Here is a 288,358-nt window from a genome sequence, read left to right as displayed (position 1 = left end):
CAGTGAGACCCAGCATGCTTTCATTCTGTGTAATATGTTACATTGGTTGTAGCTGAAATGATTCAAGCCTCCATCCAGTTAAAGCGTCATTGCTTATTCAAATGGACGTTCCAGTCACAGTTCTTTAGAAATACTGCATCCAGGGACTGTTTGGATAAATACTAGCTTTGGCAAACATCAGTGGCTGAATAAAGAATGCTTTTTGTATGTGTGAATGGCAAAACGGACAATGTGTCTTTTTATAATGCTCTCTAGATATCCACATTAACAGGACTCTTCAAAAAAGAAAAGATTCTTTATGTTTGCGTACTGTGTGTGTTTGCGTTCTCTAGTGGCTCAGATGGTTGCGTGACACTCACAATGACAAGGTCATGGGTTCACATCTCCAGAATCTCACATTCCGTGAGACATGAACTGAGGTTATCGTGGCAACATAATCGACATTGCAATAGCATAAAAATATGAACACAAAGGCATGGGTCGCTCGTAATACTCCTGCAGGGAATTGGTCGTTTGGTGAATTAGGTTGACCAGCAGCACATTTCACACAGCATGAGGCCTAATTTTCAACCTTGACAAACGCCTTTTATTTGAACATTTATGGTAGGCATGACCATTACCAGTAGCATGCGGCTAATGATGTGGAACAGGCGGAAGATATAACATCTTATTGTCGGCCATCAATGATGTCACCTAAGAATGTTTGGGTGTCATGCCAGGCATGAACTGATGACAGCGTACAATGCTGTAACACTTTACAGTGAGGTAGTTTTTATTAACATAAGTAAATGCATTCACTAACAATGACCAATATAGTTTTTTTCATCTTTGTTAATATTAGTTGCCGCCAAAACTGATCATGTTAGTTCATTGTGTAGTAACTTATGTCAACATACACATTTGAAATCAACATTTGATTTTAAAAATGTAATATTAAATGCTGAAATTAACATTTTATTACAACAAATGAATGCTGTTGAAGAATCTCTATTGATAGGTTTTGGTTAGCCAATTAAACTTTCTTGTAAAGTGTTTCCAGTTTTTTGTACCTAAAAGAAAAATTAGGCTACAACTGGTTAGTACTAGATGACCTTAAAGGGATAGTTCACCCAAACATGTATGTTATTTCAACATGTATTCATTCTAATGTCATTTCAAACCTGTATGATGTATGATTTAATTCTGCAGAACACAAAAGAAGATATTTTGAAGAATGTATGGACACAAATCCATTGCTATTGGTACCGCTGTTGTTCGGGTTACCAACATTCTTTAAAATGTCTTGTTTTGTGTTCTGCGGAAGATACAGGTTTGGAATAACAACCGCGTGAGTAAAGGTGACAGACGTTTCATTTTTGGGTGAACTATCCCTTTAAAAGTAGCAGCCTTATTTTTATTTTATTTATAGATCATGTATGTCTGTGCTTAGATGGTGTGATTGACATTTTCTCCAAACAGGCCTGAACACTTCAGGGTTTTAAAACGGCACACTATTAAGTGAAAACCGAAGGCCCCAGCTTTGGCACAACACCACCAAATTCTTAAAGGCTCAGTTTGGTGCTCCTAACAAGAACCAGCAAGGCACTTGTGTTGCAACAACCATAAAGGTAACCGATCCAAATCCAAGCTTGTTTAGAACCGGGTGAAAATGAGAACATAGCATCGTTTTGATTAATCTGTGAAGTCACTGTGAATGGCACAGAGGGGTCTTGGGGAATGGTGCACCGCAGGGAGAGCAGGATTCGGGGAGTGAGGTTTGGCTAGCGAGCGAGAGAAGAGACTGTTGACAGTCCCTCTCCTCATTAGAGGGGCAGTGGCAAGGCTTGGCGGTGCATTCTGCTGGAATGTGTCTCTTCTGCAACCCTTGAAGCTCTCAGAAGCCTGCTGGAGCTCTGTGACCATGTCATGCTGCAGTATTAAACCACAGCCGCCCCTTACCACTGTACTGTTTTGACATTAATTATCCACACGGCCCAGCGCTGCCAAAAAGTTTGTGACATTGTTATTTTGTTTTTTTTTAACTGCGCATCGCTCTATCATTTTCTTGCTTCCCTCTAGAGTTTTAGTTTATCGACTGCTGCGAGGACAAGGAGATAAAAAAGCGAGTTTTGGGAGCCGTTGCGGGCCGCGAAGACAGGAACCGTTGGATCAGGGGTGACACATCAGAGAAGATTTGCTTTAGTCAGAAAAACAAACGAAAACAGTGCCAAACTAAAAAAGTGTCCAAGAGGCTGCAGATGTCCGTGGAGGTCTAAACAAAAAGGCCTTGTGGTGTTATTTTGTTGCTGTTGTGTGACCCTACATGCTAGAGAGAAGTTTGAGAGGAGTGTGAATGGGTGTTTACAATTCCTTCCCTGTGGGAGCTGGGTGGCCACTTATGCAGTGGATTGTGGGAGCTAGATAGCTGAGAAAGAATGTAAAAAAATGATATAATAAACTTTATGCAGACGAAAAAGAATACTGAACATGCAGAACAAAAATAGACATTTCTCAATTATTGGGTGTTTACCGGATTGGCAAAAACTCCTTTCTCCCATTGGCCGGTTGAAAATGCCCATTCCATTTGGGGACACCCAATAATGGAGAAACATCCATTCCGTGTTTTCGTCACGGTTTGGGCATTAGCAAATAAAGTTAGTATTTCTTACCTAAACCTAAATTGTTATTTACCTTATACTGTACAGATACTTGTAGTTATATGTTTTGTTATTAAAGAAAATATTAAGTAAAATATTGTATTTCGTTTCCAAATTTGTCCCACAGAGCATTTGAACTGCTGAGTTATTGTTGAGACTGTTGAAGGTGCAATGAGTAGGATTTAGAGGATCTATTGACAGATATGGAATATAATACACATAACCATGTCATCAGAGGTGTATAAAATACCTTACATAATGAAGCATTATACTTTTATTACCTTATGAGGTATTTCAATCTACATACACCGCGGGTCCACTTGCATGGAATTCGCCATGTTGTTTCTACAGATGCTTTAACATACAGCATTATTTTTTTTACTCATTTTTGACTTAGTTAACCAAAAAGGCATTATTTTTTCATGTTAACAGTTATAACCTCAGAGACTACAGATTTTGGTAAGAGTTGTTCTGTCTGGCAGTGTTAGTCCTGTGTGGTCCGTGCACACACTTGGGGGGCTGATTCTGATTTATTTATGACACCAGTGACGCAGAAAGCCCTAGGTGCACCTCATAACACGCTGCCAACCACACTCCATCTTCCCACCACAAGCTCTTACCTGGACGCGTAAGAGCCCTGATGGCCCTGATGATGATTGGAAGGAACTCAAATCCTCTGTCACAGAAGATGCTGCATAAATGGAAAGATGGAACAAAAGTGATACCAGTCTGTCATGATTCTCGTGGTGAGACACGGAGAGAGGACCCAGGTGCAGACAGCGGGTAAGGGGTTAACAAATAATTTAATAAATAATAAAACAAAGACCCACGAGGGGGTAACAGAACAAAACATGGATACAATAACATGACTAAGACTAACTACACAAATACTTAACATAAACTCAAAACAAGAACTACAAATACACTGAACTAGACTTGACAAGACACATGGACTCACCACACAATCACAATGAACCAGCACAAGACAGAAGACACAAGGGCATTAAATAAGGGAGCAAATCAAGAGGGAAACAGGTGAAGGGCATTAATCAATAACGAGGGTAACGAGAGGATGGGAACAAAGACGAGACAGGAGAGAGAGTATGGAAGGCCATAAGAACAATAATTGCCTCTCTCCACACAAAACATGATTCTGTCATGATCCTGCCACTAAACCAAGAGAAACATGACATGATGCGGCAGAATCATGACACAGTCCTGGAAGAAAAGTAAGACATGATGTACTGCATAGATGAAGGATAAAAAATAACAGGTGTGATATTAAGTCATATTAAATCCTGCAAGTGCATGTAATGTACTTGTTAATGTGTTTTGACTTCCATAACCTTTTATGTTTTACTTATAGTCAATGTTTTCTTGTACAGCTGCTTTGTAACAATGAAAATTGTAAAAAGCGCTATATAAATAAAGCTGACTTGACTTGACTTGTAATGTGGCCCATTAAAATCCATTAGTAAGCAATATACTAGTATTATGTTTCGATAGTTGTCATAGTTGTAATTCAAACATTTACTCCCCCTTTCAATAATTTCAAACCATGACTTTCTTTCCTCCACAAAATACAAAAGATCATATTTTCAAGAAAGTTGGTAATCGAACAGCGCCAAATAACTTCTATTGTACGGACACAAAACCAATGCAAGTCAATGGATGCCGGTTCAAAAGAATCTCCAAAAAAATATCTTCTTTTGTTTTCTGCGGAAGAAAGTCACACATGTTAAAAATGACGAGAGGGTGATTAAATAATGACGTCATTTTCATCTTTAGGTAAACTTTAACCAATGTTTTGTAAAAAACGTACAAACGTATAAAGTAAAACAAAAAATATCAGATCATGGCTAGTTTCCTATTTCCAGAATATGAGATAAAAAGAGTTCTACAGCAACTCATCATCAACCAGCACCATTCTCACTTTCAGTCTTATTTTTCAATACGGAAAATCTTTAATCACCAGCATTCAAACGTAATGTCCCTGTATTAAAACTGATGACTACTTGAGAAACATCTGCTATGAGCACAGCTTGCGTGGATCTGTATGAGTGACTCTTAGTTGAATCTTTTCTTTTTCAGTAATAGTCCATACTGCAGCGTCGCACCCCAGATCTGTGAGCTGGCACCAGTCTCTTCTCTCGGCTCTAAGGAAGAACGTCAGGCTATTTAACGCTTTCATCCAGCCAGTGAAGCACCCTTCAAACCGGCAGTTTTGCCTGTAACAGGACACAGGTGCTGTAGGAGCGCGTTGCGAAAGCTAATTAACAGTGTAGTCGGTCTCAAGAGACTGTTAAAATGTTACAATTACGGCAGATTTGGATGATCACAACAAAAAATGGCCGGATTTGACTCAGAGGCCATCTGCCAAAACTATCCCATTGATTCTTTCAAGATGAAATTTTGACATGTAGGGAAAAATTGCAGTGATGTAAAAATTTTCAAATGAACTTGACTTTTAGATTTTTCACAGAATATGTTATTTCTATGAAGAGGATTTTGTTAAAGGACCCATGAGAAAAATTTCAAAGCGCTCAGTTCTCTGACTATGTAAATGACAAGGAATAGAGAATGTCATGTTCCTATGAGTGGGGTGATACATTATTCATTGCGATCTTACAATTGTCTTTGTATTGTTTGATGTCAAAGCAAGGCTAAATCAAATCCATTACCACAATGCAGTACAATGGCAAAACAGCTGCAAAACATCTTTCCTCCAAACACGATGTATACGTTCTTCTAAAACTCGATTGTTTATTAATATATTCATACGTGATTCCATCTGGATCTCGTGGGAATTCATAAGTAATTTACGAGGTGGCTATTTCGTTTCAATTCATGATGCAAATCACACCAAGCGTACGATTATTAGAAAAACGCCATACTGTAGCCCCTCCTCTAGCCCCACCCCTAATCCAAACGACACTTGCGTGATTCTCTCCATTGTGCGTATTGCAGTACTGCTTGTGAATCACAGTTGGTATGATAATGAGAATGTGAGTAGTGATTGTTTCCCACAAGCCTTCTTTTTATAGTCTCGCCTCCAAACTCGCACCATTGGTAAAGCCAACTACGCTGTTTGTGTTGGTCCGCAAAAACAAACAGTGCAATGTTGTGATAGCACAAGTTTCACAAGTACAAATGACTTAAGTTATCTCTGCATATCAAGCATTTCCCCGTGAAAGTGACAAACCTGCATTTTGCATTGAACAACTGTGCTTCCTTTTCAGCAAGACTAGTGGAAAAAGAATGCGAACTAGACAAAATGTGACTTCACGCCTTTTGTTTTTTAATCTTTCGTCCATATGATATTTTATTCCCCAATACCTGCAGTACAGTTGCCTTAGGTAACTTGAAACAAAATAAAAGAGTTGTATCCAGATGTTATCTGGCTGTTATAAGTCAAAGTGACTGTACTTTTTTCCCAGTGCATTTGTCTTCCAGAAGAAATTAGAACACAAAGACAAAATATTACCTCAGATATTATTTATACCGCACTGAACTGCTATATTATATCCCTATTGTGTGTCACAACGGTGCATAACTCACAGTTATTGTGCTTTAATCTCTCCAATTTCCCACAAGCGGTATCAATAAAGTATCTATCTATTCAATTGGAGGTTTAATGCGACACAGATTGGATCTCGGCAGGTGTAGGCAGGCGTTTGGTTTTGCAGATCTACTGATATATATGTCCAAGGCGGAATCTGTGGCTGCGCTACACTGTTAAAAATGAACAGTTGGATCAACTCAAAAAAATTACTTTAATTGGTAACACCTGAAAAAACGGATATGGTATTGAAATAAGTGATACAATTGCAAGAATTTCTCCTTTGCAATGTACATTGACTTACGACACTACATCTAACCTGGTGTGAATTAAGTCACAAGAATTACAGGCATGAAAAGCATCGTAGCCAACTTCCAGCATTGGAAAACAATTCTGAAAAGGAAATTTGATAACTGAATAAGAATCTCTTAAAACGCTGTATGTCTCCGCAACCTCTGAGCAATACAATGTCTAAATAGATAAACTAAATAGATGGAAAAGATTTAGAGCTTGGCATAGACACGCACAGAAAAAAACGATTCCAATATTTTTGTATCCATCTTATCTGTAATGTTGAAGGCATCGCATCTCCAAGTTCTTAAAGTAGAGTTTCTGTTGCAGTTGTTTTATGGTGTTTGGAGACAGGTGTAAGCTTTACTCACTTATACATTTCTTTCCTCAGCCTGGCACGCCGAAGAATTTGGCAGCTGTTTGCCCACTTCAGCAGAGAATAATAACAGTTTGCCATCAACAAACGAAAAATTATTTCACATGAACAAGCTTGTGAGAGGAAAAACATTGCTGTGATTTAAAGAGACCAAATGGAGCTGCCTGGAAAGATGGATTGCCGGCACGTAATGTTTCTTTTTGCTTTTGTAACAGATCAAACCGCCATCGGTGCTCCATCGCTTTTCATAAATGTGGATTTGAGAGCTGGCGTACGACCGAACACGTGCCGTAATAATTACCTTCAGGACACATATTTTTCGCTACTCTATACGAACCTGTCGAGAACGTTGCTGGAATTAAAATAAAATATGTCATTCAACAAGTCATGAGAAGGTGAGGCTCTGCATAATGGTATTTGAACAGACCATACCGTAAACCGCATGCACGCTCACAAATACACACAAACTCAGTCACCCAGCTGGCTATTTCCCATGATGAATTGCAGGGTTATTTTCAGCTTTTTCTCTTGGCAGGAACACCTGGCGCTGATGGAGGATCGGGTCACATTGGCACCCTAGATCAACTCGTGAAGCAGTAGTCTGGGTAAAAGTGGCCTCTCTGAGCACTGGAAGGACCACTAAGCGTGCTTGTTTAGGGTACTAGATGGAGGGTTGTAGATTTCTGTCTGGAAACTAAGAGTGAACCAAGAGGACAGTTGGACAGATCTCGTAACAACTTTTAATAACAAAACAAACACCCACGATGGGGGAAACACTAACCAAACTAAATACCAAAGCAGAAAACAAATACTTCCCACAAGGGGGGCAAAAATAAACAACTAGGAATAACAAACAAAGAATTTGAAAATATACATTAACGTGACAGGACCATAAACGTGACAGGAACATGAACGAGGGAACGAGGGAACTTTGAACAATGAACAACGAACAAGCACATGAACAAGAGGGCATTAAATAGGGAAGCTGGGGAATGAGACACAAACTAGTAACGAGAGGGGCGGGGCCAATGATGAGACTGGAGAGAATGCATATTATGTCCTGATTGACAAAAATACGTCTCTCTCCACATAAAACAGGTGGGTCTGGCATGATTCTGCCACTAGACCAGAAAAATCAAGACGAGAGAAGGCAGAATCACGACAGTAAACATGTTAAATGACGTTATTTTAATTTACACAAAAATGTATGGTATTCTGTTTTATTTACAGTATAAACAAAGGGTAACTCCAAATTCCAAAGATTCCAAACGTGTTTTTGCTACTGTTTTAAAGACTACTTTATTATGTACTTTGGCCTATTATGTGTGTCACTTCATTTAGAAAAAAAGTGACCCTAAACATCAAGAATAGGATGCAAAACTGCTCATTACGAATACGAACACCACATGCACACGCATGTATTCTCAATTTCACACTTTCCCAATCCGCCAACCCCTAAAAGGTCTGCCACTGGCTTATTTGTAGGGAATGTTTCTAACACCTACTAAAGTGTGTGAGCGTGGCCTTGTTTGTATATCCCGGTGGGGACCTAAACATGTACGCACACCAACACATGGGGACTCGTGTCACCGTGGGGACCAAAATTGAGGTCCCCATGGGCAAGAATCAAACAGAACAATCTTTTTTTTAATCTAAAAATGCTAATAGTTTTCTACGATCTTTAGGTTTAGGGTTAGGGCATAAAATATACAGTTTGTAGTATAAAAATCATTCCGCCTATGGACTGTCCCCACAGAAATACTCAACCAAAAATGTGTGTGCAAATGTGAGAGAAGTGTTCCTGACAGCGTGCCCACATTTAATGAGAAACACCTGGCCATCATTCATAATAGAGCGTGGATTTCATATTAATTTGGTGGCGCTTCTGTCTGTCCTGTGTGATGTTCAACATCTGTACAACTCCACTCTCAACTGCATAATGAATCTCGCTGCCCCCTTGTTAGAACCCATAAACGGGCTTCTCGTTGTTCACTCCTTTGGATTTTGAAGTCTGCCATCTTTCAAACACTTTCAAAACTTGGACTTCAATTGTTATGGCGATGTTTTCACAGTTGTTGCGCCCTCCTTGTAACATGACTCACATGCAATGGTTCAAAAAGGGATAATTACATAAATGTGGCAAAGTGCTTCTTTTGGAGATCTTATACAGTTTAACCTTTGACCTCAGAGCTGTTTTTCAGGACCATAACAACAACAACATGTACACTATGAAGTCCAATGCAAGAGAAACAAAGGTTGGTCTTGCCTTTGTGTCCTTGTTCTTCACTATAGAGGTCTTTGAGTTCTTTATTTTAAAACTGCACATATTCATGCCTTAGTACTGTTGTCTTATTTCCCAGTACAAATATCTCAAAATACCAATACTTAAGTAAAAGGACCTATATTAAGTTTATTTAATAAACAAATTACTTCTAGAGCAACCCAGAAATGTTGGCTTAAAAGCCACATGTCTAAGGTCTCAAGACAGAAATCCTGATTCAAACAAAATGCTTTTGTTCCAATAATTGACACATTAATAAATACTGTATCTATATACTGTACCTACATCAACAATATTTTGCTAATAGCACTAAGTGAAGGATCACGACAGAAAGACAGTACTGTACTGTATTTGAGTAGCGTGCAGAGGAAACCAGAGGAAATTATTTATTATTTATCGGTTATAATATGTAGGCCTTAATTATTTTATTAACATTAAAAATGGCAATTTATCGGCCGTTACCGATATAACTGATAATTTATCGGTCATATTAATACAAAAGTGCTTCGTCTCTTCTTGCTCATTTTTAATCTCTAAAGTCAAAGCGTTTTAATTTTGGTTAAAGGAAAGTTGAACTTAAATAAATGAGTTTAAAAGATCTAAATAAAAGACATTTGAGAAAAATAATATATTTTTAAATATAACAGTGTAACACCCACACTGTTCAATTTGTTAAAATTATAAAAACTGTTTCAAAATCTTATGAATTTTGAAAAAAATGTATCATATTAAAAACATTTAGAAATACAGAAGTTTCCACTTTTAATTATACTTCTGTTTTTTAAATCAACTTTATTTTCTAAGCTGACTGATGAAATCATGAGGCAGATTTGCTCATTTACTTGAATGCACAGTGCACAGTTTTTTTAATGTCCTGACTATAGAAGCCTTTGGGACACACCAGATGTTAAACTGAAATATCTTGAAACCTGTTACCTGAAATTGTTAAACTTTGCATAGTTCGGCATGTATGTCTGTGTGAGCAGTGTTTATGGTAGTTGTTCAAAGTTTTTGATCAAATTATAAACCGCTGTGAAAACGGTTGTGAATACATAGAGATTAGTGAAATATTGTTCTTCTTGGGCATCATGTGTTTGTGTGTGTGTGTGTGTGTGTGTGTGCGTGTGTGTGCGCGTGTGTGTCTGTCTGCTACATTTCTGAACATGCCAGATTTTCTAATAGTTTAGTTTTGTTGTTTGTGGAACCAATGTAATCGCAGATGGCCATAGAACATACAGTGTGTGTGAACACAAATCTTTTCATGAGAGCAGTGCCATCTGCACAATGCATTTTTACAACAGGCGAAACTGTTTGGAGGCTCTCTGTTTCCAATTTTGTCTTGTTAAGAGTCAGAACTAGTTTATAAAATACGGTTTTTAATTTACAGCATTAAATTAGTTGACGTTTTCATTATAGTACCCTCAGAACCAGCTGCTGATCAAGAAATATACAAAATAATATTTTTGTAGTTTTTACGTAATTCAGCCAAGTCCTCAGCCTCATGCAGGTCACGTAGATTTTACCCAGTGCTTCTGCTGTGTTGGGTTTTTGTCAGTAAAAGTTATGTTATCAGTTTCGAGATGTCACACATTATCTTGCTATTGCAGACACAAATCTGCTGTGGATTTGTTTACAGGCAGGCAGCGCAGAATCAGATCTTACATGTTTTACCGTTTGGAGCTCAAACTAACTGTGCATCAGAATATCTTTATTTGCAAAGTAACTTATGTTTGCAAGGAATGTGTCTCTATGGTTTGTTCCAACAACAAGTAAATCAGACATATCATGTACTTTGGTATGAAATTATACAGAATTCATAATATGTATACAGTATATATATATATATATATATATATATATATATATATCATTTGTACGTATATCATTTTTGGAGGGTCTATGTCTTCTGAGGTGAGGTGTATAAAGAATAATGAAGCGTTATGTTTTTATTATCTTAGAATGAGCTATTTCTATCTACATACACCACTGGTCCCACTGCATGGATTTCACCAAAGATAAATGAACACAGTCTTTATCGTTAATGAAAATACATAAAATGACACTAAATTTCGAAATTTACTGCCTGAATGCAGTGTTACGCATGCTGGGAAATGGAAATCCCCCTCAACCAGTTGTGTTGAATTAACTTGTTTAAATTATGCAAATTGAACAATTCATATCTGAGATTTGCATAGCTTAAACAGATATAGTTCTGCTTAATGAAATAACAAAACTTTTTTTATGAAGTGAACATTTTTTTATAATAAGTAATATGACTGTTTTGAGGTGGCGGGAGGATAGCTGGGATACGAGGCCTCACATCCCGGCTCTCGTCCCGCCACCTTACTACAATGACTTTATTTGCATTTAGTGACTTTCACTATTAGGTTCTGCAGATGCCACTGAAATTCATACACTTGACCTTTAAATATGAAAAACAGTACCAAACAACTAAACACTCTTATAGTTAAGTAATGCAATTGGTTTATGTTTAAGGAGATGGAGAGTATAGTGGGGTTGAATGTGATGGCTGAAGATACGTTCATATTTTGCTTCACTCAAATCTGTGACATTTTTTCAGGCATCATTGAAACATTCTTGAGGGAATTTTCTTAACCAAAGTAAGAACGTCAGCAAGTTTTAACAGTGCAGACAGGGCTACCAGGCTAAACAATCATCAGGTACGTGTAGATTTTTGTAGATTTGTATCACTGACTCTTTATCTGAGCAAAACGAGTGTGAAGGTCATAGCTACATTTATGGTGTTATTACGCAGGTTGTAGATTGTATACACTGTGTGTGACTTTCCTTCAGTTCACATTGCTGAAAGCAAAAGCAGTTCTTCCCGCTCACAATGTTTATTTATCAAGAGAGATCTCAACAATTTACTGACTAACACCAGTCATTACAAAATCTCAACCTGTTGGCGAGAAAGCTTTGTTGCTTTGTTGTTATTTTAGATAGCGGACACAATAATCCTCAACGCTACTCAGAAAAGCTATAATGGCAGCAAAAGCCATCCATGAGCTCCTCAAATCCTGGTTTTGTGCCGATATTACTTGGTCAAAGCACTTACAAGAAGCTTACGCCAAGCTAGGCATCAGTGAAGGACTCTGGACAACCTCTTTGTCTCTATAAAGGATTTCATAAGCCAGCGAGTCCAGTCCAGAATGTTTCTGCGATGCTTGAGGGGACTCTGGTTACTAAGACTACTTTACTGTGTCTTAACCAGAGTTAAGTTATGTTCACATTTCACATATACTTGTGGTTTGAAAAATGGGGTTGGTAAATGTGTTCTAGACGATGGACTATTGTTAACTTCTATTCGCTGTCATATGTTTTGATTGAAGTTCCAATTTGAAAGGAGTTAGTTTTACACTTTGCGTTTTAATATCTGATGTTGATCCTTTGCGGTTGTGTTTTCTAAAGGAAGAAGATCTTTCTGTCAGGAACGTTAGGAGAGAGAACCCAAGTGCAGTCAGCGATACAATAACTCAAACATTTTTATTAATAAAATAAAGACCCATGATGGGGGGGCAAAACCGAAACAGAAGACAAACTTCAACAAATGCAAAACAAAGACTAACCACGAGGAGGCAAAAACAACTAAGTAACAGGAAGGAACAAGACAAGCTAAACAGCCGATTATTAACACAAGGCAAGCCAACAATGCAAAGTTGCCAAAACGAAACCGCACAGGACAGCAAACACAAGGGCATTACATAGGGGAACTAGCAAGGGATAATTATACTAGGCAGGTGTGGGAAATGAAACACTGGCAGGAAGCTAAACGAGGAGACAAGGGGGCGGGGTCAGGAGACAAGACAGGAGAGCACATGGCCGTCATTAACAAACAATGACCATGCGCTTCCACACAAAACACGTCATGATCCTGCCACAAGACACAAGAAGCATGACAAGGTGAGGCAGGATCATGACACTTTCAGACTTAGTGTCTGGCATAAGATGCCTCAAGGTCATGTATGAAAATATTCACTTTTATTTTCCCCTTCCTCCTTTTTTGAACCATCAAAATATAAGGTGTACGGTACAAACTGGAGAAAACACTTAATCTGTTTGAGATTTATTTGAAAAAACTACAATGGAAATTATACCGGTTTAATTCTGATAAAAGGCATAAAAAAGGAAATATAAAGCACAAGAAAAAATCATGAATTCACTTCAATTTTATTAGTTATTAAGCTGATTCTCGAATGCTTTTATTTAAAAACATTCTCCCGGGCCGTGAGTCAGTAAGCTTTGAAATGTGTTTTATGTATTTATTTTAGCAGTTTTTAATTTTGAAAAAACAAAGTTCTCATTCTTTGTCTGAGCAAATTAGATTGAGAAATTAAATTGCAATGAATTGTGTCACAGGGATTAAACCCCCTATTCTCGCTGGGCGCCTGGGCGATGATGATTTTTATTTTCTGATTAACACAGTTCTTGTAGAACATACTGTACAATGGATGATCTCTCAGCCGTTACACACTTTATTGTTAAGACCATTTTGTTTCGTTCTTTAGGGTGTATTGACGTTTTTGCTCACCGCCTGGAGCGATCAGTAAAGAAATGCTTGCAGCTAATTACAGTGTTCCTGTTGTTTTCAACTGGCACCTTGGCTTTGACTAAAAGGAAATCTATTGGTAACACTTAACAATACTGTGCTATTTGTTAACAATTAGAGTATGCATTAACTTACATAAACTAACAACGGAGCATTTATTCATATGAATTCATGTTCATTTCAGCATTTACTAATACATAATTAAAATCAAATCCTATCACTGTTAACATTTGTTATTGCAACATGAACTAACATGAATAACTGTATTGAAATAAACTAACATTAACATGTAATAAATGCTGAAAACCTAAATTGTTCATTGCTAGCTAATGCATTTAATAATGTTAACTAATAACACCTTATTGTTAAGTGTTTCCACTGTATTATTATACTATTAAAGAACAGCACAGAACAATTCTAGGATGATTTTCTTACCCTCATGTTGTTCCAAACTGTTGTTGTTGTTTTGCATTCCAAGGAATAAAGTGTGCTGGTTTGGACAACACAATCTCAACTTTCATAAGGTGCGTCGTTTGTTTGAATTTTACCACAATATGTTGTGCACCAGTGATATTACTGTGGGTTTGGAGATTGGGCTTAAATAGATACTCACCCCACAAAAAAATACAGAAAACAGAACAAAATAAATGATACAATAATTTTTCCTACTATGGTAGTCAATGCTGTCCCAGAAATGTCAGTTGTTAACTTCTTTCCTAATATCTTTCTCCGAGTTCATCATAACAAAGAAATGTTTGAGTAACTTGAGTAATTTATGACAGAATTAAAATGTTTGGGTGAAGTATCTCTTTAATAGTTTTTCTCTAACAGTCGTACATTTTTCAGTAAAAATGTATACAAAATGGCCATCTCATAAAGTACTTAAGTTCCTGTGCTTATGTTTCCCTTGAGATCAGGTTAGTCTGAAACAACAAGTTGCATAATGACAGAATTCATTTCAGCTGAACTTCTCCCTTAATGTATGCTGGATTTAAAGCTTGACGCTGCATTATGACAAGCTCATCATAATGCAGTCTGTTGCATTAAGCAGACATTTTAATCATAATCATCACAGCAGTTTATGGATTTTTTTCTGCGGCTGAGCGTTCAGCAACAAAACACCCGCATTATTTTTCGGTGATCAGTTTTGATCGTTCGTTTTGGAAACGCTTCCTGTTTGTTTTAAAGTTGGAAGTTCTGAAGTTTTGTCACATAACGCCTCTCATTTACCTCAGCTGAAAAGATTCTTTTGTTTTTAAGGTGAGTAGGTGTTAAGCTGAGGATGCGTAACATGTTTTAGGAGAAACTTTTAGTCCCTCAGGTCTTATTCAACCCAGAAAGAAATTTCATACTTTTCCGAGACTGTCATGCACGCATCAAAAGCTGTGATGTGAAGAACTGGCCTAGGTGATGTTAGACTCACAAAAAACAACAGACAATTAGGAATTCTAGACTTTAGAGACGTCTGAGGCGGGGGAGGCTTTTGAGCTCACAGCCTGGTTCGAAAAATTAATGTTTCTTTTTGAATATTTGAATACTACAATATTGATTTTATACCTATTTTTGTAAGTTTTGTATTTTTTTTTAAACATCACAAGACAAGTGTTTTTGCTACACAAGTGATGAGTTTCATGGTTAAAGTGATACTACAAAATACGATAAGTTACATTATACAGTAAAAGAAAAAACGATAGAGTGTTTTAATTGAGAGAATACGGACGACCACCTGAAATATTTTATTTATTAATGCATTAGCTAACATAGAAAACAATTTAGCATTATAAAGCCGATTAAATCCAAAAAATAACTGTTTACATTACATTAATGCAGAATGAACTAACATGAACAATTGTTTTGCCATTAACATTAACAAAGGTTATTAAACACTGAAAGCTATGGAAATCATTTTCAGTTCATGTTAGCTTATGCATTTGCAAATGTTAACAAACACAAGTTTATTGTAAAGTGTTTCCGATTTGTCCTTACATTTTTTATTTAAAACATATTTCATGCATATATGGCAAAAATGACAACTCACTTAAAACCAAATATGTAAATTATGTAAAATATATGTAAATTACTGGAATTTTAAATTAAGGTCATATCGCCACCTTGGAATTAAAAGGTTCCATCTGCATTCTGAGCAGTTCTAGACATATTAAGTTTTTGCATCGTGAAAAAAACTTTTTGTTTGAAAGAACGTCCCAAAATATCCACAATGTAAAGCAAAACATCAAATCATGTCAATAAGTTGTCACAAGAATAAGTAAAAAACTCTTTTGTGTAGAACAAAAAATGTCAGATGAAACTTTGGTGATAATATTGAGATGTATAAGAGTGGAATGACCATAATGTTAAACTGAAAATAACATTTACGAATCAGTACTGCTAGGTATTGCATTTGGAGCCACAAAAATATTGGCAACACTGCAACCCCAGCAGACTCATTTTATTAGAATATATATTTCAAATTATAAAACAACTCCCACGCTTTACTATTTATCTTTTCCTTGTTCTATAATAGAAAGTGTCACTTCAGTATGGCACATTGCACAAACAAAAAAAAAGAAACAGTCACCATGGAGATTGGAGGGTGTACAAAACTAAGCAAGACGTGATCTTGAGCCATTCAAGAAAAAGGATAGTGTAAGGAAAAAAAGAAGACACATTCTCTGTGATCATAAAGTTTCACGGTCAACACTGTAATGAAGTCCCCTCGCTCCGTGCTGTGGGGACGGATTGTGTCTTTCTCAACAAATGTGAGTCTATATGATCTTCTAAGCTTATTCAAACAAAATTCCAATTCCTCTCTGCGGCAGTCCGTTCCTCAATTCCATGTGCCCTTGTGTATGTGTGAGTGTAACCCTAGACCTCAGATTTCTGCATTGCCTCCAGTCCTCATGTTGTAGTTATCTATGCAGTGTTGTATCTTTTGTAGCCTTTGTATATACAAAAGCCTTCACCCTTCCCTGGCTCAGCATTTCACAGCTGTGATGTGGATAAAGCCCTCCTCCGTGTTTCTCTCTGGAGCCCGTGGGCTGCATAATGAGCAAAATACAGTGACTGATTTCTGTTAGCGTGCCAGGGGCTATGTGGCTAACCGTGAGTCTTTCCAGTGTGAAAACAACGTGGATATGTTAACATCTTGGATCTTGCTCACCGGGAGGAAGCCAGTAAAGGTGCTTAATTTAGTGCACACCTGCCTGGATGATCGTTTTCTGCTATCTACGCTCCGTTTGGTCATTGTTCTGTACTGTAGCACGCTACAAACATTCATTTTAAATTTCTTAATAAGATGCCACAACATTTTTAAAAGCAGAGAATGTTACACATGTGTTTGGAACTTTAGTTCTTATTTAAATGCAAACCTTACAACACAAGCTTGGATAAAAGGATTTGGAAGTCCGTTGTCTAGGAGCTTAATTTTTACCATTTTGTTCAAAATACTGTTATACTATTTGATGTTATCATATTTTTATATTTAAATTAATATTTTGAATTAGCTTGTATATATACATTATATATATATATATATATATATTAGTTATGTGTTATGTGCCTTGGTCATTCTATTATTACTATTAAATTATTTGTTTTAGTTTAGTTTTATTAATTTTCAGTATTTCATTTCATTTTTATAGTGCCTCAACTTTCTTCATTTTTTTGCTGAGGCAACATTTCGGTTTGTTCATAATATTTATACGAATAATATTTATATAATATTTTCTTTGATTTGAATGAACAGAAATGGTTTAATAGTTCTATATCTAGTAAAAATATTTAAGTAACATCGTGTACAGTAGTTGTGTCTTGTATGGTTGTTGCTAGCTGTCTCTGGAGGTTGAGGTAAATCTCTAGTTTGCAAACAAGGTGAAGCCCAGAACCCAGCCTGCAGCCTTTGTGATCTGACCCGACCTAACCTGTACCGTGCTGTCAAAGCATAAAGTGAAACCTTGAAAAGACTCTTTTCATTTCCTCTCTGAGCGAGCAGACCCAGAAGCCCAGAATCTCACAGCTTTGACTCAAAGGTGTACAACATGAGGTTATGAAACTCATAGTTCTGAAACTCATACAGGTTTAGATGATCTTTGAACCAACTCTGCATCAAAACTTTCCTTTGAGAAGGTTGCTGTTAAAATGGCCATTAAGTTCAAGTACCTCACTTATCTCGACCAATGCATTAGCCGCTTCATCTTCTAAAATATGATTAGACCCGCGGGTGTCTGTGGACAATGCTATCAGACGCCACCTTTCAGCGAGCACTGTACGTTTTGTACAAACAAGAGCAACCTGCGGCGTATCATTCAATCTCAATCGCCTTTTACCATGAAGCATAATGATGTGCTTCCCGTGAAGATGCAGAAGAAATTGTGAGAGCAGTTGTGGGCTCGAGTGAGAAGCGTGTATGACCTGATTGATTGTGTTGTTATTGTTAAGGACTCTGTTCCGTCTGCCTGCGGGACTCTATCTCGCCATTCATCCACTCGTCTGTTTGCTCTGGCTCTCATAAATTTCACAGGCAGAGCTGAGCCCAACTGGGACCTTAAACAATTGCCTTATTGATGGATGCCCACGTATGAGCGGAAGCGAGGCTTTACAAGAGCTGCTACTTTACTTTACTCCTGCTGCCTGATTTCACTGCTTATGTCTCCTTAACGTATGTTTTTATTTAAATGAGCCATACAAAGATTAGTCCTATATTAGTCCATTATATACTTCATAGTGAATTTATGTTGTATGCTTAATATTTTTTATTCTAATGCATAATAATGAGAATTCCAATTCTCTTTAGATCCTAAGTGGCAGTTGTTGTTGTTGATTGGTCACAACCCAATAATGGATAGAAGGCCTGTTCTGATAGGGTCATAAATGCAAACGCCCACATGAAACCTCTGAATTTCAAGAGAACGTATTTTAATCAATTTGAAAAAATAGTTTGTGCGCTCTTTCAATTCATGTCATGTTTATAATTTTGCTCATTGCTGGGCCTTAATAGTTTGTGATGTACTTTTTTTATTTAAACTAAAATTAACTACTTTGCGAGAAGTAAACCCTGGTCCAGAAGCACATCCGATTTATTTTATCAAAAAAAAAAACTCACATAGATAATAAAATCTTTAAATATCTGTTTAACATTTAAATTTAGCTATATAGGCCTAAATGTTCTGTTGGTTTGACCAGCATTGTTTACGTCTTCTGTAGCGTTTTTCACCATTTTGTATTGTTGCAGAGCAGTATAAAAAATACATTGTAGAACAAAAAGTATGAACATTAAAACAGTAAAGAACAAGGCTTCCCGAACTGTGGGACGCGGCCCCTGGTGGGTCACAGCAGAGGGCATGAGTAAATCATAATTTTTCATGTTTTGTATTATACAGTATAGCACTGTATTCTTCAAATCGATATTATACAAATCATTGTCAATTTAATAAAAAACCTCCTTATAATTCACTCTCAAAAGTGATCATCTTTTTGTGTTATTATAAACCAGGAGGATCCTGGTTTTTATATTAAATTAACACTTGTTTTACAATATTACTCAAATGATTTGTGAACTTACCAACTTCTCAAATTTAATTTGCATTTTGAAATAGTATGTAGTATATTTACGTAATATATTTACGTAATATATTTATTATAGGGCTGTCAACGTTAAGGAATTCGTTCAGCGTTAAAAATATTTTACGCCATTAACGCAACTTCTGTTTTTCTGTCATCGCTGTCTAGCGTTACATTTAAATCACGCTCTTCTTCATATAAAGGACTTTAAACTATTCAGGCGCGATGGTTTCGGTATAGATTGGTCCAGTATAGATTGACAGCTTCTGGCTGCGCAACACGTGGTGTACACGTGGGCTAAATGCTACATCAGAATCTCAGACAGCACCAGTATTAATTTCTCTTTCGTGCTTGAATGAACAAAAACACACAAGATTACGCCAGTAAGCACGTTTTGTCTAGTTTTTTTCGCAAGCACAGTCTTAAAGCACAGTTAAATAAGTCTTAAATAATTGCAAAGAGTAGTGAAAAGAAGAATCGACCTGCTGAGAGCCGCAGGTACTGTAGCTCTTTGAGGGTCCGCGTTCTTAAATGTGTTGCTGTGACTACTGTCATTAATGTTAACCAGAGAACAAAAGAGAAGAAGAAATCAACGTGATTTTGTAGCTTTAATGAGGATTCTTCAGTATTTTATGTATTTAGCAGTAAAGCAGTAAAGACTCTAAAAAGTTGTTTCTAAATGTATTTTTTCTTCATTCAATTGGAGATAAAATGTGAAATTATTATCTATATATGAAAGTGTGTATAAAAACATAAATGCTGTGTTGTGAAATTTTTTTTAATCGATTGACAGCACTAAAAACACGTTAAACTAAATGAGTAGTGTCTGAAAAGGTGCGATTAATCGTGATTAAAAATGGTAATCGACAGCCTTAAATTATTATCATCTTTCATTTAGCAAATTGTGTGGTCCACATAGAAAAACCGTAGTATTTTTATAGTTTTTACCATAGTAAACTATATTAAATTCAGGTATAGGATAGTATAATAGCCTTGGTATAGTAGTATAGTAATTGATAAATTGTAGTATACTTAAATATTTATTATAATAAAGTTTGCAAACACTACAATATCCAGAAGTTTCAGTACAGTTTTCTATAATAAATACTACAGTAATTTTTCACTAGGCAGTGCACATAATTTTACATGAAACCATTAAAAAAGATATACATTTATCTGATTTCTGTTTGGGGGCCTTGGAGCTTGTGGTGTTTGGGGCTGAGGCCTACCTCTCGAAAGTTTGGGAAGCTCTGATTTAGAATAGGGAAAAAATAAACAACAGAAAGAAGATGATTAAATACTGTATGTAGATGTATGTCCATGATATTTTAGGCCACTATCAATGTCGATTCTGGGTAACAGGGGAAATATTGGCTGCGAGCCTCTTTCCTCCTTCAAGAATCGTGATTATATCCAGTGAGGTGCCGTAATGGGCACACAAGATGATGTGGATGACAGCAAGGCCTGAGTTAAATGCATTGATTTTCAGCAGGAGTGTGCACGTCATGCGCTTGTTTATACAGTAATTGCTTCACGACAATAAAGCAATATCAATCCCAAACGCTCATCCACCAATCGCCTGACCTCAGCAATGCCCTGCTTGTTTCTTCTTTGTCCTAAGGACAAATACGGCACATATAACATATTTAATTCTAGCATGCATCAGCTCGAGGCACTCAGTGAGACGGTGAGGGTGCTGGCAAAATGGAGTCTTGAAATATTTATTAAGGCGATGCATATTCAGCCTGAGGTCCTTTGTGAGTGCTCTTGTGATCTTCCGCAACACGTTCGCAAATTAAATATTGATGGCGTTTAAATAAATAGGCGAATGGCACGCCCCGGCTTGAGAGGATGCCGGCTGAATAACTGAAGATATCAGGAGGTGGCTGGAAAGTGTCTCTCTCAAGAGACGCAAGACTGATGGGGCCTACAACGTTTATAGGGGACATTTGTTACTGTATCTCACCCTCATTGGCTTCTTTCATAGCCTACTATGCAATGACTAATCTGAAATCCATTCAGAGACGATGTGCACCAGGTTGCTTTTGGAAGACGCTTTTATCCAAACAACTCTAAGATATTCAAGAAACATTTGATCAGTTTGCAAATCTTCCCGTGGAATTGAACTCATGATTTTGACACTGTGACTTAGGCCTACAGTGCATTCAAGAAAAGGCATAGATTTTTTTTCAATATGTATGTTCTCTGAGAATCAAACCTCTGCCATTTATGTCACATCGGCTTTTAGTGCCAATACATTGTATTTTATTGCAAACCTCAAATGTAAATCACTCCAAAATGAATATATCAAAGATTAGCTGCGAGGCGCTTAATTGAGACAAACTGTTTCCACACAAAAGCAGTGTGTTCAGTATACTGAAGCATTTCCTCATCTTCCATTCAGAACAGCCTCTGGTCTTCCTGTTGGGATCCCTCTGCATTTCTGAGGTTGTACGTTCCCCTCAAGGAGTTTCTCTGTTCCAAATACTCCCTCCCGCCAGCAATGTTTGTACAAACATGAAGTCCCATCTCAAACCCATACCAATAGAACAGAGCTGCCTCCAAGTTTTTTAAATAACCTTACACACACACACACACACACACACACACACAGTGAGATGTGTTTAAAAGTTTAAAGAGTTTATAAATTCACCTAAAACACATCATTTGTTGCATTCTATTCTAAAGATAATTTTGAATCAATTTAGCAATGGAACGATTGACGGCTGATATGTTCCTCCACAATCAGACCTTTAGGATATGTAACAGACTCCTTAAAAAGGTGAAATAAAAGTTTCCATATTCATATTTACATTAATATTATTGACATGAATGTTAGCTTTAATTTTCCCTTTTTTATTTTAATAAGCCATTTTTATGTTTTAAGTTAAAAAATGTTACTGTAGATCTATTAATTTGCAGTATTGAGTATCAATATTGAGACCCATGTTTTATTTTATTTAAATGATAAGACATTTTTTTACAGTAGTTTTAGTAAAGTAAAATAACCATGGTTTTTAGCAGCAATGCCACAAAAGAAACATTTTTGGGTTTCCCGAAAAACCATTTACTCAAATGTTCTTATCAGAGCCATTTCATTCCTTACTTTTTCATAATCTTCTTTGGATGTTAAAGGATCTTTATGGGACCATTCATCCAAAAATGGTCCTTCTGTGTCTTTGTAAAGCTGCTTTTTTATGGTGTACTGTATGTTACCATAACGTATGCGCATGCATAGAAAACTACAGATAAAGTACCTTAAATTTACCCTAGAAATTGCAATGAGTCGTGATATTAATTCACATGGATAAGTATCAAATCTCTCATTAGAATTTGCAGCTCTGAAAGATCAAGAGAGAGGAAAATGCAATGTGGAGTTAAATCCTGTATGCTGTTTCTCCCATCTTGGAAGGTGGCCAGACGTCTACCACTTGCATACATTTATTCATACAATATATAAAGTACTGTACATTATACGGTATACTGACAAAAAGGCTGCTTTAGTGCCTCCATATTCCAATTTCCTTTCAAAGGCATACGCAACTTAAAGTGACAACCCAAAATGTAATAGCATGTGTATTTGCTTAGAAACGTTATGTAGAGTTGCACGCACGGCTGGGGCCGCACTTTTCGTCTAACCTACATTGAGAGAGTGAAGGAAACGTCAGAAGATCATTCACTTCCCGCTCTTTCCACCTAAGGATAGAACAGCCCCATGGGAATTCAGCAGGGCTTCTAACACTGGGTATTACAAACATCAGGATAATGAGATGAATTCAAATGCTAGTTTGCATTAAGGCCTCGTCTTTCTGCCCTGTGTATATGATTTGTTGTTGAATGTATAAATAGTGATCTTTTAGCTGTCAGACGGAGCCTGCTAGAGGTCTCCTGGGATATGATCCAGTTTTAAAGATTCCCTTAGGAAATATGGAATCCCTTGTGATGATACACATGCTGCAAATTCAAGCGGATATGGTGAATACTGTACATTTATATTTCACAGTGACCCCATAAAGCCCCGGAATGACAGACTGGAAGCTCCAAACTGTTTGGACAGTGTTTTGCAAATATTTAACAGGACAGATATTTAAAGATTAAGAAGGGATTATGCTCAATTATTAAAAGAAAACTACTCTGCTTAGAATTACAAATGCTGTTGCAATGAAAACTATAACATAAGAGTTTTGTCACAAGACCCAAGAAAATATTTCCATTGGCTCTCCTTTTAGTGTCATTGATGTCAAGACGAAATATATGGAACAAATGTCAGTAATGTTTCTTTATTACACGTATCTCTTAAGTTTTAGCAATAATAATAATGTTTACCTCAGCAAGCTCCATTATTATGCAATGTTTCATATTTTAGATCTTCTGCAATGGAGCCAAAAGTTTAGTTTTATCTCGAGATGACGTTGGACACAATCGATTGAACGGCTGTGCTGGCTTTTTGAGTGACTGTTTCGAACATGTTCTGTCAAGGAAAGATTTTCCTGTCTGCCAAAAGAGCCATGCAGCCCAAACAAAACAAAACCCAACTGTTCAGAGATACAGTAGGATTGAAATCGACATTTGCAACACTTAAAAAAAGCATAATGGATTTCAACTTGATCTCAGGAATATGTAACTATTTCAGGCTTTTTCGTAAAACTTGTATGTTGTGAATTGTACAAAAACGTACAATAACAAGGAAAAAAAGCAATCCTGAAGACCCAACCCTTACATCACCGGCGCAAAAGCAAATCTTACAGAAATGTACGAATGATTTTGTACGAATTTATACGAATAAGCCGAAATTAGCTAAATCCTAAAATGAGACTGTGTTGTGGATTTGGACATTTTGTATCTAATAGGTTCAACAAAGACATTTTCTTATTGAGTGTATGAACCTATTTTTTCAGTTTATGAGTTACAGAGAAATATTTACTTGGTGTCTATTTGAAACCTCGTGTCTCCATTTTTCATAAACAAATTGCCATGCATCATTATTATTAGTAACCCCTGTTTATCACTTGGTTTTGCAAATATCGAACCAATAAAAAGTATTAAGGCAACACTTTGTAGTTATTCGACCTTAAAATAATGTCTCTAAAATGAGAACAACTCTTAACCGGAAGAATTCTTCTGCCGCTGCTACCTGAGCAGCCTTAAAGCGGCCACACTGTAAGTTCTGTGTTCGGGTCGGTATGAACAGCCCCGCCCATCCCCTGCCTGTGAAAAAGTGCCACATGGTTTCCTTGCGCTGCCCACTGGGAAGCTTATACAGCGACAATTGCGCTTATCAACCACATGTGGGAACCGCAAAAAAAAGTTCTATAGTGTTGAAAAAAGTACTTGTCAACTTTGACAATATAGTATTTATTCATTTGAAAAGTACAGTGTTTTTTCCCTTTCCTTAAAACAGTAAATTTGGATATCCGATATTTCGAAAGGACAGCAACGATTTATTCACAAACGTTACAAACAACATAGTGAATATTTAAGCTGTGGCAGCCTTGCGATCTAAAAGCACCCTAAAAAATTCCTATGCAACTTTTGCAGGCATTCAGTCAAAACATTGACATTTCAATTGTTGTTATTATTATTGCATGAAAGAATGACTAGCATAGTCTCGATTACTTCTAGATTTGAGATCCAAAAAAGAGACAAAGTCATTCGGGTTTGAATCAAAATTTTTGTGTGAACTGTTCCTTTTACAATGACATCAGCTTTCCTCCACCATGCCAGCTCACAGACAAATCTGCAAGTTAAAAAGGTTTAACAACATACAGTAATTCTAACTCAGTCTGACTTTATTGGGGTAGAGCGTGAAACGAGATCCACAGCCCTGACTCAAATTAGAGATACACCAGACCCAGCAGCGCTATCATTTACAACCTCACATCATCACTCAAACAATCACATTGCCAAATATCCTCAGTGAGAGAGACTTCGGAGGGAACCTAATTGGGAGCAGGGCCTGTCCCGGGTCAGATCTGTGTGGTATAAACTCTCTTTCATTTTTATTAATACCAGTGGGCTGTCACAGTCTCTAAGTGTGAAGTCAACCATGCAGCCATTTGAAAACATGACAGTGTTGTAATTGATGCCTCATTTTCAGTCTTTTTTACCTCTTCTGTGGGTGAAGGTATTTGTTTCATAGGTCTGATCTGCACAGGCATGTGTCGCTTTTCTTGTAACTTTGATCGATTAATTTCGCTTAGAAATGACAAAACAGACATCAAATGGATTTGGACTGATGTTAAAATGCTGATGTGATTGCATTAAATCGTAGCAATTTAAACTGTTGAGTTCAACTATCTGTGAAGTTTTGAATGATGCTGCACATTTTTGACCTGAATTAAAACTTGATTAAAATTGAAGGTGGTTGTGAACACAGCGGTGTTCGACCTACAGTATGCGATCGACATGAAAAGGTGCAAAAATCTTTTCAAATGAATTTGAATGACCCAGGTAGCAATCTCTGACACCCCAATGAATCATTCTTTCATTCTACACGATTAATACTTTGATTTCCACAAGATAAAGAGTACTTGGATGTAAAATGGGATGAACACATAAAAGATTATAAATTGCTAAACTAACATCAGACTATATGCATTAATAAAGTCTACTAATGATATTCGCCATTAAATTACATTTATAATTATTTTTCACAAAGCTTTGTTGTGTTAGCCTTGTATCATGAGTGAAAAGGTCTGGAGGTCGATTCACAAGGAGCGCAAATACAGCACTGATAAAATGACTTGCTTTGGATGAAAGGATCCAAATGCATGAAAATATATCATCAGAAAATCTGAAAAAACGATTCCTGACTTGCGTGTCAAAGGTATATATAAATTAAATGAATTCTAGTTTGATTAAAAGTTTCCTCAAGATTCTGACAATGATTGATGATGATTCATTAAAAGTTTCTTTATTCATTTAGTCATGATTAACGGTGAGTCACAACTGACACGTTACTCAAAGTTCCATTACTGAATGCATTTCTAAACAGAAGTATGTTTTGAAGTATAGGGATTACAAAAAGGCATTGAACAATAAATATAGATTAGCTGAAAATCTATGTTGTATGCGTTTAGATGTGTGAGATCTACGTATATTTAATCAACATCACGGGTATTTAAACACAATTGAATTAAGCAGTACCTTTAAGGCCAGATCAGTTTACTGGAATGCCTCTTTTGGCATTAAAAAATACGGTCAAGATGGACTAAAATCACGCAGTGAAAAATAAGCGCTGAAAAGGCACAGTTGTTTTGCGGGCCGACCTTATTGCATATGCATTTGTAGGAGTTTGTCTTTCAGACATTTAGGGGAGGAAAATATTCAAATGAATCATGCAACGTGATTAACAAACTTTTACTGATTTTGCGTCATTATTTAACGCCCCAAAAACCATGGGTTAAACCCTGCGCTCTTTTGCGCTGCTCTTGATGGATTGCGTTGATCACTATGGAAATTAGATAACATTTGTCAGTAAATCACCTGCAGAAATTTTCACTCTTTTGAAATTGCTCTCAATTTCTCTTTGCCTTGTTTAGTAAATCTGGCCTTTAGTCTCTATTAATAAATCTCTATTAATCAAAAAGATCACGAAAATCTATATAAGCTTATTTGTGTCTCAAAAATGTTCTGGTTTTACCGTCTAGAAAATACTGCAAAAAGAAAATCCATGTTGAATGAGGAGCGGGGTGCCCTTGATTTACTCAAAGCCTCTAGGGGAACCATATGGATCTTCGTCACCTGCCCAGCTTTGAAGTTCCCAACCTCAGCAGGACGTCCACCAAATGAGGGATCATATTCTATTTGATTCCATTTTTTCCCTCTGCATTGAGAGATAAAACAACACGTGGAGATTTGTCTTTATTACGTGTACCCTGTGTAAGATCCTGAAGTCTGGCTAGTGAAATCCGAGGTTCTTAATATTGTTTGCTTAGTGAGTGAGTGCTGAGTGAAGAAATGAAAGGGACGTGTCTGTTAGACACACACTATATTTATATCAGCTGTATACGTAACCACTAAAAAGAATTTGGATGTAATATCTTCCCTCTCCAAACCTGTCTTTATTTACACACCCTCAAGTTGTTGGATATCTGTATACATTTCTCTGTTTTGATGAACACGGAGAAAGATATTTGGAATAATGCTTCATGTCAAACAGTTCTTGGCCAACATTGAGTTCTGTTGAACACAAAATTATAACGCATATTTTGGGTGAGCTTCTCTTTTAAATGTTAACGTATCTGTAATATACCGTGAGCTAAATGTCACAAGTGGCACTGGCCAGCGCAGTCAAGCGCTGAGCGACTGTTTCACAAAGTAGCAGGTCGTGCAGTTGTCAGTTGATGATGTTTTCTTTCATAGCTCTGCAGGGTCCAGTGCACAGTTAAATGAAAAGAGTGCCATTATTTACCAGACACTTTTCAAGGACCTCTGACTCCATCTCCCATCAGCGTCTCATCTATCTTTCTGTGATTCTTAGAAAACACACAGTTTTTTGACACCGGGTCAAAGAAAAATCTCCATTCCCGGGCGGCAACACCATCCCATGAATCCAGTCTTCAAACACTTTAGATGAGGGCTTCATCGACTGATGCCGGTGAGGGTTTGCTTTACATTTTAAAATCCTGACTACTCTTTAAAGGGAAAATTCACCCATAAATGGAAATGCTGTTATCATTTACGCATCCTCTTGTAATTTCAAACCTGTATGACTTTCTCTCTTCTGAAAAGCACACAAGATAGTTTGAAGATTGTTGGTAACTGAACAACGGCGGTACTTCCTTCTTCAAAAGATCTTCTTTTGGTGTTTTGCAGAAGAAAGAAAGTCATACAGGTTTGACAAGGAGGTGAGTAAATTTAGATTATTAAATTATTAATTTTAATTATGAAAGTGAATGCATGGCTTGGTTTAATTTTTTGAAATGGCCATTGTGTCTTTTTTGACTGACTGTCTTTGTTTTCTGTTCCTAGTTGGTTCACGGAGGTTTAGCTGGTCCCCCATTTACTACCAGTCTGACCAGCCGATAAGTGTCCAAAACCTGACCTATAAAAATCAGCTTGGTGCCTACTAAGGAAAAGCTTTCTTGCAACATTGTATAATGGGCAAAGGTTGGGAAGTGTTCAGCAAAGGGACATGAACTATGTCGTGGATGCATTCAGCAGTAGGTTGTGCTGTTTCGTAGAGGAATTTCACATGACCTGGAATGGGGGGGTTATATGAAATTCACAAGTTTCCTTGTCAACTCTGTGAAAATTGTAATAACTTTTTGGTTTGATATGATAACTCTGAAGGAAGACTTTTGTATAGTAAATTAATCTTCTTTATTATTAAATAAGCAGGCCTTGTCTTAACAGTTAACATTTCAGTTTTTTTTGCTTTTTTCTAAATCAGCTGCAGTGTGTTTTGAGATACATCAGTATCAGTTTATTAGTTCTTGTGACTCAAACCCACAACATTGGTGTTTCTATAGCACCGTACTTTAACAATTGAGAGACAATAATTTTTTATTTACCTCTGTATTGCAAAGTAAATAAAAGGGGTATAAACAGTACAGCATGTATCGAAGTAAACTGGTTCATTCATATGGTAATCATCTGCAATATATGCAATTGCCATTATATAATTTATATAACTTAAAAATGCCGTCTCCAAACTGTGAATGACAATTTTCTTTTGGACGCGGCAGTCTATTGATGGCCAAGTCAAGATCTACAGCTGTGTTAAGTCTCTTCCAAAATATTTGTATGCAACTGAGACACTTAAAATCAAAAGGTCCAGTTCTTGACCGTCCATAGGCTATTAATGGAGACAGAACGGCTTATGAAGAACGCGCAGGCAATACACGTGATGCAAATAATCACTATCCAATAATCAAGTCACCAAGCTGTGACACTCGCTGCATTTAGGGCGTGCTTACATTCTCTCAACTAGAGGTGTAGCCACATGAACACCATTATCAGGGCGCCTTGAGGTGCCACAACTGCGCACTGCATCCACTCTGCGCGTCTGCTGGAGGAGATGCGCATCGCATATTTCTAACCAACCGCGTCTGCCCCTGTCCACTAGTATTTTGGACCACTCTGTTGGAGGAAACGGGGCCCGTGTGTGCAGTGGATACGCCAGAGCTCTGTGATTCGTGAAGTAATCGTCGGGCTCTTTCAGGAATACGCGGAACATCTCCGCGCACCGTGAGGGAATAAGCCTCATTTTCACACACTCGTCCTTTCGAGGGGCATTTATTTATTACTTAAAGTGAGTGGCCGATATTGGAAAGATGTTGCCGACGAAACTAGGGGGGTATATGTGCTGAGGTTTATCCTATCACTGAATATGGAGTAAAATCCCACGTCTTTTCTTATTTTAAGTGGGAATACAGTGAAGAGCATCGCATCACGGTGAGTTGATACACTGTAACAGTTACATATTTATAATATAAGTTGAACCTGCACGCGTATTAATTTTCTGCAAGTTGCATTAGCGTCATTGTAATTTTTGCATTAGTATTAAATTATTAAATTCACTATCATTATAAATTCTGCATTTCGCTAATATAGCCTACGACTAAGCATAAAACAAAAGGCTGAAATACTGGACAAAGCTATTACAATAGATTTTTTAGTTTACGCATAAAAATCAGTCCACGTCCCCAATGGTTTTCTACTCTTATGCAACGCACGGATAGGCTAATACACGCTGTTTGGATGTCCGTTGAAAGGGGGGCGTTCACACAAGACGCATTCTGTTGTTTCTTACGTGCTGTTTTTCTTAACAGTCTGTCTATACACATGTGTCACGGACGTTATTTGCCATGGCGTCTCCAGCATTGCGTTTTCATGACGGCGCGTCAAGTTAGAAGCAGTTAAACTTTTAAAAACGACGGCTCTTCTATTCTGGTGCCCTCCTTCTTGCTTGATTCAGGGGGGAAATGTGTAGGCTACTGTGTAGACCCCCTTTTAGGAGCTTTAGACGCGGTTGTGGTAATGGTGTATGTGTGATTTATTTGCCGAGTTGCACCCTGATCTCAGTCGTCAATAGAGTACAATTGCATGCAGGGGGCACAAATCTCTTTCTGCAGATAACTTAGTATTCCATCTGAATGAGGGTCTGAATTGACTGTGAGCTGCTGTGTGTCTTCATCTCCATTAGTGGTGTTAAGTCATCCGTTGCAAAAATCCCCTTAGCCTTAGTATATACATATTCCATTATCTCCTACTGTATGGAAGGTATGGGACGGAAAGAAAATGGGACGAAATGAAATGACACAAAAATAATTTTGAATATCAGTTCACAGAAGCTATGGAAAGCCTGGAAATACCTGGGAATGGGAATTTGGGTTTTCGTGGTCTGAAAATAAGGAAGAAATAATAAAGTCAGAAATATTTATTCAGTAAACGGAAACATACATTTACCTGCTATAGTAAACCAGATATTGCTTTGTGTGATTGCTGTTTGTTTAAATCGATGAATTGCTATAACGGACGTACCTATAGAAAATGGAAATCTGCTCCTGCATTGTCCAAAATTATTGATCAAAAATTATTCAATGAACATATCACACATACATTGATTATCTTTCGTTATCTGACGTGAGCTAGTGTCTTCTTAAGTAAACCTCCAAACAAGATCAATATAGTCATCAGCCAACACTGCCTCTCTAGCTTGGTTTATAATCTCTCAAAGGTGTGATTTAGCTCTCGAAACTTTGATGCCATTACAGTATCTGTTGCAGGAGAGAGAGCGGGAATGAGGTGCGGAGGGAGATAGAGATAGAATAAGAAGCACATCCGGATCTATCCACCCCACATCTGCTATTCAAATAGCAACGGGATCCTTCTCTCGTGTGTTCATGTTTATTTATGGATGCATGGCTCATCTCATTTTGTTGCTAACAAGCACAGCCAAATTAGAGGTGAGAACATTGAGAAACAACGGTGAGTTGAACCTCTCCATGGCACTGCCTGGCTTCCTCTGGGACTATTTACATCTCTCATTGTGCTGCATAAAGTTTATGTAAAAATAAATGTAAAAATAAGGGTGGATGAATGCATTGTTAGCTTATATAATAGGGAATTTTTCCAACCCTGTCACTCTTAATATCCACCTCGCTTCATTGTGGTACCTACGGCCTGTTTTGTAAACTTTAGTTTTTGTCTGTATTTCCTTTGTCTTATTTTTGTTTTTTTGTCCATCTCTGGCTGTCGAGGCTTAAGGCAAGAATGTGCTGCAATGGTTGAATTGTGACATCTTCCTCTTTGTTAAGTGCACTTCAGCTACTCCTCTGGTTCCGCAACATTTCTGTGAAACACACTTCTGCATTCAATAGACAGCGAAAGAGAGAATGCGTGTCTAGGAATGTTGTTCCATGTTGTGCCGCTTTGTGCTCCTTTTCTCGAATGCTGAAGCAGAATATCTACTGTGATGGAAGAGAGCAGATTTGTGCTTTGGTCGAACACTGTAGATATTTTTGTGTCTCTATTAATTCATTGTTGACCACTTGCACTCAACCCAAGGATCTTTATGAGTATTAAAACCTCTATACAATGATGTATATTCTCTCTGTACAATGACATGGGTCATGACAATGACATAACACATGGGTCAGGATCCAAACTGGACCAAAAAGCACCATGTAAGCACCCCTTTATGATTAATGAGCTACATTCCAAGTCTTCAGAGGACATCATGTAACTTGATGACCAGACCAAAATGTATTCAATGTATTAAACATAATCTTTTCCTTTACATATTATTAGTTCATAAAATAGTACTGTTGTCAACAAAGAATGACACAATTCTCTTACACGGACGTGTCTGACTATTCGTGGCATCTAGCATCATCACAGTTCTCTTCTCACTTGAATTTAACGGTCTGATGGTCAAGCCTGGAACATGATTTATCATCGTTTGCTCAAACACATAATATACATCAGCTTCACACAATGACGGATGATTTATAGCAGTGGTGTGAAACCAACTCCCAATCCCAACATTTAACACCAAGCAACTCATATACAGTGTGATGTACAGTAACGCTTATAAACAGCGTGTGAGACAATTCAGAGCTGTAGAGTTAGTAGTCACTGACACATTTATCCAAAGTGACCTACGAAACATGTAATGTGTGCAATCTGCCTGGAGTTTGACACGGTTGACTGCATTGATCAAGACTAAAATAGTGATGGTTTAAGGATGTGTTCTTGTGGGAATTGAACTAGCAACAATTCAGTTACATGCCCACCACCCAGCCATTTAGTATGGACAGGCCACATTACCCGCAACTTTAGTCTGTCTGTAAGGGGGTGACCAAGAGAAGGAATCAGCCAGAATCAGCATCAGTTGTTGGTTTTCGTTCTTGTCAAACAAACATATTCAGAACTCTATTCATAACCTCAAATTTCCTCTAAATTCAGAGATAAATGATAGGTTCATAAGAATGTGGTTCCAGAACCAACCCTCAGGCTCAGACTCACCCTAATGCAAAATCTGTGGTTCCGGTTTTGCATCAGAATCCAGATTTTATGATCAAGTGTAAACTCAACACAGTACAAAACAACAAAAATCTAAAGCATTTAAACTTTAAACCAAATAATTATTTGAACTGCAGGAGCCCAACAAGCAAACTTAAGACGAGGTACAATTTAAATGTTGTAAATGCATAAACAGCAGAATAAGGATGATTGAACAGATTTATTCCAACTAAATGATTGACTTTCAATGTCAACAACAAAATACATTTTTTTTTAAATATGCACAGAAATATGTTTAGTTGCTATTATTTGTATTCAGGACCCATTTTGAATACTTTATTGTTTCATAAAAAGGTAATTCATGTGTTGCAGATCTGCTCTGATTTGGGTTACTATCCACCAGTTAAGAATTGCAGCTCTAAACCTAACCTTAAAATCTGATTGGTTGTTCCAGGATCAAGACAGATGGAGACACAGGAACACATTTTACTTGTCAAATTCATTGTCACTTAATAATGTTATCAATGTTAGATTTACAGTTAAAGCACAAATCTAAGATCTATTGCCTAAGCAGCTTTGAGAGGAAGTATTACTGGATGATTGGCTGGAAATGCAGTTTTCATCATCAGCGAGTGGGATGTTGGCATGTAATGCGTTATATTCACGGGCACTACGCCCCCTTGCCATGTTCACGTTGTAATCACATGTGGATGGTTGTGCATGCCCTCAGTGTGTTTTTACACGTTTGAAATGAGCCCCCAGGCCCACCAGATCCTTTGCAATTACACTGGGCTTTTGGGAGAAACAGACGCCTTTGACAAACTCTCCCATCAATTATATTTACAAAACAATGTCGTGCTAACCAAAAAGGCTTCTCATTTACTAGGAAAATAGAAGCATTAGATGCTTTACATTGCATATCACTAATACAGAGGTGCCTCATAAAATTTGCCAGCACAATCTAGTACTCATGCCTCTCGTTGAAAGATAAAAAAAGCCAAGATCTTTTTGGCACATGAGGTTGCATGCGCAGGTCATAATTGAAAACAACAATGACTGTAGCGTTTGGTGAACTGTGGCCACGGTTCCCCCATTCAGTGTCACAAGCCGAGCTGTGAAATCAAATCTGACAGACTTTCCCTGAGGCGTAATACGTCCACGAACCTCAAAAGACACCAAGCAAATCCACCCAGAGACCCCCTATTTCTACAATTACAACCGGTCGCCCAACAGTTATCTACATAAGAATACAGCAGAAAACAAGTTTCTTTGGAGATCATGCAGTTATAAGAAAATGACATCAGATTGCCCTTCCTCTAAATTATATGACTTTTCATTTTTCCATTTAAAGGGCCAGCGTGGTAAAAGATAAGCTGTTCCGAACTGTGTGTACACAAATGATTTTAAACCTCAGGGTCGATGTTGTTACGATCTCCGCGACAATTCATTATGTGCTCAGTGAAGACTGACTAACTGCAGATAGAATGGAAAAATAAATATAAAATAAATGATATGGCCTCAGGCTAGAGAGCTGGAACAGTGACAGTTTGGGATTTTCAAAGGGAAATAAAGCAAGCAAAGACATGTCTTCAGTGCTCGCTGGTGGAATCTCCTCGTGAAATGCGGTTAAAATCCCAAAGTGCATGCCAGTCAAGATAAGTTTTACGAGTATTAAAAATAGAACAAAAGCCTTTTGATGCAGAAGTTCACAAGATAGCGGATAAGGACCTACGTATGAATCATCCCTTCATTTTCATGAAGTTCATTCATTTTCTCAAGTGAAGCAATGAGTGAAAAAGTGAAACACCGGCTATTGTGCAAACACTTTCCTGATAATACACCAAACAGATCATCTTAATGTGGGCTATGTGGGCAAAATGTAGTGAGCTGGCTCACTGCCTGCTGCCTACAGCTGCCTCCTAAAGAAAAAAGTTTCTTTAGGTTGCTTATTTAGTTGGAACAACCTTCGTGTCAGGAAAGTGTCTATTATGCCGTAAAATGCTGTCTCTCTAGGCAGCCCACTAGATCTTGGAAAAGAGAAAAGATAGATTGTATATACAGTAAGTATGACACATTTTTCTGCTACATATACATAAAACTGAGGTAATCACAACGAAAAATGATCAGTGAAGTTGTTGCCTGCAGATGCCGCTAAATTTCATACAGTGAACCTTTAAAATTATGATAATAATAGAATTATAGGAGACAACGGTTAGCACGTACAGCTGATACATGTACAAAGTACTGTAGACAGAACATTTTGTCTTGGAAGAATCTGATTAGAAATTGCAAACGTCTCCATTTGCTATTCAGTTGATGTGCCTGTTGTAGAAGAAATAATGGAGATATTATCCAGTTCTCCTGTGTAATTATTTTGTTTGGGAAATTATTCTGTCGGAATCAACCCCACGCAGAGCATCCAAGGATGTGATTTAGCCTAAACAGTATATGTAGGTGGAATCCTATGTATTACTGAAAGTAGCGCTAGTTTGAAGCTAACAGTATTTAGGTTGGCTGCTAGCTCCTATTAATAGTCAAGAGAAAGTAGCTTTTGAGGTCAACAAATTCCAACCCCCGATTTCTTTGATGTTGCAGGTTTCTGTTTGTTTCTTTGGTTTCGCATGTAGTGCATAATCTAGACCGCTTTAATCTTCAAAAGTTTACTAATAGGAAAGTGAAAAAACACTGTATAAATATGCTGGTTTGGATTTCACTTGACTGTTTACATTTGCATACATGTTGTTAGATTCTTTTTAGTTCAGAAATAGCAATCCCATTGATTTCTGTCACATTTCCACCTTTGTTCCAACAACATTTATCCCCGCAGCTAAGGTGATCATTTCAAGAGGGGTCTAATCCGTCAGATCAGTCTATAAAAGCGAAGCGTCTGTCAGATTTGGACCAAAATGTCTCATTTTAATTATTTCTGTAATTACTTTCCCCACAGATTATACGTCTCGCATTCAAGGGAAAATCATTCCATTCACAAGCAATTGGATGAGAGTCATACTTGCCCTTGGCAACTAAAGATGACGTTACTATGGAAACGACTTGTGGTGCTATCAATCATTGGCTGCCTAGCAGGTAAATTATTGTGCTGCTGAATTCATTCAGACTGAATGTTTTGCATGTTGTTTTTGTATATATGTAATAGACTGTCACATTTATGGCATTTGAAAGAGCATATTAAATTATAATCTTAAATTTTGGATTAATTCAATCCTGTGGAGAAAATGTATCCTATTTAAGAGGAAAGTTTTATCATTTTAACTTAAATCACAAGTTGGTCTTGTTACGAGAAAAAAAATTACATTGAGAAGGCATAGTTGACCAAAGTGCTTATCGTTTTATTTTCAGATCTTGTATTCTTTTGTCATGTCACTCATTTTGTCTAGAAAGTGAATTATACAAAATGTACATCCCTAAACTTTAAAATCATCCAATACAGTTTTACTACGCAAATTGTGAAGAATCAGTTTATTCTAAAAGATCATATATGTGATCCAAAACAGTCCAAAATAAACCTAGCACCCACCCAAACACCATAGCAACCACATACATATGCTCTGGCAAACACCCAAAACACCCTAGCGTTATAATCATGTGTGGTCACTTACATTTTCCTCAGAAATCCATTCCCCAAAACAACTTTTAATTATTATCTTTTAGGCAGATGGGAGTTTTTAATTGATTTGCAAGGCAGTTTTTTATTACCTCCCTTCATCCAGTCCTCCTATTTGCGTTTACATCCGTACTCCCCGAAGGCTGTAGTGAGATCGTGGCCTAATACTGTGTTAGTCAAAGATGATTATCGGGATCCTTGGAATGGAGGCACGTCTGCATCTCTGCAGCAGTCACTTCCTCTCTCTGCCTCTCTGGACCCAACAGATTACAAATGAAACCCGGAATTCAAAGGCATCTTTTTTCATCAACTTATTTTGGTTCTTTGATGACAGGAGTTCAGTTACTGCAACAGAAGGTTTGATTAATGAAGGAACAGATGTTATTGTTTGGAAAATATAGACTAAATTATTTCCTCTTCGTCTTGTATTCAAGAAATCGAGAACACTGAACAATTACAATCGGTACATACATCAAATACCTATTATTTCACGGACAACTGTAGTTATGCTTTGATATTTTAACAATAGTAGCTGAAACATGAGTTCACATAAGATGCTTGTTTAAGCATGCTTGCTGAATTCACTGGATGTTTTATAAAGGTGGCTGCGGAGTGTTACTTAGTCATGTTAATTAATACAGAGGAATTAATGGCTGAGAGTCTCTGGCATCTATTTAGACATTACATAACACTCAACAATAGGGACTAGATGTCTTGTGTAAGGAATGCAAAAGATGTGAATAATCGTGTTTACTGTACATGCGTTCTTTAGTCTTTCTAGTGCAAATATAGTAAAATGCAGTTATTAGCTGTGGAAAGATATGTTTGATCTGTAGAGGTTAATATTGGAACATTTATGTCTTATTTTAAATATTACAGTAATCCACTAATCCAGATAAGAAATGCATCTTTTCTATGTACTATATTATCTTTTGCTGAATCTCCTGAATTTGGAGCGTTTTTTAATCACTTTGACATGTTTTAGTTAAAACACAACCGAATGCATTTAATGAAAACATTAGCCAGATTTCAAGCTTAACTGCGACTGTGAGAGTCATTTTTGTGATTTATTATTTTATGTATAAAACTACCCTAAATACTGTACGTGATGTACTGTAAAGGACATTCTGTGAAAATATAGCATTGGTACCTTTAAAGTTAACCTTGTCAAAGATTGGCCATGTCATTAAAACATAAATGTCTGTTGTCAGTCAAATCATTCATTTCGGTATCATTATAAATGAAAGATGTGTATTATATCTTAAAATATAGGTTGACAAATATACTGTCCATGTGTCCCATGGTGTGACATGGCAAAAATGCACAAAATAAACAAATAATAATAAATTATATTACATTTATTAGATAAAATAAGAGATTTATCTTCATTCATGTCAACTTTACATATCCTATTCAGTCAACAAGCCATATCTAGATGTCTCAACGCACATTACCTATTTTGTCATTTTTATGGCTATGATTTCTTTGATGCTCCTTATCTCATAATACGATTTATTCCATAAAAATATTTGAATGCTACTTTAGGCTCATAAATATGCTATATTGAGCGGTTTAGATGAAGCATGTCAGCTTTATTGTTTAGTTTTGTTCCAAAAATGAGAAAAGATTTTGAACTCTACATAGTGAACACACAAGCAAAGTGATGTGAGAGAAACATTATACTGTATAGAAAGAGCACTCCCCCGTATGCTTGTCATCCAATCAAATTAGTGGACCGCATCTGTTTTCCGAAAAACAATTATTGGCTATTGGTATTTGCCTAAATCAATGCATCCTTAGAATCTTTAATGTACATTGAGTGGATGCATCCAACCCTGTGAGGAGCTTGTAATGCAATAATGGAAAGAAGTTGGCCACCGGAGTCTGTTATTTTTTCTAAGTGGAACTAAAAATGTCTCATCAGCTCAAGCAGAAGATGGCGAGTTTTTCGGTCCAAGCTGGAAAACCGAGCCAGAGAACCTGATACTTCCCATCCATTCTACTGAACAAGAGGCGGTTTTAACCTGTGAGGCATCTGGCGTCCCGTCTCCTCAACACAGGTAAGAATGACCCTGATCTAGCGCTCCGTGAGCAATTCATGCACCCATTTATTGCCGTTACAAACCATTTAAGCTGCTGGTTTTGGCATATCGGCAGCATTTTCCCCTTGGGATTCAACTTGAAAAGTAATGGAACTGATTGCTATTGATTTTCCAGGTGAGAGGCAATTTATTTGTCCGTCTAGTTAACCATTACAGAAAACTAGTAAACTGCTGTATCGCCAGCAGACTATTACAGTGCCATCTTAAACTGTGACCCATTTTCCATCTGCTTTCCAGAGTTTCACTGGTGTCAACGATTTTGCATCCTGTGAAGACTGATCTAAAAGAAAAACAAAATTGACAATTCAGCCTACTTTGGTAAACATGGCAGAGGAAGTTACGGACTCATTATTTCTTGCTGTCTGCACTTGCCAGCGAGCGCTTTAGAAATTAGCTTTTCAAATTCATCTTTTTGAGAGAGTAATATGCTGTAAAGACAAAATTGGCCTTGAAAATGGGAGGGGTCTAAATGACTAATTTGTGCTTGAGATTCTAAGACACTGTCCCACGTACTCCCTCGTGGGGCGTCTGGTCTTGAAATAGCAGCGTGCTCTAGCTCTGTGGTATATTGTGTTTCCAAGCTAGGGTCAGCAACATGTAAATGCTCAGGCAAGCACAAGGGAGGGAAGCAATAACCTTGCGAGTGACATTCCATTTAAATGCTTACATCTCCCTTTAGAGTATCTCTGTCGAAGACGCAGGCCTAGATTAAACGTAGGAAAGTATCAATGCACATTTGCAAGAAGAGCATTTAAAGGGATAGTTACCCCCAAATTCCAAATTTGTGTGTTTCTACGTTGTTTTTTTTCCTTAATACAAAATGAGAAAAATAGGACTTTAGTGAATATTGCTTTTTTTGTTCTGTGGTGACGAATAATGACGGACAATTATATTTTTGGCTAAACTATTCTAATTTAACTTTTGCACAAACTATAAACTGATAGTCTCCAAAGTCAAATGAGTTTGACTTTTGACCCAGCTCTTCGCTTATTTATGCAGAAATGCAACCATAAACTTTCCTGTTGGAAAGGTACAGGGTAACTTATGCATATATTCAGCAACATGCAAAATAGCCATTTTAAACTCTGTCAAAGCAAAAATACACAGCACTCTATTCAATTCATTCAACACAAGTGTTGTGTATATTTAATTTTAGACTGTCAAGGCCATGGTTTTTACAAAGCTACAGACCGTGTGATTGTTTTAAAAATCTCACATTTATAATACTTTTTTCCCATTAAAAAACAGAAAACGGTTTACCGGGAAACAGTGTATTGACTGGCTTTAAAGACCACCTAGAAGTAATCTGCAGCTAGTGATTCTGGGGTCACTTTCTCTTTGTGTGTTCAACCCTGACTCGCCCCCGTCCGTCAATACACCTCACCACTATACATCCAGACACTGATAAGACTGGTGACGTTTTAAAGATCCTTGCTTGGGTTAAAAAAGAAAGACGTGTGATAAGACATCTCTAACAGTATTAGCTCAAAAGGTGAGGTCTAGCACAGCGAGTCATTTCAGGTGTGTTAGCAAAGGAACAGTGCAGGCAGTTAGTGTTGAAAGGTATAGCCAATTCAAGTAAAACAATAATGGAAATTGACAAAGTTCCAGCTGAATCTGGTGGTATTTGAGAGTCTGGAGAGACCAGTGTTAACTTTGAGAACACAACATGGCAGGCTACTTTGCGTCTTGGTTTCAGATTCCACAGTAAAGTAACTCACAGCTGAGTCAGAGGAGAGAACTTGGCTGCCTTTTGCTTTTCTCTCACCAGAGAAATATGGCTTTCTGTATCTTTTACAGTAATAGAGTCAGGTTTATAGACACCATAATACAGCTTTATGAACCATTAGCGAGATCTCATGAAGAAATGTTTTGGGGGCGTGTTTTCATCCCCCCAAAAAATCGGCTAATGAAAATGAGGTATTTTGGACAATTAAGCACACTTTCCCTAAAACGTCTCATCACGGTAATGTGGATAAAATGTATTCTCATTAGTATAAAATCAAAACATTTTTGTTAAATAAATAATGCAGCATCAATAAAAATCAGGACAACAAAGTGATACAGATTATAGTTTTACTGGGGTTTCACATTATTATGCATATACAGCCCTGGAAAATAGAGACTATTTGGGAAATTCTTTTCAGTTTCTCAATTTACTATTTATAGGTATGTGCTTAGGTAAAAATATCATTTTAGTTTTATTCTGTGAACAACTAACAATATTTCTCCCACAGTTCAAATAAAAATATTGGTAGTATTGGCAGAATATGAAAACTGGATAAACCGGTCAAAATAACAGAAAAGATGCTCTGTATTTTTCAGACATCAAATACTGCAACGAAAACAAGTTCATAGTCACTCTTAAGCAGTACCACAGTAAAATGTGTACATGTAAAAGTTCAAACAATATAAATGTAAATATACTATAAAAATAAATATAAATAACTATTTCTCAATACTCTTACAGTAGTATTCGTTTTAATAAACTGTATGCGTTTTATTTGGAGGTTAGTGATAAATGACCCAGACATGTTCTTCACAAGTCTCATAAGATTAACCACTATTCCTGTATTTTGTGGTTTGTGTTTGTTCTCTTTGGTCTTGAGAAAGGGATGTTAAAGCCGAGTTATGTTGCATTGACGTGGTTCTGCAGTTCTGCATAGCCCCTAAAGTAAAGTTCTGTTTCAACCACTTCAAGTTCTCCAAGTTCTCACACTTCAAATGTTTGAAAAAACCCCAATGAACTTTAGATTGCATCTTCCCGATCTACATTTAACCTGACAAGATTTGTAACCTGTCAGGTGTCCTCGCGAGAATGTGAGGATTTGAACCCTGGTCCGCAGAGCAGACAGACATCAGAGACGGGTGTGTTAGGAGGAGCTGGTTAAAATGCAGCGATTACAGAGAAAGTCGGAGGTGCGCTGGTGTCTGCTCTCATTAATTCGGCTTCGGTGTGATCTACAAGAACGCGGGTTGCTTTCTAAGTACAGAGATTCATCTTTTCGAACCGTTCTTTTGGAAAGATAATTGGAATAAAGTCACACTGTTGTTTTTTTCTTTTCGAGTTACTGTCCTAATGAGCAGGTGTAGGTTGCGCCTGTGGGCATTCTGTTAATGTAGCCTGATAAAATAAAGGATGGAGGTTTTTGATCGTGATGCTATAAATGACGTCTCTGACAATTATGATGATGGTGATTGTGGTGGTTCTGACAATAATGAAGATCATAATGACAGTAGCGTGGATGGAAATAGTGAGTCTCAGTATGATGCGAGAGGGAAGTAATTGCCCACTAAAAGTGTCAGAAAAACCTTGGCCGTTTGAAAACTACCAGGAGCCTTAGGCTTGCTACTCATTATCTGAAAATATTGTGGCTCCCCGTCATCACTAAGCCTTTTTGATACCTGTAAAGGGGCTCCTTGGAGACGGGATTGTTTACAATTCTTCGTCAAGCTTTTATAAATGATCATTCATGCACCAATTATTGACGGAATTCAGTTTCCTAAACTACCACTGTGATTCAGACCGAGGTAAAATGTTTCCTTTAAAAACTACAAAGGGAATTATTTGCAAAGAAAGTAAATAATCTTTTAAACTATAGTTGATGGTTTTCATCTTTTCTGAGTCTCCGTATAGGTATCATTATATATTCTAGTGAACATGCTGGTACACAGCTGGTAAAACCAATATTTGGACAGCAGGGTGGACCTATGGTAGAATGCAGTAAGTGACAATTATTTATTTTTTTACATAAATATGCTAAAGTAAACTCTAATATACTCTAGCTGTGTGGTAGACTCTAAATTATATCATTAAATTACCTTATAAATAAACTATGCTTATATGTTAACTTGACACATTAGACGTTTTGCTACGTAGTGTCCCAGTTCTCCTTCATTTACGCGCTGTCACTTTAAATTCTCGTGAGAAACGGAGCAAAACAAAACTGAAACTGTTTCGATTCCCGACCCTGACTCTTCTGCTGCACTACCGATATGCGAAGCTGCGCCGCCTCGGTATTGCTTATGTCAATGATGTGGATTTTTTAACCTTACCGTGGGCACAGACAAACACGCTTTGTTTACGTTTTCGGTTTTAACGGGCCCAGGGAAAATGGAAAGTCGACCGGAAGGGAATGTGTACACAGTGCCGATCCTAGATGTCTAGGGGCCCTTAGCAAACCTTGTGGGGCCATGGTCATAGTTAAATTTAGATAAACATAACTTAAAAGTATAAGACATAAAAATCATAACTATAGTGTAGTAAATCCAACCTACCCATTAACCAACTAGCCACATTTTGAGGTCTTTAAACAATCAGATACTAGAATTCTTGACTATTGTTTTGCTTGTTTTCATCAGTTATTAGTCAGACTGAACCGCAGAAGAACAAAGAAAAAAAACAAATGTCAGCAGCAAGCTTTGTTTCGTTGCTGAATCTGGCTGTATAATGAAGCTGGCTTAATCAGATCGATGCATGTGATGAGTGTTGGTGAGTTAGCTTCTCTGGAGACCACAGTCCTGATTGTGTTTGCGTCTCTCCAGATGGTCTCTAAACGGAACGCTCATTGATCTTCGTGGTGACGAGAGGCGTCGCCTGTCTGGAGGTAACCTGATCATTACTGGCCTGGATCGAGACCAAGACACTGGCATCTACCAGTGCGCTGCCTTCAATGCCCGGGGAACCGTTCTCAGCCAGAAAGCCACACTACAATTTGCATGTGAGTTATATGCTGATTTATGTCAACGCTGCTGTGTGAAATGTTAAAAGAATAATTCACCCCAAAAGTCAATTTCTTTAATTAATTATTTTGGATTAACACTTCGTTTCTTTGGATTAACACTTGTGTGTGTAAAATGTATATGAATCAATCAATTAATTCAAATTTGGCAACACATCAATAACCTTTCATCTAATTGGTGATCTAATCGGTTCATCATGTGTCTCGTGTTGAAATAACTGGTCATGTGACCCAATGAGACCAAAAGTTGCAGATGAAGTGCCCACCTGAGTTTATTTTGATTTCATTTAAGCGTAATTTGCATAAATCATTAATAGTTTTATCTTACACACCTTATCTTATTATATGCAGACAACTACAAATAAGTCATTTGTTTACAACCTAATATAATCAATTTATGGCCATTATGTGTCATGATTCTGCTGCATCATGTTATGTTTCTCTTAGTGTAGTGGCAGGATCATGACAGAACCTCATGTTTAATGTGGAGAGAGGCAATTATTATGGTCTTACAGACACTCTCTCTAGTCTCGTCTTTGTTCCCATCCTCTCGTTACCCTCGTTATTGATTAATGCCCTACACCTGTTTCCCTCTTGATTTGCGCCCTTACTTAATGCCCTTGTGTCTTCTGTCTTGTGCTGGTTCATTGTGATTTGGTTGGTGGGTTCATGTCTTGTCAGTTTAGTTATTTGTAGTTCATGTCAAAAGTTAATTTAAGTCTTGTTTAAGTGTAGTTAGTTTTAGTCCTGTCATGTTATTGTATCCCTGTTTTGTTCTGTTACCCCCACGTGGGTCTATGTTTTATAATTTATTATTAAAATATGTTAACCCCTTACCCGCTGTCTGCACCTGGGTCCTCTCTCCGTGTCTCACCACGAGAATCATGACATTATGTTGTATAATTTATACACTTGTGGTGTGGTCATGGCTAAATATTGTAAAAGCTCCTGCATTGATGTTTGATATTCAGATTGAAATTGCAGATGAAACCCATCAAAAGAGCTGTCAAATGCAACAATTTCACAGTGCGAAACACCATTTTATCGACTTCAAACTCCATCAGTCATTCGTATTAGTCATCAGGTTGATGGCTTCAACAGCGTCTTTGTGCTCCGCGTATTAATTGCTGTGCCGTCTGTTCCACAAAGTAAACCACCTTGTACTGTATGTGAATAACAATCTAGACACCTGGCTGCCGCACAGATGATTTGAAACGCCATCCTTGGGCTGGCTAAGAGAAATCAGATGTTCGAAACAGCTCTACTCAATGAAAGGAGACGGATCTTCTGAGATGAAAACACGCCTCTTTTTGTCCGAGAGCAAAGGCTCTCCACAATCTATTGATCCAACCGCTGGAATAAAGAGAGCATCCTACATTTCCACTAGGAGGCACGCTGTAACTTGGGTGGGATCATGAATCTCAGTTCAGGGGATTGCTTAATAGGACGCCTCTTGACATTTATTTCCCTTATTGATCATTTGCGAGTCAAAGGGGAATCATCGTTTTAATAGGCCGATAATGCTGCTTGGTTTCATAATGTCAATGTGCAAGAGCTGGATGCATGTTTGATTCTTTTCCAGTCCGCTAACAGCATTCCTTCATTTATTATCCGCTGACAGCTGCCTTGACAGTAAACTGACTGAATGGTGTTGGGTTCGCAATCCAAAAAAAAACACGTTTGTCATTTGGAGATTTATGGCACAGTGGTTTTCCATTGACTGTATTTTGGGGTAATCCTTTCCTGGGGCAAGATTGGTTCATGCACCTTTCTCAAGGGTGCAACGGCAGCAGAGCGGATCTGTGACCTAACAGACCCCTCGGGTTCTGGTCGATGAAAATGTCCAGGAATTCAAAGCCAAGTTACAGATGTTTGGGCAGTGCCAAGCATAGCAATGGATATAAACAATTTTGTGATGAGGTGTTCCTTATAAATGTTTCAATTGTGCATCGGTATGTCATCACCCCCTGTGATATACCCCCGACGAAAACAGCAGGAGGGAGATGTGAGCTCAAGATGAAATGAGACAATTTCAAGTGTGGTGTGGCAGAATAGGATATTGTTCATTAAATCGGGTGAGCATAACGCAATACTTTTGCGAGGGCAGAATAAAACGAAAATCCTCTAATTTTGAGCTTGGTTTGACTAAAAGTGTTCTTGGAAGATATTGACGTTATATGAAAAGCCAAGTGCTACATTGTTTTATTGATGGATAAACCCAGCGCATTTCTCAAGATTCAAGATGGCAAGTTTATGATGAATTTTATTTCAAAATTAAGCTTCACGTCAAATTAAGTTTTGACAAACCGTGTGGAGATACGTATGAATGTAACCTGAAATTGTATGTTGTTAATAGAGATTCAAATGAATGCCCCCACATGTGGTTTAAACTATGATTGGTTACCAAGGTTCTTCAAAACATCTTCTTTTGTATTAAAGAAATAGAGCCAAATTTGCAACGACATTAGTGTGAGTAAATGAAGATATTTTTTTTTGGGATAACCTATCCCATTAGCTGAAGCATCATCTTTCTGTGCTGTTACCTGCACTTCGAGATGTGAAGCCCACATCTCAAACGATTTTTTAAGTACGTCATTAACAACTTCTTTGTTCAGTCTGGCTCTCCGCACAGTTTGTTTACTGAATGTAAATGTCCTCCTCATTACCTTAATTTTTCAGGAGTGAGTGCAGTAGCCACTCCAATAAATAAACAAAACTCTGTGTCTACAATACAGGATAAATCTGTAAGACTCTGACAACTCTGTGTAATTACAGTATGTGCATGGCAAAGAGTTATGCAAATAAAACCATACAGGTTTTATGACCCTCGGCTCTTCCAACTCACCATCCAGACTGATATTAATGTCTTTCATTTAAGAAACAACGCACTTCACTGTGAAGATGTCTGGCCTGCCCCGTGGTCTGCATCCTTCACGTGAGTCGAGCCTTATAGATTTGAACACAAGAGACCATTAATCAGAGGCATTGGCTCTCCAGCACAGAGACATTCATCCTGTTACAGCGAGCCGGGCAAGTCCCGCTCTCTCAACTTCCTCTATGGCTTAGTGTGTCTCTGCGGTGTGGGACTTCTTTTTCGGTCATCAGGGATGGCTCATTTATCTTTCCCACTGTTCTTAAGCACCTCTCCCTAATCCTGATGTTTTCTTCTTTTGTTTTTCAGGGGGGTTTTTCTCGCCTCTGCAATTTGTCTTATCGGTCACATTGACTTTGTGTTAGAGGCCATGACTCTTGGCTGTTTGCTTAAGGGCTGACCAGTTGCCAACTTTAAAACCCAATTTCTTTGTCACAGAGCAAGAAGAAGGTTTTAATCACGATTGGAAGACGACTTGGCCGCCAACTTTCTTTTTTGCTGTTAATTTGATGGATTATTTTGACACGTATTGACAGGGAGGCTACTGGGATATTAGTGTTTGTGCGGTAATGATGCAGCGTGCCGCTATTGTAGGTGGAGATGATGTGAGCATCCCGTTCTTATATTCCATAATGTTGTCTACACCTCCGTTGACTGCATTGTTAAACGCCCCGCAGTTGTTTTTTACATCGTTGATTTGCTTTTCCTCAGTTTTTGCTTTCTCAAGAATCGAGTGACTCAAGTGGTTAAGTGATTACAACAAACATCAAGTCTCTATGTGTGTTGCTATTATATAAAGTGCTGTTTTTTAATGAGAGTGTTTGCATGTCACAACAAAGGGTGCCGTTTGAAGAAAAAGAAAGTGTTAAAAAGAATCACGTTGGTTTGATATGGCAAGTCAGTTTCATGCTCTTTAAAGGTGTTGTGTGTAATTGTTGGAGGATCTGTTGACATAAATGCAATATAATATACATATGTCTATGAGGTATATAAAGACCCCACATAATGAAGCGTTACGTTTTTATTATCTTAGAATGAGCTTTTTCTATCTACAAACACCACCAACATGGAAATTTGCCATGTTGTTTCTACAGTGGCCCTAAAAGGACAAACTGCTCTACAGAGCGCATTTCGTAAATATGATATCTCCTTCGGCAAAAAGCAAACGTCAGCTGCCGTAGTGCTTTGAAGGGGAGGAGTGGAGTGAGCCATTGGTTGTAATTCACGACCTTACCGCTAGGGTGAAATATTTTCAGTTTCATCAGAATGCACAGCTTCTTTTTAAAACGCTTTGAATAGAGAAGATTGCTTCTCTTTCCCATAATTTGATTAAGGTATGTGTCAGCAGGTGCAACAACAGGTCTAAAATATTAACATATATGCATTCATCTTTTACAGATCTGGAAAACTTCAAAACGCAGACGAGAAGTGCTGTGAATGTGAGGGAAGGTCAAGGTGTCGTTTTGTTATGTGGCACGCCTTTGCATTCTGGAGGTAAGTCTGTGATGTGCTGTATTGTGTTGCCTTAAATAACATAATATCTTTGTTTTTGTAATATCTTTCATTGGTACAGAAGAAGCGAAAATAGTTTTCTGCAAATGTTGGGTTTTGTTGAGGCATGTTCACACTGCTGGAACCAGAAGTGGCGTCAATGCAAAATCATGGCATATTGAAGGTCATTGATGTCGCTGCCACATATGGACTTGCAGCCTATTCAAGCTCAAAACCGAGGCGATAACTCAACCAGCCATAATTGGACAGAAGTCATTAGACTCCAAGTGCAAACAGGAGTGATGCAGCAAGAGACATCAATATCAATTAGAGGTCGCAACAATTACTGCGACAAATGAGATGTCTGAAATTAGTTGTGAATTCTTTTCATAGGCTGGCAGTTATAGTTTGCTGAGATAAATCTGTAATTAAGCATTAGTTTAATTAGAGAACCCAGAAGAGAAACACTTCGTACAATGATACCCATGCGTTTGGCCTTTATGTCACCAGCAATTGAAAACGTGCTTCCGGTGGGGTCACTGACTACAAAGACATAAATAAATCAAAAGTGCTTAAAAAGCGAGAAATGTAATCATTACAGTTTGTTGTGCGCAAACATGTTTCTGAATAGCTAATGGTCGTTTTACTCTGTGTGAGCATACCGGTTAGCTACAGAGCTTCTAAAGAACTCATTTACTATGGATTGCAGATCCAGTCTTTATTTGTTTGGCTTCAATTTGCGTTCTCATTTGAATCACTTTCTTTTCAATCAGACCGGAATCTAGATGCAAATAAAATAAGCAGCTGAAATCTCAACCCAATTAGTGGGAAATACGTTTTTAGAAGACTGTATTTTCTGCTCGGCAGAGGTAATCAATTGTTTATCGTTGCGGATTCAGAAGAGAATGCTAAGCTTTGCACATTTCAAAGCCAATTTTGAAGTGGTTGTGTTTTTTGTTTTTTACTATAAAAAGTTTTAGAAAAAGAGCTAATGCTGCACATTACTTTAAGTATAAAGTTGTTTTTTATCTTTTTAAATATTGAACTCCAATGACAAATTTGCGATTATTACCAACCTGTTTTATCGTATTGAAGAGAACTTTATTGTTTAACGCTGGTCATATTTAAAAGTACTTTTTATTTCCTAGGGCAATACTCATTATGTTCTAATTGTGGATCAAACCTTTTGAAAAGGAAATTTCTCGCTCCACGTTTGAAGTTTTTTTGCTAGATCAAGCTATCATGTCAAACCAGCCACTGTGTCTGTTTAGTTTGCTGAACTCAAAACAGGTTGGTAACAATAACCAATTTATTTTTATCATCATAGTGGAAGCTATATTTTTGACACGTGTAATATTTGAACCGTCTAAGCTACGTTTTTCCCACGGCGATGCTGAATATGCTCTTTGTTGTATAGTAGATAGCAGATGTTCAGCCTTTTGAAAAGCAAGTTTTTTGCTTGATCCAATTGACATGATATCAAAACCAACCATGATGTAGATGTGTATTCCTATTGCTGACTCGAACACAAATTGGTTATTATTACCAACCTGTTTTGTCATTATGCAGGAAGCTATGGTATATTGTTTTACACTTGTAATATTGGAAGCATCAAGCCGTATTATTTTTCCCAGGGCAATGCTGAATAAGCTCTATGTTGCAAAATCGAAAGTAGGTGATCAAACTTTTTGAAAAGCAATATTTCTCTGTCGCTCATTATAAATCTGTCAGATCAAAATGTCGTGATGTCAAACCACCCATGATCTACATTATTTCTGTGACACTATTGGTTTATTTGGATTGGCTAATGAGGGCTCTGGAAAAAATTGACAAGTACCTGTCTGTGTTGTACCATGCCTGTCTAAAAGGTTTCAGACAATCATGACTTTCACAGCCACTCTTGCTTTAGTCTGTTGAATGCTGTAAAATTTCAGAGTACATTTGAATCTTTGCGTTTTCAGAAAGAATTGAATGACGCCCTGCTCATCAAATCTTCTTTTGTTGCAAATACATCATTTTTTGAATGAGTGGTACCCGTCTCAAGCATTCAGAGCCAGACATGTCCTAATAACTTTGATCTTGTCCAGGATTATTTTCAAGCTGTGGGCTTTTTGTTCAGAATTTTTAGTGCTCTTCACTTTGTGAAAACGTCATGGATAGCAAGTGTGTTGCGTATCACAAGTGACGGGGTATGGCATGCACCCTGCCGTGTTGGAAAAAATGATTGGCTCATTTTGCTTCTGTGAAGAGCACAATTGTTAGACATCCTCATAAAAATGTAGATATCAATATGGGCAACAAGAAATCATCCCTTTTTTAGTTATGTGTGCCAGTTTTTGGAAACATAATTTCAAATGTAACTTTCTCTCTTGGGATTTTTTGTTTTTAAGCAAACCAAACCCTGATTCTGAAATTCCCATCCAATCTCTTTGCACTTTTGGTGGGCAACTGGCCTGCCACAGTGTTCCCAAAGCTTTTGGACTGAACACCCGGCCTCTGAAAACACCCCACATCTGCAGTTGCATCATCTGCACAAGCATGTTTTTTTCTTTTATCCTGACTGGCCCCCCACCCTGTTTACTACGGATGACAGGCTAATGCACAATGGCAGAGCCTTTGGTTGTCCCTGGTTCAGCCCTTTTCAGTAAGGGGTAGCCAGGCATGAATGACGCTAGCGGAGAAGCCCTCGTTTCCAGCTACGGTGAGCCGACAGGGCATGTGTCATAAGAGCTCCAGCGAGGCACTTTAATCTAGTTTGTTTCGCTCTCTTTCCTGCCGCCTCTCAAAGAAAGAGATGCTGTGTTAGTAAGCCGTACCTAACCTAAGGAGGTCAGCCCCAGGGGATGAGAGTGGTGTTACACGGACACATCACCCTCGCTTGCAGTTTGAGGTCACAGTTTACTGAACAAAGTGACTCAACACCTTTTTAAAAGCATAAGCATAAGTGTCCGGAGATAATGGTCTGTTTGTGATGTCTTCTCTAGAGCTAACCTTCACCTGGGTCTTCAACGAGTACCCTAACTTCGTCCAGCAGGACAGCCGGCGCTTTGTATCCCAAGAGACGGGGAATTTGTACATCGCTAAAGTGGAACCGTCGGACGTGGGGAATTACACCTGTGTGGTCAACAACACAATTACAAGGGAAAGAGTCTTTAGTTCACCGACGCCTTTAGTGCTGAGAAATGATGGTAAGAGTGGCATTCAGTCGTCAAGTTTGACACGCATACTGTATACTTATGTCTCTTCCAGAGAATGACAGATTCTTCCGCCATTTTTGTGACGCTTCCCTGGCAGTGATGTACATTTTTGGCAATCTTTGTTCTCTTTGGAGGCCCAAGATGCAAATACTCTGTTTATATAAAGATTCTGAATCCAATTTAGAAGTCTTTGACAATTTTTAAGCTTTTTGTTGGATTCTTTTTAAAGTACCCACAAAGCAGATGCTCTTTTCATATGTGTTCATATATTCAAAGAAAAATAACATTTTGTGAAAAGGACAAAAAACGCTGGTGCTGGCTGGCAACTTAAAAAAAAAACGCTGATGGGGAATTAATTTTCCAATACTAATGTACTTACTTTACCAGTTTAAGCAGCAGAAGCATCTTTAGCTACACTGTAAAAATTACTTCACCTTTACGTTAAAGACCCATATAGGAGAATAACTCTTATGGGTCAAAGGAGCAAGTGGCATTTTTATAAGAGGTCTTTATTCGCAAATGTCACGGATGGTTTTAATGCCATTCTGTTGGAAGCCAAAATAGCCTCTTTTAAAAAATGGTAACCTATACCCCTGACAGCGCCTCAAAAGAGTGCACATTTCCATTTGAGATGGATCCTGTTTTTATTATGTCTTCCATAAATCTTTAATAATGTGTCTGTTTTTTTCAGCTCCACCGTTTATTGACAGGTCTTTGTATTTCACCATTTGTTGTTTCGTTTGTGTTCTGGACTACAAAGCGTGTATATCATAAATCATAGATGACGAAGCTGGTTGCATCTGTGTATTGTCTGCCCACGGTAGGAGCAATGGGAGAGTACGAGCCCAAAATAGAGCTTCATTTTCCAGACACCATCCCAGCTGCTAAAGGATCGACACTGAAGCTGGAATGCTTTGCTTTGGGAAAGTAAGTTTGATGCAGGCAGGTAAAAATGACTTGCAACACCTCCCAGTTGAGACAAATTACTTATTATTATTCTTTCTTACCAGTCTATCATGAAACTGGGGTTTGAATTATTTTATTAACGGTAGATTTATTTTCGTGTCAATGTGAAATGATCTTGTTGTCAGTTCTCTTTTTATAAGTGAGAGACAGTAGCTGTCACTGTGCATAAGATTCAGAGTCAGTCTCTGTAAAACTGCACCTGTCACAAAATGTAAGGAAACGTTGGATATTGTTCTTAATTCTGGTTCCTATTTCTGCTTTAGTTTCTAAATGCATTGAATTTTCAACAAACCTGTCACCACATAGAGTTGTTTTTATTGAGTAAATGTTGATCGATGACTCAAGTTATGACAGATGTTTTCTTTACTACACGGTTGTTCAAAAACATTCATAGAGGAAACTGAAAAGTGATCAAATAAATTGTATATGCAATCTTAGTAATTATATGAGTTTGACAGGATCTATATCTTTTTTTCACTGTTCATTACGGTTAACTGTGAAAAGGTTTTTCTATCGTTTTGTTCCAACATTTAAAGAGATATGCTATCAAAAATATAGCTAGACAAATTATGTCATTATTTATAAACCCTCATGTCACTCAAAATCTATATGTGACTCTTTCTACTGTGCACCACGAAAGAAGATATTTTGAGAAATGTCTTGGTGGTTTTGTGTCCACATAACAGAAGTCAGTAGGTGTTAATGTTATCTTATTACCAGCGTTCTTCAAAATATCAAAATATATTTTTGATTCTGCAGAAGAAAGAAATACAGGTTTGAAATCACAAGAGGTAGGGTAAATGATGACAAAATTTTCACTTTTGGGTGAATCTCTCTGATGTATTGTATTAATGATGTATGTAAATAATTGTAGTATATTGTTTTTTGCATAATAGTTCATCCTCACTTAGTTATAACATGGTATATTAATACACATAAATTGCGCTCAGAACTTCAGGTTCGCTCTTGCTGCGGTGTACCGTCTGTCATGGAGGATTTTTAGCGAAGGCTTTTGACTATAATGTCCTGCTTTGCAGAGAGCAATGACCCAAAAGATTTACTCCTTAAATAGTGTGGAAATGGAGCTGGAAGCAGGGCAGAAGGCTCGTCGCTTAGAAAGAGGCAAAAAACAGATTTTCAAAGAGCTGGAGATGATAGCTTTTCAGATTATACAAGAAGCACATCACCCCAGATCCAAACATGAATCGGATCTATTCACACTCACATTTCCTTAATAGGGTGCAGCTATAAAGAAGTGGAGGGAAATTGATATCTTTTACTCTAGCCAAATGTTTCCTTTAGCTACAACTCTGGAATTTAGCTTTGAAATGTGTCACAGATGGATTTTTATTGGATAGGAAAGTGTGTTTCCAAGGAGATTCGTCTTTTGATGATAGTTTTGTGGTTTTGCAGTCCAGTTCCTAAGGTCAGCTGGAGAAAAACCAGCGATGCTCCGTTCCCAAGCAAAGTCAAACTAAAGAATTCCAACGCCATTCTGGAGATTCCAAATTTTCAGCAGGAGGACACTGGGACGTATGAGTGTATAGCAGAAAACAGTCGGGGCAAGAATGCGGCACGGGGTCGTGTGTCCTTCCATGGTAGGTTGTTTGTTTTTATTGAATTTTAATTGAATACTCCTTTCATTTCCACTCCTTTCAACAAACATCCTATGACTGGTGTGTCCTAGGGAGTCGTGACATTTGATCATTTACGTGATCACATGTTAATCGCACCAATGTCTGGAAGGTCAGGGTGACATTCTATGAAAGGTTATGCTTAACTTTTAGCGAACGATTTCTAAAACAACCACCATTGTCATATTCATAATTTAATACAGTTTTTACCCTTTATAAAACATTAAACCCACTCAAGTGTGTTAAATTAAGAGACCTTTTAAAGCTTACCTAACTGTAATAATTGTACAAATGCGACACAATATAAAGCAAAAATGATGTTTTGTAGAGTAATTTTAAAGTTCGCCATGTCAGAGTAGTATTTTCTGTTTCGCTCTTTGATTTGCAAAAGGCAGCAATGTGAAAAACACTCGAATAGTGTTTGCATTAAAGGATTCTGAGGATTTATTCTGTGCAATTATGTGATTTTGTTAATTGAACTCAAGATTCGGTACACAGGCCCTGGAGGGTCTGCCAGGCAACAGGATAATAAGCTTTTAGGAAGGAGGTCAGAGGATTTGTAGCATGGAACCGAACATGTGCCCTGAGTGTGATAGAATTGACATATTCACCGTGTGTCTCACTTCATTGGTTAAATTCATATTCATTTGGCTCTCGTGAAATGGGTCGGCTATTCTTTGTTTTTGTCTGAGCGGCAAGCATCTTGTCAACATTTTTCTGACTAGCGAGTGGGTGTGTGGCCAATTGGATGCGAGGCGGACACATTTTTGTCAAATGGTGCATTAGTGGTGGGTTGCCTGTGCACTATGAAGATAACTTGAACGATAACAATATTGGGGGTGTAACAGTACAGAGATATACTGTACATTCGAGGCATCGTTTCAATTTCTGACAATATGAGGCATCCATGCCACACATAAAATATACAGTATACAGGAGGGACCTTTGACACTGTACACGTATTCATTCCTCACGTTACCTATGTGTAAGTGTATTTTTTGTTCGTTTGTTGAATAACGTTCATTTGATATATGTTGGTTTCATTTGTGAGCTATTAAAATGTAACTGCTTCTGTAAACTAGGCAAGTAATATCAAAATATTGATAAATGAATCGTAATCAAATCGCTGAAATTTTCGAGGTATAATATCGAGGTCGAATATTGCATCACTGGTGGAGAAAATCGATATTGTATCGTGATGAACTGTCCGATTTGTGTTGGGACAACATTAATCATTTTCATTGACTAACTGAAACTGCACAGCGGATTGAGTTCCCAGCATGCTTTGCTCTTATGGCTGGCTTTAGATTTTAAAATCGTGCTATTTTATTTGTGTTTTGGGGCAGATAAGGAGACTTGTTAGGGTTTACTGTTCTGTAATGTTAAAATTCAGAAGATTTTCTGTTGTCTGTGACTGTTTGGGGTTACCATAGTGGTGAAGGGTAAATGTTTTACTTTGGTTGGGTGATTCCGTAAGTAAATCCTCTGCAAATGCAGTAAACCCTCTGGTGGTCCCTGCTAGCACCATACATTACATTTGGTATATAAATAATATATTACATTACATTACATTATTTATTATATATAACATGTGGTATAAATAAAGATAGCATTCACATTTAATTGGCCTGACACAAATGAATTGTTGATGAACTTAAGATTTACTTGTCTGTACAATAAAACTAGTTTAAGTTCAGATAAACAAATTCAATTGTGTGTAGATAGGTGTCATAATAAAATTAAGTTAACCCAACAACTTATTTTTTTGAGTGCATATAGCCAGGTTTGATGTAGTTGATGTTTCCACCAATATTGTCTGTGCATCCTGAATTCATTCATTCGTTTTAATCATGACACATTGGTCGGTATTGTGCACGCGGGACAGCGTCTAATGAATGGCTTGATGTTGATGTACGTAGTTGATGTAGAACCTGCTGTCATTCATCTTTAGGGATATTTGAATGTACGTCACACGAATGAGTTGAAAACTGCAGTGGATCGCTAAAGCTGTCATACAGCTTCAGAACATATGAGTCTTGGACTACTTTTATGGTGCTTCTTTGTCAAGTTTGGCACTAGACAGCCCTATTCTATTTAACTCTATGGAAAAAATTACCAGAGCATTCTAACAAGCATCTCCGTACAGAATTAGAATAAAAAGATATCATTCAGTGAGTGAATGATGATAGAATGGCGTGCTGTTCCTTTAATTTCGTCTGTCGCCACAATTGTATTCATTAGCCTTGGGTAATGTGAGTGGTTTTGAAATTCAATTGCAACATTCAATTTATGAGTATTCTTGAATCTGTCTATCATCCTTTGTTTAATATGACATACTTCTGCATCCGTTTCCTCAGCGACACCTCATTGGCTGCAGGCGATGACGGACATGGCATTGTCCATTGAGGAGAATCTGCTTTGGGAGTGCAAAGCCAATGGAAAACCAAAACCCTCCTACAGCTGGCTGAAGAATGGAGAGACTCTCATGTCTGAGGTACCTCAAGGCTACAGCAGGAACCTAATGAGACCGAAACATTATCTGCTTTGAGTTCAAGGTCAACACACAAACAGCCTGCCAGAGACCGGCGAAAACTGTCATGCATGAGATTAAAACGGCATTGCTTGAAAACAGTAAGACCAAAATGAGTTTTATCAGCCTTGAATGAGATCAGAGACAACAACTGTTAAAGAGAGGCTCCCATGCCATCGGTGTAGTAAAAAGGCTTTAGAGAGACTCCATTAGATGTGACCTGCATTAAGATAGAGCGAGCTACTACCTCCACCCCAACCTTCCATCCCACATCATGTCAATCTTTGCTTGTAACTCTTTGTGCTGAATTCAGCCCTTAAGAAAAGCAGATAATCTTAATGTCCACCATAGCATAAGCAGAACCATCAGCTGAACACCTCTCTACCTGTCTCGCACGCTTTTCCGACTGGGTGCCCGTGCCAAATGAACTGCCCATTAGTATTTCGCGGCAACATTTCTTTTCTGTTCAGTGAAGCGTTGGGTCAGCGTTTTACTTTTCCTCTCTAATAACCTTCACTCTCTTCTAAACTCTTTTTTAGCACGTTTATAGCAATTTTTGAGTGCGGCGGTATTACAACTAAAGGTGTGCAAGCACCCCCGGGCTGTGGATAGTTTGTGTATTGAAAGACTTGTGAGAGCCTTGTCTTCACAATTTGTGTACAGTTAAAAGTATTTTAACGGTTTAGGGTGCCACCTTTAATACTGTGTAAAATTACGATATTAAAGGGTGAGTACTTTTTTATTGAATAAGTGATATCGATAACTCATTAAATAATGTAATGCAATAATACGTTAAATAATATAATGCAATAAAACTTTAAATTAGTAAAATCAGTTTTAACTATAAACACAAAAATATGTTATTTATAGGTTTATATTTAATATAACATTTTTTAATGAAACTACTAAATTATAATTCAAGGTATTTCTAATGCGATATTCACTTTGGCATTAAACGGTTTCATCAGATGCACACGGCTGGCCCGAAGTTTACTTCCGGTCTGTGTTTGTATGTTGTATAACTAAAACCTTTTATATAAAATAAAATGTATATTTATTCTTCCAGCTACCGGAAGTTATGTTTGGGCCACATAACGTTTGTTTTATGTTCTCTATTTTTTGACAATTGTTCTATATTTTGCAGCCCTGACAAAGATTTAAGCAACGTTAAGAATAAAATAGCTGTTTTTAATATGGAACCACCCTAGCAACCACATAGCATCACACAAAAAAACACCCAGAACATTATGACAACAATTCTTGTAACTCAAGTGTACTTAAGTTTTTTGACGTGTTTATAGGGCCGAGTGCAGATAGAGAATGGCGCCCTCTCCATCTCATCGCTGAATCTTTCGGATCGTGGGATGTACCAGTGTGTGGCGGAGAACAAGCACGGGATCATTTATTCCAGCGCCGAACTGCTGGTACTCGGTAAGGCCGCTAATTTTTTTTTCTGTCCGCTCTCCATCCTTCATTTGAATGATAAAACTTTTATTGTCTAGTCAGAACCCAGGCTCACATTGCTGAGCCACATCGCTCAAAAGGTTACTCTGGGCGGCATTGAAAACGTCCCTCTGATTGAGTGCTTCATTCCAAACTCATTTTTCCGCCAATATTGATTCTGATACTTCAGGATGTCTGCGCGTCATGAATTCATTCATTCGTTTTAATCATGACACATTGGTCGGTATTGTGCACGCGGGCCAGCGTCTAATGAATGGCTTCTTTGGAAGATACAGAATGCTGTAAAATGTAAGTTTGGTTGAAGATAAATGGCCCGGAAGAAGCCACTGGAAGAGGGTAGCTCTATTTCTTAAGTCCTTTCGACTTCTCTAAAAGGCTTTTCTCGTCTTGTGCCAGAGGCTGTTTGAACGTCAGTCGCTGTTCATCACAGATTCCGTCGAGCCTTTGAGTGCGAGTCTAAGCGCAGCCAAATCTTTCTTTCGCCTACAGCCTCTCCTCCCAGTTTTTCCCAGAATCCTTTGAGCCGTCTGCTTAAGGCCCGCACGGGTAGTGATGTTACCTTAGACTGCAGGCCACGTGCGTCGCCCAGAGCCATTAGCCTGTGGAAGAGAGGGAGTGAGGTACTGCAAAGAAATGAAAGGTACTGTCACAACTACGACTTTTTCCATTCACCGCTTTGACCACGTGCTTCTTTTGTGATGTTGAACAATTTATTTTCATTTAAGGATTTCTCTCTTCGCCAATGGGACACTTAAGATTAACAACGTAACTAAGCGAGATGGGGGTGGTTACACATGCGTCGCGAAAAACCAGTTTGGCACCGCAAGCACAACCGGAAAACTGGTGATCACCGGTGAGTATTTGATCGTCAGAACCGAGGCTCAGCGGTTAGCTCGTGTGTCCCCCTTGTTGAGTTGTGGCGTTCAGGTGGGCAATAGGGTTTAGAATCTGTTGAATGTTATTGTCCAAACCACAATCATCATTTTCAGTTCCCAATTCACTGCTCTTGAATACAAATTTGGTAAAACAGATTCCTTGTAACTACGCAGTCAGACATTTTATGAATCTCTTTTAAAATACGTTGACCATTTTTTTAAATGGAATAATGGATTCTTAAGTATTATTTTGATCAAAACCAGCATCAGTTTGCAGGCCAGACACGAAACAATGCAGTTGGCTCTTTAAATACTGCATTCTTGATCATTTAACTATAAATAGTTTTGATAGACATGTCGCTTCTGTCTCTTATCGTGCCACATTACTTCAGCCACTTCACAAAATGCATTAGCCATCTGACAGCTCTGTTCTGTCAAATTTCCATTGTCGTTCTTTCAGCCTTTCAAGTGCAAACAATCACACGCTTTAAGATTTGTTTTATATAATCGAGCCACTGCTGAGGAGCGTTGCACAATACTTCGACACTACTTCAAGACGAATAGCTTTTGTTATCAATGTCGAGGAAAAAAAAGAGATCTCTTCTACTCGCATCATGAGAGCTGTCTGTATAACAGAGGAATTAGATTTTTTTCTCTAACGTTTTTTATAGCACGCTTGGCCTCTTGCTTCATTCCTACACACACATCCGTTTCTCGTATTACTCATAGTTAAGGTCATTCTTAATTGCCGTGGCCATTATCCATGCGGACTGTCATCTCATTACGCTACAGAACAATGTTTTCTCACTTTTCATTATATAGGCTAGCGGTTTAATCTGCAGTATTTTTTATGTAAATCAGTAGAAGCTCATTACCTTTGTAGTGTATCGTTGAAAATGTTCAGGAGCATACGTCGTTTTTCTTTCTTTTATTTTTCACTCATTACGTGTTTTTTTTCACGCACCGACAGTTGACCCCCTTAATTAAATTTAATTAGAATCTAAGACCTCTTTTACAAAGTGGCCCCACCCTCTCTGCTCCACCAATTCTCCATCTCACGTTATGTTCTCCCTCAATTTCCGGGCTTCCTATGGTATGGCAGAACCTTAAAATCCAAATGTATAGTACCCGTACCTTAAAATTCAGATAAATTAAAAGAGCAACCCATTCTGGTTTATTATAGCCAGACATTTGACTCCTGCAAAAGGTCTGGTGGTTTTCGCAGCTTACGCTGCCTACCTTGAAAGAAAGAGCCTTTTTGAGCGACATATTATTCGATCAAGCACAGTTTGTTTTAACCTCATTAGGGATATATTGTACCACAATAATGATTTACTAAGTGGTAATGTTTTAATTCAAACAGACAGTGGGGTGTTCACTGAGGTTCTGACTTCCCAGCTTCAAGCGACTCTTATAAAACACCAACAGCAGCGATTCAATTGATGATGATTTATATCTTATTCATTACAAGTTAAACCATTTCTTTGTTTTATAATATAATTCATTTAAATTGCACAACAAAATTAAGTAGTCCAATTATTTGCACGGTCACAGAGGGTCGTCTTTCCCTTTTAATTGTATCCCAGAGATTCATCCGACTGTGTTGTCATTGTAACAGAGCCCACGAGGATCAGCCAAGGTCCTAGCAGCACAGAGATCACTGTGGGCGAGAGCATCGTGTTGCCCTGTCAGGTGAACGCTGATCCAGCCCTGGACGTGGCCTTCTCCTGGGCCTTTAATGGTCAGCCTATTGATTTTAATCAAGACACGGACCATTTTGAAAGAGTTGGAGGGGTGAGTATTGAATTGTGTGTTTAGGCCGTTATTGCAACATCAGCACCCTCGTCACCACCAGTGCCAACCGTAAAATATATTAAGGGAAAATAATGGTGGAAATGTAACTCAAAAGAAGATATTTTGAAGAATGTCGGTAACTGAACAACACTGTGCCCCATTTCCTTCCATTGTATGGAAACAAAACATCTCATATGCAGGTTTCGAACCTCGTGAATTTGATTAAATGATGAAATTTCATATTTTGGGGCGAATTATCACTACTAAGGTAGAGTAGTGAAAAAAAACACACTGATGGTTGTGTGCTTGGGTTTGTAATCTACTTTTTGGTGTGCTGGACTAGAAGCTATTTAAACCAAATTGTCCCCCTTACCGAGATTTATACGGCTATTAAACAGTATTTTGAAACTCCTTTAATTTTGCTTTCTTGTTCTGGGTCATTTATTCATTTGACCTACATTGAATGTGAATGATTCAACATATATCCCAAACAGAATCTCTCAACAGAAAGAAGCAAGAAAACAGGCCACATCAATTAAAAGTCTTGTTCCCATTTCACCCTTACAGCTCCACAGGACATTGTTACATCTCGAGGGAGACAATTTCTTGTGCAGCACGACTCAAATAAATCGAAATCCTGCCTTGAAAAAGGCTTTGTGTTTTGCAGAACATGCATTACATTTTTCAGTTACGACTCTTTTGTTTTCTCAAGTGTTGACAAATAGTTGAAGCAAAATGTGTTGTTATAAGAACGGTGTTCATTAAAGGACCGTTTTGAGATGTAACACCTACATACTGGAGGTTGGAATGATGTCTCAGTAATGTCATGTGATGTTGGTCATGTAAAGTTCATACATTAGGATCTTTTCTCAAAGGCCATTACAAATGACATTGACATATGCAGATGGCGGTTATAATGAGATGGTTTTCACAGATCCACACTTCCTCTGCTCCTGAAGATTACCACCCTCTGTCTCAACCACCTCATTCATGGATTCATTACCATAATTAAACATCAACCCCCTGCAGTCTTTCCATAGAGTCCACAAATGCTCAATTTCAATGGCCGGTTGGCGCTCTTAAAGTGGGAGACTCCATATCAAATTCAGATTTTTTACGTACAGTTACAGGGATAATGTAGAAGGATTTCTTAAAGAATTAGTTCAGCAAAAATGTGATATTCTCCCATAATTTACTCACATTCATGACATCCATGCATAACTTTCTATCTTTAACTGATGACTAACAACAATTTTAAGTTCAATCATTTTTTAATAGTGCTCAAAGCTCCATTTAAACCCATTAAGTAATGCAAATAACTACAGTAGCGTAATACATGCTTGTGAGAGACATGATTGAGCTTATTTAGCTAAATGAACATTTAAACAGATCTGATAAATTCAGAAGCTGATAACTTCAAATCTCATCAGTTCTCTTCTTTTATATGACGAAAGACGCAACTGGTCGCAGGACTTGACAACCTACCAGATTCAAAATGATAGCTGTATTACAGTTCATTTGATACCCGCAAAGATCTGTTTGTTTACATTTTAAACAGTTTGGATAAAGTTATTTGGGTTACTTTAAGGATGTATGTGGGCAGTTGACAAATAAATCATAAAAATTACAATGAAGATACATTTATCTCGGGCAATTTTATTTTCTAAACGTTAACATTAATAATATAAGCAAATATATTTCAACAGTTTGTTTTCTACATGTTTGCTTCGTGGCACCATTCGTTATTTACGTTATTTTTGTCAACCCCCATGTGCTTTTTGGCGTTTTACCATCTTGAGCTTGTAAAGAACAGAACGTGATGGCATTTTAATATAAATGTATTAGCTTGTATTTAACTGAAGAAAGGAAGTCCTATACAATTGGAATGACACGAGGATAAGTGAATTATGATTATTTACTTATGACTATTATTAGAGACGCACCAATATATCCTTTCAATCGAAAGAGGACAGGAAAATGTTATAAATGTGTGCTCTATATATAGAAAATGTTAAAAAAAAACATCACTTGTTTGATGGGCAATATTAATATTCATTCGTTATCGGCAGATATTCGTTATCGGCAGATATCACCAAAGAATCGGTAGAATCGGTTTCGGTGGAGAAATGTAGTATCGGTGGTTCTCTTATTATTTAAAACCGAAGCACAGAGGATGATCTGATTAGTGTTTCTAGTTTTGGCAGATATAAAGTGAGTAGTACATGCAAATGTAAATTCCATGTAGGCCTATACTCAGTTTAGATATTAGTTTTCTCCCACTTGATTCCTGACAACACACTTTGGTATGAAATCTTGCAGTATATGTTGTATGGAAAAAAACATATTCTCTAAGGCTTGAGTGTGCTGTGTGTTTTATTTAGATCGATATTAGCACCCACTGACTTATGTAATTGTGGAATAATTAGCATCGTCTTGCCAATTAGCCGGTGTGTGTTACTGCGTTCCTGTGTGGCACAGAGAGTTGGATCCGAACGAATCCCAGAGGCTAGTTACTGAGAATGTTTATTTAGCTCTCAGATTTTTATCTCTCAGAGCACAGCCGCCATCTCCAGTATGTCAGAATAGGCAGAAATCAGCACAGGTTTTCAGCAAGAAACATCGGTATGGCAGCCTCAGCTTTATTTTCGTGCTTACAAAATATGCATCAAAATAATAAATACTAGAGTACTAGACACACATTGCTGGTGAAATCAGGCCTTGTGTCACTCTGCCTACATTCAATTGAATGGAACCCACATCTCATTTTATACAAATCAGTTATTTTGGATGACAGTGTGAACAATTCTGTGCAATTCTGACCTGGGCCACATTCATATGTGTAAATAAATCCGGTGTGTCTGATGTGTTTCCAAAGACTTCAGTATGAACCATCAGGTCAAATGTTTGTTTGAAATACATATTCATGTTTATCAATGTTACATACAATACAAGCAATACAAGTTTTAAAGCATGGCTTTTATAGGTTATTTTATTACATTAATGTGTTTATAATGAATGTATTTATACATTATACACACACATAAATGTATATGTGTGTAAAATGTAAATTGATTTGGTTGTCTTGTGGTATCACAAGTTTACTGCAGTTTGAACAATAAAATACATGTATTAACAAAATATACGTTGATCTTTGGATTTTTGCAACAGAGCTTTTCCGGTGACCTTATGATTCGAAACATCCAGCTTAACCACGGAGGGAAATACGTTTGCCTCATCGACACAGATGTCGAGAGTCTGTCCACTAATGCAATATTGGTTGTTAAAGGTAGGAACAAATTGTCTTTTGGTTTATATGTCCAAACGCACAAGATTTGCCTTCTGAGCCCCGCATTATATTTATTTATAACCGTCGCACTTACACACTAAACAGTGTCCCGCTAGGTGTGTATTTTAATGAAAGGGGGCGTCTAATGCAGCAAGAGTTCAGATAGTGCTAAATGTGTCATTTGGGATGGTTTATGGTGCCACGTCTTCTCTGCGGTGTTTAAGAGTGTCGCATTGGTATTCACAGCCAATACACAACACGGTTCTGTCCCAGGTGTTCGAATAGCAGCTTGTTTATCATAGAAGATGTCTTTAATTGGCTCATTTACACATCGGCTAAGCAGCACAACGCACCCCCTGAAATCCATTCAATTGAAGAAAAAACATTATTAGGAACAGAAATGTGAATCATTTAGTTTGTATGTGTGTGAACTGTTTACAAACGTACACACACATATTCTATTGCGATAGTTATAGCAACATCCGCATGCACAGACCAGTTGTCAAGTACTCCATAAAACACACAGGCGTCTTGGTCTGTACATCAACTTTAGAGCAGGTTGAACTTTAGAGCAGATGCAGAGACTGATCAAACATTCTTAATGAAATAATTAAGTTCATCACTGGATGTGATTGAGTCAGGTCCCCCCAGTCCACCAGATTTGGTCGTGGTAGAAGAAGTCACGGATAGCACGGCCCAGCTGTCATGGAGCCCAGGACAGGATAATGGAAGTCCCATTACAGGATACGTCATCCAGGGCAGGACTCCCTTTACTGTGGGCTGGCAAGCCGTTGACACGGGTACACTGTTTATCTGTTTATTTATTTATAATTTTTACTGTCAAAAATGAAAGCACTTTAATGCACTCAGTCTCCCTTTTAAGAAAACAAAATGTATGTTATAAATATTTATTTGAAGCCTTCCGACTGTTCCTGAAAGCCTTAACAAAATAGTTAATGTATTTATATAATTCAACGGTTTCGTTCTGTCTTAAACATATTTTATGGCATTTATGAATTTATTGCAAAAGTTTAAAGTATTGTTAACCTAAAAAAAACCTAATATTTTCGCAATTTACTTACCCTCCAAATCTGTTTGACTTTCTTCATCCAAACTCAAAAGAAGATATTATGAAGAATGTCGGAAACCAAACATGTTGATTGGACCTCATTGACGCCTATTCTATGGAACCACTCTGACAATTTTCAAAATATCTACTTTTGTGTTTCACAGAAAAGTCATACAGGTTTTGAACGAGTGAATAAATGATGAGAGAATTTTTATTTTGGGGTGAACTATCCCTTTAAATGGTTCATTTTCTTGGTCTTGCCCACAGTTCCTGAGGTGATCAATGGGAACACTCTTACCGCAACAGTAGTGGGTTTGAACGCCTGGGTGGAATACGAGTTCAGAGTTCTGGCCAGTAATGGTGTTGGGATGGGAGAACCAAGTCCACCATCCACCAAGATCAGAACTGAGGATGCGAGTGAGTTCTGCACTTATTTCCTTATTTTTTTTAAAGACACTACGGATATGCACTGAAACAGAACACACTTCCTCACTGGCATCTTTCATCTCTTTTAGTCCACGTGCAACATGCCCACAATAAAAAAAATTATCAAATATAAATCTGTGATACTTTTTAAACCGAAAGAACCCCAGTGAAGGTCCTTTCACAACATTAGCTCTAGCTTTAAGCGGCACTTTGACCTCCACCTTGCAAAAAGCTTCACGGGTAGAGGCACGGAAAACGTTGCTAGGTGACGAGAAAGTGAAAGTGATGTAATGATACAGTATTGGAACTGACGACAACCATTTGCTGTCACTTGAAAAGGTTCGCGACAAAACGGAAAAAAGAGAGCTCAACCATTGTGTAATGGAACGCTAGTGTTGTACTGCATAGAAAGTCAAGTGAAAGGACCATAAGAGTCTCTCTGGAAGCAAAATGTAAATCAACCTTTGATTCCCAAACAAAAAGGTTTAAGAAATCCACTAATCGGAATAGTCAAGTACTCCGATTCAATTTTGCAGTTTACATTCTCTCTCTGGGTTTCCGTCCGTAGTGCCTGACACAGCGCCCACTGAAGTTGGAGGTGGAGGAGGAACCAAGTCGGAATTAGTGATAACGTGGGAGGTAAGTCATTTGTCAGATTTTACCGCTCTCTCAGTCGGCCTGGTCTAAATGCCAACGCTTAATTGTGTCGAATGAAATGTAGCCATTTTATGATCAGTACTAAGACCCTCTCCGCGCCCGCCGGACTCCAGGCTTTATTTCCTCTCCTACGAATGAAAGTCAGCTCACAGCCAGTGTTGCTTTGAAGTTTATTTCAGCCACAAATAGGCTTCAGACTGACCGGGAGGAGAGTATGAGTTCATGGTGAAGTTTGCTTATTTTTTTTGCATAAAACAAGTTGAGGATGGCTCACTGATTTTTTGAAAAATCAGTTAAAATCAGGTTGTTAAACTTGAAAAGGCTCTATTTACATTTGAGGTAGTGGACTTACTATTTTCTTGATTACATGAAGTTGACCATTTTTAATCATTTTAACTGAAGTTGAACTGTGGTGTCTGCCCATTTTTGGAGTAACTGCAAATAATTTGAATTGATTTCTACTACAGCCCTGTTGGGTCAGTTGGTATGTTGGACTCAATGTGTTTTAATATCACTATAGTTTTGTGTTCCACTCTCAGCCTGTTCCAGAGGAGTTGCAGAACGGAGAGGGCTTCGGTTACATCATCGCCTTCCGTCCAGTGGACACGGTCACTTGGACCCGCGCCCTGATCTCGGCGCCTAGCCTCACCCGTTACGTTTTCCGCAATGACACCATCCCGCCTTTCTCACCCTTCAATGTCAAAGTGGGAGCGTTCAACAACCGAGGGGAAGGGCCATTCAGCTCCATAACAACCGTGTTCTCGGCAGAGGAAGGTACAGATGGATTTATCTACATCATTACACACAATAACAACCGCCTACATGCGGAATACAGGCTGCCAAATACAAAACCATCAGTGTATATAGACCATTTTACAAGTTGTAAATAACACTGGTCCTTTTTTAACAGAAAACTGTTATTTTGGACAACCATTGTTTGTCTTGCAAAATGATCATAAGATAATGGAGAGATAACCATAAACGAATCAGTTATGCCTAAGTGGTGTGGGAGTAAAAGTTTAATACTAGTAAGAAGACGTGAAAGAGTGCACTGATAGGAGGGGAGACAAAATGGAATGCCGCTGGATTGGATGTGTCGCTTGTGCAATATAACATTTCTGCACATAACATTTATAATGTACAAAAATTACAAATTGATCAGTTTGACATTCACACCGTTGAGACCATTAAGAAAAGTCGAACATTTGGTCGCACTGTAGAGACTTAAGCAACTTTTGTACTATCAACACCGCCGTCTGGAAGAGATTTCAGACGAAATATCCATGTAAGAGTTTGGTTCCATCCTCCATTCAGTTCTGGTGTCCCTGGCTCATGTGCACGATCAGCAGTCATAGGCCAACCCCAAATGCTCTCAGCGGTTGAGACGTGTGATGACGTCCATCCCAAGCCAGTACCGATCAACATCCCACCCCTTCTGTTTGTCTGTACGTTTCAGAGCCAGTGAGCAACAGACTTCAAAATAAAAAAATGTGTTAATGCATGATAAAATAATTGTCGGCATTAATTAATGCGTTAACGCATATAATAACGCGTAAACTTGCCCAATTTAATAAAAATAAAAAAATTAACATTTATGTCTTGTTATTTCAAACCTGTATGACTTACTTTTTTCCAGCAGAACACAATAGAAAATATTTTCAAAAGTTGGTAACCGAACAGCAGTGGCACCCATTCACTTCTATTGTATGGACACAAAAGCAAAGTGAATGTGTTCCAGTTAACAACGTTCTTGAAAATATCATCTTTTGTGCCCTGCGGAAAAAAGAAAGTCAAACAGGTTTGAAATGACAACAGTAAATGATGACAGTTTTCAGTTTTTGTGTGTACAATCACTTTAAGATCCATTCTAATATTTCCATAATAAGATACCAGATACCGTATGCATGCTTAATATTTTATCTCCACACAAACACACTCGAGCTCAGCAGTAGTCCCAGCACGCTCTCAAACACTCACTACCCTCCGATCTCACATACAGGTGTGACCTTGAATGAAAATGATGGAATAAGTTGATTGAGACAGCTTTTTGCTCCACCCCTCTCATTCACGCTGCAAATGACAACCTTATATTAGTTATTGCAGCTATAGGTTACTGCAAATCCTGCTAGACACTTACAGGCATGTTGATGTGCTGGTAGTGGTAATTGAATTTTCCAAACAGATTGTCTCCCTCACTGTCTGTCACGCTTCCTATTAATATGAAGTAGGGTCTCTCTCTCCGGTGAGACTGGCCCCTTTATTCTCAGCCTTAATCAAATTTCTTCTCATTGGCTGTGTAAAGCTTTTTGAACACCTTCCTGTTTCTGTGCAGTGCCGAGCGTAGCCCCTGAGAAAGTTTTAGCGAGAAGTCTGTCGGCGGCCGACATCGAGGTTTCCTGGGTGCCCATCCAGTCCACACCTGAAAGGGTTCTTGGATTTGAGGTTTGATATTATCTTGTTTTCTGTGGATGCATCCCATTGTAACTGTGCATATCTGAATGGCTTGTACTGTACATTTGCTGTATATTGACTATTGTTTTGTTTAAATGCCACATAAGTATCTCATTTGCACAGATATTGATTATAGATTTTTGTGAAATAAGTAGCTATAGAAAGGTGACGACGCATATTATTCAAATACCACGGAGAAATGGCATAGTACCAATTAAATTATTTGAAAAAACTCCCAAATAGTGTCACTTTGCGATATATTAAAACATGTTTATCACTGCTGGTGGGCGGGGCCTTGCCAAGGATGTCACACGGGCATGTTTTTTGGCACGTTCAAGGACCATACATGAAGGGTAGTCTACATGATTAGGTTTAGGATGTGGGTTCGGGTTAGGATATCGCAAGACTGGCAACATCAAGGATTTAGTCAAAACCAACAAGTCACGCCCACCGATCTGACTCGAAACACAAAGGATATAGTGAGAGGAACATCGCCATTCCCCGTAATTATGGTATACGGAACTAATAATAGCACTCCTCACCTCTCCGTGCTATCTGAAATATGTAGAATACCAGAGTTTAGATGGTTACACGTCGTAAGCCTTCAGAAGCTGGCCGAAAGCTCTCAGCTGGCCTTTCAAGAATGCAAAGAGAGTCTCGCTTTCTTACAAGCCACTCTCTCCATCTCTGTCACCCCTGCCCTGTGGCACAAAAACCGCCACGTTGCCATGGTAACGGCCATATTGTCTGGAAAGAATAGAGCTATCGTGTCACCGGATTTCTAGATGAGAAAAACATTTGGGTTGTTTATTTTTTGTACCAAAAGAGAGCATGTGTGGCTTTCCTGTGGCTCAGTGGTTAGAGCATGGCGCTAGCAACGACAAGGTCACGGGTTCGATCCCATAGTCAGAAACAAATGTATAGCACAAAGCAATGTAAGTCGCTTTGGATAAAAGCGTCTGCCAAATGCGTAAATGTAAATGTATGAATCAAAGGAGTGCGTCATGTGTTTGTGTGTATAAGGGAAGTCTTTATACACATACGTACAGTTAATTCCTTGTATTCACACAAACTTTTTAAAGCACATGCAATATTTAGTTTGGTCTTATTTAACCGTTAATGCATTACGTCTTGAAGAAAGTCACTTTTCAGTAAGTTTAAAAGACTTCCACAGAGTCAAATCTACACAATTACTCATTTAAAAATTTGACTCCCTTCGGGCAGATCCTTTTGTTTGATTCTTAAATTGACTTAATTTTCCGACACCTAGTATCTAAATATTGATATGACGCATGACCAGAGGTTAATAATGAATAATTTATTTTTACATTTGTTTCTCACCTAAACGTTAATTGAAATGTCACAAAATCAATTACATATCGCTTCACAAGAGTATCAAATTTTCACCCTGCCAGATATGTTTGCAAAAGGCGGTGAGACACATTTGACTCTATCATCATTTTGTTATATTCGGCTACGCAGTTCTTTCACTATTTTATCTCCACAGATCTCATTCACTTTCGTGCCTTTGATGTTTTTATCCATAGTCTGCTTTCAGGCTTTTCACGGTATTACATTTTACAATACAGTACATTACAAAAATGCATTTGGTAAATGCTTTTATCCAAAGCAACTTACAGTTATGATGACTTATGATGACTTAAAATGCACATTTGCAGTGATGTGATGAATTCATTCTATATCATGTCACCTTCTTTGGCAGCAATATAAAACACTGCTGGCATTTGCTCTTAATTTGATGTTATTAATTATAGAGATGCATAACGCAATATATTCTATTAAAAACACAAGTGTGTAATTCAGTTTCCAAAACGAACTCTTTATTCAGGTATCTGCTCACACTTTGACAATAATCAGCATATTGAGGGTCACCGCGGGTTACGAGGGTGTTTAATTATATTGGCGGAGAGCTGTTCACATCTAAATCATTGTCAAGGATATGAACAACGTCCTTGTTGTGTCTCCCGGCGAACAGGTGGTGTACTGGGAAGACGACACCAAGCCGGATACGGTGGGTAAAGTGAGGATAACTGGAAACTACACAGCGGTGAATGTTAGCGGACTGCAGGGGAACACTCAGTATTATGTAGCAGTGTGCGCTTTTAATACTGCCGGAACCGGCCCTCAGTCTGCTCCTGTCAACGTCACCACTAAAAAACCACGTGAGTACACTGAGTAGTTAAAGGAACAGTTTACCCAAAGATGAAAGTTCTGTTGTTCTGATGAACAAAGAGAAAGATATTTAGAAGAATGCTTGTAATCAAACAGTTCTTGGCCACCATTAGCTACCATAGTAGGGGATTTGGAACAATTTGAGGGTGAGAAAAGGAACAGTTCACCCAAAAAAATGTATTCTGTCATCATTTAAAGTTCTCTCGAAAGCACAGATTCATTGCTTCGACATCTAGTCTTTTTAAGGCCTGTTCAAAACAAGAATGACCCGTTTGATGATAAATATAATGAAAACGAATTGAATTCTAATGGATTTGGATTGGGTGTCATTTTTTAAGTGTTCACTACTTGGAAGAAAATTAGCTCTTAAAGGAATTTCAATTATTTTATCTCATTATCAATAATTGTTTTGATTAGTTTTCTATTATTCTACAATATTAATAAGGATAGAATAAGTGATCCTAAACTTTTAAATCTTGTGTAGTCAAAATATCTCCCTTTTTTCATGTTGTGTTTGTCTTTGTTCCTCAAACAAATCCACAGCACCTGGGCAGCCTCCTCAAAACGTAGAGTGGAATCTGATTGGTTCTCAGCTCATGCTGCAGTGGGATCCAGTCATAGCTCTCGAAACAGAATCGGAAGTCACTGGCTACATAGTAAGCGAAATCTGTCTTTCAGCATGCAGACTAGAAAATCTATTTCAAAAGCGCTTTCCATTTAGCTCAGAAACCCCTCCTTCGTTCGTTGAACGCTAATACCAAGAGCTACGTTTGCAGATGATACTCTTGATAAAAATGAGAGTTTTCGTGCTTTTGCTACAAATATATGGCTCTAACGTACCTAAAAATCAATAGTTGGTATGTTTTTATAGATAAGAGCACAACATATGCTATGTCATGTCATGTTGCACCTCTCTGTTAATTACACAGCACGCTACTAACAGCTCTCACAGTGCTCATTTCTTCACACTGGAAAAAAGTCATTGATCTCAGGGGAAAGGCACTAGCCATTATCATCAGTAAACACTTTCTCTTGTAACTTGTGTTTAGTTGCTTTAATGATGTCAAAGAGTCACATACGCAACCATTAATGATGTTTGCTTAGGAAAATGTCACTATTATTGAGGATTGAAGATGTAGGGATGAACATTTGAATAAATTATTTTACAGACATAAACGATAACTCGAAACCAGTTGTTTGTTGAGGAGAGATGGGCTATGCAGGTTTTCCTTGTGGATGATAAAAAGCTACACATATAGAAAAATTCTTTCCATTTGTCCACCCTAATGTTAGTTTAAAACCTGTATAAGACGCTTTCTTCTGTGGAACACCAAATCATATATTTTTAGAAATGTCTCTGTGGTTTTGTGTCCATAAAATGGATGCATGTGTTGTTTGGTCACCAACATTTATTTAAATATCGTCTTTTGCGTTCTGCGGGAGAAATAACTTGAAACATGTTGAAAGTTATTTTTGGAAAAACTGTCCCATAAAAAAATCTCAACCTTAAATGATATTGTTCCACCATCCACAGATACTGTACAGAAGACATCGAAATAACGACATGTACACCATCATCACCAACAAAACATCCGTGGAATTGACCCTCAACCCAAACGACAACTACGTCATACAGATCAAGACCCTCAGTGAAGGGGGACTAGGGGAAGGAAGTGAGCCAATCCACATCCACCAACTCAGTAAGTCTGTTGTCCTCCCTTTTATTTCGACTTCCGCAGACATTGATTAGCTCCTCATGGGGATTCAGTCAGTTTGGGCGCCAAAATATTTCAGTCTTTTCTCCTCAGCCTCGGTTCTTTTTTAGAGTCGCAGAACTCGACCTTTTAAGAAATGCACATTCATTCGCCATCTATCTCTGTCACTCGCTTATTCCTTGTTGACTGTGGCGCCCGAGTGGCATATAAAGTAGTGAAAATCACCCTCCCCACCACCCTCAAGCATCTTCCTCAAATGGGCGGCAATCAAACTCGACTTCCCTTCCTTTTCGTACAGAAGATGTGCTCTCAGATGTGACGGGAGCCCTTATCGTCATGAGATTCTTTCCCCTCTGAAGCTATTAATAATGTAGATAGCGGAGCAGACCCGATGCGTAATTCCTCTTTGATTTACAGCGAGCTGTCTGAGAATTAAGACATAAACAATGATTATTTTTCTCCCATCCGAGAGGTTAAATTGTGGTTCCTAACGTTTCTGTTTGACTTGGGTTGCAGGCATGGGTGCTCGGGGATCCAAAGCTGGAAGGCTGTGCGCTCTCTCTCTCTCTCCTCTGCTAATATGCGCTCTGTCAACGCTCAGTGCCTCATGATGTTTGAGCACCAGACACGGGCACAGTGACAAAACGCATACAAACATTCTGCTCATCACGCAACCGAGTCTTATCCGATGGGAGTCCCCCAACTCCAGAGATTCTGCGGGATATTGAAACGTCACAAGGGAACATGGGTGAATTCCTCATTCGTAAACATGGAACAGATTTATTGAGGTGTTTGGATTGGCACAGATGGGCTATAGTATTATAACAGCTTGTTTGGCACTTTAAACCCAGGAATAAGAAACGTTACAGCTTTGTTCACACTGCAGAAAAATCAGATCTGGTTTTCAGGTCTATGAGAGGGTTAGATCTAGCACATTTTTTTAAATTGCTTTTGCATCTTGAATTCCCCCCTAAAAAAAAACATTAATAACCATTCAGACACATGTGTACCAATATCAGATTTCATGTTTAGACTGCAAAAACGAATAGACTAGAATTTAATGCACCAAAAAATCTGATTCTTGCCTGTGTGAACAAAGCAACAACGCTCAACATTTCATGCGTCTGTTGATTTTTTTATGTACAGTGCCAATGCGTGCATCCTTCATCTTGCGCTCTGATCTTCAAGAAACAAACAATGCCTTAAATTCATGTACGTACCAAAGTAGTTGACAGTAGTCATTCAGTTAAGTTGCATTCAAAGAGGATAGGGACTGACAAACCTGCTAGAAAGATGCTCTTTTGTGCTGATTTTGGATCTGTTTGTGCTAAGTTCTAAGTTAACACAGTCAGGAATCCTCGGCCAGTAGTTAAGAAATAAACATTGCTGTTCCGCTTTTACTTCAGAGCCGTCAAATTCAAAAAGGCTATTTGCTGGGTATTAGCATTTTGTTTGACATGTCATGCCAGTTTAATTATAGATGTGTTAAGCGTTAAGGCTTTTCCTGAGAGTTTTTGCTCGGAATGTCAACCGATTGAAACGCCTTTTAGTATCCTTTCTGTTGCCATCACGCCGATCACAATTCATTCATGCTTTTTACATTGTATAAAATAGGCAAATTGCTAAAAAGCATAAAATTCATACAATACCATTGAATATGCTTCGAAAGCATTGAAAGTGTCAGCCACTTTGGAAAGCAAGCACTCGATCAGAATTATCGACGTCTCGCGCATCTCTATCAGTACGTAAATAAAGACGCAAGAAAGTTTGTCAGAAGTGGCGAAATGAGACTCGCATGAAAATTGTATAGCTCTATTTATAGCTCTAATGGCGTTGCGGATGTGAAAAGGTTAAAAGCCTTGCACTCAATGGTGTGGCGGAATAGAACAGGGCGGAAGGTTGTCGATTTGGTGTCCGTAAAGACCACTTTCTATACACCATGGCCATACATGAGCAAAGTATTGAAGCCAGCTCTAGACTTACTTGCTCAAGGATGATTGGCATTGTATATAGAGTATAGTGGCACAAAACCTGTGGTGGGATCCAGTATTACAATATACTGGGTTTAATGAAGATAGCTTACATGTCAAAATACATGAATAATTAGAAGTTCTTTACTATTGTAATTATTTGTATTTAGAAAAATGTGCATTAGTTTATTTTCCATGAACCAGCTTTTTGTTGAATTTAAACGTGTAGAATACGAGAGTGACTAAAGCATCACATATCATGGATTCTGTTATAGTAAAACATTGGTTAAATAATACTTTATACACCTTCATTTGGACTAAAACACGCCAGTCCAACATTAGTTGAACATTTTCCAATTATTTATTATTTTAATGTTTTACTCAAATTTGTTTTTATTATGTTCAGATTTTTTAAATGATGAAACTTGTTATTAAAAGTAAAACAGTTTTTCAACTTGAGTTTGTAACGATAGCAACATTGTGATAATACCGCATACCATGTTAAAAGGTTTTCCCGAAGCTGTATTTATCATGGTATGAAAATTTTATAACCTTCACATGCCTAGTCGTATTACATAATGTATTACATTACCAACATACGGTGATGCTCATTTCATCCACCTTCAATTCAATTGTCATTAAAAATATAACAATTACGTTTTTTAACTTGATTTTCTAACCATCGCAACCGCATTTATCTTAACATGAAAATGTTATACCCTCACATTCCTAGTCGGCGCCTACGTATTGCGTTATACCAGAATACGGTGATGCTCATTTCATTCACCTTTAATTCTGAATCTCGATTTGAGCCCCCAGTAAGACACCTTGATACTGACCTTTAACACGAGGTTGGCTGCCAGGCAGTAGTCCCTTCACCGGACAATATGTTTCTAGCTCTTTCATGACAGTATCAGGCTGCAGTGACTATAATTTGCACCCGTTCTGTTGAAAGTCAGAAGCAGACGCAAGTACGTGAACCAAGGTGACACAGCCTTCTCTCTAACTGTTCTGAACAGGTGCGGCACAGCTCATAAAAAAGCTAGCTAGAGGCTAAAAAAAGAGGCTTTGAGCATTCCTATCTGTTCTCCTTCGAGCGTTCATAAAGGTCTGGGAACCTTGATTAGGCTGCAGTGGCCCAGTCAATGGAATATCGATTTTTCTGCTCCATACTGCGGCTGTCACAATGCCGCCTCCTGATTGACTGATGCCGATGTTCCTGTTGGCCATCTTGGATGAGTTTGCGCTTTGAGTGTCAGAAATGACCTTGGCCTTTCTTCTTTAAGTGGTAACCGAGGGGAATGTTGGCAAAACAGTTCTTAGTAGATGAACTCACCTCCTATATACTTTTTCATTAAGAAATATCTTTACAGTAATGCATCACCCTACATAAGAGAAGTTTCAAGAAGTCAATTGGCAAACAGCATTTCATGTTGACTTTAAAGGGAGTGCCACAGACAGTTTTACTTTGTTTTGTATGGTCGAGTGTTTTCTATAGTTCTGTAGTTTGAGATGATTTATAAGCAGGACATAATTTGGGATACTGTTTTTTTATTTGACATGGTGAAATGACAATAGACATTGTAATTACAGAATAATACGGACAAAGCGAGCACTGCTTATTAATTGCACCCCTTGTCGCTAATAACATGCTACCAATTGGTGATTTCTTTTCCTGTTTGGTTCCTTTTATTCTAATGTGGACCGTCAGCCTTTCAGTACACTATTAGCTATTGATGCATACCAATGCTCGAACAATAATTGTTGTTTAATGTTTTTTTCGTACTCTTACAGTTGTGCATTCTAATTTCCCCAATTTTGTGTAAACAGTATAATCAGTGAGTTTCATTTCTTCCTATTATGGTTTTCCCTTTGGCAAAACTTTAATGATTTGTTGATAATCCGAGCTCTTAATGACATGAGAGATCTTATCAATACAATCCAATTACGTTTCTTAGTAACCTGAAATGAAAAATGACCATACCTTTGCCAGATGTAAATAGCGGCTATATATTTTTAGAGTCGGCCGGCATTGACAAGTCCTTTTCTACAGCACACGGCCCTGAGAATTTAATACTGATGTATTAATGAATAATCTCTGTGAGATGCCTTGCATAGAAATGACATTTTCATATTGAAAAGTAACCGTTTTGTCTTGTATACTAAAACTGTGCATGTGGCAAATTGTTTGGTGAATATGTGTTGAGTTTTATAATCCTGTTAAAAACTTAATAAAAATGTCAAAAGACTGACTCGCTGCCATATCTCATTACATCGCGGGGGGCATTGTAAACCAATTTGATCCTTTGAAATCAATTTAAAGGGTGATGTCATATCTCTTTTCCCATATTTCCAGTATAGCTAAGCGGATTAGTTCATGTAACTTCTTACTGTAGCTGTGATCGAATGCACGAGTGTTAAGTTCTGTATATCATTGCTGAGCCAGAATCAAAGGGTTTACATGAATAATATACCATCACTTTAATCTGTGGGATCTAAATGGGATCAAGCAAATCCACAGCCGCCTGTGGAACAAAGTACTGTAGCAGAATTCAATCACTTATATTCATTTAAAGTGTCAAGAGTTTAGCGGCTCCTTTGAGAACGGATAATAACACTGATGGTTTTTTAATTTGCTGGACATGATCAATATCTGAAGCAGAACGGGCATCTAATGATTGAACTTTAACCTTATGTGCATGTTAAGTCACATGATCTGCCGTTTCAATCTGTTATTGCTTGTTTGTTATGCATGCACCGGTGCTTATTTCACAGAAAGCCCTGACTTCGGATCAGTGTGGTTGGTGTGGGTCATATCTGAAGGCTGGATGAATGGTGCGTAATCAAAGGTTCAGCCGACTGGAGTGTTTTCCTAATTAAGAATAAATGTTAAGCCCGTCAGGATGAGGCTCGGGTTCTGTCTGAATGCCAGATAGAGATTTAAATAGTGAACAGCATGTTTCAAAGTGTTTAGTCTATTTTGTAGATGTGCCTGCTTTGTGTGAACAAAGAATAGGATTACGATTATGAGACCGTATGAGGTCAGGAAGGGCTGATGTAAAAATTGCTTTTATCCAATTGTACCTTCCGGACGTTAGCAACTGAGGCATCATTGACAACCATAGTCGAAATAAAATATTGTACAATTTTTTGTTCTCTTTTACAGCTAAATTGATATTTTATATTTTGAAGAATTTAGGACAACAAACTGTTCTGGGGCACTTTTGACTGTTGTATTTTTTTCTATTGACTTTGTCTAGTCAATGGTGCCTTCATTTAAGTTGCTGACATTTTCCTAAATATCTTTCTTTGTGTTTAACAGAACAAAAAAGATCTACTTGAGGTTGAGTAATTCATGACAGAATCTTCAATTTTCTATCCCTTTCACCTCTGTTTTCGAAGTCAAAGAGTTTGAGAATAGATTACTGTAGAGATGACATATTAAAGGTAAACCTGGAAGTAAGCACCACACTGGTTTGTGATCATCTTCATACACATTTTGTCTTAGATAATCTTCAAAAATGAGCACAAAATATATGAATTTTGAAGCTTAATGTACTGTAACTACAAGCAGCATAAAATGGATCCATATCAACATTTTAAGATTTTCTATTTATTTGTCTGGGACACTAAACGCATAAAAATCTCACAATGTATGTAGTGGCCTTTAGCCACTTGTTAGCAAACACAATTTTCAAGAATTGTAAAAGTTTTAAAAGCTCACGAGAGGAGTTGTGGATTTTCTGTCGCAGAATAAAATGTACAAATATTCACAAGCGTTATAATAAAATACTTTCCGTCAACCACTTTTTTCTTTGTAAAATAAGGAATTCATGTTGAGCGATAGCACCAGAAGTACAGAAAATGATTATTCGCTTATTTTGAGTACAAAAAAATTATTCATCCAGTATTATATAAAGTTTACCAGTATTATGGTACTGGTGTGTCTATGGTATTTTACTTGTAACCAAACGTATTTTACTGGAAATGTCATTTTGGTAATTTTACTGTAATGTACCAGGATTTCTGTATAAAAGAGGCTTATGACTGGGCAGGTGCATTTTTAAAATGTCAGTCGTCAGTTTATTAATGGTAAGCATATAACAAGCCAAGGTTGCTGTCAACATGAATTGGCCGTGTCGTTTTTATCTAGTACATGTCAGTCTTGTTTCACTTACTCATTATATTTTAAGGTTTTCCGTCTCGTCCTCTCCTCTCTATGAATCCAGTTTCATACAGCTTCTTCTCCAGTTTCTTTTGGAAAACACTTGACATGTTGACATGTGGAAAGCTGCTGTAGAGCGGTTCTAGAATAAGAAGCAATATTCTTAACTAACATGGTCTCGAGATACGGAAGTCTGTCCTTTTTAAAGCAGAATGAATGAAGACATGGGACATCGCTCCTCATTATCATGATATAATCGAATCTGGTGTGAAAGGTTCTTTATAGTGTTTGTGGGATTTGGGAACTAAACATCATAATCGCATAAGTCTTTGAGGGATCTGCTGCCTGTCCCGATGTGCATAAAACAAGCTGTTGTCATTTGCCATTGCAGTATTTTGATGCTTTAGTTGGAGCTTTAAAAGTGAAAACACGTTGATATGTGAAGAAATAATAAAGACTGTCTAAAGTGTCCTCACAAGCCTGTTTTTGACATGTCTTACTATATGTGCAGGGACCCTTCATCCTGATCTTATGGGAAAACGACTTTTTTACGAGGTGGAGATTTTGTATGAATTTGTTTATTGTGGATCGTACTGAAGTGAACGATTATTGGAACAAAGCAAGCTTGAAGCTCCACCGCAAACGCAACCGTCACTTGAGCGAAAGCTGGTCGTAAAAAAACGTATAACATGTAATTGTCCGAAAATATACGAATTAGAAACCCTGTTAAATAGTTAAGAATTTGCATTGGATTCAACTTTTTTTCGAGAATCCAAACAACTTCAGTAAAACAAACTAAACTTTTTGCAAATGGTTATGCTAATTTTGCTTAGTACTAATAAACCCTAAAACTAAAATGATTTTAAGAAAATAAATCCTTGTAGTATTCAGGGAAAAGTTACTGTAATGAGTCCATTTGTTTTCTTTTGATTATTTGTTTCGAGGTACGATAGACAGTCCCACATTGCATTTTAAAGCGATGCCTGCAAAAACAGCCTGCTAGAACAATAATTCAAAATCTCTCATGTTCAATATTTGGTTTTCAAGGCGATGAACACTCTCTAGGGACTTTTTGGGGTTAAATTTACATATCGATTCAGAGAAAGTCTCCTAAGTGTCACTTTGAGTTAAAATGCACATTCCGCCTTTGTTTTGGGCGAGCGTCTTCCCGTGACGCATCAAACCTCTTATTACCGATTTTCCATTAGGATTACCGTATCCGTTGCGGTTTGCTCCCGGTCTTTAATGCTTTAATGCTGATGGTAGGTTTTGCTTTGTGCCCTCAATAAATATCACACTGATTTTGCATTGTGCATCTGTTAGTGATTCTCGCATGAAGGATGCCATTTACCATATTGAGTGTTGTAAGACTCCCCACAAGGGTAATTATCTTGCAGATTGGTTCTCGCTAGACATCCTCATACCCTTTCTCGTCGACACGCTGACACTATTAAATCAAGAGGGAACAATTTTCTCACATGGATCCCATACTGACAAGGTTTAGAACTTGATCTTGTGGTGTAGTTTGAAATTTCTACATGGAACCTGAACTAGTTTTAGCTATTCAGGTCCCGGAAACTAATTTGAATTTAAACATAAATATTATAAGCAGAGTTTAAGTTGAGCTGTCAGGGACGATTTAGCTGTCAGTTAATGTAATTTAACGTCAACACATGTAAAGATAATTGTGTAAAGTAACCTGCAGTTTGATGTTTTAAACAAAGGTGACGGTAGAGAAAAAAACTTACATACTGCCGCTTTAATCTTGGCTATGATGTTTTAGTTTTCAAATAAAGGTTATGCATTTATGTGTATTATATATATATATATATATATATATATTTACATATAGAGTATCTCACAGACACTTGTACTCCTCACCTGGTTGCCGCCTCACACGCTTGACACCATCTGAACCAAATAAGTTTATCTTGGTCTCATCCGACCACAGGACATGGTTCCATTAATCCATGTCTTTAGTCTGATTGTCTTCAGCAAGCTGTTTGCTGTTCTTGTGCAGTCTCTTGAGAAGAAGCTTCCTTCTGGCACGACAGCCATGCAGACCAATGTGAAGATATAATTAAATATTTACAAAAATGTGAGGGGTGTACTTACTTCTTTGAGAGACTGTATATATATATGACCACTTTCTCCTATACAACTATGAATGACAAGACCGGAATTTAATTAGAAAAGTCTGTGCAGCTTGTCTCTTGTCGTTTGTGTTGAACATGATGCAACAGAAGTGATAACATTGAAGGGTCACAGAGTACCAATATGTCAAAATTATGTGACCCCGACAGAACATAAACAAACACTGGATCGATGTAAGGGAGGGATTCTTGCTGGAGGGAATACACGTCTCAATAAGACACAAATTGAATCGCCCTCATAAATTTAGTCCCTGTGGCACTGATCTCATTCATTGTTTATTCAATGAGTGAAAGTGCAAAATACCAACATATTTTTTTATATCCTGCTGCAGTAAAGAGTAGACGCCACAGCTCAAAGAATAGCGTAATACATTGAGAAGTGGAACCCATGACTTTGGTGTTGCGAGAACAAAGCTCAACAGTATGTATCTGTGAATTCCTTTCGATATTTTTAAATTGTTAATTTATTCTCCTGAACAGCAGACAGAGATTAAATAGAAAAAATAAGTATTTTGCGTAACAGCCTCTTCTCCAAATGATTTGGGCTTTGTTTTTCAAACTTTATAACCTTAAACTCTTTCACCTTGGCAACAACTGTTTCTTGTATTTCTACTTCTGTCCCACTTAAAAGTAAAGGTCATACATTCTTGGTTGACATTAATAGTAAATATTGGGTCTGTAAATAGCAGTTTCAATTCCGATTGCAATCATAGAGAATTTGCGTCACAACTGAAGTTGAATATGATTATGTAAATCATGGCAGAGAGCTTGAAATATTATTATAATAATCCATAAGAGGGATGAAAGGTTATCAACTGAATGAAATGGCAAGTTCTGACTTGTTTGTTTGTCTAAATGTATTTTTATCCGTTTTCACACCACCGAGTTATTTTCCATGAAATGTCAAGGTTTTTCTTCTCTCACGGCAGGTGGTATCCGTACATCTAGCCCTTTGAAGTCTGCATGTTTCGACAATGGGTAAACTAGCACTGAACATACTAAACGGTAATGACAACATTTCAAAAAACGCAATGACATTTGGAAAAACAACATATTGAGGCCCACCACAAGATCAAAGAACAGAGTAACTGTGTGGTGCACTTGTTCTGTTTAACAAAGCCCCCTTAACCTCGTTCTGACTGGGAAACGGCTGGATTTCTGCTGCGTAGGAACAAGTGGGTGGAGAGGTTTACAGGAACAGATTTGTTTATTTAATGCATTGTGTTCAGTGTGTTCCAGCTATTATTGAACAGAACTAAATGGTGATCTGGATATGATGGGAATGTCATTACGATGATGATGCTGATGGTTGGGATGAGGTTGATGATCAATTTTTAACCTCTTGCCTTTGCGTTTCACTTTCCGGATCTTAATCTCAACAGATCTTAACATTGTCTCAAGAGACTGGGTAATGATATGCACATTTATTACACAGCCCTATTTTGTCCAATTCACATTATTTTTATGACACAATACACAATTCAAAGCAGCTTGATAGAAAATGCATTCGTCTCGATTCATGCTGCATGTCGACAATAGTTTATTTGCATCTGTATTGCATATTTATTTTTTAAAGAATCCTATGAGACAAAGTTTATACTTGATACAGAGCCATTATGAAACACACAATGGACCTCCAACAAATCTGCCAAGACATAAATGAGCAACTTCTGAGAAATATCATTTTCTTCTCGGAATGCTGTGCAACACCATTAATTAACTTAACCCGGTCAGACAGATCAATGAGGACTTGCCGCTTTTTTAATTGGTCCACATCTTTTGGCACGTGTCCACCACACAACATGTTAATGGTTCTGGGCCGGATTTCATAGTGTGAGAAAACACCAGCTGTTCATGCTAATAAAGACCGAAAAGAAAAAAAGATGGAGAGAGAGAGAGGAGGAGGGGTGCACAAGGAGTAGCTGCCATTTTAAAAAGGCTATTTTCATATTTTGCGACAAGGCACAATTTAATAATAAGATGGCTTTCTGATGAATATTTTAACAGCCTTTCTTTCTGTGATACTGCAGTATAGGTGCTGAAGGGGATGTTGTTATCAAGCTGAAGAATTTGTGATGAAGGGCACCGTTTTACCACAATGTCATTCTTTTCTCATTCAGTGGCCCGACAAGGGCACTCCTTAGGGTTCAAATAAGCCCTTTGTGTCTGACAGGTATATGATGTAGTTATTATGTTCCCTATACTTTTGAATGATGAATGATTTTTGTGCCCACATCGTTAATTTTTTCGCTTCTTACACGAATTACCCACAGTGCAATGATTTCTAGACTCACTTCTGGATGTTTGAGCAACGTGACTCCATTACACATTAGCCTTAATCTAACTAGAAAGCCAGTTGCCTACTGTAGACAGCATCTTTAATCCCAGAATGCACTGCGACAAGCAGGGAAAAAGTTGGTTAAATGCCAACCAATTTACTAGTTACTAAAGAAAAAAGGTTAATTATACATATTCGTCATAAACGCGTCACTGAATATCTTAATACACATTTTTGTCTTGTTTCCTGTACAAATATGTAAGCATTTTAAAACTTAGACACTTAAGGTCCAGTGTATGAAATTAAGCAGCATCTAGTGGTGAGGTTGCGAATTTTAACCAACGGTTCACTCCACCCCTCCCTTTCGAAGCACTACGGCGTCTGACACATGACAAAGATGTTTTGCTTCATATTTTTAAAACAAGAAAACAGTCTGCCAGTGGTGTAAGAAAGATATTCCCGTTCTCTCCTTGAAGTTTATTTTGCCTCAGCCTATTGGCAGATTATTTTCTTAATATCTTGTATGACTTAATATCCTTTATTAGGGTAATGTATCTTAATTGTTTCAATTAAATTTGTGCTGGAAAACCAGACAAAAATACAGAGTGAAAATCATGTTTTGCAGATATGAAGAACACACGAGTTGGTGTTAAAAATCCACTTTAAAATGAACTAATAACCTAATATTTATATGTGAAATAGTCCAAGACGTCTATCGTGTGTAGAACTTGTAGAACTTAAGAACTCGTCTTCTACTCTTTAGAAGGTAGTTGTCTATGCAGTCAGTTGCCAGCGAGGCATTTCAGTTGCAGGTTTTGAAACCAAGCTACTCAGAAGCTTAAAGGTATTTTGTATGCGAGAGCCAGGACATTTTGATACATGGAGGACAGCTGGTTGTCAAGTTTGGTGGACACACTGATGGCCGGCATGGTGTGATTAGTTCCGTTGTGTTAATCATAGATCTCACAGCATCTGTCTGGTGACAGTCAAAAAAGAGTGACTAAAACATCAAGCCAGAAAAGAACAGGACCTGTCCAAACCTTGCTTAACATCATTTTCAAAACCAAGCATTTTATGGCTCAGCCCAGAACTTTTTCCAATGTAATGCATATCTTTTTATGAAGATCATCATTATATCTAAAACAAATGCATGTGTTCTTCACTAAGGTAATTCATAGGTAAACATATCGGTTGACAAATTATACTAAATGCAAATTTAATAACTGTTGAAGTTATGTTCACAGGCTACATAATTATATTGTTTGCTCATAAATGAAAAAAATATTTTAACATTTAGGGCCACTGGCAAAGGTTTGCATTAAAATGAATAGCGCAAACCAAGATCCTAAGGGGTGACATATGTTAATATGTTCTTTGGCTGCACTCTGATTTGCTGTTCTGCACACAAGCCTCGAGCGAGCAAAACTCGGACGTGAATAATACATGAATTATACATATTCAGAGCAAAAAAATGCTAAGTCATTGGCATTCAAGTCACAAACTCTGGATTCATATATTCCAGCATTTCAAAGACAAAAATGTCCGAGTGTACAACATGTTTTATTGGAGTGATGGCAAAAGGTCAGAAGTGTCCACTACAAAATATCATTCTGTCAGCATACTATAAATTTCATTAAGGCCTATTAGGAGGCGGTATTTAGTTGTCTCTGTGGTTAGCAGAAAAAACTGCAAAAAAATGCTCCTGTCATTTAATTTTAGGTAGGTATTCCTAATATTGCATAGACGATTTATTTTTGTGTGTTAAAAATGTTGCGTTGTAAAAACAAGTTTGGCTTGGGTCAATAACTAAAGCCTGATTCTCATCCATTATTTAAATCAGTATTTTGCCTTAAAATGTATTATAATTTACTATTGAAATCTTTAACATATTTCTTTATTGATTTATTGATATGCTGTAAACACTTTCAATTGTCATCTCGTGCCAAAAGCTGTAAACAAACTCTACTTATATGTTCCTCTGCAGCAGGTTAGACTGACATGATGCCAATTTACAGCTGAGCTGTTTTTTTACGGTACACGGGTTTCTATAGTGTAGTTCTGTCAGTGCAGTCTCTATAAATGTGACTGGATGACATGTGATGTCTGTTTGCTTGCAGAGTACTAAATACAGCACAACTTGAGTGAACTACAATAAACCCTCTGCTAGCAAAACGCTGTCATTTAAATCTCTTTGTCTACATCACTGCGCTTCGTTTTGCTCTAATTTGATTTGGCGTTTCAAAGTAGTTTAGGCTGGAATTCCGCAGCAGTTTGATGATAAAAGCAGACAGACGGGGGAAAATAATTCAAAGCATGCCGCGTAGCTGAACAGCACAACTGACAGTGCGTATCCTAAAAGAAAACAGGTAAAGCAATCCATTGAGAAGGCCATTATAATAACATCTCTCAGACGGAGTACAGTCATTGTTAGCTTCAAGTGGCATTACTTCCCGACGTCAGATACAAGAAAGCCTGAGATCAGATGTGTCTGTTATGATCCACAATCATACGGCCAAACTGTAGCACTGCAACCTGCTCGTATTAAACTAATGAACACGCTATGAGTGGACACGTACGCAAATGTCGATAGTGATGTTTTTCCAGTCAATGGCGACACATCATTATGGCCAATGTGCATGGTTACACTGTACAAAATGTTAGGAGATGAAGTTTTATAGTCAGATTTCATTAAGAAATGTGCTAGTGCCTCCGCTGTCATAGTCCGTCTGCAGTGTGTTGTGAATTGGATAATATTGAGATGCGTTAATGAGGATGTAGCGAGAATCTATCATTATGAGATTATCGAACCATGCTCTGAATTTAGCACTTGTTATTATGCGATGATAATATCGCATTAAAACCCGCCTTTAGCAATTGCTTCAGGCTGTGTTTTACAGCAGAGTTGTCAGTGTCCCTGTTTACGCCGTGTATTAACATCCATCTCTGGTGATCCCATCACAAGTGGTCAGCTGAGACTGATTGCATTTTTTCTTCTTGGCATCTATAAAGTGACAGTGCAGTCGGAAATGAGTCTCTTCTATAGAAAGAAGGAGGTGACCACAGCTACCCCTGGTCCCCATCCACTTTCCTTACATGCAGAACAGATGGGCAATAGGTTAGTAGGTCCTTCGATGGTGTTCGGGACACATCAGGTAATGTAAGCGTTTATGAGATGAGTGTATTGTTACACATCTATTAGATACAAACTCACACAACACAAAACTTGCTTTGAGGAAACCTCTGCCTTTCCTTAGGAGTCTTTAACCACATTAAAACCAGGTGTAAGCGCATCCAAAATGCATTAGCGGACTGAGGCGGATTTTTAACAGCGTGTAACGGAGATATAAATGTAAATGTGTTTGTATGTTACAATCCAGCTCAAGAATCCAGATCGTTTAAATTTCAGTAAGTGAACCTAAACGTTTGACTGGTAGTGTATTGTATGACAGCACATATCTCCAGTTCTTTTTATAACGGCACATCCTGCAGTTATATGTCCTGCTTTCAAGCATCCTCAATTTTCCCTCAGACGCTGATACATTTTGACATGTTTATGTGTGTGATTTGGGTTCAGGTCGGCAACTCTTATCTCCACCTGACAGTGTTACATCACTTGTCTTCCTGAAAAACTTCTGAGAAAAGTGCTTTGGGAAACACTGTTCCATCAAGAAATACATTTCAGGTGCTGTTAGACTTCTCTATGCAACAGTATACTGCTCATATTGCCGCTGAAAAGAAAATTGCTAGGAAAAATAAATTGCTTTTATATTTACAATGACAACCCCAATACAATGACAATATTTAAGGAAAGCTAACCATTCCATTTGTGAAAAATATAACATTTCTTTGGGAAAATGCGCTTTTATGATTGGTACTTTTTACTCTTACTGGAGTACAATTTGTAATATTGTAATACCCAGTGCTGTATTACTTATAGATTTTATTCGTGCAGTTCAGGTAGACTTTTGGTTTTATTTCTTATGCTTGGTGGAAAACTGGAATTGGTGTTTGCTGTACAGCTTTATCTCGAGATTCATTATAGAACAAAGATCTATCGTGCAATGAGCTATGCTCGATATTTCCATTAACATCAGAGGTTTGGATTAGTGGGGTAATAATGTTAATCTCAATGTTATATGGCAACTTTTGATCACTCACCTATTATTAAACAAACTCATTTTATTTATTTGCTTATGTTACACAGTGATTGAAAATCTTCTCTCGTCCTTGAATATTAATGTTTTTATCTAAATGCAAAAATTCAGACCCAAACAACAAAACACTTTCTGGCAAAAGTTTTTTTGTCCTAATTTGCACCCTTTTTTGTCTTTAAAAACAAGAAAGGCGAAACAGCCAGTTTAAATGCACGAACCACAGTTAAGTATAACTGACTTTTACTTGATTTTGCTCGATTCAAACTCTGAAGTGCAAATCTCGAATACAAAGAGGCTTTGTATTATCAAAACCCAAATTGATGATATTGCTCTTTACATGATCATTACATATCACATACTTGTGTAGTTAAAGGCATAGTTTTACCCAAAAATAAAATTCTGTCATCATTTATGTACCCTTATGTTATTCAAAACCTGTATATGACTGTGGAACACCAAAGAAGATATTTTGAGAAATGTCTCAGTGGTTCTTTAAGTCAATGTGGTCCAATATTGTTTGGATACCAACTTTCATTTTTGTTCAGCGGAAGAAAGAAAATCATGCCAGTTTGGATATTTTTATGAACTATCCCTTTAAGAATGCCAGTTAGGATGCATCCGGTGTTTAACCAAGGCTATCAAACAGTACAGAAGTATTTTGACGTATTTTGTATCTTGCAACCACACCGAGTTTCATCAGAAACAGACAACTTTGATTGTTGTATGTGGCCCTGTGTTATATCACAAGCCTTACGATTTAAAAACTTGCCTTATTTACTGACTGAAACATATTAAGATACAAGATGGATTTGGGTGCTTATTATTTCTATAAGATACAGTTTTCATCCCCTTTTTCTCACGGCCTAATGTTTTTTCATACCCAAACTCTTTGAGAGGCAGCAGACAGCTTGGATGAATGACCTCAACAAAGGCATCCATCCACAAATGGTACTGCCAAGCTTACATGCCAATGTACACACAGACACACCATGCCAGTACTCGAGTTCCTTAGGCCTCCAATTGCCTCCAAACCGAGGCCCTGAGGCACGACTTCAAGAGAGCAAGAGCTCACAGCACAAATGGGAAGAGCCCCCCCCCCCCCCCCCGGCAGACGGTAGACCATTTGCTGTCTTTTGCATGTAATCATCCCTGAGAAAATATTGCTTAAAAGATGCTCGAGAGATTTGATGGAGATCTCTGTTGTGTTGTCATTGAAGTATCCACTTTTGGGTTCTCATAATGGTCTTATTGGTGAAATACAAAAACATATAAATTACACGACTGTCGAAACAAGAAGAGCAGGGAGCAATAAAATTAATGTAGATTGTGAGAATAATTGAATGATTCGGGCAAGTCTATGTCAGTGAAATTAGTGACTATTGTATGAGGTACATTTTGGTATGATCTGCTTTCGCCCCATGATTCTAGATATAGAGTAGGCGTTACTTTCGTCTTTCAATCATGTTTTTGTACAATTTATACAAATTCGTAGTAAATCGCCTTGTCATGAAAATATTTCATTTTTACGTGACTTCAAGTTGGCTTTGAATTTGTATGTTATATTGCATTTCTGTCAATAAATGTAGGGATGTATCTATATATCGATATTGAAAAAAACCATGTCAGCACTTGTTTAAAGTCAAGTCAAGTCAACTTTTTTATAGCTTTTTACAGTTTTCATTGTTACAAAGCAGCTGTACAAGAAAACATATTTACTTTAAGCAAAACATATAAGCTTATGCAAGTCAAAACAAAAAAGGACACAGACACACACACACTCCAAAACACGCTAAAGTTTGGCCACAATGGCTACAAACTCTTTACACCTTACTACACTCACATTTTAATGTGATTCATTGAAAATATGAAAAGAACAAATACAAAACAAACTAAATTAAAGATAAATGTGATTAATAGTATCAGAAAAGGCATTAGATATCATGATTATATGAATTTCTTTGGCTACGATAACCATGTCATGGCACAAAACGTGCACTGTTAATTTATCGCCTAAAAATGTAACTCGCTGATAATTTTTGGTGTTTATTTTTATTCTACTATTCAACAAGCCAATGTGCTTTTATTAGTCTTTACAATAAATGCTTAAGAAAGAGAGAGCAAGATTTAACTACTGGAAGTAGCTAAATACAGAGCGTGACATGCATTTCTCAGGCTGATACGCTTTAATCTCATTAGTTAGAAAATGAAGTCTTGATTATTGGCATGTTGTCAAGCGTAACCACCCCATTACGGGAGGCAGGCAGCTTGTTCATCTGTGTTTTTGACAGATTCAGCATGTGCATCCAAACGGCTGTAGTTGCTAATAAATGTCAACATGAATATGCAATATAATCCATTTATCTCGCAGAAAGACCATTCTGCGAGATAAAACGGTAAAGTACTGTATTTTTACGTGAAGCGCGTAATATAGTAATATGTATGTAACAGGGTTTAAACTGGTACAGGATATACTTTGACCCCGCTTCAGTCATTCCTTCACACATTTATTTTTCCTAACTCACGGTTGCCATCAACTGTTAGTAGAAGCCGTCCGACACCTGGGACTTCGGAAAAATTTCACGGGAAGAGACGGGATTGCCTCCACTTGCGTCAGGATTTCAATAAAAACCTAATATCAGAACACCTGTAGGAAACCCCTCTTTATGATGAATTATCATCTTGTCGTACATCAATTGAAATAATTTGAACAGTTTCATGTAAAAGTCATTCAATATATCACATTTTACAAATTCTTCCTTAATGTCATCGCGCCTTGAGAGTTGTGCACATTCAGGCAGAGACGTCTCCAGAAGGATGATTCATGAGCTCAATGTGTTCGGCAGAATCTGGGCCAGAAGACGCCTCGCCCACAGCCACACCTGATCTTTGAATATCTCTTCGTCTACAACCAGCAGCGAACAAACTCGCCACACTCCTGCATTATTAACCACACCGGCGGGGAAAGACAGAGTTATTGTCAAGAATGCGAATTCCTTACCTAATAAACAACCTCCTCTGATTTCTGTTCGATATCAATTTGCGGGTGTGTTGTTTGGAATAAAAGAGTGCAATTGTTTCTTTTTCATTTCTTTGAGCAACATTTTGATAGCAGCTGTTTTTAAGGCCTACAGGAATTTATCCAAAGCTTTGAAATCATATCAGGAGATAGCCGTTGAACGCTGGATGAGGCATGGCCCAGTCTTCAATTATTCAAGCTACACGCTCTCTTCCATCAAAATGCTGGAATAGATACACGCAAAAAACAAGATAGAGCCTGGAATTGTCTCTCATATAACAGTTCCAGTCTGTGGGATTTAATTCTTTGGGAGTTTGAGCGGTGCAGTGTTAGACTTTAAATGTTCCTGGCACAATCTCAAGCCATCGCATTTATTTGTTCAGCCAGTTGATTGGTCTATTCTTTAAATGGTTGTTTCTGATTTCTAGTTTTTTTATGATGCGAAGAAAAAGATAATCATTAATCTGATGATGTGAAATCATTGAATCAGTTTCCTGGCCGTTCTTCAGGTTTCAATAAATAGGTCACCCGCTATCCCATCGCTGATGAAGGCAAACAGAAAGACACTAGTGTGCATTGAAGTATCAATATGTACATTGTTACGCACCGGCCAGCGTCTAGATCAACGTCATGAAACTGACACAATGGGGCTGAAGTGCTGCCATTCCTCTCCAAACACTTAATTAAAACAGAAACACTGGAGAAGACTGTGTCATTGTAACATGCCCATTATAGTCCCACTTCACCGTGTCCTCTATTCTGTGAGAAGAAACCAAACATATGTGAAGTCTTCAACATGGAAAATCTTCTGACACTGCCTGCTTCAGTGAGCTTGTACAGCATGTTGGAAGAAAATGGAAATGACATATAAACTATTATGAAAATCAAACTCAGAGAACTGCCATGAGGATAATACAGTACCATATTAAAAATGATGTAGCATTTAAATATCGTGGTATATGAATATGGCTACTAATAATCGAATATCAAAATACCATGGTATTGCCATCTCATACCGCCGCAACGCATCAACGCATTTGTATGAATAACACGAAAATTTTAAGTCTGCAATTAAAAGTCATTATTGAATATTTTAATATGAACTCAAACTCAATTTCTCATTAAAGGAGTAGTTTACCTTTAAAATGGAAATTCTGTCATCCTTTACTGTACATGCCCCCTTGTAATTTTAAACCTGTATGACTTTCTTTCTTCCGCAGAACACAAAAGAAGATATTTTGAAAAATGTTGGTAGTGAAGTGAGGCTATTTGGACGCAGCCTTAACCTCAATGGAGTGTAGGTTATTTTCATCCTTTGGGCATTTGTCACATTTTCCAACAAGAAGTGATTTAACCTAATGTCTTCATGGAAATTTGACCTATAGTGGTCTTAAAAGCTGCCTGGTCTTACTCTAACATATAATTTCATTCCGATGCCCTTTCACTGGAAGACCTTTAAAATTTGATTATCCTACCGGAATGTGAGTGGCGGAAACATATCCGGCCTGGGAAATACATTTTTTTACCATTGTATTAAGTGGCCTCCCTAACAAGCTAAATCCTCTCTTGCTTGTCCTCATCTCAAAATAAGTTAGTTTATGGGAAACTTCTGCTCAGTCACAGAAGTTTTGAAGCATGCCCTCTGCAAAAATATCACTGTCACACAGGGCTCCCAGATCCCCCCGGAGGCCTGCCCCGGGATGCAGCGTGTCCATAACGCTTAACTGGTCAGCAGTTCTTCCGACAGCATGGAGTCTTTCAGCATGCATAAACACACACAGCCTAATGACATTCTAGTTGAGTTCAAGAGATGTTCAGCACTTCAATAGGAAAAACTTCATCTCAAAACTTCAAGATCAAAGATTTCTAATGACAAAGAAAAACAGAATCGTGTAGGCCCGTTGTATTTGGTTTCGACTTTTTCACCATCATCACGACATCACGTAACAACAAGCCACAAGATAAGCAACCGGAGATTCGGACGGTTTGTCTGATAGCACGAGCGTAATACTTCAAAACAACAGGCTCTGTCAGCTCTCGGAATAGCTCTTTGAATTAAAGTCCAACTTCATCAGATGGAAATGAATGGCTGAATCAAAAAGGCATGAAATGCATGCAAAGCTTTTGTTACCAATTTCCCCCACCGCAGGGCACACGCGCTTAGTAGAGGTAGTCAAATTAGACAGCGTATTGCACGGTGAATTGACGCATACACCAATGCAACCTAGTGTGTAAACATACTTTCATCATTAAAGTTTCATGAAATCTTTCAAGCCCTAACTAGGCCTTATAACACACACCTCAGTCTGGTTTTTAAGATGTGACTGTAAAATAACGTTTAAATAGCATACTTGTGTGCTGGTGCGGGACTGGCATCTTGCCTCGAATGTCAATAGCAAAAACTATGACATTAAAAATAGGTTCGAATGATGCGCTAGTAAACATCATCCCTCACAATTATCCCGCATTGAATTTTTGCTAATAACACGCTGGGCACTATTTTGATTTGTGTCTTACTTAAAGGCACGCTAATGGGCTTCACTTGTCTGTGAAGTCCGGCTGAATCATCAACACCTTGCGCTTAAATCAATGCCTGCACTTTTCTTCCCTTTTCTTATTCACCTGCTGATTTCAGACGCCCTTTAATGCTGAAAGCTATTCGATTGATAAGGAATCATTGTCATTAGCCTTTAGCTCATTAACTCACAACTAATTAGTGGGCTGAAATGAGACGCAGGGCCGGCTTTAATTAATTGGCCGAGTGTGCTCATATCCCAACACCAGCACTGTGAGGCTTTCAACCCAAGATCCATAGATGTAATTACGGCCAAGATGAGCCTGTATTGGAACGGGGTAAGGAAAGCTGTTTTGTTTTGTGCCTGCCATTTTCGCTTTTCATCAAATTTGTTCTATAAGCATTTATTTTGTACAAATACACACAGTCACTCTTTAAAGCTGCAAATAGCCTAGGTATTTTTGGTAAACGGATGCAATCTGTGTTTAACTGTTTCCAATTCCGAAGCAATGGTATGCTTATAATATGATTTTTTCAGAAATATCAGTGTGACATCATTTGAACCAGAGCTGTTGAGAGAGAGAGTTGCATCAACTCCATTCACTTCCGTGGAACCGTTTTTTCACAGCAATGGTGCCTCTCAATAGTTCCTATAAGTTTCTAGCAATGCACGCAAAACGGGTCGATCAAGATTAATTTCTAACATTATTATCTTATAATGAATAAAATAATTAAAGAAATAAAGAATTAAAGGAATAATCTTACCTCCTGGAACTATCCCAAGGCTCAATGAATGACGTGATGCTCAAAGGTTTTGAATTTCTGTTCGGTTCTGTCTCTCATTTTTGGGAGTATCCCTTTAATTATTTTAGCTAATCAATACAATAATCAATTCGTACGATATGAAGCCTACAAAACTGTATGATTATTCGAAAACGCATACGAAAGCCCCACCCCTTACTGAAACATAGAAATGAGATTGTATACATTCATACAAATTGGCTACGACATAAAATAGTTATGAATTCTTGTGAGATGGTGTTGGGTTTTTACAAAGTAAGACCCCAAATAGAATGTTTTTTGTACAATCTGCATCTTTTAACAAACAGCGAAGGCAAAGAAACACATCTCCATGCCTTCAAGTCCAACACACAAATACACAACATATTTGTAGTGCCATTACAGTGCTGGAATGTCATATCTGGGTGCAGGTGTCTGGATTAAAAGCAGCCATTTTTTAAATATTAGTGCTGGTGCATATTTTCAGCATGACTGCTTCCATTCTTATTTGAGACAAACACAGACTGCAGGACTTGTTTGGAATGTGAAATATTATTTTTAAAACACGAACGCTATGCTGTAAGAAAACTGAAATAAAGGAATACATTTTGTGAAGCTGAAGCTAAAACAAGGGGGAAAATCTACTAATGCAACCCCTTTGTAAAATTAACTGAAACAAGATAAAGAATTAAAATAAAGCTATGTTCAGAGTTTTAGGCCTAATCAGCCGAAAAGATGACGAAAAGCAGAACATGATGATAAATGTTTGGCCTCTGCAATACAATCTCACGGCAAATACGTAACTAAGTGGCAAATTTTGGCGAATTCGCCAGTTTGTACGATCTCCGTTGTATATTATATTGCGATTTGCTTTCGCACCAGTGCTCATACGCTTTTTTTTCACAGCTTATGATATCTTACAAATAAGCCATCTTGTGAAATATTTACGAATTCCCATGAGATTGGGTTGGTTATTGTGATGTAGCATGCAATAGCCCTGTCCATAAGTCGATGAGACCGGAACATACACACAAACATTTAATTGCATCCAGACACTTCAACGTTTATAGCTACATGAAAATAGCTTTTTAATAAAGTATATTCTTATTTAAAACAGTGCAAATATATTGAGTGAGGATTTTTATTTGGAGTTTTTGGTTCATGCACAAAGTAACACAACTTCATGTGGTAAACAACTTCCAGTTGCCTATTTTAAAAGGCTGTTTCGGTAATTAAATAACAAGTGCTGCTTTTACGGTCAAAAAGTGATGCACTGAATCATTTCCAGTGAATTTGAGATGACACCGAGACCTTACAGCGACACTTCTACTCCTCTGTGTGTCTCTCTGCCGCGGGATTTTTCATCTCTCTCTCTGTTCTCCCCTTGTTCCCTAGAGGAAGTTTCGTTCTCAGTTAATCATCTCTTTTTTTTCTCCCCCTAAAAAAATTCATGAACAGATGTCTATTAGAAAAAAAAGTGTTGGAGAAGAGGAGAAAAGAAGAGAGAGAGAGAGAGAGAGAGGGGAATCAAGACAGAAATGAAAGTAGGAAACAAGGCCCTGCACTGTGGTTCCACGGACACCAGTGCCAGCGTGGCTATTTTTAGATGCTGGTATTGAGCCAGAGGACACGAGCCGTGGCAGCGAAGGTGGCGCGGACGGAGAGAAAGATGGAGATTGGGTATAAGACAGAAACAGAAGTCCTGAAGGCCATAGCTCTTATCAGACAGTCTGAGATTACTCCTTGTAATTTCGACTGCAGCCCGTCACCTCTGTAGCCCTACAGGCTACACTCATTTACAGAGTTCAGATGTGAAGGATGGCTGGTTGAGAGAGCAAACAAAACAGACTCGCTCTTCTCCTGACGGCGCTTCCTTTACCCACAGCAACAAATGCCCTTCTGTGTGCAGATAAACATCCACACTGCCTGGAGTCCGTCTGTGTGAAGGTCCCACTGTCACAGACTGTGTTTCTGTCACGTTGCCCATAGGTCAGGATGTGTTTTGAGTTTTAATAGAAATAAATACTTTAGCGATATAATAGTGTGTCACACATATATTACTTTAATATTAAATATAACGTGAAGGTATGTATATACTAAAATATATACTTTTTACTAAAATATTATTTAATATTAGTCAATATAATATTATTTTATTTAGTATAATATTATTATATGACTATATTATCAAATATAAAGTCACGTTATATATGCACTAAAACCTAATAGTGTTACTAAAATATTATTTAATATATTATTAAACATGATATTAAATATATGTTATTTTATTGAAATATAATTAAATATTTATATTATATATTTTGTTAATATTAATTATAAATAAACGCCAAGAACATAGAGATGTGGATTGTCATTTTTGTCTTACCCTTTTTTATAGTTATTGTCACATTAAAACTCCATAAATAAAATGAATTTAAAAACCTATTGCTAAAGTACAATATTGATATCACAAAATACCTATTAACTGCATAATTGTTCATTGTTGCCATAGGTTTCTGTCAGATATAAACATGCTGCTCATCTGATATTTCACTGTTCGGCCTTTACCACCATGTGAATCTTCATTTTTATGTGCTTTCATCCTCAACAGATTCTTATGCATTGCATGTGTTTATTTCTCTGCGGTTTTGGTCGACATTTCTACTCATCTCATTAAGATATGGGAAACTGACATTTTTACGGAAGACAGATAGGGATCCTTCTGGCGATTTCAGCACGAACAAGTAAACACACACGACACGCACAGATGCGCACCAGCATCCACACAAATCTTCAGCTCTCGAGAAAGAAGCAGATGTGTGTTTATTTGACAACGACACACTGGCCGTGTTTCAACACACCACTGAATTTTCGAAACCCCCTTGAGATGGGATTACATCTACAACACGGATGGAATTGTTGATATGTTGCGAAGACACCCAATTATCTCTGAAATAATGGCTTAATAAAACGGATAATGTTTAAATAACAAATGTGAGGTTAAGGTTTGGGTAAGGAGTTCAGAAAATGATCGACTTCACAAATCCAAATGCCAGAAATCTGCCAACATCGTGTGTGTCCAAGGACTTTGTATCACAGACGTCCATTTATTTTTGTTGTGGGTTCAAGCCTTGACAAGACACGTCAAATCATATTGTGTCTAATGAGACACCAAAAAGCACAGATCAGTTCTTTCCCCTCCACCAGTCAGCCATCCCATCAGCCCTCGTCGTGACAGTATGTCGATCCTTTGGGAAGACCTCCTGGTCATTAAAGTGTACGGGTGGATGGACTTATTCACAGCGCATTACACCATCCCAGCTTTCCAAGATAACATGGAGATTCTTGAAGGATGGCTCTCCCCGCGGGCCAGTTCTTGATCACTGACTTGCACTAATTGATCCTAACAAGTGATAATGTACAGTTTCATGTTATATATTGTAAATGACAGGCGTCATTAGTCAGTCTTGCTGGCACTGCGCCACTTCAAACCAGCTGTTATCTTTTAAATGATGCCCTTATCTTCTAACAAGAGAACTGACAAGAAAATATCATTGAGATCTTTCGCAGAAATGAGGATTGCTGAAATATAAGACAAATAAAAGCTTAAAGGAATGACTTCTAAGCAAAAATTCATCATTTAATGAAACTTCATAAACCTTCACGTCGTTCAAAACAACTCAATTCGTTTTTTGTGTGTGTGTTTTATAGAACAAATAACACAGTCATTTTCGTTTTGGGTGAATTTATCCCTTAAACATGTTCGTCATATAAAATATAGAGGACATGTGCGTCACTATAACAGGTCCTGAGGTAGAGGAATATAAACTTGAATCATTAGGCTTTTCAAAACACCTTTAATACTTTTAAGCGTTTGAACTAAAGAGCTAAAGGTTACGGTTCAAGCCATCTTTCTAAGAAAACTCCCCCTTAAAATGATCCAAAGGCATCTTCGCGAAAGATTGTCGTGTGAAATATAATAACATGGTTTTCAGAGTCTTAGGTTCAGGACTTTTTTTGTGAGTACTGCTCAACCCACATTCATACCACACAGTGACATTCATAGCGTTTGCTTTGGAAAATGGCGAGGCGGTATGAGATCCCTCTCAGTCTTGAGAAATACTGCTTTGACCCAAACCCACTCGACACCAAGTTTGAATGAATAAATCCTGCTCACTGTACTTTTCATAGCTGTAATTTGTGTCTATTTCTGAACATCATTTAAGAGTGTGTGAAGAAGAGTAAAACTACAGATGAACCTACCCCTACGGTGGCTGACACAGGACTAAGATACCGTCGTTTTTTTGCCCAAGGATGTAACTTATTTACTTAACGCGCTCTGTAGAGCAGCTTGTCCATTAGGTGTTACTAAGTGCTACTGTTGAAACAATGTGGTGAATTCCATTTAAGGGGACCCGTTGTGTATGTACAGTAGATGAAAATAGCTCATTCTAAGGAAATTATAAACAACGCTAGGGATGCATGTTAAATTATCGCCCATATCGATAATAAAATGTAGGCCGATAAATTATGAATCATTTTATCTGGTTTTAACAACTTCAGCTGCACACAGTTAAAATCCAGTAAAGCGCTGTCTTTCTGTCATGATCGTTTGATTGGTCATGGAAAGCCAGCCGGCTTAATTATCTGAAAGGTGAGATTGGTCATCCGTGCTCCTCTGGAAGAACTTCTAAAATTGGCTTATTAAGTAAACATACTACCAGAAAAGTTTAAAAGTTTAAGAATCTTTAAATAGTGTAAACTAGACTTGGCACATGATTTTCTGGGGGAACAAAGAGAATTAATGGTAACTTTGTTTTCTGCAGTAAATGTTTACGAATAAAACCAGTTGTCCACTTTTTGCCTTTTGTTACAGTCTAAGAAAATGCAATATTAATATTTAGAGACTGTATATAGGCCAAAATATCGGTTATCGCCTTCCAATGTTAAATAATTATCGTATCGACCAAAATGTACATACCGGTGCATTCCTTCATAATGCTTGATTATCTAAGGGCTTCATACATCATACATCTCTGTCAATAGATCCTCCAAAAAACAAGGAGTATTTAAATTAAGGCTTATAGTTAAATTACTTTTTACTCACCCTCGTGTGGGTCCAAACTTGTAGGTTCTACCCTTAAATTTGTTTTGTATTTTGAAGATATTTTAAAGAATGTTGGTAACAATGGCGTCACCCGTTGAGATGCATTGCTCACAATAAAAGCGAATGGGTACCGCTGTTGTTCGGTTACCAACATTCTTCAAAATATATGTTTTTGTGTTCGGCAGAAGAAACTATGTTTTACAGATTTGAAATGACATGAAGATGAGTAAATGATGACAACATTTTCATTTTTGGGTGATTTATCTCTCATTTCTGGAGATTGAATCAGAGTTTGGTGCAGTGCAGTAGACACACAAACTGGATGACATCATGACTTTTGAACCCCATAGAAGCTTAAACCCCAAAGATAGTGCTGATGTGCACTTCCTAGTGATATATAATTATTTATCCAAGGCGTTGTTCGCTTGGAACATGAAATCACTCTGCCGTGTTTTGAAACATTATTCGTCATTGATACGCTTGCAATATGATTAAGAGTGAGAAAGACATGGAGCGGGAAAAGAAAGGCAGAAAGAGTGTGAGTGTGTGGTGTGTATATCTTGCATGTGCTGGAGCTCTGGGCTTGGCACAGAGAAAAAGATCATACAGCATAGTGTATGATGTTTTTGGGAGTGATACAAAGGCTGGTGCATTTGAGGATGTCTCCTGAGCTCCAGCGTCAGTTTGGGGAAGAAGGATAAATATGAAATGATGGAAAGTGAGATCCCAGTTGCATCTGATATGTTTTATTCTGTTTATAGTGGAGGGGTGAAAGTAGTGGAGAACCATAGACCTTTTAGAGATCTGGCTTGGGGAGGTAGATCCCAGAAGGCTGAATACAAGCAAAGTCTATATTATTTTCTAGCGATATATGCTCAGACTGTATTGTATGTATAATAATAGTTCTGGATTTTAAGAAGGGCCAAGCTGTAAAACTTTTATAAAATTGGATGGAAATTCTTGAGGGTCACCAGAAGTGATACAAGCTTTAGCAGGAAAGTTTTAATAAACAGAGAATCTTGGCTTATTAGTCAAATCAAAGCTTTGGATTTATGGCAATATCTATAGCCGATGTCCTAAAGATTAATCTCGTGTCACACCAATCATGATAGATGTTAATATCAGGCAATTATCATTCATATAATTCAAGTAGAGCTCCTGAGAAATGCTGACTATGTGAATCAATCCCCTTGATGAATTGCAATGGCTTTTTTATTCTGCATAGCATCTGCCATTGTACTTTTTATGAGCTATGAGTTATAGATTGGCTGGGAATATTTTGTACACACGTAACAAATTTCTATTCGTTTTTTCGCCAAAATGCATCATGTCTCATTTGGACAAACCATAATGAGTGGAAGTGGCATTAAAATTCATACTTTCTATGACGTTTTTGTGAGCAGATCTCAATCTTCACTGTAAAAGCCAATTCTTTATTATTTTATGAAAAGGGCTGTCCCAGGGCAGCAGACATTATATCTCAATACTGACAGACTTTAATCATCCCAGGTTCATGTTTGGAAAATTAGTGCACTTAGTCGATTGGCTTTAGTTGTTCTCTGATACAGTCTCTTCTGCTGAAACTGATTATGTTTTTCAACCGTTCCTATTTTATCTCAAAATCTAAATGCATTGACTCCAATTTCCATGAGAAATAGTTTTTTAATGGATTTGGGCACTTGGCAGATTTGGGGCACTTTTAATACAAATGAATACTTAAATAGTAAATAACACCTGCGAAAGGGACTGGATGATTGTCGGATTACACATTAGCAATAACAGTAGTGTGTTGCATCACACAGATAAGTACCGATTAAGTATATATTACTGTTCTGTTGGATGTCTGATTGTGATGGAAGATAGATGGGAACTATTTAGCAGACCTATTTATATGAACATGACTATGTTTATTTATTAATGTGCTGAAAATTTCCCTTATAAAAACGATCTTCAAAGCTTTACCTATGACTTTGTGGAAAAACACTTTTGAAATATGTCACGTAATGAAAATACGTTCTCACAGAATAAGCATATGTGAATAATTCAATTTTGACAAAAAATGACAGAATGCCATAATTCTGTACCTAAAATCTAAGTTTTAATTATACAAGGGGGGTATAATTAATTTATATGGCATTTAAAGAATAAAATGGCACTATCGTGGGAGATAAAGAAGAAAAAGGACATTTCCATAGTATCCAATAAATAAATTAACTAATTAATTAATTAGACTACACCACTTCTTCAGAGGTCTATAAAGACCTTAAATAATGAAGCGTTATCTTTACAACATTAGAATGAGCTATTTCTATCTACATAGATACATAGAGATCTACGCCGGTCCCCTTACATGGAATTCAGCTTGTTGTTCCTACATTAACCCTAAACGGACCAACTGCTCTACAGAGCACGTTTAGTAAACACGCTGTCTCCTTCGGCAAAACGTGGCGTCATCTTAGTCCTGTGTCAGCCACCGTAGTGCTTCGAAAGGGTGGGGTGAAGTGAGCTGTTGGTTTGCAAATCGCATCCTCGTCGCTAGATGCCGCCAGAAATCACACAATGGTCCTTTAAATCATAAAGTTTATATGTGCCATATTAAATGTTTTTGACAAAGTTCTGTCTACTGATTAACACCTCTTTCCAGCTTTCGTGAAGACAGATGGAACAAAGCTACTGATCAGGAAAATGTTGATGACATTCACAGTAGGGAATCGGAAGAAAATCCCCCCAGGAAAATGAAATGTGTGTAGTGAGCAATCTGTTGCATGATGTACTCATATACAACAGTGGTGGCAGGAGGAATATGGTTGTGGAAATAGAAGTCTTGCACCATAGACGCCTGTTCGTAAACATTGGGATGCGTTTTTATCGGCGGAGCTTAGGTGGAGGTGGAAAGATCCTCCTGCCCGCATTACTAATGCTAGGTAAGGTCACTCACTGTCTAGGACCGCGAAGTTAACCTCAACGCAAGGAACCTAGCCGAGCTGTACCTGCTCACTCAATGGATCCAGGGACGAACTGACAGGATTACCTCCAGTTAGGTGGCGTGACATCTACACCTACCAGACAGAGAAACCAGTTTTGTATAGAAAAGATAAACTGAGAATACCTGCGTGTAACGGCACTAACAGTGGCAAACGTTAGCAAATGCGTTTACTTGAACACAAACCTGACACAAAACTCGTTTTCCTCTCCCTTATACTAATCCACTTTTGACAACTAAAGAAGAGATGACAAACAGTTTCCTATGTTTAGTTTCTGGACGATAGTTAACTGCTAGTTGTGTTACTAACAAAGTTAGCTAGCATACCCTATGCGTTCAAAGTTTAACGCTACGTGAAAAACAACCTTGTTCCCCATCTCCAGTTTCTGAATTGGGTACACTATCGTATTAAACCCAATAGCATCTGTAAGTACCCATGTCACTGGGTTGCATTACTTTTTACTTAATCCCAATGTGATTTTGCATGTACAGTATAAGATGTATATACAGTAAAAGCAGGGCAGGAAGGCTATAAGAGAGTAACATAAATTAAGCCTTACAATCATGCCACTCCTCATTATCTACAGGATTTATTCATGAGGACCGGCAAACGTCAAGAGCAGAGAAAACAAATGATGCCAGCGCATAAACATGACAAAAGTATTCTTAGGTTTTAAAATAAACCCCTTTTAAAAGTTCAACAACATAACAGTAGTTCAACAGACATCAATAGTTTGAACTAACATAGTCATTTTTGTATAGTGTCTATACAGTAGTAAAAGGGCCAAAGTAACAATTAAATTAGCATTTAAAATGAGAACAGTAATAACATTAAAATCCCATTTACTGCTATAGTAGGAAAAATAAATACTATGGCAGTCAATGGTGGATGAGATCTGTTTGGGTACTGACATTCTTCCAAATATCTTCCATTGTGTTTAGCAGAACAAATACAATTTAACAGGTTTAAAAGTATTTGTGAATGGGCGATCTATCACTTTAGGGCTGCTGTGTATCCCTAGTCTTTTTCTCAGAAGGACTGCAGAAAAACTGTGGCATGATCTTCTGTTCATGACATGAATAAAAACACATAACTAGACAGTGGGAGTCTGTGTTTATCGTTCAGAAACCTGACAGATGCTGACAAAAAGTATGCAAGATAAAGTAAGAAAAGGTAGGTGGACTTCTCATCTGTAAGATAACAACAGTAGGTGCATGTCTAGAGAGGCGGGGGGGCGAGCACTTTCAGGGTTGGTGTTGCTCCTGAAGCACCAGGTCAAGTGTGTTTGCCGGCCTTGCGTGGTGAGACCTTTCAGAGAGATCAAAGAGATGTGAAAGAACACTTGTAGAGCAAGAGGTTTGATTCTCCAGTCTTGTCTCTTGGAGGAATCTGTGTGGAGGGGTCATTGGGGACCGGCTGGGTCCTGTGAGTTCATCCAGATAATTGACTAGCAGACCTGAAGAACAGGACAAAAAACACAATATTTTAGTTTAGTAAGGTGGGCTGCTGAAAAGGTAGAATGAAGCGTTCAGATGGGTGTGAATTAAGTAAACACGCTCTCCGATGATTAGAGGAGTAATCTGTGGTTTCTGTTAGTGGCTGTGAAACTGTGTTTTGTGAACTTTGTAAAAACGAAGATATTCAGTGATGTGTACCATGGTGTGTTCATTAAGTTAACTAGGTCACAAGAAGTGGCAGTCTGTCTTTCTACCTGTCTCTCTGTCCCTCTCTCTGTCTGTCTCTCTCTCTCTGTCTCTATCTTTCTGTCTGACAAAAAAGGATATCTGTCTGTATCCATCTATCTGTCTGTCTGTCTCTGTCTCTGTCTCTGTCTGTCTGTCTGTCTGTCTGTCTGTCTGTCTGTCTGTCTGACAAAAAGTATGTCAGTCTGTATCAATCTGTCTATCTATCTGTATCTACCTGGCTGTCTGTCTGTATGTCTGTCTGTCTCTCTTTTTCTCTATCTCTGTCTGTCTGTATCTGTATGTCAGGCACCCCAAATCCTACATCTCCGGCAGATCCTTCAGGGTGTCATGGAGGGGCTCGCTGTCCACTGCTCACCACATAATCACTGGGGTCCCCCAGGGATCATTGCTTGGACCATCACCTCCAAAACAGACCATCTGCCAAAACAGACCTACTTGTATTTCCAACGCACCCCACGGTGCAACAGGATTTCACCATCCAACTTGGCAATATCACAATCACTCCTTCCAAAACAGCCAGGAACCTTGGAATCATTTTTAATGACCAGCTGACCTTCGAAGGATCACATCACATTGCAAAGACAACGCGGTCATGCTGATTTGCCGTATTAAGATTAGAAAGGTTAGACCCAATCTCACTGAGCATGCAGCACAACTCCTTGTCCAGGCCCTTGTAATCTCAAGGTTGGACTTCTGCAATGCTCTCCTTGTTGTTTTTCTTGCAAAGGCTATCAAACCACTTCAGCTGGTTCAGAATGCAGCAGCACACATCGTCCTCCAAGAGCACAAAAGGACTCATGTGACACCTCTTTTCAACTCTCCACTGGCTACCGGTTGAAGCCCGTATCAGATTTAAGTCACTGATGCTTGCCTACAGGACTATCACTGGATCTGCACCGGCATACTTTCACACCCTCCTACACTCCATCAAGAACCCTGCGTTCAGCAAACGAGCGGCGTCTTATATTGCCTTCTCAAAAGGGCAGTAAATCGCTATCCCGCTCATTCTCCTTCACACCTTTTTCCTGGTGGAACATTATTCAAAACTACAACCACATCTCTCACAACATTAAACAAATTACTTAAAAACCATCTCTTCTGTGAATACTTGAATGGCAAAGGAAAAGATCACTAACCCTCTCTCTCTTTCTCTCAACAGGAATTGTTCTGGCTTATTTGGAAACTAGCAACTTGGTATAAGCACATTTTGTATTATTGATCCTGTATGACATATCGCTTTATTGCTCCCTGAACTATCTGTAAATTGCTTTGGGCAAAAGTGTCTGCTAAATGACTAAACGTATGTATGTCTGTCAACTGTATCCGTCTATCTGTATCTATCTGTCTTCCACTCCTGTTTACATCTTTAATTGATATGAAAACACATTTTAATACAGCTGCACCACATGGTTTTATAACACGTTTTATCTACTGTGTCACAGAGTTTCCATCAAATTTTAATAGAGTCATGATATTTAGATTGGCCTCTAACTGATTCTTACGAGACCAAATGCAAGAGTGTTCAATTGGCCAATATCATAACTATGTGATAGACTTAGACAAACATGTATGATTGGAGGTAACAAGCACTTACGATTGCACTCAGAGCAGCGTGAAACATATGTGCGGCATTTGATCTCAATCTAGAGCGAGTCAATGTAATGCGAGTCGGGTTAATAGAGTTCACTGTAATGATACAGGAGAACATCAGTTCCAGCTGAAATGGCACCATGTCACAAATGGGCAATCTCGTGGAGTTTATCGAATAAAACCAAAGCAAGATCTCGATAAGACATGCTACATATTTAAAAGCACTAAGTTGGATGGTGTACAGCGCTGTAAATGCTAATGTTGTCAGTCAAGTTGTCTTTATTAAGCTTGAACTAAGTTGGAATGTTTCTACGTTTTTCAAACAAGTTTTAAGAGATGCCTTCATTGATTTTACTGAAAAATAAGTTGATTTTAAGTTTGTATTGAACCCTTTTTTACATTTGTGGAGATATTGCAGTTCATATAAATGCATGATTTGTTATTTCACTTTTATTCTATTCTCTGAACAGTAACTCTATTACCTTGAGTACTGGGAAACGTCTTGAGCTTACTTTCATTACATCAGTACTAACTTAAAATGACAAAAACACTGTCAGCCACTAAATTAACCCTTCAGGTGTCTACTAGTTAGCAATATCACAAGCAGGCAAAAAGAAAAAAATAGTTTGCTTAAGTAATGAGGTCACAAACTCAGTTGACAGAAACACCCGCTATGGAATTGGTCATGGAAATTAAGAAACATGAAGTGCCATTTGATTTCTCCAAAGCAAATCAGGTTGAAGAAATGAGGGCATTTAATATCTTGATTAAGTTCATTCCAATAGTCCGGGTGGGATGACAGCCATCAAATTGATTTTGCTGACACAGAACATTACACATAACAAGCAGCCGCTATGATTTGTTGCATTCGCATTTAATCACTTTTGATTAGAATGAACCCGAAAAATGGCGTTGAAATAAATAAATGCTTTATTTCTTGGGACGGTATGATTTTCCTATAAAGCACACGAAATGGTTGAGAAAGCCAGGTCTAACATGTAACTCTCTAATCCAGCAGTGTGTAAATGATGTAGCTGAAACGGTGTAAAATTTATCATCCCATCTGTGTGGTACCCTGAGGAATAGCACGTCTCCATCAACGCCCCTGACAGGCAGCGACTGATAAAATATGACGTGCGTGTGCGAGGAACGTTCCATATGGTGTGCGTTTTTTTGACAGAGCTGTGACCCTAAACAAATGTGTCAAGTCGGTGCGTACGGGTGCTGGGTGGGTGTCACACCTTTCTTCCATGACAACACCAAGAAGTTACATCTGCATATGACTTGCCTATCCACGTTTTAGCTCTATCTGAGGTAAGAGAAAGAAAAATCACAGATGAGATAGACATCAATGAGAGAAAATGGAGAGCGTATGGAATCTTTTGCTTGAGTCTTCTGTGTATCAGTTCTCTGAAAAAAGACAGAAATCTTACAGATGTCTCTACAAGAGTTCAGGAGAGAAATAATGTCACAAACTAAACTCATCTTTACCAAGTCTGCAGTTCAATAAGAAATCAGACATTTCTCATTTAAACCAAAATAGATTACTTTACAAAGTAATATTACTATTATTATATAAATAATAATTCAACAATTGAACTGTTTTTCCTCTTAGGCTTTTCCAGGAAAATCATCTGGGACTAAGTTTATATTCAAAGATTCAAAGTAAATGAAAGTCTGAGTTTTAATAGAGCAAAATAATGTTTTTGTAGTACAAAAACACAAGTGTAAGATATAGCACAGAGGGTTTATGGTTATGCTTACAATTTATGCGTCAATTTTGCATGTCGGTTCATGACTGCAGTATATTTTCCAGCAGATGGATGTTTTAAATGATGAAACCTGTCAGTTGTGATTTAATAAATGATCTCCCTCTCTATCACAAGCCTGTTAAAAATGAATAGGACAAACTCACCGTGTATGACATTTTATCGATATTATATCATAAACACGCTTAACAGTGTGCCTAATATGCTGGGTTTTTAAAGAGCCTGTCTTTGGCTAAATAATTGATGAGTCATTTTATTTCATTATTGCGTTGGGAACTTGCTGGTAGCCTGAAGAAGAAAACGGGAAGCGTGGCATACGGTTATACAGTATCGGGAGCATCCAGGAGGGCAGGATGCCATAAACGTACACCATTGTAAGACGGATTGAACCAACGGAATCTCATGACAATTTGTAATTATTTCACATTGTGGCTAATTTTTATGAATTTGTAATTTCATTTGTTTGTTTTGTAATTTGCTTTTACACCAGCCCTTACAATGAGTATACTTCGAGATGATTATATTAAGTATACTTAAAGTAAGAGTTCAACCGAAAATGAAAATGCTGTCATCCATTACTCACCCTAAAGCTGTTCCAAACCTGTACTCAATTCTTTGTTTGGTTGAACACAAAGAAATATATTTGGAAGAATGTTAGCAACTGAGAGGTCTGAGGCACCTTATAGTAAGAACAAATATTGTATAACTTTTTTGTCCTGTTGAACACAAAAGAGAATTTTGGAAAGCAAACTGTTCCGGGCACTTTTGCCAACCATTGTAATTTTTGCTATGGCAGACAATGATGTCCCAGAACTGTCAGTTTCTAACATTTTTCTAAATATCTTTGTGTTCAACCGAGGCAGTGGCTCTCATAAGCGTGAAATTGAGTTCTACATTTTTACATCACCTGTGGCTTCGCAGTGATTAGTCACATAGTATTTATAGCATCATAATCCTCTCATGTCATTTATTAAAGGTTCGAGTGGGGATAATACAATTTCCTCCCTAACACGCAGCCATACAGATAACCGTCCACGGCACACTGAAAATTTCAAGGATATAAAAGATTTTTTGAAGAAGCAGCCAGCCTCTGCCAACGCAGGTTTATAATCCATATCCATCTGAGGAATGTGGCATTTCACATTTAATGTAGGTGTGAAGACCTGCGAAGAACAATGATTGTCACTTTAGAGGTGCAGAACAGGATCTTTTAAAACCTATTGTGTGATGACTTTAAGGCACGCTTAAAACCAGCCTCACGGTCATTACATCCACCACCTGAAGTACCATCAGATTCAATGGATGCTCTTTCACATTGTGTATTCCGCACACAAGCACTGAGTGTTCTGAACAGCTGTAAAGTAGCCTACTTTGGGCTTCACTGCATAATTTGTCTCAATGACACATCTGTCATCCTCATCTTTTTATTGAGGTGTGTCCGTTAAACTTGAGAGCTCATCTGAGAGGTTTTAAAACCCGTAACGGAGAGAGTCTGGAGCAAGGTATGTGTGACGGAAACGTGGAATTGATCGATGGCCCGATGAGAAATGAAGAAAGAGAAAATCAAGGCAGCCGGTCACGTTGTGTTCAGGATTACAAGAACTTAAAAAAAAGGTTACTACATGCTTGTGGAAAAGGAAAACAGATTGAAATACGTTGAATTTATCATCAGCAGATGTTTCTGGCTGCTTTGACCCTTAAAAGGACTTTTCTTGCAAGAAACTTTAAGATGTGAATTTAAATGGAAAAATTCAAGTTGTGTCATCTTAGGAAATTAAGTAGAAGTATAACGTTTCACCTCATATACTGTACACGACTGTATTTCAATGCATCCCTGAATTTGTGAAGATGAGATGCCTTCCAGCACTTTCCATAGATGAGGGTTATTTTAAAATTGGTAATTAAAGTACAATTAGGTTCTGCTAATAAAACCTTGTCCGATTCCTTGATGATCGACGAAAGTCAATTACTTCGTATCTATGCATTTTATTTTCTCATTACAATTTTCAACGCTCCCCTATTTGGCTCTTTTAAATTAAAGCAGGCACTCGGCACATCAGCTCGGGTTTAATCAAGTGGAAACCACCAAAGCCCCTCTGACTCCATGGCATGCAATCAAATCCGGTCTCTCTGCCCATCACTGGGATCCCGAGCCTCATCAGGACCAGCGGGCTACATCTGCATTACAGCGGTCAGAAATATAGACCCTGCTTGTCACCGATGCCCAAAGTGTGCATCTTGCTTGACTTTCAAAGAGTAACGAAGTGGGAAGAGAAGACGATCTTGTGACATTGTTTGAAAGCCATATTAACTTAAATGATGGCAGGCTTAGGTCTCGTTGAATGATTTATGGCTGGCGAAATGTTGCATCTGTGGCGGGATATCAGCTGTCTACTGTCAGGAGATGAAAGCTTTCAGACGAGCCTTGCAGCTTTTGCCAATATGTCACACTATCCCACAACCCTGGACCAGGGCGAGTGGCACGTAGAGTCTCGAGCAGATGTCGCGGTTGAACGCAGACTCATTATGATCTCGAACAAGGGAGGAAAATGTTGAAGGACTTTTTATTGCCCGTGAGATTGTGGTGACTACTGTCTTGGGTGCTTGTAAGCGTTTTGTTGAAGGTATCGTGTTTCCCCAGGACGGGGTAATCCCATAACCGCATGTCACAAAATTGTGATTTATGCAGACTATAAAATACAACAATTCTCTGCATGCATTTGCGTTTGTATAAATGACCCACAGAGATGATGATTGTAACAAGATCCATAAAAGGAAGGAAGGATGCAAACTTTAATCAAATAATAACACAGAAGTAAAGCCACCTCATGGTCGACTGCCGGCCCCAAGAACATTAACACAAACTTAAGAAATGTCCGGGCCCGGTCCTCTCTCTCCTACCGCTCGTCCTGTTAAGCTCCCAATCTCCTCCATGAGATATGCGGGACCGGTGTGCGCACAGCTATCACTCACGCCACCGGCCCCACCTCACAGCTCTTGTCCCGCCTTCCTCACCACAATGATGTTCAAATAATTCAAAATTGAATAATTTAAAACTTTTTTTAAATCTAAAACACACCAGATCTCATGCGATAGGTTACCTGGCTGATAATACAATGCTAAAGGACAATCACAACACATGCAGGATTTAAGTGGAAAAAAGGGATTGTTCACCTGCATAAAAAATCAGCATATGCTCAGATGTAATGCAACAAAAATCAATGAAAAAGTTTCATTTTAATTATATTTACTTCTTCCAGGCTGAAGAGTTGGCCCACAAGCCTTAGAAATGATGCCCAAGGTTGTGTTTTGAATTGAATGCCAGTTTATCCAGCTTCAATGAAATGTATTTTTGTGGCTTATTTTACATCCTTATTCTACAAAAATGTTAATAGGAGAAGGACAACCACAACAAGACAGCTCAGATACAGAATAAAAGGCGCTTAAGAACTTACGAATGAACATCAGATCAATATGACTGGGGTGGCTCCAGACGTTCATTTCGCCTCATATTGGGAGTCACACGGACACAATGAAACAACATCAAAGCTTTAGCGCTCCTATATTGAAAACAAAATGATGAACAGAATAATGTATAGGCGCGATATGGCTGCTCACAATATTGTGCAGCGGGATTTATTTGTAAGTCATCCTTGCCCAAAGCAATTAAGCAAGTCAATCAGGTCGTGTGAAACATTACAGTAGTGGATTTCTGTTTATTTGGAAATAAATTAAATAGAGATTATCCAGCTGATAAGGAACTTAAAAGCTTATCGTAAAATCAAATGAGCTTTATGAGTCAATTCAACTCAAATTATATTGAACTGAGTTTTTACAACTCGTTTTTTTTTCAAGGCTTTCTTGATGTAAGCAGACATCCTGGTACATAATTCATGGGTCTAATGCAAAATGTCCAGCCGTTTCCCAATCAACAGTTTACTAGATGCACAGAGTATCAAAGCACAAATGTTTCAATGTCAACCAGCAGGTTTGGGATCAGTAAAACACAACTTACAAATGAAAAGAGACAAACTTCTTCACATCTTCTGAAGCGAATCTCTTCTGCAACACTATAATGGCACCAAACAGCATTTTCTGAATAATGACTATTGGCACGTTTCAAACACTTAACTCGTCTTCCATGGTTTGGACAAGCAGTCTTCCATGCCATTGGCCAATTGTATTGCCCACCCAAACAAACAGATTAGAAATCCATTTGGTGCTGTTAGTGGAGCAGAAATCAGAGACTTCGCCTTAAGGATTTGCAAAAACAAGTTCAGAGAACAGAGAAATTCTGCCTGACAGAAAATGGATTTAGCTGGGATTTGAAAATGAATCTTTGCTTCTCTTATTTTACAGGATGATCTGTATCCCATAGCTGGTGAATATTCTTCATGGGTAACATGAGCCCTCATATATTCTCCAGGCTTTGCTTTCCTTCTACTACCTCGCATGTGTCTGCTCGACAATGCGTGTTGTGTTTAGTAATTTACCTCAAAATATACATTATTACACATACAAAATCTATGCCCTCTTACAGAAAAGTAATTTTCTGGTCCCACATACACCTTTAAAAACCTCGGTTCGGACCAGACTGACCTGGAATCATTTTAAATCTACAGTACGTACACTTTGACAAATTCTGAGTTGTTTCAAGCCTCATGGGTTAAAAACTATTTCTACATGTGTTGTGTCCATTGCAGTCCAGTGTCGGTTGAATTTCAACTAAATCAAACCTAAGGAGTGACATAAAGTCATCCAACAGCAATGTCAAAGACTGACAGCATGACAAGATACACGAAAACTGTGATTAAAATCAAGGTAAAATCATGTTAAAAAAATTTGTTATTGTATTGCTTTAAAGTGAATATGAAATTCGCACTATTTGAGGTCTTAAAAAAAGACAGCATCTTTTCTGTTATTTCTGCAGAGAAATGCAGATAGAAACTATATTTATTTGAAAATTGGTATAAATATTGTTAAGGATAATTTTACCTAAACGCATACCTATAAATTGTAATGTCAGAAAAACTACAAAATTATTTAAAAATGGTCACTTGACAGTAGAAAGCCACACATGACAGATACAAGGTTTTGATGCCAGGGCGCCATGCATATAGATGAGACTAGAGTTTATGTACGCTTTCATAACCTTTCCCATCAAATCTCCACCATTAGTATGCACCAATAATCCCGACAGCATGACACTATGTCCCATTTACAGTGTAATCACTAACATTAGAAAATTGTGAAGCCATATTACCGAGTGCCAGCGTCATTATACTGATTAAAATGATGGTGCAATTTAGCCAAACTCAGAGTGTCCTCTTGAGCCCTGTTAAGTTGTATTACCGTGTTTTTACGATGATGAATTTACCCCGGCCTCGAATATAAAAGGTCCAGTACTGGGTATGTAAGCCTATCGATGATTGTCAAGATTCACATGATTAAATGTATCAAACACACAAATGAGTGAATTTCTGTCAGTTAGTATATCCAATAACCTTGTGGTTTTCCTCAACTTTCCGAATATTCAGATTGGATATACTTTGTTTTAGCCAGAGTTCTGCTGCACTTTTTGGGTCCAAGAAAGTACTAATCAATCAGACAAATCCATTTGGAGACCAAAGTGCTCGACAGAAACTAAATCTAATCTTACAGGATAAGAGTCAGGCGCGCAGATGGCACTAGGGACGGGGGACACATGACCCCCTCAGATTCATAGTGACCATAATAAGGTATGTGCTTCTCTGTGCTCTTTGTGTGCTGCTGCTAGCCTGCTACGACTCCTGACCCCGCCCCTGGGGTCCTATGAGGTGCTGTTAGCTGCCTCAATTGTGCCTGTAGAAGCGGTAACCATAGTGATGACATGCCATCGTCTTCTTCCTCTGCTTGTAGCATTTATTGACGGTGGGCAAGACAACTTTTTGGTGCATTACCGCCAAAGTGTCATTGGGGGAATATAAAAAATTTAATAAAACTAACTTATATAATAGACAGGAAATTTCATGATAATGTAACTTATTATCATTCTTCCGAATTTGTAGCTACCTTATAGTAGCTCTAAAGACATATTATCTGTGCCTTCTGTATGTAACTGTGTTTCCAGAATCTGTCTCTCTTTACTGCTCTACACTGTAATACAATTTTCAGTTTCACCACAAAATATACATAATCCGGAAGAATGTTTCCTGATATTATATAAATTTCCATTTATAGATGAGTGTCCTAATCTCGGTCTTGGTATTATAACTTCTTCTGTTCTTTTAAAGTCATTTTTGGTCTTATTATTACTTTCTTTTGAATTTTGTAGAAATGTCTATGCCATTTATGTTTGCCAAGGTTTAATATCAGCTTGTTTGATAATTGTCTTTGCCTCTGCTTTACTGATCTTTACATCAATTTCAATATCATTTTTATTCAATGATCTTTTAGCATGTTTATCTGGTACCCACAAAAATGAAACAACCTTGTGAATGAAGTCTATTAACCAGTTACAATGCCATCGTCTATCAGAGCTGTTGAATATGAGAGTTAGGACACTCTATCTCACCGCCGTGTGGCCACGTGGTCACTCAATAGTTCCAAACAAATCCGTGCTGTCAACCTATTTGAATGGATTTTACAACATCAACTGTATTTGCATAAATTTAGCGATTTGCTTCCACATTCCATTCTTACTATGGAGGTCTATGTGAGTGTTGTAACTCGTATATTCAACAGCTCTATCGTCTAAGACTGCGCTGGTGGGTCTTCTGGACTGAAAAAATGGCCTGAATAACTGCCACATAAAGGCAATGAAGAGACAAAAAACAATCACCTCGTTTTTCAAAAACCAAACAATGTTAGTGTCCCCCGATGCCTGTTGACTTTTCCCAGATGTGGAAGATTAGTTTTGTCATTTGTTTGTATAGCTAGTCTTTTGCAAACACAGCTAAACGTGGAGAGCATGACTTTGCAATTATGTGAGTGGACAGAGGCTAATAGCGAATGAACACAAAAAGAATGGTTGGACAAATAAAACAATTTATTGACAGGAAATACCGTTTTATCTGGACTTGCAAGACTAAATTAGGGTCCTGGCATAACATTAGCATCTAACCTGAAGTGCTGTATAAGTTGACTGAGGTCATTATATTGATTTATGTTTAAATGATATAAATATATTTTGCAGAAGGCATGAAGTTTTGGTGGGTGATCGGCATACTAGACAAATAGCAGTTTTATAAATGCATTGCTATTGTTGATAGGTAGGCCTTTGTTCATTGTTGTCTATCCGTGATTTCAAATAATAATCCTTTAGTGCAAACCATTAGCCCAAATTACGCAAAGTAACCACTTGAGCACTAGTTAAAGCCCAAATTACGCAAAAGAACTAACTGAGTTGAAATCATTTGCTGACAGCTTGGTCCCCCCAGTTAAAAAATCCCATCTTCGCCCCTGATAAGAGTGGCCAGCTTTCCAAAACAGAACCATGAGAATAATTCCCTGAGGAGAAAACAGAGTAGGAGAAACACTATTTGGATGAGTAAAAAGCGGAACTTCTAGATCAAGATGTGCTTTTCTTGGACAAAGATCTTAGTCTGTTAAGAGTAGGTGTGGGGAGACCGAGGCTATAAGTTGTCACACTGGCTATATGTCTCAGTGACTTTCGGTGTGTTTTCTCTATCGCCGATGCTGGACTGAAACCCTATATCTCCAAAATTGGAAATGAAAAAAACTGCTTTTTGAAATAATTAAACAATTTATTAAACACATTTTAGTGGTTAGATATTTGCATGAAAATATGAATCATATGAATGAAATGTGTCTCCCTGGCTCACCTCTTCAGAAATTTGGTTTGTTTTTTTAGGTTCGAATTTTTAGATAACAAATGCTGCCCTAATCTACACATCATACCAGAGTCAATATCCTTAATGATGCATATCAAATATCCATAATCTGAAAGCTTTTACAATAATGAAGAAGATTATGTTGTAAATAATAAATGAAATATTCATAATTGTGTCTGTTTAAGACACGTTTAAACTCACACATTTATTAGAATTCTCAATTTGATATAATTAATATAACGCACCAAAAATAGCCCATTGTATAAACAAAAGAAGATGCAGATTCCACATCATTGGTTTCTGGTGTATGCATGCCGGCAAACATCATTTCAACGAGTCTTTATTATCCATCTCAGCTTATACACTTTGCCCATGTATATGTTTAGCTTGGATTTGCGCTTTTTTGATGAGAAAAAGTTCAAAAGTTTAGCCAAGCCCCTGGTACAGCTCCACCTGATAGGGTTTAATCCCTTGCTGCAACCCATTCTCTCTTTTCACCCCTCAACTAGTCTTTCCTTTCGACACCTGACTCCCTGACACGAAATGGAATTTGGTCCCGTCAGCCTTGAATGTATAATATAAAGGGATACCTTTGTCCTCTCTGTAAGTGCAGTGTAATGAACTGTGTGGAATGCAATCTGGCACTAACTAAAAACCTCTTTTCAGGCCCGTTTTAGAAGGACGGCTCTTTATGCCGAAGAGGCCGAGCGGCTCCCAACCCCCTACCTTTTTAAAATCTTGCTCTTCTTCTTTAAATTGAGAAATTCTCACCAACATGAAGTTCAGTTTATGCACCCTTTTCAACATTGATGATTCTTTTTGCTCTCTGAAGAAAAAAGGACATTTGAAATCGAACAATGCAACGCATTTGCAGGCCTTGAGTCTAAAGGTTACCCTTTTCCAATTATGCCGTCTTCCCTATGAAAGGCAATTTTGGTAAATATGACACAACGGCTCGAACGAAGGAGAAATATTTATTTGCTGGTGCCTTTTCAAAGCGTGTTTTCCAATTATGAGCAATTTTGTAATTACTGAAAATCTTTCCTGTTTAGTTAATGGTCCATTTTAGAATTTCTAATTTTTCATGCCAAGCAAAGGACTTTTAAAATAAAGTAACTTTTCTTACATATGTGACGCATTTCAGTAACTGGATAATAAGAAAAACACGAAAGGTGGAAGTTGGTTTTCTCAGGAGTTGAGTAAAACGTGTCTGGCCAAAGTGGTTATTTCAGAAGAGTGAAGCAGAGTGAAGTAACATGGAGACGAATCATTTCTAAAACTAACATTCTTTATTTTTAATGTTGACTTTAAGCCAACCAAATATTTGAGGGGTGAGATGATTTGCCAAACAGTTGTCAACCAAACAGTTCTTGGCCACCATTGACTACCATAGGAAAATATTTCTTTATAAATGTCTTTGAAAACAAAAGAAGATATTTTAAAGAATGTAGGAAAGCATTACAGTTCTGAGGCACTTTTGACTACCATTGTCATTTTTCCTACTTGTCATTGGAGACCAAGTATTTTTCTAAATATTTTTCTCTGTGTCCATTCCTTGAATACACTGATCAATGATTTATAAAACATTTTAAGGCAAAGACACAGTGCTTGTTGAACACAAAGCACCATCGGCTGCAGGTAGAGAACTGTGGCCTGTATCACAAAGCCGGTTTTAATCCAGGTAAGTTCGCGTTTAGTTTGAGCATACTCCGAGTTTTCGGGCTCAAGAAGGTGGGTTGGTTTTGAACGCGCTTTTTCGTCACGGGAACTTAGGCTACACCCCAAACCTGCTCCGGAGAAGGTTTTATTCTGGGTTAAAGATCGCAAAGCAAAACAGGACCGATCAGCTCGGAGAAAAGTGACGTATATCCAACGCATTAAAGCCACACGCGCCTCACAAACTCTGGATCAAACCTGAGTTGACAGAGAACCTTTATGCCAAGCATTGTGCTACTGCTGAACCTGAGCTGAACCAGGTTGGGTTTGGTTTCGTCAACTCAAAACTTACTCTGCCCATCAGTGTTTGTTCACCTTGCTTCGTGATACAGGCCACTGGTGTTGAGGAGAAAAGGATGGAGGCAGCACTCCCTGATGAGTGATGCATAATTCTTATTTGACAATCTGCTGATTGTCCTCCCAGGGAACAAGAACACCAATCTAAAGAAACTGCCAGCAGCAACCCATAAATGTTCTTACATTGCCACCTTCTGGTGGAAATAACTCTCTACGTGCAAATCATGGTTGAAATTTGGGAATTTAACAACCCAGTTGCTGTTGTTCACAAGCACAAATCAACTAAACCCATTTGTTTTATTTTGATTTCCTCCATTACAACCTTAAAACACATTCATTCACAAATATGGAAATTGTGTATAATTCTAAAGCCCATGTGACACATAAACAGATCTAACCTTTACTAAAAATGTGTGAGCAAATGTAAAATTGGAAACTAAAATTGTCTTGGTAAACCAGACCAGATGCGATAACGTTGCTTCATCCAAACCAAACATTGATGGAACCCATAATGTAAAGGGTTGCACAAGGCTCTGTTCAGGGGGATTTTTAGATGTTGACAACGGTGGGCAAGAACAATCGAAATATGGTGAGCTCAAACAATTCTGTATAGTGTGTACAGGCACAGTTGAAAGTGCTTTGAACTGCGTCCCAGCAGGGGGCGATATGTTACCGTAAATGTTTGCGTCCCATTTATATGCTGGTCCACCATTCCATCACGCTGAAAAATATTGCCCTGCGTTAAGCCAGATAAAAGGGTTAGGATTTGGCATCATTCTTTATTGACAGCCATACATCAATAGATATGTATTCTGACAACATTTTGGCAAGAACATGCAAATTGCATAGATTTTATTACATTGTTGCAGTTGTTTTGTTATTGTGCAATGTTTGGAAAGCTATTTAAAGGCACAAAAACCCTTATTTTCTTTCGGTTGCCTTTTCTATCTCATTTCCGGGTAGCCAGTACAGGGTTTGGCACTGTGCACATTCTTGTAGTGTATTCCTGTATTTTCTAAATACTGAACCCCTGCGTTTGGTGTTGCCAGCACCATGTTTCACCAGCTGACCTATAGGAAATCATATCGGCCAATCAGAATCACATCATGCAACAAAACTTGTTTGAACTAAGTCCCTATGAGCACAGATGCCAGCAGGCAGGTGAGGTCACACACCTATTGATATTCAGATAATATGATATCAATGTGCCAACTCTGCCCAAGCCAATTAGAACGAGACTGGGCGGTATACCTCTGATCGCCTATATGGCATCTGAAGTTGTGCTTATTATACCATCACGCTTTATTTCCTCTCATGTTGCTTTCAAATTACACCAGCCGTGTACACAACAAATCTGCCCTGATGTTAAGCTTGGGAGATAAAAGATAAATGAGCTTACAGAGAAACGAAAGTCTCGGTCAGCTTCGCCGTATCCTCTACACGTACAAATTTAACTTTACATGTCATCCGGAGAGTGGTTTTATACACACAAACATGCGAAAGCACACAAAACTACAAATACACACAGTCAGAATCTTACAGCTAGCAATAACCACCTTATAAATCCCGCTTGGGTTCAGCTGACCGTGCCAAGGACAGAAAGCTCGGGTAGACATTCAGTTGCCTTCATGCTGATTAAAGCACTCAAACTCTCCAGTCTGGGCCGTCCCACCGATCTGTACACGCCAGCTCATTTTTATGAACTTCACAGTCCTATCATAACACATTTGTGGCCAATACATACTTACAGGAGGTGAATTAAATCATCCAGGGTTTTTTTCCGCAGCTTTTTTTCTTGTACTAAATTCAGTGAGTGATTTATCTTATTGGCACTTAAAAATGTCAGGAGCAACAGTGGAATCATCACCGTTTCTACCTTTTTTTTCTTTTCAAGTGCTTTTTTCTTTATTTTTATTTCTCTGGGTTCAGCAGGTGTTGTTGACCCAAAATCCATTACATTTCTTGATGTTGTGACTTTAACCACATATACACACACATAAAATTCATAGTTATTTGTGTATCTAAAGTTGTATCTGCAGCTTTTGGCACTAAGAAATCATCTTTGATGTTTCACTCTGTTATTTTGAGGCTGAATTTAAAAACACACTCGGTTAAATTAGGAATGCGTTAAAAAAGTCCAAATCCACTCTGGGTAACATTTCAGAAATGCAGTTTGATCTCAAAAGAGAACTGTTGTTGGATGCTTATTCAAACAAAAATGTTTGGGGGTTTTCAACCCAGCATTGGGTCAAAGAGAGAGCATTGCTGAGTTGCTGAGTTGTTTTAAAGGTCCGGTGTGAGAAATTTAGTGGCGTCTAGTGGTGAGGTTGCGACTCGCAACCAACAGCTCAGTCCACCCGTCCCCCCTCCTTTTCGAAGCACTACAGTGGCTGACACGGGACTAAGATGTCGTCATGGTTACGCTTCTTTGCACGAAGGAGATTACGTATTTATGATGTAGAGTCATTTGTCCATTTAGGGCTACTGTAGAAACAATATGGCTAATTCCATGTAAGGTGTTGATAAAAATATCTCATTCTAAGGGAATAAAATTTCATTCAATTTCTGTCAATTGATCCTCTTAAAATATACACATTGGACCTTTAACCTACTGTTGGGTCAAATATAAAAAAACTTCCGGGTTAATTTAACTAAGCAACTGGGTTTTGACCTAATGCTGTTTTTTAGTGCAAAATCACCCCATCCAAACCTAATCATGACCATTGCGTAAAAGCAGAATATTTGTTAAATGCCCATATTCAAGTTTGTGTGAATTCACATGAATTAGACGTCCAGAGACATTTGAACAAATCGTGCACTCATTTGAAAACCTAAAGATCTGATCAGGCATTTTCCGTTTCATAGGTCAACCTTAATCCTCACTCCATCTCTACACATACACACTCTCCTCCTGACAGATGAACCTGCACCTGGTCTCCATCACCCAAATCCAACACAAAAGGCCAGATGACGCGTATCCTTTTAAGGGGTCATGTTTTAAGATATCTTTCCGCCCTTTGCTTTTTTCTACGCCTGTACATGAGAAGCACTCTAACACTTATGAGAAAGTGACAGTTAAGCGTTTGAGGAGACAAAAGCATTGTCGCCTGTTCTGGGTAGGTCCTGTGAAAGGAGACCGAGAATGAGAAAGAGTTTAACCGGTAAATGGAGTGCCGGTTCAGTGAAGCATAACTGTTATCTCTTTGGAGCTGGTCATGCATGCATGTTGAGAGATGGTGAAGTGCGGAGACATGGCGTCAACTATTGAGCTGATTACAGAAGGCTTGAATAAGGATTGTCTGCACAAAATAATATGTTCCTTGTAAAGTTTATAATACATGGCCTCACAATGTCTTTTATTAACGGTGACACATTTTTTTTTAATTAGGGGCTTAACCAACTAAAGAGGAAATGTAGTTAAAATGTCATATGTCATTTTGACTCCAGTAAAGGAATTTTGCCTAAATCTGACTAAATGGTTTGATCCAATTTAATATAAACTGTTGCTTCCAAAACCGGCTTAAGTAAACAGCATGTATATCTAAAACATCACTCAGCGGCTAACCAGTAACCATGTGTTTTATTTTGCTTGTTAGTCTGTAATATTGAGCATATAAATTATATCATTATAGGGAAGACCCTGCAGCTATCAGGGAGTGACACCCAAACCATGTACTTACTGGCTGGATTCTTTTTCCTATTTCTGTTCTGACATGCATCAGTTTCCTACACAGATCTGAATCTGTGTCTCCAGCCACATTCTTTCACCTCAAAACCTGTGAAATTCCAGCATTCCGTAAAGATTTTTTTCCGTGTCTGTCTCACTCCTTGTCTGTTTGTCTTTCAGGATTTTCCACGCCAATTTTAACAACCATGTTGTCATCTATCTCCTGTGACAATTTAATATATGGTACTAAGAGGCTGAATGAAACTGGGGCAAGTTGTCAAGCTGATGTTGAGGTAATTTAATGTATTTAATTGTTGGAAAAAAATATTAGATACATCTGGTGACAAAAGTAGTACAGTTACTGTAGATACATGTAATTGCTTTTCATAAATGTGAGGAAATGGATGTGTTTTGAGAAAATTGTGAAACATGCCTGAAATTAAATGACACGCATGACACGTTTCTCTGACCTATCCATTTTATGTAAGTTATGCTTCTCAAAATTCAACAAAAACCTTTTAAAAATACATATTTGACAAACTGACATCTTAAAGAGAAGCTCAGCAAAAAATGAAACATTATGCTTTCATACATTCACCCTCACGTCGTTCCAAACCTGCATATGACTCTTTCTTGACTGGGACACATAAGAAGATATTTTGTGAAATGTCTCTTCAATGGAAGTCAATGTTGTTTGGTAACCGATAATCTTTAAAATATATTATTTTGTGTTCTGCAGAAGAAAGTAAGTCAAACAGGTTTGGAATGAAATGGGGTTTAGTAAAGTATGACAGAATCTTTGGGTGAACTGTCACTTTAAGATGACATTTTGTCATTGCACTTACAGTAAATGCATGTTGAGCATAAACAGTTAAAATCCAGGCAAAAAAGGTGATGTTGTTTAATAAATGACATCCACTGATCCGTGCACTTTCACAAGATCCTGTTTTATTCCAACTGTAATTACTATTACAACCCACATTTGATTCTAAATAAACATAGCAAACCCTCCATCTGTAATTCTGCAATTACGCTCTTAAATTTCCGCATGCATACAAAAAATTATATCAGTCATCAAGAATACTTAGGCTGTGATTCTGCGTTAAATCATTTCTGAGAGAGGAAAAGGTTTGACAGGGTAAACCCAGCTACCGCAAGCCACCTATAGGCAAATAAGACAACATCTTTCTACCAGATGTGCATTCGTTGTCCCATTTTGACATTATTGTTGTTTCATTTTCAGCCTAACTGACAGGTCTTGTTCATTCAGTCGAATCTTAACGTTCAATTATTTGGTGCCGGGATGTCTCATGCCTGCTTCTTTTTGCTGATTTTCACATTTAGTCATATTGAGCTGCCTGGCGGACAGAGTATTAGCTGTATAATTTTGTGGTCTGCGTACTGATGGATTACGCTATCTGATATCTCCAGATGAGGGAGGATTTTTCAGGTCAATAAATGTTTGTTTTGAGAGACATCCAGAGAGGAAGAGAATAGAGAGTGGTTTGGATGACTGCTGTCCGGGCAGCATCTCTGTGAACTATGACAAACCGCTCTACGTCGTTGAGAATGCTCTCTCTCCCTTCACGTCTTTCTGCTTTCTCCTACCCCGCGCCTCTCTTTAGCTTACCTTTTCCCCTCCCGTTGCCCATTCTGATGAATGTTTTATCCGATAAGTCATTTCACAGCCTTGTAAATCTTCCATGACTCTCGCCACGGGGCCAAAGTGCCCACCCTTAGAAGTGTACTCTTTGAACTTGGCCCGTATGCTTGTTCAGCGGTACGGCTGCCGACTTTACGAGACAAAAATATTTGCAGCAAAAGACAGTGAGAGACAGAGAGGCTCCTGTAGGTTATGATTTTGGTCACTCCATCAATACCTTCACAATAACATCATGTACGAAACCAGGAGATGGAAACGACACAGAGAAGAAACTGTTAAAAGCATTAACTATTAGAATCAAACCGTGTTGACCTCTGCGTGACCAATTTTGTCCAACCTAACCTCCATCTCCTCATTACTCTTGCTGTGTTCAAAAGGGAAAGTCCCTATAACGGCTCTTCGGTATGGCCTCAATGTTATCTAAAGGTTTTAATTAGTCTCAATGAAGCCGATCTCTCTTCCGCTGCCAGAGAAACATTGGTGTAGAAATGGAATGACTCTAAATGGCCTTTCAACATCAGAACACAAAAAAGCTACTTAAAGTAAGCTACTCTTTACACTAAAACCGTGACAAAGGTCCCTTAGACCTTTTTGAGTAGAATGTTAAGAATGTTGCTGGTCTTACCAAAGTTTATGCATCAAAATTCAATGAACAGTTGCAGAACCTTTTTCAGTGCAAAAGCCCATTCATGTCCCATTGTCAATCTTTCAGCATTAACTGAAGAAGGTCCCAAGAAGCATGAACATCTGTTCAGCTGATATGAAAGCGTTCACAAAATTCAAGTGTACAATTGTAAATAAACTCTAAACTGTTTCGCTCACGTTGGTATAAGTCACTGGGTACAACAGCTTTGTGGAAACTCAGAACAAACACCATGAGTCATTTAGAACAGCTTTACTTCAATCTTGTGATTCTCATGTTTTTTGATGTAGACTTAACAACTAAGAATGCAAATAATTTCATTGTGCCATGTTATTCAAGCAAAAATACCTTAAGCAGGATGCGTTAATGCCTATTTATACCAAAATCCACATTGTAATCTACAGGAGCTAGTTTATTTTAATCAAACAAGTTACCAGATACAGAGTCTGCTTCAGAGAATGACAACTATACATTGCACTCACAAAGAACTAAGTAGGAAAAACAGTTAAAAGAACAACGTGTGCACACTTGTTTAGAAACAACTCCCTGCTAGTGTTAATGTAAATAGTGGTGCAAACAAAACGTCACACCTGCAACGCACTTGCTGATTTCTGAAATGAGAGAATATTCCCCGATAGCATACAAACATCTGGCAGACGTCTACTGGATGTCTGCATTTACATCTGCAAGATGTCTGCTCATCTGCAATTCGTTTCCTGTCAGACGTCATAGAGACGTCTAGAAGATGTCTGTGAGATGTTTATGATTTAGAATGGATATAAAACTGCTCTTTTTAAGATGTTTGGCAGGTGTTTTTAACAGCGTTTTCCAGATCTTTAGCAGATGTCTTACAGACATACCTGTGCTACCTTATGAGGCAATCTTCCATTATAAAAGCGAACGGGGGGGCTACAGTTTTTCTGGATAAAAAAACAACAAAAACATGTACATTTCTTAACTGATTTTAATGGTCTGTGATATACGTGCAGTAGAAAAGCGTATGTATCGATTTCTTTTTGTGTTATAGGAAAGTCTTGCCCTTCCTAATATGGCGGCTCCATGCATATTAGTCATGGGCTTGCACGTAAATGTGGCATTTGTGTATTTCTATGGCGTTCCACGTCATTCCACTGTAAATATAACACAATATTTTAACTTTCCGACAGTCCAACTGCCACAGAAATGTACTGAAAATGTGAAAAAGGATTTGCCCAAACTCTCCAAAAAATAGATATATATCCCAAAGGAACTTCAAGCTCATCCTTCTTATTAACAAGTGAGTCTTTAATTCAGATTAATTTTATGTAGTGAAAAAAAAGGTTTTATAAGGGTGTTATTTGTACAAAGTCATGTTGAATAAGTTTAATATTAGTATATCTAATAGTAATAAATATACTATTACATCCATTTCATTTCTGCCACTCTAGTCTTTGTGTGTGTGAGAGAGAGGTTGCACACAGAAGGATGTTTATTATTTAAAGGTAAATGTAACTGTAAAACATTTAGAAAACACGGCTTAGAGCGAGAAGAGACGGACACTGATATTATATGGACCAATGTTTCTTGAAATAATCCAAGGATTAGTTTGACTGCGGTCAGATGCTCAAGGTTAGCTTATTAAAGTAGACAGCTGCTCAACTGTGCTTTCACTTTCTGTGCACCGGGAAGCAGATGTGTTTTGAGGTTAATATAAGGGAAAACAGGCCTTGGGTCCTCTCGACCAATACCTGAAACATTCCCATCTGTTCTTTCAGTTTGCTCTAGCATTGTTCTAACGTAACCCCTTCACGGTACAAAATAAAGAACTGTGTCCTGACCAAACTGACATGAGCACTGATCTGCATTGGGGTTGTCAGTATAACACGGTTTTACCAGGCATCTGTTAAGAATTACAGCCCGGCTGTTGATTATAAATGACACTTTTCACAAAATGAAGAGCGCGATCAAAAGGAACAGGAAAGTCCACGTGTTTACATTTAAAACACACAGTGCGTCTAGTGTGTCATTGGCCCCCTGTTTCTCAGAAGAACCACCCAGCTGTTTCAGATCAATCTGTATCGCTCATTCTTGTTTTGAAGGACACGTAGGTTTGCCTTCATGCTGAGAAGCTTTATTTTACTGCATTTGTGTTTTGGGTTGAGAGCTACGCTTTGTGAAAGCGATCTGAGGTTTACCGCTGGATAGTTGAGGAGGTGTCTTTGCTTATCTAACCCAGCTGTCATGCTGAAAATGAATGGTGACATAGGGCTTATGCATCACCGTGTTAATGGGGTTTTTGTTTAAGCTACCTTTGTACAAAAATGTTCAATTATTCACATGCAGAGGTTAAAAGTTAAAGTATAGCAGTTACTCATGAAAAATCTCGGCAAATACTTTGATTTATATTTTTTAAGGAGGGTATCTCGATAGTTGTTTCTTGATAGTCGAGGGAGGTTTTCATACTTAACAACAAACACAAGCATTTGGTCTGTTGGCCTCCAAGATCATGATTATAGACTTTTAAAACAGTTGTTCTGTAATTATTCGTATAAGATAAAAAAACACCATTTGCTATGAAGCCTGAAATACTGTATATATAGGCCTATATATATATATATATCAACGCTGCATGGCCATAAAAATGTGGATAACCACACCCATATATGCTTATAGAACATTTAATTTGAAGACCATAGGAATTAATGAGGTGTTAGCCCTCCCTTTGCTGCTATAAAAACAGTTTTCCCCCTCTGTAAAGGTTCTTCGCTTGATGTTGGAATATGGTTGTGAGGATTTGCTTTCATTTTGGACTCCACAGCATCATTGAGGCAAGGCGGTACCCATTCTACTTTCATGTATGGACACAAAACCAATGCAAGTCAATGGTTACCGCCGTTGTTTTTTTTGTGTCCTTCAGAAGAAAGAAAGTCAGACAGGTTTGAAATGACAAGAGGATGAGCAAATGATGAGAGAATTTCCATTTTTGAATCAAATACGAAAGAGTGTGGGTCGTGTTGACAAAATTGGTCATGGATGAGAGATCTATGCCACCTGTCTACATAAAACCATCTGCAGCTGACAGGCTTTAACCTGACAGACTTCTTGTCTTCGCTATCTCAGAGGTACAAGAGCGGACATGAGCGTGTCCTCGCTCCCCCGCATGCATCCCTGCATCTGTGTGCGTTTTAATGTGTGTGGCGTGCAGAATATGGAGATAGAGCGTTTGATTCCTGCACAAAGAACAAGAGATCACCAACGTTTCTCATAACTCGGGCTTGATGAGGACCGACGATAACGTCTTTTTTCTTCCTGGACGTCTTCCCAAAATTCACTCAGAATTCTTTCATATGTCTGCTGATCTGGTTTTTGGCTTGATGGAATTCTTATTTTCTTTGTTCCGTTTTTCAATGATAACATGTGTTCCCGCTTCGTTAGAAGAATGATAACATCACTGTGTTTTTTCTTAAAGTCGTATTATAGTCTCCTGACCAGAATTTGTTTTAGAGGTTGCCATGGAAATTTTTGAAACTGTGTGTTTGCATAATGTAGTTACAACATGCAACTAGACTTTTGCTTTAGAAAATGTCAGTGGCACCTGCCCCTGCAAAACTCGATGTCATAATGCTAAAGCAATCTGTATGTGGTGGCCAAAGTGTTTTTTGTGTTTGTTGCTAGGGTGTTGGTTGCTAGACGATTGCTTACTAGAGCCAATTAAAAGAGCCCACGCCCACAGATATTTTGTCCTTAAATATTATTCAAATCCCTCTATTACTGTACGTCATGTGATTTTAAAATTCTTTTTAAATTGCATTTATTGTTTAATGCCTAAAAAAGCAACTTTGAGATTGAAAAAATTAATTTCTTTTTAAATCCTTTCACAAAATGGTACACTTCTGCTCCACAGGCTGCATGATTTGAGGCTATCATTTAGGTCTGGAGAAGAAACAGTGCAGGAACAATTATGTGCCGAAGAGACAGTTCACTTCATGTCAATCAAAATCTGTAAATTGCACACATCCTGCTGGTTTTGTGTCCATAAAATCGACGTCAATGGGGGCAGATGCTTCGTTAACCAACTTTCTTCTAAAAAGGTTTTGCAGAAGAATAATATTTTGCAGAAGAAATAAAAAATTTTTTTTTATTTTTAATCAAGTCAGCAAGCTCTGTTTATTTAGTATGTGTTAGTCCAAGACAAGATAAAATTGGAAGGAATTCCTCCATAATTTCTCCTGTATGACTGAGCGCTCCATAAAAATACCACAGTTCAAGTTTACATTCCAACACGCATGCATGCACATTCTCTGCGACTCCTCCAGTTTACATGCTGGGTTTGTTCCAGATGTCACAGATAAATAAAAGTATGCATTCTGATAAACAGCTTCAAATACATCAGCATGCAAAGTTTTCATCGAAAACATGTATAATTACTGATGACGTCTGAACTGTGTCAACATCTCATAGTCATTCTCCCTGGGACATCGTAAACAGAAACAGCTCTCTGCCGGGGAAAGTTTCACAAACGCGGTTGCCTTCATTTGTTAGTAATTTTCTATCAAAACAGTGGCGTCATATCGCATTTATCCCGTGACCACAGTCGCTTGTCATGTTGAACATCGCCGTGTCTTATTTAATCTGTTTACATGTTATCACTGTAATTCCTAGCAGTTTGACCATCATGTCATAACACTGGCCAAGATAAAAATGTATTCATTTTTCAAAGTAGTAGTCCAGCACAAATGCTTAAAGGGATACCTCACCCAAAAATGAAGTTTCTTTCATCATTTACTCATCTTCGAGTGGTTCCAAATCTGTATACATTTCTTTGTTCTGATGAACACAGAGAAATATATTTGGAAGAATGCTTATAGCCAAACAGATTTATCCCCCCATTGACTAGTAAGAAACAATACAATGGTAGTCAAAAGTGCCCCAGAACCGTTTGCTGCCCTTCATTCTTCAAAATGTCTTCTTTGTGTTAAATATTTTCTACTATTGAAGTCAATGGGGTCAAGATCTGTTTGGCTTCCAAATATCTTACTCCGTGTTCATGAGAACAAAGAATTGTATACAAAATTGGAACAACTCGAAGGTGAGTAAATGATGGCAGATTTTTCATTTTTGGGTGTAGTATCCCTTTAATGGAAAGTGAAATTGTTGCGTGAAATGAAGAAGCTATCTCAGGACAAACAATACTCTGGGCGCTTTCATAGTGAGCCTTGCATCTGACACATATTAAAAGATTCTAGGCTTGTTTAAAACACAAATAATGGTAATCAGACCACCCGTAGGTTGGCGTGCTCTGTTTGTTGATACGTCTGATGCAGGGCAGACTAAAAGGCCTTTCTAGATTTGGAGAGCAGCCACTCTGGTGAAAATGTCCTGATATGTTTGTCTGCTGTTGAAATGTATGGCACAGATATGCTGCTGTTTCCAATGGGGGAGGAGAAGTGTGATAAAAGACATGTGAAATATTCAAATAAACATTCTCTTTGTGCTTCGAGGCATTTAACTTTAACATACAGTATGGAGTGTGACTTTGCATACTAAATTATATTATAAAATGCATTTTTTCTTTGTGAATATTTAACTATTTACATTGCACAGTAAGTATTGAGCGTATTCATTTAACCATGTTTTTTCATTCCCTGGAACACAAAAGGAGATGTTAGCCAGAATGTTGGGAACTGATATTCTCGGTCACTTTTCACTTTCATTGTACGGATGAGCAGCATCAATATTCTTTAGTTTTTCTCAGTAAAGTAAGAAAATCATATAATAAATTATAAAATCTTATCTGATTAAGTTGGTATGATTGAGAATCTGTTATTTTCATTTTTTGAGTGAGTGAACTGTCCCTTTAAAACTGTTCTTACTGCTTTGCAAACGCTGGTATTTCCAATGGGAAATGGAAATCCAGTTATTAATTTTTTTAACGTTTAGAGATTTATTAGCAAAATATTTAGAAATCTAAATTTACAGTGGGTGGCTAGAGTCATTCGAACAAAAATAGCTCAGCATCTTCTGGAATCGCTTTAAGATAGATGTGTAATCTTAAACCAGAATTAGACATTTCAGTGTTGGACTGGCTCTTTTGAAAACGTTCACTTTTGCGGTAAATGATAATGGCTCCCTATTTCTCTCTTCCGTTCCCTGACAACTTTGATGGTCTATTATATTTAATAAACAGTTTTAGTGCCGAAATAAATCAATTTCAGTAGTGCCTAATCCTCAACTCAAGCAGACTGTAAAGCCACAGGTTCTGGAGAAATGTTTGAGGTAACTAGTAATAGAACGCATATGTCACACAGACAGGGCCTTTGGGAACCCTGTATCTACCACTGCTTAACTTCAGATGGTGAGGTTTTGAAAGCCAAAAGTGTCTCAGATGTGAAGCAGTAGCCCTTCTTATTCAGTCATACCTTCTTAAAAAAACTGTGACGCACTGTAGTCACATTTAAATATATTTGGTCTCTTAAGGCACATTTAAAAATATAAGATCTTTGTTGCATTAGTTATAGTAAAGATATTAATAAGTTGCACTTCTTTAAAAATAACGAAGCGCAATTTTAACCCAAAATTCTATATATGACTTAGTCTTATATTACAGTTAAATACAGGTTTAAGAGCTTAATAGTTTTAGAGATAAAAAACTAGTTTTAATAGAAGATCTTCTGTTAAAGGCAGTTTACAAATGCCACTTGTTTTGTTTTTTTCTAATGCATTTTAATTGATTTACTTTAGGTGTTCTCTGTCAAACTTAGCTGTATTTTTGTAGCAGTTTTGCCAGTAACTTACTGTAGATTTAATTTACAAATTTTGTTTTTAACAAACTTACCTAGTTCTTTCATAAAACAAGACTCTTCTTGGGTTACTTTTCTTGTTATGTGAATGCCTCATCATTTAAAAAGGTTTTTTTTACTACGAGACAACAACAAAAAAATGCTTAGGAAGAATGTCATTTTTTGCAGTGTTGCTGTGCTAATGCAACGAGACCAGTCTTGCTCATTTTGAATCTCAAAAGTGTTTTCATTTTGATTAAAGTTGAACTCAAATCTACAGTAAGTCACTGGCAAACCTGCTGCAAAACTACAACAAAGTTTTACAGTGTAGCTTATGTGGACCCTTCATAAAATACAATGATTTACTTTTCATTACATTTAAAATATTAGATAAACAGTATCTGCAAGATATTGTTTGTAAATGCTCACGGTGATAGTTTGCTGTTTGTGTCAGGGAAATCAAACTGAATTTGGCCGGCTTCCGTTCCTGGACTGTGGTACATAAACTTTGGGCTTTCTGATTAACCAATCATCTTCTCATAGCCACCGTCATGTGTTCCAGCTGCATGTCTGAATTCATGTGGTGAAGATAGTTTACAAACTGTTGGGTCAGAGGTTTGCGCCTCAATGATGCACGGTTAAACTGGAAAAACTCAAAGCTTCCTCTGGCACCGGCTCAATCGACCTCTGAATTACTTTGAAGATAAAGTTGCTCAACATGAAATGTGGACTAGGATGCAACAGGGACTTTTTTATTTGAAAGCCCTGGTACCCATCCACTTTCATTATAGAGAGAGTTATTCTGCTCTCTTTTTGTGTTCCACAGACGAAAGTCATAGAGATTTGGAACAACATGAGAAGACAAAATTATTCATTTTGGCTTTTATCATCTCTTGTCGTTGGATACACTAAAGATACACTAGCAATACAGTTATCCAATAAAAAGCAATGCATTATGCTTACATATGCTCATTCTCCAAAGGCAATATCAATACAGTATCTTCTTAAATGTTTAAGTATCTGAAAATGAAGCCACTTCCTGAACAGGCCTTATTCTTTTCCAAAATGCTTTAATGATTTGACTGGTCTGTTTTGTAAGGTCGGTTTTGCATCCCTTAGCAACTATGGAAATGTTCAGTTATTGCTGGGGAGCATCCAGGAGGTTAATGAGAAAGGGGTTGACCACTGGGCTTTAAGATCTTTCCTGCTTATCCTCTGCGGTTTATTGTCAGATGTCTTTAGCATGCTAAAATGAGAGGGAAATGGTTAGAGAAGAAGAAGAAATAAGAAGATATTTCTGTTACCAGACAGCATGCACCAAAACATTTCTCCGCTGAAATTGTCCTGTAAACTGTTTTACAAACAGTAGACCAGAGACATGGACAATAATGAATAAATGTTTCTGAAAAAAAGTAGCACCAAAGAACAAAGCTGGACCGACTTCACTTTTTGGGTTTTTGGGAATAAAAAAGCCATCTCTTGAGAAGATCTTCAACATGTTTATCATGGCTATATGTACATAACACAATGAGGCCAAAAGCATCCTGATCCCTCTGGCGGGGAAATAACTCATTTTACAAGACACTAGGCTTTACAGGATACAGCTTTATGGATACAGTATATGTTTTTGAATAGTACTTCTTGGATAGTTTTTAACCCCTTCGGACCATTTTTTTGCCTTAAATGGTCCCATGTATGATATTTAGTGTGGTGAGGTTGCGAATTGTAACCAATGGCTCACGCCACCCCTCCCTTTCGAAACACTACGACGGCTAGCGCAGAATAAAGATTTTGTCATGCTTTCGCTTCTTTGCCGAGGGAGATAACATATTTACAAACCGTGCTCTGTAGAGCAGATGCATAATTTTTCCCACCATGGCATCATAGCTCATGAATACAACCGGCCTTATACAGTACTTGTTTAGACTCATTGACCACATGATCCCTGCTTTCAGCAACAGGCCAAGAATTTATTGTGGCCGACCATGTTAGCTGATTTGTGTAGCCTAAGTGTTTCATGCCTCAGATATCGTCCCCAACCCCTGACATACATGTTAATCTCATTAATCCCTCTTAAAAAGACAAAACAAATAGCATTAATGCATGGAATTTAAAGCCGCAGTCATAATTTTTGCACCTCTATCGCCATCTCTGTTTGAAAATGTTAATTACAGGGTTCCTTGAAATAATTTCAATTGATCAATTTATAAATCATAGATTACCGTTGTGAATTTTAAACAATGATTTCTGTTTACTTTAAAAAAGCTGTAAAACAGTTTTTTATTGTGTGTGAAAGAGAAAGACTTCAAATCTTATTCAACAGGGAACAGTCGGAAAAAACGGACTTTAACCCATTTTTATGGTTTATTGTGCTTTTTAATGCAGAATTGAAAAAGCCTTTAATCTCTTAATTAGTCTTATTTAATTACATCGGATGGTGTAGTGATTTTGATCTCTCACAGATTTAGTTATGCTTGAGTTACTTTACCATGTGTCTGAATGCCTTATATTAAACGCGTATGGGGCAGATTAGCAAACAGATTCGTGCAGTATGTAAAATGATGTCACCAATCAAACACACTTGTCTGTTTTTATTTTCGTGCCATAGTATTATTAGTTTGTATTGCTTTAACTTAGCGTTACGATCAACATTATATGGGTACTAACCTCATAGCATCTGGCAGGAGCGGAATTGTGCTACTCACTAAAATGAGTAAGTAAAAAGAGAAAATAAGATGTCAAGCAGAGAGGACATGCTTACACGCTGTTAATGTTTCCTGTTTTTGTGGGCTGGAAAGAATGAATTAGTTTCTATGAGCCCATATGTTCACCAGTGCAGCAGAAGGTGAGGAGATGACAACCACATTTGATGTGGAAATGAGAATTTTGGTGTGGGATTAGTTCTAAATGTCAGTCGGAGATGAACCAAGAACCTGTGACAGTGTTGATGGCACTAATGATGACCATGATCCTTTTTTTACATGTGTTGTCTAAGCTTAACTATATCATTGAACTAGCCATGATATACACTCTCTCTGCCATACATTTAGTAACTGAAGACTTTAAATGGTGTACTATATACTGTATATTGGGTGGAGGAGGAGAACTCAAGGGAAAAGCTCTCAGCTAGTTTGGATGACCTAGATAAATGGACAAACTTTTTCCGAACAGCAGTTTAAGGGAGTGGTCCTGGACAATGGTGATCGTCTTTCAGATGAGATGTTTCTCTTTTAAACATGTCATTGTTCAGTGTTTTCTAATCCAATTTTCTAATAGAATGGCGACATTCTCTGGAAAGATTTATTCGCATACAGAAAAAACTGGAAATGCCATCTAATTCACTAACTTCTAAATATTATATAAAGATAACATTGAAATAGAGAGAGGGAGAGCAGCAGAGAGCGGGAGACAGGATCGGAAAAGGACTGGGAATCATACTCGAATTGCCCTAGATGCAGTTCTATATAACGGAATTCTTTATTTATAAAATAATTCCCTCTCTATTTCAATGTTATATATTTATAAACTGATATGAAAAAAGCATCAAATAAAAGGCCAACAAATGTATAACTTTAAAAAGGAGAGAAACTCAAAACCTTCATTAACAAAGGGATAGCAAAGGGAATGTTTTTTATGTCTGTTGCAGTTGTTTGCGTTTTTGCTCTGTGCAGCATGCTGAGAAGTGAGTAACTATCTCTAGTCTAATCTGGGGCAGGAGTTTGGCAGGAGGCAAGCAGAAGATGGAGTCCTGGTATTTTCCTCTGAGGCATCTTCCTTTTCCCAGAATGCACAGCAGTGGTCACCACCTTGCAGCATACCGTAGTGCAGAAGCATACTGACCACGCCTAAAAGGGAAAAGGTGTGTAGGTTGAGATGAGAGGACTATAGATACAGGAGAAAAAAATGAGATGCTTGTGAAATATGTGGTTTTTAGTTATACAAAGAACATTTATAGTGTAAACTTCTAGGCACTTTTATACATTCTTTCAGACAAATAATTTAGAATTTTGTGGTTATAAAATACGTCAGATCGCTTACTAATTTTAAAGTAGCCTAATTTAAAAAGTTAATAGAAATTTTGAAACATTCAGTTAAAATGACTAACTTGATTGAATAAAAATAATTATACCGCACGAGACAAAATATGATAGCATTTATTTATTTCCATTTTACCATAAAAAGTGTATCTATATGCAGCAATATAACTATATAATGATGTATATATGATATTATATTTAATACAGCAACTGTACATTGGGAAGTTCTAGGGCCTAGAACAAAAACACAACTAAATACATTTGGTTGATTTGTTTGCAAACGGGTCAACAGAAAACCGAGTAAACATCAGCAACAGCTGCACTCATAGGTTCCCAAAAGATTCTTTGTCTTTGGTTTCGTACAGAACCTTAACATCCACAGAAACTGTCTGTTGGACAAAAGGTTCTCTGTAGTAGAAAAAGCTTTATTTAAAGGAAATAATGAAATGGTTCTTTGACCTGAGAACTAAAAGGTACTAATGTGAATGGTTCTTTTGACTAAAGGGACCCTAAATGGTTCCATTGTTCAGTGTAGCACCTTTATTTTAAAAAGTGTCTTTTTAAGAGTTGTTGAAATCATTATTTACACATTATGTTAATGAAGCACCCAAAAGGCACCCCTTTTGTTAAATCCCCTTCATCAGATTTGTAAATACTCCTTTTGGCTTTCTCCCCGTGCCGCCCTGGGCAGCTTTTAACAGCACATTTATGTCACGTTGCTTTCTACGAAATGGAGTCTGTTATTCTTCGCATAAACAAGCAGACACATATGGTTAAAATGCAGGTAGATTAATTTGTTCCTTGGGACAATTTATATTTAGACTTACCCGGCAGAGAATTTCCCGCAAGGGACGGTAACAATGGATGTGACTTAAGCTGGTTATTTTGTAATGGATAATTAGAGCGGGTTGTTTCCGATTAGCTCCTCATGTTACACGAGCGGACCGTTGCCTTGTTTCCGTGCTGATTCAATTACAGCTGTGAGCCATTGCTCATAGCCAATTGGGTTTTAGTAGAGTTCTTGAAAATTTGGACCAACCTTGGAGAACATATAAAAATTAAGTCAACTTGTTACAAGCAATTTTAATAGTTTCTCTCAAATAATATTTATGGCTTGGTTCAAATCAAACTTTATACATTTCAACAAACTACCATTATTGTGATCAGTGCTTGCTTAGTTGGGCTTTTGATCCCTGACTAAATTATATCTCTTTTCTCTTTAAGTGTCCACAATATTGTTTCAATAAGAACACTCATGCATTCATAAGGAAATAAGAGACGCTTTAAAGTTTAGTTTTTATGATGACTAGCTTTGCTAAAGATGAGGAGTGACACAAAATAATGCGAAAGCTGATCTTTTATGACTATTGAATATTTTAAGAGTTGAATGTCCTGGTTCACAAATCAAACGATACTGTGATCAAATAAATAGACAATCGTCTTGGCACACTTAGACATCAACACTCATCATACAAACCTCAACAATGGTGACAACCATCAAACTAATTCGGATAAACAGATCAACTGCAATGCAACTTACAATAACAACAAAATTAATGCATATATTAAGCCAGTAAGAACTTAAAACCTAGTGTTTAAAAGAAAAACAAATAAGAAACACAGAATTGAACATGCTGCAATGCATCTTCGGAGGTTTCAAACTCTTGTAATATTGTTTATTCAGAATACTTTGTTTTGTAAGTTTAGCAAAATTTCTGACGCATTTTGGCCAAACACTTGAGAATCTAAGTCCCGTCAACAAAATAATCTTTGTTAGAAACATGTTTAGACTAATTTTGTTTAGTATGTGCAAAACAATAATTTGACTCCTTATATAAATTATATAGATCTTTGTAGGGAGAACATTTTGCAAGTTGGATTTGTTTTACAGTGCAAGGAAAACAAAGACGTTGTTTGTGTTGTTTACAGATTGTTCACAAAAGTTCAGTGTCCTTTAGGCAGTGGTCCAAAACTCATTGTGGAGAACTGGTTCTACTCGACGCTGATCCTGTTCCTGACGCATCTCCCCACCCCATCAGACTTCAACGTTATACTGATATATGAATGAATGTACTATGAAAGATTGCTGTTAAATGTTTATCCCTTTTTCTTGCATACTTTAAGTCTGCTAAATTTATATGGTTTAATGTTTAATATCAAAACCACACATCCTATAAGTGTAAAAAAGGCCTTATTTAATATTTTGTTTCGTGCAAAAATATTCGTTTATGGAAAAAAGATATGCTGCCGCATCTGTTTAATACATTGTTGTGCATTGAGACTATCTGAAGAACATATGTTAAAACTATATTATTACAGATCTACTGTACTTCTTCATTAACCCTGCTGTGTTTTATACAGATGACGTGATCCCAAGGGAACAAAAAAGGCTGTTAAGGCATTATTTGATCTTTTCTAATAAATGCTTTATGATGGTATTGTTTCCCATCAGCACAATATAATGGTTTCCTCCAATTCAATTCAAATGTCCAACATCCAACTGAACTCAAAGCCTGAGCCTTCCTGTTGACTTACCAGCACTGCTATTCTCATTAGGTCAGAGATATGTGTAACTTTAGCTATGACAGCTTTTCCAGAACATTATCAAATGTCTTAAGCAGACGGATGGATGTTGAAGATGTATTGTGAGGTATTTAGAGACAGTTAGAGACCTTTATGTCCTCAATGTTGCAGTGGCTTCAGATGTTGAACATTCAGATTATATGGTTAGAAATTATCATTTGTGGAACAGGTAAATTTGTAGCAATAGTCAACAATACATGTATGGGTTTACAGAGATTAGATTTTTTATGCCAAAAATCATTAAGATTTTAAGTAAAGATCATGTTTCATGAAGATATTTTGAAATTTTCCTACCGTAAATGTACCAAAATCTTTTTTTTTTTGAGTGGATGCAGCAAAATCGCGAACAAAAATGGACGGAAACATGCCTACAAAAATCGCTCGCTGTTGCCCGCTCTTTTTGAATTACCCACTCATGTTTGTTATCTATGTAAGGCTTAGAATTTCAGCTTTCAGGTTCATCTGATCTTCACAACATCATTACAGTGGTAAGCCAATATACAGCGTTAAAACAAACCTGTTTCTTGTTAACAAAGGCCTGCTACAGCGCAACTTTAAAAGCGTTTTTCTCAATATTTTTTGCACCCTCTGATTCCAGATTTTGGGAAAGGGAAAAATCTGCTTTTGGGATAAGAAAACCCAGAAATTTTAAATTTTTAACCGAACAATGGGTTAAAACAACTCAGCATAATTCATTTACAACCCAATGGTTGGGTTTATCCATTTTTGACCAAACGCTGGGTTGAAAGGCTTTTAAGAGTTTAGATTTTGCAGGTTTGCAAGTGTTTTGAATAAACTTTTAAAATTAAACAGATGCAACGCCACACAATCAAAACACAGGTAAAAATCCTTTTTGTTTCCTGGATATACCAAAAACAAGGTACTTTAATGCAATTTTCTCCCTTTCTGTTAACATTCTGGTTGCCTACTCTGTTAATAGAGTGATCTGGTTCTAATATTCAACCCACATTGTATATTCAGTGTTCAGCACAGTTGCCAAAAGCATTTAATACTAGATCCAGGGCAGACCCACTCTACAGATGAAAGATATTGCAGAGGAGGTACAGTTCCAGGACCTATTGTATTCTGACATTACATCAACACTAAAGTAAAACTTATGTCATCCATGTGTCTGACTCGAAGCATCTTTGCCAAACTCACTACAGCGTTAAAGATGCTATTCATTGCATTTGTATCCCCCAAACACAGCTGTCTCATCAACAACATCTCCATATGGTAAGTTTTGGATCAACTTTGACTTTTCCCAGAAAGATTGCATTTTGTTTGTAGGTTCCCTATGGACTACAATTTGCACTTTTGGCAAAGTCTACTGTTCTGAACACATGTCGCAGGGGCTGCGGTGTATGAAGTTTTAGAAATATCATAGATTTACAGTTCTTTCTATACAACATGGCTATAAATCTAGACTTTCAGAAGCCTGGGGGTGTTATACTGTAGTTCTATATACTGTATATAAATGTTTAGTGTATGTTTCTATTGTATTAAAAGGTGTGTGATTGATTCTTTGTTTGTTGAGTTGACCACTTTTGAGTCAAATAGCTTTTAAATAGATTAATCTCTTATTATAAAAACGATTATGTTGTTTCAGAAGGACAAGCACGATATAATTGATTTGCCTAAGTGTTATGCCTTAAAACTCACACTTAATAACTGAAATGCAACTGTGTTGTTAGATAAGGGAGTGGATTCACGCCATATGCCATTCAAATCTTGCAGAAGATACGTGTAGCCTTATCTGTGCTCCATCAAGACCTGTCCCCAAATCAGTTCACGAGATCACAAGGTCTTTGACATGCTTTACTCCCATTGCAAAGCAAGTAGACTTCCAAAACCTGGAAAACTACTCTTTATGGCAGGATACTAATTCAAATGAAACCTCATTAGGAAATGACTTTTTGACGTAATAAATTCTAAGTATATTTACAACTGACATTTCTTTATCTAGTTCAGGAGCAGGGTTTTGAAACAGTGAGAAAATTATGTCACTAAAACAAATTACTTGTATTTGTGCAATACGTGGCAATAAAGCTCTTTCTGATTCTGATTCTGAAAAGGACCCATATGTCAATATAGATTCTAAGACGGTCTGCTCCAATGCTCATTCCTTTTAACCAGAATTCCAAGAAGACCTGCATAACTGAAAACATTCACAGACAATTGGCAGACATTTAAAACCTGAAACTGGTATGGGAATATGATGGAACGTCAAGAAAAGCAGCACATTATAGAAACCAGCTGTTTTAACCTCAGGTGGGGACAGCATAGTCTCACCGCTAACAGTCTTCGAGTGGGGTCAACGGCAGAGGGCCACAGACCTAATAAAATTAAACGAATGGATAACTAAGTACTGTTGCTTTAAACTGAATTTCACGTGATGCCTCATACATGTGGGCATGTGGAACGGTGCGCACACATGAGCAAACAAACATGCATAAGTCCACGCATGTATGCACATGACCATAGGCGAGCCGAAATATATGCAGGGTTTCCAACACATTTTGTGAGTGTGTGAACGTTCATGGTTTAGAAAACATACGTTGAAAGAGTCACAACCTTGATTGAAGTGGGTTCGTAGGTTAATGGTCCAAAAGTCTGAGATCCAATTGATCCAATCCAATTGGCATTTTTTATTTAAGCCATTCTCATGTAAAATAAGTTTTGTACAATCTTTTGGCGTCCATACAAACTTGAAATACAAAAGAGACTTTTGGTCCTCACTGTATATTATATTATAGCTGTCGTTCTGAAATCTTGGAACTCCTTTTTTCGTGATTAAAATGTTTTGCCCTAAATCGTCATTATTAGTCACATATAGCAAATTAGCAAATATCTAAACAATAAAAAAGTGTTTGTCTACTTTGGCAACACAGTATCTAATTGTTTAAAAAGTACAGTATTTTTATCCATTTCCTGAAAAACAGTGAATTTCGTATGAGGTTTCAAAAGGACAATATTGAACATCTGTGTTTACAATAAACAGAAAATATGAACATGATAATAAGTAAAAATACCTTAGGAAATAAGGAAAAGCTTTAACATCTCATTCTCTTGTTTCACTCATTGCCTGTTATAAAGCATCTGTCTCAATGTAGGATGAAAGTGTATCTCCAAAAAAGCAATTTGTCTTTACAAGATCCCACAATCCTGCATTGCCCTCATGGACTTGTCTTATTGTCACTATATCAGAGCGGTGCTGACTGCAGTTTGGCTATGCTCCAAAGCTCCAAATAAAGCCCTCATGTATTGAAAATGTAGATTTTCTGTCCCAGCATCAGTCAAACAAAGAACAGAGATTACAACCCTATAACTTTATAGACAGTGAATTTACTATACGGGATCCTTTCAAGAAGCTTTCTTTCAACTGATGGCGTCTTGAAAACTTTTTGGGGGGTGTTGAATTTGTTAAAGTGGGAGCTTTCCGCAGCTATTCATCATTTTAGCTAAGTGTTAAGAACAAAAATGACAAGTTGATCTAGAATATTAAAAGTGGTATTCATGTAAAACTTAAAATGCTTTAACCATGACATCATGTACTGACTTTAATGTCATTCAAAACCTGCTGATGTTTAGCAAAATGATGACAGAATCATTATTTTTTTAGGAATAATCATATTCATGACCCAGAACTCAGGATTTCAAGCTAACAACAAATTCATTGTATTTTGTTTAATTTACATTGAATGTCATTTAAACAATAATAAAAAGCACTCAAATATTTTCTGCTTTCAAGAAGGGGTCACCATACTGGCTAACTAAAAATGTTTTCTCAAGATTCATTTTATACTGTATTTTCATAATGAAAAAATGCAATAAATGTATTTTGATAAGGCATGCAAAATCCACTTGACATTCCAAGCTTTTGATATCTTATAATTTGTTTTAAACTGTCAAAACACCTAAAAAGTTTACTGAATCACTAATATTAAATAAGTGTCTCATTTGACATTAAACTGCATAAAAGGAGAAGTGCATTATGTATAAGGAGGGGGTGACATCTGGGCTAAGATGGAACAAATGTAGAGTGTGAGAAATGGTTCAGTAACCCCCAATACAGACTGAAGTCTGAGAGCCGGATCAAGTCTTAAATGGAACAGTTGATCTTTATTTTTAACATTGCATAGCTTGATGTAAGTCATTTGAGTCCTGTGCCACAGCCAACATATAAACACTTTCCTAATTTACAAAGATTATGTTAAATAAATGCACAATTGTTTACTTTGCACGCTTAATGTTATAACAATCTTTTTCAAGTAATGATGTGTATCTAAACTCTGCATTCGTAATGTAATTATCTGGTCGCATTACGTATTGGAAGACAAACTTTGAGTTGGTTAAATCAAGGTCAAGGCATAAATAATACTACATCAAGGTTAATGTTTTCCCGGCTTAATGTTACACTCTCTTTTCAAGGATGTTTTTGTTTCTCCATCTGTCAGATACTTGACAGTTTTCCAGTGAGAATGTGGGACAAATGAAGATTAATGAAGGAGGGCTGTAGTTCAAACAAAAATGATCATTCTGTCATTATTTACTCACCCTTGTGTCATTCTGAACACATTTGAATTATTTCCTTCCCACTCCCAGATGACAGAAAAGTGCACTATAATACACTAAAATGTGCACTCGGTTTGTACTTACAAGACATCGTTTTTAGTATTTCTGAAGATAAACTTGAGAAGATCTAACCGTGCTATTTTGAGACCACATGAATAAGTACAAAAAATATATATTTTAGTATATTAAGTAGTATATTAGGTGTATTAAACGTGTGCCAAAAGTGCATATTTGTACCTAAAAGGCACAAACTGTAGGGGTACTTCTTTGTACCCATTAATATGGTACAAGTTTGTTCCGCTTGGGGGTACTGCCCCAGCGACGAGCATTTGTACCTTTTTTTTAACTTTTCTGTACCTTTATTTCTGAGAGTGTATGGTATCGTACTTAAATAAAGTGACTGCACTTATTTTTACATGGGCTTCCATGAAAGTTTGTCAAGAAATGTAGCTAGTTCCTCCATACATTGAAATTGCATGGGGACCAGAGGTTGTCAGCTTCCAAAATTGTTTGTTTTCCTATTCAACATTTAAGCTCTTGAATTCTGGTACACGAACAACGTTTTTAATGTTCCAGACTAGACTTTTTCATTTTAAGGTGAGCGAATAGGAAAAACTTTGTTAAATTTGCCCATCCTGATTCGATATCTACGATCTCTTTGAAGTAACAATTAGATACTTAAATCTTCTGTCAGCACTAATATCAAATTTGATTTCTCTGAACAGCCGTTTTCTCCTATCAGATGACAAGGGAAAAGTTATGACTTTATGCCTGATTGCAAATAGCGTGTTCCATTTTTCTCTTTTCTTTAGTTTTCCCCGGAGTCTCTGATGAACTTTAAGGAACTGTTATTTAATTATGTACATGTGGTTCAGATTGTTCCAATTACAACTCAGTTTGATTTCTCAGAATATCGATGAAAGAATTCTCTATCTTCAGACTTCTAAAAAAGAAGAGAAATTCACACTGCTCACAAAACATAGTTAAGCCTCAAACCAAAGGCCTTCCACTGCACATAGCTGCCAGTGACCCTGTCTTTGGATCTCATCATTTACAATTCAAATGCTTTTATGACCGTGGTGCTTCCTACCGTGATGGAAAATGTCTTTATTTAAATGAGCTTTACAAAATACACTCAACAAATACACATTTTTAGGCAAATCATACGCTCACAGCTTCTATTTACTGAATTTAGAGAACTCTTCAGACAGACGATTATTTGCCCCCTAAACAGCATCATTGGCCACTCATGCAGACTGTAAGTATGTAAAGGATAATAAGCCCAAGGCTGTTAGGGTTTGAAATTTAAGCTTGTTTATCCGCTGTTCTGCGTAAGCACACACAGATATTTCTTTACTTACTTTTAGGTGTTTAGCAGATGCTTTCATCCGAAGTGAAGAGAAAAATTAAGCGATTCATCTTAGAGGCATGATAACGAAAAGTGTAACAAAGATTCAACAATTGTTAGCGAAATACATATCGAAAAGGGAGAGTTAATGAAATGTTTGTAAAATTGATTTCTAATGTTTTTATTATTAAAATAAAATAATATTTAAATATATAGCTATTATTAAGATCATCATCATAAAATACACACAAAAATATTATCTAGAAATTATTATCATTATTTCAGGGTCATTATTTTTGTGTGTTTATAAAGACAATGTAGTGATATACAGTTACTGATGATATTATCCAAAGAGTATTTACACATTTAAGCTAGTGTTTAAAATGTATGAATGTCATTAGCAAAATATTGAACCAAGTGGAAATTGTAGCTATTCTTTATTCTCCTACTTTAAATTTAAGACATAACAAAATTTGCTTTCAGGTGTTAAGTGTGCTTAAGGAACACTTTGACAAAGAAACGCATGTTTTTTTATTTAATGCGCCTTGAAATGTTTCAAAAGTTACCTTCGCGTGCGCAGCTCTTCAGATCGTTTCGGTACCCAAATGTGAAGCACTTCTCTCCCCCAAAGGAAGTCTGAGGCAATTAGACCAGTCAGTAGAAGTGCTCGTACTCTACTCAGTTGCTCCGAGCTCTTCTAATGACTTAAACCCCTGTTATTCTGCGGGTGCCCTGGTTCCGTTGGATTTACTTTCGCAAAAATGGGATTCGAGCTGGATCGTTTTAAGGGTGCCGTGGACCCGGACTTCAAATGCAACTTGTGCAATAAAGTTTTGGAGGATCCGCTCACTACCCCGTGCGGTCACGTCTTCTGCGCCGGTTGCGTGCTGCCGTGGGTCGTCCAGCAGAGCAGCTGCCCCGTCAAATGCCAAAGGATCTCCACCAAAGAGCTCAACCACGTCCTTCCCCTCAAAAACTTAATATTAAAGTTAGACATCAAATGTGACAATCAGTCGCGGGGCTGCGAGAAGATCGTCAAGCTGCAGCATCTGGCGGAGCACGCGGAGATGTGCGATTACTCCCCTGCCAAATGTAGGAATAAGGGATGCAGCGAGGTACTGAACCTTAAAGATATGGACGCACACATGCGCGAGTCGTGCGATTACAGAGCGGTCGGTATATGCGAGAGCGGATGCGGATTGATGCTCACGCACAAGGAGCAGAAGTTAAACAACCATTGCTGCTTGAAAGCTCTGAGAGTGCACAACGGTGCGCTGCAGGGGAAAGTGGTCAGCCTGGATAAGGAGCTGAAAAAACAAGCCCTCAAGTCGGGTAAAAGAGAGAAATCGCTTTTGGCTCAGCTGTCAGCGGTTCATAACGAGCTTCAGATGACCGCGCTGAAATATCAGAAGAAATTCACCGAATACAGCGCCAGGATCGACTCGCTATCCAAGAGTCTTTCTCCGCCGTGTAAGGTAAGACTTTTAATGATGGCGACATTATAGTTCCTCAGAAGATGGCTAACCGTATTATCTTAAAATGCGAAATTTCAACTTGGGCAACTTTGTGTCAGCCACTGACGTGATACGTCACATCGATTGAACTATATAAAGCGTCTTGAACTGTTTGAAGACGAACTGTTGTTTGTGTTTATATGTGTGTTAATAATCGTGGAAAGATGCTAGTGATGCACCGTTATCATGGCGAGACTTCGAAAACTTGAAGTTGACACAAAGATTAGTTGGCAATGTTGTTTTTGCCGTCTACTAGTTTAATGCTCATTTGATCATTATGGAACTCTATAGTCAATCCCTGTCAAGTTATTTACTTAGTTTTAGTGAGAAGTTTCGTTTAGATTAGAGCTTGTGGGAATTTCATAGCTAAACCCAACACCACCCAGTGATATTGATGGGAGCGCTTCGGTCGGTTCGCGTCAAGCGCAGACTTAAAGACGTTTGTGATTGGCCGCCTGCGTGTGACGTGGGATTCCGTCGACATCTGCGATGTAAGCAGGTTTGCTCTTGTAATAAATTCTATGGGCTGCTGTCGTGTAGTGCGTGTGTTCAGCGTTGTTTCAATTAGCATAGTAAAATAGTTCCGGCTTTGCAAAGTTTTGTCGAGTTACAAACTTACAATAATGTCCAACTTTGGTCAATTTGCACATTAGAATAGAAACACAATGAGTACATAGTCTAGTTTTGAGGTCTTAGTACCTAAGTTTTAGTTCGTCTAGTTCATAGAATATCATAAAGTTATCATGATGGCGATACCCGTGCTGAAAACACAATTGAAACCATCACCTAAGTTCTAGTGGATGTGATGGGATAATGGGAATAGGGTTTTAGGCCAGTGGAAACGACTCTTTGTGGGTCTCTACTGGTTATGTGTTGGTCCTGGGAGATGCACATCAATAGAACACATTGACATCTTACCGAAAAGGCCAAAAACACACCACAAAATTAATTTAGTTTCAGTTTAACGGTAAACAGCTGATGTTCATCATGTGTTTGTAATAAAGTTTATAGTTTTTTGTCCTACTATCATGATACTGCCATTATATTTGTTCAAAAACATCTGTTACACGTGGCATATACATGCGTAAAAACACTTTTGTTACTTCTAAACGTTCTTGCCTGTGTTAGCTGTAACTAGTTCTGTAGTTCTCACCTCATGACACGAGCATGGGAAATTTCAGTCTCTACAGAATGAGACAGATAACCTTACTCTACCGCTCTTTAGGGGAGCACACAATCTTAAATCTCCCACTGAGTGAACATGTTTACGGGCCCCAGATGATGTACCAGTGACTGCCTTCCTGTTGGGGAATGTAGTCTCTCTTGTTATTCTCATCACATGGTTCATCGGTCAAGTGAGTTAAGGCAGTGCAGAGCTGGAGAAAGGAGGGTGATGATGGGGAGCTGACAAATGCAGGATCGGACCTGTCTGCTGAGCGTTGGCCTGTTGATCCAGCTGCTCTCAAGGAAAAAGGGACACCACTTGGTATCAATTCTGCAGCATGTCGGCATCAAGCATTTGTTTTACTTTAGTTAGTTAGTTCCAGTCCTTGAATATGAATAACTATTTATTTTAAGTGGTGTCAATACCTTCTATGGACATTGTTCCTCGTGGAATTATGGGATTTGTTCCCATGACCTGCTTCTGTAGAGTGCATTCCTCACTTGGGAGACATCCGTTGCATACATGCAGCAAAGATAGTAAAGGGGACACTGTACATGCCACTGATGTCTGTATTATATTTAGACACTGTATGCTGTGGCCCACAGAAATGACAGCTGCGTTCGTCTTTTTCAACAGGAGATAAAAAGCTGACACCATTCGGGTCTAAACGTTCCGACGTTCATCTGTTGAGAGGGCTGTTTGTTGCAAATGTATTAATACATGCCACCAATGAACAGGGAACAAGGCCTTAACCCTTAAAGCCACCGGTCAATTGACAGCTCCTGTCCCAAGATGCTTTAAGAACTAAAGAATGATGTAGATAGCAGGACATGTTTAATGACTGTAACAGGTGCACCTCCCTACTTGTGCTTGCACACCGCTTTTGGTAACGGTTAAATGGAAAGCCTAATACCTGGGGATAATTTAAGAGCTCGGGCTTAAAACTACACACGTCCGAAAGGTTCAGTTATGAAATGCCTACAACTGAGCCTAGATGTTCAGATGTGTTCAATTTCTAGATGGAAATCCGGTGTTTGGTTCTTTAGGAATTTTTTTCTATTGTATGTTTCAAATTCAAGTCGGCTATGTGTATAATAAGGGGTCTTAAGAGGCTTTATTCCCAAAGGCAAAAAAAATGACATTTGTTTCTGATCCGTTCATTTTTTTTGTCTGAACAAAACCAGATAAAATCCTATGCTTTCAAACACGATGCAAACCGCATCCATATGTGATTTGAAATTAGATTTTCAGGTCTGAAATGACATGACAAATGAATATTGTGCAAAGTGTGCAATATTATAAGAGTTTCCAGACACAATAATCTTCAGTTACTATGCTCATATAGTAAACTCTGTTATGGTGACCATATGTAGTGAATAAATGAAATCGGTTTTGTATACGGTATATGCAGAAATGCTTAAAATGTTTTCTGAGTTGAAACCAAGTCAGTTTGTGTTCAATGTGAACACAACTTTTTAACTGTTGCCTCTTTTTTAGGGTGGAGAGACCAAAAACGTCACCGTTATACTCCATCGGGAGTCTGGATCTTTAGGATTCAATATAGTTGGAGGAAGACCATGCACAGTAAGTCTAGATCTGCATCTTCTTTGGCCTTCCTTTTCCTGTTTTTGCATCACACAATGCCTCGCGCAGTTTTTTAATTACCTCCTATAAAGTTACTGTATGACTTCGAGCAAAACTGAACACAAAGCACATGACAAACTGTTATTTTAGTACAGTATCGGTGTAGCATTTGACAAATGAATGATGTGTGGTTTGGCTTCCCAACTAAACATTTAAGAAAGTAGTATACAGAGGCCACTTTGCTCCACCTTAGTAGTTGTGGTGTCAATATCAGTGTGAATGAGGACTAAACCCTTTCTGATGTGGTTTGTCTAAAATAGAAATGTGACGCAGTTTAGAAACCTAAACCGGACCGTTGCAGCAAAACCTTCTGAGGAGGAAACTTTTAAAACAGCAGCGTTTCCGAGACATATTCGAAGAGCCAGATGTAGCCTGGACACACATTTTGCAAGTTTTAGTATATGGCGAGTTTCTGCTAACATGAGTAGAAGAGGTCAGTCACTAATAAGTGTAACACAAATGGCTATGTCTCCAAGCAACTGTACAACTACTTCAACCTGGCCATGACCCCTCTCTAGCAAATGGTTGACATGGCACCTGACCTGTCTGCTTGCAAGACCAAAGCTCTTTCAAAACCTATTAAGCTGCCTTCCTAGGCACCGTTTTAAGGTATTTAAGACATACTATTTATAAAGAGCCCTGCAAAACGCAGCAAAATTCTAAAGTTTTACAATGGCCAAAATTAATATTAGCATAGCATGTATCGTTTGTGGACAAGACGATAGCAGATTATGGTTAGGGTTTGGCTAAGTAGTTTGCGGCATACTGTATGTAGGCATCTAAGTACAGTAAGGTATGGAAAATATGTTATTTCTTCTACAGCATAACCAAGTGATTCTTGGGGATCTAATACTGTGGTAAACAAGGATGTTGTTGCTTTTGTGATACGGGAAGAAGAAAGCGGTTTTACAGTAATTAACTACAGAGTTCACAGTTGGACTTCCTGTGGTTTCCTAAGTATTTCATTAAAAATTAAAGCACAGGGTTAATGTGGTTTGATGTGGCTTTAAAAATTTGGCTGTAGGCTTTGCTGTAACCTTCCTGTCCTGGTCATATTGTTTATATAATGAATGCTGAATAGTTTTCCACATGGATCTTTTACTTTTCACTCACACGTTAGCAGGTAAAAACGTTTACGAACTCAATATTTGACAGTGTTTTTACAGTAGAGCTACATAACCTGCAAACCTTGTGCACCTGCAAACAATTAACTGTTGTTTTGAATGTTGTGTCTTAAAGGGAGTTTCTGTGTTAAATTAATGATCTTGCGTAATCTATGTGTCCCTGTATTATTCAAAAATTCAACTGTACATCTGCGTTTAGTAAAATGTCCTATTTTTGCCAGTTCTTTTATTTCAGTTTTCTCCATTTGGTCTGGATTTATTTTATTGGTCTGACATTTCTGACTTGTTGTTGGATTGCAGGATAAAAAAGATGGCACTTCAAATGAAGGAATCTTTGTGTCGAAGATTGTGGAGAACAGCCCGGCGGACAAGGAAGGGGGATTGCAGATCCATGACAGGATAATGGAGGTAAAAGCCTGTGTTTTAAGCCTTACACCGCGTCCTACAGCGTGACATGCAACGTTTTTTGGCAGAAGTATTTTTCCGGTGCATGGCGTTAGCAGAATTCTGTGACGCAATCACAGCCATTTGGATCTTATACCGTGTTTAAAATAAAGATGCAGAGCTGCATTGGAGCCTGTGAGGTTTTGCTGTGGATGGACTTTTATCATCACTGCTGTGGCTGGTTAGGATAAACTCAGATTTACATGGTGTAACAAACCTGAGCAGAAAATCTCCATTAGGTTGTTCAATGTAATATGGTAAATGTTGTTTACCGACTTGTGAAGGAATCCTTCCTGGCTGGCATTGGGTCAAACGTTCTCTCTTACCCCTGAACAACATCTGACTGTTTTAAAAAGGCCAAGCTTTCCCGGTGCTTACTTTTGAGGGTGCATAGAAACTCAGTCCTACAAAAGTTACTTGTATAGCTGCAGGAATGTGTAACAACGGATGCATTGAATTTGATGTAGAGTGTTATAAATAAGGCCTGGGGCTCTATGATTATTTAGCCAAGTTTATGTCAATATTTTCACTTCACATAGTCAAATCATCATTCATAGGAATGGCCGATTTCAACTCTTAAGCAAGATTTTTAATAGACAGCATTACTTTTAAGTCGTACAATTCATTTGTGCTTTGAAATGAATATGTGCAATATTTAGTGTTCAAAAGCGAAGAAAAAGTATACTAGCTTTTAAGAGCAGCCACATGTGGTGCACTAAACATAAGTGTCTTAAATCCTGCTGGTCGTACAGATTTGCTGTAGGCCCTTGAGACAATAGATGGATTGAACTTCCAAAGGCGACAGTAATGCAGTCGGTGCCTGGTGACTCAAGACCAGTAAACTGGCCCTGTTGGAGGACGTATGAGAACCAGATTGTGTAATGCGGGCGGCGGAAGTGTGCAAGTGTGACTTACTCGGGGGAAAAAAAAGTCCAAGTGTATTTAGCGTGCCAACTGCTGCTTTTCTGTGATATTTGAGCGATCCTTGCTGTTTTTGTAGATGTCATCTACATTTCTGCTTTTCTATCGGTATAACAATACATCGATATTCGAGAAGGGTTATCAGTAACAGTACTAGTTATTTTAACAAAAGAAAGATATGTTGCTCTAGGATGGCACAAGACCTAGAAAGTCGTTTTTGTCTTTTTCATGTGAATCATTAGGGTGAGTCAGCATGCGTGCCAGAGGATGGAAGTAAATAGGGAAGAACATGAGGTACTAAGCCCTAGGTCAATCTATTGAATAACCTTTATGTACGTGCGAATAACGTTTCTTTTAGGTGATTTATTGACACTTTGTAAAACTACGTTAATAATGTTTCCATCATATAAAAGGCTGTAATAATGCTTCATCTCTGGTTGACACCTGAGGTCATGTTGTGCTCTTTAAGACAGAAACATGAATTCTAGTTTTACGTTAGGGCCTTAGGTAGTATCACATATTTAATTATGTCGACTTGAGAAATGACTTTCTGTAGAAATATAATCATATGGGAAGACTTAATGCAAAATGGGTGGAGCAGTTTTGGTGCTATTGTGATCTCCATTGCACGCGGCTAAACCAACACCCTGTAGTCCCGTCCTTTACAGTCATGGTGGACTGGAGAGCCCTCTAAATCCAAACACTCCTGTTTCCGTTTTCCATCCATCATTTGGATTATCCTCGCATCTCCTCTATTGCAAAATGTTCCATATGTATTCTTTGGCAGTCGCAGATGAATGCTGTGATGTAGCTGTCATGTTGAGGTTTATCACCTTTAACCAATTAGATAGTTATCTCGTATGCTTTGATGTGTTATAATAATAATATAAATAGAATATAGACTTTGCAAGATGTTATCACTGGTCCAGAAGCACTTCTGTTTTACTTTATTATATATTTTATTTTTTATTTAAATCAAAGATTTTGAGACATTTAAATTTTTTTGATTTGGTTATAAATGTTCCATTGATTGTATTTTGTTCAAAGGAAGTTCTTTTGGCCGAGCGTTGGATCAGCATTGTTTACATTGTCAAAGTGGTCTGTATGTTAAAAGTATGTAAATAGTAGAAAAGAACACCTTAGTTACTTTTGAATGAGCGTGCACTTCTTACATCTTCTTTCAAAAACATACAAAATATTCTTCAGCAGACGCAGATGAGTCCATTTTATGCTGTTTACCATTTGCACGAGACCCACACGGTTGACTAACTGTCACAGAGTTGCGTCATCATCCCAGCAAGTGCGTGTCAAAGCGGAGCATGTGAATTTGTGTCATAGTGTGACCGGGGCCATCGCGGTAGTCAACATGCCTTACGCATATGTTTCTGACAGCAGCTGGGCTGAGTGAATCACTGACAGAACCGTAGAAATTTCTGCCAGCAACACGCTGCACGGATCATCTGGCCCTTATGAACGTGCTCGAATATATTTTACTGCCCGACTTTATAGGAAGAAAAATATTTAATTGCTCACATCTTACTGAATGTGAATCTGGAAAGTCAAAAAGCGTTTCACTACTCGCACTCACTCGGGCCGTGCTAGCCTTAAAGAGGTTTTATGCATCTCTGTCGCGCATCCATAAAGATCTATATTCTTTATGTAGATGTCTGAAGGAGACATGTCATGGCAGATGTTCCTGTTCAGCTCTAGAGAGGCAAGTTTGAATGATTCGGGAATGAATAGTGGCCTTGTTCAGCAGAGACATTTATTTAGTAATAAAAAAAGATGTAAAATGGTGCCATGTTAGCTCTTCGAACATTTTCGCACATAGCAAGCAGTCGTGATCGCCTGCAAAGGTTGGATTTATGGTGGATTCGGATTTAACACGAGGCTTGTGGTAAAGAAACATCTTTATGCCAGACGGCAGCCTTAAAAAGTGTTTACGGATTTACAGCTTTGGGATGCCTAGAACAAAATTGCTGTCTTGTATTTGAATTTTAACCAAAAAAAATGTAACGCTAATGTTGCTATAGTTCAGAGATTGGGACAAAGCTACAGTTATATTGACCTATAAATAGCTGATTAATAGATTATAGACAAAACAGTCTAAATGCTACAAGAGTTTACGTTTACTTCAAATCCAAGATTAGTCTGAACCTGGTGCCTGACAACCATTAAGTGATTTTTTTTAATGCATTTCTATTCGAAAACCAAGGAATAACCATGCCTCTTGGTGTCCAAGTGTAGATCGGGGCTGTTCAGAAGAGCATTGGAGGTGTTGGGGTAGGAAGAGGTCATGGATATAGACTGGGGTTGTAAATGTCACCTTGTAAAAGCCTGCAAACAGACAGAGGTCAGAGGTTGAACAACAACCAGACTTTAAAAAAAGCACCACTGTGTTTGCCACCTGAAAGAAAGATTTGTGAAGGAAGAGCACTGACATTAACAGAAGAGTGTTGTTCATATCCAAAATGTCAAATGTCTCTTAAGCAGTACATTGTTATGTAATATAGATAGTATTCGATTTTAGTATGTGTGTACCCTGGGAATCGAAGCCATTACAGGAACACCCTTTTATGTCAGGAGTTTTCAACTAACACTTTTGGTTCCTTATCTCCTCCTGCCTCTATAAAGCTGTGAGGTTACCCACAGTGCGCCACTTAACACCCAACGGTGCCTTCAGTTATTTCAGTGTGCACTCGCTATTAAATGTGGCGTTAAATGGCGTGAGGGGTGAGTGGCAACATCAATAGATTGGTAGCTTGAATAGATACGTTAAGAGTCTTGAGAGGATGGGACCCAATGCTCTAATGCGGATGAATCCTGAGTTCTTTTGAACCGGGGGTTGTTAGCATTCTTGTCTATTCGTTACTAAAGAGAACCTTGTAGATCAGACAGCCATAATGAAGGCCAGAGGTCCAAAACATGCATAAAATGTGCCATTGGTTTTATAAGGATGTCCTAAATGTTTAGAGTTTAAATGGTGTGCTTTTGGTGGTGTGAAAGATTTTTTTGCATTTGTTTGTTTTACGTGTGTTATACTAATTATTCGCATTGATTTTTCTTACATTCACAGTGCTGTAACACAGCATTTTATTTTTAATACTGTACATAACTTTACTGTAAGTTAACCAAGAACTGTAATACAATTGTATATTCTAATCTGAATTTTATGTAACAGCATACTACCACGATTAAATAATACCTGACCATTTAAATACTATTAAATAATATTGCATTACAGTTATGAGAATCTTGTGTGATTGTTTCATTTCATGAAAATAAATGTGTTCTTGATGGTTCAAAATATATATTTTATAACAAAGATTATGTTGATTTGTTATGTCCTGATTCCCTGAGGTGTAAGTCAGTAGATTAACAATGAAAATCAACTTTAATGCAGCCATTATGACCTCTATTAAAAAAGACATTAACCTTAATCCATCCCCCTCTGGACTTTATGGCCAACTTGGAAATTTTTGAAGCAGAAGGCCCCATTCTTATAAGGTTTCCCAAGGGAGACAATAGTCATGTCAAAGCAGCATGGGGCCCCAGCGTCCAGTCTCCACCCTCATCTCCTTACAACTAAGATGTCACAACTCTTCTCATCTGTAGTGAGGAATGTCACAAGCTTCTTGTGTTATATCTGACTAAGGACTCAGGGAGCCGTCACATGTTATTCGGCATCTTATTGCAAGAAGCAGGCATTTGTCGAGGACTTTATTAGATTTGTGCTTCTGTCTCTGTTCTGGACGCAGTTGAACAGACAACGTAGAGGAGATGAGCGAGACTGTCAATGCCAAAGAGAGTCTTTAAATTGCAGTAATGCACTTCTGGTCTCAGTTTCTGTTTTGTCGCATGTGAATGGACAGCCCTGTGGCGTGTGCGTGCTTGCGTGCCTGTGTTAGGGAAAAGAAGGCAATGCTGTGCAAGGTTTCCTTTAGGATTGTAATAACTAGTAACTTGTATTGTTTATCCAAAGGCAAATGCCAAAAGCAGGGTGGCCCAAATAATGCCAGAGTAATGCAACTTAATGATGCCTAATGAGGCGAAAACAACATTGCTAACAAATACTTTTCTACATTATTAACTCAAGTCATACAATTATTCATACAGTTTCTTTTAGGGGAGGGGAACAAGAGTCGGGAAAGGACTGCCAACTGGGACTGCGCATGTTGCGCATGTCAATATACAGCCTCCTTGGTTGTTGGCATTGACAAAATGTGCAATTTGTCGTTATGAAGGCAATGTTCTTTATCTGTTTACAAGGCAGTCGGAAGAACTAGTGAATGTGTTGACTGACCGAGTCAGATAGGTAATGGTCAGTTTAAAGGCATAGTTCACCTAACAATTACTCGTCATTTCAAACCTCAATGACTTTCTTCTGCGGCGATACCCATTGAGTTTAATTGGTTTTGTGTCCGTAGACTAAAAGGGAATGGGTACTACAGTTGTTCGGTTATCAACATTCTTCAAAATACCCATTTCAAAATGACGACACCGTTTTAATTTTTGGATGAATCATCCTTTTAAAACTGCCATTTTAGTAATTGTAAAAATTATCCAAAAAATGACTTTGAATCTGTCTTGGCCTACTTTAAATTTGTCTTGTGTTTTGTTCTGCAAGCTTTTCATTTTACGGATGTCAGTGGTATTATTTCTAGCCTTTAAAGGGGTTTAGACAGCGAAAGGGCAGGTGTCATAAAAGCTAATTGTCTTTCCAATCAATCAGCAGTCTTGTGTAAACACGTCAGTAAGAACAATCTCAGGTTGCCCTGCCAGCTGCTTTCACAGTCAGACCCTGTTAACCACGCAAGCCGCCCACCCTTAAAGCCTCCCTAATGAACTACCCTCAATTAAACGCTAATAGGCTGATTAGCAGAACTACAGTCGTGAGGTAATAGCCAGTCGTTTCCTTCTAGTTCCCCTCTGTAATGCAGGCCAGACCCTGGGTCTGTTAATCACGGCCCGCTTTCAGTGCCCCCAGCAGGACCCTGCAAAACGTCGCCTCTCCGTGTCAACCGTGGTAGATGTTGAAACAGAACAGTCTGCATTACGGCTCAGGATTTCTTCAGCCATCTGTAATGCAAAATGTGATCCAAGAGGAATCGTTGACTTGCAAGCCTTCAACTTGTGGCTTTGTCTCTGTAAATCAGTAGGAATGGGAGAATAATTATTACATTTTTATTCATATAAGGAGTTTTGCAATTTTATGGTGGCAGAGTATCTCAGTTTAGACTTTAAGAAACTGTTGTTTGTCTGTGATTTTCGCCAAGTATGGTATAAAGGAGTCAAGATTATTTATGAATCTGTCTTTTTTATGAGTACACATGAACGCCGTCTTCCTGTTTTAAAACTTAGCGTCGTAAACTTCTTATTGGCCGCTCCTGCCTTTTTTATGGACGCACTGCTGCAGTAATCTCGTAAATGTATTTATTGAACGCCTGTACTGTAATTGAATCTGTTATTTAAGAAGGCCTGAAATAAATCATAATCGTGATTATTTTGGCCAATATTGAGATCCCGATTATTTAATACGATTAAACATTAACCTTTAAAACAACATAAAAAATAAATAAAACTTGGCTTTTTAACTCTGAATTTAACTGAAAAATCAATGTAAAGATATAGCACTGCTGTACTACTGTAAAGGATAGATGTGTGCTGTGGATTTGTACTAAAAGAAAAGAGAGGATCCTTGCTAAATGATTTGGCCAAAATTTACGATTACAATACATTTTCGATTTATTGCACAGCCCTAAATTTAAATTTCACTGTATTTCAGCTGGTAATCCATTATTAAAGTCTTTCCGTAATAACCTTGCAGTTCAAGATGAGTGCTTAAGTCTTATTTACTGACATAAATCATAGAAATGTAGATTATCATTCAGCTCAGCAGATACGAAATTGCTTTACTAAACATGTGCTCTTTCAGGCCTGAAATTTCACTGTGGTAGCAACAGTATAATTTTGAAGAACAATTGAAGACTATTAACGTTAATGCTAGCTTTTGGAACTGACAATGAAACATATAGCATGCTAGCGATGCATAACAAAAGTGTTTCAAGAAATTAGAATTGTTATGATTTTTTTAAATGTGTGAACTTGAGTAAGCATTTGTATTAAAGAAGTTTTTCAACGTTAACACTAGTTGTTGGATCTGATAATGCAACATATAGCGTGCTATGCTAGCAATGCATTACAGAATGTTTCAAGGGGAAATAAATAGTTTTTGGGGACATGTTTAAAAATGTGTTTGCGCTCACCTTTGTTTTTATTAGAGACTATTGTAACAGTTAACACTGAATACTTTTACTTGTAGTACGCGTACTTAAACAATTTAGTAGACTACAGCTACAAATTTGCTCAGATTTTCAAGGCCTTTTGTTTCTGGCCTCATATTCTATCTCGGGGACAAGTGAGGTCAATATTAGTCCAGCAAAGTGATCTTTTACTCATTTGGCACATAGTTGGTCCAAGTTTGATGGTCTTTGTGTTGGCAAGCCTTGATAATCAAACTCCTGTTAAATCCAGATAACATGGGTCGGCATAGAATTCCTTCACTCCTATCCTGACAAGCTTTGCTTTTAAGAGACGTTTGAGACGTTTGTCTTTCACACGGTAAACAAAGTAGATCCAGCTACCACTGTGTGCCATTCTCATGCAAATGAGCGCAAGCAGAATACACTATTCCTGAAGAGTCACATTGTCCTGGTGGACCTACTGTGTGCTTCCCTTTTTTGAAAGAGATGTTTTACTTGCACATGTACCATCTCCATTCAGTTGTAGACTTCCTACATCGTTCAGTGTAGCGACAAATAAATCTGTTTGACTTGATGCGACAAAGAAGAATAGAAGCAGCGTAGAATATACATTTGTCATTTTTCTGTATGTGTATTGCAAAAAAAATACATTTTGACTTTTGGAGACGCTCCCCTGTGGTCAAGATTATATTTATTCGTTTTCCGAATGCAATTTGATCGTTAAATTTTTTTATTACATTTACATTTGGCAGACACTCTTATCCAAAGCGACTTACATTATATTATCCTATATATTTATACATAGGTATGCGCAATCCCCTGGGCCTGAACCCTCAACCTTGCATTGTTAACGCAATGCGCTTACCACTGAGCTACAGGAAAGCTGATCGTTTTACTTATATTCATTCTTTCCCATTTGTCTTCGACCTCACGTGTTGCTCTTACCATGTAAAAACAGTCATTGCGATGTTTGATTTGGCATCACTGCAGAATGACGTGGAAGTGAATAAAGCACTGAGGAACTTCTGGGTTTAAGGGTCAGCGGGAGGCAAATAAAAGAAGCTTCGGTCAAAGTCTGGTACACTCGGGACCAGGCTGTCTGGCTTCACATGGAGAAGGCAGACGGGCCCTCACGGTGAAGTTTGGCCCTGTGCAGCCGCAGCATAAGGGAGGTTATATTTAGTGCCAGACCTTGGAGAGGTGGAGTAAAGGAAGGGTCAGAAATTAAACAGATGGATAGAGTGTGGCCGTTGCTTGTCGTGGTGGGAGGTGGGTTTAGGGGCTGTGATTCGGGCGGAGCAGAATACAAATGGATATAGAGAGTTCTGTTGGGCTTTGTAGGTGGTGTTAAATAAACCCGACCACATCTGCAGAGAGGCATCAGGTTTCTCACACGCAGGCAGCCTGACAAACACTCTTTTGTAGATTCTCTTTCTCTCCCTTTCTCCGCACCACTATCCTTTTTATTCCTTTTTTCTCTAGACCTTTTTTTCTAGCTTGCTCTTCGCTTCTTTTCCTTCCTTTCTTCTTTTTTTCATCTCTCTTCCTCTCTCTGGCTCTCGATTTCTTTCAGTGTTGGTCGTTTTCTCTTATCACCATTTTCTTTCTGTGTTTTACACAGTTGTTTTTATTCAAAAGTATGTCAATTTAACCATTTATGGTTTTTAATGTATATAAAGTATAAATATTTTAATAATATGAAATACAAATTCAAACATTTTTGCTGTGCCACAATAGGACACATTTGCGGTGTATTTGTCAACTACCCGTATACACAAACATACATAAATAAATGGGTCTAGTCAGAATAACATGTGGGCCAGTAAGCAACTGTTTTGCAACCAATTAACAACACTCCAGTAACCATTTAGCAATGCCTTCACAAGGAACAACATACTCCCTTCATTTTTCATTGGTTCGAGTCTGTTTAATATGCTAGGGATGGACTGCTTTCGTCCCAGTCGATTATTATCAGAAATATGTTTTGTTTTAAGCAACAGAATAGCAGCGAAAGAGGCTCCCTCTGATCTCGATTTGAGAGATGCCCAGATGAAATGCAGTGCAACAAAGACCTCAAATGTCATTGACAGAAACGGATACAAAATCGCTTTTTTATGAAATGGCGTGAGTAGAAGAGACATGCCATGGTGTGTAAGATCTTGGCAGAGTGAAGGTGTGTACTGTTGTAGTGTTGATGTGTGGCTACAATACCAATAATGTCTTTTAACAATGCTGTCTTGAGTGAACTGTAGTTGCTTTTTTAAGTGATGGTATTTTCTTTCATTTGCTATGGTGATACTGTATTCTTTGAAGTACATTGTAAACGGCCTTGTCATATGCTTACAATAACTTTATAACTGTTAATGTGACAAATGCTTAATTTAATGCTTCCACTAATGATGTTAAGCTATCGCTGGTTACTACCTAAATAACATCTCTACAAAGAAATAAGGATGCGTCATTCACTTAACCCTCACGTATAATTCACTTAAATATCCTATTTATTTCAATGTGTTTGGAATCTATCACATTCATATTTTCTAACATTATCACTAATCTAAGCTTGGAAAAGGAGAAACACATGTTTGGCCACGATCTGAAGGTGAAAGGTATGCATGTTCAGAAAACAGGAGGAGAGCGAGACCCTGTCTCTTGTACCTTTCCTGCGTCGAGCAGATGTGCCTAACCGCAGTGTCCACATTCTTCTCTGAAGACCCTTTGCTTACTTTCTGGTGGGACGTTTTTAATGCGGGCGACCATGGAGCGAACGATAATCTGTTTTTCATCTGTGCTTTGATTTTCACATCTTAACGTGGAAAAATAGGTTAAAGCCACAGGGGCTGACCTCGGTTGAACGTCAGGACTTTGATTATTTTGGTGTGCGTGGTTCAAATAAACCCCGAGCGGGTTGTGGCCTTTTCAATCAAAGCCAAATGTGTGATGCTTTGGTCTGTGTGGAAGGTATTAGGGGATTGTTGAAGTCCCTCACTGAATGTCTGCTCGCGTTGTAAGGATGTTTATCTGATGTCTTGCAAAATCTGTCCATGCGTCTTTGTTTTGGCAGGTTGGAAAATGCGAATGACAATATTTTCAGAACACTGTCTGAAGTTTTGTTGGTATTCAGCGGGTATTTTCCATCCAATTGCAATTATTAAGATATTATTTTATTTCGTGACACTGTTTGCCAAAACGTTGTTTGTGCCAAAAAAAACTTTCTTTTTGAGCAGACATTGGTTTAGGCTACAAAGTAAAAATGTACTTGTGCCAAGTTGTATATCACAGCTAAAGCAACTCCAGTTTTGAAGCCAAACAGGATGATGCAGGTACTTTAACATTGCTGATGATAAGAAAGGCGTGTGCGGCCCGGCAAAGCTTGAGAAACAATTTTTTATTGAATGGTGCTGACATTTTATGATATCACTATTTGAAGTATCTACAGTAAACAGCAGTTTTGTAATGGATGAACATCACTTTAGAAGAATAGATGATGATTTCTTGGAAGCAGTCCAGCCATTCTGCTTGAGCCGATTGTCAACGCTTTCAAAGACCATGAATAACATCTAACATGTTCTGACTATCTACCTCTCCTCTCTTTTCGGGAATAAGTTGTATGGTCCTTGGAATGTTGGCCGAAGTGTTTGTGGTAGGAACGAGAAGATGTTTTTTGTGATCAAACGCTTCTTTCATGCCCTGATGATGCTGATGGTAATCAGTTGACAAGGTGGCAGATCGGCTTCTCGATCACTTCAGCTTCAAAACTCAATATTATATGATATGATGATGAAATATGATATTTTGAGAAATGTCTCAGCGGTTTTGTGTAGGCATGCATGATAAATTATCGGTCATATCGGTATCGACAGATACATTTATCGTACCGGCCGATAATACAATTTAGGCCGATATATTATTGTCGATAAATTATGAATCATTTCCTCTGGTTGAACCACTTCAGCTGCATGCTGTTCACAGTTAAAATTCAGCTGTCTTTCTGTCATGATCATTCACTTGTCAGTGACTTGTGGCTATTGGGAACACCTTTCTGGGTTGCTCTGGAAGAACATCTTTAATTTGTTTAGTAAATAAATATTACATTACACCATAAACGTTTAAAAGTTAAAGAATCTTTAATTAGTGTAAAGTAGGCTTGGTCAAATATTTTCAGGGGAAAAATTGAATGTTCAGTCTCAGAACACGTTATATTAATATTTAGATACTGTAAATAAACCAATATATCGGTTATCGGCTTCCAATGTTCAAGAATGATCGTTTTTTTGTTATCGGCCAAAATGTAAATCTCTCACGGAGGAGCTCCAGGAGCATAAGAGAGGAGCGACAACAGGGAAGGGCGAGAGAGGACCAGGCCTGGACTTTATGTTCGGTTTTAGTGTTTGTATGTCGACCATGAGGGATGCGAAGACCTGTGCCTGCCATGCTCGGCACAATCTTCTTTTGTGCTTTGCAGAAGTAAGATGTCGGTTCTTCTGTCTTAGACTCAAAGATGGGCTATAAATGTGCAATTTTCCAAATCTGCCATTGAGCATAGGTTTTCTTTTTGTACGCTGTATGATTGTATCAGATTTAGATCGAAGTATGTTCAAAACCACAAGTTGGATGGATAGTGAATTTCGTGGCATTATTGCAAGTTTTACTTATTCCATTGTGGCAAAAAAAACTTTTTTCAGATCTTGTAATCCACCGGGTCATATATTTTTGTAGAATGGCTTCGGAGGACCACTGAAGCACTTTAGAAATGTTTGGCAACCGTCATGAGGGTGAAACACGCTCTTGCGACTCCTGGAAATGTTTTGCTTGTGGTTCGATGGTCTCGTTTATCATGAAGTCAATTAGATAGAAGGCCACAGACTGGCTTGGTAAGTAGAAGAGACTGTAATTTAGGAATATGAGAGGTGGTTCTTTGTTAAACGGTTGCGTTTAGGTAATGCTAGGCTAACTTTCTGGCCGCACAGTGGCGTGTGGGTGCTAGCTGTGACGTGCGGTCGATGAATAAGATGACGTGATTCACGAGCTGTGGGGATCCAGAGTACTGACTCCAGTTGAGGCCCGGCTCAGGCGTATGGTGCGACCGTCAGGGGCTCTGTGCAGATTTGAGCATTTTTTAGCAATCCTGCAAGACCGTTTTGTTTTTGCATCTGTGGGTGTCATTGGATTCCAACCAATGGCCAGAAAATTCACTGACTCACTCCGATTGTTTTCTCTGTAGCCCAGATTTTCTTTTTTTTTTCTTTTTGGAAAGTGTTTTTCAGATTAATGAGGTGTGAGATGCATCATGCAACCTTGAGATTCTCATATTGAAAACGTCTACAGAAACGAATGCATGGAATGGTTTGATAAACGCATTTTCTTTTCTGTGTTAACATAATTTCTATTGAAACAGGGTAGTCATAACATGTTTTTTTTATACGTAAGTAGTTGGACTTATACAAGATTTTACAGGTTTCACCATTTTTTCATTTTAAGTTGGTTGCAAGTGAAATTAGTGGAAGGACTTTTTTATTTTAGATGAAAATGTGTATGATCAATATTTATACCCTTTTTTCCCCATAAAACTTGCATTTAAGTTCTAAAACAAAGAAATTTCACAGCGTAACAATCAACATCCAGAAAGACTCTTATAACAGTCTTCAAAGATCCAAGATTAATACAAATCTCAAACTCATGAAAATAGTGGGTATTTTGGTCTTAACTGGACTTTTGTCCAAAGCAATTTGAGTTGTCTTTGTGTTCTTATAGCCCTTATGGGCTTGTTGCTTTTGGCTCTGGTCTGTTGTGTAACTTCAGAGGTCTGCACATGGATTATCTGCGCCTGACAGTTCTGCGTTCCCAGATGACTCTGTACCTCTTCCCAGAATTCTCTCCCACACACATTAAAGGCCTATTGATGCACAGTCACATATTCTGACACATGAGGAAAAATATTAATTTTATAAGACGCGCTATTTTTCGAATTTTTCATGGTAGCATAGGAATAATCCATCTAGATTTTCTGATGCGTGCCATTAGACTTGGAAAGTCTGAATTTGCAACGCACTTTTTGGAAAGAGTGCAAAATAACACCACTAGAATGTCAGGTTTCGAAGACCTATTTGAAAACTGTGATGTCACACAAAGTGATGTCACACAAACATGGCAGCATTAAGCAAATAAAATGCACTGATGATTCAAAGTTTTCAACACTCAATGATAAGAAAACCGTCAGTGTGACGTGCGGTTCAATAGTTTTAAGATCAAACGTCAAAGACATCAGTGTGGACATCCTATATCCGGCTTGCACAGAATGAGTTTAGCACACATCGGCCAATCCTGAAACGCATGACGTGTTGATTCAATTAAACCTTTATATGTGCTGCTTTTTTTTATCCCTCTCAACAATGCTATCCCTTTACTCATTCCACAGAGCTGCTAACAGACGGATCTCCACAGCTCCCAAAGCTGATGATCTCTGGTAAGACTGGAGAGCAAACAAAGATTGAGCGAGCAAACCCTTGGGACCCAATGAAGCAGCTACAGTATCGCAACTGTGGGATCTTTGCGAAGAAGCTCATTAATTAAACAAGTTTGCTGTAAATCGCATTCACACGAAAACGCCATCGTGAAGCACCAGGGTCTTGTGGGTAATGAGGCAGAATATTCCCAAGTTTGGACAATGAGAGGAAAGCTTCTTAAAGCCCCTGAACCGTTGCTGGTGATTAGCTCAATACATTAAACTTAATCATGAACCTGTCATACACTTTCCCCAAGGTGGCGATGGGTGAAGTCATGCACGGTAAACCGATAAGACATTGGAACGGAGGTGTGGGACGCTAGAAAATGATCAGGGGGTTTTATTGGCTAGTTTTAAAGGAATTCATTAAACATAAGATTGATGGTTTGAAATTAAAGCATCAAGTTGTTCAGTGTTTTAACAATGCAAGCAGTTGTAATAATGCTTATGCTATTCAGTTATTGCATTTTTTTCAATAATCTTGTCATGTGTAATTTAGAATTTAGGCTTTTTTTACTACTGAAAAAATGTAGTATATCAGTCGGTATTACGAAAGCCCAGAATTTGTTTCAAAAACATATCTAGAAATGTTTAACTCGCACTGTAAAATATAATTTTTTGTTAAGTTAAACAACATGGTTTGTATATTATTTTACACCCAACTATTTCTAAAATGTAATTTTATTTACCACATTTCAAAAAATGTGTGAACATTTTTTTTAAATCAAACTGTAGAATTACATAAAATTGCAGGTTTTTTACAGTGTTTTAGTCAATCTTACTAACCTTCCATTTGGTCTATAGGGCCAAAAGTATGTATAAATCATGTTTGAGGAAGCACATCTTATAGCATTAGCATCATCTGTCTCTACTATTCTCAAACAAGCAGGCTTTGTCCTTTGACATGTTAACATACTAATACTACAGTTTTCTCCAGTTGTTTCATTGCTCTCAGATGTTTGTCTGTGAAGGCATCACCACATGCAAAAACACACATCAAAATATAGAAGCTTCCAGTGAAACGCAATAGGTGTGCTTGAGTCACATCAGGGGTTAAAGTTTCTCAGAGCTTGATAAATCATCAAAATCACACCAGATGTCCTGATCCAGCCTCTGCTGAACTCCAGCCCAGAGTTCTCCTCTGCTGTTCCAGTCATCCCGGCCAAACGTCCCGTACTTTGCTTATCTTCTCAATATCGGATTGAGTTTTGAATCACTGCTCACTTGAAGCCAAACTCAGCTGCCATTCAGCTGGCTGTGTGGTCCACTGTTACCACATTGACACGCAGCACAAAAGAGCACCAGTGACAAGGAAAGATGCCCAATTCGCTGCCAGCTAGTTGCTCCAGCAAACAGAAGATGTAGTGTCTGGAGGATTATTAGCTGATAGTAGGATTTGCGGTATTTACATTTGATAGGATAAAGAGCTGTAGCCGAACAATGACATGTTGAAATTACACCAAGTTAGTTTAACGGCAATATTTGGATTTCTGGTTGTGCGAAGAACTTTGTTTTGGTTAAACAATAAACAGAAATTATTGAGCAAGTATATTGTGGTCAGGTACGATTTTGTGGGATAAGTTCTTAAAGTAGTCTTCAGTTTTATGTTTCAAACAGGGATGACAATATAGACGCAAACGTACTTTTGAGCAAAATGGTTTGTAGTTAATGAAATTGTTTTATTTTATTAACCCTGAACTTTTTAATGGAAGTGCATATCTAAACGTATGAATTACCTTAATGTTCTGTACTGGTTACCGTAATTTTTGCACCTATCGAGTAGCCACCACTTTATCAACCATTAAGCAACCTCCAGGCAACCTTCTATAACTTTATAGCATTGTGCCGTAGGTTTGTTCGGAATTGTTTTCCAAACCACCTTTATAAATTAGTTTGGTTCACAGGCTACACATCGCAGTCTAGGTTCTTAGTACAGACTTTGTAAATGGTTTTATTATAATTCCATTGAGTGGATTTTGTTTGTTCTTTTGCTTTGATGTCTTGGAATTAAAGTTTGTTGCCTTTGTTAGGATTAAAGGTTGTGAAACGTTGCTTTCATAAATGGCTCAAAGCAAATTGCGAAAAATAGGGCACATGCCACAAGTCCTTTACTGCAAAACAATAAAGTCTGTAGTTTCTTTTTTTGTTTTGACTAGCCTTTCCATTAAAAATAATAAAAAGCTACATTCGCTTGAAAGCAACACAGGATTCGAAATGCAGACGTGTATTTAGGGAGTAGCTTATATCTTGATTTAGTTTTTCAATTGTTTATATTTGTTTACAATCCTTTCTCTGCAAAACAAGTCTTAATATATACCTTTTTGTAGCGTTTATTGGAAATTCCCCCAGCTCTGTAGATGATTTCATTAGAAACAATTTGGAATAAGTAACAGGCCCCTTATTCAATGACATGTCAAACACGTAGGTCCTTGTGCCTGCTGTATGTTGATTTACAGATAGCCTTTATGTCCGACAGCTTAGAAAGGGTCATGCTTTACATTCTTGTCCGGTGCCTCCGTTCTCTGAGGATGACCTTCATGTTATCTGTCTATCAGAAAAGGCCAATGATGGAGGAGGGGACCTTGAGGCCTGTGATTCTTTTAGATATACAGAAACTTCAAACAAGCAGAAAGAGACTGCTGTGTTTTCCTATGAAAGTATTCTCTTATAAGCATGTGTTTTGCATTTATATTGTGTATAAAGTATGGGGAGTTGAGACATAGAGATGTCATTCAGTCTTGTCCCTACGGACTGGGCAGGGGTTCTCCAAACAAGGTCCAGACAGGAAGTGGTTTGGGGGAAAGGGGAAGCCTAGTGGGGCTGGGTCCACTTCAGAGCCAAGCCTGGCCCCAGTGGGACACAGCAAACGCGTTTGATGTTCCTCACAAAAACAGGTTCTCATGATCCCACAAGCACACGCGAACAGCTGGACTGTAAATAAAGCACATTGAAATGTTTCTAACCACCAAGCAAAAAGCTTCCACATTAGCGCTCCCAATGTCAAGTCCTGTTTATTAAATCATATCATGCTGTTATTGTCCAAAAAGATGTAGAATCTAGATGAATCACCCTACGGTTACAAAGCCAGATGGGCTCGCCGTTCCAAGTGACATTATCACATTTAAACAGTGGGGGTGTCAGCGCTTTTATGTGACTGTATATCTCGGTTAGGAATCGAACCTCATTCACTTTCAAGTCAGCCTGAGGCCAAGAGGAATTAGACAGCCATGAGAACAAGCTTCACGTGGAAGAGAAGAAATTAGGTACAATTTCAGCCCTATGATTTTTGTAGATATCAGTGGTGGAAAATAGGTGGTTGGTTATAGGGTTGGGCCGATAGACGATTGACATTTTCAATCGCCGATGGCTGACAGACATCACGATGTTGAGCTGGCATCTTGATTCCCCCAAATTTTTACTGTGTCACGTGAGTCTCGTTGCTGTGTGCTACAAATCACGTTGTTAACAAATATGAATAGGCAAATAGGCTCGTGCTGTACAGACTGACCTGACTTTATAACTATGAAGATCGCGCTGTATAAAGAGGACGCACAGTTTGCACAGACCCTCCTGACTTTATAACTGTATAATGAAGATGCGAGTCTGCGCATTGTATAAATTGTATAAAGACCTGCTTCACTTTATAACGTTGCCCAACCCTAGTTGGTTATTTTATTTTTCATTATAAAACACCACCGGCATATTTCACTAAGATCTGGGACTTGCGGTTGCAAACTGATAAAGCTTTAGGTGTTCCTGGAGGTCTTGTAAAGTCTGATTTGCTAACACGCTGTAGCTAATTGAGAGGGGCTTCTCTCCTTGTACACAATAACAGCTGAGGTCCAGAGATGTCATGCTTGCACTAATCAACATCAACTGCCTGCAAATTACCAACACATGCTGCCCACTTAGTGCCGGAGGTGGGAACCAGGCAAGTGCCTGAAAGTCCCACCAAAGGCAAGACACCGTAAAGTCTCTGAACTGGAAAAGTGTGACTTCCATGGTGGCTTAGGCTTAAATCTAGATATTAGATTAGTTGTTTTTGAGTTACTGCTCATTGCAATTTCACCCATAAATCTTAGTCCCTTATTGGACAATTTTCCCAGAAAAGCATGTGCACGCCCACGCAACAACCAAGGAGAGCAGAAGAAGGAGCATGCGCACAAGTCTCTTTTACTTGTGTGCAGGAGAGAGAGAGCACTATGTTCGCGAAGTTCAGCTGTATTGTTTGTCCGCTGCATTTAGGTTGTGAGTGTTATATAAACGGTGTTAATAATGCTGGATTTGGAGATCATTTGAAACTGATAGATGGCGCGGCGGTCCCAGCGCTAATATGCCGGACATGAACCGCACGCAGTGAGTGAAACTGATGTCTCAGTTTTCTTGGCAATGTGTGCGCAGGTGCTTTAGTTCCGCCCCCACATGCGTTGCATGTTTTCGAAAATAATCGTACAGCTGTATCTGTCTTTTATAAATGTGATATCTACGGATATTTGAAGGGTGCGATACTATTCTGTAAGTACTCAAGATTACCATGAGAAATACAGAAACTGTGTGAGTAAGGGCCACTTTAAGTAGGCATAAATGCCTATGTTTTAATATTCATACAATTATTAAAATAAAATATTTCGGTGAGTTTCATGATTAAAATTGTTTGATGTAGTGTTGTTTAAGACTGACTTTGTTTTAATGTCTGGAAGTACTTTAAATGGACCTAATTACCTTATGATACAATTTATATATAGTTGAGTTGTGTTGGCAATGCAAAGTTTATGGGTTCAAATCGTGGTGAACACACATACTGATAAAATCAATAGCTTTTTTGTGTCGCTGTTATAGGCCCTGATATATGGAGGATATACACGGTTTCAGCAGCAACAACATAAACGTATGTTATGTGGCCCAAACTTAACCTCCGGTTGACCTCTGAAAAGAATCAATAACAGTTAAGTAGTTTTAATTTAATGTAGGCCTAATACAATTAATATACAATAAAATATTAATATAAATTAATAGGAATATAAAGTAAATATAAAATAAATTGAAGTTAACTTAAAGCCAGGCATGTGCGAACGATGAAACAATCTATAAGATAGGCAAGTTATTCTTCCGTATACATGTGTGTGTTTGGTCTGCATTAGTGAGGCTGTAAACATAGTTTGGATGCTTGTCAAGTATACAAAAAAGTCCATTCCTGTTGTCCCAATTAAGAACATGCCGTTACAACAATGATTTAAATTTGCGCAAAAATTCACCCATTTCCCCTCAGGATCCGGTAAATCTAGCCGAGCTCCCCGTCCCTCACGGCGAGGAAAAGAACATGCAGTGAGGCTCCATAACACGTGCGGACCACTACTTTAATTTCATTAGCAGACCAGCCTCTGCTCCTTCTGTTGAGAAGGAATGGAAACTCAACATGCAAATGAAATATTCTGTCTTCTTTTTTCACCATTTAATAATTTTTCATTTCTTCAGATTTACGTAGTTGCTGAGTTGACGTCTCATATGAGCCCACTTTTGCCGGGCTCAGTGGAAGGCCTGAGTTATGATCGCTGCCTTTACATCCAGCTGGACCCCAGACAGCGTTTCGCTGAGGCTGAGTCATTTCTAATGGGGGAAGCAGATGATCTTATTTTTGGCTGCGCTGTAGGTACATTAACATAATTTATTCCAGACTGGTTTTAAACTATTTTATAGTGGGTGGCCTTAGTGTTTGAAGCTGAGACCAGAAGTCGTCCCGGACACTGAAACTAACCGACCACTCAGCAGCGACATTTAAAGACGGGGTATTCAGGCCTATTCCAGCCTGGGTGGGATTGTGCGTTACGTATTATCCGAGGAATAACAATTGCATTCTTGTAAGGTTGACAGAATGGCAGAATTTTTATCCCTTACATTTTTTATCCCTTAATTTTAAGCAATTTACCATGGTTTAATGCAGGAGCATGAGGCTAACTTGCTAGGCTCTGTTCCCATGAGTATTTTTACCCAAACTGTGCTTGATAATTGTCTAGCTTTCATTCTTACCCATCATCCTTTGCTCTAAATTTCTTTGATGACATGGTTGGCGCACAAGCTATTTCATCCACATTATTGTATCAAGGTTTTGAGATGTTTCAGGCTTTAATTCTTGTCACAAGCAGCTTTACCTTCAGAGGCGGTAGTCACCAACGCTAGAAAACCAATATGGTTGATGAGAGCACACTGGCACGCCATGTAATTTTATCTACATGCATGTCTTGCTTTGTAGATTTATGCTGATAACCACCAATGACACGGCTCAGTCTTTTGGCACGGCTGATGCTCGGGAACATCTGAGAAGCCTGCTGACTGCTCATTAACAGATTTTATTATTAGCAGACCTCAGTAACTGGCATGTCTTCTGGGGCCCTGCGCTTCTGACATGTCGAACAAATCGGTACAGATATCCCAACAAAGACATTTCAAATGTTGCAATGCCCCTAGTATAGAATTGTAATGCATGCTTTTTTACATGTCTTGAGGCATTCAAAAAGATGCCCGACCACAGTATAATGCGAAAGCCAGAAAGCCCAAACTGTAAACATGTGTTACGTCTGTCACTTTTTTCAATTGTAGGCATCATTATTTGCGGTTGGCGGACCCTAGCTCATAACGGTTTTGTGACTTGGGTTCCTGTGTTTGTTTACAACATGTGTTCTTCACCAGCGATGGGCTGCTGCAAACATCCAGCCTGCTGCCCGTGACATGGGGTTTTAATTACAGCTAAGTCTGTGAATAGTTTTTTTTAAATGTCCCGGAGCCTACCAGACCTTAGCTCCTCACAGGGGCTCTGAACAGAGAGGTTCTTGTGCGGCCGCCGCGTGAGTGCGTCAGCTCTCACGGGAAAAATTTGAGAAATGCTGTGTCCTAACAGTCAGGTCTGTTTTCTGTAAAGGACATTACGGTCGAGGAGAGAAAACTGCAGGCTTCGGTGCTGTAAAAACCACCGGGTGGTATTGCATTATAGAGTGATTGAGGTGATCTGTCTTCCTGTTGTAGCCCTGGTAAAATCTGTCACACCTTTAATAAGCTGCCCAGAAGTTTGGTTCATTCGTTAGTATCTTTGGCATGGTTTTCCAAGCTTTGTAAAGGTTCCAGAATATGAATACTTGAGGAATCGTCATGTGCTGTTTTGACAGGTCTCCTAGAGGCCTACACGTGCCTACAGAAGGCTTTCTAGGGACATTGGATCCTCTTTTGGATGGATGTTTTCATCACTTCATCACCATCACACTCGGCCTTCAGGTGGACGTCCAGCTTTGGAGTGTTTCTAATAAGAAACCGGTCTACTGTCACTAAGTTTTATTGCTGTATTTCCCTGTGCTCTGTGAAAGTGATCACCGTAATCCCTCCCCACCAAATCCGCTGGTCTAGAGCAAACATAAGTCATTGTAATAGTTGCCCAAATCCGCTGTCGGAATGGGATATTTGTGATTGGCCAGGCAAGGTCCGAACGGAAGAGACGGATGAACGAGTGTGGATGGAAATGGGGAAAACGGGAGACGGATCAGCACAGCTGTATTTGCAGCTGAACGGTGCGCCGGGGCAGTCTGGCCTCTTTACGGCTTTGATTGGCCACATCTGGGATCATTACTTCCACATTTAGACCACAAAACGGACATCCTATTGAGATTACGCCTTTAGCGAGCTAACCCCAGCTAGCCCAGTGTGAGAATCGACCTCTCCTACAGCCATCAGAGCGTCTTGATAATGTCCAACCCTCAGTACTGTCGTCAGCCGTGCCAATTATTCGATCCAGATGGAGATAGCGGCCTTTCGCTTGGCATACCTCAGCCAGCGTGACCTTCCCATGACATGTGGGACCTGGTTTTCGTTGCCTTTCGCCTGATGGCAGGGTGACACATGCAAGTGTGAAATGCGATGCCTTTCAGTCCAAGCTCTGTTTGTCTTTTGCCGGGGTAAAATGGGAACAAAGGAGACAAATAGAGCGACCAAGAGAGGACGAAACAGAGGTGTTTTGAGGAGAGGAGATTTTGGGTGAGCTCCATGACTTTGGATCTGCACCCCTCCCCCCAGAAAAGCAGTGTTTCCTGCCATGCCTCTCAGCTGAAATCAGATTCCAAACCTCGCTCGGCCCTTGTTTTTCTTGGCACAGACCGCGCGCAGACGCTCGTGTAAAACTGCTGTCTGAGCCATCCTCTGTTTTACCCCTGCCTCTTTTTCATCGCCGTCTCCTCGCACACCTCCGTTTTTCTCATTTGTTCGAGAAAAACAGCATCTCAAGCGCTCTCTTGCCAGTACGTTTTTTGGAAGTACTGTAACTTGATCTGTCCTCACCCTGCACACATTTTAATAATATTTAAACATCTCCAGATGCAATTTGAAAATAAAACGGCACAAACGTTAACTAGAGGCTTTTGCGGTTTCACGCTTTCGATTTTGAGCATTGACTGTTGGGCCACGTGAGACCTTTCCTCGTTCTCTGGTGGCGGTTATCTTGACGGCCATTATTTATATACAGGACTCGAAGGAAAACACATTTGCTTGCTAACAAAGATTAACCGTTAGCTAGACACAGTTTGTTAACAAAGACTCACAATAATCTAAATGCATTGTTTGAGGTTGTGTAGTGTTTTTGTTGTCCTTTTTCACAAAAAGTGCCTATACTATCTTGTGTGTAAACACACAAATGTTAATATAAATGTCTATATATAGGTACAAGGTATGTACACTGCTCAAAAAAATAAAGGGAACACCTAAATCACACTACATTAGATCTCAATGAACAAAATATCCAGGTAAAATATCTTCACTTACATGCTTTGCATAACTTGCGAGAACAAAATAATGTGACAATGGTCAATATAAGCCAAAATTATAAACACATTCAGGGCAGGAATTACAGTAAAATCACTGTAAATAAAATTGAAATATTGGTTTATTCAACTTTTAAAGTTTTACCACAGTAACTAATACTGTAAGTCAGTAATGTACATGGCCCTATGTGCCCGTATGAACTCCCCGCAATGTCTGGGCGTACTCCTGATGAGATGGCACATGGTCTCCTGTGAAATCTCCTCTTAGACCTGGATCAGAGCAAGTGAGCTCCTGGGCAGTCTATGGTGCTACGTAATGGCTTTGGATTCATACGATCCCAGAGGTTCTCAACTGGATTTAGGTCTGGGGAACGTGAGGCCACACAAAGTCGCGTATTATCATGCACCAGGAGGGCTCTGCACTGCACCAGCATAAGATCTGACAATAGAGTTGAGGATTTCATCCCAATACTTCATAGCACGTGGAGGTCTGTAAGACCCTCTGAGCACGTGGAGGTCTGTAAGTCCCAGACCACAATTGTTGTTGCCTCTCCAGTGTTATTTGCACCAAAACTGATTGATTGATAGCCCTGAGGGTTAACTGACTTGGTGTTGAGCTGTGATGATCAGGTGTTCCCTTTATTTATTTGAGCAGTGTATACACTTTTTTAGTTATTTATTAATCCACAGCATATGTGAGCATTAATGAAAAAACATTTTCTTAAATGGACATGTGTACTGGAAAACAAGTCAGAAATACTATGTAAGCATTTTTTGCTGTGTACATAGTAAAAAAGTAAATAAACGTGCAGACTTCCGTTAGCATACCAACTGCCATTTCTCAGCCCCTGGCTCAGGAAAATGACCACCTTTGTGTTTGAAGAACCATAAAACAGAGTCTCTGTCTCCAGTTGCCTGTCAATGCTTCAGACACAGAGGGTTTCTTATTTACACTAATGCACAGCGTAGTCATGTAAGTGCAAGTGTATGTGAGCAGTAGAAATGTGGTTCTTTCTGAAGGGGAGGGGACAGTAAAACAGACTGAGCTCATGAGGAAAGTTAAACAGTCCCACATTTGAGTCAAACCTCTGGGCTATATTTAGTCATTACATTCAAAGGCAGCTATGGTCGACATCTCACTTGCTGACTCGAAACAACTCCACTTTGGCAGGCGATGGCACATGCTGACTGTTTTTGCAGAAGTTTTTGCGTTTTCTGTTGGAGGTCTGTCACGGTGTTTGAATAAGTACGGAGGAGAGTTGATGGATTAAACGTCCGTGACGTTTCTCTCTGATTCAGCCATCTGAAGCCTTGTAAGAACAGGACCGCATGAAGATGAAGCAAATTTATTAGAATAATTTCGAATGCAAATCATGATGATGGCAGTTTCTTTTGTGTCTTCAGGGTTTGCTGGAAGCAATGTATATTCAAAGACAGCTTCATCACCTAAAAATCTCAAAATACTCATCCTCATGTCATTCCACATTTGGATGACTTTCTTTCATCTGGAGAACACAAAAGAAGATATTTCATTCGACGAGGCCCAAGTCACCAAAATAAAAAATGACTTTTCCATTTTCCATTGTTTTCCAAGAGTTGAGTTTTAACAGAGGGGTGTGTCAAAAGATCAGAGGGGAGGGTTCGGGAGTTGTTGAGGGACGTGTAACATTGCATGACATCATCTGTTCAACCTTATTGGCAATGCACTTTCCCATAGTAAGAATACAGCAATACAAACAGAAATATTGTAGAAAAATAAACAAAAGGTGTCAAAGAGCATTGCGTAGACTATGAGAAATAAGTCTCGAATGCACAACTGTCCAGTTTGTCTTGAACATTCTTCATTTTACAATCCCTAACGTATGCACCACAATCATTAACTGCTGGTTAAAGCCGTAATGTTTCGTTTTGCTGTGCATGACCGCGCTATAACTAGTTGTATGTGCTGGTGGGGTTAAGGGGGAGTCTTAGGCAATGCTTTGTGGGGGGTTGAAATGAGTTATATGAGAATCCAGTACAAACATAACCATACACACACACACACAGCAAAAGAGTGCGTGTCTCTCCAGCCCTGGCCAAATTGAAAGCCTCTGTCCCTGCATTCAGTACCAATTAAATGCTCCCCTTTGTGGCCAGGCCGAAACAGCTGCAATGACTCCACCGAGTCTGTTAAGACCAGGATAGAGCCGGGCCCCCTCTGCGCTCCAAATCACACACACACACAATGTGAGAGAGCATGATGGAACGAAAAGAAAGAGCAAACAGCAAAACTTAGATAAGAAGCAAAAATCACATCCAAATGTTTACGCAAGAGGCTGCCGCGCTACTTTACTCGCCCCTTATCTCGCCTATATAATAACGCACAATTATAGAAGAGATAGCGGCCCGCGGACAAGAGGCCGATACTACAGGAAATGAGAAATGGCCTGTAAACAAACACTTCATAGAGTGCACTTTGATGTAAAAAACGAATCTCATAAAGGCTGGGTCAAATCCCGTTTGTTTACGAGACATTTTTCTTCGAAGCACATGCTAAAGACAAAGAAATCGTATGTACGGAATTTTTTGTTCTTGTTATCGTCTGACAGCCGCCCTAGCAGGGAGGCTGTTTCAAATATGCACAATTTTTCATCTAACTCGAAGCTTTCTTTAAACAGTTCAGAATGTTCAGTTTGAGGTGATTGAAATAATAATAACAAATTTTATGCAAGAAGGCCCTCAGTCTGGGCGTAATAAGAGGAGTATTCGCTTTTGCGGGCCAATGTTTAAAGTGTAATTTGTCTAGTAGCGTCTCGTCCAGCGGAGATGATGATAGTACTCCTTTCACTGGACGATGGCAAGGCAAGCTTGAGATAAACTGATCCAGGCTAAATTTAAACCTGCGGACAGACATGACGCGCCAGTGGTGCATGTCTCCATTCCACGCTCGGCTCGCTATGCATGACTCTATACATTTCTATAGCGTTCTGTATATCAAGCGAAGGGATCTTTTGGTGCGTTTCAGCAGAGTTACGTAATATGCTTGGATATGGAAGAAAAGGGAAAGGGCCTTTTCATGTTCACGATAAAAAGTGGAGTAAAAAAATGAGATTGTTATCTTTAAAGAGCCTGTGAAATCACTTGAGGAGCGATGTGTTCTTTCAATGCGTTTCATTTTTTTTAATAGCGGATCAGCTTGTTTCCAATTGGCTTGTTAAAACACAAATTAGAATTTATTCATAAGTTAGCTAGAATTAATGATGAGGCAATAACTTTTCCCTTCAAAATGTCAAGAAAACAATGGTCAGCTTTTTGTACATCTGGATCTCATGTATGTTTGTTAAATGTAAACGACACCCACTCGACAACACATTCAATCACTATATCGCTGCATTAAAGCCTTTGAAATATATATTATTGTATTTTATTGTGGAGTGAAATCTTTGTCTGGTTTGCCGAGTGCCCTTAAGAATTAGATTCAGTCTTAATGTCACAGTGAAGAACAAAGCACTCAACGTTCTCGCCTTCTATCTGTTTTTGTCTGTCTCTTTCCCACTCTGCCACCTCTTCATTACGAGACCCCTAATCTGTCTTTGAAGAAGACGGCGAGGATTAAAACAGAACCCTGTTGTTACAACATCAGTCACTGGTGTATGTGTGTATAGAGGGGGGCGGGTCTGATAAACAGTCAGTCAGACAGTGGCTTTTAACAAGTATTCTTTGAAAAGAAACGGGCATACTAATCCTTCCCTCAGTTTAGATGTCATGCCTCATTTAGTTGACAATATTGGTTGACATTTGTCAGGTTTTACGTTTGTAGATGTTCTACAGCCTGGATATTGTTATCTTTTATCCAACTTTAAGGTGCTGAAACAAATATAAAAAATAATTTCTAGGTTGATGTCACTGAAATGTGAACAAATTTGGGTTGAGTGGACTGGGGTGCGGCAAGCAAAGGTGTGTATGGAAAAACTTGTTTGGAATAATTGTTTTTGCGATGTGTACTACTTGTGGGGAAAAGAAGAAAACTCACCGCATAAGCCTCTCTTACGCATTTGTGTTTTAAGTGAAAAAGAAGCATTTTCAGTAACAAAACAGGTTTATGAAATTACAATGATTTGTTTTTTTGTTGAACGCTGCTGTACGTCTTAAACCTTGTACCTCCATATTTCTGGATTTTTTTTTCATAAATAATTTTTATAAGTCAACCTTTATGTTTGTGACTTGGTTTTGCAAATATGTAGTTAATAAAAAAAAATATTAAAAGTGCTTACTTTGACAGGGCTGTATTTAATTATTAGAAAAGTACAGAAGTATTTTTTTGGACAATTGTAGATTTTGTTCTTTTAAAATTCATAAAAAATTATTTTGATTTGCACAGTCTAGTATATTGAGAAAGCCAAGCACAATCTGTGAAATTTTTGAGGTGTCGATCGATGCATTATAATTGTAAAATTATATTTCTTAGGAGTTTTAGAAATGATTTCTTTTTTTAGAACGACTTGTCAAGCAAGAGTCTCCGTTTGGTCCCCATGTACCCATTTGACAAGTAGAAAACATGACAATCTGAATATGTGCACACATGCTTTTAGTTTGCCTGCTCTGTTAAGGCCGGTGTCTTTCATTAAACACAGTCAGTCATCTCCAAATAAGGCAAACACTGTGCCCTTCATACACTTCCAGCCCCCCACTGCACTGCCAACAAGTGTGCATTTAACACCAGTATAAAACCAGACCCTCCAAACCTCAACACACTTACGCTTTGCAGTCCAGTTTCAGGAGAAAAGTGCTATTGTTAGTGGTTATTATTGCTTATATTTATGGTAAGACGTTGGTTCAAATCCATACCCAAAGAAGTGCATCTTGGCGTGTTAGTTTGAAGTCTTTACCTCAAAACTTGCTAAGGAGAGGTGTTGCTAAGCATTTTTTTGCTTGGCAGTCGATAAATACAGAGCATCTGTACAGCCACATACGTAGCCGACCCCCTTGGTGACAAAATGTTGTTTACTGTGCCGTGTGTGTAACTGTTGCTTCATTGTGGATTAACCTCTTTTTTTTGTCTCTGTTTCTCTCTTCAGGTAAGAATTGAAATCTGAATCTTCTCACCTATAAAAGCACTCGCTTTCCATGTAAGTAGCATTGTTGTTTCTACTGTACTATTCAGTGCAGGCATGTGATATACCCTAGATAGTGTTGTTTTGACAAACCCTTGGGCAGTTTTGTCATTCTGAACGTCAAGAGCTAAGCTCACCTCTTCACTATCTTGTAATCCTGCTGTCAGGCAAAAATAGCCTCTTTGCAGACGTGATATGATACCATCTTCTCTCTGTTCGTCTGCTTTCACAAAAAGGAGCCGTTTACCACCTGTAATCTTCTCCGAGCGCCAGCGGCAAAGCCATAATACATCCTTAACCTTTATTGACCGCTGCATTTGCATAATCGTTGGTTAAATAGCAACTTCCCAGGGTCTTTGTAATTGCAGTTGAGGCGATACGCCGGAGGTAGACCATCATGGGAATACTCGGACTCGGTGAAACCGGCGTGTCAGGATTTAAAGGATAAAAGAAATAGAGCAGGCCTTTGAGAGTGTATGTGCGCTTCTTGCTTCTGGGGCCAAGAGATGAGAGACTGAAAGCCATGCTTGTGCGGGTCTAAAGGGCCGACGAGCTTCGGGTCACGGGGGGCATTGTGTTGAGCACTTAACCTTAGATTGAGAGACCCTCGCCTCTGCACGCTGCGTTATCTGCAGCAGACGTTACCTGGGAAGACGTGCTTGGCTGGAACGCAGCAGAGATAAGAGGCCTTCAGGAGAGGGAGGAGAAATAACACAGCCTCCTGCTGTCTGGACGTGGACAGGAGAATGACAGGCGGGAGATGAGAGTCCAGTCAGCCATGATAGGGTTATAGGAGTTTATTACATGGGTTTTAAAAGAAAGCCGCTTTAACATCCAGAAGCTCTTTCGGTTTTAGTTTTTATTTATTAAATATATATTTTTTAAATCTTGCAAACACAGTATTATACAATTTTAAAGATTTTCATTTAACATTTTGATTTGTGAAAAACAATAGTTTTGCGTAGTGTTACCAGTGTTGGACCAGCGTTGTTTATGTCTTTTTACTTGTTTAATACTTGTTCCTAGTACTTTTGAGAACCCAAGCATTCATAAAAGTTCCCTTATTGATTTATCATACTTTTTCAAGGAGTATTTTGTGCAATATTGTGTAGTCTGTAATTTAAAATCAGTTATTGTGCAAGTAGATAAAAGGGATTTATATTCTGTCATTTTTTATTTGAGGTTATGCATGTAATCTGCAACTGTACAAAAAAGTTATAAATTTAAGAGGATATATATTTATCAGCATTAATCGCGTGCGTGTGTGCGTACTTGCATTATAAAAATGTATGTATATTTTTTTCAGTTTGGTAAAAGTAATTGTTCAGTACATTTATAATTTATATATACTGTAAGTAATAAATATAACATTGTAACTGAACAAATCGTTTTTGCTTACTGCATTGCTCAGTTTCAAAAGATTATTATATAAATAAATAAATGAAGAGTTTGTTCAAAATTTCTAAAATCCAGTTTTTAATTGTGCATTACAATTCATATCAATCATACTGCAGTTGTTTTGTTTTGATTCACGCCATAATAACTCAAAAAATACTAACAGAATAAATCACAATAAAAAAAACTTGAAAATCTAATTTTGGAACCAAACTCTTCAAATATATAGCCTATATTTAAGCATTATATTTTAGATGTACTGTATAATACTATATTATTAGTACTTAAGCAGATTACTTTTTACTACTTTTATTAAATTGCAGATTGCAGACATACCTCTGAATATTCAGTGAGGTAAACAGATTTGGTCAGTTAATTGGTTTATATAAACGATATAATACGATTTTCCTACATATTTTCATGAAGCGGATGAAACAATATATTCAACTGTAGATGGAGAAGGCTGACATTAATTGTGCCAAGTGTGATATATTCCAATATTAACATCCTTTGTTTCTATAACTACATTACTGTTACACCAACAATGTCCAAAAGGAATGTAAATTTAGCGACCAGGAACATGTCCTATACTTGGAAAGTCATTGTAAGCTTTGGGAAGGTTTCACCCGTTTGTCTATTCCTCTCATTAGACGGTTGTTTCCTAATTAGCCAACTAACATGTAACAGTTGGGTAACAGTAGTTTGGTAAACAGCTTAGAGCTCACTGCTAATGCTTTAGTCAAATAAGACCCATATGCCACTAAACACTGCCAGTTCCATCCCTTCCCTTATACATTATTCAGCTGTATCTTGTTTTTAGAGAATATTAGTTCACTTAGATTTCTGATCAAATCTGCCGCATTAATGAGCGGCCTATGGAGCTAATATTTGAGTCTTGGATTAGAGAAGGCAACAGTTTACCCCACAGAGCTTATAAACCTTTTGGTCTTGAGCTGTGGGAATTCTGGGGAATGGATGGAAAGGGCTGGGTTTGGATGATGTAAGGACTCCGTGGTAGCTGTGCAGTAGTTTTTGGGACTGCTCTTGTTTGCAGAGAACAGGGATTGATGGGATGAGGTCCTGAATGACATGCGAGTTAGGCAGTTCATATTTACTTCCTGCTTGCATTCTTTTCTTGATGTAGCGTTGCAGAAGCTCCAGCACTTTGGGGCAGGACAAACACAGGATGTCTGAGCTCTGTGAGGAATTATGATGGATTGACTTTATTAAGAGTAGAACGAAGCATCTGCGGGGAAACAAGGGTGAGGATAACAAGCCATGGGGCGAACAAGCGACCCTGCGAATTTTAGAGGAGTTTTAAAGCTTCAGGCAAACAGCAGAGAAAGCAGCAGGGTGGAAGATGTGTGACTGCATTTGTATGTAGTGAGACAACATTGAATAAGAGGCCAAGAGATAGAGAAGATAATGATCTCGACCACTCAAAGCCATCTGCTGTCATGGAGGACTTTAAACGTTTTCTTTCTTTCTCACTTTCTGTCTGTCTGTCTGTCTTTCCTTTCTTCCGTCTGTCCTTTCTATCTGTCTTTCTTTCTTTCCTTTCTTCCGTCCTTTCTCTCTGTCATTCTTTCTTTTATCTATCTTTCTTTCCTTTACTCTGTCCGTCTGTCCTTTCTGTCTGTCTTTCTGTCATTCTTTCTTTCCTTTCTTCTGTCTATCTGTCCCTTCTGTCTGTTTGTCTTTCTGTCATTCTTTCTCTCTTTCTGTCCTTCCTTCCTTCCTTTCGGTCTGTCTGATCTTTCTTTCGTTGCTTCCGTCCATCCTTTCTGTATGTCTGGTTGTCTGTTCTTTCTTTCCCTTCTTCAGTCTGTCCGTTCGACCTTTCTGTCTGTCTGTCTTTCTTTTCTTTCTTCCGTCCGTCCGTCCTGTCTGTCATTCTTTCTTTCCTTTCTTCTGTCCGTCTGTCTTCTTGTCATTCTTTCTTTCTTTCTTTCTGTCCTTCCCTCCTTCCTTCCTATCCGTCTGTTCTTTCTTTCTCTTTCTTTCGTTGCTTCCATCCATTCTTTCTGTATGTCTGATCTTTCTTTCGTTGCTTCCGTCCATCCTTTCTGTATGTCTGGTTGTCTGTTCTTTCTTTCCCTTCTTCAGTCTGTCCGTTCGACCTTTCTGTCTGTCTGTCTTTCTTTTCTTTCTTCCGTCCGTCCGTCCGTCCTGTCTGTCATTCTTTCTTTCCTTTCTTCTGTCCGTCTGTCTTCTTGTCATTCTTTCTTTCTTTCTTTCTGTCCTTCCCTCCTTCCTTCCTATCCGTCTGTTCTTTCTTTCTCTTCCTTTCTTTCTTTCTTTCTTTCTTTCTTTCGTTGCTTCCATCCGTTCTTTCTGTATGTCTGGGTGTCTGTTCTTACTTTCCTTTCTTCCGTCTGTCTGTCCGTCCTTTCTGTGTGTCTGTCTGTCTGTCTGTCTGTCTGTCTGTCTTTCTTTCTTTTTTACATGATTGCAAAACCCATTGACACAATATAATTTTTTGCAAAGATACAGAGATACTGTACAAGGTTTAAGATGGACGGCAGTGAAATTGCTAATTATTAACGCCATATGAAGAGCTGCAATGTACTGCAAAGAGGTGGCTTGACTGAAATGTTTTTGTGTTCTCAAAAACATTTTGATCTGTATGCATTCAGAAAGATATGCGTGCATGTATGTTGTTAACTGTATAAGTTAGACCCCCCAGGCACATACACATGCCAACTGAATACATGTGTCATCCCTCATAGACTTGAGGGCTTAATCCTGTTCTGTACACACTGAGGGTTGAACCAAAAGGCAATTACATTAAACACTACTTTATGCACTAAAATCATTGCAGAGAGTAAGATAAATCTTTCTCCACAGTTTTTGTAACCATCCAGCCCAGAGACTACTAGGAAATATATTAAGGTCTACAAGAAACACGGCTATTGAAAACTGTGAATTGCAGCTGTAGTTATTGCCATGTCATCCATTGTGGGTTCGGGAGTAACTCTTGCATTCTGTTCTTACACAAAATGAGAAAAGAAGGGATTCACCCGTCAAACAAATGAGGTTGTCGTTTCCAAACCTTTGCAGTGTGTACTCTACATAGCCCCCTTGAACTTAAATCTTCAACCTCACAAGTATATCTTTCAACCAAGTATAAGCTCAGGTAATATTTTTGCTCTTTTATTGTAACTGGCTTGTGTTAGTTTTAGACAGAACTTACGACCGCTGGTTTCCTTTGTTGCTTTTCCACTTGGCCCTCAATATTTTTCTGCTTACACCAGCACTTCTGATTTCCAAGAAACAGACATCCAAAGCATCCATCCTGCTCTATTTCTGTACAAAGATGGTAATTTAGTGAGTACAACGTCATGTGGATTGAAGATCGTAAAGGCGAAGGGAAATACAGAAACCGAGGAAGGCGTTGGTGGAGTGGAACGACATTAAAGTGGCGCTTGATGTCTTTGGCTGGACTTTAATAGCTCTCTGTGTCTTCTTGATCTGCTCTTGTGTGTTGTCTGAGGGTCAAGCTCTCCAGCTGAGCAGTGATAGCCCTCAAGTAAAGAGGAGTAGGTTAGGTTGGGGCAGCTTTGAGGTTGTTTAAAAGGGTAGAGAACAGCTAAGGGCTATTCGATTGTAGACATGCATGAAGGTGAACGAGTTTATGGTTTTAGGTGGCTGATGGGATACTTGACCTCTGCCGCAGACAAGAGTTTTTTTTCGGGCGATGCAGTCACTAAGAGTGTAAGTACATCAACACTGTACACATCTGTCAGAATGTGTTCACGCTGAGACAAAGATGAGTAATGCGACGTAATAAATGAGAACATAGGACTGAATTCTTCCAAGTTTTCTTTGGAATCCCTAAGGGATTGCGTAGGGTTGTTTAAGATGGTACAGTAGTGTTACAATTTGCATTTCAAGAGAAATCGTTTGGTTTGAGGCTCTGTTCTACTCTGGAGTTCTCTGTAGGGTCTTCAGTGTCCTGTTGTTTTTTGCTATTTTGACCTTCGTTTTTTGCCAGCCCTGTGAAGGAAGGTCTCTGTCTGAAAGAGCCTGTGGCTTTCCACCCATTGGCTACCCTGATATTTCCCTTCTCTCCGATATTTCTACTTCACCCTTTATTTCTCTTGCTGACCTTATAAAAAAGTTGGATGTCCTCCAAGCAATAGGCTCCCATTAGATTTTGAACATTGTGAGAAAATAACACGAGCAAAACATCAAAGATCTCAAGATGTTCTGGAGCTCGCCCATTCAGACAATAATTCAATTAAAAGCCAGGAGCTACAGAGACAGGAAAATTAAGAGTTGCAGGGGGTGCAAAAGGATCCGCTAATCCCAGGCTCGCCTTATCAGGCTGTGAGTCAGGTCTAGCCAGTGGGAATGCCTTTTATTCCGCCCCGCTGATCTGACTTCAAAGGTGGCGTGGGGCCTGCTGTACACCCCCTCTGTATACCCCTGCGTTCATTAGAAAGCAGATTAGCGCTAATCTGTTGGAGCACACCTGACGTTCATTGTCGGACGGAAAGCGGCTGTAATGTGGGTGTAAAGGGGATTACTGTGATTGCAGGGGTCACAGCACTAACTAACTCAAGACCTGATCGGGGATCAAGGTGACTAGTGGTTGATTTGTTAATTGGCCACAGGGGACTTAGAGAGGGGGCTAAGTGTAGCACGGTATCAAAGTCATAAGTCATTAAGGTATTGATCTTAAAGGAATAGTTTACCCAACATGAAAATCCTTTCGTTCACTCACCCTCATGTCATTATGAACCTTTATGAGTTTATTTCTTCTGTAGAATATAAAAGAAGATATATTCAAGAATGTTGGCAACCAAACTACATTTGCTGTTGACTATTGACTTCCATTGTATGGACACAAAATGATTTCTCAAAATATCTTATTTTGTGTGTTACAGAAGAAAGAGCCATACAGTTGAATGAATGATATGAGGGTGAATCAATGATGGCAGAATCTTTTTGCTAGACTGTCCATTAAACATTACAAGGTTGATCGATGATTGACAGATAAATGCATATTGACATACATGCACTACTGTTAAAAAGAATTTAGCGTTACTTGATATATTTTTGTATATAATTAAATATATACATAATTATTTAGATAATAAATGATTTCTATATATATATATATATATATATATATATATATACATAATTTTTTTAATTATAAAGATTTTTGGTATTAATCATTTATATTGAATTTTTTTTGTCCCAAATTCATTCCTATTTTCATAGTTATTGCATAGTTTTTAGATTTTAATTCAAAAATTAGGCAAAAATATCAATAAAGGATAAATGATCCTAAAGTTTTGAACGGTAGTGCACCGTACTAAGATGATTAAGTTTGCACACACTTGATATTATACATAACTATACATATACAAAATCCTTGAATTTACATAATAATTCACCTTTTAACAAATCAAGCGATTAACAGTAAGCTAAGCAGTCATTCATCAATAGTTCTGGATTTTATAAAACTTGAATGTGCGCCTTTCATACTGATATATCCAATAATATAAACGTTAACAAAGGTTTAAGTTAAAGTTTGAGCATGCATGTAGCCTGCATGTCTAGATTCATTAGCGTTCGCACATTTTCTGCCTCATGTCTGTGTTGCGATGTGGATCTGTGCTCTCTTTCACCCCAGCAGGAGCGCTGGGCGTAATCTTGTGTTAAGTCTTAACAGGCTGATCTGGATCAGACATTGATCTTTGCCTCCTGCTCATTACACTCGTCTGTGCTCACACATGTAACCTTTAACCAATGACAGCGAGGGGGGCTCTGTGTACATGAGGTGACCACTCTGAGAAATTACAATTTGTGTCGAACTGTATGACTGACTTCTGTGCATCACAGAAGTCTCCGTATTGGACAGGCTCAGTCTCATTCACTTTCATTGTATGTAGCGACAATATTTTATGGCGCTCTTGAAGTTTAGACAGAGGTCTGTTGGCGCATAAGTTGCTTTTAGTAACCTCCATTGCATTGAGAAATGACTAACATCAGAGCCTTACTCGTTAAAGAAGTTATTATTCCAAGTTAAAATGTAACAAAGTCCAAGGCAAAGAAAAACATATGGCTAGACCGCACAGAATATGGTGTCTGATTCTGTAAAAATGTGGTGTTCTATGTTGTCTAGTTGAGTATTAAAAGAAAAACTGTATTTAAATATTTGCCCAAGAAGATTTGAGACCTGTGTGCCGGTGTCATGAGAAATTTTGCCTCCCGTGTGAATTGTGTCCACTTAGGACCCCGCGTGGTTAAAAGAACTTCAAATAGATACTCTTTTTAGCAATGCTTACAAAATTACATTTTATGTCATTTTTATATCGCTAGTACTTTGTTCAAATAACCATTATAATTTTTTTCACTAAATGCTCCGTTTAATATTACATAGATGAGGCTTTGGGTGATGGCTATGGTTTACTGTTTTAGTTATTTACTATAATAAAACCATGGTAATTTTTAAATATCAAAAGTAATGTATTTTTGTTTGTTATGCAGATGTTGACCCAGAAATTCTTTGATCTTTGACAAAATCTGCTTATTATGTTTTTCGTAAACTTAAATTTGAACAAGTAATTTTAATGCTTTTATTATATTCAATGTATTTAGCTCGCTAAAAGTTAACGCAGCTTCGGTTAGCTATACTACAACATATCGAGATGACAACCTTCATCTACCTTCTTGATTGGGTCCTAAGCGGACACAATTCACACGGGGGGCAGAATTTGTCATGATACCTGTTCCCATGGTGTCGCTAAGGTGTTTCGAGTTATTAGCTTTAGCACATTCTACTCTATTTTTGGTCTAATTTAGCTTACAATCCAAGATAATTGTTATGGTTGGCAGTAAACGTGAATGGTAAACTCCAAGGAATTCAAAGAAAACGTTGTTCTTCCAAACACTTCGCTCTATCCGAGTGCTTCATACACGAGGGCTGTGTTCAGAACGCTCTTCCAGGAAAGAGGAGTTTAGCTAGGCTAAGTCATGTATACTTAGCCTCCCTCCTCACATAAACACTCAGTAACACACACACAGGCACAGTTGTCGTTGTGGAGGCTGCTTTTTAGGCCACAGATGGCCTGTGTTGGAGATGGTGGTGATGACTGGTGCAGATGAAGCTGTTTACTCAAGACTGCTGGACTGCTGCAGTCGCCACATTCAGATCCTTTTCCTGCCTCCATAAATCCAAGCCACACACCAAACAGCAGCCATGACACACTTCTGCACGGACCGGCAACAGCAGCGGCGCGGTTCTGATGCCACACAGAAGGAAAAAGAAATCATGGCGTTTAAAGGAAAAGTTCATCCAGAAATAAAAGTTGGTAACAGAACTGGATCCAATTGACTAGTATGGACACAAACCACAGAGACATTTCTTAAAATATATTATTTTATGTTTTACTTGAGAAGAGTCATACACAGGATTTAAATAACATGAGGGTAGATATATAATAATAACCAATTTTGGGGTGAACGATTCCTTTAAACTAGACCATTATGATTTAATCCAAAAGTCTATATAATATACATTTTCTGAAACCAAACAATACATTTAAATGAGCTGTATGTCATTTTTTGGAGTATCTATTGACAGAAGTGAAATATAATATACATAACTATGTCTTCATAGGTCGATAAAGACCTTACATAATGAAGCGTTATGTTTTTATTACCTTAGAATGAGCTATTTCTATTTACACATACACAGGTCCACTTACATGAATTGAATTCGCCATACAAACATTTGAAGTTGTTCGTCTGTGAAAATGTTCGCTCATCTCAATTTTAACAGGTTGAATGTAGGGTCGTGAAATGTGTCGGTTCTCACATGCCTTGCAACTAACTGTTGTTTTATGCATTTGTATGTCTTGAATATAAACATGAATAAGATTTATAGGCACAACGTTCTTTTTGTGTTTGTGTACCCCACCTTACGCCTGTTTTTAATATTCAAAAACTTGGCTTGTTACCTCATGGTCAGTCCATGAGTAGAGGGGCCAAGTTTTCGAATATAAAATATGCATCGTTGACGTGCAAATGTGAGCTGTCATGTGTGAATATATTCATCTTACGTCAAAAAGTTGAGGAGTGTGGGAAAAGCTGTTCAGTTTGGTGTTTTTCCATGGGATTGACAGTTACTTTGTTTTGATAGTTTGTTCAACCCTTTCATTTCAAAAGATCAAGAACAATTTTCATGATGAGCCACTTTAAACTCTTTTGACTCGAGCTTGCTCTCGCCAACCGATATGTTCAAACTGCTCTCCATAGGACAGACTTCAGTGGAGACAGAAGAGTCTCTGTATGAGTGTGCATGACGGGATGGCTATGTTTGTGTGTAGTGGAACGGCTGGGCAACTGTATACTGTACAAATGTTCCAGCTGGACTGCTGTTGTACGGGGCAGAAGGCCCCTGAGCCCATGTGCTTCCTGTCTTCGGTTTACCGACTCGTGTGTAAGAATGTAATAAACCTGAAATGAGATAATAAAGGGCTGAAATTCTTCACTATCTTGACTGTATTGGAATCTTTAAAACACCCTTGGCATTCGATTTCCCTGTTTCTTAAAGTAATAGTGTTGCGCCAAATGCGACTGCAGACTGTCATTTGTGAAATTTGTATATCCTTAAGTGCAAAAGTATGCTTTTATATAAGTCAACTTTATTAATATATTCAGATAAATGTTCATTCACATTAAGTCTTACCTTGTCTGTTTTGTCAAAGCAAATTCTGTTTAAGCATTTATGTGTCAAAATGCAAACATTACATTATACAACTGTGTTTGTCAGAGCGAGAGGATTTACGGGCTGTTGGTCGCCAGGTGTGCCTCTACTGTAAAATATTTATGTGCTCACTGAAAAATGTGCTTTGGCGTTTACGTTGTGCTGTTGTCTTTTAAAGCAGGTCTCCGTTGACCCGTTAGAATACCTTGTTTTTAAGAGACCGAGAGAATGTGGTGATATTTGCCCAAACTCTGCCAAGAGACCAGCTGGGTACAACCCATCTGGTGGAGATAAAGTAGACGTGAGGGCACGGAGGTCCCTCTAGTGGTTTTCCAGATATCATCCTGTAAGCTTTGGTCACTCGTATATATGATAAACATTGTAAATTAATATAAAAACAGTGTTGTGTTCTGCTTAACAGAAATTATTGGGGAAAGACAGTTTTACAGTATTCTCTATTGGGTTTGTTTCCACAGTGTATGTTGAACGTCTCTGTGTTTCACATGCCATTTTTCTCTATAGTCACTTGATCTCATGTACGTTTCTGTAAGTGATAGTGTTTAATAGAGAGTCCTCCTGTGGTTGAAGAGCTTGAGTTGTAAAGCTGACTGTGGCGGTCTCTCAGACAATGTTTGTTAAGTTTGAATGTACTATTGTACGGCTTGTGGAATCCAGGGGTCAAACTCAGAGCAGACAATGGCATTTGTTCTGTATTTGACCCCAAACAACTTGCAGCCATCACAAAATACTCCTTTGCCTGACTCAAAGGCTCTGTTTAACCAAACAAACCCGGTAATAGAAAGTTCAGCAATGCTTTTGTGGAGTGGACCCCATCTGTCTCTGTGTAAAGACTGCTCTGAAGAGAATGCGTAGTCAGAGGAGACGGGGTTTCAAGTCTTGCCCAAAATTTTAAACTTTGAACTTTTGACCAAAACATAATCTTGGTTAAGACAAATAAAGTCTTCCTCGGAGAATGTGCTTAAAGAGCCAAAGTAACAAAGCTGAAGATTACACAGGGGATAAATCTGATCAACCCTGTCAATATATATTATATATGATCTGTATATGTTAATGAGGATATTTAGCATACGTATACATTCTTTTAGGATTATTTCAAACCTATTTTCTTCTCCAGATTCTCATTAAAGTAACCACATGGAAAATAATTATTAACCCTTATTAAAATAGCAAGACATAATAGTATGTATGTAATGATAAGTTAATGTTTAAAGAATATGTTGTCAATAGATACTTACTTATTTTGTATTTTATATGTTGTCTACTCAATATCAAAATGTTATAGAAACATTTGAATGTATATTCATTTTTTCACATATTTCTTGTTAAAACAACTTTGTAAAGTCTTTTTCTATAACATTTGCAGACCCTCTAGCACCTCCTTGTGGCCCCAGTATAAAAGAACCTGTTCTGAATCATGGAATAAAGGTGGGGCTATTTTTCTAGGTTGTATAAGCGGCACCATATAACAGTGTCAGAACTTCTGTATGCCACCTGGCTCGTGGTCCTTTCCTGATCCAACTGCCCTCTCCCCATCACTTCATTCTTTTCTACTCCTAAAATAAAGGAAAAAAGGTCAGCATGTCCCTTACAGGTATTCTTGTGTGTTTGAGTTTAAAGTTGAGTATGCACTAGTAAAACGATATACACATATTTGAAGTATGTAGGTTTGTGCGAGGAAAAACGGACAAGGGAAAATATGTTTTAAGAATATACTACATTTATTTTAACTTCCCACACACGCACTTCTCTCTCGCCCTCTTTCACACACTTGTCATTTTCAATGTCACTTATTCCCTTCTGATGCGCCAAAAGATGATAAATCGTCTGCTACTGAAGTGACTTTTAACAAATAAAATGTTCATAGTGGTTAATAGTGGGGGTTTGGTTACATTTCTGATTCTATAGGGAAAGTTCCTGTGTTGTTACTGTTATAATATGAATACTATAATGCGTATTGTAAAGTTGAGGAACTTGTGAAATAAGAGAAGGTCTATAATCTAACATTCACGAACAGAGTTCACTTTCAGGGAAAACTTCGGTTTCGTTGTTTCATTGTTCTTTTATTTAATAATTGCTTCCTATAGGGGGAGCTAAAGCTTCAAAAATAAATTCTTCATTTTGAGTCACAGGTCTTTTTTCTTCATGTGTATATAGAGAGAGCAGAAGAGAAAGCAGTGCGTTCCATATCTCCTGTTTACAGTATAACACCGTGTCTACACCGGATGCGACATGCCACACGACTTGTTCTAATAGGATCGCCGTGTCGTATCCAGTGTGAACAAACTTTTAAATTATAATGGATTCTTATGCGTTCTATTGTCTTTTTTCGCATCGCGCCTTGTCCGGTGTAGAATGCTGTGTCTACACCGTGCGCGACAAGACAAATGAAGACTTGAACAAAATGAAGACTTCATACAGAATGCGTTTTTCCATTCCAATGCTGTTCTTTTCCTATGTTTTTCTTTGAAAACATGCATTTGACGGACGTGCATGAACGTTATGCTCACACGAGTTTTCGAGATGCCCTGTCCAATTAAAAGAATTTGCATTTGCATTCAGCTGAATTCTCTTCTCATATAGGTTGCTGTTTGTGTGATGGAACAGTTTTGCATACAGTATGAATGAGATATCAAATATACAAATGCTATATTGTTTGCACATTTGCATGTAGACAATCCACTATCTTGGTGCACAAGATGTAGCAGACAAGTGCAACACTTTAACTTCTGTTTTTCTGTGCTTAAGTCCAAAATAAGGTAATAGAAATAGTTTTCATGAGAAATCTACTAAAGTGATTGAAATGAATTGCTGTTTGCCTGTGAAAATCTCCCCGGCACAATGCTGGATTGTTGCCAGGGTGTTGCTATGCAATTCCAAAAGTGTTCTTAGCGGATTTTTATCACATTGCCGATTATTTAAATATTGAAATGTTGTTCATGTTTGTAGAAGACATTTCGCTCCTATTAAAGTTATCTCGGGGTGCAGATTTAACCTTCATTGTGAGACTTGCATTGTGATTCTAGAGATTGTTTTTCACTCTGTTCTCCCTCTGTGTGTGTGTTTGTGTCAAGAGAGAGAATTGTCGCTCACCTGTTCGTCTCAGTGGGGGGATTTGTGTGTAGTAAGCTGTGAAAAAACATCAAAACAAAGTTCAGAGTAATGAAGCCACATCACGCTAGATACACTAATGTTACTAAACATAGCAGCGCTCATTATTCCCCACATAGAAAGAGAATGGGGATATCCTGTGAAGCAGATGGGTGAGGTTGACTCAGGAGATTAAAAAAACACCTTTCCAGTCAATAGAAGGATGAACCCCATTATGTAATTATTAATTAACCACTTGTATGAATGACCCAGTGTAATTTTACGGCGAGAAAACTGATATAGATACAGATATGAACAGATGTTCTGTTTGCTTGCTTATTAATCCTTTGGTATTATTATTATATTTTACAGACTGCCTGCATGAGAGCAACAGGCCAGCTGCAAAGTGTGCATCTTTATTTTAATAGGCGGCCCTTTTGAAAGGCCACAGTCAAGGACCCTTTTCTTCACCCTAGCACACATCAACTCACGCCCTACGGGGTCCCGGTGTCAACATTTGAATGGCGGGTACAAAGCTAGGATTCATTGTTATGGGGTCTGGAAGAAAGATGCAGAACGGCCACTGTCACTCACCCGTTGCGGTGACAATAAGCGGGGCTCCCTCTGCCCTCTTGCCTTTGTGTTCTTATTGAATTATGGCACTGGTTTTCTTTGTGTGTTCTGGCAATCGTAATTGAAAACATGTGACAGAAAAGGCAGGGAGCCGAGAGAGGATTTGCTCCAGTGAACATGACTCCATTAGAGAAGGAAAAGTCAGGGAGAGAGAGGTCGTGATTAATATTAGAGAAAGACAGGGCTGTGTAAGGAACTGTCTGTGTTGGAGTTTTGGTCGTCGTAAAACAGGTTTTAAACTGTCTTTGAGGCATTATGGGTGGAAGCTAAGTGAGGTGCCAGTGCCGTGTGCAATGTAAGGAGATAAATCTGTCATCATTTACTCACCCTCTTGTCATTTCAAACCTGTATGACTTTCTTTCTTCTGCAGAAAACAAAAGAAGATATTTAGAAGAATGTTGGTTCCCGAACAACATCATTACCCCTTGACTTGCATTGGTTTTGTGTCCATAAAATAGAAGTGAATAGGTACAGCCATTGTTCGGTTGTCAACATTTTTCGAAGAATGAAAGTCAAACACCTCAGATCTCGCTATCTAGATAAAAGAATTATGGCCAAAAGTGCAGACGAAATGTTTGGAAAATAAATAGAAAAATGGTCCTTCTTAACATTACTTTGATTTACTTTATATTTTTAATGTATCAACATTTTTAGGATTATTATTACATATTTTACATGCATATTCAATATGTATTTTTAATATATCCATTACATTTTTTGTTTATATTTAATATCTATCTATTTATTTTATTATAATATAATTAGTACATTTATTTTTGTGTAATATGTTATATTTGATTATTATTATTAGAGTATATTATAATTATTTTAAAATATAAATACATATTTCCATAAAAAATATTTCCTTTGTTCATTTATTTGATTCAGTCTTGCGAAAGGCACTTGTCTGTTCTGGTCTTTGTGTAATAGAAATTTGTCTAGCAGTTAAATACATACCTACATTTGTCTCTGACAAAAACCCCTTTGATTTGTGTAATACTGTAAAACTGTATAATACACACACACACACACACACCAGCCAATATCCGTCTGGTGGTTTGCGCGCAGACAGTACAGAATTTTCCACCCTTAGGCGATTGACTTTTTTCGAAATGTGTTAGCAGCTGTGCGGCAGGTACGACGCTCATTTCTGTATTTGCAAAACATTCTCGCTCACCCGCTCGTTCTTTCTTTGTCAGGCAACAAAATACGGTAAAGACACTCCTCCTTTCTCCCGCTTAATGGCTTCTGATGCACCTCTAGCTGAGCCGTAGTATTGTATTCCGTAATTACGGCATTTGCGGAGTACTTCACCACAAATGAAGTTTGAATTGGATGAAAATTATAGGACCTGGGGTCTTTTTAAAAGCCCTAGACATCTATTTTCCCCATTCTGAGCCCAGAAAGAGGGGCTATATGAAGACTGAGGTAAAATTATCTTCAAACAAACAGCCAGATGTCTGTGAGGGGGGAAGCAGCTCTTAGTGGAATTATAGAGCCACACTAATAACCTGGAGTAGAGGAACACTGCGGCGTTCACTAATGGGGAAACTGGTTCTTTGTGGCTGGTTTCTCTCTTAAAGAGATTTAGAAGAACAACAGATAGACTCAAACGGCAGCATTGAATAGCATTCGTCGATCTAAAGGCTTTGACTTTGACTTTTTTTAATTTTACAACACGCAGCTTCAGATCATTAGCACGGTGCTTTTATCAAAATGTGTTATTAAGAGAGTTTAATAGTAACTATACAATGTTTTAAAGAAATCATTATCCTTTCTGCATACACAAGAAAGCCTGAACCTTTTCCATGCACGCTGTTAAGAAAGTCAATGTACGATTGGCTAAACTGCACTCTGGAAGGGAAACTGAGACGTTAAATAATGCCAATTGTTACAAATGTATTTTTCATGTGTGCTAACGTGATTAGAGACCTAAACCTCCAGACATTTGGGCTTCAAAACAGAGAGGCACATCGGAGGTGGAGATTTGATGAATTGCACTTTGATTGTTATCTGATTTCATTTGGATGTGTTATCCGATTTAAATCGACTCGCTAACAAGGTTTGTATTGTCGGGTGTGTGTGTGGAGGACTGATGTTTTGAAGTGGAAGGAAATGTGATGGTACAGTTGAAATGATACTCTAGACTCAGTGTTGTATTTATTATACTGTACCTCTAGCCAACCATTTTTTTATTTTTTCCATCATTAAATGAGTAGAACATGCATGTTGATATGTGCATTTCACGTCTCAGTTGTGTTCCCCTGCTAAATGTCCTGCTTACCAAAAAACTCATCCTGGATCCTCTAGTTGGAAAGAACCATGATTTTTTTACAAAAGTGAAATAAAATAGGTTAGATATACATTGTTGTAAAGAATCAGGACCTAGATCAACCGAATACACAACATATATGCATGACAACATCTGGCAATATTTCTGACGTATAAATGAGTAAATCGGGTGTATAGGGCCTTAAAGTGGTAATCCCAGAAGCCTTTAGGTGAGGATGTATCGCTTGAACATTCCCTGGTTGGCTAAAAAGATTGGAACTCTTCAGATTTTCTTCTTTTATCGTATGTGATTTGTGAATTTGCTCTGTTTGTGCATTATTATCTTTAGTCATTTGTTTTTGTTTTTAGTAGTTCTGTTAGGATTATTCAGTTCCGAAGTGAATGTTTATGTTACAATTGTGTTTATGTCATGTTTATTTATATATAAATGCACACACATACATTGAGCATTTAGATATTAATTATATTATGTATAAATAGATATTTTTAAATATATAGACTACATGTATGTTTGTGTATTTTTATGTACATTCAAATAATTGTAGGGCTGTCAAATGACTAATCGCAATTGAACGCAACCAGTTTGTGTTTACATTATATATTTCTGTGTACTGTGCATATTAATTTTGTATTTATTAAAAACATAAACATACATATTTAAGAAAAATATAAACGTAATAAACATTTATATATAATTGAAATTATTGCCAAACATAAATAAATACATATAAATAAGTACATGTATGTCCTTACAAATTCAAAATAAATATACACAAAGCACAGACAAATGTAATGTAAACACACACGTTTTTCTGGATACGATTAATCGCAGTAAATAGTTTGACAGCCCTAATTAATTGCAATTTATTGGTTTGACAACATTAGTTTTTAATAATAATGTAACATTTATAATAAATATTAAAAAAAAAGTTTTGCTATTATTAATAATGCAGTAATATAACTAAGATTTAGTTGGATAGTGGATTCTGGAGTTCAACAGGTTTTGCATATTTATGTAATAAATTTGTCCCGTTATCACATTTAACCATTTACCGGGACTCTAAAACAGACTGCAAAACCGATCCAGAACCAGCTGCGCTTTTGTAAAGATGGCAAGCCTCTCTCTCACCGTATCAAGAGCCACAGACTGAATATGAAATCTTTTAATATCCAGTCTAATAGTGGTGGTGACAAGCATAGGGGAGTTAGCCCCATAAAGGAATGTCATGGCATTTAGATAATGAACCGTAAATATTATTTTATTAGGCTTGGGTTTGCAGTGAGAGGTTTTATTGTGGCAAAGGTTAGGCCTTGATTTTAATGCCCTTATTATAGTGGTTAATTCTTCGTATGGCGAGGGCAGATGACTGCTAGCTGGAGTCCAGCCAGGGCCCAAGACATATTAGATGTGCCAGTCATAGACTGAGAATGAACTCACCTCCGTTAAGCCCCACCTCTGTCATCACCTCTGCCAATTTATTCACATCTAAATCCGCTTTTATCCGCTCAACCTGGAGCTTGACAGCTTTTCACTGTCAGTTGTTCATTTACTGCGAGTTCTCGAACCCTTTTTTACGACTTATGTGGCATAGTTGCTCTAGAATCCTTCCAAAACGTAGGCTGTGTTTAATGCTCTCAGGTTTGCTTTTTCATGGCTCTTTTGAGTTTCTGAAGAGAGGTTTGATTCGCTTTCTGTTGCTAGATGGGATTGAAGCTTATTCTCCAGAATCCTTGACGCACATACATGAGGTTTCCATCAAGACTGTCCTGGAATGGACCGGAGTCGGCGTGCGTGCCATATTTTGGAAGACATGAATGAAAAAAAGGTTTTGAGGGTTGAAAGTACAATACCGTACATTGAATGTCAAACTGTCTTTCAGATTTAGTCTAGTTCATCCAATTTGTTGTTTATTTCTTTTCCACGGTGTTTTGTTTTCTGGAAATGATTTGGAAAGATGTATTTCCAGTGTGTTATTAAAGCATTGTTGGGCCTCACTCATGAAACGAGCAGACCTATGTCTTTGTAAATATTTTATAAAACGATTATTTTATCAACCTCTCTCTCTCTGTCTTTCTCTCTCTCTCTCTCTCTCTCTCTCTCAGCTGTTTTAGTTATGGGCACTGAAACATTCTTATGCAAGATTGTCCTCGGATCGAGGGTCTTCTGCTCTTTAAACTCAAGCGCTCTATAAAAGTCTGATGAGCACCTCCAAATCTCTCTCTCGCTCTTCCTCTCAAAGCTTAAGCTGTCAGATGGGGAGACTGATAGCGTGAAATTAATCCCAGTAGTGTGTTAGAAATGCCGGGGCACGACTCTCTATTAACTCCCAACCAAACCTGGACTGAACTTTGATCCCCAACATAGAGTTTTATAAGTACAGCATTCTCCAGTGTGCTGCTGGGGGCCTGGTGTTAGACACCAATTGAATAGCAGATATATATTCTGATAAATGCAAGCAATGTTAGTCTTAAATTTGTACATTTGAACCTATACTGTTTGCCATTCCCTAGTCTGTATGCATCCTTTGAGGGCGTTGAACAAAGAGCACATGCAGGTGAGATCTCTTCGCCCCCCGTGGTGGCGGTTTGACACAGACAACTGGTAAACTGGGTCCTATGGGGCCTCACCGAGACATCTGGAGGAACATCAAATTAATATGAATGTTTGCATCTGAGCTTAGAGCAGGAGGACACTGCTTTCTTATTGTCTGTGTCATCTTAATTAAAGTGGGGATGATGTAGCCTCCGTACCCCCGCTTCTGTCAAGTCATCTCGGCCCTTCCTCCAACTCCCGGGTGGCCGCTCTGACACCCCACCAAACATCATTATCTGAGACTCTGGCCTTTTCTTTTGTTGGGATTAGGAAATGAGTCCCTCTAGCACTAATGATCCATTTTTAGCCTTTTTGGGGGGTTTCTCAGAATCCATGTGGGCCTTATGTGAGGACTAAATAAGTTCTCCAGGGATGCAGGAAGGGTACAGCGTTGGCACGGCAACAGAATGGTACCATGACGAATGTGGTTACAACACTCTAATGTGTTCTGTTTGTTGTGGAACAGTTGTTAATTTGGACAAATTAGGGGGGTCAATGGGTAAAATTGTTATTTATAATGAAGTACATTTGTTTACTCTGTTAAATTTAAGGGCATTCATATGTTAATAAAATGAAACCTAATGCATTAAGGTCATAAACTGTTTATCCTTTTATGTATGTAAAAAGATTTTTCTAAAATAAATAGTTGTCAAAATCTGGTGCACTCAGAAATAAGTGATTTTAATGGCAAAGTACACAAATGCGTTGTCAATGCTGTATTCAGTGTAATGGCGATTGTGATGTTTAATAAGTGCATGTTAATGTTGGCAGTCTTGGTGCATAAACATTTTAAACATTTTGAGAGCCATGAATTGACAACACTAAGATTGACTATTGTGAGTGTTTATTTATGTGTGTGGGTATGTGTAAAGTTTAAGTGAATGAGATTGTGTTGGTCGTGCCTTTATAGTAATCCTCTAGCTTCAGGTGAGATGAGTCGAAGGTCTGTAAATCTCTTCGATCATCTCAGCGTTAAGTGGGTCATAAACTAATCCATGCACACACACAAAGATTTCTTTAAGACTGAATAGTTTCTCTAGGCACTGATTTTAGAAACATATGGATGATGAAAGAAAGTAATTGAAATGATGGCACTCTGCCTCCCACATGTTGCCTCTTGTATTTCTTTGTGTTTTGAGATCTTGGATAACATCATTCGATCTAAGCCATTCAGGACCATCAAGCGTTCAGAAATCAGAGATGCAGGGAAGAGATTCTTCTTAATCAGATGTCAGATGACTGGATGCTACTGGAATGATGGTATTGGAAGTGGAACGGTCCTCGGGGAGCCTCACCCCGCCAGGCTGGGAAATGTCAGGAATCTGGGAACATCTTGTGTGAGGAAATCCCACACTGCCGCCAATTTGAACATAAACGTGTCTATATACAATCCGGCTATCATGTTATCCCATGTCACAGAGGCAGGTAAAAAATGTGCCAGCTGATATCCCGTGTTTCTCCCTGGTGAGACATTTCCTATCAATGAGAGGATGGATCACGGTGGGCAGAGGCGGATTAAACCTGTGTCTGAAATAATATTTTTTCATTTGTCACACAGAGAAGCCTGATATTTGTGGAGCGCAAAACATGTGGTTGTTGAAATGGAAAGACGTGGAATGTGGGGGGACATTCAGCTGTCATGGCACGAAAGAATCTCATGTGTTGTGATTATATACGAATAATAACAAGTTTTTTGTCTTCTGCCAGTAAAGACCGCTCACTAAAGTGGTGTGTTGTCATTCTCTTTAGTTTTGTATTAAAATATCCATTCTATTTCTCCAAAAAACTGTTTCCGCCGTGACGATGCTAGCAGTCCATCTGAAGTTGATCTGAATATTGTATTGACACAAACTTGGATTTTTCTACAGAGCGTGTTGTTGTGTGCATGTCTCAGCTTGTGAAAGGGTATCATAGTTCTCATGTAAATAAAGATTGGTGACCTCAGCACGGTTCAGTGTTCCTCTAAGTGACATTTATGTTTGGTTGGCTGAGTGGCACCACCGTAACGGGCATATTCGATGCCAGGTCTGCGGTGCCCTATTGTCAAGCCCCCTTAAGGGCAACTCATCAATGAGCAGGAGACCAAGAGCCCCGTGTCTTTTTCTATCAGTCATGAGGCAAAAGGAAGAGTTCGGACTGTGGATTTGTTTGCTTGGTTGGTCGGCCCACTTATTATTGAAGAATGGACCCCAACGATTGACATGTTTATTCCTTTTCTCATACATACGTAACCAAAATAAAGATGTTTTTGTCTTAATGCTTAAATTGTTTATACAGTTCGTATGTTAACATTCAGGATATTATCGCAGAATAAGAGGATTTGGTTCATTTATTGCATGAGTGCTTCTCTTTTGTTCTGTTAACAATTGTTTCAACGACTTGTTAGTTGTTATAAAGATTTGCATAATGTCCGCAAATATATTTGTCTTTGCTTTTACACATCAGAGTAATGAATTCATCTTAACCAGCTTTAAATGAACCTTTAAAACTCGCCATTTAGTCTTTAGGATGCAACGGGGCAACCCCCTTATGAATATTCAGCTGCTTAATATGCATGAGTGGGCGTGCATAAGTAGCAGCGTGTTCCCTGTGAGCAGCTGAGGCAGACGGGTAGATCCAGAGAGAGAATGCTGGGGGACTGAGACAGACCTCCAGGCAGACACTCATGCTCACCGGGAAGCCGACAGATTAAAGAGCGAGAGACAGAAGAAAGAGGTGCGCATGTGAATGAGCGAGAGAGGAAGCGTGCTGAGTTTGACTAGATGGTGTGATCTGTCCATCATGGGATGCAGAGTTTGTACTCTACAGAAACCTCCAGAGCAGTACAAACTACTGTATGAAGTGAGCCAGGTAACTGCTCTTTTTTATTTTAGTGTTGTATTGGTGAGGGGGATTCAAGTAAGAACTTGAGATGATGTGTAAAGTTTCTCTTTTATGCTGTTTTGCTGCTTTGGTCGATGCAAATATCTGAGACACTATATTTGGATTTTTTTAAAATATTTTCTAGCTTTCAATGTTATTAAAATATCCATTTTATTTCTCCAAAAAACTGTTTCCGCCGTGACGATGCTAGCAGTCCTGGATTGATCTGTCTTGTCAGAAGGTACATTTGGGCATGAGTGCTGTTGCAGCGTGGACCTCGTGTTGTTTTGAAGTGACTGAGATAGTCCTGAGCTCTTAGACCGTGAAGCATCATTTTAACATTCGGGAAGAACATTAAGAGTATGATTGTAGGTTTAAACATTTATAGCTAATAAGATATTTAGATTTGATTTCTACTTCAGTTTCTATTTAAGTATTGAGTTTAATAAGTATTATTTATAGTATATAAGTATTATCTTCTGACAATAAAATTGTTTTGAGGTTTCCATCTCGTCTAGACGTCTTATGAAGATGTGTAAGCATGAAAAATGTAAACCATTTTTAACCATTGTATACGTTAATTCTAGGTCAACCCTAGGCTATTTTTAACTCAACAGATATTTCCATATTTCACCCGGATTGGTTAGACTTTTGGTTGTATTATTTGTAATTCAGTTATTTATTACATGAATTGTCAGATAGATGTCAGAACTTTTTAGACATCCATGTTGTGCAAGATGTTTAATGCTGCTGTTTTGAGGCCGGTGTCACTGTTTGACACTGATGTCAGCTCTGATTTGATTTTCTTTGGGTCGTGTGATCGTTTATAACCTCGGGATGTCTGTAATCATATCGTTGGGGGTCTGCAGATTAAAACCAGTGGGCGGCGCTGAGATTACACTGTTCTTCTCCACATGCATGTGTGCACATCATCACACACATACTTAATGTATAAGTGCATTATACATGTTTGTATAAGAAGATATTATAAACAAAGGAATGTTATAGAAATCCTGATAAATAATTGTGTTTGAGCTTTTTGGGTTGGGATAAAAGCAGCCCCAGATTTGTACAACCACATTGTTAGAACTTCGTATTGCGTATTGTGTTTGTATGGTGTGTTAAGGATGCTTTCAGTAGACCTAATGAGTGCCCACTTCGTCGCCTCCTTTTACAATTTTCTATAGAGGATGTTTCTCTGTATTAGCTGTTGATGACGGGACGGACGCTATTCTGAAGGCTCCGCTTTGATCGCTCAGGCTGTGTGAAAGCGGGACTAAAAGCTTTTCTCCTGTTAAGAGCCGAGTGTATATATCTGTGTGTTTGTGTACTGCAACAGCAAATGGTCTCTGTTTGTTAATAACCCAACAGACAGCGGTGGGCTTCAAAGGAACCATCAGCCTTTTCAAATCCCTGTTGAAAATGGGATAAAAGAAGACATAAAGGCATATTGGGGCCATCATGCGAGGTCTTTATAGATGTCACGTCGCTGTCAGTTATGTTTGATTGACAGGCGGTTGGTAAAGGAGACCATGCATGCTGTTCTCATTTTCGAGCGGGGCTACCACAAGCAAAGATTTGAAAATTACACTTAAATGCGTTTAAAGTTATGGATACATTTCCTATCATTCTCTGATGCTGCAGTCTCATGTCCATGTATCCACATTGCTCTTTTCTTTGAAAAGTATTTTTTCGAGAAGATTTTTTATTCTGACCCAAATCAACATAAAACAAAATAAACACAAATCTGAGATTGAACTAGTACTTTAAAAGCATACTCCTTACCCCCATTTGCAAAGTTACTTGAGCTAACCCATATAATTTTGCATAAGTAACCTGCGATTTTATGTTTCACACAGAGATGGCGACATAGAGGCAAAAGTGACATATACCATCAATGTGTGATAAGAACTCATGAAGAATTTATTTCCAAAACTAGATAACTATTCAAAAATGATGTTTTTTATTATGTTGTCATGTTTTTAAAATAAACTCTTCATATAATGTTGGTATAGATACCACAGACAAATAATGGCGTCTTTGTGATGCCCGGCCGTCCTGAAAGGGGAATGTGACGGAGGGGGATGTTGTTCGTGGAGTAATGGTGCACTTTTGGCCGGCGTTGGGGTCGCTCACAATTAAGATCTGAGTGGCGGCAGGAAGTCGCTGGGCTTTAATGAATGGAGTGAAAGACTCGTTTGAAGTGTGAAAGCGATCTGTTGACTCATCCTTGCCCAGGCGCCCGTTTACCCTTGCGTCCAAATGACCTCTCTAAAGCATGTGCGTATACAAACACGTGTGTCTTTGTATTGTATTGTTCCTATCCTGATATGGGATTTTATTTTTCCAATGAATTGGCATTGAGTGTGAGAATGTAAACAGCTTTTCAGGAAATTTGCTTTATTGGCATCAGTTGAAGAAGTGTAGAGATATGCTGTAGGTGGACTAGAGTGTGTGTGCACCTTTACCACGGTGAATTAGATGGCATACACACTGGCCCCATCCCCAGATAATAAACACAGATCCTCATCATTAGGGTGTCTGGCACTATGCCTGCTCTCTCTCAATCTCTCTCTCTGCGTTTCACTCTCCTTTGTCTCCAAGAGCTCCCCAGAGACAAACTGATCCAGGAGGATGCCTTTTCTTCACACACCCCTCTAGAGAGAGATTTCATGGACACAGAAATGTTGTCATAGGCATGTGCTTCAGGGCATAACACATTTTTGAAGTAATGAAAGATCACAATTGTAATTTTTTGCTTGTGTATTTATTAACTAGAAAGTTTGGTTTCTTAAAGCGGTCATATGGCATGAACACGTGTTTTTATGTGTCTTTGGTGTGTTGCCGGTGCATGTATTAGACACATAAAATTGCAAAAATTTGAAAAAAATGCAATCTATCTAAAAGAAAATGTTCAGCCAGACCTGCCTAAAACGCCTCTTGTAACCACACCCCTACAAATCTACGTCAGTTTGTGGTATGATTTGACTAAGACCGGCCAAATGTATACGCAAGTAAGATGGGCGCAGCCGTCAGTTCAATTGCCTTGGAACCTGATGTTCCAAATATGGAAAGAAGCATTACATTTTCGTAACACGCTTGCTGTATTCGACCAATCACTACACACTGGTTTACTGGCCAATCATAGCACGCTTTGCTTTTCAAAGCGATAAGCTTTCATATGACCCCTTTAAATGAGGCTCAGGTGCGAACTTCCTTCTCATTTTTACACTAATGCCAAGGATTTATCATGGAAGAACAGCTTTGCTGGAACATTTGCCAGAAAAAGTTTTTTAAAGCAACAGTTCAGCCGATTGATTTCAGCATAGGGGCCCCATTTAAAAACACTCAGAGGAGAAGAGAATTAGTTCTCCGGCCCTTTAAACCTGCAGGTCGAGACAGGGTCATTTTCCCCTTCAGTTAAAATAATTAGAAGCGAGAGAGGATTCGGCGCGAGCACGCCTGGCCATCCCTGAGTAAACTTGATCTGCCTCTAACTGTGCTGAACTCGATGCTCTCAGCTTCAAAGCGGGACAGACATGCACCATGTGGAGATGGAGGCTCCTTTGTCCCTGAAGAATCCTGATGTTGGCTGACCGGCGGAGACAGTGTTTGACAGCCTTGTGGCTCCTAATCTTACTAGAAGTGGCCGGTAATGGTCGTGGCGCCTGTCTGCACCACGTATGAGACTTTCTTTAAAATAAGAGTATGAAAACAGTCAGGCAGGTGAAACTTGCACTCAGATTAGGTTAGTCATGAATAAATGCTAGATAATGCATTTAGGATTTTCCATCATTGGCCATTTTTACCTTTTTTTCAAAGCTGTCTCAAATGTAAATAAATGTATTTAAAGCTGAATTTCTTCTTGTCTCCAGCTGTATTTTATAAATTCAACCAAAAGCAAGCAAAGAAAGTTCACCCATCATTAACTCATCTTCATCTCATTCCAAATCTGTATGAGTTTCTTTCTTTTGCCGAACATGACATTATCCTCCGAACAACATAATCCTCTCTTGACTTCAATTGTATGGACACAAAGCCCCTCACACATTTCTCAATCTTCTTTTGTGTTCCACAGAAGAAAGAGTCATACACAGGTTTTGAACATCTTGAGGGTGAATAAATGACAGAAGTTTTGTTTCTTTAACCAAGCTGCTTTCACAATCACAAAGTGTTTTGGAATTGCAACATCAAATGAAGCAGTTTGTTCACACCTCAGAGAAATGGCGAAGCACAGTCTAGTCAGCTCTAGGTCCTCTCTTCTGTATCGGCACAGCTGCTTGACACTATAGCAGGTGGCCAGCAGTCATTTTGGAGACATCCTACCATCCATTCAAAAGACTACCGTATAGAGATGAGTAGACAAGGCATGGATGGAACATGGCAGATATTTAAGTCACATGATACAGATGGAACACAGACATAACATGTCAATATTGACAACAAATGTAATGACATAATATTGATTGACATAGCAAATGGAAAAGATAAAAACATAACATTGACTATTTAAGCGCCTTATAGACATAACCAGACACATTTAAGAGATAACATGTTTTATATTATGTATATATATATATATTTATAGGTATGTGTTTAGGTACAATTATAATTTTCTGTTTGAATTTTTTTATTAGTTTCTGTTTGAATTTTATTGTTTTTATCCCTTGTTGAAAAATGATATGCAGTGCTGCCTCAAATGTGCCTATAATAAGTTGGCATTATGTTGCCAGGATGATTATGTTTATATATTTATTGGTATGTGTTTAGGTAAAATTATCATTTTATTTTAATTCTGTAAACTACTAACAATATTTCTGTTTCTATTTGCATTAAATTGCAGAACAAGTCAAAAAGCAGAAAAGATGCTCTGTATTTTTTCAGACCCCAAATACTAGTTTATATTTAGTAGTAATATTTATACGTGTATTTAGGAAAACCTTTTTTATGTGATAATTCCACATGACTTTGCACTCCTGAGGTTTAATTTTGTTGAAATTCACTTGACACTGGACTAAAATGGCCATATGCTTTATGTATGTTCAAGCCTTATTGACAAAAGATACACAGTGTTGCTTTAAATTTTGGCTAAAATTTGTTTTTTCATAAGGTGGCATTAGCCTATGTTGCCACGATGGTTTTTGGAACAGATTTTAAATGTGGAACAAACGCATCATGCATTAATGCTCTGTATGTAGAAACATTTTTATTTATGCCTTTAATGAAAAATCTGACATAAATGAAGTCTGGCACTAACACAATTTGCTTTCATAGTACAAAGATAAATTGAGTAAGGTCAGACATGCTGTGTGATATTGTTACTGCATTACGTTAATATAATGACATGGTACATAGATCACTGTGGCCTGCGACAGACTATGAATAGATAAGCATTGTTAGATCATTAGTCTTCATAAGTCAAGCACAGATGAGTGTGTTGTACGGGGACAGACAAACACAGGTGCGACTGCATCTTTTTACAGACAGCTTTGTTTGCACAGATGCATCAGATTTTCCTCAATTAAAATAAATAAAACCAGATTACTAGTCCCGACTGTTTTTGTTTTCGCCGTTATTACTGTATGTCTCCTTTCGCTCGGAGCTCTTTTTTCGTTTTGTCTGCTGACTGGGATCAACTCCTTTTTACTGTTTTATAATTATATGAAGGGATCAGTGAAACAAAAGCATGGCAACCTTTATCTCCTGATGACTTTAGACAAAATCATGTACATTTATAGACCCGATGCTAAGAGGCTAAATCGCAATTAGCATTTCCACCTGACAATAGGGCTACACTCGGGAGATTTGCTATTCTGTAGGATGTGACGGGACACGATGAACAGCATAAATGGAGCGTGCGCCCATGTTGGCGGTTGACTAGCCACATGCTTCCCTGGTGTCCGTGTTGAGTCAAGAATTAAACATCATAACTGGAAAGTTGGAACCAGCTGTTGACTGGTTATAAATGTCAATGATAGTATGGTTAAAGGGATAGCTCACCAAAAAAGTTAAATTCTTTGACCCTTTATTCACCCTCATGTCGTTCAAAACCTGTATATGACTATTTTCTTTGATGAACACTAAAGAAGATATTTTGAGAAATGTTTCAGTGATTTACTGTCCAAACAATGGAAGTCAATGGGGTACTATGTTGTTTGCTTACCAACATTCTTCAAAATATCTTCTTTCGTGTTATGCAGAAGAAGAAGTAAGTCATACGAATGTGAAATGACACGAGGATAAGGAAATTATGAAATTGTTGTGTGAACTTTCCCTTTAACATCTGAATCTGTAACTGTGGGAAAGTGTATTTTGTTCTCCATCAAAAAGTGACAGATAACTCCTTATGGAGGAAAACAGGAACTCTGGAAGCGTGAACGAAGTAAATTAGCTTCTCACTATTGATCCTGACTGGATAACAGAAGGTTTTATGCTTAAACAGGATTAAGAGCCAGTAAACAGCAAGCATCACAGGCATTAGTTTGCCTCTGTTTGCATCTTAATCCACGTTGAGGCGGCATGCCGCGGCATATAATGTTGCTGTGTATTAGTCAGCCAAAGAAACCTTGTTCTTTCATTCAACATTCACATGAGGTTTTTCTGCCTGATCCTGAACGAAGTAACACACACATGCATATAGAAAGACCAATACAAGCTATGCCAAACTGTGTAGTTGCTTTTCAGGGTTTTTAGGTTTGGGAGAAAGGAGAAATTAAATCTATGGAAGCATATTGAATATGTTCTTTGAGGGGTTGTGGGAATAAACTGTCAAGCTTAAACTCTGTCTGTCAAACATCAAAAGTTGATTGATTTAATGATTATAATAGGAGGTCTCCATTGGTAATATGTTGGGTTCTTGGCATCCCTGCTGAAAAAACAGTAGAACATCACAGAAATTCTAATGGTTTACAATAAAATACCATTATGAACCATTAGCTCTTTCCATAAAAACAATTACAAAATGCCTTTTTAGAGTTTGTTTTGGGCATTATTTCAGTTGGATTTAACATCCCACCTTCTTTACCCTGCTAAAAAACAATAGAAACCATTAAAGAATTTAATGGTTTTAAAAGGATTTGTATTGGTTTTAATTGAAACTGTAATTTGGTCTACTGGAATGTGATGTTATTCTATTGTTTGTTATATTCTATTGGAATAATGCCCAAAACACTCTACAAAAAATAATGTAATGGATTTAATGGAAAAAGCTATTGGATTGTAATGGTATTTCTTTTATGGTTTCCATGTTTATTTAACAAGGTTGCTTTTTCAACTGAAAAATCATAATCAAGTATTCTATAGCGATCCCTTATAAAATGCGCTGTGATGTAAAATCCATAGATGATGTTGTTTTAAGTTTAAGACTTAACTGTGTCTTTCTATGTTCTGTGTCAATATTGTTTCTGTTCACTGAGTCGGTCAATGTAACCCTAATGCTAGAGCGCATGTGTCAGCCATGATTGGCCGTCCCAGTGGGTCTGTGTTAAACAGAGGGTAAAGAGTCTCAGTTTGCGGCGTTCTGGTGCGTTTCTCCTCAGTGAGGCGGTTACAGGCCATGTCAGAGGTGACATGAGTGAATGGGGACACAGGGCCTCCTCCTGCAGGCTAGAAAACCCAGTGGAGGGCCAGTCGGGCAGAACATTACCAGGGTCGGGGCTTTGTTTCAGGGTCACAGGCTACAATGAGGAGAGGGATTTCTTCACACATGTCTGAGAAGCAGGCTACAGAGAAAGGATGATAGTGTTAGATTGTGATTCTGACTGGCAATCTATATAGAAATATAGCTATAGGAACTAATTACAATGAACAATTAATTGTTTTATTAATTAATAATGATTTTGGTTACACATTTGGATAACGGTAAAGCCCGTTTACACCAAAAAAAGAAAACTCTATTAGCATTCTTACCCATGAATATTTGGTGGCATGTACCATGCTAAAACATTCATATTTGAATACAGCACTTTGGCGTGTCATGGTAATATCATGGTACAATTATAAAAAAAACATTCCATCACACCATTGGATGTTTGAGAATGTGGAGTCATTGGATATTACAGTTCTCCCTCAGGCTGGGATTAGTTGGAATCCTTTTTTGTTATTGGTTAGCATATTCCCTCTTCAATGCTGAAATACACAGCTCCCCTGTGCGTCCTCATTTCTGCCTGTCTGAAAATCTGAGAATCCAACAGCCTGTGAATTACAACAGTTATATTTCTCACAATTGATTTTTATAGAAAGTACAAAACTATGGGATGTTGGGCTGTCAAAATATAACATTTTCGCTTTACAGTTATCACAACCAGTTCTCCTTTTCTGGCCCACAATTCACACTTAACATGTAAGTGTATGTATTATAGAGAGCGAGTTTATAACCTTTTTTAAGGCAACAATATTGTCGTATGTGTAGAAGTAAAACTGTATGTTAACATTATAATCATGTTTTTTTATATAATGGTTATTGTCAATACTGGTGTATTGTGACACACCTAATAGGATGCCCAAAATTGTTCAATTGAAAAAAGATGTATAGACCGCTAAAGAAGAAATAAAAATGCTGGTCCAACGCTGGTTCAGAACTTCCAGTTTCAAATTTTGAACACTGCGCAAACGTTTTAACACAACCAGCAGAACAAAATCTAAATGTTAGACAAAAATCTTTTAGATTTGATCATATATGTAAGATTTAAAACAATAATATATAAACAACGGAAGTGTTTAAGTGTTGCTAGACCAATGTTTACATCTTGCGAATTGGTCTTTTTAATTCTGCTAAACAAACATTGTTTCAGAAGAAATTGGCTTCACTAGGAGAATATGTGCAGATATGTGTGTGCACACAATTTTGTAAAATGTACTAAAATTAGTTCATTATCAACCTTTGCGTCACACAAGTCAATTTCTTGTGAATTTCATCATCTAAACGTGTGTATGAGGTTTGCATATTTGGGTGTGATTGCCTGAAGCACTGATCCCATCGAAGCTGTTTCTCGTCTAGGAATCAAAAATGAACAAATGGGAAATACTGTGTGTTGAGACGGGTATTGAGGGTAAAGCTCTGTAAGCTCTGAGATAAGAGAGATGGTTCACTCAAGGTCAAACACCCTGTTAGCAGTCACGCTAACATAGACTTTATATCAGCCTAACATGTTCCAGAACACTTTTGTACTAGATATTTTGTTTGGTCTGTGCCTGTAACAACACATTGTATACACCAGCTTTCATGAGTAATAGTTTGTCTCACAATAGCAATTATATTAAATTAAATTAAAGATCTTTGCTTTTAGAACAATATTAGTCTCTGTTGTATTCCTAATTTTAAGTCATTTTGGATAAAATGGATGAAATGTAAATATAAAGCAATGGCCGGTGTGAGATTTTTCACTTTGCAGAATCATTTAGTACAACATAGAAGTAATGTGATATTTATTTCTGATAGAATTACCGCACCATAGTACCACCACGGTATTTCTGTAAAGAATCAATTGTAATTTTGTAAATGCGACTTCAATACCGTTTAGTTTCATTGAAGTTTCTATTTTTGGAAACTCTGACCTCATGTGTCCTTGTTTCTCTGCACTCAAAGATTGCTCGAAACCTCTTGTATCTCATTCCATCCACCCTCATCAGCAGAACTCTGCTTTTAATCGTTGTGTCAATGTTTTAGCCTTGAAGCTCGTACTCATTTCCTAATGTTACAAACCGTACCGCCGTCTTCCAGGGTGGCCTCGCCGCTAAATTACTTAACTAAATAAGTTCCCCCCCTTTGAGTTTGTGTAATGACCTTGATTCATTAGCAATAGAGCGCTTTCTAATTTATGTTCTTGTTTTTTGCCGAGTATAGCTCTGACCCCAGAAAGCACTTCAGAGGCTTTATTCGGTTTTAACGGCTGGTTTTAATGCTTTGGCGCTCTCGGTTTTTAATTTCAAGGAATTTGTGATCACAGTGTGGTTTTACTGTTTACGGTAGAGTAGTTTTTATTTACAAGGTCTGCATGTGCATCTGTGGCTATGATGCTGGGTGGTTGCCAAGGCATTGCTATGGTTTCTTAAGGTATTCCGAGTGGTTGTTAGCATGTTGAAATGTTTAATTTCTTAACAAAAATGTGAAATAGCTTTAAAAGCTTTGGGAGAATATTTACCAACCACCACCATTAGATACGAAATATCATAAATAACATAATTTTATGTTATGTTTGTTTGTTACATCAGGTCAATGGCAAGGACCTATCCAAGGTGACACACGACCAGGCGGTGGAGGCCTTCCGTACCGCTAAAGAACCCATCATGGTACAGGTTCTACGCAGGGCACCCAGGCCCAAACCAGCATGCCCCAACGGAGACGCCCAGCTAATGGACATCAGCACGCAGACAGATATCACCTTCCAACATATCATGGCCCTGAGCAAGCTACCTGCCTCCTCCACACCTGTGGATGTCCTCGAGCAATACCTGATGCCAGAAGGGTGGGTGACAACTCAATAGACCAATCAGAATGCAGACTCAAGATATTTAGGGAAGATGTTAAGGATGTTGTTTATGTCCACCGGCACAACTAGACTTTAATATATTTGTTACATTGGTAAAGGTTTCGGCCCAGAGCACAACACAGAATAACACTGCTTTCATTTATCAGAATTTTCCTTTTCAATTTGATGTGTCTTATCTCTCATGTGTGTGTCCTCCGGGTTTGTCTCCAACACATTTAAAATGGAAACTTGCCTGAGATTATTGATTTTTTGGTTTGTTTTGCAGCGTAACTGAATTTTAAAGAGCATTGTTTATATCTTATTTATAATGGCATTTGTAATTACCTATAAGCACAATGCCATACAATTTTCAATAATATATTAATAACACAATAACAATATTTACCAACTTAGTTAGCTGGTAATGAAAGTAAGACAAAAATTAAAAAACTATAAGGATGAATAAAAAAAGAGGAAATTTTTTGTGCAAGAAATTCAAGGATACATACTGTGTGTATTTATATATGTGTGAGAGAAGAGTAAGTGTTTTTAAACCCTAGACTTTTTAATTATATTTATTAAAACCTTTTTCTCACCCATTTAATAGATTTTTCTTTTGTGTAATAACTATAGCACTTTTTTCTTAAATGTGATTTAACAGCGATAAAGGACAAATATTAAACTTACATGCTGAATGTCATATATGTTGTTTGCAATTTGGATAAAGTAAACATCTGAGTATTTTATGGGTGTATTGATATTATAAACCGAATGTTTTTTGACCAGCATTGTACTTTACACACAATGTATAGGAGTTTTTGGCACACATGTACAGCTATGTCGATTTTTAAATAGCGTGTTTGAATTATGTCCCGTGTACTGTAACTATACTGTCACTGTCCTTTTAATGAAATATTTTTTATGGTGTGGTTTTATGTTTTACAGACACTCAGCTGGTCATGAGTACTTCGACCCCAATGATTTCCTAGAGGGCATGCAGCATGAGATAGAGAGAGAGGAGCTGGAATATGAGGTAATACACACATTCTGCAATTTCACCGTCCATCCACCGCAAACAGGCATTGAGGTGTACATCTACCCCGGTGACGCCAGTCTTCTCCTGGCTAACCGTCTCCAATCCCTGAATCCACTCCCTAACATCACACGGAGGCACTGAAGTGGTCAAGACCGATATCGACTAGCCCGGTTCCCTCAAACAGATGCCAGACGCAGATATCATTTTTTACCCCTCATTGACTTGCACATCAGCGACAGATGATAATTGGATGGGTTTAAATTGACGTGATGGATCTGATCGTGTGTTTAAGCGTAGACGGATAAGGTTATAATTACAATGACGGACGGAGAGTTATGAGGCCGAGTCCATAAACAGATGAAGTTCAGCGACTTATGGCGGCAGACGCTTAGCACGCAGCACTTTCCACGACCTCTTGCGCAGCCCCGAGGGCCTTCAGGAGCTGACGTGGGGGGGGGGTAGTTGACAGAGATCAATGACTAGGATGGGACGGATCTGAAACCAATGCAAGCCCCCTGTCTTGTTTACCCTGATTAATGTTGTCTTTCGCACTTCATGGACGAAAGAAAAGCTCCTCAGACTCTCCGAGGTAGAAATACGCTAATCTTTGATTTTGGAGGTCCGTAGTTCCGTGCTGGCAGACTTACATGATCGCGTTTTGTAATAAACAAACCGGCTTACCGCTCACCACAATTTCCCCAACTTGGGAAGGTATTGTGTATACGGACTTGAATAGAGCAAACTGATCTAATAGTAAAAATATAACTAAAGCTACAATTTCTAATCATTTCTTTTCTGTCCATTCAGGAAGTGGATTTATACAGGACTAATATCCATGATAAGTTGGGGTTTACCGTGTGCTACAGAACCGATGATGACGATGAGACGGGAATCTATGTCAGCGAGGTGAGTAAATTTGCCTGCTGAATGTTTTATGAATTATTAGCCAATCAGATGCATTTCGTTTGGCAGCTTTGCACTCTCACTCACCAATATTCCTCATTGCGCAGATTGATCCCAACAGCATCGCTGCGAAAGACGGACGAATCCGCGAGGGCGATCGAATCATCCAGGTTTGCTTTATATCAGCCAGACACTAATTGATGTCATTTGTTGTTATAATAATGAAGTCATATTTGTCTTTTACCCCCATCCACAATTCAGATCAATGGCATTGAGATCCAGAATCGCGAGGAGGCCGTTGCTCTTTTAACCAGTGAGGAACACCCGAATGTCTGTCTCCTGTTGGCTCGGCCAGAGATACAGGTAAGGAAACCAAACAACATATCACAGTTGCTTCCTACTAAGTTTAAAGGACAGCTGATAGTATTTCTCCTTCTCTTGTGGTTGTAGTTGGATGAAGGATGGATGGACGATGACAGGAACGATTATCTAGACGACCTCCACATGGATATGTTGGAGCAGCAGCATCATCAGGCTATGCAGTTCACCGCCAGCATGCTCCAGCAGGTACAGCACATCCCAAACTCGGCCTGTCATGATGCACAATGTCAGTCATACTTTCAGTGTCCATCACTGAGCTGTTCAACAAGTACTGCCTGGACTTTAGTTCAAAATGTAAAAGTATGGCTATTTTACAACTGCAGTCCGTAACTTTCGTTTTGGTTAAATGAATCAAAATGAGAAAGTATATATAAAACCTTTCCCTGATTCGCAACAGCCTGATTTATGATATTTCATGGAAAATGTCATTTCGATATCATTTGTTTTCATCACAGAAGAAACATGAAGAAGATGAAGGTACTACAGATACCGCAACGCTTCTATCCCACCACCATGAGAAGGACAGCGGACTGGGCCGCACGGACGACAGCACTCGTAATGACGAGAGCTCCGAGCAGGAGAACCTGGCAGATGACCAGACCACCGCCTCCACCACGCTAGGCAGCCGATGCAGACTCGTCTATAGTCAGGACACCCTGGGCAGCAGCGACTTACCTTTCAGCAGCGAGTCCTTCATCTCCGCCGACTACCCGGATGCTGACTTCCTGGGAGACTTTCCTGCGGACGAGTGTGAGCGCTTTCGCGAGTTGCTGGAGCTCAAGTGCCAGGTGCAGAGCGGCGGAAGCACGCAGCAGAGCTTGTTATGGCCTGCTGGGGGCGTGGCCGGCGGGGGAGAGGAAGGAGTGGACAAAGAACTGGAGCTTTTGAACGAGGAGCTTCGCACTATCGAGCTGGAGTGCCTGAGCATAGTAAGAGCACATCGCATGCAACAGCTGCGCGAGCAGTGCCGCGAACAGTCGTGGATGCTGCACAACAGCGGCTTCCGCAACTACAACACCAGCGTGGATGCCAGACGGCACGAGCTGGCCGACATTAGCGAACTCCCGGAGAAGTCCGACAAGGACAGCTCCAGCGCATACAACACTGGAGAAAGTTGCCGCAGCACGCCGCTAACGCTAGAGCTCTCCCCCGATAACTCCCTGCGGAGAATCGAAAACCAGCCAGAGGCAGGAGCGAGTAGCGGCGCCAATAGAATTTTAAAGCCCCTACTATCGCCCGTCCAAGAGGCGTGCAGCCCAACCAGGAGTGCTCGCTCGACTCTGTCGAAAGAGTTCGATGCTTCAAGCCAGCCTGAAATTAAAGAACGCAAACCAAGCCGCCATTCACCCTACAAGCACGCTCACATCCCAGCACACGCCCAACACTATCAGAGCTACATGCAACTCATCCAACAAAAGTCAGTGGAGTACGCCCAAAGCCAGATGAGTTTGGCGAGCATGTGCCGGGACCCTGTCGCTTCAACCGACTTGGAACCCAAAATGGAATGGAAGGTCAAGATACGCAGCGATGGAACGCGCTACATCACCAAACGTCCCGTCCGGGATAAGCTCCTGAAAGAACGGGCCCTACGGATCCGAGAAGAGCGCAGCGGAATGACCACGGACGACGATGCCATCAGCGAACTGAAGATGGGGCGCTACTGGAGCAAGGAGGAGCGCAAGCAGCACGCCGTCCGGGCCAAAGAGCAGCGTCAAAGGAGGGAATTCATGAAGCAGAGTCGAATGGACAGTCTTAAGGAGCAAGGTGGAATCGTAGATGATAAGAAGGAAGTGAACATCATTGAACTGAGTCACAAAAAGATGAATAAAAAACGGAATAAGAAAATCTTTGACAACTGGATGACCATCCAGGAACTGTTGACCCACGGTACAAAGTCTCCCGATGGGACGCGGGTGTACAACTCGCTACTGTCTGTGACCACTGTGTAGTCATGCATCGTATAACGTGTTGTATATAAGACACTACCGATTGGGGTAGACAATCCTGCCTCGTTCAATGCGGCAACATTTGTAAATAGAAAATTCGAACGTCTTGAAGGAACTTTGTCGTTCGCCAGAAGGTACAGTGCAGGTTGAATAGGATGCTGGATTTGTTAAAGTGTCTGGGAGCATCTTTTCTTATTTTTCATTACTTTTTGGAGCATGAGATATTAAATATTCTATACAGGAAGTGAATCATAACCTTTCATGTTCATGTAAAGAGTTTCAAGGACAGAGTGCCGTAACAACTATCAGCATTTTTATTTTCCTTTAGTTCCAGCAAGTAAAGGTCAACAGTGTTTTACTTTTAATGCATTCATATTGCTTATTAAAGTAATCCAAATATTTAGCGCTTCATGGTCATTGCAGAGTGTTGGACTGGTGTTTTGTATGCTTTGCAGTTGTTTCGTGTTTTTGTTTTTACAAAACTAACGTCATTTTACAGATTTACACGAAAGTGGTGTTTTTCTCAAATTCATTCTTCAAACAGCCACTGTATGTTCCATCTGTTACATTAGACACCCATAAAAGCCAAACCATATATTGAAATCTAATCTGTTTGTATTAATGTCTGTATAATTGTCTGTAGACAAAAAAGCCTCTTGTATAGGTTTCGATTGTATGGCAGCAAGATAATACAGTTTAACAAATCATTAGTTAGAAACTCAATTTGATGTCTTATACAATGAGAGAAATAATAAATTATTGTTTTATATTTGATGAGCTTTCAAAACGTTGTGGTACGCTTTTTATTTGCACCCCTTTTGAAGCCATAGCGAGGCCTTTCTTAAGAGAAACAAAAGGTTTAATAATAGTCTCCGCGGTGTGTTTCTGTGGATGTCCATCGGGGGGTTGTGTGTGAGTGGGATCCACACTTCACTGACCACTCGACCCCGGGGCCACTGACCCAAGCGGGCCTCTGTTTCTGCTTATCTGTCCCCAGCTGTGTGCTACTCTGAAACATAGAGCTCAGGTCAGTGAACAGACCTCTGTCTCATTACAATCACACAGAAAGGTCTGCTATGCCATAGCTGCAGTCACTAGCTGTTTGTAGTCTTCTTCTGGCCTCAACAAACGTGAACGTGTTTTGTTGCATTAGATAACAATCTTTTTGCATTTGCACTGGCAAAAGGAACTTTATAAAATGGTCAGTTCTGGTCCTTGATTCTGGTTGGTTGAGCAGAGTTCTAATCTGTTACAAAATACCACAATTTATAACTACTGACCGCCAACATATCACTTTATTTACTTGATTTTATGAAACCTTGCGACGCATATGGAATAGCCATTTTATAAAAGCAATAAGCCCCAGGAAGCAGTGCGTTACAGTGCATTTTATAACAGCTAAGGGCGGTTGGGCCGTTTCATTTTTGTGTGAACTATCACTTTAACAAGCGTTACCAAAAAACGAAATTCAATATTTTTATAGTCAGCACTTACTGTCACGGTGTATGTTTATCTTCACGCAGACGTTAAGGGATTCATGATGTTAATGCTAAACACTGCATAGGGGCTCGTCTTGTGTGTAATTGATTGCTTTTCTTCTCCTGAAGGAGGGCTGTTTGCGTGATTTATGTCCACGGAGACATCTTCACACGCAGTCTTTTAACAGAAGATAACAGTGTCCCATGCAAAGGCAAACAAAACCCAAACAGCTGCAATCAATTCTGAGCCGTTCCCTTTCCAGGCCAGGAAGCGAGATTACTTTGATCAGACTCCTCCGCTTTGTTTTTATATTGGGAATGAATAAAGGTGGGCAGAACGTGGCCGTCCTCTGGTGTTACTTTCAGAGCTCCTCTCATTTGTCTAAATGCCACGGTGGAAGAAAAAGAGGCTTAAGAGTAAATCGGCTGTTGACCGATAAGACCACTGTTTGCGTCCTTGGCTCCCGTTCAGCTCTGTGAGAGAAAATAAATAAAAATGCCTTTTTTGTGCTGCTGTAGAATTTGACCCCACTGTATTGGATTTGTTGTGAAGCTTGGGTCATCGAAACAAGTGGACAAATAAAGCGATTGATTTTAGATGACCTATACTGCTTATAAGAGGGTATAACAGCAATATAATAGAAGACACTGAATCCGTCATCAATATGTTCATATATTGACGACTTTTAATGGCTCGTCTTGCAATGGTTTTCTTTATAGTGCAATACGAGCCATTGTCGATTTTTCTTTTACAGATTATCATGTAGTGCAGATTTTTATGCGACCTACGTGTTTTCTATAATTCAATTTTATTTCATATAACTCTTTTCACAATTTACATTGTTGTAAAGCAGCTTTACATACATCCTAACAAAAAATAATATAAATAATACTAGTTGGAAAATTTAAGAGAATATACGGTATCAAGATGCATTGTTTATTCTCTAATGTACACTGATGTCAGTGGATTGTCAGAAACTGTAAATTATTCAATCGAAGTATATTTAATTTAGGTATATTATTATTTTAAATCATTGTTATTAGGACTGGGACCCTAAAATGACAATATAACAGAACATGCGGAAAAAACCTATTTGTTAACATATGTTAACTTACATGTGTGTTGTTAAACGCGGATGGCAACGGTGTCAAGGAACCGAAATTCCACTATAGATGTATTGTGTATAAGAGTGGAGAAAAAAAGCCAGACTCAACCGGGAGATCTATAAAAACCTTCAGTTTTAAATGTGTCCCCTTTCTAATTATTTGCCTTGAAATGTCTTCTTAATGGTTCATTCAGCAGAGGTTTGAGTATTGATTTTTCTATCAATAGGAATATTGTGTTCATGACTCAATTAAATTAGGACCTGTGGAGTTTTTCCCTAAGCCAATACATTTCGCAGTGATAAAATGTAAAAATAGTGAATGTTAAAATGCTCCGTTTTTCAATAATTGAATGATTGATATTACGTTTTTGGTAATCATTTGATTCATACTGATCTAATTTAATAAACAAAAAATGATTGAATCTATTTTAAATGAAGCTCTCCTTTAACCCACATTTTTGCTGTTCAAATATGCTCGTTGTTGGACTTGACACTTATTTTGCTTGACTTATTTTTGTCTGACATGAAAATATCATCATACTGTAACTGATCACCGACATCCTTTCTAAAATTGACTTCAATCGCATCCATAATGCATTTCAACATGATCCGAATCTTGATTACAGAAGATCACTGATTGTGTTCATGTAATATGTATGACTGCCATCCCTTCATTTACATGATCCCCTGTCATTACATGTCATGTTGACATTTCACGTTGGAGCAGAACGAACAGTAACTTGCAGTTAAACCATTAATTTAATCAGGGACATGTTACCATTTACCAAAAACAATGATTTTTTTGAATAAGCAAAGGCTGTTGTTTTTTTCTCACTGGCTATCTATCAGTTTTTCGCTCACATTATTTTAGAAAATGGTCACCTGTGTCTTTTTTAGAAAAAACGATTCATTTTTTTAAGTGTGGGGTGGGTACCATGCAAAAGTTGCTGCAATTATTCTAGGATGTTGTGGATGGTTGCCAGGGCATTGTATGAGGTTGCTAAGGTATTCTGAGCACTTGCTTACTCGATTTGGGATGTGGTCCCAAATCGGCAAACACATAGCAATGCGAAAAAAAACATTTACAACACCTACTTTAATTGCCTAGCAACTCCCTGCGTTGTGGAAAATATGTCTTTTTAAAGTGACAGTTCACACAAAAATCTAAATTCTGTCATCATGTATTTACCCTCATGCCGTTCGAGACCTGTATATGACTCTATTCTGTTGAACACAGAAGATATTTTGAGAAATATCTTTGTTGTACGGTGTCCCTAAAATGAAGTTAATGGGGTGCAATGTTGTTTGGTAACCAACGTTCTTCAAAATATCTCCTTTTGTGTTCTGCAGAGGAAAGTCAGGTTTGGAATGACATGAGCGTGAGTAAATGATGACAGATTTAACATTTTTGAGGGAACTATTCCTTTAAGAACATAAAGCAGCCTAGTCACAATAATTTTCTTCAGAATAAAATATGATTTAGAAGCGCTATAATAGCTAAAATGTTGTTTTAACATCAAATGACAACTTCGTTATTGTTCCCCAATGTGCAATTCAGGAAGTGATCAAAGTCAGAAAATATGCAATTTGTGCTTTTCTGAACACAGATGCAAGAAGGGTCTTGACCGTGTGCATGACTGCAAACAAAATGTACCCCCGCTAGACATCTGACCCTTGAACTTAAGGAAGACTTGTTAGGTTCAAAGGTCTGCTAAGCTATGTTGTTTATGGCTCAGCGTTGCAGTAACTCAGAGGGCTGTTTTCTCTTCAGTGCTACAGCGGGTCTCAATTCCCATCATTAAGAAAGACTAGGATACAAAAAAGGGAACCCTTTTTCTATTCAAGCTTAGACTAGATTGGACCAGATTAAATTACAAGGTTCAAGATGATCTTGGTTTTAAATAGACGATATCGTAACTAGGGTGTTAAGAGTTCTTGTTGCGGGTTGACCAGCTTGAGCAGCGTAGCAAGGATGGGTGCCCGATAAAAAAACAGCATGAATTGTCCGTCAAATATGTGTGTTAAAGGTCCATGTGAAATTTTTGTAGGATCTAATGACAGAAATGCAATATATTGTACACAACTGTATGTCTTCAGATCTGTATAAAGACCTCACATAATGAAGCGTTAGGTTTTTATTACCTTAGAATGAGCTGTTTCTGTCTGCATACAGCACGGGTCCCCTTGCATGGAATTCGCCATGTTGTTTCTACAGTGGCCCTAAACGGACAAACTGCTCTACAGAACGCGTTTCGTAAATACGCTATCTCCCTTCGCCAAAGAAGAGTAAAACGTGACGACTTTTTTTCCTGCGTCACCCTCCGTGGTGCTCTGAAAGGGAGGGGTGGAGTGAGCCGTTGGTTGAAATTCGCAACCTCACCACTAGATGTCACTCAATTTTATAAATTTAAATAGCTTTCTGGACTCACACAGCTGTAGCCATTTTGCTGATCTTGATTTCACCTCATAATGGCTGACAAATTGACAGCTGACTTGGAAAATAGTGTGACTAGCATGATGACAATTGACTGTAAATAGCAACATCCACATTGCAAGGCCTCAATATAAGAACTGCTATTTCTGCCGATATCATAATTCCACACCTGTAGATCAATATCAAAATACTGACAGCGAGAACAAGTGCTGTGCAATATAAACATTACACTGAACAACCTGCTGCTCTGGTCAATGGCAGCCTTGAGCAAGGTTGTGTCAGAACTGTCACAGATGTGAAGGGCGCTCTGGTTTCTCCCGGCAGCAGCTAGTGTGCTGCTTTGTACAGCAACAATCCATTACTTTTACCCCAAGGCATGGATCCAAGAACTGTCAATCTACTAAGAAACGAAACACCGCAGAAGCGAAGCGATTAACATGCCTTTCCTCTGTACTGCTGTCAGAATGTTTTTGTAGGTTTTTAAGATCTGTTTTGGATAAATCTGTCATGGCAAATGACTGATGAATTAGCTTACATGAGCTTGATGCAAAAATACATTTCAAGCATGTCAAATGGAAGATTGACAGTTTAAATTAAGATTACATGATTTATGTCAAGGTTTCTGCAATTTTGCGAGCTTTAAATGGAACAAAACATAAGGGGGGTCGTCCCCTTCCAATAAATAAAGTTTTTCTTTAAAATGCCTTTTGGTAAAAGGTCTTTCAGCCGGGTAACAATGTGGTAAAGCGTCTCATTGAATTCACTCTGCCCGCTTTTCTAGGTTTAAGTCAAAGTGTAGTAGATTTACTGCCTTTGAGTGTGTTGGGAAAGCGGGAATTGTTTGGAACGTATCGCTGTTGAAAGGCTAATAAGATGAAGGTTTAACATGTTGCTTAATCACTTTAATTGCAACAGGAGAGAAAGATGCTATGTATTCAGATCATTGCATTTTTGTAGAAATTATGAAATAATGGACTCCTATAATACATATTTATTCTGGTAAATTTATCATGTTTGGATGTTGAAAAAATTCACATAAGCATTCAAAAGGTTCAGGAATAAAAAGTGAACATATTTATTTTTAAACTTTTCATTTGTATTCAACATGTGTAGATGTAGCATTTCTAAATTGCCTAAAACAAGATATTAAAACAATGCACATTTTATGAATGCGTTAATTTGTTAATAGTTTTTTTATAAATAGTCTGTACAGCAGGCAGTGTTATGTTTGGAGGTCTCAGACTCAGTCTAGCAACAGCAATGTAGTCTTTACAGGTTGAGGTAGATTTGGTTTATTGACCATCAGAACTCACAACAGCCCCCTCGGGAGGTGATGCAGTGCTGACGTCAAACCCTGCAGTCCAACTCGCTGTTTCAAAGACCGATGTAACGATCGCATGAATCCTAAATCCTCTAGCTTTGTGACAAATAAGCCACTCACTGTATTTACATGTTATTGATTTTATTGGTTTTCACTTGTCAGATCCATATTAACCACCGACCTCTATTATGATTGCTGTGCTATAGCACATAGCTGTTGTTGTGATTACATCACATACTGTAATAAGCTCTAAGTGACCAGTATGACCGCTATGTACTTATGTAAGGATGGAGTGCTTTCATCAAGATATCTGAATACATGATTTCAATGCAAAAATCAAAACTCAACTAGTGAACTTGCTTAGATTAGAAGTCGAGATCGATTGCCCTCTCTTGCGTACCTTGACTTAAGATGTCTGCAATGCAACCTATATCCTGTTCTTTGGTAAACAAGCATCATTATTATTATTTCTTGTGCTGGCATTAGGGATATTCTATTGTCAATCATAAACTTATGACATGATTTTGTACAAAATACAAAATGTTTCTATTTTCCAAATATCACAATTATTTCTCCTGGAGATCAAATGGCGAGAAAATGGCAATTCTTCTGCCTCTCAGATTTTCTCCAGAGAAAAGATCCAGAAATCTCATAAATGTGTCCATAGAGTTTCCAAAAAGAGATTGCAAACCGAGCTCAGATTTTCCAGCTCTGCAATAAAAAGCAATAGTATTAAACATTTTCATCAAATTTCGGTCATTGTATAACCCACTGCATTTGTTTCTATTTCATTTCAGGAGAAACATCTGAAACTAAAATGATACGCAAATGAAACGTAACGAGAACTCCAAACATCATGAGCTACCTCTTAACAATAAAATGTTCCTCTGGGCCATTCCTCGGCTTCTAACCATGAATGCACACACACACACACACCTGTATATCAGGTCTGAACTCAACCAAATAGCCTCTGTATTAGTCTCCCATTTACACTTTTCTAAGCCTCCTGCAGAAAGCAGAATTCTTTTCGCGAAATGGCTGCTAAAAGCCTATCTGTGCAGTGCACTAGGCCCTCGTTTGCTATTAGTCTAAGAGGCTGGGGGTTCATGTATTAATGGAGCAATGATGGAACAGCCTCCACAAGAGTCAATTAAAGCACTTCATTACACTGTTATACTGGAACAGAGGCCACAGGACCACCAACCCAGTAATGAGGCCAATCAATGTGTGTATTGCTTTGAATCAGTCAGCAGCTCTCTGACGGAGGCTGGATTTAAACAACACAAAGATGGATGCATGGCTGCTCCACAGAGCGTGACCAAACCTTTGACGCTTTATCAATTTGCAACTTTTTAATGCATGTTAAATGGTATGGTACACCATTAGATGTCCAAAATGTCCCAAAATGTACACAAAGTAAAGAAAAAAACATAATGTAAATAATTTGTCACGGAATATGCGAATAACTCTATTTTGTCAGTCTTAATAATTCCAAGGTGACGATATGTTATCTCAGTTATTTTTCCTAGGCATCAATGAGATTAAATGGAGAGCAAATGGAAACATTTCTTTAGGTCTTCTGCGTCTTTTGCTATATTTCACATCAAAAAAAGACACGGACTTTTGTCACAAATGTCTCCATTTGAGTTTCGGAAGAGATCTCAACGACAGCTTGATCCCACAGGAATTTGTATTTCAACTATTTTACAAGATGGCTTATTCGTATGAATTTGTACGTTGTGAATCGTACAAATATGCACAATTACTAGAAAAAAGCAATACTGAAGCCCCACCCATAACCCCGCCCCAAACCTAAAATCACTGGCGCAAATCATCTTGAAATGTGAATGAGATCGTCCGAATTCATACAAATTTGCCACATCGTTTTTGAAGTGGGATCGTGTTGAAACGCAACATCTGAGCAATACAAACATAAAACCTTTTGTTTGTCACCTGTTTCGGACTGAACCAAAGACGACTGCTGTGTATAAATAAACTATATACTGTGAATTATTTAATGCCCAAAATGGAGCATCTGAACTTTAAATAATAGTCCTTAGCTTCGCTGCTTAATAAGTCATTTGTCAAAAATGAAAATTCTGTCATGAATTACTCACCCTCTAGTTCCAAACATGTATACATTTATTTGTTCGGTTGAATTCCAAAGATATATTTTGGAATAATGTCTAAAGCACCATTGACTGCCATAGTAGGACACATTTTTTGGCATTTTCTTGGCTCTGTTGAACACAAAAGAAGATATTTTGAGGAATGTATGAAAACAAACAGTTCTGGGGCACCTTTGACTACCATTTAAATGTCCTACCATGGCGGTCAAAGGCGCTTCAGAACTGTTGGTTGCTAACATTATTCCAAAATATCTCTCTTTGTGTTCAACCGAACAAATAAATGTTTACATGCTTGGAACAACTAGAGGGTGACTAATTCAGAGTTTTAAGGGTCCCTATAAGGGCATCTTTATGAAGCCCCCAAAAAGACTTAACAGTGTTTACGTTTCAAATGTTTAAGATCATAAAAAGCAGACAGAATGCTGGCAACAGGCTGTTTACATGTCAAACAGCCGTAGGCGGTTTCAAATGGAATTTTCACAATCTGCTGTATACAATGAATACATTAAATCTATGCTATTCATATTTGAAACAGTAGTCTGCTACCCATTTTCTGATATTTTGTCCTTTTAATCCCAATTTTTCAAAAATGTTTGGCAGTCCTATTTTCTTGATCATTATCAATATCATGACTAACAACCAACAGTTGCGTTGTGGGATACATTCTATGCGATGTAATTTACCATCTTAATCCATCAGTTTATGTCAAAATATCATAATTGCTATCGTCATCTTGGTTTTATCCACCACTGTCATAAAAACATTTTATCAACTGACAGTAACCGTATTAACAGTATTATGATTTTACAGTAGCAACAGTAATTATAGTCATTATTTATTATGATGGAAACAATGGCGACTATTGTACATATAGGTGTGTATATAATGGGATGGAGAGCACTTTGCCTATCACCAAACTACCGTATAAAAATCAAGCCAAGAAATGGGCTTGGCAGGCTGCGTTCAATATGTTCCCTCACCTGTTTATGTGGCAGAAAACAGATGGGCCTAAAAGCAGATGTCGGATGCATTTTGCGATATGAAAGCGGTAATTTTCTTGCTACTTCATCTCTCGCCAAGCTTCTGAAGAAATTTCAAATAGCACACGTGGGAAGATTTATGAGTTATTTTCCCATTTAAGGATACCTTTAGTTATTAAAAGCTCATGCATACGCAAGTCATCTCTGAACAGCCGTCTGTGAACATGAAGATGGGACCGAGACAAAAACACAAAATGCTTTGATGCGAAATATTTTTCAGCATCCACTAGACTAAATCTAAATTGTTCACCCCCAAATTTAAATGATTTCACCTTTTACTCATCCTCAAGTCATTTCAAGCCTGTATGACTTTCTTCTGCAGAACACAAAAGTAGATATTTGCAATAATGTTTGTAACCAAACAACACCGGACCACGTTGACACAAAACCACAGATATTTCAACAAAAAGAAAATTAGTTTTGTGTTACACAGAAGAAAGAGTCATATACAGGTTTTGAACCAATAGGGGCGAATAAATGATGACAGAATTTCTATTTTTGGGTGAACTATCCCTTCAAGGTCAAAGCACAAAGCCAATGGTCAACCTTCCAGCTAGAATGAGCTTTCTTTAAAAAGGTTCAAAAAGTCACCAGATTTTCAGTGCTTTCCACTGTTTCAGCTTTCACATTCTTTATAGCAGCTCTTTAATCCGATGTCCACGTGGGAATTTCAGCTAATGGTTGCATTGGACACGGTGCCATTGGCAGTTGAGCGGCCATCAAGTCTGGGTGAGCAGCCCATATCTCCAGCCCTGTGGCTGTCAGCCCGTCTCTTCATCCTGAGGTGGGGTAAACCCATAATGCATGAAAGAGAGACCAAACACCACCCTCTATTGGATGATACAGAGATTGTGCACGGTGGGGCTTAGCCTTCACTCGAACCCGAGCTGTGCGTTACAGCAATGAGAAAGGTGACCTGACAATGAACTTCCAATCCAATCCAATCCTAGTCAATCCTTGTCTAAAACATCAAAAACTGTGATCATGTGCATGAGGGGCATAAGCTATTTGCAGGACTGGTTTGGAATTTTAACATACGTTTTAAATCATTGTTTCTAGGTGAAGAATTTGATTAGGACGGTAAGAAATAACTTTAAACTTCAAAGAACTGAAGACACCTTACACAGTCACGGTTAGTGACTCGTGTTTCTTCCCGCTTTGAAATACCAGATCGCCATGACTAATTCTCCACAACTCAATGTTCTTAACTTTCCTAAACTTCTGTCAGTCTTCTCTATGCCTCAGCCACTTTTAACACCTCCTCTGTTGGGAATAATGTGAAAATTAGACATGGCACTTATTAAGCAGGGTTGGTAATTGCGAACGATGAGTTGGAAATTGGTTCGATTGGTTATACAGAAAGAACGGAGAAGCTTTCATTGAGTTCCTGAGGAGCAGAGCCGAAGACAACCTTAGGGCCCAACACCAGTGTGTACAACTTAACTTTTAAGATGCAGTCTTTCTCACACAATGCTTGTCTTTGCAGTCGATTTGATACCAAACGTCCATACATTTCATTAAAAAAGATCAGCCTGATAGCAAGTTCAGTTATGTTGAGACGATTGGAATATGTAGATCAACACACCCGTTCATCCGCCGGCATTTATTCGAGCTTTATAAAAAGTTCTCCCATTATCTTTGAAGGATCGCATCTGAAGACTGGTTTTATATCAAGAATTATGTTAAACATATATTAGGCTGTAGATGGTCATTTTAACACTATTGGAGTTTAGCTGCAATATCGATAGAACAGTGGTTCACAAATGTGTAGTGCATCGCTTTGTGGCCCCCCAAATAAAAACTTGTTATCTTAAACATAATATTAATGAATATTTATGAAACCAAAAACATACTCAGTCACTCAATGCTGGGACATCAACTCTTTCGGTCTTATTTTCTGATCTTTGATAGCATAAAATCCATGGATTTAAAAGAAAAATGATAAAATGCCAAAGAATCTGTGCCCCGTGGATACATCTTGAGGGCCCCAAGTAGAGAACCACTGCAATAGACATTCAATTCCCTTACAATCCTATAACACCTATTATTCTGTATCAACGGTTTTTGTTAAAAATGTATTCTGTGAAGCTGGCCCTATAGAAATCAATTGAAAGACATGTCTGCAACTTTGAAAATCATAATGCAAATCAGACATTACAGTGGATGAAAGTATAATAGTATAGCGATCAAACTTTATAGCCTCTATGTATACTTCTAGAATTATATATTTTTATTCTGAAACTCAAAGTTTCTTTGTGGTGCTTTCCTTTAATTTTAGGGTCAAATGTGACCTGGACATGGTTTCACGAGTTCCATCCATATTGATAAATATTTAAATTGCAGATTGTAATCTATTGATGAAACTGCCATCTGTCATCTGAACTATGTAGAGTTCATCATTATTAATAAGCGGTTCGGTTGCCGAGCTCGTGGATCAAGTCACGATTCATTTATTTAAGACTTGATCCATTCCCACAGCGGGCAGGGTTATTTCCCAAGGGATGCGTGTTCAAAGCCGACAGTTAAATGTACCTCCTGCAGCGCATCATGGCAGGATTTAGACGATCCTCTTTTTATTTCCACTGAGAGGGGTTGGGTAAATTTCAACACGGCTGAGGTACAAGAGTAACGTGTGCTCGTGCGACTCTGAAATGAGCCCGCTAACACAAGCAGACAGGAGCAAAACGGTTTATATCTCAGAAGAAAGTGAAGAAATCACGGTTTCTCTGAGCCAATAGAAAAGTGTTAAGACATGTGACTGGCATGAATGTGAAAGGAAACTTGTATTTGGGAAACGAAGCAGAACAGGATTTGCACTTGAGAGCAAAGTGATTTGGGCATTCATTTGAGGAACATGATTATTAAAGGATTATGAACTGGCCCGGATGAAAGCATATGAGACATTATGCAATTCATAATCCTTATATGAATAATGTTCAACTAGTTAATGCTCCTTGCTCAGTATTAAACTTAGCAAATTATAAAAACAGTAGCAGTACATGTAACATAGCTTTAATATTGGGCCTGGATGAGAAGAGACGCTCAGTTACTCTTCTAAGGCGGCAGGTTTATGATTTTAAAGTGATGGATGATTTAAAAAAATACAGACACAGCTCACTTCTGCAGAAAACAAGACACTAAAACCAGCTTTCTAAAAAATAAAGTCTATGCAATTTCAGAACTCTTCTGTAATAACATAGAATAGTTATTAAATCAGAGTCATGCGAACATTTAAAACAATAACATTTATTGCTTCTTCTGAATACTGTATTGAAACCACAAGCATTCAGTATACACAGAAAAGAATTATACAATTATATATGGATGCACAAAAGGCAGAAAACACAATGCTCTACAGAACACTACTTTACAGAAATTAAAAAAACTCTAAATATCAAAAACGTACAGCTGCGAAGCAGCAGCCAGCTGTTGTCAACGAGACAACCTGGGATTAAACTGTGACGAATGACTGCAGTCATTATTAACAAAACAGCTTTCTAACACAACATATTGAAATGCTGGTATAAATTAATGTGAATCATGAAACCTGTGGTTATGAATCTGTCATAAAACTCATGGTAGAAGAGGGTGAAAGAAGGATTCAACAACCCCTGTCAGTTAAACACAACACAAAGAACTAGAAGGAATAGTAAAACAAGTAAAACAAAGCTACTGTTTGAATCGTTTCATAGAACAAAAACAGCTATGGCTTGTTTTGGTTTGGAACGTAATCTCTGAACAGTGGCCCTTTAGGAGTCTTTATAGAGACCCGCTGCTTAGGGCAAGACTATAAAACTCCACTTCCTGTGTCCAAAATATTAACACACCAATCTAGAGGAGATTCGGTCTAGACTGTCCCTGACAACCTAAATCATCCATCATAAAACATGACCGCTTCCCTGGTCTAAAACTCCAGTTTTAACTGTTTAGTGATGTCACGGTTGATGTCAAACAGATGTATCCAAACACCGTCAGTCAAACTGAAGCCTCGCGAGAGTTAAGCCAAAGCAACAGACAGGAAGAAACCCATAAAACGTACGAAATTGAGGGAAAAACTGTATACAAAACTATTCCGGTTAAAACCTTCACTTCGGAAATAAAATCCTATGTACATCTGCATAAAGAGTGCATTTGGGAAAGTTGGAAAAGGATGAGTCTCCACAAGAAGGCGCAGGGTGGTAGGTTGGGTGTTGCTTCTGACAGCCTTCAAGGCCACTTAAGTGTGTGTCGTTTTAATCTCCACAAAAGCGCAGTCTTCCACAGGAAGCCTTCAGTCTTGTTCCATAGGCTCCTCTGCACTTTCAGAGTCTTGGGCCCCTGACCCGGAGTCGCCCTCTGTGGGAGAGTCTACGCTACTACTGCTGGATGAGGGTCCGGATGCATTTTCATCATTGCTACTGCTGGATGAGGGTCCGGAAGCATTTTCATCAGTGCTACTGCTGCTGCTGACCTGCTCGTTTCGCTCATCCCCATCCCTCACCTCAGGGCTAGACGCCACCCCTGCAGGGGCTCTCTGCTCTGATTGGTCCATATCGCTGGGTTCCTCACTGGAAGAGTCCAAGCCACAGGGAACCTCTCGTTCGGCAAAAGCCTCTCGGGAATCGGCAGCCGTACACTCGGACTGTGTGCTAGTAGGTTCTGTGATAGAGAAATATAAACTAAGAATAGATAAACATCTTTTGCATCTCAAATGTTTAAACACCCTTAGACCGTGTTTAATATTTGACTTGACAATGGCGCTTTAGTAAAAAACGCTTGCAGTGTTGTGGTTACAAATAGCAGCCGGCAATGTTCATAGATAGCATTTGCGCATGAGGGCAACTTAGAGAGACAGGCTTCATAGGCAGCGTAACAGAATTCTACTTGAATAAGGGATGCTCATCTTGGTTAATTTCCCTTACCAAGAACCGATGCTCGCTATACGAACATTAACCTTTAACTCCAATTTAATATTAAAATCTTATCAGTTAAATAAAAATACATGCTACGTCTCATTTCGAAGGCTGCGTCCTCTGGAGGTCGCGTTTGTAGGCCGCATGCGCAGTTGCATGCAACATCCAGAGGACGCAGTCTTCGAAATGAGACACAGCTACAGTTGACAATGGTCTGTGACACATTAAAAATACAAATGTTTTCAGATTCATTTGTACATGCAAACAGCAGCATACCGACAAGATCAACAAGAGCACCTGCATTCACATATGATCCCCTTTTCATGAACCTGCTGCGTTTTGGACAATGGAGAAAAACTAAAATAATATAAATCCAAAGCATAAAATAAACACGCAAGAAAATAAGTTTGTTATTTTTGACTGCCATTTTTTTTTTCGAGCTTGAGCCTTCTCGACCAATAATGTTCCTCGCATGTTGTCATGAATATGACGGGTCTCCGTCATTGGTTAGCTGTGAAAAAAAATGCTTGACGTACGGCGTTCTTTTTCAACCTCAAGACCCTCCAAAAGGACTTTTTTTGAAAACACAGTTTCCTCCATAGGATTTTAGGGTAAAACATGCTCTAGCAGCTAGAAAAATTAAGTCAAGTGTGTCAAACACGGACAAAATTAAACATAAAATAATGTTACCTTGATCCTCACAGCTTCTGGCTGAAGTAGAAAGATTACTCTTCTCTTCTTCGTTCACCTCCTGCGACATGGATGAGGGCGAGTTGGCATCCTCCGATTTATCCGAAGAACTCTCGCTTGGTGTAGATCTGTGCACCTCCACATTCTCATCCTCTATTTCCTCCTCTCCATCCTGGTTGAATTTGAGTCTCTTCACTTCATGTTCTTCTGCCTCCATGCCCTCCTCCTCTCCATCATCTAGATGTTTATTCTTAACAGAGCTACCGAGACTACCATCGATGCCTGATGATGATGCGTCACTGAAAAAAAATAGACATGTTACTAAGCGAATGCACAGTGGTGTTTCATGGGACTTATGAGTGAGTCCGTCTTAAACTCTTAATTTGAGATTGAAAAGTTTTTTTTTATCAATTACCAAGAGCAGTTTCAAACACTATGCATCACAGAATTCAAATCAGATTTTCCTATTTCCTAAATTTCAAAGAGGTATTGATGAAATGAAGTTCAGGGTATGTTCTCCAGGGATGGATACGCACGTTCTGAACATACATTTTCATCTATGGAGACCTTTCAGTATGCTGTGGATATTAAGAAGTTGTTTAATGTTTTTTAAAGGAGTCAAGATTTAAAATGAACTAAAATTACTTATAACATTACAATAAAATTTTACTCTAATTTAAAACAGTTTAAAAATAATTCATTTCAGGTTTTTAATAAGACGACATATTTTTGTTTACTTCAATAAAAGCAAGATTGTTTTGTAAATGAATTAATATGGTCAATGTCACTTTACTTTGATTAGTAACAAGAATCATCCTAAATATTTAGATTATAAAGTAGACTTTAGACCAAAACATTTTAATATCCTTTTTCATGAATGTAAACACTGATTTGAAATATACTAAACAACAATTGACAAGATCCAATGGGCCTTTTTCACAAGAATCTACGTCACCGCAGTGTAACGCAACTTCCAACACCGATTAAATCCCATTAAAAATAAAATGCGCTTGTGTCATTTAAAGCTACTTATGTTTATCTGTGCTGTCTTTTTATGCCCTTTGTTATGTAACTAATATTAATAAATTAAACCTTAGTATAAAATGCTGACCATAAACAGCTAGATTGTCTTCTCCAATCTTTTAATGGGTTGCTTTCAATACTGCACATAATATACTAGTGTTCCTGAATATTCATGGTCTTCCATTTATTTTAATATATACATAAACAATTATTCACTACCCTATCACAGTAAAGGTAAAAAGAAATTCATACTCCATGTGCAAGGGCCTTACCACAAGAGCAGACATAATAAAACACGCAATACATAATGTTAGGCAATGCACTCGACGCGAGCAAAACATCTGATAATATATATTTTACATTATTTGAATATTTTTGATAATGTCAGAAGCACAGCAAGAACAGACGACATACATTTATTTTTGTAATTTTCTGAAACAAAGTGTAATGCGAGTCGGACGGGAGGGATTGGATGAAGTTTCCCAGCACAACGTGCTGCCTTTACTGTAAAGTTAGTTTATTTTATCAATATAATGCAGGACCAAACCAGACAGACAAAGAATATAATGAGAACATGACTGCATTCAATATATGCTTTTCAGAAGCTAAAATCAGCAAGTTCCTGCCTCAGGTAGCTGTCCCGTAAACAGCTCAAACCTTATATCAAAACAAAAACAGCAGTACCAGAGCCCCCTCCTGACTGCGGGGTGTTTTTAAATTAAGATCCTAACTTTAAACACGAAGATATTTAATCCAGACACTCTTGTAAGGTTTGGATACTGCTGTAACCGGAACATTGTTTACCCTGCGTTAAACGATAAGGAAGTCAGAAAACCCGGAAGTGTGAAAAAGGCCTATTCTGTGTTCTTAAGTGTGACTCGAGCATTGAAGCATCACTCTGTTTACCAAACTGTACCTGGATGTTTTGCTATGTTCCTGTGATGAGTTTGGATCTTTGTTTTCTGTGCTGTCCGGAAGGCCGTTTGTGGCTGGCGAACTGGACACGGAAGGTTTCTGTCTGTTTAATGGCCTGGGTGTTCCTGGACCATTGACTTTCCTGTAATACAGAAAGCATTCAAGTTTGACATCCATTTTTAAATACCTACTCAAAAGCGTCCTAAACACCATACACCCCACCTCTCTGTGAAAGCGGATGCGTTCCCAGACAACATCACCCCGTTCATTCGGTTAACTCCACTGCAGCCATTTTTCCTAGTGAAAAGAGAACAAACACTTGACCCATCCACAGTAAATACAGACAAATGTGTTCCAATTAATGTAGAACAGCTTTAGGCATTGAATAATTAACATTTGATTACTTACTCTGATGCTGGATAGATGCAACTGACCACCATCACATTCTGAAGAAGACAAAAAAATGACAAATGCAATACAAATTCTGCCTTTCCAACTAACGCAAAAAACTCAATTTCACTAAGGTAGGCTTACTAAAAACAAGGTTTGTGATACTTCGACTGAATGATACACCATAAACTGACCTTCTCTACACCTCTGAGAAATTTCTCTGTTCCTGTGTAGTTCCTCTTGGGTTCTGTGAGAAGCTCACACAAGCGCTGGATGGTAAATGGAATCCTGTATAGAAAACCCAATATTTAAATGAGCTCAAACATCAACCAGGACAGATTCCACCCTGACTCTGGTAAGACAAATCGTTCCAAGACACACATACAGCCAAAACAATGCTTTGTTATATTCAACAGCCAGGAGATGGCACACTTGCTCTGGGGTAAATAATCCTGGCTCTCTTATACTGTTCTTTAGGGCTTAAAAATGACAAAAGGAATTCTACATTTTCAAAAGAAATGCAAAACCTCATGCTACAGAGGTGGGGCCTTAAGGCCGTGTTCAGACAAGAAAAAAAAGTTTATTTAAACACTGGTAGCATTTGGTCACAACTAGCAGCCGAACATCATGACTTCAGAGGCCGCGTCTGTGCATCAAGGAAGCCCAGAGAAAAATAAGTCTATTTGAATTATAAACAGAGAGCAGCCTTGCAATAACTTATCACATATTTAAAAACTACAGTACACATTTCTCGCTAGAAATTCAATCAGAAGTTGTTGAAAGTGAAATTTAAACTTACATTTATACCAAACTATGCTCCAACGGGCGTTTCGGCCGCCATTTAATTTTCTCAAGCTTGAGCCTTCTCAACCAATAACGTTCCTCACATGTTGTTATGGAAACGACAGGTCTCTGCTATTGGTTAGCTGTGAAAAAGGAGCTTAACGTATAACTTTTTTTCAACCTCAAAAGACGCTCTGTGCTTCAGAAAAAGATGCCAGCGCTGGCATTTAAAAAAGCGCTCTAGACGTTTTTTGAAAACACGGTTTACTACATAGGATTACAATGTGCAACAGACGCTAGCAACTTAAAAAAGAAGTCCAATCTGAACACGGTCTTAAGAGTCTATATTAACATGCATTAATATACAGCTGGGTTACAGTGATAAATGGCACTTTTGTTAATGTAATGATGTGTATAGAAGACAATGATTTCAAATGTCTTCTATATACATGCAAGTCAATAATGGTAAAAGTAGGGCTTTCACAGCCCTAGTGACAGCCCTACTTTACTCATATACTAAAATAATCGATAGCTAGATTGATTACGAATTGATATATTCTACAAATTATTCCATCAATTAATCGAGTATTCAGATAATAAGTAGTTTTTCTTTATTAAAGAGCAATACTAAATATACAAGAGAAAATAAGAGAAGTTATCTTGAAATGAACAACTAATTTGTATCCTTTTTAGAAAAATGTACATTCTTATTGCCGAAATGGCATACATAAACAACTAACTTCAGTTAATGCATGATGCATTTTGTTTACCTAAATTAGTTTACATTTTTCAAAGTTCTGTTTTAAATTTTTTGAATTAAAAAAAGATTTGTCCACATAAAACTACTGTAGTTAACTGGTCTTTTATTTTGCCAGGTCGTTGGAAGGTCGCCAAAATAACGGAAACAAAAACACGCCATCCCCTCGTCTCCCTATTGTAATTAATTTATTCAATTTTAATAAAATAGATGCATAAAGAAATGTGAAAATTCTGTAAATAACTAGTAAGATTCCCTATAGAGTGACCTTAACAGAAAAGAATGTCTTAACAGAAAAACTGAGACATGAGGATAATGATAATGAATCACTTGAATAATATGCATGAAAACAAAAAGTACAAATCTGATACAACTCAAATGATGACAAAATGTCATTTGAACGTAACGGTGAGTGGAGATCAAGCACGCTGGATGTAAAATGCTGCAGTTCACCCTTGTTTTGTAAGGATCTGAAAACATTGTGATTATGTCAAATACGATTATTTAATAATTGTGACCGCCCTATATAAAAGCGAGATTAATAATTGAAACTGATTTAATATAATTTATCAGGTTTAACACAATGTTGGAAACTAGATGATTTCTAAAAAGGGTTAAGCCAAAACCAAAGACAGCTGTCTTGCTGTCTCACTTCTCAGACATTCAGTGAGCTCACAGACAGCTTACTGTGTATGTAAACACGTCATTAAAAACCTTGTTTTAGAACCCCGGTTTAGTCTTGTAGTTCACTTCTTACATTGAAGTCTGTTTCACAGACAAGGTTTAAGGCTAGTCCCAGACTAAATTGAATGCGTGATGAATGTCTTAACTCAATACAACTTGCACAGAAATATCTTAAAACATAACAGCGCCACTGTTTTGTCACAATATGCACACCGGTGATGTTTTCTTCTAAGGCATTAGAGGTCCACCGATTGATAGGCTGGCCGATTTTTTACAGAAATTAACAGGCAGGTGCATCTGTGAGCAGCTAAGCGTTGTTGTGGAACACACGACGCTGCTTCTGGCGGCAAACAGATCACAACCGGCATAACACTGTGATGTCCCACTGCCTGCTAACTTGTTAACTACCTGCTCACTTCACAAGAAAACGGTAAGACTTAAATTGTTTTTATCCTTCGTTCTTAATGCAAGCTTTCATGTGGCTCGATGGTTAGAGCATGGAGATTGCACATAGTCAGAAAATCACTTTGGATAAGAGCATCTGCCGAATGCATAAATGTAAATGTAATCTAGCCTTGTATATTTCATTGATTAAATATGATGTTAGAATGCAAACTCTTTTGTTAGAGAGCCTTCAACCACGTAGTTTAGGCTACATGTATGCAAGGGTACCAAAACCTGGTGACTAGCCCAGTAGCTAAATCATTACAGTTGTGTAGCTAGATAAACTCTGACATTATCAATACTGTTTCTGTACCACAGAATATTCTCCCTCTGAGGCTGTGAGACAGAGTAACTCACACTCTGCAGCCATGCCTTGTTAAAAAACGAAACTTTTGGCGTAAAAATAAGGTTACTTGCCCGTTGTATCCATTGACAATCTTAAGGATCCTCTCCTTCATTTCTTCAAAAGGAATTGACTCCACATTGGGGTTAGCTGGTCCTCTCTGCTCCGGAGCTGACGCTTGGAAATCCTCCATTACATTCTCTAATTTGAATATGAAGTAGCTTTTAAACTGAGACCACGACACCCTGTAGAGATGACAAGACACAGACTGTCATTCAATGCAGCAGGTCACAGTAGGAAAAATGAATGAATATCTAAATATGCATTGTTTAAATAGGTATTTTGGAGCAAATATAAAAGCACTGTGGTAATATTAACTACAGTGCCATTTAAAAGCAAAGTGAGGTCTCTGCATCCATTAAATCATTGACAGGTTTTGAAAGGCAAAGGGTATACTTACAGGGTTTCCCCGGTCTTTGCAATATGACATAAAAACTGGTCCAACACTGAACACACTTCTCTCTTGCCCTTCTTATCAAAATCTGTAGAAAATAGAAATTCAATCATTTTTTATTAATGTAGGGTCAGCTTATGAAAACTACTCCACGCTCTTTATTACGATTTACTAGGAAAGGTTTGTTTTGGCTTGAGTGACGCAATTTGACCAATATTTTCAACTTTCGCCACGAGTTTGCATCTATACGCGTCGTTGCATTGACTTTGTATGTAACTTAATCATGCAAATCTCTTAATACGCATTTGGTGTGAACCCAGAGTTACAATAACGAATAAGCGTGCACAAAAGACGCGAAATGCGAATCGCCCCTTAGTGTGCGTAAATGAATGATGCATAAATGAACTATTCGAAAAGTCAACGAATGACAATTCTAGTTTTGTCCAATGTATGCATGGTTTTGACAAGTGTGACATTCGTCGTCTTGTTTATGCTTTTATGCAATCTGCAAACTCGAAAATACATACATTTATTATTTACCACAATCTTATCCAAAGTGACTTACAAATAAGAGAGGATTAAACATTTTTGTCAATGAGATTGAGCCATAGTTACAAGCAGAACCAGAAGCTAGGGAAAGATGACCAACAAAGAAGATAGTTTCATAAATAAAAATCATTATTTTCTATAATTTAACGTATTTACATTTAGACCAAAACACCAATATAATGTCAGGAATGGTTATATTTATAATGACATCCCCATGTAATAATTAACCAAACACAGCAGAGCTGACAATGCACCTCCTCTGAACTGCAAAACCTTGTTTCTAGGCTTAAGGTCATTTTCAATTTTGAAGACATGCCCACATTGCACTTTCACAACCATTCTGATCATTCAAACCACGGCTATAAAAAGTACTTGATAATTATTGATAATAATTATTGCATTAGTACAACGTTAGACTACTGCATATATTTAATAAAAAGGCAAATAACAAAAAAAGATGAACAAAAACGACATGCTGAAGAAACCCTGACTTTGTTTTAAAATAAAATGATGAACAAGTCTTGAACAAACGGGTGTTTGAACAACCTATGCTCTTAATCTACAGTACATCACACAAAACCATTGAGCACCTTTCTCAATAATAACAGTATATGAATATGTTATGTGTTGATTGGTAAATGAATCACTTTGTTCAACAGATAACATCAATAAAAGGATGTAGTCTGTTCAACACGACTCTGAACACAACAGACTTCGAAAAACACAGGAAAAGCCATTTAGCCACAGGCTAACATGCTAGCACGAGCTAACTGACATTATCCAGCTCACACAGTCATATAACTTCTCTCTGAACTCACACACACCGAATCCACACGCACATATGTTCACCTTTAAGGGCTTCCAGAAGAGTGTCTATCTCCATGTCTCTGCTGTTGTCACTATCTCTTGCTCGAAAGCGAGAGCTGATGGCTGCTGTTGGGCTCAGTGAACAAGAGGAAAAGGGAAACATTTCAATATGGCGGCGGCCATCGCGTCACTTCCGGCTGCCGCTCTTCCATTACGCTTGGCTGTTGTGCGCAATGCTGTCGCTGTGTATGGTTCACGTTCGGATGCAGAGAGCAGTTATTGCCATAAACACAGCTCACTTGGTTTGATCTCACGAATAACCAATTTTTTTGCCTTATTTATAAACAAACTGTCATTGTTGTGTCGAGTGATGAATTTGATTCTGCACAGTGCTCAGGGTTTGGTTTCATTACTAGTGCTGTGGCCCAAGATAAATAAATAATAAAGTCAAAACATGGACCACGTAAACATTTTAATTGACGTAGCATATTAAACTAATTTTAAATGCATAGCAACATATTTTATTAAAAGAAAAAAACATGCTTTACAATTTCTGCCCCATTCAATTGAAGAAGACCCACTATACGTTTGAAAGATTCCGTACTTAATGTACCTTTAAGTAAATTATATATATATATATATATTTAAACATTTAGTAAGTTTGGTCAAAAGTGATACAAATTTAATAATTTGAGTTGTTAAGGTTATTACATTGCAAAAAAATACTTTCTTAAGTAAAAATGGCTTAACTTCTTGAATCAAGAAGAATTGTCTTGATGAGCTAACTGGCCTAAGAAAATAAGTCTTGTTTTTAGTAAAAAAATTGAGAGTTTTCAGTTCATTTGTGCTTAAAACAAGCAAAACTATCTGCCAATGGGGTAGAAAAGTTATCTTGAATTGAGTGACTAAGAAAAAGGTAAACCTTAATTCAAGATTCTTTTTTATCCCATTGGCAGATTTCTTTGCTTGTTTTAAGCACAAATTCACTGAAATCTCATTTTGTTTTAAAAAGTAAGAAAGAATTTTTTTGCAGTGACATACAAACACAAAATAAACGCTAAAAAACTCTGAATATGGTCATATGACAATTCATTTTCAAACACTTTCAGCATCTTGTAGAAAGACGTCATAGCCTCAAATACAGACCAATGGTAAAGGGAAGATTAACAATATAACGAAAACAATTAGGGTGATATTAAATGCATTCTCATTTATTACATTTTTGACATACGCACTTCCGTATAAAATTACAATAATAAAAGACATTCAGAAAAGCATATTGGACAAAATGAATATCAATGGTGCATTTCTTCAAACAAAGATAACATGAGATGTATAATACAGTCTCCTCGTGTTTCCAGTTAAAAAAAAATCTCATCACTGATCCCAGACCAATGACAAGACGATGGAAACCGGTCACACTTATAAAGATTAAGCACATGGTGCTGACAAATACATCAAAAACATTCTCCAAAATCACACACGCACGTTCTCCTACCTTGAGATTCACACTCACACATTCAGCATATTAAAAGGCTGAGATTACATCAACTGCAAAAAATCTGAAGAAATATTTCTTGATATGTACGGGCAAACTGATCTTGCTGATCAGAGTTCGGTTTCCGTTAAAATGACTTTTCATTCATTTATTTTCTCCCTCCAATTCAATGTTTATAAAAACAAAAGTGCACTTAACTGTAAACCACACATTCAAAAAAAGTGTTGTTTGTCTTTATATAATACTGTCATGATGTACAAACATTTCCACTTGCAACATTATGACCAAATGGCTTCACGTGAATGTGGGAGCTTGCTTATTTTAAACAACGGCATTCATTTAGTCCCACTTTGGCAGATGAAGTTGAAACTTCTAAATGTTTAAGATAAAAGCGTGTCGGTGTTCTTTATATCTTACCGGAATGAATGTTGCTACGATTTTGAAAACCCAGACCTGGCAAAACACCAATATTATTTAATATACATTAATCAAAAGAATATAACTTTTGGCTAGTTTCCATGTGCTCTTACTTGCAAATAAAATGACAGTGTAGTGTACTACAGTACGATACACTTCAAGGTTGTGATAAAGGGACATTCTAGCACATTTTCAACCCCAAGTTGATTATGTCCTTTAGTACAGACCTGTAGTATCGATTGTATTTTGTTTGTTCATCTATATGGCCTTTGTAGAAATCACCTATGTGAAAATCCAGCATTGTGTACTTGTCAAACTCTAAACTGAGATGACATGACCGACATGTTAGTATCTTTGGTTGTTTGTGCCCCGCTAGATTAATTTTAGTGCCTAAATCTGTTATGTAGCAAAATGCACAAACTGATATAGCCATTTTGAGTTACACAGAACATACTTCAGCATTTGCTACAACACGATGAGCCCAAATGTACAATGCTGGACATTATAAACCAGACGCTGAAAATTGGCAAAAGAGTTTTGAAATATACCAACAGCTTTTAACCCATATTTAGAGCCCAGTCTGTGAAATTCTTTCAGGATATTATAAATAATTCTCTGGATCATTCAGGTGGTTGGTTACCCATAGAAATGCACTCTGGTTACTTCTCTGTATCAGAGGTTTTTTTAAACATATAGTATGTAGTCCTGTTGTAATTCATTTGGTGGCAACCACCAATGGAGTCATTTCCAACAGAGCCAAAACGACACTTAATGCCAAATTAGCTTGCAATAATCCAAAATTTGCAATCCTCCTCTGGCTCGTGACCTTAAAGACTGAAGCTGGTGGGCCCAATGCTGCTTGCCCTTGGCAATGCACATCTCACAGTAAATGTCCATTTAGATCCAAGCAGCAGGTAGGGTATTGATTTTCCATATGATGTTGAAACCACGTCTAGAGCTCTCAAGATTCATTACTTGTGCGCTGGTCGGACATGGCGGACAACCTTTTTCTCATAAGCGGCCCTCATGGTCTTCTCTATCTGTTTGAGGAAGACCTGCGGAATCCTTCCACAAAGGGTGTTAACTGTATCTAGGAACTTGGTTTGCAGAGGGTAAAACAAAGACTGGAACAGATTCTCCTCAAAAGGATACTGAAATAGAAAAGAAAAACACATTAGTGTTTAAGCGACTGCATAACTGTGGAGGCACATGGCTGTTATCTCATATCTGAATAAATTCAGTGCAGCAGATGGTGCCATGTGATTTTAGAAGACAAAAGGTTTCCTCTTGAGGAGACTGTTTCCTGGTAGTAGCCTTCAAGGAGACTGCATTGTGAATGCACAATGCAGCGCCTTGTTTATTCTGATGTGCTACAAAACCCTCAATTTAGCTTTCTTAGCACACAAAAATGTAAGTACCCTGGCAAAGCAAAGACAAACAAATTGGATTTTTCTTTATAGTGCCAAAGAGCATGTTGAGACAGAGGTAATATTAACTCATGACAAAGATGTAAGCTATGAACAATATTTGTAATACAGTCTGTGAAAACCCAGCTAAAGTTATTCCTGTGTTTTATACATACTGCAAACCAATTCTAGATAATGTAAAGAAAATTCTGTGAAAATATAACCATGATATCTTTAATAATGACTGAGTGAGGATATTTTGTCAAAAAATGAAAACGATGTTTTCATAAACTTCATGTAGTATCAATAAATGTATATCAGTATTTATTTAACTATTTCTCATATTGAAAATCAAATCTATAGATGATTTCATCGGAGGGACTGCTTCCGGTCTGTGGTTGGTTATCGGTATGGCTAGCAAAAATTATTTATTTTATATTTAATTTATAAATATTATTAATCTATATGAATACTTTACTGTATATCAAACAATTAATTGCATACAAAATAAAAGCTTGGGTTTACATAACATAGTATGTCTGGGTGCTGGGCATACTAATTTTGTATTTATGAAAACATTCACATTCATAAATGTAAGAAAAATTTAACTGTATAAATGTGTATATATAATCTCAATTACTGCTAAATATAAATACATCTAAATATTTCCGAAATATATATACGTTTATAAATACAAAATGAATATGCACAGCACACAAATATATTATGTACCAAACTTTTATTCTGGATGCAGTTAATTGTTTGACAGCCCTAGTAATTAATTGTATTAAATAAAATGAAAACTACATAACATTGATTCTTTGCGAAGGTCCAGAAGTCAAGTTTGGACCACATAATGTTTGTTGCCACTGAAACCGTCTATAGTATAATTTATATTCTAAATCAATAAATACACATAAAAAGTGTTTTTGGCTGACTACTTTGATGGTCCTAATCTCAGAAATAGTTTATTCGACTACAAACAGGATTTCACAAACAGGGTCACATTTTAGCTGTTGTCCTCCATTTAACTATGAAATAAGACAAAACAGAGACAGAGCAACTTACTTCATGTATAGCATCATACACCACCTTGAAGGCGGGCTGCTTGTCGTCATGGTAAACTCCACGGTTACCGTGAAGGATGGACACCCCCTCTTCTTCTGCAGCTTTGCAGTTGCTTCCATACATGCAGTGGTCTGGCCTGTAGTTCCACTGGCAGGGAAATATATATAGACACTCTGCAGACACAATAAAATGTAATGCTTTACCTAAGCTTCACGTAAAATAGGCAAGGGGTTATTATACACGCGCTCAAACACGTTTTACTAAAAGAATATCAGTAGGCCTACATACCTGTACTGAACTGTCAGTTATTTTTGAGAGGTTGTAAAATTAATTTTGTGTGTACGTATGTGATATATCGTCTTTATTATGTTTGGCGCTTGTGGTTTTTGTGAGCGTCCGGATGAATTCCATTACAGTTGCAAGACAAACACCACGCTTGCCAAGTCTCGCTAATATAACACTTAATAACTGCATGCTGTCAGTTCTGTCACACCTGTTCAGGTCAACAAGAGCGTTTATCTACAGGAAACGGGATAAAAACGGCAACTTTCGGGAAGATGAGAAAAGAGATGTTTCCATGTCATGCATCTATAGTAAACCATTCCAAAAATGTATGAGTTAAACATTCCTTATGATTCTATGGCCAAACAAATAGACAAATGTCTTGGATTCTTGCACTGTGACTTGTTCTCCTTTAAAAATGGTGGGTTTTCATTTCCCTGAGCTTTGTTCAGCTGTTTCTTAAAATAAAATACTATGCATTTGTGGACGCCCCTGAAAATATAGTTTTGGACATTTTTACGGACATTTAAAAACACCATGGTCACGTTGATGTACTTCCCACTTATTTAAAATAAATACTTTGGTATCACCATAGAGCACATGAAAAAAACATAACAGTACCTTTTTGTTTGACATTATAGTCATAAACAAACACGCATGTACCTGGATTGTAGTGGAAGATGATGTTGAGGAGGTCTTGATCCCCCCACGTGATGTGGTTCTTGTATTTCTGATAGAGAGGGTGAAGCAGATTTTCCCATGACAAGCCGCTGGCAATCATGGTGTTCTGCAAAATCAATAGTGGCAGGTTATTTTCCTCAACACTGAGCCTGGCAGACACTTTTCAGACAGCTGTTGATATGGAAATTGAGCTTTCTTCCACACGCAACAATTTCCTCCCCCTCATACAAATGTGCTTGGGTTAAAAATTACAGTTCTGAGATGAGTAACGGAAATATGCTAATCCAGACCGCTGTCAACCACTCTCGCGGTGGACGGAGACCGGTGCGATTCCATTGCTCCCGGCTAAAAACAGCATGGGGTTAACAGGGTTGAAATGTGAAAAATGACTGCCAAGAAAAGTAAATTGTAAAGGAAAAAAGCGTAAAAACTAGTAATAAGCGATTACAAAATTATGCTTAAAAACAACTAAAATATATTGTGTGAAGTGTTTTCCTTTTATGGTTTATAATAGGGATGCACCGAAATGAAAATTATTGGCTGAAGCCGAATAAAATTTAAACACTTCACATAAATCACCAAACATGTCTTTTCGCATTTCTTCTATTTATTTAGCCAATTTTTTCACTATTGCATAAACTGAATGGTCAAAATGTGCTTTTAATATTTTGACTCGCTTTTCAACATAATACAATATAACTTCCCATCAAATTGAGCAAAACAAGCAAGCTAAATTAAAACAAAAAATTGAGCCATATACCTTCTTGAAAAGCCTATATTAGGCCTATAACTGACTGCTGAAAGAATGCACTGAACGCTGTAACCCCTACAACAAAACAGTGCAATTCAACATTATGAGCTAAAAATAGGAATAAACAAAAACTGTTGGATTACCATACGCTAAACTTACATTGACACAAGTTTTTATTACAGGGAACTGTGTGCACGGGACCACTGTATGATGTCAAAGGCTAATGTCAGTCCGACCGCTCTAGTCTGAAGTACAAAAGTTTACAGACCAGTAAAGGCGCTTTCATTCATACATTTACTCCGCCGCGGCAAGTTCCTTGCTGTGTCTTTCTCTGGCACATAAAAATGCTCCACGTGCTGCCGACACGTTTGCTGCAATAATAAAATGCGCGCGTCTCTTTCCCTCTAGGTGACAGTGTTTGCTTTTTTTGCTATTTTCGGCCAAATATTTTTGGTTGCCGAACATTTGGTACATCCCTAGATAATAAGGCAGATTTTTATTTTGACTGGGGCAGCAAAGTGAACGTCCACAACATTTCTCGTGATGTTGGTTGTGGCTAACCAGGTGAAAAACTTGAATAAAGAGATGGGGTTTATCACCTGACAGTATTTTGTCATGTTTGGCAAGGACATAATATACAGTTTATATATACACATAATAAAAACAAATCTATTGTTCATTACAGTGTTAGAAATCCAAAGAAAATTTACCCTGAACAGTGTGCTACGAATCCGTGTGAGGTTCATCAGCATGACCCCTGAATTGACCCCTGTCACTCCATAGAAGGGATGTCTTGCAAAGCGACTATACCAGCCGATTTTGGGGATCTCATGCTCAGGCGCCATTGCAGCTAGTTGAGTGCTGTTAAAATCCTTTAGAAACTTCCAGATGTCATCCATAGGACGGAGGAAGAGAACGTCAGTATCCACGTACAACAGGGAGTCTACGTCCTTCAGAATAACCTGATATCCAGGGAAAGGTTGGGTTAGTCATTACAGACAGCGTGGTGAGTCAGAAATACCCTGAAAGGGTATAAATGAAGATTGAGATTACTCTAGTTTTTGAAAAAGTTATTATTTTGTTTCCTTGTGTTAGTAAACTGTATTTATTTGAGTAATTATGGCTGAAATTAAAACAAACCAACTGCAGTTTTGATTGATATGAATTGGAATGCACAATAGAAAAATATGATTTTTGAAAATGTTCAAAAACTGAGTTCTCATTTTGAAACCAAACTCTTCAAATGTACTAAAATGTACTGAGAAGGAAGGAAGAAAACAAAGAAATGAAGAACAACAAAGAAAAACAATATGCAATAGGGGCTTACAGGAAGAAATAGCCGCTGGGCGGCACATGGCTTGAAGAGTTTTTTCCATTCCTCCGCGTTCCCCACGGAGAACGTGATTGGATATATGCTGTACTGAAATTTTGATGACGCCGTCTGAGGCCACTGGCTGAACTGTGAGGGGAAATTGAATTAATCAGTCAACGTCAAGACTGTCACGCTTTGCTAAACAGTACATTACCCATCAGTATCCAAACACGTATTTATCTCTTGCCTACAGGTGTCAGCTATGAGAACCAAAGCATGTAGAGACCTGAATATTTTGCAATATTGGTCGAGGCTTTATTGGCTTGGTTAAATGTTTGTCCAATCCAAGGGAAGATTGCAAGGAGGATTTAGAAATAACAAGTTAAGACACTGTGTTATTCTTGTAAAGACAGTGGCCAACAGATTTAATTGGGGTCGTAATAATTTAGCATTTCCAGCTGGTACCTAAGCAACTTGTGTTGAAAGAAGCTGCTTGAAATTATCTTGAGGAAATCATTTGAACAACAAACATGGCATGCATTTCTTATACAATATACAGTCTCCTTGTGCAAACTATTTAATATAATGCAGGCCTGAAGGCAAAATCAAGATAAAATGTTTTAAATAGTTTTTGATCTTCTAGTTTTCAAACATTATAAACAGGAAAAATCTAACTGCAAGTCTGCAAACTGTATTATAATATAGACCCTTTCATCGGACATGCTCGCCTGGACTGCAGTTCACTTCCGGTCTGTGTTTGTACTTGGTCTGGCTAGTGTTCAATAATATGACGATTTACATTGAATTTATTTGATCATATTCATTTATGTTATTAGTTTATTGTACCATAAGCTTTCTCATACGTAAAACCTAAACTCTGGAATAGCCTTCCCGATACTATTCGAGGATCAGACACACTCACCCAATTTAAATCTAGACGCATCTTTCCAGCAAAGCATTCACTTAATGCGAAATATGCTAAATAAACCACAGAGAGACTGCTGACATTAGATATTATTTACTAGGTGTTTCTATAACAAGTTAAACTACTGTGTTTTACCTTTTTTGTGTTATTAATTTCCCCCGTAAAGCTGCTTTGGAACAATGCACATTGTGAAAAGCGCTATATAAATAAAATTGAATTGAATTAATTCTTATTGTATTACATAGTATTTCTGAGCTTGATACACAAATTGTTTTAAGAAAATTAAATTTATTGGGCAATTCTCCCAGAAAAGCACGGCAAGGCGAAAGAAATAGCCCGCCAAACCGACGAGCGATAGAAAGACCCGCTTATCAAGATTGGCTGCGCTGTGGGCCTGCAGCTCGTTACTTTTGCAATAGTGAGAGAAGTTGAGGTGTGTTTGTTTGTTCACAGCATTTCACTGATGGATGTTATATAAATGGGGGATATAACACTGGATTTGGAGATCGTTTGAAACTGATAGATGGCGCAGTCCCAGTGCTAAAAGATGCCGGACATGAACTGCACATGGTAAGTCCATCTAAGTCAAGTGTCTTTGTTTTATAGGCAATCAGCGCGTACGTGCATTATGTAAAAACACGAAGGGATGCGATGATGTGTTGTGTGCTTGTGCTGTAGGTTCGTCCCCCCTGCTTGCCTCCAGCAGCTCGTCTTTTTCCGGAAATAATCGTACAGCTGTATCTCTCTTTTATAAATTTGGATGCTCTTCAAAGATATGATGTATGCATTACTGCTATATAGGTACTCAAAATTAATATGAGATTGGCAGAAACTGCGTGAAAATACTGTAAATACTAAAAGTTTTTTTTTATAAATATAAAAATAAACAGACATTACAAATAACAACTGCAGTAAAGATAAAAGATCCCAGGGATCCCCTCTCACCCCTTTTTGAAACTGTTCAGACAGGTCCTCCTCTGCGAAGATGTGAAATTTGATCTTCTTTATGCTGAAGAGCAGTGCCGACTTGACCATGGTAAGCGTTTCATCCAGACGGTTCCCACAAGCCACCACTGCCAGGTGCATGACATCCTCCGGTCGGTTGACCTTTGGCCCAGGGCGCACCACTTCACTTTTCTGCCTGGAGGTAAAAAAACACGATGTGAAACCCATCTGAACCGTGACATCAACAACAAAAACATCTGGCACGAATCAGCTGCGGAAAACCACGCTTTGAAATATTTTTTATGCTGCATGAGGACAAATGTTGTTAAAAAGATTTCAGATGAACATGAGGGTAAAAAGAATACAGAGTAAGATAACATCGAGTTGTGTAAATCGTTCAGGGCATACAAGGAAATAAACCACAAGTATAAAGGAACATTTCAAACCAGTTATTTTCTTTTTTTATTCTTTGAAACAGGAAAGTAAATAAGGATAAATCTTAAATTTACACCCACGCATATTAACAAGACGCTTTATGCCTGGTTTTCAGTCCGTTTTTGCCATGATAGAAAGAAAGTAATACGAGTTTGGATCTTTTTATATTACGGAGAACTATTTGATGTTCAGTCAAGTAAAGATATCCGGCTCAGAATCCACCACATTTCTGTATTAGATATAGAATCCATTTGCTCAAAGACAACAGCCGGAGATAGCAGCAGATGTGTACACAGGAAGAAATCCTTTTCGCCATGACCCAGGCGACCCATTGTTTTCATTAAATACGTGTTTTCTTGTCTCAAGCTTCTAGCATAATTGTTATTGGTGTGGTGTTTGTCTTTGCGATTCCATCTCCATCACTCCGGGGAAGTAAAGCTGAGCTCCCTAACACTCTAAGCTCTACCCCGGAGACAACCTTTAGAGGAAAAAAGTCCTCCATTTATCCGAGGCTTTGGTAGAAGAAACAAAAATCACACTGAAAGAGAGGCACGCAGCCTTTTTGACAGACATCAAAGAGCTTTCATTAAGCCAAGGACAGGATACATAGACCTTGATATGGAGAGAAATGAAGAATCAGAAAAACAAGAGCGGTTTGACAGCGGGGAATCAGGAATATTTTAACACTGACAGTAGGGCTGCAACAACGAATCGATAAAATCGATAAAAATCGATTATTAAAAACGTTGGCAACGAATTTCATTATCGATTCGTTGTATCGCGCGACTATAACGCGCGCCACATGTTTGAGTGGCGTGAGCGTGGCGTTTCTGTAGCGTGTCAGCAGCGTGTCAGCTCTGTGGCGGCTGCGTCGTGTTTTCTGTATCTTTGCACAGCAGCACCGTGCCTGACGCGGCGCTGGCGCGCTGCTGCTGCTATAGGTGACATAGAGGGAGGCCGCCGACAGACAAGGGTCTTGTATTCACGACATGTTTAAACTTTTTTTCACATAACCTACACCTTCCAAAATCCGAAAAATGAGTAAGTAGGCTGTCTGTTTATTTAAATAACATTTCCAAATGTTTTGTAGCTTTATTACCTGATGTTGGACCGTCACTCAGATGACACACTAGACTACGTTGTTATTGTAGTGTGTCATATTTTTTTCCTTTTTTAATCACATTGTTAAGAGCATAAAAAACAAAAATAATTCAGTCACCAATACATTTTGGGGTTTAATACGAACCACAATTCGTATTAAGATGATTCTCAGATATGTTATTAAAGATGTAACGTAATCAATTGATGCACGAGTTTACTTTATGCAATATGTGTTTAAGATGGACATAAATTAATATTCCCATTCAATGCAATGTATCTTTTCATTGGATATAGCCTAAGCATTTTCTTGGAGGAAGATTTTATGGAAAAAAGTAGTTAATTGGAGTATTCATTTGCAACATTTTAGTAATAATATCTCATACTTAATAGGAATATTAATGTATAATTTATTTCAATATTCACTTGTTGTTTCTCCAAAAATGCATTATAAACATGATTTAAGTCCTGATGTTTTCTACAGTGGACATGTAAACCCCGTAACGTGTAGATGTTGGTTTAATGAAATTCAATTTGAAAATACGTTCAAATAAATGATGATTAGCTTTCAAACATCAAAATGGCATTCATTAATATGTATTCGTGTACAAAATTACATATAAACATCTTTTCCTATTCTATTTTGCCTGGAAACGCTTCCAACACGCTTGCGTGTCTCGTGAAAAATAGGCGTCGATTCAATTCCTAGCATGCACGCGTTTTCCGTGCGGCTCGTCTCACGCAGGCAGTGTGCAAGCTCTAACCTGTTAACATGGGAGCCGATTTAAAAACGGTCACGCCAGGCTTCTGAGACGCTCACGCCACGCATCTAGTGTGTCACAGGACTAAAAAAAGTTGATCGCGCCGCGCAGCATAGCGGAGAAAAAATAAATTAAAAAAGCAGAGCGGAGGTAGAGGAAAGACCATCAGAGAGACCCGAAAAAATTCCAGAAAAAAACAGCAAACCATGAGAGGCTTCTTGATGGGAAATGCATCATGTAAACCACAGCCAGCTGTAATAATAATATAATAAGTAATAATAAAGCTTTTGAAATATGTTTTGCAATGTCAGTTCTATTTTTCAATAAAGGGTTGAAAATGAATGCTTTTAAAAATTTGTATCCGATTCATCGATTAATCGAACAAATAATCGACAGATTAATCGATTATTAAAATAATCGTTAGTTGCAGCTCTAGTGTAGATGTTGGTTTAATGAAATTCAATTTGAAAATACGTTCAAATAAATGATGATTAGCTTTCAAACATCAAAATGGCATTCATTAATATGTATTCGTGTACAAAATTACATATAAACATCTTTTCCTATTCTATTTTGCCTAGAAACGCTTCCAACACGCTTGCGTGTCTCGTGAAAAATAGGCGTCGATTCAATTCCTAGCATGCACGCGTTTTCCGTGCGGCTCGTCTCACGCAGGCAGTGTGCAAGCTCTAACCTGTTAACATGGGAGCCGATTTAAAAACGGTCACGCCAGGCTTCTGAGACGCTCACGCCACGCATCTAGTGTGTCACAGGACTAAAAAAAGTTGATCGCGCCGCGCAGCATAGCGGAGAAAAAATAAATTAAAAAAGCAGAGCGGAGGTAGAGGAAAGACCATCAGAGAGACCCGAAAAAATTCCAGAAAAAAACAGCAAACCATGAGAGGCTTCTTGATGGGAAATGCATCATGTAAACCACAGCCAGCTGTAATAATAATATAATAAATAATAATAAAGCTTTTGAAATATGTTTTGCAATGTCAGTTCTATTTTTCAATAAAGGGTTGAAAATGAATGCTTTTAAAAATTTGTATCCGATTCATCGATTAATCGAACAAATAATCGACAGATTAATCGATTATTAAAATAATCGTTAGTTGCAGCTCTAACTGACAGTTCATTGTCAGATCTCGGGTTTTTTAACTATTAGATGTCTATCAGAGGTCAAAAGAGCGCAGGATGGGGTTTACTGTGGAAAATGCTTCTCTTGTTTACAACACAGCCAATAAGGCAACAAGAACTGCATGGATGGGCCGCTCTGAATAATATAAAAAATGATGAAATCTTTTTTATGATAATTTGTCCAAGAGGCTTTTAGTTTTTGAACGTAAGCGTATGACTAATACCCTGCTAAAGTCAAAACCTTTTTATTAATCAAAATAAAATGTTCACAGACTCTGTGCTTGTAAAAGATCTTGCAGTATGAGTTGACACATTTGGAAAGATTTAGTCTAGATAAAAGCTAAATAAAATATTGAAATTCAGTTCCTGGTAACAGTTTTAAATCAGATAGTTACAGTTCTTTTTGAAGCAATACAATTAAACTTGAAAGAATCTGACTAAATGAAATTGACTGCAAGACTATATCCAATCTAAAAGGTAACAAAAAATTGCCTAGAGCAATGGTTAGGTAAAAGCTCTATCTGCAATTCTGCATGAAAAACCTTAGATCAACACCCAAAATGTATATATAGTCACTATTAACTCACCCAATTGAAAGAATTGCACTTGCCAATACTATACAATTATAATAAATGGGGTATAATTTAATTTTTTTAAACTTAAAGGACCTCAGAATGACCAAAAAAGCAGTAGATAAGTTGGTGAGGAACAAATCAAAGCAACACAGATATGTTTACTTCTAATGTTTTTGTATGTATCATTACAAAATAGTAACACTTTAAAATAGGGTTGTATTCGTGAACATTAGTAAATGCATTAACTAACGTAAACTAAAAAGGAGTTCGTTTTCAGCATTTATTAATCAACGTTAATGTTAGTTTATGCCAAAACTGTCATGTAACTCATTTTAACAGATACAACTTTCGATTAAAAAAATATTAGTAAATGCCAAAAATAAACGAACTAAGATTGATAAAGAATGAAGATATACTGCTCATTGTTTATGTTAGTCATGTACTGTAGTATTCAAAGTATAGAGACCAAAATCAAAACTCTTATTATTTAGATTTTTCAAAGACACAGTTTCTGTGAATTATTGCTCTGGCCTCGGTATATACACTACTGTATATTGCAAACCACTGACGACAGTTTTTCATGTTAAATTAATCATATGACAACAAACTGTTAATCCAGGTGGACCAAAGGCGTTAGAACAGGAAAAGATCAATAAAACAACCAACACATTCACAATCAAAATGAAATAGGCCCTCAAGGCTGTGTGTAAGGCTTTCAGCCGTTGTTTTTCTTAAGCTATGCACCTCATGCTTCACGGCCAAATTATTACCACATTCTTCCACTTCAGAAGGTCTGGCACGGCCAGCTCTCTGGGTTCATATTTGACTTTCAAAGCTTGCTGTGAACAGTTAGTTCCACAGCTCCAAGCTGATAAGACTGCAGACTGGGAGTCAACTCATCTGGAAGCACAGCAGACAATGAAGAGATGTTCTGCTTTACGTGCAGAAACTATTAGAGGCTATAGGGAGAAAGCGAGCGAGACAAAGAAAGGGTTCTTATTCTTCCCTTCGCCGACATGTTTATGGCTTTATAAAATGCAACTGCCGTGCGTCTAGTTACAGCTGCATTACAAATGAATGACACTTAAGGAGCGTGTATACTTCACCGTGTTCGTCTTGAGCACAAACGCATCCGCACAGCTTCTTGAGCATACTCTTCACGGATTAAAGCGTGGACATCCGAGTTCGGCACATGTGCAATATAAATGAGTATGTTTGTGTGTTCTTTTTAGCTTACTGTTCTTGGTTTGAGCGGCACACTGCACACTTTCTGTGTGCTTATTGACCCCTAGAGGTCTAGTGTGCTTTGTACGCGTGGTCTCAAAAAATGGGCTGATCATTCAGAAAGCGCGCAAACAAGGACATATGGACCATACTTCAGCCTTTTGGAGAGACTTATTCCTCCTGTTGGAAGAACTGCAGTGGTGTTTAAAAATCTCTTGCAAGCATATGCGTTGCAATACATTTATTTGGACACTTACAGTGCACAGTTGAATAATTTTTTATGGATTTGCTGGGAACAAACCCATAATGCATGCTCATCCCGTCATGCATGCTCATCTCTTTTCTGGAATGACTTAAAACTAACGGGGCAAGGCATAGCAGATGGTTAAATGTTAAAAGAATATCTAATTTGATATTTGACCACTTGGACAACTACATTTTAATGACTACTTGGAAGACCACATTTTAATGACTACTTGGAAGACTACTTGAAAGACCACTTGCAGGACCAATTGGAAGACCACTTGAAAGACAATTAAATAACTGTATTTTCAAGACTACATCGAAGAGTACTTGAAAGAACACTTGGAAGACTACATTTTATGACCACTTAGAACACTAATTCAAAGACCACTTGGAAGACTACATTTTTAGGACTACTTCGAAGACCACTTGGAAGACTACTGGGAAGACTAAATATTATGACCCCTTAGAAGACTAGTTCGAAGAATACTCGGAAGACCACTTCAAATACTACTCGGAAGACCACCTCGAAGACCACCTCGAAGACCACCTCGAAGACTACTCGGAAGACTACTCGGAAGACTACTCGGAAGACTACTCGGAAGACTACCTCGAAGACTTCTCGGAAGACCACTTTGAATACTACAGGAAGAAGAAAAAAAACTGTATTTGTAAGACTACTTGGAAGACATAAATAACTGTATTTTTAGTTTAGTAGTTGCAATTTGCAACCTCTCCACTACATACCATCAATTTCAGACACTTGATCGTTAACTCAATATGCGCAACCGATCGAGAATGTGAACGTTAACATACGAACCAAAAGTCTCCCATCAGGAATTACATTCATAACATATAATAATAGATGTTCATCTAACCAAAGTTATATTTTAAATCAAATAATAAATAAGAAACACAATACAAGCATCACAAACACTTCTGTTGTAAGAGCACTCCTGCACTACTTTTGTCTTAAACCTGGAACTTCAAAATGGCTCATAAACCAGATAAGGTTTGTGTTGGTTAGTGCAACAAAACAGACCCTGCTGCCCCCACGAGCGTGACGTGACGCATCATAAGAGACACGTTTGTCTGTTTTGCAGGAAGCACGTCTGGAGGATGCGCCTAAAAAAGGAAAAATCCGTGTGGAAGAGTAAAACAACAGGTCGTACTGAGGGAGACCTTTTCGCCGCTCCCCTTTCCTCTGCGGAGACACACGGAGCCAGAAATTAAATGCACAGAGCCATTTTCCAAATCACACCCTCCTGTTTGTGCAAGGGTCTGTTTAACTAATTTGCCTGTGGTTGCATTGGCCCATTGCGCTGTGGGTTTATCAGCAGAGAGCAGTAACAGGGGTGTGGACATCAAGACAGATGGCTGCTGGAAACCCACCAGGAGGGTCAAAGTGTTGAGATATCTCACAGTCTCAATTAGCGCCGTTTTTTGTGAAGCTGTCGAAACAGCGATAACGTCCCTGCTGATAGAAAGCAAGCAATGAACAGTCAACTCATTCGAACATTATCGTTATATGTTTCGGTTTAAGATCAGCGAATCATCTTAGGCTAGATTAGGATTTTTTTTGGTACAGCAGTGTCGACAAAGGATTTCCCGCTATCAAAACAAAAGGACTAAGGATAAATTAGATGGTTTCTTTTAATTATGTCCTAAAAAAGGCACATCATCTTGATGAATAAACTACTCCATCTGTAGAGTCACAAGGGACCGTGTGCATTCACTCAGAACAACACATCATTGATTTTGTCCGCTGTTGTTTAAGCGTGTGTGATCCTTTGGGAATAAGGCAATTGTATTCAAGGTGACCTTTCTAATAATGCAATAATGAAAATGCAATTGAGGTAATCGAGGCTGAGATGTAAGCAGTCGGTCACGGTCGTAACAGGGAGAAAACTTTGATTTTAAAGACATTTAATTTGCAATGTAATGCGCATGCTGTGCATGTCAAACCTTTGTGTTTTTTTTTATTTGCATTCAGAAACCTAAGATTGCACAATGAGTTACTCAATCCGTGGAGAACAACAGTAAGACATTTCTGCCAAATCTGTCATCGTGACAGCAGATATTGGCAGTGGAATCTCGTTGGGCAGGCTGTGCTTATGTCAAACAACAAGTCAGGGTTATAGATATGAAGATATAGATTGCATAAAGCATGAATGCATATCACACCGAGATCACGAATGCCCTTGAAAACTAAACCCATTCCTTGTTTAAGTAATGTGTAAAGAAATAAGGAAAAATAAACATGCATTGTTTTCGTTGCAAGCATTATATTTAATACATGCATACATACTATAACACGTGCATTATATTTAGAATTCACAAAAAGACGCAGTTAAATCACAAATAGCTATACATCCGTTTGCTTGCTCGTGTTAAACTGGTTGCTGAGCACAAATGCAATTAAATTAATTTCCTACCGAGCCTTAGCGATGACATTCCCCCCTCTGTCGCTTAACTTCGGCTCTTTGCGGTCAGATTTGCGGATTAGTTTCGGTGGTATTTGCGGTGCTTCGTGGGTTTGTTTCGCTTCTTTCACCGGTGAAATGTCCTCGCTGTCGCGCCAGGATGAGAAATGTTTTTCTTTCGCAACTTCTTTCAACGGCGGCTCGTCCGCAGCATTGCCCCCGAAAAAGTACAAAAGTAGGAAAACTCCGAAGCAAATCGCGATCGCCACGATTTTGCAATGAATTCTCATGGTTAAAAAGTGTCCCGTCCGCGTGGAAACGTTTTAACCATGGCTGTGGTTAAATAATTCGGATGTCTCTGTCGTGTGCAGCCATACTTCTTCATTTGAGCTTTGATGATGATGATGAAGACGATGCTGTTCGGCTTAGCGCCGATATCGAGACTCTCTGAAGGCGGACCTTCAGCTATTTACCGTAATACCGGTAATACATCTGTAATACCGTAAAACTGTGATACGACAGAAAGGTTGGCTTCGGATGTAATTGCGCGGCAAATAACGCGTATCCGATGTCATGTATAACATAATCATAACATTTACAAGTAAATGTAATGTATTATCAATACCGTAATATTTCAGCACCACGTCGTTGGCTGTTTTAGCAACATCACTACAGCACTGTATGCAAGATTGTGAACGATTTTGCCTTATACATGAGCAAATTTAGCTACACCAGACACATTAAATAATACACATATGGAATAAAATCATATAAACTAAATCGTATGTTATTCAAATCAATTTCATCCGTGAATATTTTGCTAAGAAAAAACGGTCCTGTTTATTTGAGGTATTACGGTTGAAAACCATGGGCCGTAGAGAAAGCAGGAAGCAGGCCATGTGTTTCACTTAAAACAAGCTATTTGTGCAGCGCGCAGACGTGTTCACAGAAAGACGTGAAGGTAAACAAATCCTTTTTAGAAATTGAGTCATTTATAGCTGTTTTCTTACTTATACATTGCTACGGAGTTTCCAAAAATAAATGGAAAGTCATAAAGTGCGTGCTGCTTTATTTTTCCAAGTAGTGTATATACACACATAACAGACAGACACGGTTTGACAGCTGTTGGTTTGGGGTTTTAGCTTTCACGTGGGCTTATTACAGTGTGTGTGCACGACCTTGTGTGTATTAAGTCTTTGTTAAGGCTGTGATGTGATTCAATTTGTCGTTGCAATTCGTTCTGTATTCCTCGTTCTGTACATCCATCCATCCACCCATCCATCCATCCATCCATCCATACAAGACTGTGGTGTAACTGGTATACGTATCAATAACTGTGTTGTGTCGTAAAGCTACGTTCTTTCATTTGATACTGAGCATATCCACGTTTCAATATGCAATTTACTAGTTCGTTGTCTCCGAGTTCAGATGAGCGGCCACAGGATGGCGTTGTAAGCTTCTCAACCGCATACAATTACCAAACACTAAGACATTTCTTATTTTTGTTATTTTAATGCTTGTTTTGTCTTATTTTAAATCACTTCAAGTCATCTTGGGGCACCAAGTTTGTCGATGCCCCCTATTGGCATCAACACTTGGGGGCATAGTTACCAGTTGTAGAAATTCTCAATTGATTAAAAAAATGATATAGGAATTTCAGTTGCATGCATGCAAGCAACCTTTTATGTCTCATATAATATAGTTTAGCTGTCATTTGCTCTACCTATGCCTCCGGTATAATATAATAAAACTTTCATTAGCCTATTCTGTTTCATTAGCCTATGGCAATATTATTCCTATTTTATATGTTTTATATTCCTATGTTATATTTTTATGGAGTAGAATCTTGGCGCTGCCATTATTTAGTCAGACAATGGGATGACCCAACCTACCATGGCTTGCTAGCTTGACAACAGAGAACTCAGGCCCCTCTACGTGTCATAAATTCATAAAATGTAGCTTTTTCTCACTTTCCCATTTATAGCTTTACGGGGAAACATTAAAGCGAACAACTGCCTTGAGAAACACAGTTATCTTCCGTGTCTTCCGGCCAGTTTGAAAAATGTAACTCATCGTTTTTCTTATTGCAGTGTTTTAGGGTGGCTAGAGTACCTGAATCATGATAACTCCAGCATTCGAACTGAGTCAAGATTCAGATTTCCTCATTCTGATAATCTGTGTACCCTACACGAGAACATCTGAGTTTGATATCTACATCCAGGGAGAGGACTTGAAGTTCTATGCCAAGCCCTACTTTCTCAGGTGTGTGATCTGCATATTACCACAATTAGACAAATATGACTATTGACCATAAATGCAAACCAGCTGTTTATTTAAAACATTATTTATGTGTGTTTTTTTTATAAACATTTACCTTTAAGGCTAACCTTACCTGGAAGAATAGTGGAAGATGGCCGCGAGCGGGCTTTATTCGATATCGATAAAGGTAACAATACTATTCTGTTATAGTTTGTCCTGCAGGATAGCTGCAGTTCTTTGTCAGAAATATGTATCTTAAGTTAGATTACTTAGTTTTTTGATACCAAACATAAACAAGTTTCAGCACATGTGGTAAAGTTGTCTTAAAGGGATATAACACATACAAATGATAATTCTGTCATTATTTACTCACCCATCTGAACATCACACAGCACCAGTGTTTCTCAAAACCTGTATTACCTTCTCTCTTCCTTGGAACACAAAAGATGCAAATGCTTGGGACTGACAGACTCAGTCACCATTCACTGTCAATGGAAGGAAACCAATGCAATCGAAGTCAATGGTGACTGAGACCGTCAGTCCATAACGTTTAACATTTTGTGCTTTAGAAAGAAACAAAATATCATGGTTATAAGGCTTGATATACAATTTTTGACGAGGTGAATAGCACTAACTGAAAAAAGCAATTGCAATTCAACACGGTTGCATATTTAAGCTGTGAACTTTTCAAATGGAAACATTTCACACACAGTTTCACCGTTTAAAAATATCAATCATCAAAATTCACCTTTTAACTTTCTATAAAAAAATTCAACTTCTTTACTTCAAATTCCTCCGGCGCAGATTCCCCCAATGCATGATCTCAACCTGCTGCTTGACCGCTTTACCAGCAGGTGGTGCACGTCGGTTCTGAAGAAGACCAAAGCAAGAAATGCAGATACTTTTTTTATGTTTGAGGCACAGTCCACTCATCTTCTCATATATATCATGTGAATCATCAAGAAAAAGTTTATTAATGCATGTACTGGCAGCTTAGCTCACAACTATCAGACCTGGAATGGACAAGGAGCACAGGGACAATTCCAGGTGGCCTGGAATCAGACTAGTCATACATTTATAATATTAATGTAATTATTTAATTATCTTACCCGATCTCCCAGGACTGCCTATCTATAGTACGAGTTTATGTTTGTATTTGGCTCGCTATTTATTCGCATTCATTACTTTTTATGAGCATATGATATGAAGCACTGTCTTAAGTCATCAAATAATGGTTGGAGTTCCGGGGATGAGAAAATTTTGATATGTAACAGTGAACTACTGAACCATGAAGCTATTTGAATGACACATGCAATGGTATATGATTAGATGTGCCAGAAAACAAGACGGCAAGATTTTAAAGCATTACATTAGTTACATAACACCATCACAATAAACTTAACATTTAAATTCACATAAAACATTTTATTGTGGTATAAAACTAAATAGAAAAAATAGCAATACGTGCATTTTAAATGGACAATAGTTTTAACTGAAATAGTAGTGCAAACAAGATGTAAGGACAAGCCATGAATTATTTTTAGAAAGACCTTAAAATAATCTACAATATGAATAACAGTCTTTTCTTAAAAATGTAATTGTAAAATATTTTGTAAAACTAGGATATAAATGTAACTTAAACAAACAAACACCTACTCTGAGGTCAGAACGCAAACAAAATAAAGCCAATTATAGCCTATTATATGAGCGAATGAATAATACAACCAACTGAAATACTGCAACAATAACACCTATACCTCGCGTCATTGTTTTCCCTTCGATGTTAGTTTTGGTATTATGTGAGATATACGGCCATATTGTGCCATTTTGTGCTTTTTGCAATCATATTCAGGGCTCTTCCACATTTTTGTATAGCCTACGCTTTTTTAAAAAGTTATTAGGCTATACTAATTTTAGTTATCTGGTTTGAAGATTAAGCATTTTGGCATGGTACACCGGCCATGATGGCGTGGTCCGTAGACGCTAAAAGGATAAAGTAAGCATTTTGTTCCACCATGGCACCAGACATATTGCTGATATTCAGCAAATTCGCTTTTCATTCAGTCAGCATAAGTTTAAAGAGGGTAAACTTAATCTTTTAATTGAACACAAACAGTGCATTTCAGACACTTAACGTTACATTACGTGCTTTCTCCATGCAAACAAATCCTTGAATGCGAGTGTGGTTTCAGTGTATCTAGACTTCTGTCTTTGAAATGCGTATATTTAATAATATGTTGACTTATTATGTGAGCATGTGGATTACAAATGATTATTCTAAATCATAAAATTTCATTTTGATATGTTATATTAGTATTAGGAGAGGCTACACTTAAAACGAGACTAGGCTATAACCTAATATAAAACTATAATACGAAATACAACGCGCCAAACAGCAACATCTACAGAGCTAGTTGTGTATATTCCTGTAAATGCTGATGTTCCATAATATTTATCTGAACATGATGTGCTGAAGTAAAAAATAACTTAATTTCTTCAAGCCAGAGCAGGAGGGCAGTCAAAGTTTGGGCATAATAGGCCTAGTCTGTGTCTGTAAATGTTGATGATGCATAAGAAGAGATCTATGAGAAAAAATAACTTAATTTAATTGAGCAGATGAATGGAAAGCATAAATCTGCATTTCTTGCTTTGGTCTTCTTCAGAACCGACTTGCAACACCTGCTGGTCAGGCAGCAGGTAGAGATCATGCATTGGGGGAATCGACGCTCTATTGCTTCTCCTGGGATTCCCCGAATGAAAAACTTTGAATTTCAAGCCGAATCTGAACCACTGAATTTGTGAAAGCGAATTTTTAAAACAAGTCAATTTTTTTTAATGGTTATTGAATTTGTAAACGATGAAACTGTTTGTGATTGAAATATTTGCAGCTTAATTGTAAAACCTTATTGAATTGCAGACCCTAAACATGCAAGCATTGGTAATGCAACAATTTATTTTTCATTAGTGGTAATTCAACATGCTTTCTTGCTTCAAAGACTAATGTCATTAAAATACTTCCATATAGGATTCCCTTCGAATCATAGGACTTGTTTTTAAGAAATGGGCCATTGATTTTATTTTTAAACCCCTGTAATTTTACAGTTTCCACAACAGGTTGGCTGTCAAATTGTTTATTTGCAAATTGTTTAAGATTTAAGATTGCCGTTTATTAGCTTGTTTAAATGAATCCTGTGCTTTCAACATGTCCTCTTTGAATGACAGCCAGTGAATAATTCGTCAGTAGTCTGTAATAAAGAACCTATAATTGCTTTCTTTGTTTACACAAGTAGTCATAAATCATTAATTTGTCTGGAAACACTTCAGTCGAGGCAATTATTGTCATTTTAACATAAAACACTCCTGCCGTGTCAAAAATGATATATTGCACGGTTGTGTCGAACAGTCTTTGAAATGTGACTGTTAATTACATAATAATATTCTCTTTTTTTTAATGCCCACAATTTTATTTAGACGGGTGGTTTTAATTTTTATGGCATATAAATGTTTTACTCATGTTTGTAGCATTATTAATTGTTTGAAAATCCGTAGATCCGAAAAAAAGTATGATCCGTAGTTATGCAATCAATCTCCTATATTTCTTTTTCAATATTGCACAGAAATCCTGCATTTAATCCGCAGTTTAAACTGCCTCCCAAAACTCCAGTTCCATCTCTTTATTAATTTACTACGTTACTCTTTCACTGTCATTATACTCGCTCCTCCTTCCGTGCCACGCTTATCAATCTTTCATCCGGGAAGAGACGGCAGAAACAGCGTCGGGATTGTGTTTGACCGATGTGCTGTAGTTCCGACACGTCTTTAATGAGCTACCAATTAGCACTTTTAATTATACCTAATGCCCATGGGATCTTCTGCTTGACATCTCATTGGCCTCATTTTAGCACGTCGTCTTTGATCGACTGCCAGTGAATAATTTAGCATTCGTCTTTCATAAAGCAGTGAAGCTTTGCTTGCTGTGTTTACATAAGTAATTATAACTCATTCTTAAATACTGACTGCGGTGAAGTCAGTTCTTTTGATTTCATGTAATATCTTTTAAACATTCCAGCTCATAAATCATACTCTCTTATTCATATGTACTTCACAAACGGAACGAATGTCATTGAGACGTAGGTACGGCACCGCCCATATTTAAGATGATATTATTTGTTTAAAAGGTCCATGATCAACATTGTGTTTTTTTGCATCAGGTCTCTTCACATTGCACGTCCCTAAAGAGACCCCCGGAGAACACTTTGAAGGCCTGGAGATGCTCACCAGTCTTCTGGCTCCCAAGGGAATAAGATCCGCCAAACCGCTGGTAGAGGACACGGGCGAAGGTTGGTTCTCAATAGCTGCTGCTCTTTCTGCCAGTTCTTGTGGCTTTTCGTGTCATTGAAATTCTCTTTTCCTCTCAGGAGCCTGTGGCGGAGGAACATGTGAGGAGGAAGACGAAGAAGAAGAAGAGTTTGATTGGCAGATAGAGCAGGAGGTTTACTCTGAACCCCCAGCGGAGACTTTAAAAGGATACCACAAATATGGCTTTGGAAACCTCAGGTCCGGAGTGTTCAGCAGACTGCAGGTATATTTATTTTAATACATAAGGAATCCACACCAATCACAATTGCTTTGTTTATTCTAAATTACAGTTTTAAAATCACGTCATTGAAGGTCCAGTGTGTCGTTTTTTGGAGGATCTATTGGTAGAAATGCAATATAATATACATAACTATGTCATCAGAGGTATATAAAGACCTTACATAATGAAGCTTTATGTTTTTATTCCCAAAGAATGAGGTTTTTCTATCTACATACACCGTGGGTCCCATAGGAATTCGCTATGGTGTTTCTACAGTAGCCCTAAAGTAGCAGCCGGGAACCTTTTTTAAACAAAGAGCCATTTGTCTAATTTTGGTTGATTCCATTTTGCAAAAGAGCAATTGCAGAAACTACTATGTATTATATATATACATACAGTATATAATATATATTTAAATTTCTTCAGTACTAACTTGATTTATGTCCACAGACCACAGTCTCAGTTATTGTCCCTGTGGGGGATCAATTGTTATTTTCCTTCGATGAGAGAACATGTCCACAGACAACTCAAAAACAGTGAAACTCTTTTGGGGCTCCAAAAATGTTTTCCATTACTTATAAATAACTTACAGGTTGTCTCAGTGCACGTGTATTCATATGCTTTGGCTTTTAGAAATAAATAGTAACAATGGCATCAACTTTACTTCATCAGTTAAAAGCCCGCGGATTGATTGAAGTTTAACGGAGGTCTGCTAGTGCATGTGCAAACGTCTTTGGCTTTCAAACCTTTACAGTTTATCATAATTCTGAAAGTGATCTCAACAATATTTTATTTCTGTATCATTATTGATATATATTTGGTGTGGGATCCTAATCCTATGGAAAGTAAATTTTCTTATATACTCAGATATTACTCTGTATTTGAATGCATTACACTGTTAATGACATCTTTAAAAAATGTGTGGCCTTTATCGTGTAAGTTGTTTTATAGACAGTCGTGTGTGTTTGTTTAAACTCTCCAGTATTTTGCTCTGTGTTAACAGGAGGAATTGAGTGAGGTTATTGATCTGGACAATCCGGACAACACCGCTCCTGAACTCAGGAGATCCGAACGACTAGACACGGAGACCACGATATTTTGTACTGACCACTACTTGTAAGTCTGCAGCTGTATATAAAAGGTTTTGAGAGAATTCGAGAGCCAAATTCAAAGTGATTTAAATATGAATCAATCTTATGATGACGGAAGAAACGTTGAAGTAGCCAATTTTATGCACATGTCCCTATAGAAATTTGGCTTTCAAAGGTAAATCTTCAAAGATAATTCAGATATTCACCGGATGCTTTTAAAAATAGTGTTCAAGCATTCATTTGAGAGTCTGATTGATTGATGAAAGCTTCATTTGATTGATATAGGCTATGTCTATATGAGGACCAAGAGACGATAGACACCATGCTGAAGTTTAAGCCGTGGTGGAGAGAACGGGACGTGGGCCAATCTGAAGACTCCGATATCTGTGAGGATTTTTCAGATCTCAAAATATGCGCCTTGGTATTTTTGAGTTAATGATAAAAATCACCTTCCTCAAAGACATTTTTTTTTTAAATTCTGCAAATGTATTCACTTTTCATTATAAATGCTTTTTGCCGATTTCTCTGTGGGTGTTGATGATGTTGATGTGGGTCAGGGTGATCTGAGGTCAGCACATTTGCAGTCTGAGCTGGATTGTTTTTCGACGGGCAGTTTACCGATGTCTGCCAGCAGATGGCAAACCTTTGCTGGAAACTGATGGTCTTTCAGGAACCATGTGTTGGAAAAGTAGCAGCATTGTGTGGGGTTGTTGGGTTCCGTATGCGATGTATTTATAATCTATTCGAAGCTCTAAGCTTTATTAAGACTTGTGTGGAGTTTTTGGTGATATATAAGAATTTGTCATTTGTTTTATAACTGCTGAGTCACAATGAGAGGCCGTGTGTGATTCACAGAGTTAGTTTAGTCAGCGAGGCACTTATCACCTCGCAGGCCACTCATGAGCCCACAGATAGTCTGTTCATTTCTTTCTTTCTTGTCTATCTATATCTGCATGTCTCTTATCTTTCTGATTTTATTTGTCTGCCTGTGTCTCTTCTTGTTTATCTGTATGTCTGTCTATCTCTTTTTGTCTTTCCGTCTCGTTCATTTCTCTGTCTGTCATGTATGTTTGTCTCTGTCTCCTCTCTTACTATCTGTATGTCTGTCTATCTATCTCTTCTTGTCTTTCTGTCCTCATCTGTCTGTCTCTTTCTGTCTGTCTCTCTTCTTATTCCTTTGCCTGTTTATCTCTGTTCCTTCTTGTTTGTCTGTCTCTGTCTGCCTGTCTGTGTCTTCCTGTCTCTCATATGTCTTTCTCTTCTTGTCTGCCGGTCGGTCCATCTATGTCTGTCTGTCTGCCTTGTGCTGTCTATCTGTCAATTCTTGTCCGTCTCTTCTTGTCTGTCTGTCTGTGTCTCTTTGTTTTTCTGTCTGTCCATCTGTCCCCATCTGTCTGTCTCTCCTTGTCTATCTTATTGTATATCTGTCCCTGTTTGTCTGTCTATTCTCGTCGATCTGTCTTTGTATCTTGTCTCTTTTTCTTGTCTGTCTGTCTATCTGTCTGTCTTCTCTGGTTTGTTTGTTTGTTTGTTTGTCTATCTCCATCTCTCCTGTCCTCATCTGTCTGTGTCTTCTTGTCTGTCTCTCTATCTAATTCGGTAAGTAAATTAATTGTAAATGAAAAGTCTGGTATGTCTATATCTATCGGCTTATGCTTTAATTGAAAATACATCCATTGTATTTGAAAAACTAAAAAGCTAATGGAAAAGTGTTGTCTTATTAATGTGTGTATGTGTAAGACACAAGTATGATACATGCACGAGCATCCACACCAGCGAGCTCTTTATCACTAGAACGTCTGCTAATTCCTCAGTGCCGATTACAGAATGTGCTGCTACCATATGTTACTGCAGGGGGGTTAAACAGCTGCTCCAATCACAGAAGAGAAGATCGAGTGATGTAGATACAGAAAGAGATGGAGATCATTCAAGATCTCTATGTGTGTGTGTTTCAAAACGTCTGTCAGTATATATCAGTCAGTCAATCAGTCGATGTGTTGTTGAGCTATACTGGCACAGAGTTACTGCTTCTGTACACTTCTGTATTTTCATAAGTACCCTGGATACGTAGAACTGATTCATTTCCACTCATTTCCAGGACGGGCCATCTTTAAGGGTCTGGCTGAAATGCATGCAGCTGATAGTCGCTGCCAAAATGTCTCTTTCCTTAATTCTGAGTGTTTCCTGTCTGTATCCGGCTTGTTGAGCCATTAAAGTTAATTATGGTTTTCCTCTTTGGGTTTTGATCATATTTAGATATAACAAAGAGGACGAAAATCAAAGTTTACAAATATCTGTATATAGAACGTGAATGGCTATTAATGAATAAGGACTGTCGTCCGTAGCAACTCTGTAATCGACTGTTTCAGGCAATTCAAAGGACATGAAGATAGAGATCGTTTAACCCTCCCAGACACTTTGATAACTCACCAGCTTGCCTTTTAGCTACCTTCTGGCCAATTGTCCCCCGAGGCCAGATCACGATTTCACATGATACCTGTGCACACGTCAAATACTGCCACTATTTAAATGATTAAAGACTAAATATTCCTGAGTAACTATTCTTGATTTTTAAGGTCCTATTCAAGTCAAGTCAGCTTTGTTTTTATAGCGCTTTTTACAATTTTCATTGTTACAAAGCAGCTGTACAACAAAACATTATAAGCAAAACATATAAGGTTATGCAAGTCAAAACACTGGTCAAATATCAGACAGACTATAAATTCCTATATGCAGTGTTAATTAAATAAAACTATACAATTCTAGCAGCCCCCCCCCGGGCCAGGCAAACAGTGCAAAACAGTATGCAAACGGTGGCTAGGAACCCCCCAAAAAACCTCAGAGGGAAACCAGGCCTAACTAGGGGATTCCAGTTCCCCTCTGGCAAAAGCTTCAGCCTCTGCACAAGCTCGACAGTGCTTACACAACAAGGCAAAATAATACAAATAAATTAGATTTTTACAACTTGGCATACTTCTTACATTCACACACGGCAACATAACACACTGCATGAAATGTAATTTAAATTATTTGTACTGTATAAATGCAACACTAGGGGTGAGATACATGAGAAAAAGAGATAAGAGATTTGTACTTGAGCCAGCGTTCTGTCTTTGCGTTTGTAGATTTGTCTTTTATACACAACCTATCTTAGCTAAATACGCTCAAAATGTTAATCATTTTTACTCGCCAACGTATGGTTTCGCTTCGTTATTATGACTTTTTTTTAGCTTGACAAAATGGGGGACCGTCCATTGCCATTACCATTACCAAGCTGCGAAGAGCCAAGACATCTTTTTAAGCGGCTCAAATTATGTCTATCAAAGTCCATTTACGGAAGTCTTGCCACTCAGCGGCCATGTTTGCAATACTCTGCGCAGTTATTTACATTATAGCAAGTCCACAGTCTTATCTACTTGAATGGAGGATAGCAGATTTAAAAACGGCATATTTCAGAAACATGACATGAACTGTATCATAACTTTGGTTTTTAAATTGCGCTTAATATCTAAATTGTCATGGTCACCTCATTAACTGTGCCACCGCACAGGCTGCAAAGCATCACGAGAGCCACAGAGAATCGTCAGGTGTTATTGATTGGTTCGTTTTACTGGGTGGCGGGACTTTGCCTTGCTGAGTATAATATATATTTTTACAACCCTAGTTGGCTCTCCCTTCTTGTCTCGTCTCTCCTTTTGTTTTGTGTGTTTATGTGAGTGTGCTTGTGTCCCCGTGTGTATCGAGGAACTTCACGCTTTCTGTCCCCGTGGACATCTTTATCGTGTCAGTTTATGTATGTACACACACTTCATTATTCAACTCTCCCTGTTTCACTCGCAACAGCTGTTGTGTTTGTGGTCTGGATGCCTGTGTATTTCCTTTTTTTCGTATAAATAACTAAACTAAACAATACGCGCACAAAAAACCTGGAAAATACATACACAACCCTGTTTTGTGTTTGTGTGTACGGTGAACCCTGAGCTGAACTCCCTCCCCCACACCCCCTGCTCCTGGTTTTGGTCTCCCAGGGGTCCTTGTTTCCTGCCAGGCTGAAACAGCCGTGTTAAAGGGTAAGTCAGGTGGAGAGAGTAAAAAACGGGGGAGTTATTCAGTCGTCACGTCCTTGGAATCCAGCAGCTCACAGGAGAGCCAGAACTCAACGTCTATTAGTGCTGGCCAGTTTTGAGACGTTCAAATTAAAGTGCACGTGTTTATGGACAAGCCAGCGTGCATGTGAGGGGCTCTGTCAGGGGTGGTGCAGGAACCAAGCAGGGGATCACTTTCAGCTGATACCAAAATGCTGACTGGTCCATTTCACTTTCTTTTTTTCTGTCGCTCTCTGCATCTCTTTCCTCCCCGGTGCATTATCAAGACGGTTTAGGACATCAATCAAACTGGGTAACTTTGCTTATCTCTTGCGGTAACTCCACTCGCATGCTTCAAAACGTTTTCGATGTCTCATCTCCAGATCTGATTTAAAAATAATTGCGTCATACTTGGGGGTTTTCGTTTTGTTTTCGAAAGCTCACAGCAGATCACAGGCATCAATCACACCCTGCCGGAGCATGAGTTTAACTTTTTTTCAGGGAGATGTTGGCATTGACTATTCCTCCCTGTGATATTAGAAGATAAAGTCGCTAAGCAACGTTGTGAGTCTCTCTCTTTCTCTTTTCGCAGCCGTTACTTTCACAGAGGAAGAAAAGGAGCAGATGAGGAAGTTCACGAACCGTTCGTACCTGCTGGATAAGAAGGCACGCTTTCACGTTTGGCTCAGTTTGGTGGATATCATACTCGCGTACATATATGATGTGCGCACTACGGAGGGAGAACACAACGTAAGTGGGTGTTTGTCTGTCACAGATGTCTTCTGGCTGTAAGTTCCAGGAAGTTGATACGTTCCTTTAACGTTTTCCAGACCTTCTTTCTGGAAAGCAACTGCACATGCTAGTAGTTGTAACATAAGTATAAAAAAAATGTGAAAATGGTGTTTTCACAAGATTAAGTTTTAAAACATTGCTTTGGAAGCCATAGCGCTGTAATGTTATAAGTAATGCTGGAGAAGGTGTCTGTTGGGTTTGTGCCCAGGCTTGTGGCTTACAGTGTACTTTACATGTAGTGAAAATCTGTGATACAATATTTTGGAAATACATTCTTGAAATTATGACATTTTTCATTTGAGCCGTGGTCTAGTGGTTAGCACACATGCTGTGACACCGTGGTTGTCATGCCAGAAAAACAAGTTTAAATCTGGGTCTGTCAGTCAGATTTTCTCCTTGTTCTTGTCTAAATGACATTTGACCATCAGATTTATTGTATCATTTTGATCCTATTCGTGTTAATTTTTTTAATTAAATGTTTTTTTTACATTATTATCATTATATTGATATATTTTTAATATATTTATTTATACAAATATATTAATTTTATATGCTAAAATTCATTTTTATTTGTTTCACGTTTAGTTCAGTTTTGATTTATTTTCTGTTAATAATATTACTTACGTTTGTTAATGTACCATTTCTTTTTTTAGCTTATGTTCTATAAATAATATTTAGGTCAATATTTTATTTAAAAGAATTGTTCACCTTCAAAATTATAATTCTGTCATTATTTACTCACCCCTTTGTCAGCTTGAACCTGTGTGACTTTCTTCTGCAAAACACAAAAGATATAAAAAAAGAATTTTGGTAACCAAAAACGGTTGGTCCCCTTTGACTTCTAACCTATGGACACAAATCAAATGTATGTAAGTCAATGGGGACCCATCACTTTCTGTCACCAACATTTTTCAAAATATCATCTTTTGTGTTCTGCCGAATGCAAGAGATGGTAAATAATGACAGAATATTCATTTTGATGGTTAGCTATCGCTATCGCTTTAATTTCAAATGAACAGGAATGTTTTAATAGTTTTCGTAAACTACAGATATCGCTCGACACACCATCTAGGTTATTATAAAGTACATTTGTATTGTGTTCTGGATCATTGATTTCTGAATTGACTGATGCTTTTGTGTATGGCAGGTAGAGTCAGCTTGGACCATCAGGAAGCTCAGCGGTACTCTCAGCTGGCTTGAGGTATGTGATCAATCCAACAGTGTAACAAAAATCATGGTCTGACTGCACACTTCAGTGATTGAATGTGCAAACAACCGTAAACAAGACCTTAACTGAAGGAGCCCACATGAATGTAGATCTTTAGATGTGGGAACACATCCCGCATTCATACGATCTTGTTCACCGAGATACAATCTGATACAACATCAGCACTCTTGCTCAATAAACAATGTTCATAAAACATCTCAGACTCCGTACTCCTTGAACTGGAACGGAGATGGATGGAGAACAACCTGATCCTATATCCTAGATCAGGTTCTAGGTCAGAGGCCTCAAACTGTGCAAAGCCTGATTTACACAAGTAGGTCGTGATCCTGAATTTGTTTCGTTGGTTGGCATTTTTAAAGCGGTGTCTTTACTCGACCCTCCTGTCATTCCAGATCTGTATGACTGTTCGCAGAACACAAAAGACAGTTTAATGAACATTAGTAACCAAACGACATTGGACTCAATTGTGTGGACTTTTCCCAAAAGATCCTCTTTGGTTTTCCACTGAAGAAAGAGTGTTGTACAGGTTTTGATTTAAAGTTTTAATGTTTGGGGAAACTATGCCTTTAATCCACTACATCATACTTTTTACCAAATTTTGAGAAACAAAGAGTGCCGATTTGGAGTGAAACTAATAGTGCGTGGTCACAGCGAGAGGCGCTAGCTTTCGTGTGTGCGTGCATCTTTGCTCCTGCGGTGGCGGCGGTCCCTTATCCTCCACATTTCCGCAGCGCATGTGACAATGAGGGCGAGTAACCCAACACCTCTTCTAGCTCAGCACGCTGAGAGCCAGCACTTCACAGTTATACCGATAATGGACGGGTGGTAATGACATCCTCCAACTGTGTGCTCTCAACACGCACACACACAACACTCTCTGCCCCCTCATTGTCTCACTGTTTGCCTTCACAGTTCTTTAAAGGCAGCACTATATTGATATTTCTCAATATTGTTCCTCTAGCTCATTTGGTAGAGCATTGGGTTAGCACTGTTAACGTCATTTCGGGGAACACATACCTATAAAAAATGTGTTTCTTGAACGCATTGTAAGTCACTTTGGATTAAAGCGTTTGCTAAATGCATACATGTAAAATGTTAAGACTTTTGATGTGAGGTGTAGCCGCTTTGACGCCGATTGATGCTTTTTTCTGAGGAGCATAAGATGTTAAAAAAAAAGTTTATTTTTCACACCTAATAGGGAAATCCTTTTTCTCTTGTTTTAAGAATAAACGTTTTTTTGTTCATGTTCAAACTCCAAATCAAGATCGCTTCATTTCTGCATGTATTGTGGCAGTTCCAGTCCAGTGTTTATTTAATTTCAACAGTAACAAACCTCTGGAATGACACAGTGAGAGAATGCAAAGACGCATAAGAGTTGTGAAAATCAGGTTTATGGTCTTTGCACACACAGTCCGTCTCCCGTTTTTCATACCCATCCGCCGCCATTCATCCCTTGTGTTATTTCTCTCGTGAAAGTCAGTATTTCAGTGGTTCTCAATTGTCAAAAAAGCTCTCAAAATGCTTGCTACGCATGAGGAAAACCACACCCGTTACAAGTGTTTTTGTGACGTATGAAGATTTTGGAGGCAGCGTGTAAATGTAATTGACACACATAAGGCCGTGTTTATTTTTAACGTGAGAAAATATCTGACGCAAATTTCTGACTCAATGTGCAATGACCTTTATTCCATCATAAATTCATTTTTTTATCTAAAATACATGTAAAAAAATCTCATTGTTTTTAAACATTAATGTACAAATTTTATTTGGAGCAGTTTGTACTGTTTCAATTTTCTGCAAAAAATGAGAGAATCTAAAATGCTCATTTTAATTAAACACATAACTATACTGAAAATACATTTTATTATTTTTGTTCTCTCCAGCTGTATGTCTTGTAATATCTTATGTCTGAATTTCAATCAGATTTATCATGTTTAAAAGATGTTTAGATTTTTTACCTAATAAACAAGACACGCATACTAATTCGCTAATGTTTTTTCTCAGTTCAGTGTTGTGCTTTGTGTTGACGGCACCTCTAATGCGCCTTTGTATTTATACAGAACCAAAACCTTTTCCAATCTAAAATTTAATTTTTTCCCTCGCCTTGCTCATATTTCCTCCAGGAAATGCAAATCTAGTTTATCCTCAACACCCTCATTTTTTTCTCTCTTTCATTCTCCTCTCCCGCCTCTCTCTCTTCTGTTCAGCCTAACCGCTGTAAACCCCCAACCGACCAGCATCCCTGAGCCGCCCCCTTTCAGTAGGCTTATTTACACCAGTGTTTAATAGCCTGGGGGAGTGCATGAGCTGTGATGAGATGCTCGAATGACTCCGGGTGCACTCTTAACAAGCTGCTGAGAGAAAGCGGAGGGGAGGGTCCTGTGGGAGGGTGGAAAACACGACGAGAGGAAAGAAAGACATGTTTTCTTTCCCCAAAGCGCTTGTCTGGGCCGCGAAGAACTCGGAGGCCCGCGATTAAACGCGGCTTACAATTAAGCGCGCCATTTGCCAAGGTGTTAAAAGTTGACCTAGTATTTACCCTTCCATTAAAATGCGAAGTCGATGGGGATAATTAGAGCAAATTGCTGTAATTACGAGTGGAGTTAAAAATGATTGATGTAATATGCATAGGCAGATTTGGAGCAATTTACAGACCGCGTGTGTGTATACAGGTTTGGCTATGCTTTAAAAACGTCTTCAGACGGGAAACGGTTAAATATTGGATATTTGGAATAATATATAGACGATAGTTTTCTTAAGGCTTGGGTGTTAGGCATTGGGTTTTGGGTTTGAGTCCAGGGAACACGCAGACTGATAAAAAATGTATTTCTTAAATATGTCATTTTGGATAACAGCATCTGCCGAAATGTTCTGTCAACAAGTTGTGGGCAGGTTCCATGTATAAATTAATGGGATTGAAATCCCTTTATTCTGGTATTACAATGGTAAAAGACTATCAGATGTTTGCTAATATAATATGTGTGTGTATTACAGACTTATCAATCGCTACAAGATGTGCTGGTGTCATTCAGCAGAAGATCTTTGTGTTACCCTCTCTATCGTCATTTCTCTCTGATCACAAGTGCAGTGAAGGATGCAGCTCGCATTTTTCAATCCGGTGAGTTTTCTTTTCCCAGTTAAACCAGACCAGTCTTTCAGGCCACCAAGAGTGAGGTCAAGGGTCAGGACTAAACTCATGACCTCGTCCTCACCCTATAAACCTGGTTGTGCTTTTCCCTTATGAGAAGCCCTGCTGCCGTCACATTAAAAACAAGCAGATCTCTTTTAGTCCTAGGTATCCGTGGAAGCTGGTTTCTTGAAATCATAAATTTAGATGTATTTATGATATTGTCAATGAGACCGTTTACCCAAAAATGAATATTCTGTATTCATTTACTCGCCCTCAAGTTGTTCCAAATCTGTATACATTTCTTTATTTTGTTGAACACAAAAGACGACATTTTGAAGAATGTATGAAAAGCAAACTGTTCTGGGACTACCATTTGTATTTTTTCGTACTATGGTCAATGGTGGCCAATAACAATCAGTTCTTTCTCTGTGTTAATCAGAACAAAGACATTTATAAAAATTTGGAAACACTCAAGGGTGATGAGTAAATGATGACAGAATTGATCATTTTTTGGTCGCACTGTCCCTTTAATGTTAACCTTTAACGTTAGCGTTAGCGAATCATAATTTACCCTATTTACTTTCATTCCTGGTCTTATTGTAAATTATTTAACAGTGCATGTTACTCAATAAGAAAACATTTATTTACATTTTCCATACAAAGTTTTTTCATATATATATTTGAAATACTTGTATATTTTGGCTGACGATACGATAAAATTTTAATGCTGCAATCTGTAACTTTTGCCACTTTCGCTATGTTTTGAAACCTGTCTAAAACATAAAATTAGAGGTTACTTTAACCCAGGTAAAAATATTTCTTTTAAGTCAAAAAAGCAGGTCAAATGGACATTGCCTGTGAAATTGGACTCAACGGTGTATTTCAAAATTAATATTATTATTATAAGCTTCCTGGTGTAAACTTGGGCTAAGTAAAGGAGACCGAACACTGATTTTTGATGAACTCACTCAACCTTGCTCCAAAAAGTGTATTCGTACCAAAAGCAACATTAATACTGCTTTAAGTAATACACGTATAACTACACTGAACAAAATTATAAACACAACACTCAAGAATCTAAGACTTTTTCTATGTACACACAAGGCCTATTTCTCTCAAATATTGTTCACAAATCTTTCTAAATCTATGTTAGTGAGCACTTCTCCTTTGCCGAGATAATCCATCCACCTCACAGATGTGGCAAATCAAAATGATGATTAGACAGCATGATTATTGCACAGTTGTCCCTTGGGCTGGCCACAATAAAAGGCCACTTTAAAATATGAAGTTTTATCGCACCGCACAATGCAACAGATGTTGCAAGTTTTGAGGGAGCATGCAATTGGCATTCTTACTGCAGGAATGTCCACCAGAGCTGTTGCTCATGAATTAAATGTTCTTTTCTCTACCATGAGCTGTATCCAAAGGCATTTCAGAGAATTTGACAGTACATCCAACCGGCCTCACAACCGCAGACCACGTGTGTAACCACATCACCCCAGGACCTCCACATCCAGCATCTTCACCTCCAAGATCGTCTGAGACCAGCCACCGGGACAGCTGCTGCAACAATCGGTTTGCATAACCAAAGAATTTCTGCACCAACTGTCAGAGACGGTCTCGGAGGAAACTCATGTGCATGCTTGACATCCTCATCGGGGTCTCAACCTGACGGCAGTTTGTCGTTGTTACCGACTTGAGTGGGAAAATGCTCACGTTCCATGGCGTCTGGCATTTTGAAGATGTGTTCTCTTCACGTATGCCAATGGTGGTCACACTTGCCCCCCCTGCTCGAAACCCCCCCCCCACCCCGAATTATATTGGCATATATGGAGATGCTCTTGAAGGGGAACTTGACTTAGAGAGTGTCCTCATAATTGAGTGCCTGCAATGCGTCAGGAGGGTAATAGGATGACTATTACCATCTGCTGATTTGCTTCCATGAATCCCATCCAATCAATTAAATTAAGTCCGGCCCCCATTTTTCTGCTTGTTAAAGTAGCTTATAATTACCTTAGGGGTTAATGACAGGTCGAGCGTGTCACAACCTATATTTACCCACAGCAGACAAACCTGTTGACACACGGGACCGACTTTAACACAACAATCAGCGTTCTCCCCTGAACAGCGGGGTGCTCCGGTAAAAGACGTTCACCATGACAGGAAAGTCAACAGATTGGTCATGTCTCGTGTGTTTCGTCTGCTGTGTGGGAGGCAGGTTGAGATGGAGGGAAGCCGAGAGAGTTGTCTCTTTACTTCTGAAGGAATCCGATTCTGGGGAGCAGACTATGCCGGCTTTGATATTGCAGACGGAGGAGCAACCTTTAAATCAAACAAGCCATCTGTAGGAGAGGCAGAAGGGAAGGGTAAAGACGTTTCAGGGGTGGTAAGATTATCCGGCACGTGTTGATTTAAGCACTCATAACTAACTGCAGTTAAAGGGCCTGTAAGATATAGGATTATGGGAAACGTTTAAGTTAACGCTTCATTTACAACGACCGCAGGTTCATGTGATGTTCAGGAAGCTTCTTATGATGACAGGAAAACAAAGGTTCCTTAAAAGGATATTTCACCCATAATATTTAAATCTGCCATCATTTATTCTACCTCATGTCATTAAGACCTATATGACTCTTTATTCTAACACAAAAGAAGGTCAATAGGGTCAGTGTTGTTTGGTTATCACCGTTCTTCGAAATATCTTCATTTGTGTTCTGGGTTAGATAGAAAGTCATCCAAGCTTGGAATGACATGACGGTATGTAAATAATGAATGAAATAATTTTCAATTTTGGGTGAAGTCAACATGAAAATGTTAAACTGACGTAAGTAAACAGCACTTAAAGGACCCCTTTTACGTCTCTGGTCTCAACGTGCAGAACATCACTTCACATGAATTCATTTCTATTCGATTCTGCTTTTTAAGGGACATGAGGTCCAGCAGTCATCCCTGATCCGACTCACTTTGTTCAAATAAGCAGTCAGTACCATTAAGAGTAGTTTACACTCTTTTATACAAGGTAGACATTTGTTAACATCCCCCTGAGCCACTTGCTTATGTTTTCACGCAGAGCCTCTGTGGCATTTCGCTTGAGTCTACAATTTGTAGATTTACAACCGCGAAGCCCTGCGAGCAATAAGGCTCCCCTTTAAAGAACCGTAACTCGCCTCCGAGAGCGCGCCGCCTTGTCAGAGCGTGACTGCTGCGTAATTAATTTGTCAGCGGAGCGGGACAGGAGGTGTGTATCTGATGTGTGCTTACTCTAATTTGAGGCACTTCATTTAAGCGGCTGTGAAAGCAAACTGTTGTATGTAGTAGGAAAACAAGCCCATTAATGATGCGACAAGACCAAAGCGGCAATGGAAATGTTATCTGGGGTAAATATTTGAACAGCCCTCTGGCAGCTTGTCGGTGATCCTTTAGTCGGCTGCTGAAGCCGATGTGCCCTCGAGGAGAATGAGGAGGGCTGGGATGACAGAGCACCCTGAATGGGACATAGTGGGTTAATGAGATTGTGGTTTGAGAACAACAGGCTCTATTAATTCATTGGTTCATACCTAGTTTGTTCATCTCTGCATCACCTATTCTGTTGTGAAAAAGGTTCTCTGTAGCTTTCCTGTAGATCAGTGGTTAGTGAGTGGCGCTCAGTGGTTAGTGAGTGGCACTCATGGTCATGGGTTGCATCCCAGGGGATTGCACATAGTCAAAAACAAATGTATAGTACAATGCAATGTAAGTCACTTTGGATAAAAGCGTCTGCCAAATTCATAAATGTGAATGTTCCAGATTGGTCTACAGCTTCAGAAACCGGTCAGTATAAAGAGGCTTTCCTTCTCATTGTTTCCTTTTTTTCCAGTCCTGACCTCCTCGAGTTGCTCTTGCTTTTTTCCACCAAGGCACAGGATTGCAGGACGTGATTAATCCAAACCCAGCATGCACTGCAGAAGTGCCTCAGCTGGTCATCGGAAGAACCCCAATTTCTTTTCTTCAGCGCTCCGAAAAGAAAAGCAGAAAACCCTTCAATTATAAAAAGTCAGGGAATGAAAAAAGGCACTTTGAGTTCCTGGAGTTTTTCTCGCACGTCTGGAAGGCCGCTCATGTTTTCTCCGCCTGAGAGCTCCAGCTTAAATGGGAACCAAATGTTTGCGAAAGGTTTTCCTTGGTTTCGAGCGCGCTGTTTGTTTTCTGAGCCGCTCGGAATGTCTGCGCCGGGTGCCAGGCTATTCTGTGGGCGACTCGAGAAGCGTTGAGGGCCTTTTTGCGGTTCGCGACTGAGCCCTCATGCGGATGGAATATTTTTACATCTTACTTGTGACAACAAATATCAACACCACGCAGCTCCCTTAAGGTGTATTTTGTGTCTAGCAGATGCTATAATGTAGAATAGACTAATCTCCTTGAATGATTAAAAAACATCTGCTCTTCGCAGAATTCTCTGTTTGCTCAAGCAAAAGTTGATCTCGAGCTGTACTGCAAGTCATTTTCTTAATCAGCATTTCTGTCATGTTTTCCAGTAAACAAACATCCTTTAAACAAAGTAAATGTACTTGATAAGAACAATGGAAGAATATATTCATGTTTTTTGAGAGTTAATGTTGCATTAGTTTTCACTTGGGAAATAGATTTATTTATTATTAGAAAAATCTTTATTTGAAGAGATTCTTGCTGAAAATTTGTAACGGTTTGTATAAAGGGTGTTTAAGAAATCTTATATCAACATGTGTGAGTCTTAATATCTTTTGCAGTTTTTCTGCTTATGTAAATCTATCTTTGTTTAAAGCCATCACTTTGTCACCATCTCAGTTTGTAATTGCTACTGCACGTGATGTGCGGAGGTAATTTCTTTACGTGAATTGTGAATCGGCTCCTCACAACTGTGCGGACGAGTCTGATGTTTTGAGTCGTATGTCATGTGTGACCTGTGACAGGGAACCGATGAGAATCGTCACTGTACATCAGTAGAGCGTAATAAACATTAGAGATCACAATGCAGATTATATAACATTAAACACAGTAGAACATAAACAGACTCAAATAGCACAAAACTGCCGTTTTGGCAAGGAGTTGTTTTGTTGTTTCTCGTGGAACTGGACATAAGATCCCCGAAAGTGACCGCGGGTTTCAGATGCCGACAGTTACTGTCATATATCATTCTACACCACACAACTGTATATACATAAACTATACACAAAGCCTTGCCATCATGTCCAGGAAATAAGTCTGTAAATATGAGTTTAATCACAGGCTTCACTTATCACGTGCGAGTGCGTCACATGAAATACAGATGTGGGAAGGAAATTTCTAAATCACATGAGGTCCCCAGATAATACTAATCCCATGCAAAAAGGGCTTAAGTTACATTTATCATAATGAACATAACAAAGAGAGAGAACAACCGCTGGAATTGTGTACCCATCTGTAACACTACAAGTGCGCTACGGTTTTTGTGTTATCTATTGAAATATTATAAAATGTTTTTCCTGATCTGTTCAGAAGAAATAAATCCATGTCTGCCATTATTAATTCTGGTTTTCACACGAGTCCAAACACATTCCCCTTTTCTTTGTAAACTCTCATCAGTTTGTATTTCTTGGTTTTCACAGTCCACGTACTGGCTACTTCACATCATAACGTTAACATGCCGAAACGTCAGACATCATTTTGTCCGGAATGGACAAAAGAGCACGAATTCATATCAAAAAGCAGTAGAGATGCTTTCCATGTATTTTGCACACTATGTCGCTGTAAAGTGGACGTTAGTTGTAAAGGGAAAGCCGCCATTGACCGACATGTCAGCACTGAAAAATATTAAGGTAACCGACGAGCTGCTGGTACGTCTTTCCCTTAGGTCTTAATTTCGGGAGGCAACATCACCTCAGAATGACAAAATCTCCGCTGCAGAGCTTTGTAAAGTCTATCATGCAGTCAAGCATCACCAGTCATACAGGAGTGTCTTGAATAAATACAAATACTGTGAACAAACACTTTTTTGCCTCTGTTACACATAGGTATACATCAAGATATGTCGTAGATCAAATTGTCTGGCACTGAATAGAGTAGACTGTTTCAGAATCACTGTATCATGATACCATTTACATTTATTCATTTGGCAGACGCTTTTATCCAAAGCGACTTACAAATAGTTTTATACAGTGGCACATTACTGCAGAGCAATCAGGGGTAAGGTGCCTTGCTCAAGGGCCCTTCAGTCATGACCTGCTGGCACTGAGATTAGCACCGGCAACCTTCTGATCACAAGCCCAACGCTCTAACCTTTAGGCCACAGCTGACCCCATACCATCGATACCATCGATATGATAGACAAAATTGTATTATATTTGCTAATGTACACCAGATTATTCTAGCCTCACTAAATGCCGCAAAGTGTCCTCCTTTTTGGTGTTATGAAAATGGCCACCCTAGATGTCAGCGCAGCGCAGCTTGCCGTTTAAAAGTAAATGTACTAAATACTAAAAGTTTCCAAGAAAAAATGACTGTGTACAATGCTACCCGTCAGTCTGATCCTCTTCATTCTGTTCACGAATGTGACGAAATGACACATAGACGAAAGACACTAAATAAGGATCTCCGGAAAAGTCGACCCGACAGGGAAAATTACAAACCATTATTACAAGCCTTTTTGGTGAATCCAGCAAGGGTTTTGAGACACCCTTCTTTCATGTACTTGCTCAATAATTGGTTTTAGTAAAAAAAATTCTCAAAATAACTTACAGACTGCCACATTAAATTATGTTTATGTTTTGTATTTCCTGTGCATAATATTTTTTAAGGCTGTCAAACGATTAGTTGCATCCATAATAAAAGTTTGTGTTTACATAATATATGTCTGTGTACTGTGCATATAAATTTTGTTGTGTTTATAAACACAAAAACATACACATATATGCATATTTAGGAAATAATTATATGTATGTATTTATTTATATTTACCAATAATTTAAATATTTATAAACGTTTATTCATTTTTACATTTTTCTTAAATATAATAATAAGTGCTTTTGTTTATAAATACAGAATTAATATGCACAGTACACAGACATATTTTGTAAACAAAACCTTTGGATGCGATTAATCCCGATTAATCGTTTGACAGTCCTTCTAAATTTAGATGAACAAATCTGCAATTTTACATGCCTGAGTTAAAATACCTGATGTGAGAACTGCTTTCTCTTTGTCACAGGGAAGGCTTGCGTCCTGAAATGTCTGCTTGCCATCCATAAGATCTTCAGAGAGAACGATCCGGCATATATCCTCAATGATCTCTACATCACCGACTATTGCATCTGGATCCAGAGGGTCAAGTAAGTTCATTTCTGCAAAATGTCACCTGAAGTATTTTTGGAGGAGAAAGAACTGGTTCAAAAACTGGTTCAATAATTCATATTTATCAGAAATAAATAACAACCATTATGATTATTATTATTATTATTATTAGACAGTGTGTTTATATAAAAATATTATAGGACTATATCACTCAAATTTAGCAAATGTACTTATGAATCACTGTAATGGATCTTATCACTTAAAGGATAATATATTTATTTATGATTATGATGATAATTTGTATTAGGTCAAGAGTGTATATTCATTGTTTTACAAAAGCTTCAAACATAGCTCATCCCATCAGAATTTAAAGTCTGAACTCAGATTTTATAATGTTCTTTCAGGGCAAGTTAAACAGGATCCCAGTGCTTGAACTTGATTCACAGCGGGCAATATCGCATTCGTGATCTATGCGAGCCATAATTTGTAACCACATCCTTGTTTAAAATGCGAATTATAGCCGGCACATAATTCAGTAATGAGATATACTCTGCATTTGGCTGGAGTTCAGCTGAAGTTGTACGCTTGTCTTGAAGAAATCTGGTTGAAAAATGCACGTCTGAAGTTATAGGCCCTGTGCCCAGTGAGAGAAACGTTAAACACCCTGCAGGGATCCCAGACAGAAATCTTTCAATTTCTTGTTTTTCTGTCCAGCACGATGGCTTGACAGCTAATTAATAATAGATGTGTAAAATGTCAGTTCCAGTGTGCCTGTTTTCTCAATGAGAGAGAGCGAGAGAGAGCGAGAGAGAGCGAGAGAGAGCGAGAGAGAGCGAGAGAGAGCGAGAGAGAGCGAGAGAGAGCGAGAGAGAGCGAGAGAGAGCGAGAGCGAGAGAGAGCGAGAGAGAGCGAGAGAGAGAGAGCGAGAGAGAGAGAGCGAGAGAGAGAGAGCGAGAGAGAGAGAGCGAGAGAGAGCGAGCGAGCGAGAGACTTATACATTACACAGAGAACTGCACAGATCTATCATCAGCGTGCTGGAAAACTCAATTAGGTCTGCCTGGACCTCCAAGTTATGGAGAGAAAGGGGAAGACAAAATTCATTGTCATCTCAATGGCAGTTGGTCGGCTGATGCAGGTCCTCATGAAAGTCGACTGTTTTACCCCAAAAACTAATTCTGGCATTATTTATTTAACCATGTGCCATTCAAAATCTGTATCTGACTCTTTCTTCTGAGGAACACAAAAGAAGATATTTACGTCTCTGATTTGGTGTCCATACAATCGAGGTCAATGTTGTTTGCTTACCAACATCCTTAAAATATCTGAAGTTCAGCAAATGAAAGATGGTCATACAGGTTTGGAATGACATGACGGTGCAGTAATGATGAGCGTTTTCATGTCTAGGTGTCCCTCTTTATCGGAAATATGCCCTTCTTATACAACGCACAGCTTTGAATGAAAGAGCTGAAAGATTTTCTTGGATGCACATTGTGTGGTTACAACATCTAGCCACGGCTGAAACCAGGCCATGCTAAACAGCCAAACCTCATTCCCTTGGTCCGAGCTAAATATCGCCTTGACTCCACTGCCGCCCACCATTGTTTGCAAAATGCATGGTCTGAGTCACATCATTGACCTGCGAATGAATACGTGTGTTCTTTTATTCTCTCCTTGTTCTGCGTTTAATTGAACAGAACAAAAGACTAAACCGACCCGAGGGCTTTAGAAAGCGCTGCTTGCAGAATCTGTGCCTGCATTTTGTGCCACTGTTGTACTTGCCTTGAGGTGATTCCCAACATCACGGCGAAAATTGATTTCCAGTTCGCATCCCTTTGTCTCTTAAGTCGACTTAAAACAGCGCTCACAATTTTTCCGTTCTGTCGGAGCTGTTCATGGCATGCGAAGTGATGGCAGGAGAGTTGCGCGCACTTTCAAACGGCGTAGCTTTTGATCAAATCCCCACAGTTCTATTTTGTGTAGACGATTCCCCGTTATCATAGCAGGTTTGTTGTGACAGCGTTTTCAACATCCACTGTCAGATTATTTAAACAACCCTTTCCTCCCAGAAGAACGGCCCGGTCCAGATGAGCGATCCGTCTTTGAGGGATCTCTGGGTTATAGATGTTATCCGCGGCAGCAGTTCCCCCTCAAATCTGTTATCAGCTGTTCGTGATGAATGCTGGGATTAATGAACGCTGCCCCTGGGGGATGATTTATAGTGTCTCTCTGCCATCTGACCGGCATCCCTGCTCTTGAGATCTCACAGAATTTATGACGCCTTAAAGACTTCATGCGTGATTTAAACCGCTGCGCCGTCCCTCCGATCAGAAACGAAACAAAGTGGATTGAGTTGGACACCGCAGTCTATGGCTGTTTGATTGACAGCGCTCCATGAATCTGCTCTTGTCTTGACACTAGGCCACAATCGCTCAAGACTTTGACATATGGTTGGAACAGCATCAGGCCATTTGTTTTATACTGAATCTAGGGTGCTATTGCGGGAGTTCCTGAGCTTTTGTCCCTGCTAAACCCTTGTGACTTAGTCGTGTAAATTATTTATAGTATCAATTCATATTTTAATAAAAAATGAAGTACCAATGTGGCTGACACAGGACTAGGATGTGATCATGTTTTTGCTTCTTTGTCGAGGGAGATAACGTATTCACAAAATAGAAATAGGCATTCTAAGGTAAAAAAAAACGTCATATACACCTCTGAAAACATTGTTATGTATATTGTATACTGTCAATAGACCTCCAAAAAATGACCCGCCTTAGACCTTACATGAGTTGATACTATAAATTGTTGTCAAAGTCATGGAGACTTCGGAGCCAGACTGCTTAAACCACTGGCATTTTCTTATCTTTTCCCTCCTCCAATTCAGCTTTCAGGATCACTTCAGTGCGACGACTCTTTAACCCGTTCAAAAAACTGATAAGATAAGGTAGAACTTACAGTGTTTCACTAAGTGCAATGAAACCATTGTCTGACGGAAGCTTGCAGTCCATTGTGCCATTGTGTTCACGCTTTGTAATCGGGCAAGTTGGATTCTGAACGGCAACCATGGCAACCTGTAAAAGGTGAGCTTAAGGGTTTGTCTTTTGATAGGATGAGAAAGTTGCTCGCTCTGACAGCGTATTGACCCCCAGCCGAGTGTGTTTTCTTTTTTCAGGAGGCTCAGGCCTCTGGCTCGAGGGGAACGGGGGCCCCGGGGGCCACATGGGTCAGAGGTTTCGTAAAGCTTGCGGTCAGTTGTCCCAAGAGTGGACATTTCTGTTGTCAGTTAGCGTTAAATCATGACACAGTGAAGTGGTTTGGGGAACTACTGTTTTCTGTCAGGTCTTGCTTCAGTGGGTGAGTGAATTGTGAAAGTTTCCCTTGGCATTTTGTGAAATCAAGCTTAAATGATCTGGGATTGGTTTGAATTTTGTTTAGGTTTTCAATGACGGCTTCAGTTTACTTGGCTTTGAATTTGGCTGTGACCTTTTTAGTTTTGGGGTCTGACATTTGACTGGTTTGCCATCTTTTTTGACTTGATGAGTTGAATGGTTTACTTTTATTTATATTGATCAGCTTTGGTGTCATGATGCAAAAATGTAAAATAATGTAATGTTTAGAACTGTGTGTTGGTTGTGAATGAAATTGCCTGATAGTGTTGAATACAACTGATATATTTGGATATGATTGACGTATCGGGTAATTTTTCCAAATTTTTCAACGATAATTGCTGGCCGACGAGAGCTTTACACTTAAAAAACAATGTATCAGTGCTACTCATATGGATACTTGTCACCATTGATCAATTTTTACCCTTATTGAAATTATTTTTAAAGATTGTTGCAACATTAGCAAAATCCACTGACAAAAATAAAGGGTGATTAACAACAATGATTTACTTTGGCAAAAAGTAAAAATCTAAGAATTTGGAGATGCAAGGTTTCAGAAGGACAGCCGCGATATACTGTTTATATATGATTTAGTTCTATTGCTTTTGTTTGTAGTTAAGAAAAGTCTCGTGAACATGCAGACTGGTTTCTCTGGCATTGGCGGCGAGAACTGTAGTGTCTTGTTTGAGCGTGCTCAGAGACAGAGAGAGAGAGAGAGAGAGAGAGAGAGAGAGAGAGAGGTGGATTGAAACGGCTGCTGGTGTGAGGAAACTGATCCTGGTCTTGGAGCTCTTGCGGATAAGGGGATCATACTCGCTCTCAGTGTGTGGTTTAGCACCATTCCAACACTCTGGCTTGTACAGTTGGTCTGGGCTACGACAACGCTCTCTTCCTTCCAGCTTCTCAGAGTTCTCTCTTCCAGGGACATGCAGGAAGCAACGCTAGGGATATTCAGCTCAACCGGTAGAGCATAGCGCTTACAACACCAAGGTCAGGAGTTTAATTCACAATAAAAAAGAATGATAAAAGAAAAAGTTATAATAAATTCTGTCATCATTTATTCACCCTCATGTCATTCAAAACCTATATATGAATGTTTTTTATGTGGAACACAAACGAAGATATTTTGAGATGTCTCTGTGATTCTGTGTCCATACGATGGAAGGGAAGGTTGTTTGATTGCCAACATTCTTTCGAAGTATCTTTTTTTGTTGTTCTGCAGAAGAAAGTAAGTCATACACATTTCGAATGACATGAGGATGATTAAATGATGTAAGAATGGGTGAACCATCCCTTTAAATTCATTATTTAAAAATAGTAGTTTGCTCGGTTTCATTGACTTTGTACGTTTGCGTTTAAATAGGAATAACATTAAAGGCATGATTACAAAGTATTTAAGGATTTTCAGATGGAGTTATACCAATTAAGTTGTTGTAAGAGACTCATTATCTTGTTCAAAAGGCGGAGGTATGTTTCATCCTTCTGGGTTCTTAATTTGTACGTCTTAAGAGCTCAGTGCAGCTAGCAGCAGTCTAAGCGCTTTGTTTGAAGTAGATAAGTAATTCACGGCAAGCTCTCTCCAGACATAAAGGTTTTCACTCGTTTCTCAAGCTGCCTCTGGTGCGTCTTTGTCGCAGCAGGCCTGTTTTATTTTCCCATCCTTAAAAAGCCGCCTCTTCTTGGCTAATTAAGGCGAACCACAACAGTGCCGTCGTAATGACTGAATTGTGCACAACATTATCCTTTGCCCCAAAAGGGCCTTTGTTTCCACCGCAGGCCTGCATTCTCTTACCGCTCAAGTGAAGGAAGGAGAGAGGATGAGAAAACAAGCGAGCTTCTACAGCGCTAACTCAATAATGACTTCCCACGGGGGAAAGGGACACTCAATGTCTTAATGTCCCTGGCTCGAAGTTAACTTCCTGTCCGCTTTTGTTTATCGATCTAGCCAGTGGCTAAAAATAGAACATATTTCATTTATATTCATATTTGGTTGTATAATAATTGTATTCAATAAACGTTTTGTTGAATGGGTCGTCTAACCATGTCACATTTAAGTTTAGCCGAGAAACCGTTCTTTTACTGATAAGCCAAAAAAATATTGGCTAGACATACTTTAACATGCTAGCCACATGATTTACTTATTTCTTTAGCTTGTTATCAGAATTAAACTACGGGAACTCGTTGCGAATTCTTTGCGGATGTGTACTGGAAGTTGCATTTTGAAACTGTCTATAGACTTTAATATCCGTCATTATCAAGTCAACTTATTAAAGAAACAGAATTTTTCAAAGGTGCAGATGCTTGCATATTTTGAGAGGCAAGAGCCTTAAATATTTTGATCTAAAATGTTTTTTGAAAAGTTTGAATGAAGTTATCTGTTTGCAAACAAACTTCATACATTCATGTATTATGTGTCATGTACGGCACACTGTATATAAACAAAACTTACAGAAAATTGACCGGCTGATTTAGTCCCTCTCTCTAACAAATCTCTGTCCGCCTCTATATACGTCCTGAAGGCACCAAGCGTGTTGTGTACTCTGTATCCTCATGAGACGTTGTAGTCCGCCTACATGTCCCTGTCCTCCAACGGTTCAGGAGATCACGAGGCCTGGGCGGTAATACAGAGGAATCCGGGGTTCTCCGCAGTGGGTTAATTGAAGCACAGAGAGATGGGACGGCCTCAACTCGCATGCTTTATATTTTTTGTGAATGACCACGACCTCGGAACCGTAGTGAGCGCGACCTCCCGGTATGTCGCTAATCACCATGGCGATGAAGCCTTCTAGTGACTTGCAGCTTTTAATAGCAGCCACTTGAGTTTTGGCAGCACCCAGACGCATTTGCTTCATGAATAATGTATGCCTCCGAGCCTCTTGTACTACAGGCATCTGTACATTGAGAATATTGAATTGTAGCAATATTTTTTTTCAGGATGCTTTGCATATTGCGTGTCCCCACGGGAACTTTGCGGAGATGGGTGGTATTAGTGAAACTCGGATTGGTGTATTTATTTTGGTCTGCAGCCATTTCATCTTGCTTATGATATGCGTTTGTCGATTGTATCGCCTGCGTTTTACTGTTAACATTTGAAAGCTCTTCAAAATGTTTTGCCCTAGCTCAGCAACCGCCTCTCACACAATATTCAGAGACATTTTTATTTTTTTAAACATGCACTGCGTGGCCACATGTTTAATACTTTGTTCTGCTTTTTCATTTCACATTGTGCTCAGCATTTTTGCTGTACATTTTCTGTGTACCCAAAATTTTTCTTACATTTTTCGGTCTAAAATATACTCAAAAGTGGCTGCACCCATTCACTTCTATGGTATGGACACAAAACCAATGCGAGGGAATTGGTGCTGGCGCTGTTTGGTTAACAACATTCTTCAGAAGATTTTCTTTGGTGTTCTGTGGAGGAAAGAAAGTCATACAGGTTTGAAATGACAAGAGGGCTAGTAAATGATGACATGATTTTTATTTTTAGATGAATTTCACTTTAAACATGTAATCTAATACTTATATTAAGTGAACTGTTTCATTGTTCAATGACAATAAAGACATTTTTGTCGGTTTCACAATGCATGTGAATGTGTGTCTATTCGGTTTAGTTTATCTGGTTTGTGTTACTGAAGCATCAGTTGTAAAATGATTTCCCCTGTAGGAAGCAGAGCTCATAAGCATGCCGAAATCCTACAGAGTTCTCCCTACTGTAGCCATGGCGACTGTACTTGAGCAGAATGATAAAATTTCCTCAAACAGGCAAAACCCAATTTTTTGGTTCATGCTTCCACAGGCTGCCTGTAAATAACTTGTTTATTTATGCAAACTTTTGACATTTCTCTGGATTGCAAACGATGACGTTTACCATAATATTCATGCAGGTGCATTTACACTGAATGACACCTAACCTTAAAAAAATCCCTGCATTATTAAAGTTCTCTACGTGGCTGGTACACCAATTTTCTCCAAAGGCGTAGGATAGCTTCAAGTAAGGATATGGAAAAAGGAATATACCGTATTATGAAGTTTAAAGTGTAAAGTGAGTTTAAAATTCACCCAAAAATGTTCTAAAAACCTGTATGACTGTCTTCGGCAGAACACAAAAGAAGATATTTTGAAGAATGTTGGTAAACGGTAGCCATTAACTTGCATTGATTTTGCATCCGTACAATAGAAGTCAATAGGGGCCACCGTTGTTCGGTTACAGACATTCTTCAGAATATCTTCTTTTATGTTCTGGGGAAGAAAGAAAGTCATACAGGTTTGAGATGACAAGAGGGTGAACCATCACTCCTTCATATTTGGGTATTAGTCGTGCAAGCATGTTGGTGTATGAAATCATAAAATGTGGTTGAAAAAACAGTCCTTTATCAGTTAAAGTCCCTCTTTAAAATCCCATCACCAATTTGTCCTTCATTACTCCACTGTAAAAATCTCATTTGAATATATATTTTTTTACTACTCCACCAGATCCAAACATATGATCGCCCTTGCCGAGCCCCTGCGCAAAGCCAAGCTGCAGAAGAGCCATCTAGACCTGGAGCTTGAGATTTTGGAGCATGCAGCTGAACTCGTGGTGAAAGAAGAAGAAGAAGGTGAAGACGACAGCGATGACGACTCGAGCAGCGACGACGATTCGGAGGACGAAGACACAGAGGAAAAGCAAGCAGATCCAGGCGCTGTCACTCAGCATGAAGGAAACACAGAAACGTTAACAGAGGTCAGACCTCTTGAACCCGGAATCTGCTGTGAGGTCTTGAAAGAGGACGCAGTGACTGACGGGAGAGACTCACCCCTCCTCGTGCAGATCCGGAGCGGAGAGCCACGTGAGCCCGGGCGGATGATGAAGGAGCTGGGAGAGAGGTTGGGGGAGGCGCTCAGGATAGAGGAGGATGTGCCTCAGGCAACACAATCTATTAGCAGGAGAAACACTGAGGGAGAGAGTGGGGGGGAGAGAGACCACCACCAATGTGCAGTCGGGACGGAAAGAGAAGACAGGAAAACGGCAACCAGTAAAGAGCTACTTGATGTCTGCCTTCAGAAGAATCCGCTGCGTATCGTAACCACTGATGGAATGGACAGTGATGATGAAGATCTCACAGGCGAATATAAAGGACATTAGTGGGAAGTTTGTGACTTGGATATTAAGATTCCTTAACGTTAGGACTAATGGATGTATCCCTAAATCTATCAAGGAGAAGCTTGTGCTTTTATCGATAAAATTGATGGATATATTTGTGATGACATCGCAACTGTTTGTTGGAACACAGTCACTGTATGTTTGTTATTCTGGCAAGTGTTTTATTAAAACAGTATACATTTTTACGTGTTTGATAAAACTCAAACTGTTATAACTTTAAAAGTTAATATTTTAATAATGTTTTATTAAATGGATTCAATTTATAATAACAATATTAAGTTTTTATTATTAATCGTATTATTATATTACTATTTGCATAAATAATATTTCAAATAGATATTTGTATAGGCTGAATTTTTTAAGCTAAATATTAGTATAGTTTTTCTAATAGAGTACAACTGCACGTTTTAAAATAGATCAACGATTACGACCTACAAAAACGTCTCGATCAAACAGATTTTCCTCCCACATTACTCAAGTCGAAAGTCTACAGCTCTTCAAAGAAATGTTTGCGGGTTATTATCTGAAGTGATCTTTACAGTGAGTTTCTGACGCCTGCGATGATGCTGTTCTCATCCTGTCTGCCGTTCGCTCAGAGTGTAAGATAAGTGCGTTTCAGCTGCACGCTGTCATTTCCTTGGAAGTCAAAGAGTGGGAGGTTGTTGTTTGCCGATAACGTACAGAAGAGGGCGTGGGAGTATATCTACAGGAAATGTTAGTCGCTGCCCTCTCAATCTCATGACACTCATCTTTTCTGTTATAATAAGGTCAGCAAAACAATTTTGCAGGGAAGAACCCTTACTTGTGTTTTGATTATCTCATGTCAAATATAATGTCAAAATTCTCTATTTAAATTTGAATTGTTTTGCTCTTTTTGTTGTTGCCATTGTGTGAAACGAATAGACTTGTTTTTATTTGATTGACAGCTTGCTTATGTTAAATTGTGTCAACTGCTTTTACAGTTTAAGCATCCTCAAAGGCGAACAAAAATGTCCAAATTTAATTTACAAAATTTCAGTTTGCCCTGCATGTTTAACTCCGCGCACGGCAGTTTTGAGTTAAATTGATTGATTGATCGGTCCCGTGCGACTGAAGGGTGGTCTGGTGAAAACAGTTTGATATTGTAGGGAGGCGTGAAGACAAACAGGGAAGCTCTTGTCAGGCGGATGGAGAGGGGGTTGTGTAATGTGCAAGTGGGAATTGAGGAGTAAGTTAAACCCAAGTGTTTTTCTTGAAGAGCTTTAAGTGAAGGACCAACAAGACATGCAATGGCATTAAAATCGGCTGGAATAGAGTAATACCAGTAAAGCTAGTTTGGTTGAGATGACATTTAAAGTTTCATGATGCTGATTGGATAATATGTATCGTTTATGCACAATAAAGCACACAATGTTCCCTTTGCAGAGCTGTTAACCGTAGACAATCATTATTTTGGTACCATAACAGCACAGACTGTTTCCATCTATGTTTTTCTAAAGGCAGGATGACATTAAATGTTTTTGCATTTGCATTATTTCATAAACTGTCTTGCACATCAATCACACAACAATTCGTAACAAATACTAGTTTGCTGAATCATAAGTATGCGTACACTGTAAAAAATATAACGTCAGTTGGGCTCTGCGCAATTCAGATCATTTTTATCACATTTCAAGAATGCGTGAAAATTTCGTAAAACATATTTTATTTACAGTCTATAATGTGAATCTTACAAACTGTACAATTAGTAGAAAACAGCAATACTTAATACATACATTTGAAAATTACAGAAGCAGCTTACTCGATGTGCTCTTTTAGTCAGTGAGTGCTTGGCAGTGTGCCCTTCACAGTCACAGAGTAAGTCTGTCTAATATCTCAGACTCCGTAACTAGAGATCTTCATGTCTGTCTGTCTCTCTCGGCTTCACGATTCTCCTTTTTCTTTTCTGAATCTCTCTGTCCGGCACACTGTGTTTAGGATGGATCATGTCGTTAAAGCGGCTCCCTAAGTGCGAGTCCGACCGGGCTCTCCGGCGGCACCTTGGGAGCCCGATCATTTGTCCGACCTCTATCAAACCCTCCTCCTTCATGCCTTCATTCTTTATTTTCACTTCATTGCTCTGTAGCTTGTGGGAGCCCACAGGCTGTATCAGTCTCTCCCCTGTGGGCTCCTCCATTGATTAAGTGACAGTCTGTTGAATCACCGTTTTTCATTGTAAAGAGGTTCCTATATTTCCCATTATGATGCGCACCCCTGGGAACCGGGCTGGTGCTTCGCGACGTTGCTGGCTTGTGCTTTTCCCAGCCAAGTTTTAATAGGTTTCACCTGCAGCTAAGGGGACATTTGTGTCTTTTAAATGTATTCAGCCGACAAGACCAGATGAATGTGGTGGTGTTGCGAGAGAGTTTTTTTCTCGTGCCGTATACCACCAGCTTTGACACTTAGGTGCGAGCTTCTTGTTAAAGTCTAGATTCTGCTCATCTTTAAATGCTTTTGTAAAACTAGTAATGGCATCCAGAATAAAGGTTTGTGTTTACATCATATACTGTATACAGTGCGTATTAATTTGTATTTGTAAATACATACATGTATACATATATAGGAAATATTTGTGTTTATTTATATAGTATTTACCAATAATCAAATGTATAATATATATATTATGGTCAATATGCCAAAGACCAAATTTCTACGAGGCTCCACATCTCCTCACAACTCAACAATGCTGTATTGCTGCATTCACAACTACCCAAACTAACCGGACCAAGAAGAAAAACGAACTCTGGTGCGATTCAACCCTACTAAATGAGTCGGGTGTGAAAGCACTTTAAATATTGCGCAGTCTACCTTGAAAAGTGAGATGCTTGTTCTGTCAGACTTCATTAAAATGACTGCACAGTCTTTCGGGCTCCTGATTTCTGGGTAGCACATTGCCTCAGATTGTCCTGAAGTGCACCGTAGGTTCACTGCTGACAGAACAAGGACGACGTGTTCAACCTACACGCAGGATCCCCAGTGCGCCATACTAATAGAAAACTCAATCTCGCTCCCTTTTAAGTGATGTGATTCCGGTACTTGAGCAGACGAGTAACCCTAAAGGAGAAATGAATCTGTTGCTCTCCAGGGCTCGACTTCTCCAATGACTTCTCTCCCTGTGTTGTCAACCATCTGCCTCTTTGTTTAACAGTCTTAGCAGTTCGGCAAGCTTCTTTTTGTTGCTTCAATTGATCAACAGTAGAGTTTGTAAGTACAGCTCATTTATTTATTTATTATACAAATCTTAAAAGCAGACCCAACCTGAGCTCAGAGGTTTATGAGTGTTGATATTTGATTCTGTTGAAGCTCTAATTCTGCGTTATTTTAACCGGATTTATTGTGTTTGTGCTAGAATTGTTGGGTTATATGAAAATGAAGACATATAAATGTTTATATTTAATGATAATAAAATGACTGGTAATAATTTATTGTGACAGAATTTGTTCAAAACCTGTCCGTCAAGAGGAAAGTCAAACCCACCTCTGATTTGTACTGTATATATCGGATAATATTGCTTAAATATTTGTTAGCTTAAATCGCCAATTTTTACATTTTTACAAAATGTGAAGTTTCTTAAAATATATTACGTCTCTACTCATAATGAATCATTTTGAATCAACTGTTTTATATTTTTCAGTTTTATACATAATTCGCAATGCTTCATGGGATTGTTTTCCATTCGCTCATTATAGATGCAGTAAATTACACATCTCTTCCTTTGTCTTTTTTGTCTAATTTTCAAAATCGTTGTTGCTTCTAATAAAAGTTTATAACGTTACTATTTACCTCAGAGCTAACTGGTTTGGATTGTCTCACATCTCCTTTAGTAAAGAAATCATATGAAAAAATGCTACAGATTCCCATGAGAGTATGTTTTGAGGTACTATGATTCGGTGCTTCAGCATCTCGCTACTGTCCTGAAACCTTGTATCTCCATATTTTGTCATTTCGATGATAAATCATTATTATTAGTCGCCCTCTATATGTTTGTCACAAAATAAAAATATCAAAAAGTGCTTGCAAACTTTGACATCACATTATATAATCATTAAAAAGTACAGTGTTTTTTCTTTACCTGAAAATAGATTTGGACATCCAAGCAACGTTTTGTCAAAGGGTTAGTTCAGCCCAATATGAAAATTCTGTCATGAAACCTGCATACATTTCCTTGTTCTGATAAACACAGATAAATATAAATGGACAAATGCTTGTAAGCAAACAGTTCTACCGTGGTGGTAAAAATTACAATGGCAGGCAAAAGTGCCCCAGAACTGTTTGCTTTCCTACATTCATCGAAATATCATGTGTTCAAAAGAACAACTTTTTCCTACTTTGGTAGTCAATGGGGTCCAGTAACTGTTTGGTTACAAGCATTCTTTCAAATATCTATCTCTGTGTTCATCAGAACAAAGCCATTTCGAAGAACTTTAAGGTGAGTGATTAATATCATCATTTTTATTTTTGGGTATACTATGCCTTTAAATGTCGAATTTAACTTCCTAAAGGGCATTTTGACTTCCGCCTATCAAACAAGGTCAGTTTTTGGTACACTGGTGTATGTTAGAAAAGAACAAGTGTATTGAAGCCATGTCGAATAGTTCGCTTTCTCGGATAACAGAGACACTCTTCTCGTCGCTGAATCTCGAGCTGTTCAGCCTGACTCCCAAGGCTACAGTAACAATTAGCCGAGGTGTCAGATTCAAGTAGCCTGATTGTAATGTGAATATACTCCCATTGTCTGAGACACCGAAGATATTTTCAGCCTCTAAAAGTTGTCTTCCTCTATTGTGCCAAAGGCCTCTTATTTAAGTTCATTCAGCTTTTCAACCAAGTGTCATATTTGTGTAAAGGCTTCATAAGTCAGCGTGGCAAAGTCAGTGTAGTTGTACCCAGAATTCAATCCTCGCCGCAGAGCTTCTCGACTTCGAAGAATTGCTGCTGTGAGAAAAGCCGCAATCCCTTATTAGTTTTCCATGCGAAACAAGAGTCAGAGATTAATAT

General features: G+C 38.2%; 5 protein-coding genes across 7 annotated transcripts; 3 read left to right on the top strand and 2 right to left on the bottom strand.

The window, feature by feature from the left end:
- Positions 1-29,653: 29,653 nt before the first annotated feature.
- Positions 29,654-72,704, top strand: cntn3b (contactin 3b). The gene is made up of 23 exons (XM_079461371.1): positions 29,654-29,667; positions 35,687-35,823; positions 38,286-38,421; positions 43,009-43,184; positions 47,476-47,571; positions 50,553-50,756; positions 51,590-51,692; positions 53,145-53,329; positions 55,723-55,859; positions 57,197-57,326; positions 57,849-57,999; positions 58,085-58,212; positions 59,853-60,028; positions 63,197-63,314; positions 63,956-64,114; positions 64,651-64,800; positions 65,378-65,448; positions 66,006-66,240; positions 67,799-67,908; positions 69,914-70,100; positions 70,654-70,766; positions 71,645-71,810; positions 72,342-72,704. The coding sequence occupies exons 2-23, from the start codon at positions 35,769-35,771 to the stop codon at positions 72,434-72,436; spliced, it is 3,081 nt and encodes a 1,026-aa protein (XP_079317497.1). The 5' UTR covers positions 29,654-29,667; positions 35,687-35,768; the 3' UTR covers positions 72,437-72,704.
- Positions 72,705-141,752: 69,048 nt separating this feature from the next.
- pdzrn3b (PDZ domain containing RING finger 3b) lies at positions 141,753-211,725 on the top strand. Of its 3 annotated transcripts, none has more exons than XM_079460151.1 (10): positions 141,753-142,606; positions 145,308-145,394; positions 146,879-146,986; positions 206,420-206,673; positions 207,622-207,709; positions 208,520-208,618; positions 208,723-208,785; positions 208,877-208,978; positions 209,066-209,182; positions 209,452-211,725. In XM_079460151.1, exons 1-10 carry the CDS (start codon positions 141,893-141,895, stop codon positions 210,943-210,945), a joined length of 3,126 nt encoding a protein of 1,041 aa, XP_079316277.1. In that variant the 5' UTR covers positions 141,753-141,892; the 3' UTR covers positions 210,946-211,725. The 3 variants fall into 3 exon arrangements, with proteins under 3 accessions (XP_079316277.1, XP_079316278.1, XP_079316279.1); XM_079460152.1 differs by having other exon boundaries at positions 141,770-142,606; positions 209,455-211,719; XM_079460153.1 differs by lacking the exons at positions 141,753-142,606; positions 145,308-145,394; positions 146,879-146,986 and adding an exon at positions 195,945-196,195.
- Positions 211,726-223,676: 11,951 nt separating this feature from the next.
- ppp4r2b (protein phosphatase 4, regulatory subunit 2b) lies at positions 223,677-233,440 on the bottom strand. The gene is made up of 9 exons (XM_079460629.1): positions 233,224-233,440; positions 231,832-231,913; positions 231,446-231,616; positions 228,555-228,648; positions 228,379-228,416; positions 228,193-228,267; positions 227,972-228,112; positions 226,033-226,331; positions 223,677-225,088 (listed from the first exon to the last, which is right to left on the bottom strand). The coding sequence occupies exons 1-9, from the start codon at positions 233,342-233,344 to the stop codon at positions 224,721-224,723; spliced, it is 1,389 nt and encodes a 462-aa protein (XP_079316755.1). The 5' UTR covers positions 233,345-233,440; the 3' UTR covers positions 223,677-224,720.
- A 927-nt stretch (positions 233,441-234,367) lies between these two features.
- On the bottom strand, positions 234,368-250,836 carry gxylt2 (glucoside xylosyltransferase 2). Its single transcript, XM_079460027.1, has 7 exons — positions 250,378-250,836; positions 242,467-242,662; positions 240,612-240,743; positions 239,995-240,246; positions 238,516-238,639; positions 237,571-237,743; positions 234,368-236,247 (listed from the first exon to the last, which is right to left on the bottom strand). Exons 1-7 carry the CDS (start codon positions 250,653-250,655, stop codon positions 236,068-236,070), a joined length of 1,335 nt encoding a protein of 444 aa, XP_079316153.1. The 5' UTR covers positions 250,656-250,836; the 3' UTR covers positions 234,368-236,067.
- A 399-nt stretch (positions 250,837-251,235) lies between these two features.
- On the top strand, positions 251,236-283,606 carry shq1 (SHQ1, H/ACA ribonucleoprotein assembly factor). Its single transcript, XM_079459817.1, has 12 exons — positions 251,236-251,326; positions 252,456-252,627; positions 252,747-252,811; positions 256,836-256,964; positions 257,043-257,206; positions 258,207-258,319; positions 258,580-258,680; positions 262,972-263,129; positions 264,319-264,372; positions 267,394-267,517; positions 274,731-274,851; positions 282,673-283,606. Exons 2-12 carry the CDS (start codon positions 252,485-252,487, stop codon positions 283,322-283,324), a joined length of 1,824 nt encoding a protein of 607 aa, XP_079315943.1. The 5' UTR covers positions 251,236-251,326; positions 252,456-252,484; the 3' UTR covers positions 283,325-283,606.
- Positions 283,607-288,358: the final 4,752 nt, after the last annotated feature.

This window comes from Barbatula barbatula, assembly GCF_947034865.1.
Source record: "Barbatula barbatula genome assembly, chromosome: 7".
NCBI lineage: Eukaryota > Metazoa > Chordata > Actinopteri > Cypriniformes > Nemacheilidae > Barbatula > Barbatula barbatula.
This window is presented reverse-complemented; position numbering and strand designations above follow the sequence as displayed.

Coding starts and splice junctions, on each gene's coding strand:
- shq1 (XM_079459817.1), top strand. CDS start 252,485: ATGATAACTCCAGCATTCGAACTGAGTCAAGATTCAGATTTCCTCATT. Junction 264,373..267,393: donor GTACTCTCAGCTGGCTTGAG/GTATGTGATCAA, acceptor TGTGTATTACAG/ACTTATCAATCGCTACAAGA. Junction 267,518..274,730: donor AGCTCGCATTTTTCAATCCG/GTGAGTTTTCTT, acceptor TCTTTGTCACAG/GGAAGGCTTGCGTCCTGAAA.
- ppp4r2b (XM_079460629.1), bottom strand. CDS start 233,344: ATGTTTCCCTTTTCCTCTTGTTCACTGAGCCCAACAGCAGCCATCAGC. Junction 231,617..231,831: donor GCAAAGACCGGGGAAACCCT/GTAAGTATACCC, acceptor TCATCTCTACAG/GGTGTCGTGGTCTCAGTTTA. Junction 228,268..228,378: donor TGCATCTATCCAGCATCAGA/GTAAGTAATCAA, acceptor TCTTTTCACTAG/GAAAAATGGCTGCAGTGGAG.
- cntn3b (XM_079461371.1), top strand. CDS start 35,769: ATGACGTTACTATGGAAACGACTTGTGGTGCTATCAATCATTGGCTGC. Junction 53,330..55,722: donor GGGTCGTGTGTCCTTCCATG/GTAGGTTGTTTG, acceptor CCGTTTCCTCAG/CGACACCTCATTGGCTGCAG. Junction 70,767..71,644: donor CGGAAGTCACTGGCTACATA/GTAAGCGAAATC, acceptor CACCATCCACAG/ATACTGTACAGAAGACATCG.
- gxylt2 (XM_079460027.1), bottom strand. CDS start 250,655: ATGAGAATTCATTGCAAAATCGTGGCGATCGCGATTTGCTTCGGAGTT. Junction 240,744..242,466: donor CTGAACAGTTTCAAAAAGGG/GTGAGAGGGGAT, acceptor TTCCCCTCACAG/TTCAGCCAGTGGCCTCAGAC. Junction 237,744..238,515: donor CATCTTCCACTACAATCCAG/GTACATGCGTGT, acceptor TTGTGTCTGCAG/AGTGTCTATATATATTTCCC.
- pdzrn3b (XM_079460151.1), top strand. CDS start 141,893: ATGGGATTCGAGCTGGATCGTTTTAAGGGTGCCGTGGACCCGGACTTC. Junction 142,607..145,307: donor GTCTTTCTCCGCCGTGTAAG/GTAAGACTTTTA, acceptor CCTCTTTTTTAG/GGTGGAGAGACCAAAAACGT. Junction 208,619..208,722: donor CGGGAATCTATGTCAGCGAG/GTGAGTAAATTT, acceptor CTCATTGCGCAG/ATTGATCCCAACAGCATCGC.